Source organism: Hemitrygon akajei, chromosome 21, assembly GCF_048418815.1.
Source record: "Hemitrygon akajei chromosome 21, sHemAka1.3, whole genome shotgun sequence".
NCBI lineage: Eukaryota > Metazoa > Chordata > Chondrichthyes > Myliobatiformes > Dasyatidae > Hemitrygon > Hemitrygon akajei.
The window spans coordinates 22,863,108-23,151,465 of NC_133144.1; the positions used below are offsets into that span (position 1 = coordinate 22,863,108).

Here is a 288,358-nt window from a genome sequence, read left to right on the forward strand (position 1 = left end):
TAAATGCCTCTATTGCATTGGCCTTCAGTATATTCATAGCACCCAGCACATAATAAGAACTTGAGGGCAACCTTTTCACCCAGAGGTCGGTCCGCATGAGGAATAGGGAGGAAGTGATTGGCGTTCATTCGTTCATTATGTACCACGTCGTATAACGTTAGCAATCATGCTCTTGACCGTGATTGCTCTTGGCAAATATTTCTACCGAAGTGGCTTGCCATTGCCTTCTTCTGGTCAGTGTCTTACAAGGGGAGCCATTTTCAATGCTCTTCAGAGATTGTCTGTCTGGCATCAGTGGTGGCATAACCAGGGCTTGTGATATGCACCATCTGCTCGTATGCCCATCCACCACCTGCTCCCACGGCTTCACGTGATCCTGATCGGGGGGAGCTACACCTTGCTGAAGGGTGACCTGCTGGCTAGGGAAGGGAAGGAGCACCTTACACCTCCTTCGGTAGAGAAGTATTTCCACCCTACCACTCTACATTAAAATTGACGAGCAAATTTTCAAAGAATGGGGTATGGGCCAAATGCAGGTGAACAGGACTATTACGCAGCAAGGACAGTTGGGCCAGAGGGTTTGTTTCCATTCTGTCTAAGTTTCTGTGGCTCTATAGCTCTGTAACACTAGATTGGCCAAGTTGAGGCTTCAGGAGGATACCTGAAACCATTTCGTCCATAAAATCACTGGTGACCAAGAGCAGGAGTGTACCCCAGTGGCAAGCTGCCCCATGCTTGGAAAGGAATCTCGACATAATCCGGTGTCTTTAGCGAGGAAGAAAACCAAAAGAAGAGACAGAGCCCAGCAACAAAATATGTCACATGCTGCACATCAGCAAGTTTGCCGAATTTTTAAATAATTACAGCGCAGCACAATAGAAATAACAGACTACACCAAAGACAGTTAGTCAATTCAACCAAAGTCTCTGTTAGGGATCAGAAAGATCTAACAGAGCACATTTCAGCTGACAGGGAGAAGGATTATATTTATGGAGAAATCTTACGTGGAAATATGGAGCACTTGTAACTAATACAATGCTATCTAAGAAATGTTTCAGCTCTGTATAAACAGCAGCCTTTTATGGCAATCAGGCTACACGAAGTTCAAACAAATTTCAAGAGCCTTTACTCTGCAGTGAAACAAATGTCGTGGAGATAGACAGTGATAAATCTTCCAAGGATTTATTATGAACATGTTGCTTAGAAACCAGAGTCAAGAAAACCATGCCCCAAATAGGGCTGATAGACACTCGGTGGCCAGTTTATTAGGTACAGGAGTGTACCTAATAAAATGGCCACAGGGGTGGAGCCCAGAGTGATGTTCTGCTGTCCATTCTGCGCCCACAATCCACTTCAAGTGTCAGGACAGACGGAACATGTTGGACCATAAGAACAAAAGAAATAGGAGCAGAATTAGGCCATTTGGCCCATCAAGTCTGCTCCGCCATTCAATCATGGACTGATCCAATTCTTCCAGTCATCCCCACTCCCCCTTGAAATGCTGGTAGATTTCACCAGCGGCATTTCAGAGCCCATTGACCTAATCTAGGGGAACTATTGCACTGTGGAGGAGCAGAGAAATTTCTGAAAGTCCACAGCCTCTCATCAGCTGCTCGGTCAAGATGAGTCAAGCTGCATCCTCAGCTTTCGGCTAATGGTGTAATTGGAACTGGTTTAGTACTGGAATAAATTGTCGCATGTAGGAAGATACCGTGAAAAGCTTTTGTTTGTGAACCATACAGACTGGTCATTCCCTGGAATGTAAGAGGATGAGGGGGGACCTGCTGAGTTCCCCCACCATTTTGTGTGTGTTGCTCAAGATTTCCAGCTTCTGTAGTATCTCTTGTATCCCTGAAGTTGCCAAGTAAGACACGCTAATACCCTCAAACTCAAAGGCAAAAGTGACCATTGACACACAAACAGCTCTTTCCACCCCGACTCTATTTGCCCTGTGCAGGGCTCTGCTCAGTTACTGATCAAAAGTGGTGTTAAGCTGAACGTCTCCTTTTAGCAATGTCAAACTACCTAAATAAAGAGTTTCTACCACATGACCCTTTATTCTGCATCTTCTTATCCGTCAGATAAGACACTTATAGGATATTTAGAGTGCTTGCCTCGGTATCTCAGCCTGACAGTGTGGGTAGGTGCTGTATCATGGGCTACCCAGTGGAAACCAGTACTGATAATCCTCTCCCTCAACAGAAACGTTGCTTCCTGTTGGTTCCTGCTGAAAATAACATTTTCCTGTTGGTGGCTCAATGAGAACTTGACAATGCTTAAAGGGATTGACAGCAAATTTAGAGACCTAAGTGTCCATGTGTGTAGCACACAAGAGGCTTCATGTTTAGTTCTGGATCAATGTCTCTGTTCAATCCCATGCTTTTACCCATGATGGATGTCATCTGGCTTGCCCGTTCTAGTAAAAGAGGTTCTGGGAAACGTCTAATGTTTATATTTTCAATCGTTATCTGGCCTTATTTGGTGCCATGTTGGTTATGCAAGAAGAAAGGCTTAACCCCACCCCCTTCAATCAACAACCTAGAAATGTCTGACTTAAATGTGCCCAATAACCTGGCCTCAGCAGCCCTCTGTTCAGCAAATTCTACAGATCTACCACCCTCTGGCTGAAGAAATTCCTCCTCATCTCAGTTCTAAAGGGACGTCCCTTTATTCTGAAGTTGTGCCCTTGGACCCTGGATTCTCCTACCGATGGAAACATCCTCTCCACACCTACTCTATCCAAGCCTTCCAGAGGGGGAAGAAATAGTTTCTAATCCCAGTAAAGATGTCTTTTATTTCCAAAGTATAATTTTTGCTCATTTGCTAACACATACAGAATTAATTGGTGCTATGTCAGATGGAACACCATACTGTGTCACCAACTGAACATCCCTGTCACAGGCATTTGACCCAATCACAACCCCACCCCCACTTTCCTTTCTACACTCGCACGTCCCCAGAGTGACTAAGATCGAAGAGCTGTCAGGGCAAAGTGGTTACAGTCAAAGTATGAAGTTTAACAAAGTCAGCTGGGTTTATCGTTATACTGTATGCTTAAGCACATGAATACAAGAGTGCAGTGAAAGCCCTACTTGCAGAAGCACCAAATATAAATGTAGTCATTAATACAGTCAAGAACCAGTTTCAATGGACTATTTCTAAATGTAAAGTAGAGCAGCAAGCAGGGTCGGAATTGAAAGTAAACCGACAGTCCTGCCTACAGATCGCGAGCTTCTGGAACAGAGCAGGAGGACAAGAGGGCAGTGGTTTGTAAGCCAGCAGTCTGTCTATAGATCACAGACCCCTGGGACAGAGCAGGAGGACATGACTGACATGACATACAAGATACTGGAGGAACTCAGCATGTTAGTCGGCATCTATGGAGGGTCTCAGCCCAAAACGTTGACTGTTTATTTCCCTCCATAGATGTCGCCTGATTTGCTGAGTTCCTCCAGCATTTTGTGTGTGTTGCTCGAGATTTTGAGCATCTGCAGAATCTCTTGTGTCTATAACATGACCAATAGGTTAATTTTTCTTATATTAGACACTGTATCCCATACCATGATACATCTCATCACTTTGACAGATCTCCTGTCCGCAGCCTTCAGCCTGATAGTTCCCCAAAGCGCATACTACTTCTTTCTGTCTCCTATCCAGGACTCACAAACAAGATGGCCCATTGTTTTTGCCTGCTCTTGCCCCACTGAACTTATCTCCTCATACCTCAACCCATCTTGTCACCCACATCCATTCCTTTCTCACCTTCATCTAGGGCATCTTGCAAGCTTTTCAACATTTTAACAACTTTTAAATCCCTCTCTCCCCGTGTCTTATCTTCACAATGGATGTCCAGTATGTGAACATTTCCATCCCCCATCAGAAAGGCCTTAGAACTCCCTGTTTGTTTCTACAACATAGACTCAACCAAACCCCCCACCATAGGTGCTCTCCTCCGCCTGAGAGAACTTACCCCGAAAAACTTCCCTTTGGATTCTTTCCACTTTCTATAAATCAATAGTGTATCCATGGGCACTTTCAAGGGGCTCCAGTTAACACCTGCATTGCCAATGCATCCACGGAGTAGAGTTTGTTCCAAACTTTCCCCGACACTGCTCCCCAACTCTTTCTCTGCTACATTGATGACTGCTTTAATGCTGCCTCCCATACCCTTGTTGAGTTTGACAGTTTCAGTATCTACACTAACAACTTCACTTCGTCCTTCTCTGACACTCTCTCCCCTTGCTTAATCTCTCTGTTTCCATTTTGTGAGGCAAACTATCCGTTGGTATTTACTACAAGTGCACTAACTTCCAAAGCCACCTACACTGCACCCACTCTTCATCCTGTCACTTGGAAAGACCCCATACCTTCTTAGTTTTTTCCATCTCGGCCACATCTGTTCTCAAGATGAGGCCCTCCACTCCAGGACATCAGAGATGTTGTCCTTTTTTAGAAAGCAGTTGGGGAAAGAATAGTGAGGGCTAGTAACTAGTAAATAGGGATGTGGATTGTGTTAATGTGGTAACAGGGAACCACAGACAAAGCCGAGAAGCAGAGACATGGAATGCAGCAGTGATGATGCCCAAGGTGCAGGAGTTTCATTAATTATGCTATTATCTGCTTCCATTGTTGTAACAGAAAATTGGATTTACTATTGAACCTGTAGACAATCATTTTACTCAGTAATCAGGACCTAGTCTGTTACTTAATTAAGTCTTCCTGTCATGGCTATTCTGTTATCAAGATGTCGTTTTACTAGAAATCTCATCAACTGAGAATGTAAAAGTTGGACCAAATTTTTATGTTCAGCTGAATCAGCTTTGACTGGTCTGCTGGTGTGCACCAGTTTTTAATAAATTGCCCATTCTTTCAAACACCAACTCCATGTGATTTTTCAGTTTGCTCCTACTCAGGGCCCCCCCTACTCTGTCATTAATCAAGCCCCCACCCACATCTCTTCGATTGCCCATACTTCTGCTCACACCCCACATCCCCAAGATAGAACAGAGGTAAGAATTCCCCGGAGCACACCCCTCACTCCACCAGCCTACGCTGGTAGCAACACCTCATTCTTCAAGCATTTTCACCAGCTCAGATGGGACCCCACTGCCACCTGCACCTTCCCCTCCTCACTCCTTTCTGCTTTCCGCAGGGATCTCTCTCTCCGTGATGCACTGGTTTGTTCATCTCTCCTCACCCATCCCTCCTGGCACTTTCCCCTGTAACCACATGGTGTGCAACACCTGTCCCTACACCTCTACTCTTACCACCATCCAGGGCTCTAAACAGCTCTTCCAGATGAGCCAGATGTTCACACACATCTCCTCCAAGCTCGTCAGTAGCATTCTGAGCTTCTGATTTGACCTCCTTTACATCAGTGAGACCAGGAGCAAACAAGGTGAATGTTTGCATCCTGCCCACTGTGGCCTTATGGATCTCCCGCTTGTCAGCCATTTTAATTCCCCTCCATTTTCTCACACCAGCAAGCCTATCCTTGGCCTCCTCCACTGTCACTGTGAGGCTAAACGCAAACTAGAGGAACAGTACCTCAAGGTCTGTTCTCAAAGTCTACATTCTCAGCAAATTCTCCAGTTTTGGGTAACTCTTTCTGTCTTCTCCTGACCTACCCAGTTGCTCCCTTTAATCATCACCCATATACTGCTCCCAATGTGTCCCTAACCCATCGTTCCTATCTGCCCTCCCACCTCCCTCATTTGATCCCATGCTCCACCTTCCTCTCCAATTGGATTCCACCACGTGTGACACTTTTGTTGCCTCTACCTATCTCTTTCCCACCTCTGTCGCTATGTCCACTCTTCCCTCCTCCATCTATCACCTACCAGCTCTTGCAGGCTATCTGTACTCTGCCTTTCAGTCCAGTCGAAGGGACTCAAAACAAAATGTTGACCGTCCATTTCCCTCTACAGGTGCTGCCTGGCCCATTGAGTATCTCCAGCAGTTTGTGTTCTGTGCAAGAAAACGGGGCTATGTTAACTGGCCTCCAGCGAACCAGGCATCAGCTATGGTCCTCTGAAATATTTTGCACCATTCTCACAGAGAGCAACGAAGGTTCCTCACTGTTATCTATTGCCTATCATATTGGAACATCAATAACAAGTTGGATGTATTTGAGATTCTGAGATTCAGCCCTCAGAATAAGAATTCTGAGTGTCTGCAGTTCCTGTCCTCGGAAGCTTCCAGACAACTGTGCGAATAACGTTCACCCAATGCGGCATGACAGTGTAGTGGTTAGCATAAACCTTTATGACGCAAGCAATCCAGGTTCATTTCCCACCGCTACCTGTAAGGAATTCGTACATTCTCCCTTTGATGGTGTGACTTTCCTCTGGACAATCTGGTTTTCTCCCACATTTCAAAGACGTGTGGGTTAAGGTAGGGTTAGTAAGTTATGGGCATGCTATGTTGGTACCCAAAAAAATGACGACACTGACTGTGTCAGGGTTGTTGACACAAGTAACATATTTTACTGTACGTTTTGATGTTTTGGTGTACATGTGACAAATAACACTGATCTTTAACGTTGTTTGAATCAAATCCAGAATCAAAATCAGATTTATTATCTCAGGCATACTTTATGAATATGTTGTTTTTTGGCAGCTGTGTGTTGCAAGATGTAAAAAATGACTATAAGTTACAATAAAAATAAATAGTTGCGGAAGAGGAATAGGATTGCTCAGAAATCTGATGGCAGAAGGAAGAATAAACACAAGAAATCCTGCAGCTGCTGGAAATCCAAATCCGCACACACAGATTGCTGCAGGAACTCAGCAGGTCAGGCAGCACCTATGAAGAGGAATAGAGAGCTGATGCTTTGGGCCAAGACCCTTCGTCAGGGCTGGAAAGGAAAGAGGAAGCCAGAATGAGAAGGTGGGGGGAGGGAAAGGTGTACAAGCTGGAAGGTGATAGGTGAGGACAGGTGAGGGGGATGGTAGGAGGGTGGAGAGGGAGGGATGAAGTGAGAAGCTGTGAGTTGATAGGTGGAAAAGGGAAAGGGCTGATAAAGAAGGAATCTGATAGGTGAGAAGAGTGGACCATGGGAAAACAGGAAGGAGGAGGGGCATCAGAAGACGTCCTCCATGCATGAGCAGTCCCGGCACTAGGAGTAAAAATTGATGCAGTACCAGGACGTCTAAACCAAACAGCCTTTATCATCTCTCGCGCAGGAGTATTCTATGGTAATGGGCAACTGAGGAGAAGGGAAGTGGTAAGAGGGGAACTGGAATGGGGAACGGAAAAAAGGAAAGGGGATGGGATAGAAATGAACAGAAGTTGGAGAAATCAACACTCATGCCGTTAGGCTGGCAGAGGAGAGAAGCTGTTGTTAAAATGTTGAGTGTAAGTCTTCAGACTCCTGTACCAAATTTCTGATGGTAGATGTCTTGTCAATCCTGTTGTAAGTACGTAAATCAATTTGTCTGCACTCAAAATATCAAGGTAAACGATGCAACTGTAATTATTGAAGTTGCTATTCATCATCTTTTATCTTTGTTCCTATGAGTACAGAAGCTCAATGTATTCTGAGTTCAGAGAGAGTCTTCTGAGATTTTCCATGGAGAATCTTCCACAAGCTCCCTTCTTGAGTGTCTGCTTGTGCTGAATAAAAACTTTATAGATCCCAGCTCCAGTCCCTATGTGGATCTTTCGCAGTCACAATATTGTCTCCCACTTGCTTTTAAATTGCTTTTTTATGCAATAAAGATACCCCAAGCTAATTAGACCCAATTATATGTCTGTTGCAGTGTGGCCAATCCAGTAATGTGGGGTTGCAGTGCCCTACCCTTGCACAGCAAGATCCCACAATATGATAATGACCAGCGCAGACTCATTAGGCCATTTAAGGTTGGGGTATCTGGAAGAGAGCCCTAGGTTGGAGCTGGAGATGCCGCTCCACCTTTGCTTACAATGCAGGGCTGAGGTCTTCTGAGCCCTACTTCCGCATGAGGAACCTATGACATCAACAGACACGAGCAAGTGAAGGTAAGTTGCTGAAGTGGTTTCCAGCTGTACATTGTGCTCTCTTTGGCTCTCCTGATCAAATCTAGGCATCTCCTCGTGTTACCATCTCGGAGGTACAGAGAACTATGAGTCCCCCAAGCACTACTGCATAATCTCAAAACTTGCTCAAGATTCTTGTACGATAAGGTGGACTCTTGCCCTCACAATCTACATTGTTATGATCTTGTTTATCTGTACTGAACTTACTCTGTAGCTGTTATTCTTTATTCTGCATTGTTACTGTTTTACCTTGTGTAATGACCTGGTCTGAATGAAGAGTAGGGAAGACTAGCTTTTCATCTTAGTTATCTGACAATAATAATAAATCAACCAAAACTTTTGTAACATCAGACTGGAATAATATGTGCATATGGTTTACACACACATGCGCGCAGACTGACAACGTCAGACAAAACAACATGCATACATGTGCAGCCACATAGCAAGTCCAACACATGTTCAACACTGTGAAAAGTTCTTAGGCACATGTGTATATTTAGGGTGCCTAAGATTTTTGGACAGTGCCGTAATTTCAAGTATTGCACTGTACTTCCGCTGCAAAACAAAACAAATTTCATAAGATATGTGAGTGATTCTGATATAAGTCTCTACTGAGAACTGAAAGTTGAAAGGGCCAGGGAGAGGGAAATTATGGTTGGGAAAAGGGAAAGGGAGAGGGGAGGGAGCAGGAACCACCAGAGGACAATTCTGTAATTGTGATGTATGGATCTATGTCTTTTAGAGAAATTACCTCCCTGCGCCCCCCCAGAGCAATACATATTGACCTGCTGTCTGTGCGTCCGCTCTTGTCTACGCAGGCGCATTGTTCTCGTTCTCTGTCTTGCTGCAATGTGAATACACCAGTTAAAGCCATCTCCCGCTTTTTTTACTTATCCTTGTAAGCGGAACAAGTGCTACACCTGCCCTTACACTTCCTCCCTCACCACCATTCAGGGCCCCAGACAGTCCTTCCAGGTGAGGCAACACTTCACCTGTGAGTCGGCTGGTGTGGTATACTGCATCCAGTGCTCCCGGTGTGGCCTTTTATATATTGGTGAGACCCGACGCAGACTGGGAGACCGTTTCGCTGAACACCTACGCTCGGTCCGCCAGAAAAAGCAGGATCTCCCAGTGGCCACACATTTTAATTCCACGTCCCATTCCCATTCTGATATGTCTATCCATGGCCTCCTCTATTGTCAAAATGAATCCAAACTCAGGTTGGAGGAACAACACCTTATATACCGGCTGGGTAGCCTCCAACCTGATGGCATGAACATTGACTTCTCTAACTTCCGTTAATGCCCCTCCTCCCCTTCTTACCCCATCCCTGACATATTTAGTTGTTTGCCTGTTCTCCATCTCCCTCTGGTGCTTCCCCCCCTCCCCCTTTCTTTCTCCCGAGGCCTCCCGTCCCATGATCCTTTCCCTTCTCCAGCTCTGTATCACTTTTGCCAATCACCTTTCCAGCTCTTAGCTTCATCCTACCCCCTCCGGTCTTCTCCTTTCATTTCTCATTTCCCCCTCCCCCCTTTACTTTCAAATCTATTAGTATCTCTCCTTTCAGTTAGTCCTGACGAAGGGTCTCGGCCCGAAACGTCGACAGCGCTTCTCCCTATAGATGCTGCCTGGCCTGCTGTGTTCCACCAGCATTTTGTGTGTCCCGCTTTTTTTAAGTGGATATGTAGTTGTGCAGAGACACAACAAGTACAAACCTGAATATCAGACTATATCACAAACTGCACTGACAGTTACTGGACAAAACAATGAGAGTTAAACAACATGAGAAAAATGAAGGACCCGTGAGTAATAGTGAAAGATGTGTTGAATTTAAAGTGAAATGAACATGCAGTCAGGAAAGCTGATGAACTTGATAGTGCTCATGAAGGCTGGGAGTCATATATCTAGAGGGTTGATCTGTACTGTAACGCAAACAACGTGGAGGAGCAAAAGAAATCCCTCACATTTCTTAGCTTAGTAGGTGCAAAGATGTACAGTCTCTTACATAACTTAGTAATATCTGCAAAGCCTGCAAGCAAGATGTTTGATGAAATTCTTATAATTTTACAAAATCACTTGAGTCCTAAACTGCTGGCGATAGCTGAGAAATTTAGATTCTACAAAATGGACAAGTCAAAAGATGAAAGCATTTCTGAATACATTGCAGAAATGAGCAAACTTTCACAGCACTGTGACTTTAGAGATGGAATTTTTGATGTATTAAAGGACAGGCTTGCATGTGGCATGCATAGACAAAGCACTCAAAAGAGGTTATTATCCAAAAGAGACCTAACCTTAAAACGGGCATTGACCATTGCAGTATCATTAGAGACTGTCGCAGAATTTTAGAGAAAGAGGTCAGTGGAAAATGCACAAAATGTCCCTGAATGGTGCAGAAAGCCAAAGATGTTATCGATGTGGGAAATCCTCCCATGATGCAAATGACTGTTGGTTTAAGGAATGCCTATAGAAAATGTCACAGACAAGGTCACATAGAAGCAGACAAAAAGCACAACCGAGTGAAAAGTCTCAAACACAAAACTAAGCAAATGCATAAAGTTAAACAGAATCAGACAATGTAGAGTCTGACAAGGTGAACTGTCATGCTTAGAACTGCCATAGCATAACTGAGGCAGATCACAAAATCATCTGGATCACAATAGACGTATCCTGTGTAGAACTGAAGATGGAACTGGACACAGGGTCAGCTTTGTCTATAATTTGAGAGGCTGACTACAACAGGCTGTTTTTTTAAGATACCATTACCTCAGTGAAGACCTCAGTGATGCTAAAGACTGAGACCAGTGAAAGAGTATCTCCCAAAGGCAAACTGGATGTAAGTGTGATGTTTAGAGGCCAAACACAACAGTTAGAGCTTTACGTATTGAGAAGTGGAGGGCCAGCACTTTTCAGATGTCAATGGTTCAGAGAAATCCAACTAGACTCGCACTTAATCAAAGCTCTGTGTGATATCAACAGTCAATGGCAACCCAAATGGTAGCACCAACCAGCGACTGGCACAGCTGCTTAATGCTAATGTGAAGGGATGGGGATTGGTAAACTCAAAGGCATGAAGGATAGAATTGAACTGGATGAAGCAGCAACACCAAGATTCCATGAAGTATCTCCAGTTTCTTACCCAGCATGTCCTAAAGTGGATGCTGAACTGCAAAGCTTGGAGGCACTTAGAATTCTCTCCAAGGTAGAGTAGAGCAATTGGGCCATGTCCATTGTCCCAGTATCAAGAAAGGGAAGGCCGGAGCCGTTCGCATATGTGGGGATTTTCAAAGTGAGCATCAGCCCATTGCTGCGTACTGTGCCGTATCCCCTGCCACGGATAGAAGACATTTCTGTATCTTTGGCAGCCAGAGAGAGGTTTTCAAAGATTGACTTGTCACAAGGCTATCTGCAAATAGAGATTGAGGAGTCAAGCAGGAAGTTCCTCAGAACCAGCACTAACAAAAGACTGTTCCAGTATAATCATCTCATCCTTGCCAATGTATCCACTCCAGCAATGGACCAAGTGCTCCAAGATATCCCAGGACCATGTTGTGGACGTGTTATTGACAAGAATGGCTTACTTACGTCCTGAGAAGACTGAAGTAGTGCTACAGGCACTCAAACCAGAAAATGTGTCTCAAGTCAGGTCATACTTGGGCCTTGTAAACTGCTACAGCAGTTTCTCCCAAGCATTGCTACAGTGCTGCCCCCATTGAATGCAGAGTTACAGACAGGGGCAAAGTGAGAACGTGGCAATGGTAAGAAAGATGTGAACAAAGTCGTGTGATGTGTGTGAGAGTGGTATTTGATATGTGTGTCAGATATGTTTTGTGTTCATGTACTATGTTGTGTGCATTGTGTGTGTGTGTGTGTGTGTGTGTGCGTGCAAGAGAAAGAGTTTTACCTCGCCTTTACTCAGTTTCTGATTTTTATTTCTGATATCTAAAATGGAAGTATGGAAGCACGCCACTCCAAAATGCTACCTGCTTCCTCGACTGTGGAACAAAACAGAGAAGTTTTGTCATCTAGTCAGGCATCAGCTGGTAATGTTCATTGTCAGTGGGTTAACTTTCATTTCATTGACCTTACTACAGAGATGACAGTTCTGGGGATTTCTTGGGATTTGACACACATCTCCCAAGCACGCAACCCATCACCTTAAAGAACTCAGAAAGCAAGTGGATGGGAATGTAATCACCTCCAAACTGCTCACCAAGGTACAACCAGCTTAGTTATTACTGTATAGATAGTCACAGGGTGAAAATCTCAGGACAGCCTCCCCACTGGACAATGGTCTTTCCCAAGTATGATCTAAAACAAGACGTGGGCTGTGTGGTCACACGAGCTAAATCAAACCATGTTCTTCCCATAATGTTGTAACCTGGGTCAATCAATTGACAATGTCGTCACATTGTGCCCTTGAAAAAGTCCAATGGGGGCTCTCCTTGAAAGGACTACACCTTTTCTAAACCTTCAGCTCAATATTGTGGGCACCACTCTATTACAGGTCAGGCTGTCAGATTTCTGAGTTCAATCCTAGCGTCCTCTGTAAGGAGTTGGTATGTTCTCCTCATAGAATGCATGTGTTTCCTCCAATGTTCTGGTTTCCTCCGACAGTCCAAAGTTGCACTGGTTATAGTTTAATTGGTCATTGTAAGTTGTCTCATGTTTATGGTATGGGTAAACTGGGGATTGCTGGTGGTGTGACTCGAAGGACTGGGAGGGCCTATTCCATGCTGTATCTCTAAATAAGTAAATACGGTGTTGCTGCACCAAGAATAAAACAATTTCCAAACCATTGCTTGGAGAGATAACATTTTCTGGCCCATTTTCAACCTCTTAGCAAGGCTTTCTGTGACTGCTACAACTCTGGATGTCAGGCTCAAAGTTTTATCAAGATTATCATCACTTGCGTAGGCTCAGCTATTGTTTGGTATTTCAGAGATTAGAGTCTTTCAACTCTGAAACAAGGGAAGTGTTCTGTAATTAATTAAAATGCACCATTTGTAAAATAAAATTCTATATGTTCCCAACAGAGATACTCACACTCTGCAAAGAATGCACATAATTTCAAAGCTGATGCTGAGGGCAAATCCAGACTTCAGGCATGGTTTCAACAATAAATCCAATTATCATCCACCCTAATAATAGCTTCAAATAAGAAGTTGGGAGTGAACTTGACTTTGGCAATAGCCCAGGATAGGTGAGTGAACTGTCATCACTTTTCTACACCATCCACAACTAATTTTATCTCTCAGTGCACCCAGTAGTGGGAGAAGCACAACTCAGACCAGTTATAAATCAGGCGTAACTGCGTGTTGTTGGTCAGCCCAGTGGATAACCATGCATCCAAGGATTACTATCATGAATTGGATGCACAACGGGGTTGGCATATTCGGATACAGAGTAACAGAGTCATGCAGTATAGAAACAGGCCCTTCAGCCCAAGATACCTATGACAATCATCAAGAAAGTCTCAGTAACTCATTCACATGTCCACATGCTTCAGAATCAGAACCAGAATCGGGTTTATTATCACTGACATACTGTATGTGGCAAAACTTGACGTTTTGCGACATAAAAGAATTGCTATAACTTACAAAAAGAAATAAATAAATAAACAGCCCAAAGGAAGAATAGTAGGAGACTGTTCATGAACTGTGAGAATTCCTGCCTCCACCACCTTCTCGGGCACTGTGTTTGAGATTTTAACCAAGTTCTGGGTGAAAATATTTATCCTCTGATTCCCTAATCCGTTCATACTTCTGTTAAGTCTTCGGAGCAAATCCTTTCTTCCACTAATTTTCCCATAATCTATTTCCTCCAACATTCCCATCAATCCTAGCAACCACTGTCATATGGGATCAATTTACAGTGGCCAGTTAGCCAGCAACCCACATTCCCTGGCAGGTTGGAGGAAAGCAGAGCATCAGGGAAAGCCACGGAGGAAGGTGCAAATTCCACACAGGTAACATCAGACGTCAGGATCGAATCTGGGTCACTGCAGCTGGAAGCCATGGCTCTGACAATTATGCCGTCCTGAAGGATCGCCTTGGAGTTCACCGGAAGACCAGAACAGAGGAGGAAATAAAGCAAGGACAACTTCAGTTACTTAGCACTTCCACAAAGCCCAAAACTCTTTGGAGTTCAAAGTAAATTTATTATCAAAGTACGTATATGTCACCATATACTACCTTGAGATACATTTTCTTGCAGAAATTTACAGGGAGAAGAAGAAGCTCAATAGAATTTTGCGAAAAGCTATAAACAGACAAATACTGATAAACAATCAATGTGTAAAAGAAGACAATCTGTACAAATAAAAATAATAACGAGGCCATGAGTCCTTGAAAGTGAGTCTATCAGTCGTAGAATCAGTTTCAGGTAGTGGTGAATGAAGTTATAAATTCTGGTTTGGCAGCCTGATAGTTGAAGGCTAATAACTGTTCCTGAATCTACTGGTGTGAGACCTCCTGCATGATGGAGTGAGCATAGCCTGAATGGTAAGGGTCTTTGATGATAGACATTGCTTTCTTGGTGGAGCACTCCATTTAAATGTATTCAGTGGTGGTGGGGTGGGTTGTGCCTGAGGAGGGCTTTGCCTGTGATGGACTGGGCTATATCTACCACTTTCTTCACACTTCTTCATTTCTGGGCATTGGTGGTCCCATACCAGCACATGATACAGCTGGTTAGGATACTCTCCACCATGCTGAACAGTGTGACACAACACCCAAACTACATTCTGCAAGATCCCACAAATAGCAATGAGTAAAGCACCTCTTTTAGTGGTATTGACAGATCAATAAACATTGACCAAGGTGCTCCCCTCTTTGAAATAGTGGCAATGGGATCCACTTGAGGGAGCACCTGCATCTGTTGTTTAATGCCTTCTCTGGAGGATACCACCTTTAACTGTACAGCCCTCCCTTAGGACTGCATGGAAATGTCAACCAAAGCTATTCCTTCAGCCCTCTGAAGTTACAGGAATTAGAGTTTGATGAGTGAAATGGGACTCGCGTAAAACATATAAGACTGTGAGAGGACCTGGTAGGGTACGTGCAAAGGGAACGTTCCTACTTCATTTCATTTATTTACTTATTTTATTTAGAGATGGAGTATGGTAACCAGTTCCACTTACACCCATGTAACCAATTAACCAACTGTTGGTCTTTGGAAAGTAGGAGGAAATCATAATACCTGGAGTAAACCCATATGGTTATGGGGAGAATATACAAACTCCTTACAGGCAGTGACAGAATTGAACCCAAGTTGCTGGCACCATAAAAGCATTATGCTAACTGTCACTTCTTTGGTGGGACAATCTCGGGGTCATGGTTTATCTCACGGTTATAGGGAGATTACATGAACTTTTTTGAATGAACCATTAGAGCTTTTTGTCAAAGGTCAGTGGAAGCAAAGTCTTTGAATAGTTTTAAAACAGTGGGAGATAGGTTCTTGATTAGCAAGGAGTGAAAGATTACCAAGTATAGACAATAATGTAGAGTTAGGGCAGTTACAGAATGGAATGTGTATACGTATAAAGATAACTTATTTGGGCAAAGTCTGGAATTCTGATGTACTGAGTAAAATTAGCAATTTGGATCTGCCATTAAACTGACCTTTCATCTAATTAGCAATGCTCCATTGATTATTATAGCAAAAGGGCAATGTGCAGTCTACCTAAAATTGATTTAGACAATCTCACACTGCACAGACACACACACATTGATTTCCACTGGGTCCCCTCTTCCTGCACTGTTCCCATCTGACCTTCCACCTCCTACAATTGAGTCCATGCTCAACAGACCTTTCCTATCAGATTTCATCATCTTCAGCTCTTTGTCCACCTCCATCTATCAGCTCCCAGCCTCAACCACTACTTCTAAACTTCCTTCTTGCATCTACCTATTACCCCTCATCACCTGGATCCACCTACTATTCAGTCAGTTAAATGGTCTCAGCTTGAGGCTTGAAATTGTCTATTTTTCTCCATTGAAGCAAACTGACCCATTGAGTTCCTCCAGTATCTGGTTTGTTTCTCTGGATTCCAGTACCTGCAGTATCTCGTGTTTCTGGGTAGATTGAAGAATTTGCTTTGAGATCCTTTTCATTCTCAAGACATTGGTCACCACTGGCAAGTCTAACATGCAAAGCCCACCTTAAGTAATCTTTCAGAAAATGGTTAACAGCTGCCTCAACCCATCCCAGGCAAACTGGGGAAGATGCATTGTCTTCCAGGATGTTGATGGAGGAAAACCAATGAAGATGCGACTGAGAACTGATGAACTCCAATGGGTAGATAGTCATGGAGCCAGCCCAATGTAACATGGGCACTTTTCCAACCACCATCAAGAAGGCAACATCTATCATTAAAGGTCCACACCTTCGTGAGGCTATGATCAGGCGGGAGGTAAAGAAGCTTGAAGCCCATAGCAAACAAATTCAAGGGAAGATACTTTCCTTCAATCATTCAGTTCTTAAACCTTCGATATAACAACATTATGACTGCTTTGCAGTAAAATAGATATTCTTGTTCTGATTGTCTTCTTTCTTGTATAAATTGGGCGTAATTTATGTTCAATTCCTGTTTTACTTGTGAATGTTGTGTCTTTGATGCTGCTGCAAGTAAATTTTCATTGCACCTGTCTGCATGCACTTGTGCTTATGACACTAAACTTGGCTTTGACTTTGACCAAGAGAAGGGAACTCAGGGTGTGATGCTTCCCTGCTCCTCACAGGTCTGGGAGTTGATATCGAAAGAAGTCTTGTTGATTTGCTGCTGTGTAAGTGATGCCCAGGCACACTGTGACCACACTACCCCACTGATGGATGGAGCAAAGGTTTGCATTGGTAGGTGAAGCCACATATGAGTGGGGGGCTCATTTATTCTGGTTGGTCAAGAGGCAGAACCTTAACTAGGGAACACCAAAGCCCAATACTGCCCCCCCCCCCCACCCCTGGTGAAACTTTACCACTGGATAAAAAATATCTTCACCATCAAATAAAGACTTTATCGAGAGGAACAGAACCTCACACCCCATAAGCATAGAAATTCCACACTGGCACTGTGAAATAAATCCAATTTTTCTGCCTGCAGGTGCAGAGACCTCCCTGACATCCTGTGCCAGATATCGATATTGAAGTTTGCAACTCACACACTGTCACTAAACAGCTGGAAAAGTACAGACGCCTTATTTGTAGTCAGCAGAATGTTGCCAGATATGGGTCGAAACTAGTGCTAAGCTGCCCGAACGTAACATTTTGTGTGTGATAACAGTGATGGATATCAAAATATGATAACAAAGAAAGCAAACAAAATTTCCTCTTTGCTTTGCAAGACTCTTGGTATGACGCAGGCTTTCAACCCAAAACATCAACATTTTCTTCTCTCCACACTTACAGCTCAATCCACCGAGGTCCTGATTTTCTAAATTTCTCCTCTTTGCTTAGTGTGCACATGATTGTAATAACCTCCATATGGTGTTTTCTCTGGGCAAGGCTACATGATCACTTCTGGGAGAACAGAAGAGTACTCCTTCTCTTCCCCCTCACCACCACCTTCTTATTCCAGCTTCTGCCTCCTCGTTTTCCAGTTCAGATGAACATTCTTGGCCTGAAACATCAACTGTTTATTCCCCTTCATAGAGGCTGCCTGACTTGCTGAGTTCCTACAGTATTTTGTGTATGTGTTACTTGGGATTTCTAGCATCAGCAGATTATCTTGTGCTATTGTATGACTATGACCACTTTTTACACTAAAATTGATCTTTTTGGCCCAATTATGCTCTTCCTTGTAAAAATTGTTTTTAAGTTATTGTTAATTTATGTTTTCTTGTGAATGCTTCTCATTTGATGGTATGTATCTGTGTTGCCATTTCAAGTAAGTTTTACATTGCACCTGTGCGTACAGGTGTGCTGCATATGACAATAAACTCGACTTTGACTTTGGATTGCATGGTGGGAAGAACATTAGGGATTCACTGGGCTAAATAAGTGGATTTGCATAAATACAATGCACTGCTGTGCAACAATGATGGTTAATATCACGTTCACTGTTGCTAAATTAGATTCCTTAGAAACTGTACATAATGTACCCAATGAAATCAGGTTGAGTGAACTCGGCCTTTCATCCTTGGAGCGATGGAGGAATGGAGGTGACCTGATAGAGGTGTATAAGATGATAAGAGGCATTGATCGTGTGGATGGTCAGAGGCTTTTTCCCAGGGCTGAAATGGCCTCCACAAGAGGACACAGGTTTAAGATGCTTGGAAGTAGGTACAGAGAGATATCAGGGGTAAGTTTTGTACACAGAGAGTGGTGAGTGCGTGGAATGGGCTGCCGGCAACAGTGGTGGAGGAGGATATAATGGGGTCTTTTAAGAGATTTTTGGATAGGTACATGGAGCTTAGAAAAATAGAGAGCTATGGGTAACCCTAGTAATTTCTATGGTAGGGACATGTTCCACACAACTTTGTGGGCTGAAGGGTCTGTATTGTGCTGTAGGTTTTCTATGTTTCTATGTAAATCAGTGTGGAACAGTTCAATACCAAAAAGTGACTAAAGTGGATAGGAACAGTTTTTGAAAAGTCAGCTTACTAACAAATAGTGAGCTTCTGGTCATTCTTGGAATTACTTTAAATGTGTAGTGAAATCTGTTTATGGATTGGAATAATGTAACCAGCTGAGGTAGTTGTTAAATGTGGTTGGAAAGGACGAATGAAGAGTGAGTTCTCAGAGTGAGAAAGCACCAATGAAAGGTTTCCAACTACCTCTCCCAAAGTTATTCCACCTCCTACTTCCTCACGAGCAGAAGGGAACTTAATACTAATGAATAGTCTTTGCTGTTTTCTTCTTTACATATAGATTTAATCACCCAGGAATCACCCATACCTACTACCCTTCAAAATCCAATGTGGAGAGCTCCCCAGGTAGGCCCTGATCAGAATAAACTAAAGCAAGCAATTTTCACTCAGTCATTCTGCTGTTTGTCATCAGCAAAGTTTTGGGAAGTCTCATTATTAATGATGTTATGAGACTAACTTTAATTTTCTAATCTCAAATGCCTAGTTTGGCTTTTGCTAGGACTGCAGCTCTAGAAATCACCACAGCTTTGGTTCAAAAGTTGACCAGGGAGCTGAACCCCAGAGGTGAGTTGAGACTGACACTCCTTCACATCGAATCAGCATTTAATCCCCTCAATTAGAGAAAGAACAATATCTTCCTGCTGTTCCCCTCTCCACCTCCCTTCCTTTATTCCATTCTCCACCATCCTGTCTTACCAGATTCTCTCATCTTCAGTTCATTGTTGCCTCCACCATTCATCTCCCAACTTCTAACATCATTTCCTCTCTCCCTACTCTCTCATCTGTCAACTCCTCTCACCTGGATCCACCTGTCACCTGCCAGCTCTCACTCCACCGTTCCCTTCACCTTTTTAAACTACTGCACTTTTATCGCACAAGATGCTGAAGGAACTCAGCAGGTCAGGCAGCTTCAATGGAAATGAATGGATAGCCGACGTTTCAGACCGAGACCGTTCTTCAGGACTGGGAACTCTTTTTTTCATTCAATCCAGATGAAGGAGCTCAACCTGAAACATTGAGTCTATTTCCCTCCACAGGTTCTACCTGACCCACTGACCCAGTGTCAGGTTCTACCTGACAGCATTTTATGTGTTGCTCTGGATTCCAGCACCTAAAGTATTCTTTCACCATTGAGGGAGAATCACCATTTACTATTTGACAAAATGTGGAATCATGAGTCTCTATTAGAGCCTGAATTCAATGTTTTCCTATGTTGTACACATGTTAGAAGAGTTAGAGAACACTTTGGCACAGAAACAGTCTCTTCAGCCAACCTATCCATGCCAAACTATTAATCTGCCTATGCTACTCCCATCAACCTGCACCTGAACCATAGCTGTCCATACCCCTCCCATCCATGTACCAATCCAAATTTCTCTTAAATGTTGAAATCAAACCCAAATCCACCACTGGCAGCTCGTTCTACACTCCCACCAGCCTCTGGGTGAAGAAGTTCCCCTTCATGTTCCCCTTAAACATTTCACCCTTTACCTTTAACCCTTAATCTAGTCCCACCGAATCTCAAACCACAACCAATGCTGCCTGCGTAAAAGTGATGTCCTGGCTGTGGGGTAGTTGACCTCCAGCAACCACAATCCTCTTCCCTTAAGTGTCTCCAATCTTACAGTGCCTGGACCCTCTAGTGCGATCATAAAGTATTGGAGTCGATTTAGGCCATTCTGCCCATTGAGTCTGCTCTACCATTCAATCAGAGCTGATTTTTTTCTTACACCATTCTTCCACATTACTGTAGCCTTTAACCCACTTACCAATCCAAAACCCATCTATCTCTTCTTCAAATAAAGCCAATGACTTGGCCTCCACAGACATCTGTGGCAATGAATTCCACAGGTTCACCATCGTCTGGCTGAAGAAATTCCTCCTCATCTCCATTTTAAAAGAGTGTCCTTTTATTCGGAGGATGTGCTCTTGGATCTTAGACTCTCCTCCTAATGGAAACAATGAATATTCTCTCCACAACCACTCTAGCGAGGGCTTCCAGAATCAATGGGATTACCCCTCATATGTTAGGCCTTTCATTCTTGAAATTATTCTTGTGCAGCTCCCCTGGACCCTCTCCAGGGCCAGCACATCTTTCCTTAGATAAGTGGCCCAAAATAGCTCATAATATTCCAAATGTAGACTGACCAACAGTTTCCAAGCCCTAACAATACATCCTTGTTTTTATATTCTGGACATCATGAAAAGAATATTAACCTTACTCTCATTTTATCACCATTGTTTAAGAAAGGCTCTAAAAACAAGCCAGGAATTTATAGGTCGGTGAGCCTGACATCAGTAGTGGGTAACTTATTGGAAGGTATTCTAAGGGACCAGATATATAACTGTTTCGATAGGCAGGGGCTGATTAGGTATAGTCAACATGGCTTTGTGCATGGTAGATTTTGCCTAAAGAATTTTATAGAGTTTTTCAAAGAAATTACCAGGAAGGCTGATGAAGGCAAGGCAGTGGATGTTGTCTACATGGACTTTAGCAAGGCCTTTGACAAGGTCCCGCATGGGAGGTTGGTCAAGAAGGGTCAGTCGCTTGGCACTCAGATTGAAATAGTAAATTGGATTAGATATTGGCTTTGCGGGAGAACCCAGAGAGTGCTGGCAAGAGGTGTTCCATAGGGATTAGTGCTGGTTCAGCTGTCCTTTGTCATCTGTATCAATGATTTGGGATAGTAATGTAGTAAACTGGATCAGCAAATTCGTGGATGCCACCAAGATTGAGGGCATACTGGACAAGGATGACTATCAAAGCTTGCAGTGGAACCTAGACCAGCTGGAAAAATTGGCTGAAAGAAAAATGGTACATGGAAATTAATGCAGGCAACTGTGAAGTGTTACACCTGAGAGGGAAAACCAGGTTAGGACTTACACAGCGAACAGTCAGGCACCGAGGAGTGCGGAGTAACAGTGATCCAGGAATATTGACCTGTTATTCTTTGAAAGTGGCATCTCAGGTAGATAGACTCGTAAAGAGAGCTTTTGGTACCTTAGCCTTCATAAATCAAAGTATTGAGTACAGGAATTGGGACATTTTACTGAAGTTGTATAAGATATTGGTGAGGCCAAATATGGAGTAGTATGTGCAGTTCTGTTCACTGACGTTACAGGAAAGATATCAATAAGATTGAAAAGAGTGCAGAAAAAAAATTACAAGGATGTTGCTAGGGCCTGAGGACTTGAGTTATAAGGAAAGGTTAAATAGGTTAGGACTGTTTCCTAGCGTGTAAGAGAATGAGGGGAGATTTGAAGAGGTATGTAAAATTTTGAGGGGTATTGATGTGTGTGTCAAAATCTCTGAGGATCTAACCTGGTTCCAACATATTGATGCAGCTATAAAGAAGGCAAGACAGTGATTATACTTCATTAGAAGTTTGAAGGGATTTGGTATGTCAACAAAAACACTCAAAAACTTCTATAGATGTACTATGAAGGGCACTCTGACAGGATGCGTTATTATCTGGTACGGGGAGACTACTACACAGGACCGAAAAAAGCTACAGAGGGTTATAAATTTAGTCAGCTCTGTCCTGGGTACTAGCCTACAAAGCACTCAGGACAACTTCAAGGAATTGTGTCTCAGAAAGGCAGAGTCCATTATTAAGGACCCCCAGCACCCAAGGCATACCCTTTTCTCATTGTTACCATCAGATAGGAGGTACAGAAGCCTAAAGGCACACACTCAGTGATTCAGGAACAGCTCCTTTCCCTCAGCCATCCAATTTTAAATGGACATTGAACCCGTGAACTCTACCTCACTTTCTTAACGTATATTATTTCTGTTTTTGCATGATTTTTAATCTATTCAATATACAAATACTGTAATTGATTGATAGATTGATTTTCTTCTATATTATGTATTGCATTGAACTGCTGCTGCTAAGTTAATGCATATCATCATGCCGGTGATAATAAACCTGATTCTGATTCTGATATGGTAAATACTGATGCACCGTCAATAACTCTTGGAGACAGGAGGCGAACGATAGGCTTTTATTAGCTGCAAGAGACCATCACACAACATCCTGGAGACTGAGGGGGGAGCAGTGCCTCCAACCGCCTTTATACAGGGGTCTGTGGGAGGAGCCACAGGAGCAGTCAGCAGAGGGGCGTGTCCAGACAGGTATATGTAGTTCACCACAAATACAAGCAGCCTTTTCCACTGAGACGAGGGACTCTCCTGACAATTCTTCGTTTCTGACCAGTGCTTATAGTCATAGTAATCTAGATGAGCTTCTGGTCACTGTCAATTGACGGTAGAATATTCAGCAAGAGCAATGCCATTGAATGTAAGAATACAGTATGTGGTTACATTTTTAGGAGATCACAAATACTTCGCACTTTTGTAGTAGGTATATTACTTGACACTTTCCAGCCTGGGATCTTACCCCATGTAGGCATGGGCTGCTTCACTTGGTGAGATTTTGTGAATGGAATTAAACATTGTATGATCATCGGTGAACATCCTGATGTCTGAACTTATAGTGGAAAAAAAGCAGAGGAGGATGAATGGGCATAGGACACTGTGCTGAGGGATATGTGGAGCAATCTGTATTTTCGAGGAATCTTAGAGGCTCATAGTAACCTGTCCTCCTTTATTCTTCTGAGATCTGGAGTAACTGCAGCACCCATCTCAAACCACAATGAATGCTGCATCTAAAAATGTCTCCAAACCCTAAAACGGAGTAAGTGACTCAACATCCATGTCCTTTGCCAGGCCAATACCAGAGGCTGGTTACACTCCAAAAATTCCATTGAAGAGACCACATAATTTGCACACCATGAAACCAGACTCCCAAAACCAGGTGGTCAAATCCAAGACCAGAATCGGAGTTTGGCGTGCGCTATGGAATTTGTTGTTTTGTGGCAGCAGTACATTGCAAAGCATAATAATAGCAAATGGTAAATTACAGTAAGTATAAAACAAACAATTAAGTGAATAATGCAAAAAGAGAGGAAAACAAAGTGAGCTGCTGTTCATGGATTTGTTATCCATTCAGAAATCTAATGGTGGAGGTGAAGAAGTTGTTCTTGAAACATTGTGTGTGTCTGTTTGTGTGTTCTGCCTCTTGTACCTCCTTCTTAAGTGTAGCAATGAGAAGAAGGTGTGTCCTGGATGATGGGGGTCCTTAATGATGGATGCCACCTTTTTGAGGTATCACTTTTTGAAGGTATCATGGATGCTGGGGTTGCTATGGCCCATAATGGAGCTGGCTGAATTTATAACTTCCCACAGTTTTTTTATGATCCTGTGCAATAGCCCTTCCATGCCAGAGAGTGATGCATCCAGTTAGAATGCTCCCCACAGTACATCTGCAGAAATGTTTGTGTGTGATTGTATATTTTTCCTGAAATCATAACCATGTGTGCTGTTTGTGCTATGTGTTACGTGAAGTACTTTGTGTGCTGTTGATAATGCATTTTGCACCTTGGCCCCGTTGGAACACTGTTTCATTTGGCTATGTTCATGTATGCTTGATTAATAATTAAACTTAAACTTGAACTAATGGAATATAGCTGCTGTAGTGCCTTGTTTGTAATTGTTGTAATATGTTGGGCCCAGGATAGATCTTTAGAGATGCTGACACCCAGGAACCTAAAACTGCTCACCCTTTCCACTGATAATCCCTCAAAAAGGTCTGCTGTATGTTCCCTCAACTTAACCTTCCTAAAGTCCATAATAAATTCCTTGATCTTACTGAGGTTGAATGAAATGTTGCTACACCACCCAGCAGCTGATCTATCTCATTCCTTTATGCCTCTTTGTCACCATCTGGAACTCTGCTAGCATTGCTTGTGTCATTAGCAAATTTACCAATGGCATTTGAGCTGTGCCTAGCCACACAGTCGTGGGTGTAGAGAGTAGCACAGTGGCTAAGCATGTATTCTTGACGTGTGCCAGTGTTGATTGCCAGCGAGGAGGAGATGTTGTTTCTGATCCACACAGACTGAGGTTTCTTGGTGAGGAAGTCAAGGATCCAGTTACAGATAGAGGTACAGAGGCCCAGGTTTTGGAGCTTGTTGATTAGATCTGAGGATATGATTGTGTTGAACGCTGAGTTGAAATTGATAGCAGGAATTTGATTCTAACTATGAACAACTTCTCAATGCACTTCCTTACAGTGGATATGAGTACTACTGGGTAATACAAATACTTTATTGTCACCAAACAATTGATACTAGAGCGTACAATCATCACAGTGACCGGTAGGTTATGGTTGATGTGTGCCATAACCGATCGCTCGAAGCACTTCATAGCAATCGATGTTAGAGCCACAGGTCGGTAGTCATTCAGGCATGCCTAACTACAATAACCATGTAGTTATTCAGGGTAATAGTTGCTGAGCCAGCTCACCCTGCTTTTCTTGGACACTGGTATGATTGTCACCCTTTTAAAGCAGGTGGGAACCGACAACTTTGGCAGTGAGAGACTGAAGATATCCTTAAACACCCACCAGTTGGGTGGTACAGGTTTTCAGCGCCCTACCAGATACAGCATCAGGACCTGACATCTTACAAGGGTTCACCTACTTGAAACAAATTCTATCATGTGATCACAGGGTCACATGATGCTGCAGGGATTCCCACTGGTGTAGTTTTATGGTCCCTTTCAAGGTGTGCATAAAAGGTGTTGAGCTTATCTGGGAGTGAAGCTTCACAGCCATTCAGGATGTTACATTTTGCTTTGTTGGAAGTAATGGCCTGCAAACACTGCAAGAGAAGACGTGCATCCATTTCTGTCTCTAACCTCATTTGAAACAGTCTTTTCGCTCTTAAAATAGACTTCCGAAGGTCATACCTGGACTATTGTATAGTTCTGGATCATCAGTCTTAGATGTCACAGATCAAGGTCTCAGCAGACTACAGATCTCCTGGTTCATCCATGGCTTTTGTCTTGGGAGTGACTGGTATGTTCTCGAAGGAACATACTCATCCATACAGGTCTTGATGAAAACTGTGACGTATTCATTCAGATTCGAAGATGAATCCCTGAATATGGTTGTGTTCAGTGACTCAAAGCAGTCCTGTGAGCACTCCTCCTCTTCCCTTGATCATACCTTCTAGGTCTTCACCACTGGTTCTGCATCCTTTAGTGTCTGCCTATACGCCTGGAGTAGAAGCACAACCAGGTGATTGGACTTTGCAAAGTCTGGGTGTGGGACGGCGTGGTAAGCATTTTTGATGGTGGTATAACAGTGGTCAAATATATTGGCTGCTTTGATTCCATGGGTGATTTGTTGGTGGTGGTTGCTCAAAGACTTCTTCAAGCTTGCCTGATTGAAATACCCTGCAATGATACGGAAGACATCAGGTTGGGGTATTTCATGAATGCTGATCATGGAGCCTGTCTCCTCCAGTGCCTGCCTGATACTGGCCTGAGGTGGAATGTACACTTGCTAAGACTATGGTGTAAGACTTCCTTGGCAGATGAAAAGGACAACACTTGACTGCTAGATGTTTCAGGTTGGTTGAAGAGGATACAGAACTGCCACATCTGTGCTCCACAATGAGTTAATCATAAAGCAGATCCCAACTTCTCTGCCCTGAACAGACTGAGTTGCCTTGTCTTTGTGGAACATGATGAAGTCATCGAGCTACAGCGCTGCATTAAAAAAAAATGGAAGGGATAGCCATGTCTCCATGAGGCAAAGTACACAGCAAATCCTGATGTCCCTTTGGTACAGCTTTTCAGTTTTATTTTCCAGAGACTGTACATTCAGCAGCAGGATAGTTAGGAGTGAGGGTCTAAGGCCTCAGCATTTCAATTATACCTGTGGGCCGGTACATCATCCCTGCTTCCATTTTCTTAAAGCGAAACTGCATTCGCAAACTGAGTCTGCTGTTCAAGGTTTGTCCATTTTGAGTATTGATAGATTTTTTAAGTGTCTTAAAATGATGCTGCTTACTGAAGTACCCATGGCTGTGACTGTGGACTTCAGCTGCATGCAAAGGCCTCAAGCCACGGCCTAGCCTGTTTCAGCAGTCCATGAGATGAGACACCGGAGGTTAAGTTTCAGTTTAAAGATGAGCACATTTAAGACAGAGCTGGAATTTCTTAGAGAATCTTAACTGCTTGGAATTCTCCATCCCAGAGAACCATGGAGGTAGGGATATTGAAGGCAGAGATTGACAGATAGTCAAACTATAAGGGAGTCAAGGGGATGGGAAGAGGGAAGGAGAGTTTTTTTTGAAACCATGATGGATCAGTCATGATCTCATTGAATGGTGGAGAAGGCGCAAGAGTCGACTGACTTATTCTCCATGAATCTTGAATTTTGATTCTTACCTAGGTAATTTTAGTCTTCCAAATGCTTAAATCAGTCAGGGAAAACAAATTTCCACCTTTGCAGAACTGTGGATGGAGCCACAAGTGTGATCTTTATTGCCAGATGTAATGTGCCAGATGGCAGTCTTCTGCATTTCGTGTCAAGCAAGAGGAAGTCTAAAAAAACTGAAAGGAAAAGTACTCAGTTCAAAAAATTGATTGCCATCCTTTGACACATTCTGTAATTTTACAGGGATTTCCCCATTTAGCCCAGTGTCATGAAAAAGAGACCAATTTGGAAGTTAAAAGCAAATGCCATGTGGATTCTCCCTGGCAATCCAAAACTATCATAATATAAGGATTGCAGTTTCATGGTGACTAAATATATCAGGTTCTAATTACAGCCAGATGGATTTCTGGAATGCAATTCCCAAAATCCCAGGAAAATCCTCAGAAAGTCAGATAATAAGAAAAAAAGAGATTCTGGTTCATTCAGTAAATCTCGTGACCTGGGTCACAGATCATTCTCCAGCTGTAAAGCAGATACACTGAGGTTCATACTTTGAAACTGTCGCTCAGTTGGCTTTCTATAAGGAGTTCTGCATACAGACTGCCCCCAACTTATGAATATGGATACTCACACATACAAATAAGCTCCAAAATGTTATTACTTTTAAAAGTCTCCTATACCTAGTAAAGTGGCTACTGAGGTGTATGTTCGTGCTCTTCTGCTGTTGTAGCCTATCTACTTCAAGGTTCAACATACTGTGTGCTCAGAGATGCTGTTCTGCTCAGCAGTGTTACAACATATGGCCATTTCAGTTTATTGTCACCTTGAACCAGTATGGCCTTTCTCCTCTGACCTCTCTCATTAACAAGGCAACTTTCCCACAGAAATGCTGCTCACTGGATGTATTTTGTTTTCAACACCGTTCTCTATAAATGCTAGGCACTGCTGTGTGTGCAAATCCCAGAAGATCAGCAGTGTCTGAAATACTCAAACCACCCCATCTGGCACCAACAATCATTCTACTGTCAAAGACACTTAGATCACATTTCTTCCCCATTCTGATGTTTAGTCTGAACAACAGCTGAACATCTTGACCATGTCTGCAAAATCTTATTCATTGCATTGCTGCCATACGATTCACTCATTAGATATTTGTTTTAACGAGCAGGTATATGGGTGTAGCTAATAAAATGGCCACTGAGTGTATATGTATAAGATAATTCCTGCAAAAGGCAGAACTAGCTGTTTTTTTAATCTCTCTCCACTTTTACTAAATATTCTTACTTGGTAGTCGTAGGTGCTTTTAATGCCATTCATTGCAATAATGATGAGGTACAGTTACCAATAGAATATATTTAAAGCAGAGGTCAATAAGTTCTTGATTAGTAAGGGCATCAAAGGTACAATGGACATTCACAAAATGGAGAAGATAACAGCATCTGTTAATCATAAGTTGGAACAATTTGATTCATACTGGGAAAATGGTTTAACTACATAACACCTCATAGGCCTGATTTTATTCTCAGAAATCAATGAATATGTTGTAAAAAAAAATCCCTCCCTACTTGTACATAGTTCTTTCCTTTTGCTTGTTTTTTCTTTCCACTCTTTTCTATAAGTGTGTACCTCAGATAAATACTTTGTGGAGATTTGTGATATATATGATTATATGATATATATGTACAATGTCTGTAATACATCTTATGGAAATGTTTGTTTGATGAAGAACTTCAATAAAATAAAATAAATTACCAAAAAAAAGGTTATGGAGAGAAAGCGGGAGAATGTGGTTGAGAGGGATGTTAAGTCAGTCATGATGGAATGGCGGAGCCGACTCAATCGGCAAAATTGGTCTAATTCTGCGCTTGTGTGATATGGTCTATATTGATTACGTTTAGTGTTTTTTCTGACTTGTCGATGAAATTTCCTTACAATCATCTGTAAAAAAGGAAGCTGTTCTTTACCTGGGATTACCTGAATGGTGAAGTGTTGAGATCAGAGCATTTCAGACAGAGGTTCGGGTCCTGTGGTTGTTTACCGTGGTTTTGGATGCTGGCTCCCCATCCATGGCGGTGAGCTGTGTTTTTGAACCACTGCGGTATTTTTATTTACTTATTTTTGTTTGGAGATACACACGGTAACCGATCCTTCCGGCCCAATGAGTCCAGTTACACACGTGTGACTTATTAACCCTCTTACGTCTTTGGAAAGTGGGAGGAAACCAGAGGAAAGATACATCGTCACATGGAGAATGTACAGACAGCTGCAGATTTGAATCCCAGCCGCTGCCACTGTAATAGTGTCATGCTAACTGCAGTACTGAGTGACAGTACTCCCACAGTGCTATTGGTGAAAGAGGTGTGTAGTGTTTGTACTCACGTCGGGGAACAATGGAGAGAAATCTTGCAGGTTATGGTGCCGACACTGTCCGTCTTGGCAGCAAAGGCCAAGGCCAGAGTAGCCTGGTCAACTAACTGTAGTGTGGGTGGGCTCTCAGGTTCAAACGTGACTTGCATTCACTTCTGTTGGCTCTGAGTTAACTGATGAAGCAAATGTGGGAATTGCAGTCTAATTCACAGGTTGGGCTTGTTCGGTCTGAATGATAGGTGGGTGTGAAGTTGGTGAGGCGGTCTGCCTTTCCACCAATGTACACTGTTGCAATCACTTCCATCCATAATTCTGCATCTCCATTTTGACACATGCTGGAGCTTCAAGTTCAAGTGTAATTTGTCCATCAGTCATACATTGATACCCATGAATACAGCCAAACGAAATAGTGTTTCTCCGGGGCCAAAGTACAGTACCAACAGTCACACACATCACAAGGCACATAGAGCGCACATAAGATAGTAAGTAAACATACAGTCACAAAAATATATATATATATCCCAACTAACACACACAAAATGCTGATGGAACACAGCAGGCCAGACAGCATCTATAGGAAGAAGCACAGTTGACATTTCAGGCCGAGACCCTTTGTCAGGACTAACTGAAAGAAGAGATAGTAAGAGGTTTGAAAATGGGAAGGGGAGGGGGGAATCCAAAATGATAGGAGAAGACAGGAGGGGGAGGGATGAAGCTCAGAGCTGGAAAGGTGATTGGCAAAAGTGATACAGAGCTGGAGAAGGGAGAGGATCATGGGACAGGAGGCCTAGGGAGGAAGAAAGGGGGAGGGGAGCACCAGAGGGAGATGAAGAGCAGGCAAGGAGTGATTGTGAGAGGGGCAGAGAGAGAAAAAAGAGAGAGAAAAGAGAATAATCGGGGAAAATAATAAATAAATAGATAGATAAATAAGGGAAGGGATAAGAAGGGGAGGGGGCATTAACTCACCTACCACTCCACCAGCCTCCGGGTCCAACATATAATTCTCCGTAACTTCCGCCATCTCCAATGGGATCCCACCACCAAGCACATCTTTCCCTCCCTCCTACTTTCTGCTTTCTGCAGGGATCGCTCGCTACACGACTCCCTTGTCCATTCGTCCCACCCCATTCCTTCCCACCGATCTCCCTCCTGGCACTTATCCTTGTAAGCGGAACAAGTGCTACACCTGCCCTTACACTTCCTCCCTCACCACCATTCAGGGCCCCAGACAGTCCTTCCAGGTGAGGCGACACTTCACCTGTGAGTTGGCTGGTGTGGTATACTGCGTCCGGTGCTCCCGGTGTGGCCTTTTATATATTGGTGAGACCCGACACAGACTGGGAGACCGTTTCGCTGAACACCTATGCTCGGTCCGCCAGAGAAAGCAGGATCTCCCAGTGGCCACACATTTTAATTCCACGTCCCATTCCCATTCTGATACGTCTATCCATGGCCTTCTCTACTGTCAAAATGAATCCAAACTCAGGTTGGAGGAACAACACCTTATATTCTGTCTGGGTAGCCTCCAACCTGATGGCATGAACATTGATTTCTCTAACTTCCGTTAATGCCCCTCCTCCCCATCTTACCCTCCCCCCATTTATTTATTTTTTTCCCTTTTTTTCTCTTTTCTCTTGCTTTTTTCTCTCCCTGTCCCTCTCACAATCACTCTTTGCCTGCTCTCCATCTCCCTCGGGTGCTCCCCTCCCCCTTTCTTTCTCCCTAGGCCTCCTATCCCATGATCCTCTCCCTTCTCCAGCTGTGTATCCCTTTTGCCAATCACCTTTCCAGCTCTTAGCTTTATCCCTCCCCCTCCTGTCCTCTCCTATCATTTCAGATCTCCCCCTCCCCCTCCCACTTTCAAATCTCTTACTACCTCTTCTTTCAGTTAGTCCTGACGAAAGGTCTCGGCCCGAAACGTCGACTGTACTTCTTCCTATAGATGCTGCGTTCCACCAGCATTTTGTGTGTGTTGCTTGAATTTCCAGCATCTGCAGATTTCCTCATATATATCCCAAGTTCCTGAATGACATGTCCTATAAATTGATGGTGCATGGGTGTTATTGGCAAGAACATGTCATTCCCAGCTGTCCACAAATGAACGTATACAAGCATACACACACTCCAGCTTGACATTCAACTGATTGAATACTGGATTCTCTAAGAAATTCCATTTCTGTCTTAAATGTGCTTTTCTTTAAACCAAAACTTTACTTCCAGTGTTATTTGAGGAGAGGGTTTCAAACATTTGCAACACAAAGAGAAAGTCTTTCATACCATGTTGTTATAGAATTAAACAACCCTGAAAAGGCCTCATCATGTCTATACATTCATCAAGTACCTTTCTGTAATAATCTCATTTGCCAGCACTTGATGTGCCTTAATGGTTCACGTGCACGTCTAGAGCAGAAGCCTCCATCAACCACTCATACAGCTGGCTCCAGATTACAACCACCTCCAATTCCCCCCAATGTCTCCTATTCCTTAAATCTCTGGTCTATTTTTGATGCCTCTGATATGGGGAGTTAACGTTACTGATATATAGTGGATTCCGGTTAATTGGTGCATCCACTTATTTGGGGCAACTCTTAAAGAACAAAAGCTAATCGAGAACATTGCTGGGATTCCCTTTGTTTATTTGGGACTCTCTGCCACTTAATTGGGGCAGAATTCTGTTGCTAAAACTGCTCGCACTTGTGTGGTCATTAGGCATTACATCATGCTTAGAATGAGCAGTCTTTAAGCAACGTCAGTTGTGTATGTTTGTGTTCAAAAAGCAGCGACTTTTGTCACTGAAGGTTGGTGAGAAGTAAGGAAAAAATCATTCAAAGCTGTTTTTCTCATGCGGTTTCCAGCATTCAGACCTGAACATGCCAAAAATGGCTGGGAGTGAAAATGAAATTATTTCACTACTTTAACAAGTTAGGACCTATGAAGAATTAGAAAATCTTGAATGTTACAATACAAGTGAAGATTTGGAGGATGCAGTCATTGAAAGCATTGTGTTCATTATCTGCACTAGATGTCTGCACTGATTTTGTTCATTGTGTACACTGAATGAATTCCTCTGTCGATAACTATTAAGTAGCCGCTTAACCAGACCAAAATGTAATGGTCGCAATGTATCCTAATTAACCAGAATCCACTGTATTTATTATTCCTGCCCCTCATAATTTTGTACCCTATCTCTATCAGGTTCCCTTTCAATGTCCGCAAATGAAGGTAAACCCTGCCGATCCACAATTTCCTCATAACGGAGAAGTTCCATCTCAGGAAACATCCTTGCAAATCTCCTCTGCTCCCTCTCTAGTTCATCCACATCCTTCCTACGGTGTGGCAATCAGAACTGCACACCATGCTCCAGGCGTGGCCTAACGAATACTTCCTAATGTGAGCCCGTAATCCCTGCTCTTACATTCTGTGTCCCAGGTACCAAAGGCAAGAATCCCACATTCCGTCTTTGTCACCTTATCCATCTGTGCTGACATTTTCATGGATCCTTAGACTTGTATTCCCAATGGCCTATTGTGTTCATTTCAGTCTGACAGGACGAGCTCTGACACGGTGCTCACTTATTTTTAAAGCAGTGACATTCTATTTTAGGAGACATTTTTCCCATATCTGCTCTGTCAAGATACCCCTGGATCTTGTATTTTTCATTCGATGGAAGAAGGCAATATGGTGGGCTATGTTCCAGGTGCAGGTAGTCAGAAGACAGAGCTGGCATGGAATAGGTGGGGAGAAAAGTCTATTTCTGTTCTGTAGTGTTCCATGATTCTATGACTGTGATTTTAAACTCCAACAGTCATAAGCCCATCCTGTTCAATCATTCCTCATTAGGGAACCCACCCTTTCCTGGGATCAGCCCAATGAAGCTTCTCTGAATTGTTTCAATGTATTGACCTCCTTCCTGAAATATTGCAATGCAAAGTGATCAAAGAGGTCACAGTGTTGCTGTACTGAGGTAGTGGTTGTTGCTGTGCAGGTTGGTTCAAGAGCTGAACGGTTGAAGAGAAGTATCTGTTCCTGAACCAGGTGGTGTGGGACTCCGGGCTTCTAGACCTCCTGCCTAATGGAGATATAATGCATGGTCCAGATGTTTCAGATCTTTGATGATAGTGTTGCCTCCTGTAGCTGCTGCCAGTGGTGGGGAGGGATGTGCCAGTGATGGGCTGGGCTGAGTCCACTACTGTCTGCGACTTTTTACATTCTTGTGTATTCCAGACCATGATGCAACCAGTCGTGATACTTTCCTGACAGGAATCATTCAATTTGTCCATCCGCTAATCTCTCCCAATGAGAGACCATCAGCAGAGCTGACCAAGGGTCTCGGCCCGAAAGGTCGACTGCACTTCTCCCTATAGATGCTGCCTGGCCTGCTGCGTTCCACCAGCATTTTGAGTGTGTTACTTGAATTTCCAGCATCTGCAGATTTCCTTGTATCAGCAGAGCTATCAGTTTTGGAACTTTGGTGTCTGCAATGCAAATGACGTGGCCTGCTCAACATTGCTGGCTCTGTGTAATGACACGGGAAATGTCTTGCTTAGAACATTGCTTCAGTCAGCCTGCCAGTGAATTTGGAGGACTTTGTACTGACAATGTTTGCAATATTTTTCCAGTACTTTACCTTGCTCACTCAAGGTAGTCGAGTTTTCAGAAGTACATAGGGCAAGTCACATAGAGGACATGTGCACATGACAGTAAACTTGACTTACCAAGTGCCTGTATGCACAGGTGTGTAACGACTGGGAAATGTTTCACTGTTAATGCAATAGTTTCTCTGTAGCGCAGTGTTCGGGTTATGACGAGAGCTAACAGGGGCTTTGGAATGTGCACTGGCCAGTGAGGGCAGGAGTTTTTCTTTCTTGTGTGCCTGAGAGAAGGTTTCGCGGGCTTTTGTTCGGTGGAAGATGGAGAGAGAAAATGCCAGAGCAGGGAAGCCATAGACTGCAGGACGGAGTGGACTTGGAATGAGGTCAAGAGTGGATGTCACACGGGGGAAATCGATGGTGAACGAACAGACGGAAAACCGTGAGCTCCAACATTGCTCATTAGACTGTTCCATGAGAATGGGCCCTTTTTCTGTTTCTTTACTAACCCTATACTCAAATTAAGAATTATAAAGCTCAATCATTTAATTGCATATTGTGTACTGTTTGTAATTTCATGGTACTGATTTGTAACAGGGGAACACATCACGCAGCATTCACCCAGCCAAGATTTCTCAAGTTTGGCTGGGAATTTTGTGTGTGTTGCTTGAATTTCCAGCATCTGCAGATTTTCTCGTATCAGCGGAACTATCTGTTTTGGAACTTCGGTGTTTGCAATGCAAAAGACGTAACCTGCTCAACATTGATGGCTCTGTGTAATGACACAGGAGATATCTTGCTATCATTCCCTTATATTAAGCTGCTAGCCAAACCTGAGGGATACAATTGTGGGGGCTCGTTCGGGATTGATTTTTGTTGGATGCTGTGTGATTACCCTGAGCATTGAACTAGTGGGGTAGATATTTGTACTCCTGATGAATTGTTATTTTGCCAGTTAAGTACTGTTAAAGTTGCAATTGTGGGCGGAGGTTTGATAAAATGGCTGGCGCAGCTCTCGCTCTAATGCAGACCAGCGCTGATGGAGCGGTAGCTGGGGCGAAGATTCAAAGACGCAGTTCTCTCATTTCTGAGGAGTGAGGGGAAGGAGTTGTCGGATTTGGAATGTCTAATTAATCCCTGTCCCCCAGTGAAGAGTGAGGATTCTGAGTTTGTACCTGCTCTTACCTCTCTGGTGGATAAATGGGAAACTGCCCAGGTTCAAAGTCCCAGCTATGGTAGGCACAGCCTATTCCCTGGAATAACGCCCACCCCTAAAGGGGAAGAGGAGTATGAGACTTGGGCGGAGCAGACATCTCAGTTGCTGGATGAGTGACAGTGCTCTGATGACGAAAAGACAGAGATTGGTTGAGAGTTTGAGTAGGCGGGCTGCTGATGTTGTGAAAGCCGCCAGACTGCGGTATCCCCGAGCAACTATGAGCAATTACATGTGAGCACTGGAAAAAGCTTTTGGCCCGACAGGAATCCCAATGGAGCTCCTGGCGGGGTTTCAGAACATGTGTCAGGAGAAGGGGGAGAAGCTTTCTGCTTTTATTTTTCAGCTAGAGAGGCAGATAAATTGCTTGCAACACAGAGGAGTCATTCAGGTGGCTGAAATGGATCAGTCAAGAATGGACCAGATAGCCAGGGGCACCCAGTCCCAGGACCTGACTGCGTGGGGTCTCTGACAGTCTCATAAGACGCACCCCCCTCCACCTTTTGTTGAGCTGATCAGAGAGATATGGGCAGAGGAGAATGCCTCGGCAGCGTGCCAGGTCTCCATCAACAGGGTACATTCCTCGGTAGTGGTCCCCTATGTTGAAGTGATCACAGACAGCCTCCCCCGGGGAGCGGTAGAGGAGAATGTGGACGAGTTGAGAACTGAGATGTCTCAGCTGCAATCCCCCCCCCCCCCATATGATGAAGCTGACGGGAGTGAGGGCAGATCCCCTAAGGTAGCGGTCGCCAACCCATCTATTGCAATCGACTGGTCTATCTTTGAGATTTTCCCAGTAGATCCCAAAAAAAAAGAAAAATAAATACACAAATACTGTTGAGAGATTGTTTCTGGGTTGCGGGGTTTTAGTTCCGTTCTTTCTGCCCAGTGTGCATGCGTGTAGCTCCCCCGCCACACACTACACAGTGTACTTCAGTGGTCCCCAACCACCGGGCTGCGAGGAAACGATATGATTTGTTGATATGTGTCAGCTGCACCTCATTCCCTGTCACGCCCACTGTTGAACTTGAATACATGCAAAATCATCAGTCGCCTAAATGCAGTGACACCCCCGCGCCAGGGATCACTGGTTAGCCTCGGGTAACCGGCGAGAAGAGCCGTTGCTACTGGCCTGGAGTGCGGACAGATGGGCGCCGTCATTAAACCTGTTTACCACACCGAATGTTCATGGGGAAGTCGGTGCTAAAATATTCGCAGACAACCTAATTCGGGCTCAGGGTTTCATAAGTAGCAGAGCAGCTACCTCGCTGCGATCTACTGAAAGTCATCCCTCGAGCTAAACTTTTGTCAGCCGATAGATCCTACAAGGGGGGGGCGGGCATGCGTCCTGTCACACTCCTCGCTCGGTCGGTCGCTTTCTCCAGACTGCGACCGCCATGGACCCGGTACGCGGACCTCCGGCCCTTACCTCGACCTCTCACCCCACCCATGACCAGCCGCACCTGGCCAAGGCATCTGGCAGTGGGCGGGAGGCTGTCTAATGAGGCAATGAAGCCCTCAAAACTGCTTCAGCATCTGGAGTCCAAGCACCCTGCACTTAAAGACAAACCTGTTGAGTTTTTTCAGTGGAGCAAGTGGGACAGAAGCAAGTGCTGAAAGCCACATAAACTAAATTACTTCCAGTCTGTTCTGCCCGGTGCGCATGCGTGTGACGAACCAATTTAGTAGGTCGATCTTGCCTTTCACTAAGGCCGAGGTAGGGGATCTTGGGCTTAAAAAAGTTGGTGACCACTACCCTCAGGGGACGATGAACAAGGTGGAGGGCTGCTAGCAGCCACTGATACACAAGAAGAAGAATGTGGCCCCAGGTACCTAAGCAGAGAGAGTCATCGGGAAAACTTAGAGGAGACTCAGTGAGGGATCGGCCTGGTGTCTCTGGGGGAACACATTCCCAGCAATGTACCAAGGAACTCCTGAAAGCAAAAGACCCTATTCCTGAAGGTTTAGTGGGACCACGCTCCAGTGTGTTGTTACGGATAGAGGGTAATTATGCTAAAGCCATACTCGACACCGGGTCGCGGGTCACATTGTTGTACCACTCATTTCACAACCGGGATCAGAAGCATTTACCCTTGACACCATTCGGGGCACTGTAGCTCTGTTCAGTTCTGGCGGGGTCTAACACCCCTCTTGTGAGAACGCTCATGGGGACCTGCATGGAGAAGGCAGGCAGGAGCTTTCTGGGAACATCGTCCATGCACCTGGTGTTTCGAGCTGCTTTTCAGGAAGTGGCAGCTGCTCAGCGAGATGACCCCAGCATCAGTACCATTTGGTCAGCGGTCAAGAAGGAAGACAAGGCTCAGGTGGAGAAGACAAAGCACACCATAGTGCCCCATTACTGAGAGAATGGCCCAGTTGGAGTTGTGGAGCCAGATCGGGTCATGTCACCTCCGGAACGACCTCGGCATTCCCAGCTGGTTCTGCCAGAGAAGTATCGGAGGATGGTGTTGAAGTCACTTCATGTTGATTCTGGACATTTGAGGGCAGAGAAAACCTACGGATTGCTCAGAGACCGGTTTTACTGGCCTCGAATGAAGTTGGAGATTGAAAAGTACTGCAAGTTGTGCATTCGAAGCATATGGCGGAAGACTCTGCCTATGCGGGCAGCTCCTTTATCCCACTTGCAGAGTACAGGGCCCCTGGACCTGGTGTGTATGGATTTCCTGTCAATAGAACCCGATGCCAGCAACACAACGAATGTCTTAGTCATCACGGACCACCACACCAGATATGATCAGGCTTTTCCTACCGAAGACCAGAGGGCGTCCACTGTTGCCAAAGTGTTATGGGAGAAGTATTTTATTTATTATGGCCTTCCCAGGCAGATACACTGTGATCGGGGATGGGACTTCGAGAGCAGGCTCATCAGTGAGTTACTGGGCATGCTTGGAGTCGAGAAGTCGAGGACCATCCCCTATCACCAGCAGGGTGATCCCCAGCCAGAGAGGTTTGATCGGACATTGCTAGACATGCTCGGGACCCTGGAGAACAGCAAGAAGAGCAGGTGGAGTCAACATATTGGGTATCTGGTTCACTGTTAGAACTGTACACGAAATGAAGCTACTGGGTGCTCGTCATATTATCTGATGTCTGGCCATGAGGCAAGGTTGCCCATTGACCTTTGTTTTGGGACTGACGAGGGTGACTTACCACTGAAGACTTATCTGAAGTATGTGTCTGATATGAGAAGAGAGCTGAAAAGGGCTTATGAATTAGCAGGGGTTGCGGCCACCAAGCAGAATGGAGGAAATAAGAGGAGGTATGATCAGAAGGTGAGGTTCTCCCAACTCCTGCCAGGAGACCGAGTCCTCGTAAGGAATTTGGGCCTACCTGCGAGGCATAAGTTGGCTGACCGCTGGGTAGCTACGCCCTATGTGGTGGAGAGTCAGATGCCAAACCTACCAGTTTTCCGGGTGAAACCAGAGGAGGGGAACGGGCCTGTCAAGATTGTCCATTAGGACCACCTGCTGCCCCTGGACAAGAGGTGCAGGTAGACCCGGAGCCTGGCCTGCAGCCTAAACCTAGTAAGAGGACTCTGCGGAAATGCGGGGTGACTACAGGGCCCACAGCAGGAGAGGTTAAGCCAGCCCCCACCCCTGAGAGGGATACTGACTTGGAGGATGAGGATCTGGATGTGTGGTATATGCTGCCTTTTGCTAATGCCCCATTAATTGAAGAAGAGACTCCCAGCCCTTCTCCCACTGAGTCAGATAAAGTGGGGGCTATCTGTGCAGAGCCTGGGTTGCAGCGGGACCCTGCAAGGGATAAAGTCGGGCTTGGCCATGGGACAGAGGGGTCTGAGTTGCAGATGAACCTGAGTGAGGGCCAAGAGAGGCCTCGCACGGTCGACCCGAAGTATCCCCAGCAGTGTCGAAACATAAAGAGGTAGATGAGGGAGAACAGAGGTCTCACAGAATCAGGAACCACCGGAAAGGCTAGCCTATGTAGCACCAGGGGAACAGAGTGTGGCCCCTACCTTTTGGGGAGCTATGTCACTGCCTTTTACATCTGGGGTGGACTTTGTGTTTTGCAGGAAGGGTTGGCAAATGATCTCAAAGTCTTGAGGACATGGCTAAATTTGGTGGGTGGGGGGGAGAGTGTAACGTCCTGGGAAAGGTTTCACTGCTAATGTAATAATTTGGGTTATGATGAGAGATAACGGGCGCTTTGGATGTGTGCTGGCCAAGGATAGCAGGTGTTTTCTTTCTTGTGTGCCCGAGAGATGGTTTTGCGGGCTCTTGTTCGGCAGAAGATGGAGAGAGAAAATGCCGGAACGGGGCAGCCATAGACTGCAGGACAGAGTGGACTTGGAATGGGGTCAAGAGTTGCACAGGGAAATCGATGGAGAACGGACAGACGGGAAAACCGTGAGCTCCAACATTGCGCGTTAGACTGTTCCATGAGAATGGGCACGTCTTTTGTTTTCTTTACTAACCCTGTAGTCAAATTAAGAATTGTAAAGCTCAATCGTTTAATTGTATATTGTGTATTCTGCTTGTTCTTTTGTGGTGCTGATTTGTAACAGGGAAACACATCACGCAGCATCCACCCACACAAGATTTCTCAAATTTGGCCGGGCTGGAGGCTGTCTCCCCTTAGATTAAGCTGCGAGCCAAACCTCAGGGTTACAGGTGTAAGTACAGTCTTACTTGTAGCAGCATTACGTACTGCAGCATTAGAGGACAACATCCAGAAGAAATACATAAATTAAATATAAATAAAACAAAGTATACAAGACTTTTACAATAAAGAACATAATTAGAAAAAAGAATATATTTACTGTGGTGCAAAGTGGTCAGAATAGCCATGGTGATGCTATACTGAGGTAGAGGTTGGTTTGAGAACCAAATGGTTGAATGGAAACGGTTGTTCTTGAACCTGTTTGTGTGGGACTTTAGGCTCCTGTACCTCCTGCCCAATGGTAGCTGCAAGAATAAAGTGTGGCTTAGATAGTGAGGATCTTTGATGACACTGCAGCGTTTTTGAGACAGCATCATATGTAGATATGATGGTGGGGGTGGGGATCATAGTCTCGATCTTCAAATATCCTTCTCACTAATCAACCCAAAGGTTGTGCAGCTATCATCAAGGAACCACCACCCTCCCCCCACCATCTGGGACACGCTCTCCTCTTGCTTTGCCATCGGGAAAGAGGTACAGGAGTTTAAGGTCCCACACCAGCAGGTTCAGGAACAGTTATGACCCTTCAACACCTGGCACTTACCAGCCTTCTCCTTCCCACCCTCGCCCCACCTTCTTTATAGGGTCCCTGCCCCATCCCTCTTCAGTCCTGACGGAGGGTCTCGGCCCGAAACGTTGACTGCTCATTTCCAGGGATGCTGCCCGACCTGCTGAGTTCCTCCAGCGTGTTGTACGTGTTGCTTTGACCCCAGCATCTGCAGAGTGTTTTGTGTTTACCCTTCAACCATCAGGCTACCGAACCAGTGTGGATAACTGCACTCACCTCAGCACTGAACTGTTTCACAACCGGTGGACTCACTTTCAACGACTCTACAACTCATGTTCTTGGTTTGTTTATTTACTTATTTTTGCATTTGCACAGTTTGGCTCATTTTGCTTAATGGTTGTTAGTCAGACTTTTTGTGCAGTTTTCCATCGATTCTGCCGTATGTCTTTGTTCTACTACGGATGCTTGCAAGGAAATTAATTTCAAGGTAGTTTATGGTGAATATACAGTCTAGTGCTAAAATCTAAGACCTTTGCACAGTACAGTATTTGTCAATGTGAAGCAGAGAGCAAGTTTGTAAATCTGGCGGGCGCAAACGATGTTGGGAATGGCAAGGGTGAAGCGCTGTGGGAGGGGTGTGGGACAGGTGGCAGAAAAGGAATGCCGGGGGTGGGGGGGGGTGGCACAGGTGCAGATATGCCCACCCCTGAGACACCAGGCAAGGTCATTTGATTCCAAACAAATGATTTACTGATCATTACAGAATGTCTCTCTGGTGCTTCCTGCTCTGTCCCCTCTCTCTTCCCCTTTTCCCAGCCATGATTCCCCTCACCCTGTCCCCTTCCCCCTTTCAGTCCACAATAGAGACCCATATCAGGGTCAGGTTTATCATCACGCACATATATCATGAAGTTTGTTACTTTTTGTAGTAGCAGTACAGTGCAATACATAAAATTACTATGGTACTGTGCAAAATTCTTAGGCACACTAGCTAAATATATATATATATATAAAACTTTTACACAGTACTGTACATACTTTGATAATGAATTTACTTGAACTTTGAACTTTGAAGAGAGCTAAAATAAAAGGTGACAGTTATAAACGCCAGAGATTGCCAGTTAGAAAGCCTGTATATGAGACAGCAGCGCATTTTGTAAAGGTGACAGCCACACCTCTAAAGATGATTTTATATACAGCGTGTTCAAATTGTCTTTTACTATTGACTTGTAACTGCAGAAATGTTCCACTGACAGGAGGGTGAAAATTGGTGTGAAGTCAAGGCTGTCTCTTGTGGGAAGCTGTCATTTAACACTTCTTCCAGTTTGTTCAGACAATGGCGAATCTGCGGGCAGATTCAATAACCTTCAGAGCAAAGATAACCGACAGGTGACTAAACTTTGATAACAACCCTAAAACCGAACCCCTGTCCCAACTAGCTGCCTCACCATAGATTTAAAAGATCTTGCAAAATTTGTTCTCAGTGAAGGCACTCAGTTATGCTGCTGAATTGTAATGAACATCATTCATCCACCATTGTATCAAAATTACTGAGTGAACTGAGATTCTGTGTTGGCTTTCACATGTGGGCTAGCCCAGAGAGCTCTGTGGATATTTTACACAATGTTTGCAGGAGCCGCTACAAGTTATTGATTACCTTCATATGCCTCTCTCCTGCGACCTCCTGGGTACCTTGGAATGTTGGCTTTCTCAATGTTCAGTTATGTCCTTGACTTTTATCAGTGCAATGGAAGTGCCTCAAAGGGAACTATTTTCCCAGGATGAAGTTGACCGATTAATCGCCTGCCTCACGAGGCTCTGAGTAGCATAAATAAAATTTATATACAAGGAACAGTATAAAATTCTTCCCATTCCTCGTGGAAATTCCTACAAAAAGTAGTGGATATAGGGTAAGGCCATTCCCTCCATTGAGCCCATCAATACAGAACACTGGCACATCCATCATCAATATCCCCCACCATCCAGGCCATGCTCTCTTCTCGCTGCTGCCATCAAGAAGGTGGCGCAGGAGCCTTAGGACCCACACCACCAGGTTCAGGGACAGAACCATCAACAATCAGGCTCTTAAACCAAAGGGGATAACTTCACTTGCCCATCAGTGAACTGCTCCCACAACCTATGGATTTACTTTCAAGGACTCTTCATCTCACTTTCTCAATATTTATTGCTTATTTATTTGTTATTATTATTTTTCTCTCTTTTGTATTTGCGCAATTTGTTGTCTTTTGGGTGCGGTCTTTCATTGACTCTATTATGGTTCTTGGATTTACTGAGGATGCCCACAAGTGTTGTATATGGTGACGTTCAGTATATGTAGTCTGAAAAATAAATTTACTTAGAATTTGAGCTTTGAACATTCTTTGTGTCATTTGGCCGATGCATTCCGTAGTGTTTACACTTAGCTAACAGAGCGTGATTACTACTCACGCATTCCATCATCCCCATTCAATGTTTGCATTCAAAGAGAGTTGGACTTTGCACATCCATACTCACATCATTCGACAAATGCTCACCGAAGAGAGCCCTAACAAAGCCGCATTACTGCTTGGGACAGATACTGTACTGTGGACAGGAAACCTCTACAATGCATAGTCAAAACTTCCCAACATGTCACTGGCACCATCCTACCTGCTATCAAGAACATATATACAGAAAGGTACCTGAAGCAGGCCAGTAATATCGTAAAGCATCCTACACACCCTGTTCATGGACGGTTTGTCTCATTTTCATTTGGAAGGAGGCTACCTAGCATCCAGACTGGGACCACCAGACTGAAAACCAGTTATTTTCCCCAAGCAGTAAGGCTCATCAACACCTCCACCCACTAACTCCACAATTGCTTTATTATTTCCCGTCAGTCACCTTATGTACAGCCTGGTGTCACTATATAATCTGTGTGTATATATAGGCTATCATATATATTTATATTCATAGAGGTTTTTTTGGATTATAGTTCTTTATCTTTTTGGGTTTTTGTGCTGCATTGGAGCTGGAGTAACAATTATTTTGTTGAGTACAGGAAATTACATTAAACAATCTTGAATCTTGAAGGACTTCCCCACCCCACTCAGTCCTTTTAAGTGAAGGAGCTTGTGGTTCTTCCCCACAGAGCCTTTGTGTTGGCTGCGCCAAACTTTAGTGTGTACTCTCCCAGCCCGAACGTGCCAGCTGGCAGCACTCCCTGATGGATATCTCTCCGTGTGGGAAGCGTCCATAGAACAGTCAACATTTCAGGCCAAGACCTTCAAAGGAAAAGTCAACCATTTATTCCTCTCCATAGATGCTGCCCGACCTGCTGAGTTCCTCCAACATTTTGTGTCTGTTACTCTGGATTTCCAGCTCCTTGTGTTTCTGTTAAAAATCACACATTCCCTTCCCCCATAAAGGAACGTACTGTAAATCTTACGGGATTTTGTCAGATGATCTTGTTTGGTTGCAAGTTGAATAAGTCAAAGCTGGGTGCACATGGTGGTTGCTGTGGCAGTTCTAAGTGATGTTGCAAACTCCTATCAGTAGGATTCATAAGGAATTAGACAGGCTCAAGTTTAAAGGCAGGGGAGCAGAGTGATGGAAGCTCCCTCAATGGGGCATCACAACGCCTGGATTAAGAAGAGCAAAAAAATGAGATTTGAGACCAGAACTGCAGAAAGTACTTACAAAGATGTTGCCAGGGCTCAAGAGACTGAGATGCAGAGAGAGGTAAGACAGATTAGGACCTTTTTGTTTGGAATGCAGGAGAATGAGAGGTAGCCGGATAGAGGTGTATAAGTAATGAATGGTATAGATAGAGTGATTGTACATTCTCATTTCCACAGAGTTGATTTAAGGTGAGAGAGAAAAGGTTTAATTAAGACTTGAGGAGCATTTTCTTTAGAATCAAATTCAGAATCAGGTTTAATATCTGTGGCATATGCTGTGAAATTTGTTAACTTTTGACAAAAGTACAATGCAATACATGATAATAGAGAGAAAATGAAAACTGTAAATTACAATAAGTGTTTTATATATATATATATATATAATACTTAAATTAAATAAGTAGTGCAAAAAAGATGGGAATAAAAAAATAGCGAGGCACTGTTCATGAGTTCAATGTCCATTCAGAAACCAGATGGCAAAGGTGAAGAAGCTGTTCCTGAATCGCTGAGCGTGCGTCTTCAGGGCTCTGTATCCTTTTCCTAAATGTAGCAATGAGAAGAGGGTGGTGGAGGTCCTTGGTGATGGATGCCGCACTGAAAATGGTCAGTATATGGAACAAGCTGCCAGAGGAAGTGGCTGAGGGAGGTACAATAGCAACTTTTTGAAGGTGGTTGAACTGATATATGATGGGAAAGGCTTAAAGTGATATGGACCATATGTGGGCAAATGGGATTAGCTTGGGTGGGTATCTGGTTCAGCAGGGACCAGTTGGGCTGAAGGGACTGATTTTATGCTGTATGATCTATGACTTTGTCATAACTTAGGTTCAGTAATGTTATAAAGAAGGTATAACCTATGGGCACTTCAATTTGGAGCAGGAGTAGGCCACTCAGACATTTTTGATTGTCCCCCCATTTAAATAAGATCATGAGTGATATGATGGTCACCACATTCTCACACACCTATGGTAATCTGACATCCCCTTGTTAATTTTAATTTTTATTTAAGAGATAAAACATGGTAACAGGCTTGTCCACCCCAATCTGCCCAATCACACCTGGGTGACCAATTAGCCTACTAACCCATATGTCTTTGGACTATGGGAAGAAACTGGAGAAAACCCATGCAGTACAAACTCCTCACAGACAGTACTGAAAATTGAACCAGGTCACTTGTGGTGTAATAGCATTATACTAATCACTATGCTATTTATGCCAGAATAAAAACCTCATAACTCTCAGAGAGAGAGAGATAACAAAAAAACTCTCCTCATCTCCATCTTATAGGGGCAACCTATTTATAAGATATAATTTCTCCCCAGTTCAGGAGCAATTGGACCCAGGCAGTAGATGCTAGTGAACAGATGCAACAAGTTGCAACAAAAGTGTTGGATGTGGCGTTGACTACAACATTTAAGAGATAAATACAGTACCGTGTAAAGGTCTTGGCACATATATATAGCTAGGGAGCCTAAGATTTTTGCACAGTATTGTAGTAATTTTATGTATTTCATTGTACTGCTGCTGGAGAAACAACAAATTTCATGACTTATGTGAGTGATGATAAACTAGATTCTGATACAAGGATGAAGAATTGGAAGAGGGCAGGGAGAGGGGCAACATGGTTGAGTAAAGGGGATGGAGTGGAAAGCACCAGAGAGGCTCTCTGCAATGATCTATAAACCAATTGTTTGGAATCAAATGATCTTGCCTGGTGTCCCATGTCTGGGTGTGTCTACACCCGTGTCACCTGGCACTCCTTCTCTGCCACCTGTCCCACACCCCTCCTGCAGTGCTCCACCTTTGTTATTCCCAACATCCTTCGCTCCTGCCAGATTTACAAACTTGCTCTTTGCTCCACATTGACAAATACAGCACTGTGCAGAAGTCTTAGCTCTATATACATGTGGCTAAAACCTTTGCACAGTACTGTACATGGATGGGTGAAGCATGGAGGATCATGGTCCAGGGGCAGGTTGGTGGGACTAGGCAGAATAACAGTTCAGCATGGACTAGATGGGCCAAAGCGCCTGCTTCTATGCTGTAGTGCTCTATGACTATGAAAGAAAGTGCGTGACAGCTATTATTTTCACACAAGCAAATCGTCCTGCTACATAGCCACTAACAATGTCACGTGATTAAGACTGAGTTCAGCAGAAAGTCCGAACTGATCCAACATTTGGGGAGGGCTAATCATCTCCAGATGAATGTCAGGATTAGATTTCTGAAATGGAATGCTTTTTTTCTCGTGCTTGTCTTCACCGTCCACACTCCAAAAGCAACACCAAGAAAAATAACTTACATAATTATGACACAGAAGAAGGCATTCAGCTCATTAAGTCTTCAACAGGGCAATCTCATTGGCGTCATTCCTCTTCTCAGAACATCAGAGTGTAGCATAGGAATAGGTTCTCCCGTCCACCATCGCTGTCAAGCTCAATGCCACTGAGCTAAATCTATTCTGCCTGCATATTGACCCGTATCCCTCTACTTCCAGCATATTCATGGGCCTATCTAACAGCCTCTTTAATGCTGCATTTGCATCTGCATCCACCTCCACCCCCGATACGTTTTCCTAGCACTGACCGCTTGCTGCATAAAAAGCTTTCCACACACAGCTCGTTAAAAGCGTGAAAAAGGACTTTGGAATCCTCGTGCGGGATCCCTAAAGGTTAGCTTGCAGGTTAAATCTATGGCAAGGACGGTTAATGCAATGTTAGCATTCATTTCGACAGGACTACAATATTAAAGCAAGGATATAATTTTGAGGCTTTATGAGGCAATGGTCGAACTGCGCGTGGAGTATTCTGAGCAGCTTTGAGCTCCTTATCGAAGAAAAGCTGAACTGGCATTGGACAGAGTCCAGAGGAAGTTCAAAAGTATAATCCTGAGGATGAAAAGGTTAATGCATGAGGAGTGTTTGATGGCTCTGGGCCTGTACTCATCGGAGTGTGGAAGAATAAGGGACGATCTCACTGAAACATTGAATAGTGAAAGGATAGAGTGGATGTGGAGAGGATGTTTCCTATAGTTGGGGAGTCTGGGCCCAGAGGGCACAGCCTCAGGATAAGGGGATGTCTCTTTAGAACAGAGATAAGGAGGAATTTCTTTAGCCACAGCGCAATAAATCTGTGAAATTCATGGTTGTGGAGGCCAAGACATTGGGAATATTTAATGCAGAGGTTGATAGGTTCTGATAAGTCAGGGTGTCAAAGGTTAAGGGGAGAAAGCAGGAGAATGGGGTTGTGGGGGAAGTGATCAGCTATGATGGAATGGTGGAATAGACTTGATGGGGTGAACGGCCTGATTCTGTTCATAAGTCTTATGGTCTTAAACTTTCCCCTTTTACCTTAGATCTAGTTTTTAAAAATTTCTACCTTGAGAAAAAGATTATGACTGCCTATCTATACCTCTCGTAATCTCATAAATTTTTACCTACTAAATCTCCCCTCAGCCTTGAAAGCTCAAGAGAAAACAACCCACATCCGTGTACCCTCTCCTTACACCTCATCCCTTCCACTCCAGGCAGCATCCTAGCAAACCTGTTCTCTCCTTATTACTTGCTCCCAATTACACCACAAAATTCCTCTTGTCCCTTTGCCACATTGCAGTAACTGAGGGATGAGTTACAGCAGCCAACTAACCTACCAGCGCCCCCCGAAACGCAGGAAGAAAATGGAGCTCCTGGGAGAACGCAAAGTGGTCACGGGAAGAGCACAGACTCTCCCGGGCAGCACCCGTGTCTCTGGAGTGACAAGGCAGCAGCACCAACTGCTGAACTACTGAGTCAACCGGTTACCTTCATCTGAAATTATCTGATCCCACGGGTTAAAGTGAGCAATTTTCCACTCGGTGGTCACTATATTAGATACAGGGGTGTAACTAATAACATGACCACAGGAGTGGAGCATGCACATCTCTCTGGTTCCACATCTCCTTCCTTTTATTCCATGACCACTATTAGATTCCTTCTTCTTCAGCCCTTTGTCCTTTCCACCTATCTTCTTCCAGTTTCTTATATCATCCTCCCCACCATCCTCCTCTCTTGGTTTCACCTATCGCCTGCCATCTTGTATTTGTCCCCTTCCTCCCACCTTATTATTTCAGTTTCTGCCCCTTTCCTTTCCTTTCCTTTCCTTTCCAGTTCTGATGAAGGGTCTCAGGTAGAAACGTTGACTGTTTACTCCCCTTTAAGGAAGCTGCCTCACTTGCTGAGTTCCTCCAGCGTTTTGTGGCTGCATGCAACCGTTAGCTGCTGTGGACAGACATGCCGTTGAGATATTCCTGTGGAGGGAAGTGGACATCAAAGTTTTTGATTAAGGCATTTCATCTGTATTGAGTTCCTCCAACGTCTCGCTTTTGCTCCAGATTCCAACATCCACGGTTACTTGTGGCCCCTTCCTGTTTTAGATTCCAGTTAAAGTTGTTTTCTTGCCTGGGGGTGGAGAAGTCAAGCTCACCTCTAAACTGTCGATGAAACAGCTATCAGGCAGGTCCTGTTGCAAATGCTTCGCTCAACTTACTTCCACTCTCAAGCACCTACAGGACGTATTGAGTGAAGCGTGGCTGTAACATTGAGCCAAGAATCACAGTAATATCGAAAGGGTTTCCTCAGATCCAGTGAGCGAAGCAGCCTGAATGTCATTGTGACCACAGTACTGGTCAGCCAGACTTCACTTACAGATTGCATTGCTAGATTAAATAGGAGATGATATTTCTCAATTTCATCAACTTTCTTTCCACATCTTTAACCAGAATAAGAGCTCTCTGGACAACCAATACGATGACCTCAGTACATCACAGAATTGTGCAAAGTCTGCTAGACAAGGAGACTCAAACTGTTTATGAGAAGATTGAACAATAAAAGAGGCATATCTTTGTAAACACAATGGATTCCAGTTAATTGGGCCATCGGTTAATCAGTGCAGCCACTTATTTGGAACAACTCTTAAAGAACAAAAACTAAAGCAAGAAAATAGCGGGGGTTCCCTTCATTTATTTGGGACACTATGCCACTTAATCAGGACAGGAGACTGATCTAATCAGTTTCTAATTAGCATTAGTCACATGCACTTGTGTGGCCGTTAGACACTACACCGTGCTTAGAGTGAACAGTTTTTAAGTAGCGTCAGTTGTGTGTGTTTGTGTTCAAAAAGCAGTGATTTTTGTCATTGATGGTGAGAAATCAGCAGTAAGACAATTCAGAGTTGGTTTGCTGGCTGTGTGTTCAAGCATTCAACAAGTTAGGAGCTATTAAGGATTTGAATGGATCAGCAATTATCTTGAATATCACAATGAAATTGAAGATTTGAATGATACAATCATTGAAAGCCATTCCATTACCAGCACTATCTATTTGCACTGATTTTACTGTTAGTCAAAAGAACACAAGTGTACAGTAGATGAATTCCTCTGTCAATAACTATTAGGAACTAATATAGAATTTTATAGTACTGTAGTAGTATTGGCAGTGGTCTGTATTTTATTTAAATTCATAAATTGTTACTCAGTTAATATGGTAGTTTGTCCATTTTTTAATACCTTTTAACTATTTCCATGAAACTTGACTAATTGAGGCAGCCACTTAATTGGACCAAAAGGTAATAGTGCCATGTGTCCCAATTAACTGGGATCCACTGTATTTGCCTTTTAACATCTAGAGGTACAGTATTGTACAAAAGTCTTGGGCATATATATAGAGAGTTTATCATCACTCACAAACATCTTGAGATTTGTTTTTTTTTGTGGCAGTTGTACATAAAATTACTACAGCGCTGTGCAAAAGTCTTAGGCACCCTGACTGCCTATGACTTTTGCACAGAACTGTATATCTGTCTGCTGCATCCTATGTTGGAGGGACTGGTTGCAGGGTGTTTCTAGTGATTATGTGCAAATTATAGTAAGATTGTGAAGGAATAGAAAGCAAAAGCAGCAGTGACTATATTGACTTTCCTGGCTCTATTGGAAGGGTTATTGCAATATTTAATGCTAACATTTCACAACACCTGAAACTTAAGAACCAACCTGCATAATTATATGAAAATACATCTTTAAACTGATATGTCTGCCAAACTCTGAGAGTGGGCTAATACTTATCAATTCATTGTCTTGCTCCTAACTTATCTTTTGTCGTTATCCCTGTGTTAACTCAACAGTCACAACTAACGTCAGTGAGGCCCCATTGATAGCCACAAATATTCAGAAAGTCCTTTACATACAGCAATATAGGAAAATGATAAAGTAACACTATGCTAAAAGAAAGATTTAGTTTTATTGTTAATCCAAATGATAAAGTAACATTAAATTGATATGACAACATTCAACATAAAGCAACATTTAAGAATCACAGTGATGTTGAACACTTAATGGTTCATATGCACTGGCTTTGACCAATCTATAATAATTCCCTGTTGTCACCAATCTCTCATTGACCCGTGGAAATGATTCAAAACAATTCAATTTCATAGTCTGATGAATAACATCCATATTTACTCTCAGAATTATACATTATGCTTTAACCTGCAGCAGTGACATCACACTTGGAGCAATCTCACAAGTGTAACTTTAAGAAGCATCAAAGGTAATGGGGAGAAGGCTGGGGAGTGAGGCTGAGGAGGCTGAAAAAAAGGATCAGCCATGATTGAATAGCAGCACAGACTCAAAGGGCCAAATGGCCTAATTCTGCTCCGATGTCTTATGGACTAAGTGGTCCCAGTTTTTCTTGGTTGTGTGTAGTTAAATAGCAATAAGGAAAACCAAATACAGCTCCCAACTCCCAAAGCAACTCAAATACCAAGATTGCAAAATTGCTGAAGGTTCCCAGCTTTACTTTTTCTGAGAGAGAAAAGACATGAGTGTTTTGTGACTCTGGAGATTGTCTTAGTCATAGAAGGTAAATCTCTGCCAATCGTTAAACATAAACTTAACCAAAAGTATATTAATAACTCCCAACGGCATTCTTTGAATAGGAAGCATGGTGCTAGGTGGATGTACTCAAGGCAATGAATATAGCTAAAGTCAAGAATAATCGATGGATCCTGATACTTGTGAAGGAACCCATGAACCTCGGTAACACTGAGACAAGGATCTCAATAACATCGAGTGAGTGATACCAATAACATTAAACAAATGATTCTAATAACATTACAATGAGCCAAGGATCATAGTGACGTTGAGCCAAGGATCGCAGTGACGTCAAGCTGAGGATCACAGTGATGTTGCGTCAAGCATCACAGGAATGTCAAGCCGAGGATCACAGTGACGTTGCGTCAAGCATCGCAGGAATGTCAAGCTGAGGATCACAGTGACGTTGAGCCAAGGATCACAGGGATGTCAAGTTGAGGATCACAGTGACATTGAGCCAAGGATCACAGGGATGTCAAGTTGAGGATCACAGTGACATTGAGCCAAGGATCACAGTGACGTTGCGTCGAGCATCGCAGGAATGTCAAGTTGAGCAGCACAGCAACATTGAACCAAGGATAGCAGTGACGTTGAGCCAAGGGTTGCAGTAACATCGACTAAAGAATCGCAGTGATGTCAAGCAAAGGATTGCAAAAATATCAAGCCAATAACGTCAGCCAAGGTTCGTGGTGATTTTGAGCGAATAAGGGCAGTAATGGTGACCTGAGGATGGTAGAAACACTGAGTCAAGAAAGTTATTCCCACTGGTTCAAGAGACAGATGGTTGAGGGGTGGTAACTGTTTCTGAACCTCGTGGTGTGAGTCTTGAGGCTCCCATAGCTTCTTCCTGATGGCATCAGTGAGAAGAGAGCTTTGCCTCGGTGGTGGGGTCCCTGATGATGGATACTGCTTTCCTGCAACAACAAGAGCAAGTTACCTGAAATCGCAGAATGCCGCTTTCATGCTGTCAGGTTGTGGACGACCCTGGCACAGTCCCTCTCGTTTGCATTTGCCGTCACCTAGGCAGAGGAGGAGGCCGATGACAGACAGGCCAGTGAGGGAATGGGGAAGGAGAATTTGAAAGGCTAGCAACTGAGAGCAAAGGTGATTCTGCTGCCCTGTTCCACCCTATCCTACTTGTGTTGCCCGCACATTGGGAATGATTCTATCATCCAGCCAGCACTCATACTATAGTTGAATTCCCAATGGAAAACTGGTCAAGGTGCTGAATGCTCTCTGGCTCTTGAAGTTCTGAGTGATTGTACATTCTTATATTTAAATTGGTAATCTGGTTTATTATTGTATGCACTGAAGTACAGTGAAAAACTAGTCTTGCACATCAATTCCTTACAGAAGTGCATTGTGGTAGTACAAGGTAAAATCATAGCAGATTACAAAATAAAAAGTTACAGTTGCAGAGAAAGTGCACTGCAGGTAGACGATAAGTTGCAAGGCCATAACAAGGCAGATTGTGAAGTTAAGAGTCCATTTTATTGCACAGGGGATTGTTTTCAATAGCCTTATTACAGTGGGATAGAAGCTGTCCTTGAGCTTGGTGGTACAAACTACTGTATCAGGCTTTTGTATCTTCTGCCCGATGGGGGTGGAGAGAAGAAAGATTGTCTGGGGTGGGTGAGATCTTTGTTATGCCAAAGCAGCAAGAAGTGTAGGTGGAGTCTGTTGAGGGGTAGCTGGCTTTCATACTGAGCTGAGCTGCATCCACGACTCTCCACAGTCTCTTGCAGCAAAGGGCAAAGCAGAGGCCATACCAAGCCCAGATACATCCAGATAGGATGCTTTGTATAGTGCATCAATTAAAATGGGCGAGAGCCAATGGGGACATGCCAAACTTCTTTAGCTTCCTGAAGAAGTACGTAGAAGCATTGGTGAGCTTTCTTGGCCACAACGTCCACATGACTGGACCAGGACAGTCAGCTGGTGATGCTCAAACCGAGAAACCTGAAGCTCAGAACCCTCTCATGCTTTGCTGACATTGGGGAAAAAGTTGCTGTCAGGACGCCATGTCACCAAGCTCTCTACCTCCTTCCTGTACTTTGACTCATTATTCCTTGAGGTACCGCCCACTACAGTGGTATCAGCTTGTAGCTGGAGTCCAAGCAGAACCTTGCAATGCAGCCAGCCGTGAGTTTACTGGGAGTGAGATAGGGAGCTGAAGACACCGTCTTGCACTCTGTTGGTCAGGAAGTCAAGAATACAGCTGCAAAAGGAGGTGTTGAGTGCCACCCAGCCCTAGGAATTCAGAACAGAACAAACTGATGGTGAATCAAGAGCATTTACATGATGTAATCTAATACAAGCAAAATCTTAAAGAGGAGAAACAATTTAAAGGGGAATGTTACAAAATGTAACTTTGCAAGCAAATGCCACTTCCTGAAATGAGCATAATGTATCCACAAACAACAGAATGAAGAATGCCAGGATAGTTTGTGTTGCATAGAACATGGAACATTACAGCGCTGTGTTTAGAGCATGTTCTGGACTTAGGATGTATAACAAAACATTAACTTCAGCATCTAAATACAGCCACCAATATTCAGATCTGAATATGAACTGTACATTAAATTTAAAATGCAGCTCTAGACAATGGGTTCCTAAGAGCCGTGAATTGCAGTTAATTGGAAGACCAGACAATGCTGACTTAAAATTTATTTGAGTGTCTGTGGTCTGGTGTGGGTGCAAAGAAGGAAGTTTGAAGTTATATATAATTCAAAGGGAAGTATTGCAGATACATTGTAAATATAGAATTGGTCTTTAGCATATAAAATGTCATGCAAGGTTGGGTCGGGCAGGCCTCTTCTTCTGAAGAGGTCTCAATGTGATGCCTGTTGTGTCTTATTTTGTTGAATAAAAATATTCCTTCATATCTCTAAGCTACATGTCTCTGGTGACTTGGTTCTTGCCACAATACACAGTGCAGGCCCTTTGGCCCACAATGTTGTGCCAACCTTTTTTTCTGTTTTATGATCAGTTTAATCCCCCAGTTCTCCATCATCCATGTGAGTATCTAAATTCTTAAATGCCCCAAATGTATCTGACTCTACCACTACACGAGGCAAGGTGTTCCACGCACCTACCACACTCTGTGGTTAAAAAAAAACTACCTCTAACATCCCCCCACACATTCCTCTAATCATCTTAAAATTATGTCCCCTTGTATTATTTTCCACCCTGGGAAAAGGTCTCTCGCTATCCACTCTATGTATGCTTCTTATCATTTTATACACATCTATCAAGTCACCATTCATCCTTCTTCACTCCAAAGAGAAAAGTCATAGTTCCCTCAATCTATCCTCATAAGTCATGTCCTATAGTCCAGGCAGCATCATAGTGAATCTCCTTTGCACTCTCTCAAAAGGTTGCACATCCTTTCTGTAAGGAGACAACTGGACACAATATTCCAAGTCTGGTCCAGACAGGGTCTTATAGAGCTGCAACATCACCTCGTAGCTTTTGAACTCAGTCCTGACTAGTGAAGGCCAACACACCATACTCCTTCTTAAACACTCTATCAATATGCATGACAATTTTGAGGTATCTGTGAACAGTTATTTATTAGCATACCACACAGAAGTAGCCCCTCCAGCCCTTTGAGCCATGCTGCCAGCAACCCCCGAATTAACCCTAGCCTAATCATGGGACAATTAACAATGACCAATTAACCTGCCAACCAGTATGTCTTTGACTTGTGGGAGGAAACCTGAGCACCTGGAGGAAACCCACACAGTCCCGGGGAGAACATATAAACTCCTTACAGGCAGCTGTGGGAATTGAACCCAGGTCGATGGAACTGTAAACCATTGTGCTAACCATTGCACTACCTTGATTCCTCCACATTGCTCAGAACCCTATCAATAACCCTTTATTCTGCCTTCAAATTTGATCTTCCAAAATTAATCACTTCACACTTTTCCGCATTGAACTCCATCTGTCACTTCTCAGCCCAGCTCTGCATTCTGTCAATGTCCCATTGCAATCTACATCCCTCCCAATCTATCCACAACTCCACCAACCTTTGTGTCATCTGCAAATTTACTAATCCACCCTTCCACTTCCTCATCCAAGTCATTGTTCTGCTACTGAAAAATCTTCATGAGCTGCCAAGAGGAACAACCTGCTTAAGAAATGCAAGAGACATCCATGTAATTTTTTCACAGTATAGATGATATCTCAAGACAATGCTGCACTCCCTCAGTTCCACATTGTGGCAGCAGTCTGCAAGTCGCCAGGGTAGCTCTAGAGCCTATGACGTTCTAACTTGGAGGTTAGAATTCTGTTAAGTGAGCAGGTCTATAGATGTATAAGTTACCATTCCAAATGGTTTATGTCGATCACACACTTCTATTTCCAGCTCTTTGCACCTCTCCATCACACTTTCCAGGTGCTATAGTTTAATTACTATTAAAAACCAGATTGTACAGAAATGTTCCTTCAGAACAGAAAGTACTAAAGTTGGAATGTCTGCTGCTTTTTAATTGATTTCACCAGTTACTGACCCAACGTTCTGAGAATGCACAGTAAGAAACAAGCTGCTCATCCCAACTAGTCCGTGCGGTGTTCATGAACAACACCAATCCCCTTTCATTCCAGGATTCCACAATTTGTAAGTTACAGCAGACACGAGAGTGATGGTAATTACTGGAATCTGGAGCAACACATTGGGACCCTTCACCTGGATTTAAAGAAAGAGAGAATCAATATAAAAAGATGGAGACAAGGGATGGAGCAGGAGCTGGCAGGTGATAGGTGGATCCAAGTAAGGGCAATGATAGGCAGATGAGGTGGGTGGGAGGTTGGGGATGGTGAGAAGGATGTCAGAAGCCGGGAGGTATTAGACGGAAGTGATGAAAACTGATAAGAGAGGAAGGTGGGGTGTGGAATAAATGAAGGAAGGTGGGGAGGGCAGATGGGTACAGTGGGAGAGGGCAATCAGTGTGACTGATGAGCAGATGGAGAGGTGGGGAGGAGAAAGAGGTAGGGTGATGGAGACCAGCTGGATCATGAGGACAGAGAAAAGGGAAAAGGGTCAGACAGGAAGAACTTGCCTGAGGTTTAAGAGTTCTGCCATCAGGTTGGAGACTGCCCATGCAGAATATGAGGTGTTGTTCCTTTGTTGCCCTAACCTCCCAGCTTTTGTCGCAGCTCTTCCCTTCAGCTTTTTACACCCCTTTTTTATCCTTCAGTCTTGACACAAAACATTGATTATCCATTTCCCTCTGTAAATGCTGCCTGCCCTATTGATTTCCTCCAGCTCCTTGCGTGTTGCTGTAAGTTACTGAACTGGTCACCAGCGGATTGGTCTACCAATACACAAACAGGAATTCAACAAACATCTAGTGACAGTAATGTAGATCATGAAATCAGGGAGGGGTACCAGTCATCGTCACCCAACCTGGTCTATAGGAGACTCCAGACCTATCAGTGTGGTCGACTCATGACTGCCAGTGAAAATAGTTGGCAAATAAAAGCTGTTCTTGTCAATGACACCCACATCTTGTGAATTAAAAATGGAACAAGCTTAGATGGGCCTGTATCTGTGCTGTATGTCTCTATGACTCTGTCATAATTAGAAGAGGAAATATTCTGCATCAGTGTCTCCTTCGATTTACCATTCTCTCATTGAGATGCCTTTGAAAGCATTTACAGTTTCCCAAAACCACTTGCTTTGGTAGCAAGTTTTACTTGCTAACAGAGTTCTCTAAGGAAATCTTTCCTCTTCCATGTTAGATTTATCAATGGCTATCTACTATTCATGGCCCTCCCTTTCAGATTATCCCACAACTAGAATCATTTCCTCCAAATCGACCACATCCAATCCATTCTTAATGTTAAAGACCACTATTAAATCACTACTATTTTTCTCAAGTTTCCTGAATAGCAAGCAAGTTCTGATGGTCCACAGATCTGAGTGAGTGCAGATGGGAGTGGAATTTGTGGATGTTCTGCTGTTGTATCTCCTTCCCTAGTTATTACAACACAGAAGATGACCATTTAGCTTATCAGGTTCATGTTATCTCCTAGCAGAACAGTAATGCCATTCTCCCTCTCCTCATTACACTGTGGCTCTGTAATTACTGTCTCCCAAATGTTTATCAAACTCCCTTTTGATTCTTCTATCATGTATCTACATGACCATAGAATTTACAGCAATTACTTGAGGAAACAGGAACGCTTAGGGAAATCCCACATGGTCACAGGGAGTGGATCGTGAAGCAGCTGTAAGAAATGTAACGTTCCAGCATCTGACAATCCTGCTTTGAAAATTCCAGATTTAGTGAATTCACTGCAGATTCAGCATCAGCATTTAATTGTGGTTATTGGTGAAATGTGCATGGAGCAGAAGAACCAGGTGTATTGTGTATTAAATCGTCAACTAGAACAAGGAGAAAAATGGCTCAGCCTAAGCAGTTGAATTAAAATTAGCACGTATTTCTTACAAAAGCTAATCCTTCACATAAAGGAAATTAAAGCTAAAAGTGAACTTCTGGACAACTTTTCTGGGATCCTTCAGTAGCACAGTGGTTAGTGAAATGTTTAACAGTGCCAGCGACCTGGGTTCACTTCCACCACTGTCTGTAAGGAGTATGTCTGATTTCCCAGTGACCAAATGGGTTTCCTCCGGGTGCTCCTCCCACATCCCAGCAGCGTCCCTACTTTCTGCGAAGGCTGAGGAAAGTCTATCTCCCCCCCCCCCCCATCCTCATCACATTCTACAGGGGTTGTATTGAGAGCGTCCTGAGCAGCTGCATTACCGCCTAGTTCGGAAATTGCACCATCTCGGATCGCAAGACCCTGCAGCGGATAGTGAGGTCAGCTAAGAAGATCATCAGAGTCTTGCTTCCCGCCATTACGGACATTTACACTACACGCTGCATCCACAAAGCAAACAGCATTATGAAGGACCCCACGCACCCCTCATACAAACTCTTCTCCCTCCTGCCGTCTGGGAAAAGGCACCAAAGCATTTGGGCTCTCACGACCAGACTACGTAACAGTTTCTTCCCCCAAGCTATCAGACTCCTCAATACCCAGAGCCTGGACTGACACCTTAATGCCCTATTGTCCTATTTATTATTTATTGTAATGCCTGCACTGTTTTGTGCACTTTATGCAGTCCTGGGTAGGTCTGTAGTCTAGTGTGGTTTTTTTCTGTGTTGTTTTTTATGTTGTTCAGTCTAGTTTTTGTACTGTGTCATGTAACACCATGGTCCTGAAAAACCGTTGTCTCATCTTTACTGTGTACTGTACCAGCAGTTATGGTCGAAATGACAATAAAAGTGACTTGACTTGACTTGACTTGACTTGATTTGACAGAGAGATACAGGTTAGTAGGTTAATTAGTTACATGGATGTAACTGAGCAGTGTGGGTTCATTGGGCTGGAAAGGCCTGTTACTGTGCTGTTTCTCTAAATAAAATAAAAATTAAATTAATAAAATTAAATCTATAACCACTTTACATACAATTTTGTGTCTTTTCAAATTATGTTCTTTCTTGTATAAATTGTGCATAATGTATGTTCAACATCTGGTTTTCTTGTGAATTTTGTGTAACTGATGCTACGGTCTATCATGGTGCAGCAAGTAAGATTTTTATTGCACCTGTACATATAAAAAATTGTCATGTCAGCGAGTGGACAGAGGGTATCGGAGTTAGAGTTCCACGTGGGCAGGAAGAACAAGTTTCAATGACCCACTGGGATTGTGAATCAGTGAGCTTGTAGTTCAAGTCTTAGTGTTTGGTGATCAGCATGTCCAGGGATCGCTGCCAAGGGTTGAATCAGAAGTCCTGAAGTCGTGGCTCGTTAGCTGAAGCTGATCCTGCGAATCTCTGTAAGCCCACCGAGATGTCAATAGCCAATGTCTGCAGTCCTGGGTCTGAATCTGCTGGAGGCCTGCCCTGGAAGTGTACGTTCATGGGTTGGAGGGATGAATGGGATTGTTTTTGCTGCAGTTGTTTTGGTGCTTGTTGTGTTGTGTGTTGTTCTGCTGGGATTTATAGGCATGCTATGTTGGTGCTGAAATGTGGGGAGTGGGGGAGCCAATACTTGCAGGCTGCCTCCAGCATATGCTCAGGTTTGTTGTTTGTTAACGTAAATGGTACATTTCACTGTAAACATGGTAGACATGACAAATAGACTTGAGCCATGAATCTTGTGCATATGACAATAAACTTTACTTTAAAACATTTGCAAAGATTATAAACATTAAAAGTCTGTTGCCCTCTAGCACTGTGATACTGAATTAATCCAGATCTATGTTGTAACTTACACTGGCCACTATGCTGATGATCATGGCAACACACTGGCCGTTAATATCTGACCAGAAGCAGCCAGAGCAATGACATTGATTTGTTCCCACTACTTTCAAGAATCAATAGATTCTGGCATTGTACCAGATGACTGGAAAATTGCAAATGTTACTCTGCTATTTAAGATAGGTGGGAGGCAGCAGAAAGGAAATTATAGACCTGTTAGCCTGACCTCAGTGGCTGGGAAGTTGTTGGAATTGATTGTTGAGGATGAGATTGCAGAGTACCTGGAGGCACAGGACAAGATGGGCCAAAGCCAGCATGGTTTCCTGAAAGGAAAATCCTGCCTGACTAACCTACTGCAATTCTTTGAGGAAATTACGAGCAGGATAGACAAAGGAGATGCCGTAGACGTAGTGCACTTGGATTTTCTGAAGGCCTTTGACAAGGTACCAAAACATGAGGCTGCTTAGCAAGGTAAGAGCCCACGGAATTACAGGCAAGTTACCAGCATTGGTGGAGCATTGGCTGGCTTGCAGAAAACAGAGAGTGGGAATAAAGGGATCCTATTCTGGCTGGCTTCTGGTTACCAGGGGAGTTCCACAGGGGTTGGTGTTGGGACCGCTGCTTTTTACAATGTATGTCCCTGATTTGGACTGCAGTATTAATGGATTTGTGGCTAAATTTGATGATGATACAAAGATAGGTGGAGGAGTGTATAGTATTCAGGAAACAGAGAGCCTGCAGAGAGACTTAGATAGTTTAGGGCAGTGGTTCCCAACGTGGGGCATACGCCCCACAGGGGGGTAATTTGATTTTTAAGGGGGGCAATTCGAGAATGAGTTATTAACAGTGAATTTTTTCTAGTAAGTCTGTGTGAGTATGAGTGTGTATGCGAGTTAATACATATGTGTATATACAGTATGCATACATAAAAATACTTGTGTGTATGTACATGTGTAATTGCGTATGTACTGTATATATAGTGTATCACCATCGTTACAACCATCAAATGCCTTTCATAATTAAATTAATGAATTGACTGATGTAGGAAGGAACGAATGAACAAGTCCAAACGCGTATGAAACTCGTATGAGGTCGCGCCAATGCTGCGTTTTGCAGTACCTTTCGGTTCTTGGTGGTGTGAAGGTGTGTACATCGCGTCATTTCTTTTAAACGGTGTATCTGTCTTTGTATGCTGTAGAAACGAATCGGCATTGTTTTATTTATTTATTATTATTATTTTAATATCACTTATTGTTCTTTTTTTTTACAATTTCTTACTAATTTCTTCCTCAGAACTTTAACAGTCCTTTGGTTCTTTTATTTTTCTCTTTCATGAATGCCATGTTCTTTGGAAGCTTGTTTAAACCAAGTTAATGGTCTTTTAGGCTTCCTCCAGGTGAATAGGAGTTCACTTTTTGAATAATAAGAATTATATATCACCACAGGGGGCATCAGGATTTTAGAGGTGATTAGGTGGGGCATGGCCAAAAAAAGGTTGGGAACCACTGGTTTAGGGGAATGGGCAAAGAAGTGGCAAATGAAATACAATGTTGGAAAGTGTATGGTCCTGCACTTTAGTGGAAGAAATAAACAGGCAGACTATTATTTAGATGGGGAGAGAATTCAAAATGCAGAGATGCAAAGGAAATTGGGAGTCCTTGTGCAAGATACCCTAAAGGTTAACCTCCAGGTTGAGTTGGTTGTGAAGAAGATGAATGCAATGTTGGCATTCATTTCTAGAGGTATAGAATATAAGAGAAGGAATGTGATCCTGAGGCTCTATAAGACTTTCGTGAGACCACATGGAGTATTGTGTACAGTTTCAGGCTCCTTATTTTAGAAAGGATATACTGACATCGGAGAGGGTTCAGAGAAGATTCCAGGAATGAAAGGGTTACCATATGAGGAACATCTGGCAGCTCTTGGGCTGTATTCCCTGAAGTTCAGGAGAATGAGGGCAGATCTCATAGAAACATACCAAATGTTAAGAGGCCTGAACAGATTAGATATGGCAAAGTTATTTCCCATGGTAGGGGATTCTAGGACAAGAGGGCATGACTTCAGGATTGAAGGACATCCTTTTAGAACTGAGATGCGGAGAAATTACTTTAGTCAGAGGGTGGCAAATCTGTGGAATCTGTTGCCACGAGCATTGGGTGCATTTAAGGCAGCGATAGATAGGTTCTGATTAGCCAATGCATCAAAGGGTATGGAGAGAAGGCAGGGGAGTGGGGATGACTGGAAGAATTGGATCAGCCCATGATTGAAAGGTGGAGCAGACTCGATAGGCCGAATGGCCTACTTCTGCCCCTATATCTTATGGTCTTACTGACAAATAGGATGCCAATGTTTCAACTAATTCCTGGTGTTGACAGCTGGACACAATTCCTCTACCACGTCCCCATCACGGCTATTTAAAGTACCTACACATAACTGCAGGTTATATGCTGATTGATTTCTCTCATTGCTATGACCATCATTATGCAAGTGATTGGTATTTTACTGAGCAAGAAACAAGAAGCTGAAGAAACCCAATGTGTCAGGCAGCACCTATAGAGCGAAATGGACAGATAACATTTCAGGTCAAGACCCATTATCTGGACTGATAGAGGGAAGATAGCAAGCCTGAAGAAATGTGGGGAAGGGAGTGGAGGAAGTGCTGCCAGGTGATAGGGTGGTATAACTTACAAGGGGTGGGTGACAAGGGAAGGGCTTTCAACAAGAAGACATCTCCATCCAAGGTGTTTAGGAATAAGTTACCCTTCCTGAGTATTACCAAGGAGCAGTGCATAACTGTGCTTTAGTTATTGAAATATCGCACATTCTGCTCCTATAATCAGGGACAAATTGTCACCTAGCGGCATTCAGCATTATGTTCCTTACCTATGGAAGGAGGCCAGTGTGCTGGAAACAGTTCAGAGTTTACTAGACTGATACTAAAATGGGAGGGTTGGACAGCCTAGGTTTGCATTCACTGGAGTTCAGAAGACTGAGAGAGGACTTGACTGAAGAGTTTTGGCATAGTGAAATGAAAAGGATGTTTCTTCATGTGGTATAGTCTCGAACTAGAGAACCTCTGTTTAGATGATGCTTATTTAAAACAGAAATTAGATTTGATTTTTTTCTGTTGCAGGGAGAGAAGTAATTCTAAGGAAATATGATTCAGGCAGATTTAGAGAGATTATTGTTTAGTGAGGAGTGGACGGTTAATGGGGTTAGGTGGAAATGTGAAGCTTTGAGTTTACAATCAAATCATCCATGATCATATTGAATATGCAGGAGGCTTTAAGTGTCAAGTGGCCTACACGTGGCTCAAACAAAATGCAGAACGAACTCAGTAGACCAGGCAGCACCTATGGAAAAGCGTAAACAGTTGACATTTCGGGGTGAGACTCTGATGAAGGGTATTGACTGTTACTCTTTTCCATAGATGCTGTCTGATCTGCTGAGTTCCTCCAGCATTTTGCGTGTGTTACAAGTTTTGTGAAGTGTTTTCTCACTTGCGCATCACCAATGAGAGAATCTGCCATAAACCAGCATAATGGGGCAAATCCTGAAAGCAATAACTATTGCTTTATAAACACTTCTCAGTACTTATAAGAATGGTAACTTGGAGCAGTTTGATTAATGCAAATGGAAATTAACTTAACACAAAAAATATATAAATGTTAATGACCGTCATTAAAATCTTCAAGTATCCTGATTAAAAGTAATTGAAAACGGCCTTGAAAGATATACTTGTTCATTACGTTGCAGTTTTGCCAAATTCTTATAAAATTGAAGGAAATACCCAAGCAATGTCCTCACTAAAAATAATATCAAATGAAGGGTCATCAGTTTAAGTGTTAACTCCCAGCTCAGGCTGTTCAATCTGCTTTGTGCTTTCAGAATCTTCAGTTTCAGGTTTCCAGTATCTGCAGTATTTTGCATTTGGGAATTTCATTCAGGAGATAGTGAGATAGGAGCACAAGCTGGAGTTTCACTGGGCAGGGCCTGCTTCTAACTCGTTTTTGTTTTAACCGACTGTAGAGGCTTACGACCACAAAACTTGCACTTTAGAAACCTTGAAAAAACGGTATTTACCAAAGACTTTATGTTGTCTCACAATGAGTTATTGTGGTCTGAAATTCAGAGTATGAAAGTGCAATTCCAAAGCAATTTCTGAAAGCAATTATACACTTAAAAAGGAGTGTATTTTTAAGTGTTATGGGGAAAGGATTTGGAATAATGACAAGGGATATGAAAAGAACTTCCTTCCTTGTGCCATATTACCATTCTCTAACCACAGATATTTGGTACATTGCTCTTGCTGCAGAGTAACACACAAGATACTGGAGGAACTCAGCAGGTCAGGCAGCATCCATAAAGAGGAATAAACAGTTGACGTTTCAGGCTGAGACCCCTCATCAGGACTCACGGATCTCAAACCAAAATGACAACTGTTTATTCCTCTCCATACATGCTGCCAGACATGCGAGTTCGTCCAACGTTTTGTGTGTGTTATCCTGGATTTCCAGCATCTGCAGAATATCTTGTGTTTATGATCCTACTACAGAGTTCTTGATATTATCTCCTGACAGATAATCTGCTCTAGGGGCTGGTTGATGGAAATTTCAAAAGAAATTCCAGCAATAACTATGTCAATTGCAGGGTTTCTGTACAATCATTCCAAAATGTGTAGAGGGTCCAAATAATACTTTGGATGCAACTCGTTGGCTTCGAGAAATAAGATTGCACTATATCCAAACTTCAGCCATGGTAGGACAATGCCCTTAAGCTACATAGAAAATTAGTACATCTTTGATGAAAAATGATTGGAAATTATTCCAAGCAAGAACAAAACCATTTGACAGTCTTAGATCCACAAATATAAAAGTAATATAGCAAATTAATTGTGGTTTCAGACCTGAAACGTTTGTTGCTCCAAACACAAATACTGCAGTGTTTCTAACGTATTCAGTTTTTACTTCAGATTTCAGTCTCTGCATTATTTTATTTTATATTTTCATTCAAGGTTTTAGTGGATTTATTAAAACATGTTTTAAATTCAATGTAATATTCAGTCCTTTAATTATCTTCAATTCCATTGACTGAGTCTACACCAGCCCTCTGTAATCCATTTAATGCCATGCACCCACTTGTTATTTGTGGCCCAGTAAAGCACTGTCTAGCTAATTCTCTCGGAGAATTTCTCATTAACTATCCCATACCTTCTGATCATCCCCACTTGCTGCTTTTCCTCACATATCCCTTGCCCTTCATTTAAAGCCCATTCATTGAACCACAAATCCTGTAGGCTAATAGATGCAATTAAGAAGAAGGCATATCAGTGGCTATATTTCATTAGGAGTTTTGTGACATATGTCACCAAAGACTCTAGCAAATCTCTACAGGTGTACCGTGGAGAGAACACTAACTGGTTGCATCACCGCTTGCTATGGATGGACCACTGCATAGGATTGGAAAGAGGTGCAGAGGGTTGCAAACTCAGCCAGCTCCATCATGGGCACTAAACTCCTCAGCACAGAGAACATCTTCAAAAGGCAATGCCTTTACTACCTCCTCTTCTACCAAGATTTCAACAGCAATCTTTTCCTCAGCATTGAAAATTAAGACAATCAAGAGCAAACATCTGAATAAGGATAACTGTAACTGCAAAACACTATTGTATTCTCCATTCCACTAATTGAGCCAATGATTGCTTATGGTGATAATATGTCGGTTCAGTAGGAATGCAGTGGAAAGACTTGAGCCCACTACTCGAGAGAGAGAGAGTTACAATTGTCAGAATAAGCTGTTCAAATCAGAGGCAGGAGAGATCCCGTATGCGATGTGGAAGAAATGGCATTGGAGTCAAGTCTGCAAGATTGAAATTTTGGTGAGGGAATGGACATTTCTAGTGTCATTGATTGCAATAAGGTTCAAACTGATGAGTGTAAACCATTTGAACAATGACTATGTTTCATGGTGTCATCAGCGAAGCTCAACCAAATTCACATTTCTCTATTATCCTTGGTTCGTGCAATTACTCTGTAACTATTCATTCCATTTTTGGTGGGGGGAAAGAAAAATTTCCATGCACATACAAAGTAAGACTATAGACCACAATCATAGGAGTAGAAGTAGGCTATATGAAACATCACATCTGCTTCGTCATTCCATCACGGCTGACTTATTATCCCCCTCAACCACATTGTCTTGCCTTCTCCCCATAACCTCTGATACCCTTACTAATCAAGAACAGATCAACCTCTGCTTTAAATATACCCACTGACTTGGCCTCTGCAGCTGTCTGTGGCAATGAATTCCACAAATTCCTCCTCATCTCTGTTCTAAGGGACATCCCTCTATTTTGTGGTTATGCCCCTTGGTGTTGGACTTCCCTGCTTGGGATCATTCTCGTAAGAACTCCTCTGGATCTCCTCCAATGCTAGCACATCCCTTCTTAGGTAAGGGGCCCAAAGCTGCTCACCATATTCTAAGAGTGGTCTGACCAATGCCTTATGAAGCCTCAGCATTACATCCTTGCTTTTACAGTCTAGCTCTCTCAAAATTAATGATAACATTGCAATTGTCTTCCTTACTACTGACTCAACTTGCAAGTTAACCTTTAGGGAATCCTGCACTAGGGCTTGTAAATCCCTTTGCACCTTGAGTTTTTGAATTTTCTCCCCACTTGGAAAATTGTTTACACCTTTATTCACTTATTCCATACGCTTCTGCCAGTTCTTTGCCTATTCTTCTAACCTGCCCAAGTGCTTTTACATACTCCCTGCTTCCTCTGAACTATTTGCTCTTTGTATCATCCACAAACATGGCTGCAAAGCCATCAATTCCGTCATCCAGATCATTGACATATACTGTGAAAATAGGAGGTCTCAAAACCAGCCCCTGCAGAACACCACTCGTCATGGACAGCCAACCAGAAAAGACCCCTTTATTCACACTTTTTGTCGCCTGCCAGTCAGCCAATTTTCTATCTTGTTAGTACCTTTCATGCAATATCATGGGAGCTTATCTTATTTATCAGCCTCGTGTACGGCTCCTTGTCAAAGGCTTTCTGAAAATCCAAGTATACAATATCCACAGACTCTTTGTCTTTCATGTGCCTCCAAGTACCCTGAAACCAGATTCTTAATAATGGACAACAACCTCTTTTCAACTACTGAAGTCAAGCTAACTGGCCTATAATTTCCTGTCTTTTGCCTCCCTCCCTTCTTAAAGAGTGGAGTGATATTTGCAATTTTCCTGCCCTCTGCTACCAATCTAGTAACTCTTGAAAGATCATTACTAATGCCTCTACAATCTCTTCAGCTACCTCTTTCAAAATCATAGTGTGCGGTCCATCGGAGCCAGGTAACTTATCTACCTGCAGAACTTTCAGCCGCCCCTTATTAATAGTGACTACACTCAATTCTGCCCCCTGACAGATCCTGGTTTGATTAGGGAGCTTAAGTAAGGGAATCCATTCCAATTTCTGGTATTCTGTTAGTGTCTTCCACAGTGAAGAGTTATTGAGTTGGTCTGCCACCTCTTTCTCCCCCATTAGTACCATACGAACATCATTCTCCAGTAGTCCCATATCCACTCTTACCTCTCTTTCCCTTTGTACATATCTGAAAATCTTTTTGGTATCCTCTTTTATTTTATTACCTTGTTTGCCTTCATACTTAATTTTTGCTCTCCTTATGGATTTTTAGTTGCCTTGTTGGTTTTAAAAAACTTAATCCTTCAGCTTCCACTACTTTTTGCAATATTATATGCATTTTCTTTTGCTTTTATACGGTCTTTGACTCCCTTATCAGCTATAGTCCATTTACAAAGCTTTTCTTCCCTTTGAGATTAATCTATCCTGTGTCTTCCAAATAGCTCCCAGAAGCTCCAGCTATTGCTGTTTTGCCATTGTCCCTGCTAGTGTCTCCTTCCAGTCAATTTTGACCAGCTCCTATCTCATGTCTCTGTAATTGCCTTTACTCCACTGTAATACTGATACATCTGACTTTATCTTCTCCCTTTCAAACTGCAGGGTGAATTTGATCATATAATTTAGAAGGATGGGGGGGGGGGGGGGATCTCAGTGAAGCCTTTCAGATGTTGAAAGGCCTAGACAGAGTAGAGGTGGAAAAGTTAGGAGAGACTAGGACAAGAGGGCACAGCCTCAGGATAGAGGGGCATCCATTCAAAACAGATGTGGAGAAATTTCTTTAGCCAGAGGGTGGTGAACTTGTGGAATTTGTTGCCACATGCAGCTGTGGAGGCTAAGTCATTGGGTGCATTTAAGGCAGAGAGTGATAGGTTCTTGATTGGATATGATTGTCATACAGGGGGCATTGAGACTGGACCCAAATGCAGGACACAGACACTGAAGTACTAGGAACAGGACAGGACAAAGCTAAAGGACAAGACAGGTCGCAGACAGGGCTGGGGAAGCAGGACCGAGACGAGGGACTGGGAACAAGGAGCCTGGGGTGGACTCTGAGCTCGAGACTGGACATGGACCAAGAGCCTGGGTCTTGACTCAGGCTCAGAGTTCTTGGAGACTTGGGTAACTCAGAGACTTGGATTCCCAGAGGCTTGGAGCTCTTGGAGGAGCCTGGGGTGGACTCCGAGCTCGAGGCTGAACATGGACCCAGAGCCTGGGCCTTGACTCAGGCTCGGACCCCCAAACCAGGCAAAGACGTGACAAGGCCTGGGTTCTAGGAGTTGGAGGCTCAGAGTCCTGGGCAGGACATGGGACACAACCCAACAGAGGCAAGGGACAGGAAGGGACAGAACCAACCACAGGGTAACAGCAACCAGCCTGGCTTACCCAACAGAAGCGAGTGACAGGAAGGGAACTCGGTCTGGGGTGGCTCCAAGACTCAAGGCGGCCGGTAACCTCAGCAGGCTACAGAACGGCCAAATCCATAACTCACTGAATGTACTAGCCTTCCACCAGTGAGTTGCTCTAAGAGGAGATTGACAAGACAACCCCTCAACTACACTCAATCCCAGAGCCACTTATATTCCCAGCCAACAAGATGAGCATCAGGTGCAAATGCTTGAGACCAACCAAAACAAGGGACAGTCGGAAGACCCGGAGTCCGGAGACCAGAACGTGAACTGGAATGCGGACTTTGGACCGGACCATGACAATGATATCAAAGGTTACAGGGAGAAGGCTGGGAAATGTGGTTGAGGAGGATAAAAATAAAGGATCAGCCATAATTGAATGGTGGAGCAGACGCGATGTACTAAATGGCCTAATTTCTGCTCCTGTGTCTTATGGACGTATCACCGCCTCCTCAGGGTTCCCTTACTTAAGCTCCCTAATCAAACCCGGTTCATCACACAAAACCCAGTCCAGAATTGCCTTTTCCCTGGTGGGCTCATCCACAAGCTGCTCTAAAAAGGCATCTTGTAGGCATTCTACAAATTCCCTCTCTTAGGATTCAGCACCAACTTAATTTTCTCAATCTACCTGCATGTTGAAATTCTCCATGACCAATGTAACATTGCCTTTTCTACATGCTTTTTCTATCTCCCATTGCAATTTTTATTCCTACATCCTGACTACTGTTTGGAGGTCTGGATACAACTTCCATCAGGGTTTCTTTTTCCTTGCAGTTTCTTAGCACTTCCCACAAGGATTGCACATTTCCCAATCCTGTCCCTTCTCTCTAAGGATTTGATTTAACTTTTTACCAGCAGAGCCACCCTACCCCACCTCTCTGCCCACCTGCCTGTCCTTCCAATACAATGTGTATCCTTGGATGTTAAGCTCCCAACTGTGATCTTTTTTCAGCCACGACTCAGTGAAGTCCACAATATCATGCCTACCAATTTCTAACTGTGCTACAAGATCATCTATTTTATTCTGCATGTAAATATAACACTTCCAGTCCTGTATTCATCGTTTTTTAAAATCTTTCCCCCATGTTGCCAGATGTTAAATTCTTATCCTTTTCTAAACTTTATGTCTTTATTTTACTTTGGAGACTCTTGCAATTTCTCCTGTAATTCCCTCACTTTTCTCAACTGTTGAACCTACTCCCCTACTAATTAGTTTAAAGCCCTATTCACAGCCCTAGTTATGTGATTTGCCAGGTCCTTGGTCCCAGCATGATTCAGGTGGAACAGCTCCCACCTTCTCCAATGGTGCCAATGTCCAAATGAGTTCAAATCCACTTCTCCCACACCAATCTTTGAGTCATTCACTTAGCTCACTGTGCCTATTAACCCTTTGCAAATTTGCACATGAGAATATTACCTTTTTGGTTCTGCATTTTAATGCAGCATTAGTGGCTCAAATTCCTTCAGCAGCACCTCTTTACTTGTCCTTCCTACACTGTTGGTACCCAGCTGCTGTACAAGCTCAAGGGCCGAGGCTCCTCCAGCAGTACTGTGAGCTGCCCCTTGTTGCCCCTTTCACAGTCACACCCTGTTGTCTGAGGCCACAGACCGAATCTGAAGTGTTTAATCTAATGGGTCAAACACCTCCTGAAACACAGTAACAAGATACCTTTCCCCTTTCTGATGCACCGCATTGTTTAAAATATCATATTATTCCATGCAGTCCACACATTTCCTTCTAAATGCTATTTATCTGGTGCTATTTGTCCATGATGGTGCTGCAAGTAGACTTTTAGCTGCACCTGTGCATACACAAATTTGTGCAATAACAATTAACTCAGCGTTGACTTTTTGGCAAGATACAGCGTTCATTATACAACAAGATCACGGGATTAAGTATTTACAGTGAATAATCTCCTAGCCATGTGTCTGAGTGATCAGTAGAAGCAATGAAGTACATGTAATTCCTAATAATGCTCAACAAGAAATAACTTTTCCAGCTGCAACTCCCCTCTGCAGGGCTAATAAGTTCCTGTTTGTTTAGGCACACCCATCCAACAGAGTTACAGACCCAGTCACCAGGAAGCAGGGACTTGCTATACAATAACTACCTGCAAATATGCAACACCTCCCCAAGGGTGTTTTATAGGAATCTCACCAAACATGCCACGCTGTAAGATACTAGGGGAGGTAACCAAAAGGTTTCACAAAAAAAAAGGAGAGTTTCACAGAAAAGGAGTGTAGGGTGAAAAGATTTAAAAAGGGAATTCCAGAGGTCAGTCCATTGGAGGTTGAAGGTAAAACTGCCCATACTGGATTGATGAAAACATGGGAGATGTATACTCATGGCCACTTTATTCCAAACCTCCTTTAAAGTGAACACTGAGTGAATATCTGTGGTCTTCTGCAGCTGTGGCACATCCACTTAAACATTCAACATGTTGTGCATTCAGATATGCTCTTCTGTACGCTACTGCTGTAACTAATGTGAGGATATTTGAGTTACAGTCACCTTCCTGTCAGCTTGAACCAGTTTGGCCTTTCTTCTCTGACCGCTTTCATTTCAAGGTGTTTTTGCCCACAGAGCTGCCGCTCACTGGATATTTTTTTGCTTTTTGCACCATTCTCTGTAAACTATAGAGTCAGATGCACGGCAACTCCGGCAGGATCTGCAAGATATTACTTCCTACAAAGCAAAACCCAATAGTATGAGTTGTAGTGATGCTTCACTCCCAGACGAACTTGATGCCTTCTTTGAATGATCTGAAAGGGAGAACACAACTACAGCTGTAAATATTCCTGCTGCACCTACCTGATGACCCTGTGATCTCCGTCTCAGACACCGATGTTAGACTGTCTTTAAAGAGAGTGAACCCTCATAAGGCTGAAGGTTCTGGTGAAGTACCTGGTAAGGATCTGAAAACCTGTGCCAACCAACTAGCGGGAGTATTCAAGGACATTTTCAACCTCTCACTGCTATGGGCGTAAGTTCCCACTTGCTTCAAAAAGGCAACAATTATACCAGTGCCCAAGAAGAATAATGTGGGCTGCCTTAATGAGTATCGCTGGTAGTACTCACATCGACAGTGATGAAATGCTTTGAGAGGTTGGTTATGACTAGACTGAACTCCTGCCTCAGCAGGAACTGAACCCATTGCAAATAGGTCAATGGCAGATGCAATCTCATTGGCTCTCCACATGTCTTTAAACCACCTAGACAACACAAACACCTACATCAGGATGCTGTTCATCAACTATAGCTCAGCATTTAATACTATCATTTCCACAATCCTGATTGAGAAGTTGCAGAACCTGGGCCTCTGTACCTCCCTCTGCAATTGGATCCTTGACTTCCTAACCGGAAGACCACAGTCTGTGCGGATTGGTGATAACATATCCTCCTCGCTGTTGATCAACACCGGTGCACCTCAGGAATGTGTGCTTAGCCCACTGCTCTACTCTCTATATACACATGACCGTATGGCTAAGCATAGCTCAAATACCATCTATAAATTTGCTGACGATGCAACCATTGTTGGTAGAATCTCAGGTGGTGACGAGAGGGTGTACAGGAGTGAGATATGCCAACTAGTGGAGTGGTGCCGCAGCAACAACCTGGCATTCAACATCAGTAAGATGAAAGATCTGACTGTGGACTTCAGGAAGGGTAAGACAAAGGAGCACGTACCAATCCTCAGAGAGGGATCAGAAGTAGAAAGAGTGAGCAGCTTCAAGTTCTTCGGTGTCAAGATCTCTGAGGATCTAACCTGGTCCCAACATATTGATGTAGTTATAAAGAGGGCAAGACAGTGGCTATACTTCATTAGCAGTTTGAAGAGATTTGGCATGTCAACAAATACTCAAAAACTTCTATAGTTGTCCCATGGAGAGCATTCTAACAGGCTGCATTACTGTCTGGTATGGAAGGGCTACTGCACAGGACCGAAAGAAGCTGCAGAAGGTTGTAAATCTAGTCAACTCCATCTTGGCCACGAGCCTACAAAGTACCCAGGACTTCTTCAGGGAGTGGTGTTTCAGAAAGGCAGCGTCCATTATTAAGGACCTCTAGCACCCAGGGCATGCTCTTTTCTCACTGTTACCATCAGGTAGGAGGTACAGAAGCCTGAAGACACACACTCAGCGATTCAGGAACAGCTTCTTCCCCTCTGCCATCTGATTCCTGAACAGACGTTGAAGCTTTGGACACTACCTCACTTTTTTAAAAAATATACAGCATTCCTGTTTTTGCACATTTTTAAAGATCAATATTTGCAATTGATGTACTTGTTTATTTATTATTATGTTTTATTTTATTTATTATTATCTTTCTCTCTGCTAGATTATGTATTGCATTGAACTGTTGCTGCTAAGTTAACAAATTTCATAGCACATGCCGGTGATAATAAACCTGATTCTGATTCTGTTGTGTGTAAAAATCCCTGGAGATCAACAGTTTCTAAGGCACTGAAACCACCCCATCCGGAACCAACAACCTTTCCATAGTCAAAGTCACTTAGATCACATTTCTTCACCATTCTGATGTTTGTTCTGACCACTGAACCTTTTGTCCATGTCTACATGTTTTTATACATTGAATTGCTACCATTTGATTAACTGATTAGATATTTGCATTAACAAGCAAGTGTACAGGTATTCCTAATAAAGTGGCCACTGAGTGCAGTGACAAGTCAAAGTAAATTTATTATCAGACAATGTATATTTCACAATATACTACTTTGAAGTTCATTTTCTTGCGGGCATTTACAGCAAAATAAAGAAGTACAATAGAATTTTTTTTAAACTATACATAAACAATGACTAGCAAACAACCAATGAGCAAAATAAGAGAAAATGTGCAAATAAAAAGAATACTGAGAATATGAGTCCTAGAAAGTGAGTCGGGGGGTGGGGGAGTTGGAATCAGCTCTGAGTTGAGAAAGTAAAGTTATCCACGCTGGTTCAGGAATGTGTTGCTTGCAGGCTAATAACTGTTCCTGAACCTAGTAGTCTGCAATCCTGTACCTCCTGCTCAACGGCAGCAGTGAAAGAAAGCATGGCTTTGATGATGGGTGGAGTCCTCGATAATGGATTCTGCTTTCTTGTAAATGTGCTAAATGGTGAGAGGCTTTGCCTGTGATGGGCTATGTTGTATCCATCAGTTTCTGCAGCCTTTCCCCTTCCTAGGTATTGGTGTTTCCATACAAGGACACAGTAAGTAGTTAGGATATTCTCCGTTGTGTATCTGTAGAAGCTTGTCAGTTTCAGGTGACATGCTGAATCTATGCAAACTTCTTGGAAAGTAGAAATGCTGTCGTGCCTTCCTTATGATAGCATTCATGTGCTGGACCCAGGACAGAATCTCTGATACGATAACGCCAAGGAATTTAAAGTTACTGACCCTCTCCACCTCTGTTCCTCTAACGCAGACTGGCTCATGGACCACCAACTTCTTCCTCCTGTAGTCAATAATCAGCTCTTTGATTTTGCTGACGTTGAGTGAGAGAGGCTATTGTTATGGCACTGCTCCACCAGATACTCAATCTCCCTCCTATATGTCAACCCGTAACTGCAAACTGGTCTAGTTTCATTTCTCTTCTAAGACCCCTTTTGGATGTTAATGTTACATCAGCACTTGTGAAACACTGGTTTGTCGGAGGTGCGGAGCACAGGGACACACAGGAGGTTAAAATCCTGTCCTTTATGTGGGTAGGAATCTATGTGCGTTGTACTGGAGCAGCACAACTATCATGTGTTAAACTAACTGGTTATTTGCACTATCTGCTGACAATAAAAGTCCACGACAAGATCTTAGCATGAACCCACCTCTCAACGAAGGCAGATATCAGTGATAAAACACACAAGCACCTGGGGTGCATCGTTACAGTCTTTGGGGGAAAAAAGTCATGTTTTGGGATATCCTAGGATTTTAATATTCACCATATAAATGCCAGTCTAGAAACTTTATTGTTTAGCATAACATAAAGTATACTCAGTGACCACTTTATTAGGTAACTCTTGTACTTAAAAGCGGCCATTGAGTGTACGTTCAGATGTTGTGCCCATCCCCTTCAAGCTTCAACATGCTGTGCTTGCAGAGATATTTTTCAACACACCACTGCCTAGTTACCTGAGTTACTGTTGCCTTCCTGTCAGATTGAACCAGTCAACTCCTCCTCCTCTGACCTCCCTCATTAACAAGGTGCTTTCGCACACTGAACTGCCGCTCACTGAATGTCTTTTTTGTTTCTCGCACCATTCTCGGTAAACTTTGGAGACTGTTGTGCGTGGAAATAAATAAAGCCCAACACATCACCGGCACCAGCCCAGCCACCATCGAGGATATATGTGGAGAAAGGTGTTGGAGAAAGGCTAGCAATATCATGAAAAATTCCACTCACCCTCCTCATGGACTGTTTGTCCCACTCCCATCAGCAGAGGAGGCTACACAGCATCCATGCCAGGACTACCAGATTCAAAAACAATTGCTTCCTCCAAAATACCAGGCTGACTGTCACCTCTACCCAACCCTCATACTCTCCACCACCCCTACTTTATCATTTCCTGTCAGAGTCACCGTAGGTACAGATACTCCTGTACCTAGCATCACTTGATGTACAAACAATCAGTCTATGTATATAGGCTAATCTTAAGTACTTATACTTATTGTGTTTTTAATAGTGTCTCTATACTTTTTTAATGCTGTATCAGATCTGGAGTGATAATCATTTTGTTCTCCTTTATACTTGTGTACTGACAAATGACAACAATCAATTTTGAATTCACGCAGTTACATCGGTAGTCCAGAGATCCATATGAATTAGGATAGCAATAGATCAACAGATATTGAGGGAATTGAAGGATATGAGATTAGTGCAAAAATGGTGCTGTGGCAAAAATATCAGATGTGACCTTATTGAATGGCAGATCATGCACGGATAACCCTGTTTCTGTTTGTTATGCTTTTATACAAGTTGCGAATGTCCCGGTGGATGGTGGGGTGGAGATATGTCTCTACCAAAGGAGGTGTCAGGCGCTCCTTCCCTCCTCTGTCCTCCAGGTCACCCTTGGACAAGGTGTAGCACCTGCTTTGCCCCCCAGTCAAGGTCATGAGAAGCCATGGGAGCAGATGGTGGATGGTTGTATGAGCAGCTGGTACATATCACAAATCCTGGTTATGCAGCAACTGACACCAGGCAGACGATCTCTGAAGAGTATTGATAATGGCTGGGGTCACTCTTCTTGTAAAGACACTGCCCAGAAGAAGGCAATGGCAATTTTTTCTGTACAAGAATTTGCCAAGAACAATCATGGTCTTTGATAGAGAAAAGAACAAGAGCAACAGCGTAAAGGACATATTAAAGACAGATGGAAGACCATGATCACCCAGGTCACATGACACGGCACATAATAATGATGATGAATGTCCCAGTTTATGCTGTCCAAACCTGCTGGTATGGTTCACTACCGTTCATCCTGGTTTTGCAGAAAAAAAAGAATCAGCCTTTGCCTCCACTCCAGTGTGTCAGTTTGTTCGGATATGGCCCAAGCGTGATGAGAGAGAGAGAGAGATAGATGCTGAAGCAGGTCAATAGTTCACACACAAGTAGTATTTTAAGGGAAAAGCAAACAATCAACATTAGACCAAATAGGGTTGCTAACGAAAACTTTCAAATGGAAAAGTAGATGCTGACGCTGCAGCTGAAAGGAATATCCAAAAAGAAACGAATACTGCTAGTCCTCATTGACAGTCAACTTAACAGTCCACTATTCCCAGCTAAGGTCAAATGAAAGCAGGATGTGAAACGTTGCCGTGCTTTGCTCAAGTCTCAACTAGCGCTACAACAAAAAGAAGAGAGTTAAATACAGCCATAATGAAATAATAATTATCTGACTTGTGCATATTCATGAGCGCAATTGCTGAATCTGCTGTGTAGCTGAGTCCATGGTTGTGATATTGTGAATCCAAAGCCACAATCTATATCTCATAGAGTCATGAATTATATAGCTTGGAACATCTATACCAATGATACATCTCTAACCTCGTCCCATTTGCTGTATTGGTTCATAACACCCTAAACTTTTCCTATCCATGCACCTGTATAAATGTCTTTCAAACATTGCAATTGTACCCACATAAATCATTTCATTACACATTGCGGTTAGGTGGTACAGAATGCAGAATGCAGAAAAGGGTGCTACAAAAGGTGCAGTGCAGGAAGTGATATGGTATTAGGCCATAATGAGTTTGTTTTGGAGGTCAGTTGTCCATCTTATTGTATGAGAGGACCATTCAATAACCTTAAGTCCTACATGATCAACACTGCACCAGCAAATACACTTCAATGGAAGCACTTCATAGGCTCTGAAGCATCTTGGGACATTCTGAGCTCATGATGTAAATGCAAAGTTGAGATCAAAGGGGTCAATCCTGTCAGGACTCTAGAGAAAAGGAGAATGTTGTCCAGAAGCCCAGAAGTGAAAAAGGAGCCACAGCTGGGAGAGGACACAGAGTAAAAGCCTAGTTATCCTGAGTAGTGCTAGTGGAGCTTATGCAAGATTAAGGAAAAAAGACTGCAACCTTCAGGGCCAAACAAAACCTTTGGTCTATAGAGCGGTTACCCTTCCTATATTACTCTATGGAGCTGAATCATGGACTACCTTCAGTAGATACCTGAAAGCTCTGGAACAATATCACCAAAGATCCTTGCAAAAGATTTTGAGGATCAGCTGGAAGGGCTGATGCATTATCACAAGCATATTGGAGAAGACCAACATGAACAGCATCTCCACCAAAATAAAGCAATGCCAACTCCGATGGATAGGTCAGGTCATCCATATGCCAAACTCATTTGTCTCCCCAAACAGATCCTTTACTCCCAGTTGAAGGAAGGTCAGCGAGCCCCTGGTGGGCAAAGAAAATGCTTCAAAAATAACATCATAATCAGCCTGAAGATATTCAACATTACATCTAAAACCTGAGAAGACATTGCAGTCAATGGATATACCTGGAAGTGATCTGTTCAAGAGGGAAGAGACTGAACAAAAAGACCCAACCACTAACCACGCCCTCTACTTACTCTTACTCATACTGCACCGGAAATTGTGGATACCGGCCTTGGCCTTTACAGCCACCTGATGACCCACCAAACGACGAACCATTAGGAGAGCTTGGCTCAGGTGGTCGCACCACTCATTGTAGTACTACCCTGGGGGTTCTTCCTTTGTAATGTGACAATTCATCTAGCAACTAACACCAATGATGGGAAGTTAGCCCATACATCCACTCTGCCTTGTTGCACTTCCTCGAGTCACCACCTTGACCCCTCTGACAGTTTCAAGCCGCTCATTCGAATAAATGGAGAGGCAATGCTGGGATTAGGGTTCTGATTCAGGGTCTTGACCTGAAAAGCTGACCATCCTGTTTGCCCCTGCAGATGCTGCCTGACCCACTGAGTTCCTCCAGCATCGTGCCCTATTGCTCACTGGAGTAAATCACGGGTATCAGAATCAGATTTTTTATCACTGACATATATCATGAAAGTTATTGTTTGTGTGGCAGCAATACAGTGCCAGACATAAAAGATTGCTGAATATTTGATTAACTCAGAAATCACAAGAGCTTGCCGAGGAAGAGGTGGATAATTGGGCTAATGAGAAAAAGTGAAATGTCCAATCATTAAACAAGTTAATTTTTTTTTTTAATTAGTGAAGTGAAAGGAGCTGAAGGTTGAGCATTGCTGAGGGACACTGTATAGGGAGAGATAAAACTGAGTCACCTGTTGAAACCCACCAACCAGGACATGCTTCCTTCTCACTGCTACAATCATGTAGAAGGTGCAGGAGCCTCAGGACTCACACCACTAGGTTCAGTAATGGTTATTACCTGCAGCTATTAGGCTCCTGAACCAGAGGGGACAACTTCACTCAACTTCACTTGCCCCATTTCTGAACCGTTCCCACAACCTATGGACTCATTCTCAAGGACTCTTCATCTCAGGTTCTCAATATTTATTGCTTATTTAGCTTTCTCTTTTGTACTTGTTTCATTTGTCAGTTTGTTGTCTTTCTCTCTGCTCATAATGATCCATCTTACAATAATTATGTTCATTTTTATGTCTTGTTTGAGAAGTAACAAATAAATTTATTTGCTGAAAACATTTGTAAATATAATTGAAGAGGAGGCCTCCATTGGTTTACTCCCGAAGCCTTCCCCATGAGTGAGTCTTGTTTCAAGGCAGGGGAGGCGTGAGATCTGAGTTTTCCTTCTCCTAGATGAGCTGCCAACCATGGCTGAAGAGCCCCATCTGCCCCAATATAATTTTAAAATGTATATATTTAAAAAGTGTAACCCTAACACTACCATGTTAGGGTAACAGTTAACATACATACCTAGCAAGCTGAGTCTCAATGTGGACAAGACTAAAGAGGTGATTGTGGACTTTAGGAAGGTGCAGGTCGACCACTCTCCATTGCACATCAATGGCTCTGCTGTGGAGACAGTGAAGAGCACAAAGTTTCTTGGTGTGCATATAATGGATGATCTTACCTGGACCCAACACTACTTCACTAGTCAAGAAGGCACAGCAGCGTCTAAACTTTCTGACGAGATGGGGGCATGCAAGGCTCTCAGGCCCCACTCTAATAATTTTCTACAAGAACACCGCTGAGAGTGTCCTGTCTGGCTGCGTCATTGTGTGGCACAGAGGCCGCAAGGCATCAGACTGCTAGACCCTACAGAGGACAGTTAAAACTGCCAAGAGTATCATCAGGGTCTCCCTCCCCTCCTATCTGTGACATTTACCAGGAAGGTCCTAAAGCACTGTTGAGGTTCCCTACCACCCGTTCCACAATCGCTTTAACCCTCTATCATCAGGAAGGAGATACAGAAGCATCAGGACTAGGACTGCCAGACAGAGTAACAACTTCCTCCCTCAGGCTGTGAGACTAATAAATACCCTGCCACCACCGACGTCACATCACTATGACAGCGAGCTGTTTAATGCTCTGTACTGTTTACTCTTTACCTGTGTTGCATGCATTTCCAATCATATTTTATTAAATTACTTATGGTAATATTTTGCTGTTTGGCCTGTGTGTGATATATGTTTTGTGGGTGCACCGTGGTGCGGAGGAACCTTGTTTCATTTGATTGCATAAATGTACAGTCACAAGACAATAAACTTGAACTTGAACTGTGCATTCAAGCAAAATCAAAAATTGGTAAAATAATCAGTAGCTGCGGAGAGACAATGAGAGATATTATCATTTCACACCCATGACTTCTCAGTGGTTTTAGCAACAACTGAACATATGTTTCTGAGTGTTAGGAGAGAAATGATAGGTTAATGAAAAGAGTGTGGAAGCAAGGCATAAATGGATGATAAAAAAAAATAAGTTATGAGCCCAGGAAAGATGAAAATTGATCCTTAAAGAATCATCTTCCTAATATTGTTGATCCTAATGCTGAGGGTAAAAGTTTACCTTGTGATGTAATACTTATTTCAGACTGGAGATAGTGTCCTCAGCCCACATCAGAAATTTCTAGAATTAGTCAATTTCCTGGTGGTTTCATGAATGTGATGTTTGAAAATTTCCAGATTGTTATAACTCCTCAAAAAATTACACTGAGATATATAATCCACACTACTGCAATGAGAGAGCTGCTAATGTCTAGAGTGTTTTGATCATAGTCCAGGATTCATACTTCAAAGTGCTACAATACGTTACTATTACGACACAAGCTTTTGATTTTAGTTGCAATGTTAAACTGAAGCCTATTTAGCGAATAGCAGAGAATTTTCCAAAGTGACTTAGCCAATACTTATCCGCCAACCGACATCAAAAAGGTTTTCTTTTCTTTACATTTATTCACAATATGTGGGCGTCATTGGCAAGGACAGGAATCACAGCACATCCTTGTTTGAATGAAATGGCTTACTGGACCACTTCAGAGAGTAGTTGAGGTGTAACCACATTATTGTGGTTTTGGGTTATAGAGAAAGAAGAGTAGATTTCCTTTCCCAGGGGTCATTAGAATAGATGACAATCAAGTTAGGTCACCATTAACAGTAATAATATAAGTTTCTTTCCATTTTAGATTTGCTTAGTTATTTTTGCATTTCCATGGACTTCAACTTCAGATTATTAATTGAAGCCTGATCATAGCTTATTCAGTGATACAACACTTACTAGTATTAATGGAAACTGGCTATGTACAAGGGGCTGCAATAATAGAAGGTCAGGAAAGTCAAACTATGACTGTACAACGTTCCAGCAAGGTCACACCTGGAACACCAAGAACAGTCTGATCCCTAATTTGAGGAAAGGTGTGTTATCAGCGGCAGCAATTCAGAGAAGGATCACTAGAGACATTCACCATGGGGAACATCATGTCCACACTGACTGTGGGCACCTGACCATATTAATCCTATTTTCCAGTAGCTGCTCTTTAGTGTCCGATGCTTTGTCAGTTCAAGTACTCATCGGGCAATGTTGTGGCTCTGCTTCCACCACTCTGTCAGGCAGTGCATTCCACAGACTCCCCATCCTCCGGGTAATAGATCCTCTCTAAATCTCTTATGCCCTTACTCTAAATCTAAGTCCCCTTCTAGACTTCTCCTCCTCTGAATTGGGAAAATATGCCAGCAGTGAAACCTATCGGAACATCCAAGATGGCGGCATGTTCAGACGCAGCAACTGATTTGTCTCCAGGTGTAGTAGTATGTCCATGTCCTGCTTATCTTTGTTATGACTGGTAAACGCTGCTGTCTATTAAATACACTGAGCACAGCAATTCCACCTTGCTAGTCTTACTTTCATAAATTACCGTGTGTCATGCGTCCTACTGTGCTTTACACCCTGGTGCAGAGAAACGTTGTCTCGTCTCTATATACATTATATACATGTATATAGTGACATGACTATATCTCTCATTCTATATACCTCAATCATAGCCCTCTTCATCTCTTCTGCTTCAGACTCCCCAGTCTCTCCTCATAACTGAAATACAGAACCATACACCCTTCACAACATTCTGGTGAATCTTCTCTGCACCCTCCCCCAGTGCGATCACATCTTTCCTATACTGTGGTGACCAAAAATACAAGCAATACTCCAGCTAAGGTCCAAAAGTTTTTATTTATTTTTATTTAGAGAGCCAGCAAGGTAACAGGGCCTTCTGGCCCAACGAGCCTGCATTGCCTAATTACAGCCAACGGAGGAAACCGCAGCAACTGGAGAAAACCCATGTGGTCATGGGCTGAACATGCAAACTCCTTATAGACAGCAATGAAATTGAACCTGGATTGATGGTGCTGTAATAGCATTACAGTAATTGCTACACTACTGAGCCAGTCCCAAGTTTTAAGAAGTTGGGCCATAATCTCCCTGTTCTTCTACGTATTGCCATGATTTATGAATCATGGATTCAGATGATTTATCCCAGATGACTTTTTACCCATATTAGCTACCTGTCCTCCTACCTTCAAGGATACTTGGATTTGCAAAATGAGGTTCCTCTGTTCCTTGATACCTGCAAAGACCTTACCATTTATGATATATCTCCTATCCTCATTAGTTGTCATGTTCCTGACTGAGCAGCAACAAGCATCCATGTTTCGGCACTCCAATTCCCAAAAGTATCGTTAGCTGCCACTGTCCCTTTAAAGTTCAGGCTGCCTTTATTGCCTGCCACATTCCTTCATGGAAAGTCTGTTCTTAAAGTCCTCCTGCTGAGCATTCAGTGTTCAATTGTAAGGGTTCCTTTCTTAGTACTGCCATTTGTGATTTTGCCTTTAGCGTTCATTTGTGTGGTCTTGTTTATTTTGAGTCTGTTCTAGAACTTACTCTGCACTAGGACTCACGGCCATCCATAGTCCTCTTGTTACACTTAGTATTTTCAAAGTTCATTGCCTCACATTTATCTGTATTACTGCCAGTTCTTGATCCACTTCACTAATGTACCCATATCACCATGTAGCTTAATATTACCATCCCCACTTTCACCAACTCCACCAATGTCCTCAGACTATAATCCACACCAGAAGTACTCCACCAATCCTTGATTACCTTTTAGACTAACACCATCCCAGTTAAGATTCTGGACATTGATATCATCTAGGATGACTGTGGGCTTGGAGAGTTTGTAGAAAATCTGAATCCATTGAGCCTATACTCATTGAATAACCTATCTAACTGAAACATGTAAGATTCTTTGGGAATTTAACAGAATAAATACTAGGAGAATATTTCCTTTGGTGGGAGATTCTATGACTCAAGTTCATAATTTCAGAATAAGGGATCACTCACTTAAGACTGAGATGAGGAAGAGTTTCTTCAGTCAAAGAATTCAAACTTTTTCAGTACTTTGCCCAAGAATCTTGTGGAGGGCGATTCTTTGAATATAGTTAATTTTAAGGAAATGGAGTTGTTATGACCAAAATGCTTGAGGAAAATCTGATCAGCTGTGATCTTATTTAATAATAGCATAAGTTAGAGGGGCTGAATAGTCTACTTGTTTCTATTGATTGTGATCTTATCTGGTGAATGGCTGACCAATGGTATAATTTCAAATGTACTTCAGTGATTAACTTGCCTCATCATGTCATTATGTTGAATGGGTTTTACTGAAGTATAAGATTTTCCTTTCTGTAATAAAGTCTACCATTTATTCCTACATTTCCTAACTCGTTGCATGAAATTTAAGCTATTTGCATTTGGTTTCGATTATTGGTGGGAACTTTCGATTCCCACCAATATGCACCCAATGACTCTACAAGAATAAGATAATCAAAAGTTAAATTCAACAAAAAGGTAGAATCAGAATTGGGTTTATTATCACTGACATACTATATGTCATGTAATTTTTTGTTTTGCGGTAGTAGTACATTGCAATACATAAAAAGAATTACTATGTTCCGATAGGAAATAACTAAAAATAAATAAATAGTGAAAATAGAAAGCAAAAAAGTGAGGTAATGTTCATGAACAATTCTGAATTCTAATGGTGGAGGGGGAAAAGCTATTCCTAAAATGTTGATTGTGCACCCTCAGGCTCCTGTACATCCTTCCTGACTGTAGTATGATGTTAAAAGATACTTGGAAACACATGATAAAATGGGCCAAAGTCAGCATGATTGCTTTAAGGGGAGATGTTGTCAGACAAATCTGTTAGGATTCTTTGAGGAAGTAGCAGACAAGATGGACAAAGGGGAGTCAGTAGATGTTGATCACTTGGATTTTCAGAAGGCCTTTGACAAGGTGCCACACATGAAGCTGCAAAACAAGATTAGAGCCCATGGTATTACAGGAAAGACACTAGCATGAAGAGATTGGCTTACTAGCAGGAGGCAAAGTGTGGGAATAAAGCGGGTCTTTTCTGGTTGACTACAAGTAACTAGTGGTGTTCTGCAGGTGGCTTTACATAATAGATCAATGATTTGGATTACCTATCACTGACATACTATATATCAATATCTCAATTATTGGTGGCTTATTTGCCAAATTTACAAATGATACAAAGATAGGTAGAGGGACAGGTATTGTTGAGGAAGCAGGAAGTCGGCAGAGATTAGAAAAATGATCAAAGAAGTGGCAGATGGAATACCTTGTACAGAAATGTATGGTCATGCACTTTGGTACAATGAATAAAGGTGTAGGCTATTATCTGTATGGGGAGCAAATTCAGAGTTGCAAAGGGACTTGGAAGTCTTTGTGTAGGATTCCCTAAAAGTTAACTTGCAGGTCTGAGTCAACTGTAAACAGACAGACAGACAGACAGACATACTTTATTGATCCCGAGGGAAATATGTCTGTCTGTCTGTCTGTTTACAGTTGACTCAGACAAAGAAGGTAAAGGCAATGTTAGCATTCATTTCAAGAGGACTAGAAAATAAAAGCAAGGATGTAATGCTGAGGCTTTATAAGGCATTGCGTTTATGGTGAGCAGAGAGGATGTGCAGACATTGGAGAGGGTTCAAAGGAGGATAGTGAAAATGATTCTGGGATGGAAAGGCTTGTCATATGAGGACTGATTAATGGCTCTAGGCCTGTACTCACAGAAGAAAGAGGGTGACCTCATTGAAACCTATTGAATGTTGAAAGGCTTTGATAGACTGGATTTGGAGAGGATGTTTCCTACAGTGGGGAAGTGTAAGATCAGAGGACACTGCCTCAGAATAGAGGGCATCCTTTTCGAACAGAGATGAGGAGGCATTTCTTTAGCCAGAGAGTGGTGAATCTGTGGAATTCATTGTCACAGGCAGCTGTGGAGGCCAAGTCATTAGGCTATTTCTAAGGCAGAGGTTGATACATTCTTGATTAGTCAGGCATGGATGGATATAGAGAGAAGGCAGGAGATTGGGGCTGAGAGGGAAAATGGATCAGCCTGAATGAAATGGAGTAGTAGACTCAATGAGCCAAATGACCTAACTCTGCTCCTATATCTTATGGTCTTATAGTCTTCCTCAGGTTAGGAAACTGGGCAACAAGACAGACATGGTAAACTTTGACAGGGTGCTGAGATAACAAATATATTTTATTTGTTGCATATAATTATGGTGAGTGTGTTTCATGGAAAACAAATCTCTCATAGCACAAACTTGTTACACACCATGGGTCCATGCTACCTAACTTTATGACCCTTTCACTCTCAGAACCTCAGGGAAGTGGTCAGAGCAAGAAGGGTTTGGGAAGCCTTATCTAAGCAAGTGCATGTCTTGTTCATGGTGGCTAAGGGATCCATTAGAACCTGCAGATGGATAGATATCAAAGTTCAAGGTAAAGCTCAAAATAGATTTATTATCAAGATATGTAAACATCACCATATGCCCAGTTTGCATACCTAAGCAGGGATATATATCCTTGGTGCAACATTTCCACCCCCTCCTCCCCAATCAGGAGACATAACTGTCTGGAGACTGACCATCAGGACTGGGTGAATCTTCATTATTAGATTGGAAGTCATTCAATGCAAATTCATTCATAGCATAAGTGCACTGAGAGATTTAAATGATTTGAAAATCCAATTCTGATTTTGTAATTACACAACAGCTTAGTGCACACCATCCATTTTGAGAGGATCACAAGCAATGATCTCAAAGGGAAAGTATAAAAAAATTCTACCCAGGTTCAACCGAGATTCATTTCCTTGTGGGCATTCACAGTCGAACAAAGAAATATAATTGAATCAATGAAAAACTATACACAAAGACTGACAAATAACTAATGTGCAAACTTGTCAAACTGTGCAAATACAAAACTCACAAATAATAATAAATAGTAAATAAGTGATACTGAGAACATGTGTTGTAGAGTCCCTGAAAGTGAGTCCATAGGTTGTGTTTTCGATTCAGTGTTGATGTGAGTGAAGTTATCCATGCCGGTTCAGTAGCCTTACAGTTGAAGGGTAATAACCGTTCTTGAATCCAGCGGTGTTGGAGCTAAGGCTTCTGTACCTCCTTCCTGATGGCAGCCGGGAGAAGAGTGCATGGCCTGGATGGTGGATATCGTTGATGATGGATGCTGCTTTCGGGTGGCAGCACTCATTGCAAATGTGCCCAATGGTGGGAAGAACTTCTCTTGTGATGAACAGCTGTCAATCACAGGAATGGCTTCTACTCTTGAGATCATTTTCTGTGGAAGAACTGTGTTTACTTCAAGGCATAAATAATAGAAACTGGAAGCATTTGACTCCTTGCCAGTGCTTCTGCACTCAGTAAGCTCATGACTTCTCTTCCATCTCAGAGACATTACTCGCCCCATTTCCCTTAAGCATACCAGACTAGTTGAACACAAGAATCAACTTGAATGTAGGAAGCATTCAAGATCCACAATTGTTTAATGACATTTCCAGAACACAAGTGTGAAGGAGAACAAATTAATTGTTACTCCGGATCCGAAGCAGCACAAAAAGAAGCAAAATAATGATTTGAAAAAACACAATAAATATAAATGCATAAGATTGATTGGATGTCAATAAAGCAATGCTGGGCACAGGAGTGTCTGTACATAAGGCGGTTGATAGGTAAGGGTAAAGTAGGAGTGGGTTAGTGGCTGGAGGTGTTGATCAGTCTTACTGTCTGGGAAAAGTAACTGATTTTGAGTCTGGAGGTCCTAGTGTGGATGCTCTGTAGCCTCCTCCCTGACGGGAGTCGGACATCTTGAATGTAGTAATATCTCCCAAGTACCTTCATCACCTACAATCTGGACCAACCACATTGCAGATGTAAGACCAAGCAATCAATGTTGTTTTGAAAGTGTCGTGTATTGTAGTCATGGCGCACTGCAGAACAGAAAAAGGCCCTTCAGCCCAGCTAGTCTGTGCTGACCAGTTTAGAATTTAAAGAAACCTTGCTGGTGGGAAAAGAATGTGAAACTGACGCAGAGGTCAGAAATGAAAGAATTCAAAGCTTTAGGAATTTACAGATAAGGGTTCGGCAGTCGGAACTGCAGCTTGCAATCCTACTGTACCTCGCCCGTCCCCCATGCCTCTAATGAACGATATTTATCCCTTTTGCTTCTTATTTGGTTTCTGTCAGTGTGTTTGGAAGAACATAGTCGCTGGAGTTACAGTTTCCAGATTACAAATGGCAACAATAGAAGTCAATAGAAGTTCCTGCGCATGCGCTTCTCAGCGCAAACAGACCAAACAAAATAGATCAATAAAATTGAGATTTCTCTTCTCCGTCGGTCTAAGTGTCCTGGGCTATTTAGAGCCACCCTCTTATCTCAGAATGCAGTCGTTGTTCAATGAAAGGAAATAGTTTCGGTGACAAAATAATGGGACACGATGCAGGGCTTTTAACGAGGAGTTCATGTTCAGGATACCTCTAGGATTCGAGATAACGGGCGGGAGCGGGAGCGGGGGCGGGGGTCGGGGCGGTTGATGATCAGACAGACACCAACCAAACTGGCGGCTTAAGCTACGACAAGAAGAGAACCTTGACTCCATTCAACAGGACATTAGTGTTTAATAGATGAGAAATTCAGGTTGACTTCGGCGAAGTTAATTGAGTTTAGCCCCTCGGTAGTTAATACTTCCAGCGCTGTGATCACACAATTGTTGTCAATAAAATATTTTCCCCAGAAAGGAGGTACGGAGATGATAAAAGCCCTCCCCTCTTTGTCAATTAATTATTTATAGCTTCAAGCAGGATGGCAGTGGATTGTACCCTTGGAGAGAAAACCGGAATCATAATTCTTTGCCAACGCTATAATTGAATGATACTTTATTCGATAATTATTAAATATAACCAAAATTAATTTATTTCGTTCGGATGTTTTAGAAGTAAGATCGTAGGAGATATGTCTTTTTCCGATCTTTGACTCAATAGACCTTATTTATAATATTGGTTGCAATGTTAAATTTGGAATTTTGCTTTATTTATTTACGAGGAGTAAATGCAGGATATTCAGACATTTAAAAGTACAATGAAATGTAATTTAAAATTACTGGGAAGAAAATACTGAATTCCCTAGCTCCATTAACCTGAGTTATAAACGCACCTTACAGTTAACTCCCCGGTCTAGTGCCTCGATTCTTTTGACTTCGTTCAAGAGATGCGAAAAAAAACTCATCTATTGTCCCTCTACAAATGGTCTGAATCCCCACATTCTCATGGACTTGTTAGAATTAAGAAGCTATTTATAAAACGGCGTCACCACCCCCGCCTGAAACAAACTAAATGTAAACGTTACCATAGACGGCCGTGGAGGCCAGGTCATTGGGTATATTTAAAGGGGAGAGTGATAGGGTCTTGATTTGTCAGGGTGTCAAAAAATACGGAAGAAGGCAGAAGAATGGGTTTGAGACGGATAAGAATGCAGCCAGGATAGAATGGCGGAACCGACTCGATGGGCTGAATGGCCTAATTCTTCTCCTATGCCTTTTTGACCTTTTGGAAACAAAATTAAACCAGTGGAACAAAAAACACGTGTACAGTAATTAACAAGGGACAATGGTTATTGAGACTGCATTTATATATCTACGCATACATAAAATAAATCCTTTCATATCAAGTTACAATTTGCTGAGTATCCATCGTGTTTATTTTCCTATATCCTGATCTGTACTTTCATTAAATCTTCATCTCCCGTTTCGATCTTGGAATTCGCGGGGACATTTTTGTTCGGCCTTAAAGAACAACATTTTTAAAAATCATTTAAAGAGTCTGATTTCCGAATGGTTTGCAAAGGTGATTTAAATTTAATGCAAAACTCAAGAAGCTGTTGGGAATCAGCGGGTCAGGCAGCACTCTAGCAAGTTTCTACAGATGTACCTTGGAGAGCATTCGTAATGGCATCTCCGTCTGACACGAAGGGGCCACTGCACGGGATCGGGAGAACAAGATGCAGAACGTTGTCATCTCAGCAAGCTCCATCGTGGGCCCCAGCGTCCCCCAGCACCGGGGACATCTTCAAAAGGCAATGCCTCGCAACTCTTCACAGTACAGGCGAGCTGGGTTCAATTCCCGCGCTGCCCGCAAGGAATTTGTACTTTTTCCCTGTCACCGCCTGGGTTTCTTCCGGGTGCTCCGTTTGCTCCCACAGTCCAAAAACATGCCGGCTGGTAGGTTAATTGGTCATTGTAAATTGCCCAGTAATTATGCCAGGATTAAATCTGGGGGTTCTAGGGCGGTGAGGCCCGAAGGGCCTCTTCCACGTTGTATGCATGTAAATAAATAAATAAGGTGTATCCGTCATTTCGGACCCTCGCCTCGTCACCCAGGACATGCCCTCCTCTCGTCACTACCATCAAGGAGGAGGTACGGAAGCCTCAATACCTACATTTGAGGGTTTAGCAACAGTTTTTCTCCTTCCGCCATCAGATTTCTGAACTGACAATGAATCCATGACACTACCTCACTACTTTTGGGTCCCTTTTCGTTATACTTATTTTTTTTTGTATATATTAGTTATTGTAATTTATATTTTTTTATATATTGCTGCTACAATACAACAAAATTTCACGACACAAGCCAGTGACATTAAACCTGATTCTGAGTGGACTCTTCGAGTCGACATCATTCACCGGGACCGGAAAGAGAGGAGGTAGCCCCCCTCTCACCTGGATCCACCTATTATCTGCCAGCTCTTCTGCTCACCCTCCCCCCGCATGTTTTAAGACAAGCAGTCTTCCCCCTTTCTTTCCAGTCCAGAAGAAGGGCCTCGACCCGAAACGTCCAGTCTATTTCTCTCCATGGACGCTGCCTGACCTGTTGAGATCCTCCAGCACTTTTTTTTTGCATCACTCTAGATTTTCAGCGTCAGTAGCCTCGCCTGTGCCTTGAATTTAAAGGGCATGGGATAGCATCCCGAAGTTATCTAAAAATAGGTGACCCGGGAACCTTCCAGAATATTTTCCTTTTCAAGGCAAACTCCTAAGCAATTTAGGAGCGAATTCAACCTCCCATGCAAGCTAACATGTTTACCTTTGTGCATTTTACTTTTCGGTATAACTGATGTCACCACTGTTTACGCTACCTTGTATTTCATGTTCGTAAAAATATTTACCATTTTTTACCGGCTCTATCTTGCCCTCCCAAATTCCACACAAAAATGCCTAAATTTGTCTCGAGCCTCCATCTCCTGGGAGTAATCCAGGCAGGAAACAATGAGCTCTTGGAGTCGGAGGTTTAATTGCTCCTATATATGGAGTTCAAAACTGAATAAATGCTTAATCAATCACGCATTACTCCGCACACAGGCCTGAGAACCAAACTTTTTCAAAGCTTCTAATAATCCTCCTTCCGCGCACCCCCGCCAAGAAATGACACTCTAAAACAAAAATCTTAATATTTAACCGGCGGTTTTGACATTACGAAGTCTTTTCTTTCTAAAATATACAGAAATGTCTCTGAAGGTCAGAGAGTGGCTGTTCCTTTGCTCGGGGTGTCCACCAATCAATAACCATTACTTGGAAGGGCTTACCGTGCCTGTAAGTGACACTTTTTTTTGTCTTCAAATATACGGATCTCCACACAGCGACAATTTTTTTGCCCCTTGCCGGAATATTCCCGGTCCCGCACCCCATCCCTGCAGGACTCTTCATATGCGTGTTTCGGGGAAGATTTTTATTCGCTCTTAAGGTATATTTGTAGCTACAACACTGTTGTAAAGTTCCAATAATGTATAATAAACACACAATAGCACCAGAGGGAAGAGGCTCGCATTAACTTTGTAAAACTCTCCTGCCCAGGCGCGCGATTTTAAAAAAACCTTTTCAACCGCTCTGTGTTTATATATTTACGGTAAATGGGGATTACTTAAAACTCCCAGCATGATATCTGCACTCAACAATCTGGGGCAGTGTGGGATCCTTACAACACTTTAATGTGTCTCCAAATTCCCACTGTTGTTCTAGAGTGACATTACAGTGCTGTATTTCAAAATGAACACATCCCAAAACTACACATTCCAAACCCTTTTGGAAAATCCCCCTTTACAAATACGGATCAGTTCTGTGGGAATAATACTTGGTGAAGGCGAATCTCTGAGGTTCACTGCACAATGCGAAAGAAAACACCGGGTCTTTGCTTCACTATTACTTTCCCAGCGGGTATAACGTGCGAGAAGGAGGGATGTTTACAAGGTGCAGAGAGGAGCAATTCCCCTTGCCAGCAAACAACAAGTTAAACTCCACTCCGCCTGAAGTGATCACAATCGGTTTAATCGTTCCACCATTTAAACATCCCTCGCGCTCTTTAAACTTCCTCGCTCGATGTATATACAAGCGGCTCAATCACCAAACACATCAAAGTTAACTTTTAAAACAAGAGGGCCACGGCGCGGTCTGATTGGCGCCGGGTTTCCAATGGAGACCATGACGCAGGCGGGGTTGGATAGTCTCCCAGCTGAACTAGATTGTTACATTAAATTCCGGCCAGCTTCCTCGTTGATGATCAAATTGGAGAGGAGTTTCGCCGGGCTAGGAACTGACCGCCCGCCTGTCGTTTGACCAATTCTGCTCCTAATTGATAACAAGCACGTGAACAGCATTGATGGGAAGAAAGGGGTGGGATTAAAGGGACACTGTTTTACCTTATTCACCTTCACAGCGCACCTCCATGCACTTGGAACACCTTTAGGGTTTATTTTTTTGTAGTCTATTGTGGTGTATGGTTTATCTGTTTAACCAAGCATAATCCAACCATTCTCTCTCCTCACGGCTCGCCGCTCTGCTGTCTATTACTTTGAAACCAGATCTGACCTCGACCACCACAGACCCCAGTTGATATTCTTTGCTTTGGGGGAAATCATCGCTTATCGCTCCTGGAGACCACGACGGAGAACGGGCAACCTCCAGAGGAAAGTTTAAGTATGAGTACGAAAGGCGATGACCACAACAACAACAACAACAATAACGAGGAAGAGGTAAGGAGGGAGTGGGATGGGGAGAGGGGCGCGAACCCGTGTGTGTGTGTGCGCGCACTTTGACTGCATCTCTCCGCTTTCACCCCCGATCTTTTGAAGAGTTCACGCAGTTTCTTTTCGTCTCTCCAGTCTGCTGGAATTCGTAGTCGAGCTTGTAGGGGGAGGGGTTCTTACTTAAAACCAATGTAGTTGTAATGTACAAGTTTCGGTCTTGTAAATCCTGTGAAATATCCCTTACTCATGTTGAGTGAAGTAACGGGGAGCTGTCTCTCAATTCGCACACCCACACGAATTAAAATGTTGTAACATCGTTGTGTATGGGTGAGAGAAAGGCCCCTTAAGGGGGGGGGGGTAAAGTAGTTAGGCTGTATTAGAAACTAATTGATAATATGGTAAGGTGGTGCGATGCTGGTAACTCAGGGTACGTGGGCGATATTGTCTACACTTCCCGCGATCTAAAATGCTTCAAGCTAGCTAGTCCAGCAGGCAGACGAGTTGTTTGTCCAATATTGGCTACTTTTGTGTTTTTTTTTCATGAACGCCAACAGCTCGTTGGAAATGCGGCGGGAGCTAATCTCCCGACTTGCACTGAGAATGCCTGTTTACTTCTCCAGAGGTGACGGCAGTATGTTTTTTTTTAAAAAAGCAAAACACATTATACTGCCGTCCAGATGTGAGTGAGGCTGAGGTTTTGGTATCTCAGACACGCTATAGTTCGGGCTTGAGTCCTGTTTCTGCCGCCGTTTGGAGTCCCTCTCCTTGTATAGGAAGTGATGCGCAATTTGATCGGCAAACGTGCCAAGTTGCGTAACCTGGGCCACGGGGTCTCGTTCCCCTTTCAGCTGGGATTGAATTTATTACTTCAATTCTGCTGGTAGGCTGAGTGCATACGTAACTATTTTATCGCTAGTTAAAATGTATCTAAGCGCCAGGATCGCGCTTTCCCGTCTACAAGAACAACGAACGGGTATTTGTTATGTTCCGCCTTGTCTCCCAGATATGCGAGAACCGCTAATTCCCTTCCTTGTGTGCACGTGGGGAGGGTCAGTTCCAATTTCGCATCTTCTCTCCCCCCCCCCCCCAACTTTTGCATGAATCTTGTATCAATAGACCACTCGGCCCATAAGACTCATTCAATCACTGCTTGGTTTTACGTTGTTTTGCAGTTTAATTCAATTCTGCCCCCGGTTGTCCGCTTAAGCTGGTTAACTTGTGCAGTTTCTCGGAAGTAGAAATATTCCCTTTATTGACACCATATTACCGACATTGTTAATGCCGTCATACGGCAAGCCATTCCATTGGCGATGCTCGTCGTTTCCACTTGAAATTGATAAGACGGGGGTTGTATTTGGATTCGGGCCGCTCTGGGTGGATCGGGACATTGAAGAGAATGTTGGTAACGTTTTTACTTCGGCTGGTCATTTCCGTGGATGCTGCCCGAGCTGCTCAATTCCTCCAGCGTTTTGTGTGTGTGTAACTTTTTAATTGCTTTCGCTTCAATTCCGTGGGGGAGGGGTTGTAGGTTGACAGTGAATTGTCGTCCAGCCGGAGGATACCGTTTAATAGTAAAGGCGACAAGCAAATGCTCAAATCTAAACTCTTTTATTGCAAAATAAAATGCCGCTGTCGGACCCGGAGTCCCCATTCTCGAACATATTCCACCTGAAGGGAGTTAACTGACGCACTTCGCCGCCGAGTGCATTCTTTTTGTGTTCATGACACCCCCCCCCCCCCCCCGTAATGTTCCTGACCTTGCTTGCTGACTGAGTTAAATCGGGAGTTGCAGGTTTTGAGAGCAGCGGAATCCAGTGCAATTCATGAGAATACTCTACAATTGCTTGTAGACAAACGTGCCTGATTCCCAGGCAGGTAGTGAGGGCGAAAGCTGTTCGTTGTAACTTGTGCCTCTTAAAGATGTGATGTAAGCTCCTGCATCGAAACTGCAGCTGCGTTTAAGGCTAATGTTGGGGCCAGAATAAAATGCCGATGGAATTGCACTCGCAAACTTGCCAGACGAGTTAATTCCTCCGGGTGCCGCTTTCGATGACAGTCTTCGCAGATGGATCAAAACACGCACAGAAAATGTTTCCCGCCCTAACCTTTACTGTAAGTCTCAAAGTCGTGACACTACGATATCTCAGGAGCGTTACCCTTTTTGGCTCAAGTTATTCACCACCCACCCAAAACATCGTCTTATTGTGCCGACTTGTGTCCAGCCCTGGGTGGCTTAATTCTACGTGTCAAGAGACGGGGTCAGTCTGTGTTGGAGAGGAGATGGGATCCTGTTTCCCAACAACGCAGCGTCGCTCATTGGGTGGGATGTGCGCGCACTCGCGGAACATGTTTCAGCGTCGATGGGGAGCGCGCAGTTCGGATATTGTTGCTGGCCTGAGGAATTTCAGGAATCTGGTTACGTTTTTAGGGGCGCTGTAGGTCTCTGAATCCCGTTTGCCTTGAATACAGGAAACAATCACGTGTCTTTTACAACACGTGTAACTCTTTTAAGCTGCCAGTTACAAGGAGACCACCCTCTTTCTTGAAGGAAAGGTTCGAATTTCCAACAAGTGGTCTACGGGGTAGATTCTGCTTCATTAACCCAATCTCTTCTGCCCTTTTCGAAAGGGTGGTTTTTCCCTGGGAAATTCCAGCAGGAAATTTTGGGATTACATGAGTCATGTCTATCTGAACCAGTGGGTACAATTCCGTGTGTGTGGTAAAGGAGGCCTTTCAACCCATCGAGCTCTAAGCAATCCCATTCCCCACTTGCTGCCCTGCAGCCCAGAATCTCTCAGGCCACTCGCAGCTAGTTCTTCACTCTCCAATCTATCTACACCAGGAATTTACAGTAGCCAATTAACATAACATCTGTTGTGGGATGTGGGAAGAAACCAGATCTGGGGAACAAGCACATACTGTACAGGCAACACAATAGCTAAGGTTGTGATTGATGGGGGATATTGCAACTGAAGTGATAGTTTTGTACCATTATGCACCCAGAAATCACAGTACGGATTAGTGTGCAGGACCAAGAGCCAACTAGACTAAGTTGTGTGTCAATCCTGTCTCCTTCCTCCTGTTTCACTACCCATCATTGTACATGTTATAGTCAACCAGTGCAAACAGGCCCTTCAGCCCACTATATCTCTGCTAGTATTTGTACTTGTCTGGCAGAGCATGCACAAAATGCTGGAGGAACTCTGCAAGTCGGGCAGCATCTGTGGAGAGGAAAGGCGATGAGCCTTTTGTATTGCTCAAGACTTGCATGATCTGTTGTGATCACAAATTGTCCGAGCCACAAAGCTGAATTGGGTTCATGGGCTTCTCTGCTTTGGTTCATGTATTTCTCCAGATCCTCAAGTGAGTAGTGCATTCCAGATTCCAAGCACCCTTTAAGGTGGGAAAGATGTTCCTTGAGTTCCTCTGAAAAATTTTTTTTCCATAATGGAGAAAGATTTTTGCTGTCTGCCTCCTCTATCACTTAATTTTTATACCTCAGATCACTGCCCCCTCCTGCTCCAGGGAAAAGGCCCAGCCAGTCTCATATTTTCTTAGATCTGAATTACTGTTAATAGCTGGATATCTGCTGAGCCCTAGTAGGTAGGTATGTCGCATCCTGAATTATTTCCAGGTAGCGGACAATTTCCTTCCACGCCGCTCTGACGTATTGAGAAATCGCATACTAGGCAAGTTACAGCGGTGGTTTGCCATTGCCTTCTGCCGGGTGAGTTTTAAGAGATCACCAGCTGAGCCTAATGTGTAGTTAAACTTGTGCTGACTACTGCACTCGAATCCTAAGATCTGGAGACCCATAGAGCAGATGCAGGCATCTGCTGGTGGAACTTGGCTGGGTCCGACAGCAGCTGTGATGGTCAACATTTTCGGGTTGTGATGTCGGCTGTCCGTTTCCCACCATGGGTGTAGCTGGTCAAAGGAGAAAATCTGCAGGTGCTGAACTTCATAGCTACACACACAAAAAAAATGCTGGAAGAACTCGGAAGAATGCTGGAAGAACGTGCCAGGCAGCATGTATGGAAATGAGTAAAGAGTTGACGTTTCGGGCTTGACCCTGAGTTTGTCTGGCTGGATTTTTTTTTGGCTCCAATGCCAATATCCAGCTGAAGACTTGTGCAATACAACAAAATTATGCAACTCTAACTGTTGAAAAATGAATGAAAACTTTGACTTCTCAAAGCTCATTAAAGATTCCTGTAGGCTTAACCTTTCCAATGTTACTGGTCCCTTTGACAAGCACTACAAACACTACACGGGTGGTACAGTGTGAGCTTAAGTGTTCCACAAGGTTTCATTTGGTGCTCACTCAACCCTACCCCCCCCCCCCCCACTGTTCATATTGGATATCCCCTAAATTCTCACCCCAACACAACCCATTAATTCTATATTTAAAGCTCCCTAGTCACAGAAATGTAAAGTGCCAGTGGTCTGGATGCCAGTTCTCTTCCAGAAGTACAAACGTATCCATGTAATTTGTGGTGGTGGAAGTGTTGGCAGATGTGCAGCACGTGCATTTACACCCAGCCCGATTCTGGCCATTGTTGTAATTAAAAAATTTAAGCAGAGTTTGTAAATCCAGTTCTGGGTGCAATGTATTTATAGATGTTTCCATACAACAGCTTCCCCTGTGTGGAGTAGTGTACTATTTGTTAATTGAACTTAAAAGCCTGAGTATTTCTTTTCAAAGTACATATGTCATGTACTACATTGAGATTCATATTTTTGCTGGTGTTCACTGTAGAACAAAAACATAATGAAAACTACACAATAATCAATGTGCAAAAGAAGAAAAAACAGTGCAAATGCAAAATAATAAATACTGAGAACAAGTTGAAGTTCCTTGAAAATGAGTGCATAGATTGTGGAATCGGATCAGAATTGAGGTGTGAAGTTTACACCGGTTGAGGAGGCCGATGATTGCAGGTTAATAACCATTCCTGAACCTGGTGTGTGTCCTTAAGGCTCCTGTACCTTTCTGTTGGCAGCAGTGAGGAGAGACCATGGCCTGGATGGTAGAGGTCCTTGATGGACACTGCTTTCTTGTACCAGCACTCCTTGTGAATGTGCTGTATGGTGGTGAGGGCTTTGCCTGTGATGGACTGGGCTTACATACTCTAAAGAATTGAGTTGTCGCAAGAATTAGTGATGACCAAAGTCGACAATCTTAAGACCAGCAGTTGCACTAACTGGCAGATCATGCATTGAGCTTGGCACTGTTTTGCCAAAGTTTTGCGTGTGCTTTGAGGAATCTATACATGGAGTTTAGCTGTTGAGTAGGCACTGCTGGATTGCTGCATTTTCAAACGTGCTTGTGTATATCTACAGCATAATTGAGGTGATTTCAGTCACAACTAGACGAGTAAAACAGGATGGAAAAACCCTTTGCCTGTGTGATCCATGCTGATAAAGATCTCCATCTAAGCTGGTTCCATTTCACTCAACCTAGCCATGTATCCATCCAAGTACTCTTTTGAATGTTGTACCTGCCACAACCACTTCCCCCTAGGGGTTGTCCCACATGCACACCACCCTCTGAAGAAATTGCCTCTTGGGTCCCTTTCTCCTCTCTCTTTAAACATATCCCCTTTATTTTTGGTCTCCTTTCCCTGAAGGGGTTGGGGGTGAATGGGTGGAGAGGACAGTGAATGCACACAATCTAAGACCTTCATGACTTTATTCATCTTTCATGTCACATCCTCAGACTTTGCTCCAAGGAATAAATTCCTAGCTTGCCCAACCTCTCCCTTAACTCAAACCCTTGTTCTGGCAACATTCTTGTAAATCTTCACACACTTTCCAGCCTAATGATATCTTTCCTATAAACGTTAATCAAATCTGTGTGCAATACCACAAATGTGGCCTCACTAATATGTTGTACTCTCTGCAATATAAATGTCCTAGCTCAATACTGAATGCCCTGACAGAAGGCCAGTGTCCCTTCATCACTGTCTACTTGTGAGTGATAACCTGACAACACTGTCCAGTATAATTTTTTTTCTATTATTGGACATTCCAATTGTGGAATTGAGCAATGTTGGTTATGGCTATTATTTTGGCCAAGCCTTAATGTTTCACAATAATGCAACTGAGTTCAACTTGTTGCATAGTTTCAGGATAATCTTGTTTAAAACCTTGTTTAAATATGATCTGGTGCCTAATAAATATTGCAATATATCAATTAAAGGGGCAGTAACATTCTGAATTGAGTTAACAATAGAATCTTTAGGAAGGAAGCAGTATGGTGTATTTCACGTTGTATGAAACTATTGAGAAGTGTCAATGCACTTGGTACAAATGATCTGCTTGAAAGTGATTAGCAGGCTGATGGGGACCCCAAGTCAGTCCCTTGGTGCTTAAATCAGCAGCTAGGAGGATAGCTGGATGTAATGGATTTAAATCTGGTTTGTTTGCACAAAGGTTTAGTTTTAAGAAGGACCAATCCTGAGGGTTTTGCTCATGTGACAAGTCTGAAATTCTCTTTTCCTCTCTGATAGCTGCATTAATTTTGGATGCCAGCTGTTGTATTTAGGTGCCTATTGCACAAAATGATTTCCTTTGAAGTCTCAGTCTTTTAAAAACTATATCTGACAAGTTTTCTCCAAACGCTGTTTACTAAATGTTGACGCAGACCTCAGTGCCTTTTTAGAAGCATTCACTTGATATCCTTCATTTGAAGGATGCATGAAACTCCTAATATTGCATCTTCTGTTACACTTGAGCTCTACACGGTCCTAATTACTTGTTTATAATTGGGCAATGTGAACAAAGCCATCTTTTATTGCACTGAGAAAGTCGGTGATGAGCTGCAGCATGGGGAGGGGGCTGGAATTTGTCTTGGTGTCAATGATGAAATGGATATATTTCAAAATTTGATAGAGTAGGAGTTGGAGGACAGTAATAGTGATATTCTAAGTACCTGCTGTGCCAACTCAGTGTAGTGTACATACTACAACCCCTTGGGTGCAGGAAATCACTTTCAGGATGGATGGTGTCTAGCTTGAGGTATTGGAGCTGCCCTGCAGGCAAACAGCATTCTGTCTTCTGTAAGAAGTAAAAAGACTCTGGGGTGTTAAATGGTGAGGCTTCTGACTTGTACTCACAGATTGTGGCTGGTCCACTGATTCATGGAAGGTCATTGAATCAGATGAGGTTGGTTAGGCCTGTGTTTAGCAACTCCCCAAGAAATGACCAGCTCTAACCATCTTCCTCCGGGAGACACGAGTGAGTGTTCTTCTGAAGGAACTTGGCAGGTCAGTCAGCATCTGTGGAGTCACTATTTCAGGTCAAAACCCTTCATCTGGATGCCTATCAAAGTTCTACTAGTCTCTGTCATTCTCAGCCAAACACTGCTGTCATGCCAAAGGAAGTTCTCGAATTGAGCTATTTGGTCTGTTTTGACCAACCACCTAAGGGGGAAGCTGAGTAATCCTAGTGAAACCAAAGTGGCATTGGAGTTGGGTATTTAGTAACATGACAGCGCTGTCAGTGACTCCACTTAGCTGATTAGACTGTAGTAGTTGCTCAGTTTGGGATCTGTTCTGCATTTCTGAGTAAAACACAAAACTACAAGATCAGCTTGGCTAGAGATGTGGGTAGTTTTGAAAACGCAGGTCGTCAGCTATACCGTGAAGATCTTGAAAACAAGATTCTATCTAGATGTTGGAAGTCCTGAGCAATGTGCACAATGCTGGAGGAATTTGGCATGTCTGGCAACGTGTATGGAGAAGAATAAGCAGTTGACATTTTGGGCTGAGTCCAATGAAGATGTTGGTCACTTATATAGTCCTTGTTCCACCCTCTGCTTTTAGCCACTTTTTTAATGGAGGAAGACTAGCTTCTACGAGGTCATGTTGTGAAGCAGTTGAATTAGTTGACCTACTTGCTGCTTCTACCTGAAGATGGTTGCAAATGTTTTAGCCTGCACACTTATTAATATGGAGTCTCATTCCAATGTGAAGTTGTATTTACAGCATACCCGCTCCTGGTAAGCTCAAAGCCCTCCTGTCTTCCAAACTTTAAGGCTTCTTGCTGCCTTGAATTTTGCACAGCCTATGTCCTTGTCTGTTCAGCTCTGAGTTTTGGACTTCATCCTCCTGTTTTTTTTAAAGCCTAATTCATTCGTTTATCAATTGAGCTTTTGGTTGCTTGGCTGAGTGTATTCAGTGACTCAATCTGTTTTGGAAATAAATTATGCTACATGTAAACGTTCTTGTTTTAAATCTGAAGATGTTATAATTGTCTTGGAGAAAGTTCAAAGGAACCTTGGTCAATTTTCACCAGTATTCAATTGATGGTTTTGCTAGTTCTGCATAGAAGCTATTGGTTTCTGTTTTAATAGTTGCGCTTGGTCTTGTGCTCTTGCACAGTTGAAGGGAGCTGAGGGTTACATTGGAAAGATGAGTTGTTACTATAGAATAGATTTAATGCCAAACATGAGAAAATATACGGATGCTGGAGATCCACGCGACACAAAATGCTGGAGAAACTCCGCAGACCAGGTAACATCTATGGGAAAGAGTAAATAGTTGACAGTTCAGGCTGAGACCCTTCATCGGGACTGCTTTATATTGATGTGCTTTTCATCGGGCTGCTCTTTGCAGAGAATGATCTGTGCTTTTGCTGAATGCTGGAGTAGATAACTGATGTTGGGCATCTAGTAGCTGAGGGACAGAACAATGCAAAATGACGAATGGCCATACTGGTGTGGAATTGCTGGAATGTCAGTGTCCCTGCTCTAAAGGTTTTCGTTGCCCAGGTGCATTAGTCAAGACTAAATCATGTCTAGTGGAATGAAGCTTGCATTTTAGATCTAGAATTTAATGCCAGTACTACCAAAACTGGTAATGTTTTTGGATAGTTAAATCTTATCAAGCAAACCTCCTCTAATAAATGGCCTTGTATGGCTATATCCAGTGTGCATGCTCACTTGGCTATAATCAAGCTGCCCACTTACCAAGCAGGATAAGACTGCTACACATGATTCACAGGAGGTTTAAGCTAGGCTGCCAAACTGCTATTTTTGGATCAAAACTTCCATAAATTGACTTGCAAGTGTTAGCAGCTTTTTGAAATGCTGTGTCTGAGCCTTCCACACTTGTTTTTCCCCCACTGGAGATCTTTTTAGAGTTATTTAATGCTTTCACGAATGATGGAGTGGCTTGGTTTCTGTGTGGTGTTAAAATGAGAAACATTTTTGTTTAACTTTCCCTGAAGGAATGAGTGTTGACATCATTAGGATGTGAGAAAAGCTGCAACTAGCTTTAACCACAACAGGAGGTAGATTCTCCAGGGTTTGATCACTCTCGGTAATGGTGGCCACAGAACGAGGCACTGGCTACGTTTGGCATGGTGGAGCCCATGGAATCCCACCCTTCAGGAAAGGGATTTTGCCATGTGTAACTCCTGACCTAATGTGATTGCCTTGTATCACAGCCCTCTGGTTCTGCTGAGCTGTTACTGGGGCAACATCCTATTGCTGAAGGAAACCATGGTGTCCTGAGAACAGAAGTGACTTGATTTTAACATGACTTTCTGATATTTAGTATCTTTCTACGTTTCATATAAATTTGCATCCAATTACTCTTCTAACACTACATGTCTGTTTTGTCAAGTCAAGCTCAAGTTTGTCATTTCGGCCATAAACTGTTGGTACAGTACACAGTTAAAATGAAATGACCCTGGTGCTACATGAAACAACACAAAACTACACAAGACTGAGATGGCACAAGGCTACACTAGACTACATAAAACAACATAAAAACTGTACTAGATTACAGACCTGCACAGGACTACATAAAGTGCACTGAACTGTGCAGGCCAGTACAATAATTAATAAACAAGACAATAGGCACAGTAAAGGACAAATTACAATGTCAGTCTAGACTCTGATGGTTTGGGGGAAGAAGCTGTTGCATAGTCTGGTCATGAGAGCCCAAATGCTTCAGTACCTTTTGCCAGTACCTCTTGCGATCCGAGACCTGGTTTGCAATTTCCAAACCAGGCAGTGATGCAGCTGTTCAGGATGCTCTCAATACATCCTCTGTAGAATGTGGTTTGGGGGGGGGGGGCGGGGGGGGCGGGTGAGAGATGGACTTTTCTCAGCCTTTGCAGAAAGTAGAGATGCTGCTGGGCTTTCATTGCTATGGAGATGGTGTTGAGGGATCAGGTGAGATTCTCCACTAGGTGAACACCAAGAAATTTGGTGCTCTTGATGATCTCAGCAGAGAAGCCATCGATGTTCAGTGGAGATTGATCATTCCATGCCCTCCTGAAGTCAACAATCATCCCTTTTATTGTTCACATTCAGAGACAGGTTGTTGGCTCTGCACCAGTCTGTTAGCTGCTGCACCTCGTTGTTCTTGCTGATGAGATGCACCACGGTCGTGTCATCGGTGAACTTGATGTGATTTGAGCTGTGTGTTGCTGCACAGTCGTGGAACAGCAGTGGACTGAGCACACAGCCCTGGGGGGCCCCCCGTGCTCAGTGTGATGGTGTTGGAGATGCTGCTCCCGATCCGGACTGACTGAGGTCTCCCAGTCAGGAAGTCTAGGATCCAATTGCAGAGGGAGGTGTTCAGGCCCAGTAGGCTCAGCTTTCCAATCAGGTACTGAGAAATGATTGTGTTGAATGCTGAACTGAAGTCTATGCAGCATTTGAGCATGTGTCTTTGTCCAGGTGGACGGTGGTGGTGGTGGCGATGGCCTCGTCTGTTGAGTGGTTGGGGCGATACGCGAACTGCAGGGGGTTCAGTGAGGGGGGCAGCAGGGTCTTTATGTGCCTCATGACGAGCCTCTCGAAACACTTCATGATGATGGATGTGAGTGCAACACTTCATGATGATGGGTGGTAGTTGTTGAGGCAGGACACTGAAGACTTCAGCACGGGGACAATGGTGACAGCTTTGAAGCATGTTGGAACGAGAGTGCTGCTCGAAGATGGTGAATATGTCACTGTACAGAAATCTTCTGTTACAGTGGAAAAATCTTGTGTATCATTGATACAGATCAAATCATTACAGTGCACTGAGCTAGAATAAGGTAAAGCAATCAAGCTACCAAAAAATTAGTGCAGGTAAATGATAAAGTGCAGGATCATAAATGAGAATCCATCTTGTACGAGGTCCATTCAAGAGTGTTACCGGGGGATAGGAGCTGTCCTTGAACCTGATGGTATGTGATCCAATGGGAGAGGTGAGAAGAGGGGTCTGGGGTGGGTCGGATCTCTGATTATGCTTGCTTAACTGAGGCAGCCAAGTACAGGGGTAAAAGTCCATGGAGGGGAGGCTGGTTGCTGTGTGCTGAGCTGTGTCCACACTCTGCAGATGTGCAGAGCATTTGCCATACTAAAACAGTATGTGTCCAGTCAGAATGCTTTCTATGCTACATCAATTTTAAAAACCGGTAAATGTTGATGGGAGGCATGCTGCATTTCCATAGCCTTCTGAGGAAGAGGAGGGTTGTCTGTGACTTCAGTGTGGTTGGGCCTATTGAGGGCAAAGCCTGAGTGTTTCCAAAGGGCACATCTACCCAGATGCCAGTGTTGGTTGCAAGTGGGGGAAGCGGTCTTTTGTGGAATAAATTCCAAAGTGGGAAAAGTTTACGTTTGCTGATGTTTGTGTTTTTCCCCCCATCTTGACATCCGACTGGGATAAGAACCGTAACACAGGATAATATCTTTAAAATATCTTGCATTGTCTCAAAATGGGGCCCGCTGTCCCCTGCAATCGAGTGTTTGTTGGTATTCATGTGCCTGCATACTTCGCTCATGAGAGGCCATTTGGCCCTTTGAACCTATGATGATAGTTGGAATTTAAGTCCTTTTGTTTCTGTAAACCATTCTCATCAACTCCCCACCAATTCTCCTTCTAACTGCATGACTACTGTAAATTATCCCTAATTAGCAGCCGACCTTTGATATATGGGGAGACTGAACATGCTGGTGGAAGAGAATGTCTGTTCACAGAATGTGTTGTTACGTATCCTGTAACTGGATCACTTACCAGCAAAGATAGAGGTCCGCTGAAGTCTGATGGTACCATTTTTAAACGTTTTTATTTATAAAGGGGCACAAAAGTAAGGTTGATACAAACATTCAGATAATATACGTCGTCAATACTCAATCTAAAGCACGGGTATAGTAATAATCAACAATTCGAAGTAGCTCTATCGTTTGTCTAGGAGTAAAACGATTGTCCGATGGAAATATAAAAATTCTCACCAGTTCATGAAGGCTTTTAGCCGTTTGAGGGACCGCTGGGTGTTCATGGGTTGGAGAGAGAAAATAAATTTGCCAGCCTGTTGGACTCAAATCGTGTTCGAGAACGTGAGTTCCCCATTGTCAGTTCGGAATCCTTTTCGGGGTTATTAGCCACTCGATTCCCTAGCTAGGGGAACCAAATCACATGTGGCTCCCGAGCAGCTTCCCGTCCTCACGGGAGCGATGAGCGATGGTGTCTCCGTCTGGTGCGTCGCTGGAGTACCGCCTCCTGCAGTCCCCTTTTTATCGTGGCTGGCAGATTTGTAAATGTCAATCAAGGTAGGGTGATACAATCTCCACACCCCATTGCCCGAGGGGGTCCATGTCCCTGATAGCTGGCACGTACTATAGAGTTGCAATTCACACAGGTGCCTCTAAGAACAATGGTCAACTCCGTGGCATTGTGTCTCATTTCCTGGGTCCAAGACCTGAATTAATAGCGATCTTGCGATTCTCCGGAAGGAGGGGGCTGGTCCCGCACCCTTCGGCCCTTCAGAGCTGTGGTACATTCATAACAGTGTGAACTCCACTATGCCGCTTGGAGTTGTCAACTACGGAGCCATGCGCCCTGATTCGGAAAATGTGATTGTCATAAAACGCCCATTATCAGGGCAGACGTGATGTGCTGAATCACTTGTTTTTTTTATGATACGGCTCTCACCTCTGCAGTAAAATAGCTCTACTTGATCTGTAAAGAGGACCAGTTGTCACTTTCCTCTGCTCAGCTAAAATTTGAACACTGGGTACAGGAATCTCCTGTCTCAGTAGCACTCAGAACGTGATGCTTCTACCGAGGTGAGTCTTGTCAGGCAGTTTTCATGGCGTTACTTTGCTGAATGCCAGTCGTATTATATTATAGATTATTTGGCCCATTATCTTGATGTTTGAGATGAGAGGTTTATGATGGGGGGAGTTCCCAATCTTCATGCCATGGGCCAATACCATTAAGCAAGTGGGTCTGTGGACGCCAGTTTGGGGACCCCTTTAAGAAGATGTTGCCTATTGCCGCTGGCTCAAATCTCCAATGTACCGAAAGGTCATTCACTGAATAGCCTAATTCTGTTCCTGACACATGGTATTATCAGTAATTAAAGGGAGAAGGTAGGAGAATGGGGTTGGGGGGGGGGGGGAATAATAAATCAGCAGACTCAATGGGTCAAATGGCCTAATTCTGCTCCTTTGGCCTATTGAGTCAGCCCTGCTGTTTATCAACCTCCTCAATTCCATTCTCCTGGCTTTTCCCCGTAGCCTTTAACACCCTTACTAATAAGGACTTGGGAGTAGAATTGGACTGTCTTTGGGTCTTCCAGAGTCAAGTTCGTTGAGTTGATGTTCCTATACTGAAGGATGTCAGATGCTATCTTGGGATACAGGATGAATCCACTCGAGTCCTGTGGTGGCCCTCGAGGGAACTGGAGACAAATGGGGCAGGTGGTTTGAGGTGGTGCCTTCAATTCCAAGGACTTTATTTCAAGCAGTCACTGACCAGAGGTCCCTGGGATTGACTGGGATGTTGTATCCTTTAACGGAAACCATAAGCACACCCTTGAATCCTTGTCCAGCAACTCCCATGAAGCAGATCAGTAAACAGCCCAGTGGTTTTGTTACCTTTTTGAAATTGCTATACCTGCCATATTTTTAAACTCTTGAAGGTAATGGCCTCTGTTTTGCTGAGTTGCAATTGCACTTTTTTCTCGTACATACTGAACTGTTTAAGCTGGGTGCCTTCAAGTCACTGAAGCAAATAGCATTTGGCTGAATAAGAGTCGAGGCATGCTGATGGGTCCAATCATGAGAGAAATACCTGCCTTTGGAGCGAATAATCTTTCCATCCTAAATCTTGGATCTCCTAACAATTGATAAGATCATAACTTGTCACTATTGTGTATTATTTAACAAATTTTAAAGTTTGTTTCTTCCTAATTTGGATTCTGTGTATCCTGCTCTTGCTTAAATTCTGATGCCTTTTGATCCCGCAGAAATACTAGTTCCCGTCAGTGTAAAATGCTCATTCTACTTTGGATGAGGATGCAACTTTTCCTGAAAGATGTAATCATTTCCCCTCTTTGGTCATGTTTATCTCATTCCCTACAGCTTCAGTACTCTGCACATGTAAATTGTATAGATGACAAACACATTTTGTCTATTCTAGCATATTGTCCTGTTTTTAATTTGAGTAATCATGACTAATTTTCCTTGAATTTTAGTAAGGCAATTGCTCAATTTGTCAGCTGAAGTTTTTTGGTTCCTGCTGTAGTAGTTTATCTTGGCATACCGTTGGGATCAAAGCATATTGTCTTTATTCTGAGGCCTTCCATTATGGATAAGGAGCTATATCTCAAAGTGGAACTGACCAGATATGTACTTTAATCTAAATGCAGGTTTTTAAGATTGCACAGGAACTGTGGAATGTTCATTTGTAAAGATCCAGCAGCCTATTTGGAGAATCTCAAGTGTCAGTCCAGACTGGCGATGGGTTGTAATGCAATTCAATAGCAACTCCTGCCTTGCTGAGATCGTATCAAATTGCAAGCTTTGTGGAATTAACTGCTAATGATGATCATGCCTTTTGATCCTGTGGAAATACTAGTTTGCATCAATGTAAATGCTTCTGCTCTGGATGGGGATGCAACCCTCTGAAGTGTACTATATTTAAAAATGATGCATTGATTAATTGACCATGTGGGAATATCCTTCAAAGTACTATATCCAGCCAAGGTTTTCTACCACAATGAACTAGGTTTAAGAAAACCACTGCAGTTAACTTTTACAGAGGTGCTTGAGTTGATCACCTACAGAAAAGCTGCATTGATGTTCTGAAGGTAGATGTTTGAGATGATTAAACTCAGCTGATACAATTAGAATTAATTTACCAAGCAGTGATTTGGGCTTCCCGGTGATTAGGTAATTTACTCCAGCTCTGCTACGATTTACTAACATTTGAAGAACCAACCAATATAGTTTAGAATTTGAAAAGCCAGTTAGTCCAGATCTGTAGATGAAGCTTTTAAGAAGTAAAGTAAGTCATTAGATTGTGGAGAAAAATCCCTCCAGAAGTCAAATACATCAATTGATAGTGTCTAGATGGGGTGATAGTTTGGACCCTCAATACTAATGTTGGGAAGTAACAATCTTGAGTAGTAATCTACTCACTGCAGAGATTTAGATCTAAGAATCTGGGCTCATAGTTCAATCACTCAGTTAATCTAATTTGGAAAATCAATTGGTAGTGAATCGATGATTAGATCATTCAGCTAAAAGATTGGATTCCACAGAAATATTTGGTATATTAAGTTCAAACTAAAGAATTAATCAGTTCTATGCTGTGATTTTTTAAATAAATGGATCACCATTTTCCTCTCATTCTGTGGCCATCCTTTAGTCTGACCATGGAGGTAACTTCTAATCTAGATTGCTCTGAAGAAGGGTCTGATCATTTTCAGCATTTTCTGTTGTCTGTTTGCTAGAATCTGCATTTTTCCCCCCAGGTTTTCATCTACCAGACAAATCCCGTTTGTAGCTTTGACAATAAGCAAGTTAATCCCCAATTTATTTTCTAAGAGTATTAATATTCTCATTATGACCTTTACTGAAATTAGCACAAAATGGTCCTGAAGCCTCAACGCTACAGGTGCAGAAGCTGGTTGCTAGAGGAATGTACTAATTAATCATAACACTGGACTAGTAGGTGCATGGCTAATGCAAATTATTTTCAGACATTGCACTACAACAGTACAAGCATGAAATATCCACATGATATTTGATATGTACCGGTAGTTCTATAGTACAGATTGAAGTGTTTGTGTTGAGGATTAATTTGATCCTTCAGTGCTTTATTTGAATTACAGTTATAATGGAAGTTTTCTGCAGCAGAATGACAGGAAGTGGGTGGGCCTTAACCTCGGTTTGATTTTGTTGATGTGCTATAGTAAAATTGTATGGCATTGGAAATGTGTAGTCTGCGAACTACATTTACATTCCCCAACTCTAGTCTTGTGCATTCCATGAATGCCTTTCTAGGAAAAACGCCATTAAGTTTAAATATAACATCAGATGACTAAGTTAGTGACTGTAAGTTAGTGAGAAAGGATGCTTGTCAGATTAATGTGTTTTTGACAGATGCCTTAGTTTGGTCGTAAGGACAAAATGTAAAACCCGTAGCAAAGAGCTATGGATCACTAGATTGCAGGATGATTTCGTTGGCAGAGTAAGTTTTGATTGGTGGATTTTTTTTTAAATTATGTTTCGTGTTGGGCATTTCTACTGAGAAATAAGTGTACTAGAATTCGGGTTCATTTATTTAGAACATGTACTTTGAAACATGGTAGAGTGAAATCTGATGGCTGCAGAAACGGCCAGCACAACCTGCAAGTGTTGCTACACATTCTGGTGTCATCATGGCAATGTCTGGCAGCAGACAAGCCCCTTCCTTTTGCCCACCCACCTACCCGTTTATACACCATGAACTCCAACCCCAGATCAGGCCTCTAGGTCTGGATTTGCAAATAATGGGCTTCCCCAGTAGACTTGAGGCCCAGGGCTTCAGCCATTGGCAGACATCCCACCTCTCCCAGAAGTTCTGGGAGTCTCCCGCATATTGATAGTGGCTCCGTGATGCCCACAAATTATATACAATATCCTGGAAATTGATTTTTTTTTGAGAAGGAGAATCCTGATAGGTCCACTTTGCATGAAGAGACCAATCAGTTTTCTCTGTGGGCGGGCTTTACGGTTGACCTCAAAGATAATGACAGTGTCGCTCGCTGCGCTGTTTGAACAGTGACTTTTCTATTGCCCATGGTGGGTTAAAATATAAAAGACGTGTTGAGGTGAGTTTCAGAGGTGTTATTCGTTATTTAAACTAGCTGGCTAGCTGCTAAGGAGCTACTATATTGATGTCCTACATGATGAGGTTAAACTCACTGTAGACTTGCTTAAAGGTGTAATAGAATAAAAGAAACTACTCCATGATATAAGTACATATTAATGTCACATTTTCTGCATGTACACAACTTGGTTTACAGATTAGACAAAATCACTAAACAAAGTATTACATTCACCCTTGGAGGTTGACCAGGGGCAGGGGTGCTGCCTCCCTGAAATGAGTTTTTGCAGGGTGGGATGTCTGCTTTGGGCTTCAACATCTGGATTTCTGACTGGACTTCAATCTTCAGTATTGACCCCAGAGTTGATCCAATAATGGGACCCTGATCCCCCCCAGCCCTCAAACTCTAAACTTACCAAGTCGCCTGCTTAAAGAGTCACTGGCTCTTGTGCCCCCTGCTCACACAGGCATCTGATCCTGTGACCCACCAACCTGGGGGAGCTGACGGACCCGGAATCCATTGGTAGGCCTTGCAGTACAACTTTCAAGTATGAAATAGATGGCATGTTGACCTTGTAATAGCAGCATAATCTTGTGCTTGTTCAGAGGGTGGCATAGTGACTAGTGCAATGCTTTACCCTCGGGGTACGGGGTGGGGGAATCGATTGGCGTTCTATTCCTGCTACTGTCTTTTGAGAGTTGGTACGTTCTGTCTTTGACCGCATGGATTTCGAGGTGCTCTGATTCCCTCCCACATTCCAAAGATGTACGAGTCAGGAGGAGTAAGCTTGTGGGCACGGACATGTTACGTTTGTGCCAGAAACGTGGTGACACTTGAGGGCTCCCCCACCCGCAACACATCCTCAGATGTGTCAGCTGTTGATACAAAATGATGCATTTAAGTTTCGCTGTACTTCTGACAAAGCAATCTCTTACGGCTCTGTGGTAGTTGTGATTAGAGGCTCAAGTTGCAGAGATGGGTTTGAATTGCCTCTCTATCACTGGACTGGTGTGAATGTAGTTTAATGAGACGAACATACTTGCCTGATAGCTTGATGTTGAGCGTTTCTGATTAGAGCCAGCCTTCGGCCTCCTGAGCTCCTGAGCATAAATTCCTAGTTCAATAGGAGTTGTTTGTCTTTGTTCTGGGAAACACAGTTGCTACCTCTCTGTTATGACCATTGTACTGCTTGCCTTGCTCCCACCCTGAGGTAGAAGTGTTGGTGCTTTTGTATCAGCTGACAGGATGTCACAAGTTTTTCCTGTTGGTTCATACTGGCTCTTGGGGAAGCAGTACCATTTCCCCTCTTCAATGCCCATGAATACTCATTTGATTTTGAATTGTAAAATAATAGAATCATACAGTGTAGAAACCGGCCTTTTGGCCCACCTCATCCATGCTGCCCATTTCTCAGTTAATATCACTTGCTAACATTGAGAAGGTTGTGGGAAATAGCCTCCAATCGAAGTACTTGTCCACATGCCTTTAAACATCAATGGTATCTGCCTCCCACTTCCTTTGCTAGCTCATTCCAGATGGCCACCACTCAAGATTGCCTCTGATCTCCTTTAAATTTCTCACCTAGCCTTAAACATGTGCACTCCAGTTCTGAGGTTCTACATTTCCCTGGCCAGGGAGAGAAAAGGCTCTTGGCCCTTAATTTTTAAAAACCTCTAAGGCAAATCCTCTGCTTCCAGTGAAAATCGATCTGGCCCATCCATTCTCCCTGGACCTACAGTCTTCCAGGTAACATGGGTGAATCTCTTGCTCCTTTTTGCAGTTTGGCAAGCAGATCTGTACCCAGTAGTCAAAGTGTGGTCTGACCAATGCTTTGTACAACAGTGACCTGATGTCCCAATTGTTTCATCCTATAAATGTAAGCATATCAAATGTCATTTCTGCTCTTTCCACCTGTAGCTACTATTGGGAGCCATTGATCATGTTCTAAAATCTCTAAAATATAATTTCAAAAGTCCCTGAAAATATAATTTCAGAAGTCCTACCAAAGCATGATGTCACAATGTGCTTTAACTTGTCTGAATTCCATCTGCCACCACTCAAGCTTTCCAACTGCTCTAGTTGATCTCCACGGTCTGTGGCTCTGATGTTTGTCATTAATCTGAGGGAGTAATTTGTAGCTGCCAGTACACCCTCTGGGGAAACGAGTGTACCTTGGAAGAATGGCATCTCATGGCAAGAACATGCAAGACTGTGTACTGATGGCAGGAATGGACTGAGCTGAGATCTCTGAAATTGAGATACCTGTTCATGGTGCTCTGTCTTTTCAATGGAATGGCCCTATACTGAAGTGTAACAAGATGCTGAACAGACTCCCCAAGAGGGATGCAAAAGTCATTCATAACTTAGTTGTAAACGCTAACCATACCTTGAGCTACATTGGATAAATGAGTGCAAAGTTTAAGCAGAGCAAATAGCATAATACTTTAATTGAACAGGCCTCATGGTTTAAATTTGCCTTTGATTAAATCTTAGACCTATCCTTAATCCAGCTTTTCTCTGAAGCAGAATTCCTCCAATACAAATACTCGGTGCTATGGCAAAGTTGCATAAACAACATTGAAGCCAGTATTGTCTAACTAGGCACAACTATGTCAGCATCTTTTTCTTGCAGGCTGAGCTCTTTCTGCTTTTATTTTTGGTGGTTAATTGCTTGGGTAACTTTGTGTATTCAAGAGATTCTAGTTGCCTTTGATAAATAGTCTCAGTGCATTAAAACTGTTCCAGCTTCTTCCCCCTTCCTTTCCAGTCCTAATGGAGGGACTTAACCTGAAATGTCTCCATAGATGCTGCACGACCTGCTGAATTTCTCTGGGGGGGGGGGGGGGGGTGTGCCTTGTAGGTCAAATGTTGCCTGTTAAACTAAGCTGGTCAGTCACCCAGCACCCTAAACAAATATTCCTGCCTGCCACATTCCAGGTTGCACGAGTCAATGCTGAGAGATGCATCAAAGCTCAGTGCAACCAATGCAAGTGTTTCAGATCTTGCAGTCACTGAAGGAGGTACAGAAGCCTTTGGTCATGTACCAGCCGGTTCAGGAGCAAACAAGTTCTTGAACTGACATGGATAACCACTGCTCTGAACTGGGTCTACACACTCACTCTCGAGGACTCTACAGCTTGTGTTTTATTTGATGACAAGACTTGGGTGCAGAATTAGGCCATTCAGCCCACTGGGGTTCTCGTGTATTATCTCTACTGCTTTCTCCCTGTAACTCTTGATCCCCTGACTATACCCAATGACTTGCTCTCCACAGCTGTCTGTGGCAATGAATTCCAGAGATTCACTATCCTCTGGCTAAGGAAATTCCTCCTCATCTGTTCTAAATGGTTATCCCTCGCACAGTTTGACTTTTGCACACAATTTGTTAGACTTTGTATGGCTTTATCATAAACTCTATTTTTCTGTAAATGACTAAGAAAATGAAGTTACATATTTACTTTGATAATTTAGTTTGAACTTTGAGCACGAAGCATCCCAAGCGCAATATTCTGAACAGTACCTGTGATCATAGAGTAACGTGGGATTCTAAAAACAGTATTGCTTCCTCTTTAGTCATCCTTAGGCTTTTCCTTATTCTGGGATGACTGTAATAGGTCAGATTTCATGAAGGATGAAATGTGGTATGGAGAGGGTCAGTTTTAATGTAGTTCAACGGCAGACTTCTGTAGAGTAAATGTATTGTTCCTGGCGAATGCTCCCTCTCTGCCGACAAGCTTGTTTCAACTGTGGGGGATTCCTCCTCTTGCCTATGTACCTATCCCCCACCATAACATAGTTTGCAGGTCCTTTCATTACTTGTGCAAACATTTCTCCATTTCACCAAGTATACTTAGTTCCTTGTCTCTAGTATTCTCTTGGCAATAATACCAGTCATCTGATAATGCACACGCCATTCTCCGCACACAGTGTAACCAGCTGCTTTTGTTTGTGGGAGCATAGCCTCTGAAAGAAAAATGACCCTGGTTTTACCTGTGCCAGAGGCTGTTTGGTTTTCAAATAACAGTAATCTTTCAGTTTGGACTCGTGGGGGTGGGGTAGAAAGAGCAAAGTCGAACTGAAACAAGGCTGGACAGGAGATTGCAGCAATAGGCAGAATACTGGCGAAGCATGAATCTGTGGAGAGAAAGAATGCCGTCAGAGGTCCACAGTATAATGAGCATAGATCGAATGGATAGCCAGAGACTTTCTCTCTTTACCCCCAACTCCCCCTGGACAGGAATAACTGATATGGTGGGGCCTGATTTTAAGGTTGTGGGAGGTAATGTCAGAGGCTGGTTCTTTACACAGTGGCTGCATGGAATGCAGTAGAGCAGGTACATGAGGGGAATTAAGAGACTCAAGTAGGCACATGGGTGATAGAAAAGTAAAAGGCAATGCAGGAGGGGAAGGATTAGATTGATCTTGGGGCACTTTAAAAAGGTGGCACAACGTCATGGGCTGAAAGGCCTGTAGTGTCATCTTCTAAACGGACAGTCAGAACTGTGGTTCATAACCTATGCAGAGTTTCAACACCATAATCCAACAGCTCCTTTCTCTTCCAACCCCCCCCCAAGACACTTTAATCTGAGTTCCACTAGCTGATTGTTTGTTCTGAGGTGAGGTTGCCTGTTTCTAAGGTGGAGCAGTCAATGTAGCACAAAGGTATTTCAGAAATGTGCTTTAATTAAAAAGGATTGCTGTGACTTCTGATTTGATTTAAAGTTTTTACTGGAGCATGTTAACAGGATAGATTCTGAGGGAAGTTTGGATGCCAAGAAGAATTGAATTTGAGGGCATGTGGTGGGAGTGTTATCTGGAATGTAAAAGTTCAACCTGCAGTTTCAGGGAAGAGGAATTAAAAGTTCAAATAAATTTGTTATCAAAATATATAGATATTGCCATGTGCAGCTGTGAGATTCAATTCATTTTCTTGTGGGCAACACAGTAAACCCAAACAATGGAATCAATGAAAGACCATACCTAACAGGGCGGACGAAAACAGTAATGAAAAATCAAACCTTAAGATAGTCCTTCAAAGTGAGTCTGTAGGTTGTAGAAACAACTCGGTGAATAAAATTAACCCCCGGTTGAAGAGGCTACTGATTGAGAAGGTAATAACAGTTCTTGAACATGGAGTTGTTGGTCCTGAAGTTCTTGTACAACCTTCCTGATGGCAGCAGCAAGAAGAGGGCATGGTCTGTATCCTTAGTGATGGCTGCTGCTTTCCTGAAACAATGCTGTGTAAATGTGCTCAATGATGGGGAAGGTTTTGCTCATGATGGACTGGTCTGTAGCCACTACTTTTTGGAGGCATTTCTGATCGAGGGCATTGGTGTTTCTATACCAGGCCATGATGCAAACAGTCAGTATACTCCACCATACATCTACAAAAGTTTCTCAAAGCTTGCACCTTTGGGAACTTAGAGGTGCTGCTATGCTTTCTTAATTGAACTTGCATGCTGGACCCAGGACAGATCCTCTGAAATGAATAACTGAGGCATTTAATGTTACTGACCCTCTCCATGTCTGATTTCCCCCAATAAGGACTGGCTTATGGACTTAGTTTTTTTTCCTCCTGATGACCATAATCAGCTCCTTGGTCTTGCTGCCATTGAACGAGAGGTGTTGTTGCTCAGCAAGATTTTCAAGCTCCCTCCTGTATGTTTGACTCTGTTAACAACCGTGGTGTCATCAGCAAACTTAAATCTGGCATTGTAGCTGTTCTTGGTCATAAGTGTAAAGCAAGTTAGAGCAGGGAGATGAACACACAGCCTTGTGGTGCACCTGTGCTGATGGAGATTGTGGAGGAGATGTTGCCAGTCTGAACTGACTTGTGTCTGCAAATAAGAAAATAAGGTACAGGTGTCCCTCGCTTTCCAAACATTCGCTTTACGACACTTCGCTTTTACAAAAGACCAACATTAGTACCTGTTTTTGCTAACCGAAAGAGGATTTTCGCTCTTACAAAAAAAGACGCCTGCTTTAAACTTGTGTTTGCCTCAAGACTACCATGACCATGAAGCCTTGCACGCGGGCAGTTGTGTGTGCATGCACGTACATGCCAATTTTCTTTTCTCTCTACAAATCAGTTTTGGCTCAATCTTCCTGATTCTGGTAAGTGAAACTACACTGTACATTATTTCTACTTTATATAGGCTGTGTATTTATCATGTTCCTACTTTTACTATGTTAGATCTTATGTGCTATTTGGTAGGTTTTTTTGGGGTCTGGGAAGGCTTTTTAAAAAAAACAAATAAATAAATAAAAAAAATAATAATAATAATTAAATAAAATAAAAAAATTTCCCATATAAATTAATGGTGATTGCTTCTTTGCTTTACACCATTTCGGCTTCCAAACAGCTACATAGGAACACTTTACCTTCAGATAGCAGGGGAAACCTGTATCGAATTGCACACAATGTATTGAGGCTAGGGCTTGAAGCTTATTGGTCAGTTTTGTTGTGAGGATGATGTTGAATTCTGAGCTGTAGTCGGAGTGTCCTGATCAATGCTCTACAGTTGTCCCAGAGCCAATGAAATGCTACCTGCTATTGACCTGTCGATGGCCAAGTTGGAGTGAATCCAAGTCGCTTCTTAGCTGGGAGTTGTGTCTCATCACTAACCTCTCAAAAGCGCTCCATGGTGGATACAAGTTGGGTGTTTGTACTCTGGGTTCCGTGGACCCCTTGGTTAATGATAAGGGTTGCGAGCCCCTACATGTGCTACTGGATGATGGTAATTGAGCCAGGATACCACACTCTTGTCGGCACCAGTATAGTTAAAGCTGCTTGAAGCAGGTGGGTATCAGACTGCTGAAGCATGAGGTTAAATATATCGGTGAACACTCCAACCAGTTGATCGGTGTAGGTCTTTAGTACTTGGTCAGATACCCCGTCTGGCCTGGACGCTTTGTGTGTTCACCGTCCTGAAGGATGCTCTCGTGTCGGCCTCAGAGGCTGAAATCGCAGGGTCATTGGAGCTGTGGAAGTTTGTGAAGGTTCCTCTGTTTTGATGGTCAGAGTGAGCATTGAGCTTGTTCTGGAAGTAAATCCTTGTCACTCGTGTTGCTTGGTTTTGCTTAGGAGGGGGTGATGGCATTCAAGCCTTGCACAGTTGTTGAGCGTCCTTCAGAAATTGCCACTTCAGATGTGAGATGGCTTTTGGAGAGATCGTACCTGGACCTCTTGTATTCAACGTGGTCGCCAGACCTGAATGCAGCTGATCTGGCCCTCAGCAAATTGCAGTTCACCCAGGGCTTCTGATGAGGGAAGGCTCTGAATAATTGTGGCAACATACTCGTTTACAGGTGTTTTCATAAAGTCTGACAACCACAGTATTCTTTCAGATCCACTGACTCTTTGAATGTGGTCCAGTCCACCAACTCAAAGCAATCCCATAGTAAATACTCTGCCTCTTGTGATGACCTCTGTTGCTCTGGCCTCTAGAGCTTTGCTCTTTAGACTCCACCTGTGTGCAGGTGGGAGGACGACAGCCAAGTGATCCGATTTCCTGACCTAGGCATGGAATGGTAGGCATTTCCAATTGCAGTGGTTGAGCGATTTAGGACCCTTGATAATTGGGCAGATATCTCTTCAAGTGAGCCTGAGTGAGGTCCCTAATGATTTGAAAGTCATTGGGGTAGGTTATTTGCTGATGGTGGCACTCAATGCTGTGAGTAACTGCTTAACATGGTGTACCGGTTCAGGGGATATCTAAATGTCACACCCTCAGACCGCTGGAAGAAAGAAATGTTGGTGTGTAGCCAGGTACAACAATGTGCTCAACAGTAAAATTGTTACTTCTGAGTTTATTCATGAAGGAGACCGGTACACTGACTGGGATGATGTAACTTTGCACCTAACTCCTGTGGGTAAATTGAAAGAAATTCAATGGGTCAGGCACCATTTGTGGAGGGAAAAGGACAGTTGTTATTTCTGGACCTTTCATCTCAGCCCAGAACATTGACTGACTGGCTGCCCATTTACTTCTGTAGATATTGCTGAACCCAGAGTTCCTTCAGGTTTTTGGTTCCAGAATCCAGCACCTCGTCTCTTGTCTCCTTGGGTTGATGGCTGGAATGCAAGTCTCTGGAAGCAGACTGCCCCATCTTGTTTCTGCTTGAAATCCTTTACCCAGATACAAACTTGAATTGGTTATACCCTCGTTCTGTGAGGGGCAGGAAAACCCTTCGCAAGGCTACAGTTAAAACCAAACTCTATACTTCTACCTTGAGTGGATGCCAGCAACATGCCATTTTCCCCCTCTGATGCTCCAGTGAGGTGAACTGTCATGTGGAAGGATGGATCTTGAAGTGTGAATTATGATGGATGTCCATCTTGATGTTGAGAATGTTGATGTAAACCAGCTGCTGAAATGATTTGCAAAGTGGATTGGTTACAGTTTGGGTCACTGCTTGGGGGCAAAGTAACCAGTTGTAATGGAGAGGAAATGCAATCTACTGCACACTGGTATCTAGCTGGAGCTGCAATCCCATGAATTAGTGTGTTGGTAAATTGGCACCGAAAGCAGTCATTCTAATGTTACTCTGCTCTTTAGCCCATTTTAATCAACATCAACTATCAAATACCCATTTTCACTAATCCCATTTTATTCCTGCCCATAATTCCAACACTCAGATTCTTCCATTCACCTATATAATAGAACAGGACTGCACTGGCAGGCCATTTAGACCAGGATGTCTCTGTCTTGGTGCCAATTTATATTAATTGCTGTCATCCTCCTGTGTATCATCCATAATCCTTTCAGTCTATCCAAAAGTCTCCAGCTCCACCAAACTGTCTGCTTCCACTGCAATTCCAGTAACCAAACCCCCCCCCCCCCCCCCACCAAACCGGCCTGCTTCCACTGCTACCCACTAACCTTTTCCAGGCACCTAATACTCTGTGCGCTTATTTTTATTTAAAAATGTCCCTTGCCTGCAGATGCCTTCTCACAACCATTCAAGATTGTTCAATGTCATTTCCTGTGTGCAAGTGTAGGGAGAACTTGTTACCCTGGATCTGATGCAGCACAAAACAAATTTGAAAAGATGATGCAATAATGGAAAAACATGTACTTATATGTGGCCTATATACATTGATTTTTATGTCCATAAAGTGGCACTAGGCTGTAAGGTGACTAATGGGAAATATAAAGTAGTGGTGGAGTTGGTGTGTGGAGGTGTTGATCAGCCTTGCTGCTTGGGGAGAGTAATGGAGTTTGGTCCTGATGTGAATGCTGTGTGGGACCCATAATATTACCAGCCCTTTCCTGTCACCTTTCTGTGTACGTGGCGTTGATGGCAGGGAAGCTGGTGGCAGTGTCGGGCAGTTTCTACTACCTGTTGTGGAGCCTTCCTATCTGCCGCATTGCAGTTTCTGTACGCAGCAGCAATGCTGCTTGTCGGGCTATTCTCTAATGCGTATCTGTACTGAAGAATGATGTGAGTATGGATGTGCAAAGTCCAGTGCTCTCCAGCCCCCTCAAAGAAGAGGCAAAAGTGAAGCAGGCCATCTAGTATTTGGCATTCTAGCCTGGGGAAGAGATGAGGTTGACGGTCAACTGTGTCTCGTAATTTAAAAACTCTCTAGAGCCAATTAACCTATAATTAGTGCATCATTAGTCTGTGAGGAAACCTACAGTCATGGGTTGAATGTCCAAACTCTACTTGGCACCAGAGATGAAAAATGAACCTGGGTCACTGCAGAGGAGAAACTGGCTCTCGTTGCCTGCACAGCTAATTGGATTCTGCTATGAAGCTCTGCCCTTGCTGTTGTGCTGAGTCTGGCCGAGGACTCTGCCCTTGATGGTTACGGTGGTCACAGCGTGATGGTGCGCTAAGGAGCTGTGTGCAGAGCCCACCTGTGTGTGGCCAGTCAACAGAGGCGGGTAGGAGCAAACTCCATCCTTATCGGAGTGCTGGAATCTGGCAGAACTTGCACTGTGCCAACTGACATCCCGGATCCATCTGTCTTTCCTACTTCACTACACAGGCTTTCCCCTTGACGCCAGCTCACTTCCCCCCTGCTGCCTACCTGTAGGTGACTACTGACCGAAGCCTCTGCGTTGAGAAGAGCTGTGCCACTTGCCATAGCCATGACAGAAGTTTTACCCAGGTTCACAGCTTCACAAAAATGGGCACCACACTCTCTCGCACTATCTTCAACTTTATTTCCCAATTCTTTATCTTCATGATTTAGCAGCTTGAAAGCCTGAATATCCAAATTTTTAAAGAACCGCTTCACCAGCGCTATGAGACCTGAGCCAATCACTACTTTTATATCCCCTCCCCAGTGGTGCTGCCACATTCTTGGACTCTTAATTCTACACTTCTCAGTTATTGTACTATAGATTACACTACTGTCTTTGCATGCATTTGCACTTATTGCTGTGTTTATTGGCTTATTCACATTATTCAGCTTCATAAATCAGAGTATTGAGTACAGGAGCTGGGATGTTATATGGCAATTGTTTAAGATGCTAGTGAGGCCAAATTTGGAGTATTGTTGGTCATCTACCTACAGGAAAGATGTCAATAAGATTTAGTACAGAGAATATTGATGATAATGTTGGGTCTTGAGGAGCTGAGTTATAAGGAATGATTTGAATAGTTCAGGACCTATTCCCTAGAAGTATGATGGAGGCCTAAATTGAGGGGTATAGATTAAATGTAAGCAGGCTTTTTCCACTGAGGTTGGCTGAGATGAGATCTAGAGGTCATGGGTGAAGGGTGAAAGACAAAATTTAAAGGAACATGAGGGAAATTTCCCTCAGGTGGTGAGAGTGGAACAAGTTGCAAGTGTAAGTGGTGGATTTGGGGTCATTTTCAAAATTTAAGAGATATTTGGATAGATAAGAGAGTATGGAAGGCTATGATTGGGGATGTGGAAGATTCTGTCTACTCTGGGGTTGGGGGGGGGTGGGGGGAAGAGATTGATCATCGAGCCAGAGCTCTGCAACACAAAAACAGAACCTCGAGTCCATCTAGTTCGAGCCAATCTGCTATTCTGACCTGCACCTGGATCATAACCCTCTACCACTTCCAGCGATGTATTTCTCCAAACTTTTAAAAATATTGCTGCTTCTGCTACAGTGCGTTTTACACTCACACCACCTGAGTGGAAAAAGTTTCCCTCGGGTTCCCCTTAAATATTTCACCTTTCACACTTAGCCCTTGAACTCTAGTTGTAGACTCGCCTAACCTCAGTTAAAGTTTGCTTGCATTAACCCCATCTGTGCTCATGATTTTGTATACCTCTTTAAAATCCCCCCCCCCCCCCCGCCCTTACAAAGAATGAAGTCCTAACTTGTTCAGCCATTCCTTAAATTCGGATCAAGTCCCAGTAATATCTTTGTAAAGCAACACACAAAATGCTGGAGGAACTACACAGGCTAGGCAGCGTCTATCACATTCTGATGAAGGGCCTCGCAATGAAACATTGACTGCTGATTCTTTTGTATAGCTGCTGCATGGCTGACTGAGTTGGTCCAGCATTTTGTGTGTTGCTTTTGATTTCCAGCATCTACAGATTTTCCTGTTTTTGGTCACCTATGGAAAGATATGGAGAGGTTTGAAACAGTACAAAAATTTGAGGATGTTAAGAGTAATTTAAAAGGACAGTGCAACATTGTGGGCCAAAGCTTGCCCTGTACTGTGCTCTATGTTGTAGAGGGGAGGCTTGGGATTCTACAGTCAAGAGTATTACTCCAGGAAGGTGCTAAGCAAAGTGCCAGTGTATAAACGACATTATTTGAAGTCAGCTAATGAATAATAAAATGATGCTTTGTAGACGATGAATACCACAACTTGAAGACTGGTGGCATAGTATGTCATCTAGTCTCTTTACATTTGAACAGATGGAAAGACAATTGATCCCAATTCTAGGACACTGCATGAGTGCTGCTTTTCATACAGAGGAGATTCCAGCTCAGTAATAGATGTCCAGTTGAAATAAGTTCATAATATATATTTTAAAAAAGTGCTTCAAGGACTACACTTGATATACAAGAGCAGTGTACGTGAAACTTAATCAAAATACTGTTGTATCACAGTAAGCAAGCACTAGGTAGGATCCCTATAGCTCCTGGGTTAAAAGCAATGAGTATTTTTTCAGCCCCTAGCATTAAGTGAATGCTGCCTGGCCTGTAACTGTACAACTGCAGGCACTCGTATCTGCTGTGAACTGCATTCACTGTGATGGTCTTAGTTTTTGCCTCTTTGTTCTAAAGATTATAGATCTGGTATTGTAGCCTTAATGGAGCCCTGGGTGTTCCAGATGAATTCAAAGTTGAACAAGAGGAAATGTTTTTCAATATTTTGTCTATAGTTGGGATGAATTTGTCCTTGAGCGAGCGGCTTCTCACTGTGCGGAGATTGTCTGGTCTGGTCTGAGCTATTATAGCACCGTGAAAAATAACAACTTGAACAGGGAACACTCCTCTAGGGAAATCCTCTGGTCCCTAAAGACTCTCGGTAAATGTGTTCAAGCTCTCAGTTACTCTCAATAAGTGTCGGGAGTCTGAACTGCTGAGTTCCACGGGGTTGGTCAGGAGTTGTGATGTCAAGTTGCATTTCTAAGACTTGTCAGAAACACTAAAGTTTTGACAGTTTGCAAGAGCTTTTTGAGCTGTCAAAGGCATCCTGATGGGTCTCACTGCTTTACCATTGTCATCTTTGACCCCACTATGAGGCCACCATGATTTTGGTGATTCACACTCCTGATCAAGTTTCAGAAGTGTATACTGTTCCCCACATGGCGTATCTAAGAGCTTCTTGCAGTTTTTAAAAACTAAGGGGAGGGGTAGTTGTTAACACCACACTATGCCCTGGGTAGGCTTGTCAAATTTTTTGCAAACTGTGTTTGTATGCTGGCAGAAGAGGAGCTTGCCCCACCATGTTTAACATTGTCAGCTAATGCATTGAGACCATGGTCTACCCAACAGCTTCAGAATTTCCCCTGCATCTGGTCCAGCTTTGTGATTAATATGCAAATGCACAGATCATAAGGCCTTCAATGAAGAAGAGACTTTCAGTGAAAGTCTTGGTCACATGTCCCAGGATCCAGTGAAAATCTTGTTTTGCACATTGTCCACACAGGTCCAAATTATTACACGGTACATTGTTGCCTTGCCTTCTACAGCAATGCAGAATAAAGTGCTAAAGTTAGAGGTAGTGCAGATAAACAATGTCCCTTTAGAATATAGATGAGTAATTTATTTCATCAGAGGGTGGTGAAACTGGAATTCAGATGGCTGAGACCAATTCATTGGGTATATTTAATGCAGAAGTTGGTAGGTTCTTAAGGACATGGGATGAGGGCAGGAGAATGGGTTGGGAGGGTTGATGAGTGTAATCCTGTGAATAGGCTAGAGTTAGATCGGTGGGTTTCTGGGTGGTGCCGTTCAGTAGGCCTGTTCTGTGCTGCATCTCTAAATTTAAAATGTATCAACCATGTTAGGTTGGCAGAGCAGACAAAGGGCCTAATTCTGCTGCTATGCCTTGTGGTCTAAAGTGCAAGATTGTGATCTGACTCCATTCAAGAGTCTGATAACCGGGTAGAAACTGTCCTTGAACCTGGTGGTACATGCTTTCAGGCATGTGTATCTGTCTGATGGGAAAGTATCGAAGAGGAAAATATTGAGGGTGTGTGAGGTCTTTGATTATATTGACTGCTTTACTGGGGGCAGCAAGAAGCCTCTCCTGATGCAATATTTGCATATTGCAAATCCTAAAACTTCTAGTTGGAGGACCATTGAATCACGAACAAACCTTAAAGATGGGTAGTATTTTGTGAACTATTGATACTGCAATATGACTTCTGGTGTGAAAATCATTCTGTGAAAAATAAATCACTTTCTCTGTTGTGAACCTTGGTGTTCGTTGCCTTTTTTTGGACAATGGGCTCTATCTTTCTACATTTACAGTTGAACAGTTGCCCATCTCTGCTCCCTGTTTTTTTTATTCCCCTCTGCCATTTATTTGCTTCTAGTATCACTGGCTGCAAAGAGTGGAAACATTTATTCTTCAGTTTGGTGTCTTGCCTCTTCCCAAGGAAAATACACTATTGCTGAATTGGCAGTCTTGCACTTTGGTGCTGTTTCAGACAGGATCATCTGCCTGATGAGATTCCCTGGAAAAATTACAATTGTTTGGCCTCCAGCACTCTGGTTGTCTTTACAATTCAATCAATGATTCCACATACTTTGAGTGAACTAGTGGTCACCAACCTGTCGATTGCGATCAACTGGTCGATCTTTGAGACTTTCCCCAGTAGATACCCGGCGGGGTGGGGGGGGGGGAGAAAATAAATACACAAATACTGTTGAGAGATTGGGTTGCAGGGTTTTCGTTCCATTCTTTCTGCCCAGTGTGCATGTGTGTACCTTCCCCGCACTACACAGTGTAATTCAGTGGTCCGATGTGAGTCAGCTGCACCTTTCCTCATTCCTGTCATGCCCACTGTTGAACTTGAACATACGCGAGATCATCAGTCATCTAAACGCAGTGATACCTTCATGCCAGGGATCACTGGTTGGCCTCGTGTGGCTGGCGGGAAGTGCCGTTGCTACCGGCCTGGAGCGCAGACAGATGGGCGCCGCCTCTAAACCTGTTTAGCACACCGAATGTTCATGGGGAACCCGGTGCTAAGATATTCGCAGACCTCATTCGGACTCAGGGTTTCGTAATTAGAGCAGCTACCTCACTGCAATCTACTGAAAGTCGTCCCTTGAGCTAAACTTTTGTTGGTGGATAGATCCTACAAGGGGGGTGGGTGCGCGCCCTGTCGCACTCCTGCTTGCTCTCGCCGGACTGCGACTGCTGCGGCCCTGGCACGGGGACCTCCGGCCCGGACCTTGTCCTCTCACCCCATCCACGACCAGCTGCACCTGGCCAAGGCATCTGGCGGTGGGCGGGAGGCTGTCTAATGAGGCAGTAAAGCCCTCAAAACTGCTTCGGTACCTTGAGTCCAAGCATCCCATGCTTAAAGACAAACCCGCTGAGTTTTGTGAGCAAGCAGGACAGAAGCTAAGTGTTGAGAGCCACGAAAACTAAATTGTGGAATAGACTGGACATAAGGAACCTGCTTCGAGTGTTGCTGTATTCCAGTCGTGATTAACAACCCTCCCTGTCGGCTGGTCCGCAAGAATATTGTCAATATTAAATCGGCCCGCGGTGCAAAAAAGGGTGGGTACCCATGGTGTTTATACATTATTTCTTCCGGGTTATAGGGTTTTACTTCTGGTCTTTTCTGCCCCAGTGTGCATGTGTATAACTAATCAATCTGGGGTCGATCTTGCCTTTCACTAAGGCCGAGGTAGGGGATCTTGGGCTTAAAAAGGTTGGTGACCACTAGAATAAACAATAAAATGTTAAAGGACATGTGGTGTTGTCTGTTAAATCCACTCCATTGCTTTTTCAGAGTTGGGCATTGAGTTGGTCATGACTGAATTGCAAATGATGCTTGGGAATTTGAGTGGGATTTACTAAGTTCAAGTCTATTGAATTCTTGTACTACCAGGTTTGATGCCCCCTCCAAATTCTATTTCCTAATAAGGCTGCCTCGTTCATACTGCCCTCTGCAAATGAGTGTTTACCCAATTCCCTTTGCTCAACTAAAATGCAAAATGCTAGTAGTACTTAACAGGTAGGATTTTAAAATTGCAGCATCTGTAGTTTGATTCGTTATTTTTTAACCCCCAACCGATCCTGCTCAACACTGCCTTGGTCCAAATGCTAACTATCTTTTAACATAGAAAACCAACAGCACAATGCAGGCCCTTTGGTCCACAAAGCTGTGCCGAACATGTCCTTACCTTAGAACTACCTAGGGTTACCCATAGCCCTCTCTTTTTCTATGCTCCATGTACCTATCTAGGAATCTCTATCATATCCGCCTCCACCACCGTCACCGGCAGCCCATTCCATGCACTCACCACTTTTTTTAAAAAAAATCTTGCCTCTGATATCTCCTGTACCTACTTCCAAGCAGCTTAAAACTGTGCCGCCTGTGCTAGCCATTTCAGCCCTGGGAAGGAAACCTCTATCCACACACTCAACGCCTCTCATCATCTTGTACACCTCTATCGGGTCACCTCTCGTCCTCCGTCGCTCCAAGGGAAAAAGGCTGAGTACACTCTACCTACTCTCATAAGACATGCTCCCCAATCCAGGCAACATCCTTGTAGACACAAGGAAATCTGCAGATGCTGGAAATTCAAGCAACACACACAAAATGCTGGTGGAACACAGCAGGCCAGGCAGCATCTATGGGAAGAGGTTCTAGTCTTGACGAAGGGTCTCGGTCTGAAACGTCGACTGTACTTCCCATAGTTGCTGCCTGGCCTGCTGCGTTCCACCAGCATTTTGTGTGTTGCTTGAACATGCTTAAATCTCCTCTGCACCCTTTCTGTGGTTTCCACATGCTTCCTGTAGTGAGGCGACCAGAATTGAGCACAGTACTCCAAGTGGGGTCTGACCAGGGTCCTGTATAGCTGAAACATAACCTCTCGGCTCCTAAACTCAATCCCACGATTGATGAAGGCCAATGCACCATACGCAGCCCTAACCACGGTGGGTTTTTTGGGTGTCTTGTACTAATTTTTTTCTACCTTGTTGCCTGTTTAACTAACGTTACATATTAGCACCGTGTGTGAATTGTATAGCACCTAATGGGTATTGCGAAAAGTTTCCATGTACCATTTGATATTACTCCAGAAGGGCCGTAACAGTTTGAGCCTGGGCTCCAACAGCAACTGTTCTCAATATGAGCTGCATCCTTGAGGAATGTTGACTGGATCTGTTAGGTCAGGCAGTATCTGTTGAGGGAAGTGGGCCAGTCTGGACACAGAATGTGAATGGTCCACTTCTCTGGGCCCTGCTGCCTCAGCAGGTTTTGTTTTAAGCCTAGATTCAGTATCTGCAGTTGTCCCCAGCTGTGGCAATGGAAGATCAGAACCAGGCCAGGTGTATTATCACTGCCGTGAGTCGTGGAATTTGTTCTATGGCAGCAGTACAGTGCAAGACATGAAATGTACTATAAATAAAATTAAATAGTGCAAAAATAGTACTGTAGTGTTTATGGGTTCATTGTCCATTCAGAGAATTGATCGTTTTGACTGCTGGTACGTTTGCTTCTCTAGTGGCGTCATAACCCTGCCGTGACCTGGCCTTCCGTCCCATTGCCCAATCTGAATCAGATTTGTGTAACTGATTCGTAACCTTCCTCCTTCGCTATCAGTCTCACTGTCCCATGTAAGAGTGGTAGAGTCCATTAGTTTTGTTCTGTCATTGTCTGAACTGTCAAACATTAATTGGCTGGCTGCAGAAGCAGGCTTTCACGGCATCTAAGGTAAATTGGCAGCCAGCTGACTAGATCCAAATCATTTGCTCTTGTAACTTCTGATGGAAGTCCTAGGCATGAACAAGTGACTAATTAATTTGGTGGAATCCTTGTACTTTTGAATCCTTGGCTGTTTTTAATGTGTTTTCAAACATGCATCAAGCTGCTTTGGTATTTTGATGTCTGCTGGCAGATTGTACTGTTTCAGCATTGAAGTTGAAACCTCAATTACTTGTGTATTCATCCTTTGCCTGTATTTAAATGTAGTTGGATGGGAAAAGCTGCTCAGATACGACCGAGCTGTCAAAACAGTCTCAACGCCACTTCTGATTCTTTTTCTTATTCCAGTGACAGATGGGCAAGCAACTTGGAGTGCTTTGCAATGTGCACACTTCCAATGTGCATCAATAAGCCTTTTCATTTGGATTGGACTGTTTAGTTATGACTGCCTTGTGTTGGTTCTTTTTTTCCCATTTGGGGGTGAAATAGTTATTGTGTAGAAACAAGTTTACTTATGTGCACTCTGGAAATGACTTTTTTTAAGCTTAGAAACCAGACTGTGCAGATGCTGGAAATCCACAGCAACACAAAATGCTGGAGGAACTTAGCAGGTCAGGCAGCATCTATCGAGAGCTACAAAGCGTCGATGTTTCATGCCAAGACCCTTCCTCAGATCTGAGAAGGAATGGGGGCAGGGAAGGAGCACAAGCTGGATGGGTAAAGCCTTGTGATGGGTGGCGGGGCGGGGGGGGGGGGTGAGTTGAAGCTGGGAGGTGATGGTGGAAAAGGTAAAGGACCAAAAGAAGAGTGTGGACCATGGGAGAAAAGGAATGAGGAAGGGCACCAGAGGGAGATAAGGGAAAAGGGGTAAGAGGGGAACAAGAATGGAAAGAGATAGAAGGGGGAGAAATTATAAGAAGTTTGATAAATTGATGTTCATACTGTTGGGTTGGAGGCTAACCAGACGGAATGAGGTGTTTAAGAATAGTTATTTAGGTATTTAAGAATATCTAGGGTAGTAATCCCTTGGAGATGGTATAAACGTGCTGGTGAAATTCCTCCTCAGTTTGCCTGAGGTGTGGATGGCTGAGATACCACCCAACACTACACTGCTTTTAAAGCTACCTGCCATTCTGTAACTGCACGAGCCATGTATTATTGTTTGTCTTTTGTGTCAATGACAGCAGCACATTTTTTGGTAAATGCCTCTGTAATTTAGGTTCTCGGTATTTGCGTTACTGTTTCCTGCGTTTTGCCTTTTGCGCATTGATTGTCAGTCTTTGCAGTTTTCCATCAATACTATTGTATTTCCATTCTGGGAATGCCTGCAAGAAAATGAATCTCAGGGTGGTATATAGTGACAGGTATGTACTTTGAAATGCTAAGAAGGTAATACTTTTTAACTGACCGGATCACTGGGCTTGGCTGGTTTTTGGGGAATTTTCGTAATGGCATTTCCGTCAGAGCAACCTGTCAGATGTGTGGTTACAGCTCAGGGATTTAAATCTGCAGTCGCAGAAGTAGTCGTTGCTGTTCACTGTTTAGACATTTTTATTGTGAACCTTTAAATCTCCCACTTTCCATAAATTTCATGTTACCAGTACGCTTCAGTGTATCCAAGCTGTTGCCTGTTCTAGCACAAACACCTCCTGCAATAACTGTTTTGGTTCCTCAGTCTATGCTTCCCGACTGGAGGGATCTGTGCACCTGCACTTAAAATTCCTCTGCTCATAACCTGTTGTCATGTATTCTCTTGTTTATCCTCCTGCATTGCAACTTGAGCATGTTCAATCTGATAACTGTCAGCAGCATAAACACACCTTCTGTCTACCCAGACCCAGACTTGCTTTGATCTACAATATTATTCCAGTATTCTACTGAGACTCAGTATAATTGTATTTTGTAATCCTTTTTAAAATTGGAACTGTGATGCTAAAAGCATAGCTATAAAGCCAACGCGCACCCAAAGCTGGTGGAACCCGGTATGTCTGATAGCATCTACAGAAAAGAGTAAGCAATGGACATTTCGGACTGAGTCCCTTCATCAGGACTTGGGGGAGTGAGAGGAGGGGGGGAAGAAAATGGGCATCTTCTCTCCCCCACCCCCCCCCCACACTCCCTTCCCTCTCAGTCCTGATGAAATCTTTCTGCCTGAAAGATCAACTGTTTACTCTTTTTCTGTAGATGCTTCCTGACTGAGTTCTTCCAGCATTTGTGTGTGTGTGTTGCTTTGGATTTTCAGCATCTGCAGATTTTCTCAAGCTTGCTCTAAAGGCCAACATTTTGACGATTTGTTCTTTCTTTGTTAGGTCCGCACACTTTTTGTCAGTGGTCTTCCCATGGATATTAAACCACGAGAGCTATACCTACTGTTTCGGCCTTTCAAGGTAAGTTGGAAGTGTAGATTTATGTATCTGTGCTGGTTCCTAGCCTGGGTTATCAGGATGTCCTCCCTTCCAAGGTCATTTAACCAAAGCAATCATTTAGCTCCTGTAGTTTATAAATATCAAACTAACAACACCTGACAGTTATGCAATTTGATAAATATTTTTAGTATTCCAAAACTTGATGTTCCAACTGCTTCACTGAATTTATTCAAAGGTTGGTGTTGAAGAGCTTGCAATATTGTGCTGCACTGACTTTTACTTGGAAGCAAATTCTCAGCTCTCCAAAGAGCTGTGAATCCATTCCTTGAGCCCTGGTCAAAAGTCCTTGCAACCTTCCAGGGCCACACTGCCAATCTAACAACTACTGATCACCTTTTTATTCTTTCTCCACTCCCACCCCTCTTTCCTACTGCATGCTTGCACACTAGAGAATCTTAAAATGGTCAATAACCCTGCAGCATCTGTGTGCTTGGGATGCAGAAGCAAACCAGGAGACCCAGTGGAAGCCCACACAATCACAGGGAGCACTGCCATAACGCTAGCAACCCAGGTCCAACTGTAGCGTCTAGAGTTGAGCAGGGAGTTTCCTCTAACCAAACGTCCTGTCTTTTATTCTATGGGTAATGCATAGTGATTGTATGTACTTTGAACTTTCAGTAAGGTTCCCACTAAAGGTTCTACTTCCGTGGTCCCTTGGTTCCATTTAATATCAGAATGTATGCAGTATACAATCTGAAATTCCTACTATTTGCCGACATCCACAAAACAGAAGAACCCCTAAAATAAATCTAAAATATTAGAACCCCAAAGCTCCCTCCCACTTGTTCCAGCAGAAATCATTAGCCCCTGTACCACAGACCATGCAAGCGATATGTAGATACAGGAGCTTGAAGTTAGTTTCTTCCCTTCTGTCATCAGTCCATGAACATTACCTCACTATTTTGCTCTTTGCACTAATTTTTATATTGTAATGCATAGTAATTTTAAAGTTTTATTTGTCATGTGTACACTGAAGTGTCTTTGCATCATATCAGCAAGGATTGTGCTGGGAACTGCTACAAAACAAATTTCATGACATGTCGGTGATGATAAAACTGATTCTGATCTTTGCTGAATGACATAGCTGGTCTGTCATTAGTGGTGTAACTGCAATTGGTGCATAGTACCAAAGTCAAGGTGCAAATTACTGTGTAGCTGGCACTACTGTAGAATATTTTTCTTTCAGGACAATTTAATGAGGGAATGAGTTTCTTCACTAGCAAAATTAGAACAGCCTGTATAAACATGTTTGGCTTTAGTTACAAGTGGAACAGAGGTGGTCTCCCTCACTACTTGTTTCTCCTTCCTCCATGGGGATGCTTGTCTTCTGAAGACTGTTAGTTTGCATGAAGAGGCCTTTGTACAAAGCTTGTCATTCCCTGGCTAATGTCTTGGACTTCATCATTTGGCAGACTGGTATGCGAGTGTGTTTAATAAACTGAAAATTTAATTGGTAGATTAATCCAGCAGTGCTGACTGAGTCCTTCTGGTAGTCATAACAACAGCTGTCAATCTTGCCACAGCCTTTTGGCTTGCTTTAGACCATTTTAATTGTGCAATGGAATAAACTTTAAGACTTAGCCTCGCAGAGTAGCTTTTAAATCCTGTTCCTTCCAATGCAAGGATTTAAGTTGTTTTAAAAATTGGTCATTATTGCAGCGATCAGTGCAAGCCCAGATGTGCTGAGTGGTGAGGAAGATTTTGCCAGTGAGCTGCATTGTCTGCCGCATTTCATTGGGGTGTGTATTGTAATGGGTCATTCTTGGGTTAACACGCTGCTATCTTGAGGCTTGCACTTGAGTCAGTGACTTGTTTTAACCCTGAGCTTTGCTTTGATCGAGAGCCGAAATTGTGCTTTCAATGTAAACCCAACCTACAGAGCAAGAGGAAGCAATTTTCAATAGCTTTTCAAACAAGTCTTTAATCCAAATAGTGAAACCAGTCATTTCAAAAGTTGCCTTGGAAATTCTGCCAAGTTCCAAATTTGAAAGTAAGCTTATTATCAAAGTATGTATATGTCACCAGATGCTACCTTGATTCATTTTCTTGCAGGCATTCCTGACAGAACAAAGAAATACAATATAATTAAGCTCTACATGTGCAAAGACTGACAAACTAATGTGCACATACTAAAAATAATAAATATTGAGAACATGTGTTGTAGAGTTGATAGAGTCCATAGATAGTGGAATCAGTTCAGAGTTGAGGTGAGTGAAGTTATCCATGCTGGTTCAGGAGCTTGATGGTCGATGGGTAATAACTTACTGCCACGTATACCTCCTTGCCTAATGTTAGAAGTGAGAAGAGAACTTGTGAATGTTGCTTTATTGCAACAGTACTCTAATAGATGTGCTCAGTGGTGAGGAAGATTTTGCCAGTGAGCTGCACTGTGTCTACCACGTTTTGTTGGGGTGTGGATGTGTATTGTAATGTGAACGATGTGGAGGAGCAAAAGGAAGCCCCTGCAGTTCTTGGCTTAATGAGCCCAAGAATGTACAGGCTCTTATGCAATTTAGTTCCCCCTGCAAAGCCAGCAAGTAAGATGTTTAAAATTGTTACAATTTCTCAAAAATCATTTGAGCCCTAAACTGGCAATAGCTGAGAGATTCAGATTTTACAAAAGGAACCAGTCAAAAGATGAAAGCATTTCTGAATACATAACAGAGCTGTGCAAACATCCCCAGTACTGTGACTTTAGAGATGGACTTTTGGTTGCATTATGGGATAGGCCTGTATGTGGCATGCATTGTCAAAGCACTCAAAAGAGGCTACTGTCTGAATGAGACCTAACCTTAGAACAGGCATTGACCATTGCAATATTGTTAGAGCCTGCAGCAAAGGATGCAGCAGAACTACAGAAAAGGTGGACAGAATGTGAAATGCACAAAGTGTCCCTGAATGGTGCAAATGCCAAAGATGTTATTGATGTGGCCAATCCTCCCATGATGCAAATGACTGGTTCAAGGAACAAGTTTGCAGAGAGTGTCACAGACAAGGTCACAGTGTGCAGTCAAACAAAAAGCACAACCAAGGAGAAAAAGCGGCCAGTGAAAAGTTTCTCTCTCAGAACTAAGGAAATGCATATATAGAGTGACCGAATGTGAAACGGACAACAGTCTGAAGGTGAGCTGTCGTGCTAGAATTGCGTAGTATTACTGAAGCAGATCACAAAATCATGCGGATCACCACGGATGTCTGGTGTAGAACTGGATACAGGGTCAGCTTTGTCCGTAAATCCAGAGGCTGACTAGAACAGACTGTTTTCTAAGATGCCATTAGAGAAGACCTCAGTGATGCTGAAGACTTGGAGGTGCAAGTGTCTCCCAAAGGCCAACTGAAAGTAAATGTGACGTGTGGAGGGCCAGCACTGAACGGTTGTGAAAAATCCAGCTAGACGGGCACTCAGGAAAGCTGTGTGTGACATCAATGGGTAATGGCAGCCCAAATGTAGCACTGACCAGACACTGACACAGCTGCTTAATGCTAATTAGAAGGTGTTTGAGGAGAATTAGTAAAATTCAAAGACTTATGAATCCCAGAATTGAATGGGATAAAAAAGCAACACCAAGATTCCATAAAGCGTGTCCAGTGTCTTGTGTGCTGTGTCTTAAAATGGATGCGGAACTGCAGAGATCTTCTCTCCAAGGTCGAGTGGAGTGATTGAGCCACATCCGTTGTCCAGTGATCAAGAATGGACGATCTGGAGCTATTTGCATATGTGAGGATTTCAAGGTGAGCATTATCCCAGTGCTACGTACCGTGCAGTATTCCCTGCCGTGGATAGAAGATATTTTTGTTTTGCATCTTTGGCAGGCAGGGAGAGGTTTTCAAAGATTGACTTGTCACAAGCCTATTTGCAAATGGAGATTGAGGAGTCGAGCAGGAAGTTCCTCACAATCAACACTCACAAGGGACTGTTCCAGTATAATTGTCTCGTTTGGCGTCACATCAGCACCAGCAATTTGGCAAAGAGCAATGGGCCGAGTTCGCCAAGATAGCCCAGGAGCACAATGTTACCTTGATTATATCATGACTGTCAAAAATGAAGGGCTCCTCCAGATCATGGTAAAGTGCTTACCAGGCTGAATGTGTATGGTCTGTGCACAGAGATGAATGAAATCTCACTGTGGACATGTCATTGACAAGCACGGCTTACACAAGTCACCAAGATTGAAGCAGTGCTACAAGCACTCAAACTGGAAGATGTGTCACAACTTGGGCCTTGTAAACTACTGCCACCAGTTTCTCCCTAACGTTGCCCCAGAACTGCATGCATTAAATGCACTGTTACAGACAGGAGCAAAGTGGGGAATGGTCAGAAAGATGTGAAAAAGCATTCGAGGGAGCCAAGTAACATTAGATGAACTGTTCACCCATTGTGACCCATCCCTGCACATCAGACTGGTGTGCGATGCGTCCCCTTATGCCATTGGAGGGTTTTATCAATTATGAAAGATTGACTTGAGCACCCAATTATGTTTGCTTCAAGATTGGTGATGAGTGTAGAACGCAACTGCGCACAGATCATACAAGGAGTTCTTGGTCTAGTGTGCGGAATAAAGAAGTTCCACCACTACCTCTACAAACGAATGTTTACACTAGTGACAGATCTCCAGCACCTAGTGTCCGTTTTCAATCCCTGGAAGGAAATTCCAGGGATGACTGCTACCCGGTTAGAACACTGGGCACTGTTCTTTGGAGCCCACTCTTATGACATAGAGTTCAAGGGTACCAAATAACACAGCAACACTGATGGCTTGTTGCCTCTTCCACTATTGGCAACTGAAGAAGTGTTTCTTCATACTATGACCCAGCAGAAGTGTTCCACACCATATTGGTGGACCAGTTGCCGGTAACAAATTCCAAAATACAAAGGGGAGCAAGGAGTGGGCTGACATTGTCAAAAGGCTGTGACATCACCATGCAAGGATATCCAGCTCATGGTAACCTTGTTTCCAGAGTTCTTGGTGAGATGAGACCAAATGTCGGTGTGTGCCAAGTCTGTGTGGATCCCGTTGTGGTTTCCTCTAAACTCCTGCACCAGTGTGTTAGAAAATCTGCATGAAGGATGTAGTCAAAATGAAGTTTAACCTGGGAATAAATAAACTGGTTGAAAACTTGGCAAAATCTGTTCAAAATGCAACCCCCACAGGCACTGTGGTCCATTTGTGGACTCCCTATTGCTGTGCATGCTCATTTAGAGTGGCCAGAGGTTATACTGGTGAAGATGACCACCTCGGCAAAGTCAATCTGCACTCTGAGAATGATCTTCACTAGAGATGGGCTTGCCAGAATAAATTGAGTAACAACAGACTCCGTACACATCAGAAGAATTCTGACTGTTCATGAAGAAAAGTGACGGCAGACATTTCTGGTCGGCTCCTCACAACCCGGCAACGAATGGGTTAGCTGAAAGGTTTATCAAGACCTTCAAGTAGTCCACTAAACTGATGGACGAGGAGGACAATCCTCTGCAGCACAAGGTGGACATCCATTTTGTGTATCGGAACTCTGTTATCAGACCAAAATGTCAACTGTTCATTCCTCTCCATAACTGATGATCAGCAGAGTGAATTTACAGCATGTGAAAAATCTCTTGTATCTGGGAGAGTGGTGCAAGGTTTTCAGTGGGAGAGAAGGTATTGTGTAGGGATATTAATGTTAGTCCCACCATTAACTAGTCATTAGTCAGGCGAAGTAGCTTAACATCCAATAATTGGCTTTATAAAAAAGTCACCTGGGCTAATTTCAATCATGGACATTGTCCTGTGTTTCTCCCACTTGCATCTCAATCAGAATCATGTTTATTATCACTGACATGTCATGATTCTGCAGCTGCTGTACAGTGTTAGACATGGTGTAAATTGCAGTAAGAAATGTACAGTGGCTTTTGGTTAATCTGGCAAGCTGCTATTTTGGTACAACTCGAGAAGTGCAAACACTAATTCAGAAAACAGCCGGGATTCCCTTTTTTTCTGATACCATGCCACTTCATTGAGACAGCAGGCTGTTGCTGAGGTTTCAGTCACATGCACTTGTGTGGATGTGAGACACTACACTGTGCTTGGAGTGTAAAGTTTTTAAATAGTGTCAGGTGTGTGTGTTCAAAAGGCAGTAATTTTTGTCACTGATAATTGGCGAGAAATGAGCAGTAAGATATTTCAGAACTGTTTTGCTCACTGAGATTTCAAGCATTCAGGCTTGAAGATGCCAGAAAGGGCCTGGAGCGAAAATGAAAATTTCACTAATTCAGCATGTTTGGAATTACAAAGAATTTAAGGGTATCGCCTATAATCTTTAATCTTACAATAAAAATAACGATTTGGACAATGCAATTGTTCAAAGAATTGTATGAAGGCAGTTCATTATCTGTCTGTTCTGATTTTGTTCATTTGTAGCCAGTCCAAAAAAACATGGCAGTATACACTGGATGAATTCCACCATCAGAATCTGTTTAATCTTACAGCATATCATGAAATTTGTTTTTGTGGCACTGGTACAATGTAATACATAACTGAATTACAGTAAGTGTGTATATATAATTGCAAAAAAAGTGAGGTAGTGTTATGGGGTCAATGTCCAATCATTAAACTGCTGGCAGAGGGAATAAAGCTATTCCTGAATCATTGTGTGTGCCTTCAGGCTCCTGTACCTCATCCCTGATGGGAGCAATGAGAACAAGGCTTGTCCTGGGTGATGGGGGTCCTTAGTGATGGATGCTGCCTTCTTGAGGCATTGCCCCTTGATGTCCTGGATGCTATGAAGGCTCATGCTTATGCTGAAGCAGACGGAGTACATAACTTCAATCCTGTGTAGTTAACCCTCTCCTCTTCTTTTCCCACCCCACCCCCCGCTGTACCGGATAAAGCCTTTCTCCATGGTCCATCTGTCTTTGACTTTCCAAATCTCCTCAAACACCTAATGAAATGTAGCTGCTGTTGTCTTGGTAATTGCATTGTTTTGTTGTCGCCAAGATAGCTCCTTAGATGTTGACACCCAGGAACTTGAAATTGCTCACTCTTTCCACTTTTAACAACTGTTAGAAACTAATCCAGTTTTACAGCTACTAGTATTGGTAGTGTTCTAATTTGTTCTGTAATTTATTTAAATACATAATTTGTTATTCAGCTAAACTTTTTATACATTAACTATTTCCGTGAAACTTCAGCTGAGTTAGCTGCTTAATTAGGCCAAAATGTGCATGTCCTGATATACCCCAATTGACTGAAATCCACTATTTTAAAATCTATAGTGCAAAAAATAGTAGGTAATGATGGGAGAAGGGAAGAAACTGTTAATAAAACATTGAGTCTTTAAGCTCCTGTACTATTTCCCGGCAATAATGAGTGTCCTAGGCAGTGGGGATTATTAATGGACACCAACTTTTTGAAGTATTGCCTTTTGAAGATGTCCTTTAGTCACAAACCTGCACATGGAGAGCCTGGAGGAAAAAAAAAATCTGTTGGAGGAATTGGGCAGGTCAAACCAGCATCTGTGTGTGACAAAGCAATCCTGATGATGGATCTCCGCCTGAAAACATCAACAGCTTGTTCTCCATAGATGCTGCCTGACTTGCTAAATTCCTCTAGCGTGTTGTCAAAGGGGGAAAAAATATTTTTCCTCAGGTGCTGTCTGCTGCTGAGTTTTTTAGCATTCTGTTGAATTTCCAGCATTTTCTTTTTCCCCACCAGGCTTTTAACTCTGCTATGGGACTTGTGAGCACAACTTGATTGGTACCCCTTCCACAAGCATCCAATCCCTCCATTGAACAGTTGCAGCAGTGTGTACTGTCTACAAGATGCACTGCAACAACACACCAAAGTCCTAAGGCAGCACCTTCCAGACCCATGACCATTACCATCTAGAAGCACGAGAACAGCAGAAACTTGGGAACACCACCACTTGGAAATCCCCCTTCAAGTCACTCACCACCTTGACTTAGAAACGTATTGCTGTTCCTTCATTGTCGCTGGGTCAAAATCATGGAATTCCCTCCCTAACAGCACTGTAGGTGTACCTACACCCCAGGGAGTACAGCAATTCAAGAAGGCAGCTCATCATCACCTTCTCCAAGGCAGCTGGATGGGCAATAAATGCTGGCTTAGCTGGTGACACCCACATCCCAAAAATGAATTTAAAAAAAAAACATTCTGCTAGTCTCTCAGAATGGTTTGTTGTCTCTCCAAAGCCCCTTTGCCCCACAACCCTTTAAGAATGTAGATTGGCCAGTTATAAAAGCTGACTACAATGCTGCCTTTAGATTGTGGTGTTGAGATGTGAAACTTAATCCCACTAAGCTTTTGCAATCAGACTGCTCTGAACAGCCCCACAGATTTTTAAGGAGGCCTTGGCATTAGATGTTCTGATTCTTTGATGCACTACTTAGTGCCCAAGTAGTTGACGTCAAGAATCCAAATAAACCGGTTGAGTAATTTGGCTGGACAATGTATATCTGTGTTATTTAAATTCAAAATATTAATTTAGATTGGAGGGTAGTTTAATTGCAGTCACCTTGACCTGAGTGTTTCTCTGTCAAGTCACAAGTTTTGAAGTTCATTTCTAATCTTCACTATGTACTTTAAGCAGTAAGTTGTATTTTACTCCATATAATTATTTTTCCATCAGGGGTATGAAGGGTCACTGATCAAACTCACTTCAAAACAGGTAAGCATTTTTCTTTATAACGATATTCAATATTTTTCAATATTCTGAAAATGAGAATTTTCTGTGTTTTTATTTTTTTTTAATCCTGATCTGTTGGTGTCTAATCCTAGCTGCACCTAAGCATTGGAATTTATAGGGCTGATTTATTGTCATCTACATAATAAGTCTATTGTTTTTTTTTTTGGTTTGGGCCAATGTTTTTCAGAATGTTTTTAGTTCTCTTCTCTTCCTCCTCCCCCCCCCCCCCCACAGAGACAGCGAAGGAAGAGAGTTGACTCTTAAACTAATATTTTGAAGTATTGTTCACGTGTAGGTTTTTGAAATGAACTGTTCCTTATCTGGTTTTAAATCCCCAAACTGAATGGGGATAATATCCAATATTGCATCCCTGTGCGGTAAAATTTAAGTTGAGAAATTATTTCTACAACTGGACACGATGTGTTAACCCAAGTATAATAATTTGTACTTCAGTAAGCTTTAACATTTTAGGGGTTTGAGTTTCAACAATTTTTCAGAATAATATTCCCAAATCATGTCTGTGTGTAGTTTGTGTTGAGGTTTTCTCCCTTCAATCTGAAAACTGGCGCTGGATGAAACCCCTTGAACAATTCAGTAGTCCCATCCTTTATATACCATGATAATTTACAGCCCAATACTTTAACTGCATTCTTTGACCACCAGTTTGTAATGTAACTTTTATTTTGGCTGCTTGGTTTGTGGATTTCGGGGTTTGGACAGGGGCCTGTAATGTTGTCCATGCGGTTACTGATTTTATCATGCATTTTCTCACTGTTACATTGTGAGGTCTCTTCAACACTGCTTGGAGGCTTCAGGACAAAAGTTTTATGTGCACAACCTCTGCCTCACTGCTCATACCCCCAACACCCCCCCCCCCCAAGGCATTCCCAGCCCACATGCATCCTTGAACAATTCTGGCAACATCACCTGAGTGCATGCCATCCGCAAAGAATTTGCCTTCCTTCCTTCAGCATTATTGTTCACTATTCAGTCCAGCTTCTGCTGATCTTTGGGGCAGGTTGTCATCCTCCCTTGTTATCTGGTAGTTAAGACAAAACTGGTTGTAAAGATTGCATCTATGATGCATGCAAAGTCTAGCACCACATTTGGAACACAGGAACAGGACCTTTGGCCCACAATATTATGCCGAACTAATTAAATGTCAACTAAACTTAATTGTGTGGATAGCCAGAGTTGTTTCCCCAGGGCTGAAATGGCTAACATGAAGGGGCACAGTTTTAAGGTGCTTGGAAGTAAGTACAAGGGTGATGTCAGGGGTAAGTTTTTCTTTCCACACAATGGTGGGTGCGTGGAATACGTTACTGGCGACGGTGGTGGAGGTGGATACTATAGGGTCTTTAAGAGACTCTTGTACATGGAGCTTAGAAAAATAGAAAATGCAGTAGGGAAATTCTACGTTGCTTCTAGTGTAGCTTACATGGTCGGCACAACATAGTGGGCTGAAGGGCCTGTCATGTGCTGTAGATTTCAATGTGAACGAATCCCTTCTGCCTACACAATGCCCCTACCTTTCCATTTCCCTCACGTTCATGTGCCTATCTTCAAGTCCTAATGTACCTGACTGTCACCACCCCAAGGAGCACATTCCAGGCACCCAGCACTCTGGGGGGGTGGGGGGGGGGTGGTAATCTTGCCTCTGGCAACCCCTTTTGAACTTGCTTCCTCGCTTTAAATGTATGCCCTCTAGTATTAGACATCTGGGAAATGCTGAGCTGATTCTGAAACCTTCCAGTGAAAGATGTTGCCATAGGTAGCTTTCACAACTAGAGTTAGGATGACTTGCAATGCTTTCTTAATGCCATAGGTTAGAGCAACATCTAAGCCTTAATGTCAACAGAAAATGGTGTTCCTGTTACAGGTGAGCTTTTAAAGGTCAGTTCCAAAGGCTAGCGGTGAATTTAGGAGTCAAGTTTGAATCTGTATTAGGCAGAGCAATATTGGACTAGTTGTGGGAGATGGCTGCAGGTTCACAATTTGTGATTGTGGACAAGTACATGTAAAGCTGGAAAGGAGACACTGTAAAGCCCCATGAGACTCGTAGGAGATGAGCAGCATTCCCAAGAAAAACATTAGTGTTTTTATGAGAACACAATAGAACAAAGTCCATTGTAATACATAGTGGTCATACTATTGCTACACTGATTTAGTAATTAGGACTGTGCAGGTTGGATGAAGGGAAGTAGCTGTTCTTGAACATGGTGTGGGACTTTCAGATTGTGTACCTCCCTGCCCAATGTCACTTTCAAAGCTGGACGCTGGCCAAATTTTTTTTTAAAAAAAACTACTTCCACGTGAATATTTTGCCGTATCTAGCAAAGCTTTTTTGATTTTGTCTTGGAGTTTCAAAATGACTAGGGTTTTTATTGCTTACTGTAGATAAGGATAGTAAATCAGCTTCAAGTTAAGTTGCACATTCCCTGGAGTCAAATCTAATTTGTTCCAAACAATGAACAGTAGGTGCCTAGAAATTCTTTTGGTGCTGATTCTCTCTGTACTACCAGGCAACATGCATGTGTTACTATATACTGTAGCCTGTGGTGCTCTGAAATTGATTTTGATTGAATGAATCTTTCCAGTCACAATACATACTGACACCTGTGTAACACATCTAGTGTATTGTCTGGGATTCATTTTCAGACAAATGTGTCTGCTATTTTAATAGAATATTTTTGATCTCCATTTAAAGGTTATCAGAAGTTCATGTACCATTTTGCAAAATGTTACATGCAGCTTTAAATGGAGAAGATCTAATTCTTGATAAATGCAGTAAATATTTCACTTGCACATATATTCTTGCATTTAACTTGGCTGACACCTGCGTAAATACCAGCTAATGAACTGTAACCTTCAGGATTCTGCCATTCATTTACAGCCCTGGCAAATGTACACCCATCTGGTTATTTAATTCTAAATCTGGAAATGATTTTTCAGGGGTTTATATTCTTTAAGTTGATCATGTGTCATTTGGTGCAGCAGTACTTGCTGAGCAAATCACTGGAAATTGGGCCCATGTGTTAATGTACACTGACTTTATTGCTTTGCTACCAACTAAACCGGTAAAATGGTACATCTTGGGTATCAATCCAGTGTAGTTACTGAATTAAACATCCAACAACTTTCACCATCCCAACAGCTGTACCCTCCTAAATTTGCTGGTATTCAAATTTTTGAGAAGGCTCATAATTTGGCCGGACTCTACAGTTCTAGAGATTTACAGCACAAACAGACCCTTGGGTTACCTAGTCCATGCTGGACTATAGCCACCCTTGATCTCTTAACCCCGCTAAGCCTAAAGAAATTCCTGCACTCTGTTCTAAAGGGACATCTTCAAATCTGAGGCTTTGCCCTTTGGTCCGAGACACCCCCACAATTGGAAACATCTCCATATTCACTTTGAGACCTTTTGAGTCCCATTTTAATCCAATGTAGTCTTTTATCTTTCAAATACTTTGTCTCCAACATAAATATTTAATGATCTGGCCTCATCCATTCTTGAGATAGCAAATTCCAGAGATTTCACCATCCCCTGAGTGAATTTTGAGACCTTAAAATGGCTGTCATAGTTTTTCTTTCCATATTCCCTCATTCATCATTCTCCACCTATGGAAATATCTCGACATCCATCTTGCGGTTGTCTTGGGTTCTTGTGTTTGAATAAGGTTCCTCTGCTTCACCCACTGTTCTTCAAATCCATGATATTGGGCCATAGTTTTCCATTTTGTTGGAAGAACTGTTTAAATAGCTTTTGAAGTGTTGTCAACAATTAATAAGGGTCCATGGCATTAAAAACAGTTGGGAACCCCTGGCATTCTTGCATGGTGGAAGCACAAACTGCAGTCAGCTAAACCTGCCTCACTGTACCCTGCTTTCAGACTTCCCAAGCACTTGACATCTAGCTTTAGGCCAAGGGTTCCCAACCTGGGGTATGCGGACCCCTTGGTTAATGGCAGGGGTCCATGGTATAAAAAGGGCTGGAAATCTCTGTTTAAGGCAGAACAAGATTGGATTATTCATTCCATTCGATCAGTGGACTGGACTAACACTTTACCACAAACACAATACTGAAGGAACTTGGTGGGTCCCGCAGCCTCTGTAGAGGGGAATAAGCAGTCCATTTTCTGTCAGACCATTTATTATGTTGGATTGAGTGATATTGCGATCCAGAGTTTTAGTAGTCAAGAATGAGGCTTAAAACTTGGTTATGGCTATTTATTAGGTGTTAGAATTTTAAACTCTAATCCAGACTACTTCAGGTGCTGATGGAGAGTTTTAGTCTGAAACACCAACTGTTTATTTCCTTTCACAGTTGCTGCCTGTCCCACTGAATTCCTCTAGCATTTTATGTTTTAAGATTTCCAGCATCTGCAGAATCTCTTGTCACTTGTGCAATACATAAAATGCTGGACTTTTTAAAATCTGGATGCCAAGTTTAAAAAAATATATATATATAATTGGCATATCCTATTAAGGCACTGGGTGAAACTTTGCTCATATCTCCAATCTGCTATCCATCCAGTGATATTTGAAGTGGGTTGCATAGAGCTCTTTCCAATAATCTAAGTAAAGTAACAACTTTATCAAGAGCACATGCCAAGTTTAGAACAAAGCACTTTATCCCTGCAATTGGAACTTGGTCCAGAGCTTGCTAATAATCCTGCCAGAGTTAGCAACACTTTGTATTTGATCAAGACTGGGGCATTCTCTCTAATGTGTATGCTTAATGCTCAGGGTTGTGAACCCCTGCCTCTCCATTGCTGTGGCACATGAGGCCCTCCTGCCCTACTAGTGCCTGCAACAATAACTCAGTGTGGAGAGCCCACCTCAGAATGGATAGGCTTTGGAGGGGAGGGGTGCGGAGGTGTGGCTGCTCAGTTCTGAGATATGGAACTCGAGCGGGTGCGGGGTAATGACTGGGACTGCCAGTGGCTGCTCTATGATGTACTCCCTGAATACTATAGTGTCTCTCCAGCTCCTGATGGAAGTAGCTGTCTCCTCTGTCTCTCTCTCCCCAGGACATGGATTTCTGTGGTAACACACTCAATGTGTGTGTCTAAGGAAGCAGTCATAGAACAGTGGCTGAGGCATATTAGAGAATGATGCTTGGTAAGCAGAGCCTTGCATTTAGGGTGCAGATATGAAACACGGTAACTTTCCAGTCTATTGTAAAGAAAAAAAAAAGGGGAACTTACTCACAAACGAAACATGGGCTAGATCTAAGTAGAAGCGACTTTTCCAAAAATTTCATGGAACTGGGGTTTGAGACCAGCTTAATTTTGCAAAGGTGGACAGAGAAAAAGGGGGGAAATGCACAAAAGTAATGTTGAATGAACAAAGTGATCAGTAAAAGCATCCTGCAGATCTGTATGGAGAATGTTGATCAATTACAGTCAGAAATGGGAGTGGTGCACAGAAATGAGATCATTTGATTACATTGGGGAGTTTCTTCAAGGAAGGATCCAATATAGAGGAGACTCAGTGCAATTGGTGTTAATACTTTTCTGGGGTAAGAAACTGACTAGATTTAATCCTAAAAAGCTGCATTGTTCCCAGAAACTGGGACATTGGTTATTTTTGAAAGTTCCGGGATTATGGGCAGTCTCTCTTTTGATCAGTCCACTCCACTGGAAATAAGATATAGACCAGTTGACCTATGAGTGATGGGGAAAATGCTAATATTGATTGCCAACTTGAGCAATCAAATGCTAAAGATATAATCTTGGATAAAGTCGTATAATTAAGTTATAGTTGGTTATTAGATGTAATGTAGTATTCTATTAACTGTAATAGAGCTGATATTGAATCAACTCTATTAAAGTTCATTTAATAGAGCACTTAAGACTGATTTCAACAGCTCTATTTCCTCTGGTAGAGTATTTCAGTGTTGACTCTGTCTGATCCTGTTACCATGTATTTTGTGGCAAATCCTGCTGGACTGTTGCACTGGAAGCTTAAAGAACTGAGCCTGGGAGCACCAAAGTGTGTGAAATGAAGTGCATGGGATTGGGGCTAAGTAACCAACATGGAGAACGGATCAAAAGGAAAGGCAGTAAGAATAGTTAAAGTGGCAGGCAATGACTAGTGGGGTATTTGTAGAGCAGTGTTAGGGCTTAACTGATCAATGTATTGATGTTGCTTAAGTGAGGGGATTAAATGTAATCTATCCGTGGTTGTAAGTAACACAAAGCTTGGTGAGAGTGAGAATGCAGAAAAGCTCTGGTGTAAAGCAGACGGTTAGGGAAGTGAGCAAGTATGTGGCAAGTGTAGTTATAGAATGGATAAATGTGAGACTGTACACTGGCTGCTGTACATGTGTGCATAGCTACAAGACCTTTTCTGTCTATTCCTTTTCCATTGGGGCCTGGGTGTCCTTGTATACCAGTCAAAGTAGGGCTGGAGATGTACCAGGTGGATGAGGATAGATGGCCTGGGAACCTTGGAGATCTCAGTTATTAAGGCTAGAGATGTCTACTGGTGAAATCGTGTCTCACATTGTGCCAGTTTTGTCTCATTTATGAGGAGCAATGTTCTTTCTATGAAGGGAATGCAGAAAATGCTCATCAAAATTGGTTTGTTTTTTGGAATGGTAGGACTGAAGCTGGGCTGGCTTTGTATTTGAGAGTTGTGGAGAATTGGGGGGAATTTCAAACCTACACCTCAAGTCTGGACAGGGTAGATGCGATAAGGATGTTCCTGATATCTTGGGAATCCGGTGGTTCAGTCCTACATGGTTTATCCGTCATTCTTAGTAAGACATGTAGAGCAGACATTATATCTGGTGTTGACCTATGGAATTGCTTGCTACTTAAAGCAGTTGAAACAATCATTAAGCAGAATTCAAGTATATTTAAAGAAATTGAGGAGTATTAGAAGAAAGTGGGTACTGAATTTGGATGATTAGCTGTGATACTGGTAGGATGGGCTTGTCTACTTGAATGTTGAGTCAGAGGGGCATGTGCATGTGGGAATATGGACGGGAGAAATGAGGCCTCCAGTTATATTCTGGGGCTAGTGCTAAGTAATGTGCCAGTGTAATACAATTCATGTGCTTTGAAAAATCAAGAATGCTATTTTACAATACTGGCATGAAAACAATTTGGGACTCCTGTAAAGTTCTTTTGTCATATCCCCTGTAAATTCATTGCACTTGCCCCAAAGCTATACTCTCTAGATTTGGACACCCATCTATGGGGGAAGGTTCCCTAATATCTTACTTATCCACGATCTGTCCTGCTCCAGGAAATAACAAAACCCAGCCACTGGGTACATTTCCTCTGCAACTTCATGTCCTTCCTATAATGTGACTCAAATTGTTCAGTCATCTTGCTATGGCCTGACCAATGTTTAAAAATTTGTACCATAACCTTGCTCTCATTACCACATCCTAGCTAATGAAGAAAGGTATCCATATGCCTTCATCGTATTTGGCTTGCTCCAACTTCCCGTATCCTTGGCCTTGTGCACCAGGATCCTCGCTTGTACTTCCTCAGGCCCGACAGTTCATTGTGTACATCGCATCACTGCACTTAACACTGTTAAATTCCTAATGTAATTACTGTGCCTATTTTTCTGATCAATTCTGACCATCTTCCTCGCTGTCAACACCAATTTTGGTATCCTCTGTGAACCTACAATTTTCATTTCGTATCAATCAGTCTGCTTCCTATTCCCAAGCCAACTTTGGATCCAACTTGCCTTGTATCTTAGGGAGACTAACCTTCTGGAGCTGATTTCTTGTAGAACCTTGTCAAAAACAAACTCTTGCCATGTTCAAAGTTTGCCTCCTTCAGTATATGCATTAAATTTAAATTCTCCAAAATGTGTGGATAACACAAGAACCATTGTTATCATACTCAATCTATCAGAAAATTATGCATACAGTACACCCCTTCTGGTATTGCATGCATTCATCTTCCTGCTGAATCCACTGTTCTCTTTGGGTTCTCTGCAGAAGAAAGCTTGTTCACAGCTTTGATTTACTCAGTGCTTTTAGCTTGAAAGTTACCTTAAATTGTTCATCTGGTGAAGATCAAATCACTTGCTTTGATCAATACCTAATCGTTGTACACCAGAGCATTGCATGCCACTTTTTTTTGATGGACAAACTATCAGATGGTTTAACACTCTTTCTGATTTCATCAAAGCTTCAGCATGGACCTTCCTAATGGACATCACCCATGGTCACCAACAGGGTAAATGTGCAAGAGGAGAAACTGTTTATTTCAATGATGTTTTGGTCAGCTTTGCCTAATCGTATAGACATATATATTCAACATTTTAAACAATTAACTAAATTTGATATGGGTGGGGCTGATCAAACTTCATTGTTCTCATTAATGAATACAAGCAGTTCAGATATACTTTTGACAAATCCCAACAGTGAAAAATTGTACTATGGGTGGAATTGCCATTTGATTTGGAGTTTTGCTAAAGGCCACTGATGTTTTCAATCTCTTGTCTTCCACTGAATTGGTCAAAAAGGCCATCTAGGCTAATACATGACAGGTGCAAAAACCAAACTTTCTATAACCTTGGGGGTTTGTGAACCTAAATGATAGTGCTGGTTAATTTTTCTTTGATCTGATTGTAGTTCCAGCACCATTGTTTAATGGCTTCCAATGGGATCTAAAATTGGACTAAATGTAACCTTTCAGCTTGTAAGCTACCCCCATCCTTGTCTCAGTTGCACAGACCTCCACTCCAATGATAAATTGTTGGACTGCAGTAATCTTTCTAGTAGAAGCCAATCTTGGTTTCAAACACAAGCAAGCTTCACCTAAGCCCATATGATGTACTGCAAGTGGTGCTGGTCCGGGAGATCTTGAGTATATTCATTCACTGTGAACTGCTAAAAGCCAACATCACATGAAATGGCAAACAAGGAAATTAAATGAGCAACCATTAACATCTTTAAAATTCGAGTTCTATCTGGGGTGGGATCCCTATTTGAGCAATTTGAATGCTAATTGTCACTCCATTGTGCTGTGAGATGCGATTTCTGTGATGCAGCAAATTCAAGTTGGTTTCGGCCAAATGGACAAATTCAATGCAGACTTGAGTCACATCTCTGTCCCTCCACAAGCCTTTGTAGGAGCTTTTGTTTCTACTTGGCATGAAAAGCAGAGCAGTGAAACCTAAGTCTGTCTTGGTATGTGATATGGTTTCCTTCAGATTTAAAACAACTGAGTTGGTGGAGAATTTCCATCTCAGTCATTCATTGTGACCTGATGCTGGAAGTACAGTGACTTCAGTTTACCAGAACATGGTTTGAATTGTGCTTTTATTCTCAATTACTTGCCCTTTAGCTACATTGACAGCCACTTAGTATGGGAATTCTCATTTGGTGGGCGTGTGTAGGGGAGTAGTGTTGCAATGGATGATCCATTTCTCTCATACCATAGCAATTAGATTTTCAGAAATAACCATGAAATTTGATGAGTTTATTAGCCTTTATACTAGGCTGCAATGGAATTTCTTCCTCATGAAACTAATTTCAACCCGTTGATTTGACTGGCAGTCATCAGTGTCGGGCATCCCCTAGCCATCTTATCCTTGTGTCATTCTGGTTGGTTTGGATAGTAAGTACCCCTCTGGATCAGAGTTGAGAAGATGGTGCTTTTGTGAATGTGAACAATAACTAACAAACTTAGTGTGTTAAAGTCCAAATATTAAATCATCCAAGAGCATACATTTTGAGGAATGCTATTTCTGGTGTAAAATTTTCAAGAAAAACTAATTGTACTTGGCCATCAGATTCCTACAGTTTTGTGGCAGTCCAAGTTTCCATATTTAAACTACAGAAGAGGCCAAATGGGCCATTCAGTCTATGCCAACTGTATGATTCAGTTTGACCCACGGCCTGAACTTGCTGTAATTTTCTCTATCAACTTGGCTACTGTTGAATGTCTATCCAACGCTTTTAGTGCATGAAGTCCCAACTAGCAGAGATCATGGTGTGGCACTGGCAGTTTTACCATCAGGGAAACTAATTCCAAGCTGATAAAATTTGGTTCTGATGCATTCAGCTGCATCAGTCTGACAAGTCACAATTACTTCCCTGGGGAGGTGTAGCCATCCAGAAATCCACAGCTATTGTGGTAGGTGACCAACAGGGTGAGATTTGCTTCTGTTAGCTAGATGTGAATCTAGGGTGGCATATCACTGGTTGCCAGGATTGGGAATAGTTGTGGGTATTTGGAAGTGGAGGGGCAAACAGCCAAAGGTTGCTCATGGTGCTATTACAAGGAATTGCTTCCTTTAACATGTATGTGAATAACCAGGTTATAGGTTAAAGATGGATTACTCAGGTGGTAATCTCTGATCTACTAGTGCTGGTGAGTATAGGAGGATAGGTCAGATGAATGGTGGCTAAGGGGATAGTGAGGAGGGAAGGCTTTAAGCTTTCTAGGTTGTGTGACTTCTGCAGGAAGGTATTTGCAACCTGATCTATATGTCTAGTATTTTTGCAGGGAAGCTGGGCGGTACTGTTGGGAGAATTTAGAAAATATTGGCAGGGAAATGGAATATGGATTTCCTTACCTGTAACATCTTCCCAGTTGGACATCAAGTCTGTACAATTAGTGCCAGACTTGTGCATGCTTGCTCAGATCAAAGAGATTAGAGGTTAACTGCAAACTACAAGGGACATAATCAACAAATGTGCATGTGATACTGCTAGAGACAGTCGGAAGAAAAGCAAGACTTGCAGGCACATTTCTGCTTGGAGTCTTCGGGTGTGGTTTTTTTTTGGGGGGGGGGGGGGTTGAATTTGCAGTTAGATGTCCATGCCTGAGGGAGGATGTCAGCTTCAGATGAAGCCATGTGGGTAGAGATTGGAGACAATGTGATCACTTTGAGAGGATGTTCATACCACCATCAGGAAGTAAAAGCAGAAGGGCATTTGGTAGGCTGGGGATTTCAACTTGATGGTAATTTGGATTGCTTTAGTGTGAAAGGCTTGGTGTGCAATTGTTGATGTGAATGCAGGAAGACTTTTCTTGAGGCAATGCATTGATCTTGCTAAAGGAGGCAGTTCTGAATCTGTGGTGAATGTGGCTGCAGTAGATAAGTGGTTTAACTGTCAAAGTATTATGATGTTTACCATACGCTAAGCTTCAAGGTGTTTTCTTGAAGGCTTAAAGGTGGTCTGAAAATGAAGAAACTGAATATGCTGGAGGTGGGGGGGAGAAGAGAGAGGGGAGGAGTGGAGTGGCAGAAGTAAGACTGGAACAAGTGGGCTGGTTCAGTATTGTAAGACAGTCGAAGTAGACTGCATCAGCCACTTCCAGGCATGCCTACACCATGGTGGGCAAATTGAAAAGGAAGATCTTTGCAAAAGGGAAATGTTTTGGAAGGTGGAGGGACCATGAATTATCTCCTGGCAGACAAGACTGAGGAAGATACAAAATCATTTTAAATGGTAAGAGGATAACTAGAGATGGGTGGTCTTAATACTACCTTTTTGTGAATACAGACGGGAGTATTGTACTTGAAGTTTTGTAAAGGGTTGGGGGCGGAGTGAAATTTTACTGCATTTTGTCATTTCAAAAGGTTGTTGGCTTGGTGAGAATGCATTCCAAACTGCTGGGGCCCTGCCAGAGTCTTACAAACTTTATAGGTAAGATGCCAGAAGATGGGTAGCCTTGTTCAAGAGCAGCAGCAAAGATGCAACAGATTAAATCACAGACCTGAGTGTCTGTATTGTCAGTGGTAGGCAAACTGTTGTATTGTGATCAATCTGCATTTGGAAAAGCAGCAATTAATCAGATGGTCAGCAAAGCTTTAGGAGATCCTGTATGACCAAGTTGATATTTTGGAAGAGTTAACATTTGAGGAAAATGCAGATGATGTAGTATGCATAAATTCAATAAGGCCTTGTTCCCACTTGGAACAGTTTAAAGGATCAAAGCCTGCATGTCCAGAAACATCTAGTAAATTGGATCCAAAATTAATTTGTGGTATGAGTGCAGCATTGTTCTGTAGTTGGGGATCCTCTGGCTCTGTACTAGAATCTTTGCTGTTAAGTAAACTAGCCAAGTGAATATATACTGAGAGTTCGTAGATATGAACTGGTGGTGCTGCTGATTGAGGCTGTTAGGGTGCAAACACGAGGAAATCTGCAGATGCTGGAAATTCAAACAACTGTTAGGGTGATGAGTTGGTATGATGGGCAGATTAATGAATTTAATCCTAATATGGCAGCATGGTAGTGTAGTGTTTAGCACAGTGCTTTACAGTACCAGTGACCTGCGTTCAATTCCCGTTGCTGCTTGTAAGGAATCTGTACATCCTCCCCGTGACAGTGTGTGTTTCCTCTGGGTGCTCCGGTTTCCTATCACAGCCCAAAATTGTAGGTTAATTGGTCATTGTAAATTGTCTCATGATTAGGCTAGAGTTGAACTTGGAGTGCTGGGTGGCACAGCTCAAAGGGTTGGAAGGGTCTGTTCCACACTGCAGGTCAGTAAATGTACAAGTGATCAACTTCGGGCAAGGGGCGGTGGGGGTGGTCTAGGTGTTGAAAGTCAATGGTGTGTCCCTAGGGAGTATGGAGTAATATATTAGTATATAACTTTGTACACGTGGCACAGTAGCATAGTGGTTAGCATAACTACTACAGTGCAGGCAGCCGGGGGCTCAAATCTGCCACTGTCTGTAAGGAACTCATTCTCCCTGTGACTGCATTGGATCCTTCAAGTGTTCTGCTTTTCTCCACATTCTGAAGCTTTAAGGTTAGTAGGATAATTGGTCGAGTGGATGGAATTGAGTGGTACAGACTTGTTGAGCTGGAAGAAACTATTACAGTGTTTTTTTAAAAAAAAAAAAACACCACCAAGTCAAAAGTGCTTAAAGACATGGGGTACTTGCATAAATATAAAGGTAGAGGTATTGTACTTGAAGTCACAGCTGGAGTACTTTGCACAGTTCTGGTAGCTGCACTATAGTTGTAAATTGTGTATGGCGAATGCTGCTTCTGCCATGCCTATGACCAGCTCGGCTTTGATTTTGACTTTATGATCGTACTGGGGAGGGTGAAGAGAAGTTGCCTTGAAGTGGAGCACTTCAGTTATGGCAGGCAACTAGATGGGCTGGACTTGTTCTCCAGCAGTTTAGTAGTCGGGGAAGAGAACAGAACCTGAATGGTATACAAGATTAGGAGGCATGGAGTAAACGGCAGGGAAACTTCCCCATGGCAGAACTGCTTAACGTTAAAAGGTTGGTCTTCATGAGAGCAAGTGGTCCATTCAGCCCACCTAGTCTGCTCTGCCATTTGATCCTGGTTGATTTTATTACCCCCTCAAACCCCTTCTCTTGCCTTCTCCCTGTAACCTTTTGATAACCTCTGCTTTAATTATACTCAATGACTTGGCTTCTGCAGCTGTTAGTGGTAATGAATTTCAGATTCCCCACCCGCTGCCTAAGGGCATTTCTCCTAATCTGTTCTCAAGGGACGTCCTTGCATTGAAGTTGTGCCCTCTGTTCCCAGACTCTCCCGCTGTCGGAAATGTCCTCTGCACACCCTTTCAATATTTGACAGGTTTCATTGAGGCCTTCAAAGGGGCTTCAGTAGGTTCAGGTTAGAGCAGATCAGAGTAATAACTTGTGGCTTGAATCTGGAGTAGGCTGCCCAATAAATAGAAGCAGGTACTCTACTGGGACTGGAAGATGTAGAAAGACACTTGCCAGTTACCACCACCTGGCCCAAGGCTGCCCATGCCTTGGTGATTTGGAGAGGTAGTTGATCAGAATGGACGTGGCTGGTTTCCGTGCTGTGACTTCATGTAGTGCTTTATCTCTCAAGTGCTGTCAGGCGGCTCTCCAGTATTTTGTATATGCTGCAGCTCATTAAAACATTCTTTGGATTCCAAATCTCTCCAAGCTAGTTTCCTGTGGAAGATAACAAATGCTTCTCTTCAAATGTTTTGCTTTCTGTGCCCATGTTTAGTATGGACTGTCATTTTAATTGAAGCTTAATACCCCAGTTTCCAAACATGAGTGATAAATAACCTCATTTTAACTTGTGTATAATTGCTTTCATACTATGGCAAAATTAAGAACACAAAAAACAACTACAGCACTGTACAAACCCTTGGCCTACATTGTTGTGTTTACCCTTCAACATTATATTAAGATATTAATTCACTTAACAGCAAATTGGTTGCATTCCTAACTCAGTACTGAGCAAATGGGATATGAACTGCGTAGAGAAACTAAAATTGGGGAATAGGTTACTAAAACATAGAATATTACAGCACACTACCAGCCCTTTGGCCTACTATGTTGTGTCAATCTTTCAACCCAGTAGATTAATCTAACCCTCCTCCTCCCCCCCCCCCCCCCCCCCAAAACATAGGGAGTCCATTTTTCTACCATCCATGTGCCTAAGTTTAAGTGGCAGGATATTCCTCGCACAAACTTTTTTTTTAGGAAAACTCGTTTCTGACCACCCCCCCCCCCCCCCCCCCCCATGTTTTCTCTAATCACCTTCAAATTATACCCCCTGGATTAGCCATTTCCTCCCTGGAGGGTTGGTTTGTGTACGGCTGGAAAGGGGGTAAAATCTTGGTACTAACTGTAAAATTGGAAATAGTGTACGACATTCCCAACAGGCAATTGACTTCTCATCTGGGAGGTTGCAAGTTTTGCCTTTCAGTGGTGGGCGTGGGACAACTGCATGAAATCTCCAGAAACTAATTCTAATTAAACCTGTCAACTCTGCTGGCAAGAGCTGTAGGAGACCTTCAGCTCCGATGCAAGGTGGGGGGGGGGGGGGGGAGAGGAAGAAAGCATTAATGAAACTGGAATGCTCTAAGGCTACTTGTGGCAACTACATTAGTGAAAACACCACAGTCAAAACTTAAAAGGTATCCCTTAATAAAGAAATCCACACTGCCCAGATCAAATAGGCTACACTATAATCCTTGATTCTGAATGGAAGTCGGTTTGTGACTTTTGAAACTGAGTGTCAGAAACTTGTCCCTAATTCGGTACTTGTGCTGACCTTGGCCATTTAAACCCACCATATGGGGGAAGGTGGGGATCTTCAGATTTATTATCAAAGTACATGTGTCATCATTTACAACCCTGAAACGTTTTCTTGTGGAGATGCACAGTTGATTCAAGAGACCGGTGGAATCGGTGAAAGACCAGCACCCAACAGGACGGATAAACGTCTGATGTGCAAGAGGCACTAAACTGTGCAAATACAAAAGAAAAATATAATAAATATTTAAGCAAAAAATATCAAACATGAGAAGTCCTTGAAAGTGAACCCATAGGTTGTGGGCACAGTTCAGTAATGGGGCAGGTGAAGATATACCCCCCAGTTCGAGAGATAGTAACTGCTCCTGAACTAGCTGGTGTGGGTCCAGAAGCTGCTGTCCCTTCCAGCAGCAATGGCCAGGGTACTGGGGTCCTTGATAATGGATCAAGGACCACCAGCCTACCAATTCCTGTGGCTATCTTGACTATACCTCTTCCCACCCTGTCTCCTGCAAAAGCTGTTTTTTCCTCTCTGCTCCTTGGTCACTGCCGCATTTGTTTCCAAAATGAAGTTTTCTTTTCCAGGATATCAAAGCTGTCATCCTTCACAGGATGGGGTTTCTGCTGCCATTTCCCAGAAACCAGTGCTCACCCCATCCTTCTCTTGCCTTAACTGCGACATGTCCTTGCCTAACATCCCATGAACCTCTGCATCCAACACGTCAAACCACCAACCCCATCTTTTACCTCCTCCACACCCTCCCTCCCCAACTACCTGCTTTCCACAAGGATCACTCCCTCTGATTTCCCTGTCCATTCATTCTTTGCGCTAACCTCCCTGCAAGTGGCCAAGTGCTACACCTGCCCATTCACCTGCTCCCTCACCTCCACTCAGAGCCCCAAACAATCCTTCCAGGTGAGGCAACACTTCAACTGCAAATATGCTGGGGTTGCCTGGTGCTCCTGATGCAACCTCCTCCACATTGGTAAGACCCATTGTAAATTAGGGGACTTTATTTATTTTTTTTTAAAGCACCTCCACTCTATCTGCCTAAAGTGGAACTTCCCTCTGACCTCTTGCTACTCCTCAAATCCCTATCACCTCTCCTTGGTGCCCCTCTTTCCTTTCTCCTATGGTCCTCTTTTCTCTCCTATTAGTGATTCCTTCCTTTCCAGCCCTTTACCTTTCTTGCCCACCTGGCTTCACCCATCACCTAGCTATCCTCCTTCTGCTCCACCCTACCTTTCTATTCTGGCGTCTTCCCTGTTCTCGGTGTCTCAGTCCAAAACATTGACTGTTTGTTCATTTCCCATAGATGCTGCCTAACCTGAGAACGTCCAGCAATTTGTGAGTTTTGAATTGAATTGACTTTATTTCTTACACGCTTCACGTGCATGAGGAGTAAAAATCTTTACGTTATGTCTCCATCTAAATCTGCAATCATAGTAATTTATAATAAATGGAACAGTCGATGTAATATAGTATACACTCAAGATCAGCATGAATTAAGCAGGCTGATGGCCTGGTAGAAGAAGCTGTCCCGGAGATGGGTCCTGGCGGTACCATTTTCCAGATGGTAGCAGCCAGAATAGATGATCCTATGGGTCCTTTTTACACATCCATCCTTGTAAGTGTCCTGAACCATGGGAAGTTCACAACCGCAGATGTGCTGGGCTGTCTGCACCACTCTGCGGAGTCCTGTGATTAGGGAGGTACGGTGCCCATATCAGGCAGTGATGCAGCCAGTCAGGATGCTCTCAATTGTGCCCCTGTAGGATCTGAGGGTCCATACCAAACTTCCCCAACTGCCTGAGGTGAAAGAGGCACTGTAGCTTGTGTGTACATGCGATGGATGATGCTATCTTGAGAACACTTTGTGCAGACGTGCTCGGTGGGGGGGGGGGGGGGGGAGGACTTTATCAGTGATGGACTGGGATGTATCCACTACTTTATGTAGGATTTCCACACAAGGGCACTGGCATTTCAAAACCAGTTGGTAGACTCTTCTGCACACCTATGAAAGTTTGTTTCTAGTTTCTAATTTTTTGTGAATTGCCCTCCTTTTGGCGTGTCATTACACAAAAGCATCTACTGAAGTATCTGCACTTCTGGTTTGAAACCAATTTTTTTGAATCCTAGCTTGTAAGTCATCTCGCTGAATTGCTTCCGTTGGATTCTATAAAAACAAATACTTGCACTAGCGTCAAGATGGCTCCAGTCATTTTGTGAGTTATTAAAGTGCGTGTTTAATTGATCAGTATCCAAGTGGACTGCAGAACATTCTCAGTTTCTCTAGGGGAGTGGTATTGTGGCTTTGATTCTCAGCAGAGTATAAAAGTCTGGCCAAGGAGTAATATGCAGGAGTATTCTAGCAAATGTAGGCAGTGAGTCTTATGGGGATGATTTGAATTTCACTTTGAATAATTGGTATGGGAGCATTGCAAACTACAGGGAATTATTCTGTAGTAAATGTTTCAAATTGCTCATTCTTGGAACCAAGCTGGTTAGATTTTTGGTTGCCAGCAAGATAGATGACGGTTTTGCTTCATAGGATTATGCAGGGGCAATGAGGTGACATTTGTGGTACTTTGGGTGGGGGATATCAATTGGGTGCCATTGACCAGCTGTTGAGGCACAGTGTGGCTTGTGATAAGATGTTATCCAAGCATTCTTCTGGAGAAGGTTCTTGCTGGAATTTTTATTGTGCATCAGAAGATACTTTAATGACCTTAGCACTGAAATGGCTTGGGTGGAGGAGTTTGGATAGAGACCAGTGAGTCTTTTGCATAGGCTCCCAACCTTTTTTTGATGCCATGGACCAATGCCATTAAGCAAGAGGTCTGTGGACCCCAGGTTGAGAGCCCCTGCTCTGGTCAGAGATCCTCAGCTTCATCTATAGCTTTCAGATTCGGAGTGATTCTGCAGTGATGTTTCTGCAAGCTGAAGGGTCATAGTGATCAATAATTCCACATGTTGAGTCACTAAGTTGGCAAATAGCAACGCTTGGCCTTGTCTAGTTCGCAATGCCAGATCAAGGGTGTCTACTGCTGTTTCTTTGACCTGGCAATTCCTTGCCTGTTATGTGCATCTGGGTGGTAAAGTCAGCTCCGAACGATGGCAGAATGCTATTCAGATCTGGGGTTGTTCAGGAGGCTCCTAGCATATCATATATGGAGTAGACATTACAGGTACCTGTTTTCTTGCAATTTGGCTGTGAGTGGGTAGCCATTGCCCACAAGCTATCAGGCTTGACAGTGAGGTCTTGATCCAGTGACAAGTGTGATCAATAGCAGAGAGAAGGCTACATGGGAGATGGTGTCCATTGGCTTGCTTGTGGCTGTAATCCCAATTCCAATACCACGCCTGCCCCCAACTGAAGCCATTCATATCAGAGGTGCAGAAGATGGAAGCCAGTGATCTCCAGTGCTGGTTACTTGAAGTAAATGACTGTGCTGGCTCAGAACTAATTGGACAAGAGCTCAAGAGCTATGAGGTAATATTGTATCTGCTAAAACCCTGGTGAGACCATACTTGTAATATTGTGAGTTCTGTTTGCCACACAAAGGAATATGGAAGCTTTAGGGAGGGTCAAGAGGTGGTTTGCCAAGATGCTGCCTGGATTGGAGAGCTAGAGGAAAATGTGGAGCGAAGGAAAATGGTAGAGGTGTATAGATGAGGGGCAGAGATCCTTTCCTTCCCCCACCCCCAGTGGAAATGGCTAACATGAGGGAGGTGTGATTTTAAGGTGATTGGAGGAAGGTATAGGGAGGATGCATAAGTAGGCCTTTTACAGAATGGTGGGGTGTGTGCTTTGTTCTGCCAGGGGTGATTGTAGAAGCAGATTAGGGGGATTTAAGAAACTCTTAAGCTCGTGATGATTAAGAAATGGAAGGCTTTGTAGGCAGGAAGGTTAGATTTCTCCTAGAGGTTAAAAGGCCAGCACAACATTGTGGTTCTAACTTTGGGTAAGGGGGCAATTACCCAACATCTGAAATGGGCTCTTGCTCCACATCTGTGGATGTTTTGGGGTACTGGACCTCAATGTCCCATGCTTCAAATGGAGTGAGGCTGCTGGTATTCCTCTTTGGGATACTATAGAGAAAAAGTCAAAAACCACAGATATCTAAGTTCTAAGACCTGTGGAAGTTCTCCCTTGAAGGAAACCTCCAAACCGTTGGGTCCAGGTTTTAATGGATATTAAAACAAATGGTTTATGTAGGATTAGTGTAAACAGGTAAAGCTTTATTTGTCGCGTGTGTCAAAATGTGATGCAGTGTGAGGTTTAAAAAGGTTCGGTGCTTTACGGCTCTTTTGGCGGGCTGCAATCAGCATAGCCGATAAAAGGGTGTAAGTGGAGTGACCGTTGTTAGAGCAGGGTGTTATTGCAGTGGTCTGGCTTTGGCAAGAGCAGGCAGAGGTTCTAAGTAGGTTTCTAGCAAGTTTCTTTTTGTTGGTACTTAGCTAGTGTACTGAGAATGGGTCTGGAGGTAGTGGTATGTTCCTTGTGGGATGTGGGAGCTCTGGGAGACCTCCAGTCTCCCTGATAACTACATCTGTACAAACTGCATCAAGCTGCAGCTCCTCGGAGACGGTTGTCCAAGGAACTGGAGCTGCACCTCAATGTCCTTCGGTTCGTGGAAAAAGAGATGATAGATGGGAGCTACAGAGAGGTCCGTCACCTCTATTGTAGGAGGCAGGTACCTGGGTGACTGTCAGGAGAGGAGAAGGGAATGGACAGCTAGAGGCAGAGTTGCCCCCTCTGGCTGTTCCCCTCAATATGGATACTATTGTGGGGTGGGGGGGGGGGGGGGGGAAACCAGGTCTCTGGCACTGAGTCTGGCTCTGTAACTCAGAAGGAATTGGGGGGTAGTGGAGGAGTGCAGTAGTGATGGGGAATTCCATAACTAGAGGAGCAGATAAGGGCTTCTGTGGATGTGGAAGAGACATCCGGATCGTATGTTGCCTCCCAGATGTCAGTGTTGGGGATATCTCAGGTAGATCCACAGCTTTTTTTAGATGGGGACGGTGAACCAACAACATAGGAAGGGAAAAGGAGAGATCTTGAAGAGGGGATATAGGGAGTTAGGCAGAAAGTTGAAAAGCAGGACCTCCAGGGTAGCAATCTCAGGATCGCTGCCTGTGACACATGCCAGTGAAGATGAGAATAGGATGATTTGGCATGATAGCGCAGGTGTGCTGAAGAACGGGGGCAGAGTTTCAGGTGTCTGGATCATTGGACTCTCTTCTGGGGAAGGTAGGATCTGTACAGCTGATCCCAAGGGGACACCCATATCCAGGATGTACCCTCTGGGGAGGGTTTAAACTAATTTGACAGGGGTATGAGAACCAGAGTGATAAGACTGAGGATTGGGCAGCTGGTATAAAACTAGATGCAATGTATAGTGAAACTGAGGAAGGACAGACAGATGATAGGACAAAATTGCAGTCAGGGAAATGATTTGAAATATAATGGCCAAAATCAAAGGATGGTAAATACAGGACTGAAGGTGTTGGATTTGAATGTATGCATTACATGGAATAAGGCAGATCTTGTAGCGCAGTTGGAGATTGGCAGGTGTAGCGTTGTGGGCTCTGAGTCATGGCTGAAAGAAGATCATAGTTGGGAGCTTAATATCCAAGGATGCACAGTATATCAAAATGACAAGCAGGTAGGCAGAGGGAGTAGAGTGCTTGTATAGGTTTTTTTAAAAAGTGTCTGTATATCCTGAGAAAGTGGGGACAAAAGAATGGAAAATGTAGAATCCTTGTGGGTAGTTAAGAAACTGCAAGGGTGGAAAAGACCCTAATAGGAGTTGTATACAGGCCTGTAAACAGTAGCTAGGATGAGAGCTACAAATTTCAGCAAGATATAGAAAAGGCATGTGTTTTTTAAAAGTGTTTTGATAATTATGGAGGATTTCAACATGTAGGTAGATTAGGTAAAATGAGGTTGGAGCTGGATCCCAAGAGGGAATTTATAGAAGCCCACAAGATAGCTGCTTAGGGCAGCTTGTGGTTGAGCCTACAAGGGGAATGGCAGTTTGGGATTGGGTATTATATAATGGCCAAGATTTGATTAGGAAGCTCAAGGTAAAGAAACCTTTCAGGAAGCAGTGTTCATAATATGATAGAATTCGCCCTTCTGTTTAAGAAACTAAAATGTGATTTCTCAGTTTTACAGTGGAGTAAAGGGAATTAGAGGCATGAGAGGTGCTGGCCAAAGTTGATTTCGAAGGGGATGCTAGCAGGGATTATGGCAGAACAGCAACGACTGGTGTTTCTGGGGGAAATCTGGAAGATGCAAGAACGATGTGTCTCTCAGATGAAGTATTCTAAAGGAGGATGAGACAACTGTGGCTAATAATTGCAGTCAAAGGCAGCATAAAAGCTGTAATGTGAGGGCATGTAATGTAGGAAAAATTAGTGGGAAGGTAGAGGATTGGGAAGCTTTTTTAAAATTAACAGAAGGAGACTAAAGCCATAGAGAAGATGAAATAGGAAAACAAAAGTGTTTTAGTCTTCATCGTAGAAGAGACTAGCAGAAGTGAATGTCATTGCTATTACTAATGAGTTGCTTGGTAAGGTGAGAAGGCTGAAGGTAGATAAGCCAATTGTACAAGGGTTCTGAAAGAGGTAGCTGAAGGTTTTGGTAATGATCTTACTGGAATCACTGGATTCTGGAATGGCTCTGGACGACTGGAAATTGTAAATGTCACTAAAAAGGGAGGGTGGCAAAAGAAAGATAATTGTAGGCTAATTGGCCCGACTTCAGTGGTTGGGATGATGTTGGGATCCCATTAAGGATAAGGGATCGGGGTACTAGGAGACCCATTTTTAAAAAAAAAAAAATAAAAAATTGTCCAAAGTCAGCATGGTTTAAGGCAGGGGTGGCCAACCTTTAATGTTCCATGCATCAATTTTTTTTTTCACGCTCGAGTTCCGTTGCACCATACAACTCTTGTACCCCCACAATTCTTGTAAAAAAAAAAAAAAAATGTTAATATAGAACTCGTGTGTGGAAAAAATAGCATCTGAACTCGTGCATAGAAAAAATTGATGTGTAGAATGTAAAAGATTGGCCACCCCTGGTTTAAGGGATAAACTTGCCTGACAAATCTGTTGGAATTCTTTGAGGCAGGATAGACGAAGGAGAATCATTGGATGTTTACTTCAATTTTCTGAAGCTCTTTGACAAGATTTGCATATGAGGCTGCTTAACAAGCTAAGTGCCCAAGGTACTAGTAAGGATAGAAGATTAACTGACAGGAGGCAAAGCGTGGGAATAAGGGGCCTTTCTGGTTGGCTGCCAGTGACAGGCTGCAGGGGATCTGAATTGGGACCATTTTTCATAATATATGAACAACTTGAATGCCAGGTCGTCACTACCTCCTCCCATAGATGCTGTCTGGCCTGCTGAGTTCTGCCAGCATTTTGTGTTTTTATTTATTTCTGGCATCTGCAGATTCACTTGTGTTGCCTTTGAATGCCAGAATTGATGACTTTGTGGCCAAGTTTGCAAATGATACAAAGATGGGTGGGAGGAGTAGGTAGTGTTGAGGAAGCAGGGAGTCTGCGGAAGAACTTGGGCAGATTAGGAGAATGTGGAAAGAAGTGGCAGATGGAATATAGTGGCATTTGTATGGTCATGCACTTTGGCAGAAGGAATAAAGGTGTTTGACTGTTTTGAAAATTCAAAACTGAGGTCCAAAGACTTGGGAGTCCTTGTGCAGGTTTCACTAAAAGTTGAATCAGTGAGGAAGGCAAATGAAATGTTAATATTAATTTTGAGGAGACTAGAATAGAAAAGCAAAGATGTAATGCTGAGGCTTCAAGTCATTGGTTAGAGTATTGAGTAGTTTTGGACCATTTATCTAAGAGATGTGCTGCCATTGGAGAGGGTCCAGAGGAGGTTCATGAGAATGATCCCAGGAATGAAAGTGTTGACACGTAAGGAGTATTGGATGGCTCTGGCCCTGTATTCCCTGGTGTTTAGAAGAATCGGGTGGGGGGGAGGAATCCCATTGAAACCTTTCAAATATTGAAAGCCTAGATAGAATGGTTGTGGAGAGGATGTTTCTTCTACTGAGAGACTATAGGGCCAGATGGCACAGCATCAGAATTGAGGGATGTCAATTTAGAACAGATAACTTTCTTTAGCCAGGGGTTGGTGATTCTGTGGAATTTATTACCACAGATGGGTCTGCAGGCCAAGTCTTTGTGCATATTTATGGTAGAGGTTGATGTTTAATCAGGGTGTCAAAGGTTATGGGGCAAAGGCGGGGCAAAGGCAGGGCAATGAGATTGAGAGGGATAACGTGCCACAGTAACGTAGTGGTTAGTGCATTACTATTGCAGCCCAGGGCATCGGAGTTCGATCCTGGTGTCCTTTGTAAGGAACAGCACACACAAAGTGCTGGTGGAACACAGCAGGCCAGGCAGCATCTATAGGGAGAAACGCTGTCGACGAAGGGTCTCGGCCTGAAACGTCGACAGCGCTTCTCCCTATAGATGCTGCCTGGCCTGCTGTGTTCCACCAGCATTTTGTGTGTTATTGTTTGAATTTCCAGCATCTGCAGATTTCCTCGTGTTTGTCCTTTGTAAGGAGATTGTTTATTCTCTCTGTGGAATGCCTGGGTTATCTCTGTGTGCTCCAGTTTCCTCCCACAGTCCAAAGACCTACTGGTTAACAGGTTATTTGGTCATTGTAAATTGCCCCATGATTAGGTTAAGGTTAAAATGGGGGTTGCTGGGCAGCACGGTTCAAAGGGCACTATCTCTAAATGAAGAAATCAGGCATGATGGAATGGTGGAGTATACTCTGGCTGACTGGCCTAATTCTGCTCCTATGTCTTGTGGTCATAAAACAATACATTACACTGTTTTTCAGGTTGATGTGCCTGTGACAGAGCTCTGCATTGATTCAGTGGACCAGTGTCTGTTTCTGTGCTGTATCATCCAAATTTGTTGAGAAAGCAGTGCTATTCTTTATAAACCAATACTTGTCAGCTTGATTTGGGTGTAGGCTGTGTTGTCATTCTGTGAACCATACATAAGGAAAGTGGTCTAGGAAGTCCAAATGAACAGGAGATGTCAGGCAAAGAAGCTTTTTGTCTGGACTAAAGGATTGGCTTTGAGGGTGCTTTTGTGACTGGCTCTTTTGTGGCAGCTGAAACAACTGTTTTAAGTTTCCATGTGATCTGCTTGGGTGGTTTTGCCTTTGACAGAAAAGGAAGTATTGCATTGGAAACTAATGATGCTCGGGGATGAACTTGAGGAATTGTCGGCAATCTAGCTGAACGTGAGTAGGAAGATTCGTTTGACGGGAATTCGAAGGAGGATGAGGACCCAGAGCACCAATTACTGGAAATTAGAATCTGTTATGTGATAACATCACTTTGCAAAGAAGTCACTGTTTATGAAGGGGAAGCATTTAGCAAAATTAGAGGATGTAATTAGTAGGGTAGATGAAAGCAAGCCAGTGAATGTAGTGTGTCTGGATTTTCAAAAGGCATTTAGTTAAGGTACTAAAAGTTGTAGAACAAGATGCAGGTCAGAGGGTCAATGGACGAGCAAGGATCTATAAAGTTAGCAAGGGGTTGTTGGGGATTAATGCAGTGTGTTTGACTAGTTACGATATCCTTAAAGCAGCAGATTTTGCTGATTTTTCTCCTCCCCCTCTCCCCCCCCCCCCCCCCCCCCCCACAACCAAGGCGAGGGCATGTTTCGGCCTGAAGCATCCAGCAATTCCTTTCCAGCCATCCCCACAGATGCTGCTTGGTGTGCTGAATCCCTCTAACAGATTGCTTGGCATATGGGAAGGTCAAAATGCAGCAGGTTGGGCAGTATCGGTGGAGGGGAATAAGCAGTCGACGTTTCATCATTGCTCAAAAGGTCTCGGCCTGAAACGTTGACTGCTTATTTCCCTCCATGGATGATGCTGATCTGCTGTTTCTCCAGCATTTTGTGCTACACAAGATTTCCATCATTTTTGGAATCTCGTGGCCTGATATGTAAAGCAGAGTGAATTGGAATGGCAAAAAGATGCTGGGTGAAAGAGTTACTTGGGCCACCCAGATAGGAATGGTGTTTAAAGATTGTGATGTTAGTACTTCAAGTTCTTGTCCTTGTCACATGGTGACAGCAGGGCTAGACCATTCAGCCCCTCATCAGCCATACAGCATGAAAGCAAGCCCTTCAGACCAATTGTCCCATGCTGAATCGTGAATCCTATCATTGCACAAACTCTCCACTTGAACGTGGGATCAATCCAGGCTGCCAAGAAATCTTATTAACCAAATAAGTGTGGTGCTTATTCTGTCAGTTTTTTTTTGTAGCCTCACGTCTTGTTTTGCTAGGTTGTAGTTTTCTTAATAATATCACCAGCCTACATGACCTGGGTGCTCATCGTGTTAAATGAAATCAGCAGAGGGCTGATATTGCCATTTATGTCACTGTCAAATGGAATCATCAGCCTCTTTATATTAATGAACAGGATCTTGAAATTCAGTTTCTTTTTGCTCCTGTGTTCTTTCTTTCACTTTATTAAGGCTTAAATCCATCCAAGTTAATTCTATGATCATTTAAGGTTTAAGGTTCACATGTAATCTAGTCCCATTTGTCCCATGCCCCACTAAACCTTTCTTAGCCATGTACTTGTCAAAGTACCTTTTTAAATATTCCTGCCTCAATCACTCCTGGAAGAAGTTGCCCCTCAGGTTTCTATTAAAACTCTTTCTCTCCCTCTCTTCCCCCCCCCCCCCAAAAAAAAACCTATGCCCTCTAGTTTTTAATTCTACTCTATAAACTAACATTGTAACTTTCTTGCCTCTGCCCCCTAACCAACTTCATGCCTCTTGATTCCCTTAAATCCTTTGCCCTGAATATGCTCAGCAACTGAGCCTCCACAGCTCTTGGTCTCTAATTGCAGAAATTGAGCCTCAAATTCAGAAACCGACTTTTATTTTAAGCTCAAGAATCTGACTGTGAAGTAGTTGAAACAGATCTTTAATAAGCATGGTTCAAAGTACGTCTTAAAGTATGTATACCTTCTATAAACTTGATGTGTCTCCTTGCAGGCAGCTACAAAGGAACCCATTTCAAAAAAAACTCATACCCCCAATCTGCAGAAAGAAAAACAAACAAATCATGCAAACAATAAAAGTAAGCAAATAGCATTCGGAACAAAGTGAGTCCTCAGGCCCGAAGCCGGGTGCAGGCCTCGGCCTCAGTTCAGCGCAGAGCTGAGTAAGTGTCGCAGAGCAGAACCGGCCCGACCCTCGCCTCTTGTCCGGGCACCCTGCCCTCTCAACCCATCTGGCCTGGTGTTTAAATTGTTCAAACATCTGATTGTTCCTCACAAGAGGACTAGGATGATTGTGTGAAGCATAAACATCGTGGATGGCTGGTCTGTTGTGCTCAGGATGCTAAAATGCAAGTCACTGAAAAATTTCCAAGCACTAGCAGGAGGCAGGGAAGGGGCTGACAGGCTCGTAGCAGTTCTTGGTTCTAAAAGTGGCATCTCAAACAATGCAGACTTCCAAAATTGGGCAACATTCAGTATTTAATCAACTTCTGAACAGTTGTAAGGTTTTATTTTTACCCATTTAAACACTTGGCCAGGATGGGTAAAATTGCCAAGTAGGCAACAGAGCTTGGTTTTGACAAGGACTTCAGTTTGTGGACTCCTACCACTTTGTGACATTGCTGCTTGACATCTGCCAGGAACTTCCCCAGGGTCTTGTTTAATAATTTCTCAAGACACCAGGATGTAGCATTTCAGCCCAATGAAATGCCACTCGCCATCTGATGTCTGCTTACTGAGTAATGCAAGTCCCTCCCGCAACTCCTTCAGATATTCTGGATCCTTGACCTTTGTCATTAGGTATATGAAAATATCTTATTTAACAATACATCTTGGAAACAAGTCTTTCTGATTTAAAGAGCTCATGTTGCCCAATTGCATCCATGCAACCCATTAACCTACAAATCTGTACGTCTTTGCAATGTGGGAGAGAATTGGAGCATCTTGCTGAGATGGAGAAAACATCCAAACTCCTTACAGTAGTTGAATTGAACCCGGGTCACTGTCACTGGAGCTGACTGCTATGCATGTGTGCAGCCCTGATTAGTGATGATATTAAGTGATCTTGTAACCAAAGAATAAGGAAGGATCACTAACTCGGAACACTGAGTCATGGACTCTTGCCTGTCCAGAGTGTTTCCAGACTTGCTTTCATTCAACCCCCATGGCTCTCTCCTAGATGGGGGGTTGGGGGGGGGAGGTGTTGGAAACTCCCTGGAAAGGAATGGAAGTCCGATATCCTAACAGGAGCCTATTCACATGCACTTTAGAGTAATTATGTGGATGGACCTAACCTTCAATAGGAGCTCTATATTTTCAGTCTTTCACAAGAAGCTGTTCCAGATGCTTAATCCTAAAGCATTCCATTTATCAAATGTTCTTCCTGTCCAGCTGTCAACTGTAAGCACTTTGTCCTAAGGTTAACCTAATGTATATTCCTTCCATATGTATCTCCTCATTTGCTATCTTGTATTTCAGCACCTCGCAATATGAAAATGGAACTTGTACATTTTAGTCATAACAAGTGATGGTTTACCAGAACTTTTCAATGAAAGTGGATATCACCAGAGGATTCCAGTGAGGTGGTTTCGCACCATGTGATGTCGATTTAAATTAATTGACTATTTCCAGCTTCTTAGCAGCTGACAAGTGATATTTTGCCTTAATATGGGGGTATTTGATTAAATAATTTAATGCCACATATTTAAATTCTAATCGCTTCCCTATTTCTTTTCTAGCCAGTTGGTTTTGTAACATTTGACAGCCGATCTGGAGCTGAAGCAGCAAAGAATGCATTAAATGTAAGTAACAGTCTGTTTGATGTATCCTGGGCCATTTGAATAATAAAAAAAAAGGGCTTTTCATATTATATTAAATTCCTATTGTGTTCTTGTTGTGAAGGTGACCACAATTAGACATGTCCCATCACTGGATTGTGTGAACTTTCTTCAACCACTTTCAATTACTGTATACACCAACCCAGTGTCCACACAGACTTTTTTTTTTAGTGAAAATGAGACCATGTGCGTTGCCAGTCTTGCAGAATGCTTTTTGCACATTGAACTTGCCAAATCTACTGTCCAGGTTGGAGGCGATGAATACTTTAATCCTATTGGGTTAGGACAAAGTTGGATCATGTCTTCATGTCTTGGAATATCAGATGTGCTGGTAAAGTCTTGAGCTGATGTGGAAATATTCTGGATGGGCTCCATGATATAAAATCATCATTGGGCAATTATTTTGGTACTAGGTCTACTGGCCCAAAGTTGGAATAATCCTAATCTTGGCCTGTACACCGTGGAATTCAAAGCTGAAATGTGGTACTAATGAAGATAATGGTGGCCATGAAACAGATGGTTAGTGAAATAGACGAATCCTGAAGATCATTTGGACTAATTTCTTTTAGGTGGCCATACTTTTGTATTATTTCCTTAAACACTTGACGTTGTAGGTTCGATAGCTGAGAAACCAAACCAATCCGTCCACTGCTACTTTCAGTGTAAGGTGTGATTTAATGCCCCACATTTTCCTGCAGCCCATCTGCGCTGGGGTGGTTTCCAGTAAGCCAGTTCCTTGGGATGTGGGAGGAATTTGGAGCCTCCAGATAAAACAGACAGGAGATCAGGATCAATCCCATGTCTGTGGAACTGAGGAGGCAGCTGTGCCACTCATCCCATCCTTTTGAATTTTGGAGATGGAACTGTTATTGCCAATCGGTGTTCCAGAATTCTGACTGCTATAAACTCGGTCACAAATAATGATTAATCCTTGAAAGGATCCTGTGGTCCAGCAAACCATTTGGTACAAGGGTAATGAGGGAGGAGTATTAAATGTACTGACATTGGAGAAGGTTCAAAGGTGGTTTACAAAAATGTTTCTGGGATTGAAAGGCTTTTATAAGCAGTATTTGATGGTGCTGGCCTGTACTCACTAGAATTTAGAAGAGTGGGGGGGGGGGGGCAGCGGCGTGAGATCTCATTGAATCCTATTAAATGTTGAAAACCCTTCATTGGAAACATCCTCTCTATTGTGGGGAAATCTTAGGACTAGAGGGCACAACATCAGAACAGACAGATCTCCATTTAGAATAGAGATGAGGAATTTCTTTGGCCAGAAGGTGGTGGAATTTGACACAGGTGGCTGTGGAGGCCAGGTCATTGGGTATACTTGAGGTGGAGATTGATAGGTTCTTGATTGGTTGGTGTGTGAAAGGTTACAGGGAGAAGGCAGGGGAATGGGGTTGAGAGGGAAATGGATCAGCCATGATCAAATGGCGGAGCAGACTCAAGCCAAGTATCCTGATTCTGCTCCCGTGTCTGGTTTGGTGAAAGTCTAGTTGACTTCTTCATCCTTTCCCTCTGATTTAATTAACCAAGCATCTAAATGGATGGCAGAGGCAAAACAGGATATGTCAGATGTTCAATCCTGTAGCATAGATCATAGACAGACCTACATTATTGATCCCGAGGGAAATTGGGTTAATAGGAATATAATAAGAATAGGTTAATAGGAATTGAGAGAATAGGAAGCACACAGATGAAATTGATAGAAATTGGTAAATTGAAAAGGTATGAGAAAATACTGGTACAAAGCGTTAAGAGTGGGGCACATTGGAAACTGAGTATTGGTAGGGTCAAGAGGAATTTGCAGCTGTCTTCATGGGGGCAATGCTGCACTGTACTGACATTGGGAAGGTGAACTACTATATGAATCACTGTTTGGCACAACACTAGAGGAAATGAAGTGGATTAGTACCTTTTTGAAAGTAGATGATTTACCTTCATCTGGTGTTATAACAGGCTACTAAAATGAAAACTCGGTGGTAGACCATTTAGAAATGATTCATGATACAGACGGACATACTTTATTGATCCCGAGGGAAATTGGGTTTTGTTACAGTCGCACCAACCAGGAATAGTGCAGAAATATAGCAATATAAAAACCATAAATAATAAATAATGCCAAGTGGGAATTAGTCCAGGACCAGCCTATTGGCTCAGGGTGTCTGACACTCCGAGGGAGGAGTTGTAAAGTTTGATGGCCACAGACAGGAATGACTTCCTGTGACACTGTTGCACAAGAGCAGTATCAAAAGTTTGGCTAACATTGTTATAACGTGAAACTAATGGCAGGCCAGTAACTTTAGTGGTGGGCAAATTATTAATAGTACTGTGAAAATTAGATATTGGTTTGTCGAGAGTAATTGTCATGGTTTAAAACTAGTAATTATTTTTTTTAAGATTTTGAAATAGTTTAGATTGTTAGCAGATTTTCACAATGTCCTGTTTAAGTGGGACAGTTATTTTATTTTTATATATATATTTTTAAAAACACTGGATTTCAATAGTAGGAATGCAAGGATAATTGTTGGATGATTTTGCAGCAAGTTTTCCAGTGCAGTTTCATGGGTAGCATAGCTGGTGCCTGGCTGTTTCTACTATTTAAAATTTTGTCTGCTGACATTTCCCAGGACAAAAGCTGACAGTGATTGACATTTGACTGCAGGAAATGCATGGACTAGTCGGTGACTAGAGAAAAGGACAATGGAAGTAATGAATTTTGGATGTGCAAAAAATGGAAGGGAGTACAAGATGGGAGATAAGGGAGAAATGTGAGATGCAAACAAAGTATGTGTAGGCCACTTGAAGTTTTGATCCTACTTTGCAGTTCAAAAAGATCATTGCAGATCAACCTTTCAGAGTTCCTGCCTGAACTTGGAAAAACTTTAAAGACTTGGGGAGGGGGGGCCCCCATTTTTTTCTTCTGTCTTAAATAACGTTTTTTGAATCAAATCTCCTGCCACACTTCTAAACTCCAACAGCTACAAGCCTAGCTTGTCCAACTGGGTAAAGAATTCATCCATTCCAACTGTTCAACCACTTTAAAGATTCCTTGCAGTATTTAGTACTAAGATATTAGATTGCCAGTGCTTTATATAATTGAAGCATAACCTCCTTTGTATACATTCCATGGTAATAAAAACTAATGCTTTTAATTGTTTGCATATGATACTGCTGGGCACCAAAGTAGTGTAGCAGTTAGTGCAACACTATTACAGCTCAGGGTGTTTTGGAGTTCAGTTCCGTCGCCATTTGTAAGGAGTTTCTATGAATCCTCCCTGTAGAATGCATGATTTTTTTCCCCAGGTCCTTTGTTTTTCTCCCACAGTCCAAAGCCATACTGGGAAGGTTAACTGGTCATTGCAAATTGGCCTGTGATTAGGTTTGGGTTGATTGGGTTTGTCAGGAGGTGCTGGGGTAGTGTCTACTCCTCACTGTTCCAATCACTCAATCTTTATCACTTTGTAGCCTGTATTCTCTTTACAGTTTTCCTAACTTGTCATCAGAAATATTAGCAGCAATGCATCGTGCTTTGCAAATCATTATTTGTATATAAATTAAGATTAGAGCCTGCCCCACCAATCCTTGGGTTATACTCCCTTTCATCTTGATAACAAAGGGTCACTTGTCTAATCATCAATGTTGTATTCCCAATCCTCTGTGCATGGTACTATATTGCCTCCATATTCGGTTGTTATTGTTTGCAATCTTTTGTGGCACCTTGAATCCCTTCTGGAAATGCAAGTATACTGCATCCACTGGTTGCTTTAATCCACAACATGTTACTATCTAAACTCCAACAGGATGTTTTTCTGGCTCTTAAAGATGAACACTAGCATTATTTGTCACACACATTGAAAAATACAGTGAAATGCAGCATTTATGTCAATTTGGTGAGGATTGTGCTAGAGGCAGTCTGCAAGAGTCTTGGCTATTCTGGTGCTAGCATAACATACGGCCAATGAACACTAACTGTGCATCTTTGGAATGTGGGAGGAAACACACATGAGTATGAGGAGATGTACAAATTCCTTACAAACAGCAGGACTCGAACCCCAATCAGTGGTAATGGTGCTGTAAAGTGAGTGCACAAATTGCCGTGCTACCACGCCACCCAATTCAGCAAACAATTAAACTCCGAAAGAACTTTCCTAAGGTACAAAAGTCAGTATTAAAGGACTTGCATTGAAGGTGAAGGGTGGGAGGTTGAGGTTTTTCTTGCATGGAGGTTGATAGGTGGCTGGAATGGATTTCCTGGGGGAATACTGGAAACAGATACAACAGTGACCTTTTGGAGGATGCGAGGTAGACCCATGAAAATTCAGGGATGGTAGACCATGGATCATGTAAATTCAGAAGAGCATTGGTTTAATGCAACATCGTGGTTAGCATAGACATTGTGGGCTGATTGACCTGTTGCTGTTTTGTAGTATTCTAATAAATTGACTGACATATCACTTCAAAGACAATGTTGATGCTGCCAGACTATCTTATTATAGCTTCTGATATTGAGTTTTGTTTCATTTTTTTTGAATGAAAGAATTACATTTGCACTTTTGTAATCAAATTTCATAAGTTCAGGACAATTTGAACCTAATTCATCAGCTATCTCTGTTGCAGCCACTTTTAAGAAGTCCATCAGGATTTGGAGGCTTGTCAGCCCACATCTCCAAGCTGTTCAGTACCACATGTTAATGAATTCATTTTCCTTCCAATTCCTGATTAATTAGTTCTGAGATGTTAGTTGTATTCTCTAGTGAAGACTAATGCAAAATATTTGTTTAATGCATCTGGTGTTTCATTTTTCATTAACTCCCCAGGTTTACTTTCTATAAGACACATGCTTATTTAACTGTGAACATAATCTTTCTGTATTTCTTCTACCTAGCTTTGTCTTCTGCATTCTTAGTAAGCTTTTTCTGTGGATAATTGTGCAAAGGCAGGTGATATTGGAAAACTGTACAGTCTCTTAATTTGATGCAATTGTTAATTTTTGATTCAACAATTAATGTTGAGTTATCCACTTGAATTTTTCTTGGAATGTTTCCATTCCACCCAATCTCATTGACTGGTCAGGATGAGTCCAGGTGATTATAAGGTTTGTTAGATGTTTTTTTAGGTGGGATACAGAATAGTAAGAGTGACATCTGTGCTAGAACTGTATACAACACTTGCTTGGCCATGACTTCAGGAATGAGAAGTAATGAGAACTTGAGGAATCTCTGGGAAAAGCAGTTCATCCTCTTCTGTCCTGAATCTATTTTTCCCAAATTAGAGGCTTTGTCCCCTAATTCTAGTCTCACTTACAGTGGAGACGACTTGCATGCCTTTTATCTAATCCTTTCATGTGTTTCTATAAAATCTACTAGAAGACTGTTTCTATCCTGCTGTTACCAGACTCTTTAATAGACCTTTTTAGGTTTAAAAAAAAAGAACTCTTGTTCTCCCGATATAACTTGCACCTTATTTATTTATCTTAACTATACTACTATTCTGCATTGTTTTCCTGTTGACTACCTTAATGCTTCCATATGGAATGGTCTATTAGATAGATTCAATCTGGATTGCATGTAAACAAAGGTTTTCACTATCTTGGTACATGTAACAATAATATTCCGGTTTCAAGATGTAATTACATTAGAAATCTCCTGGGGGATGCTTCAATGTTGCCAGGAATGGATACTTGAGCTAAGGGAAAATTGGATGGCTCTTCAGAACGGTAGGCTAATTTTTGCTGTATAAAATTAAGGCACCTATATCACCAAAGGCTTTTTGCCCTGTTATGAAAGTACCACAGCTCTGAGGGGCCAAAGGGTGCGGGACCAGCCCCCTCCTTTAAGAGAATCGCAAGATCGCTATTAATTCAGGTCTTGGACCCAGGAAATGAGAGACAATGCCACGGAGTTGACCATTGTTCTTAGAGGCACCTGTGTGAATTGCAACTCTATAGTACGTGCCAGCTATCAGGGACATGGACACCCTCGGGCAATGTGGTGTGGGGATGACCTCACCCTACCTTGATTGACGTTTACAAATCTGCCAGCCATGATAAAAAGGAGACTGCTGGAGGCGGTACTCCAGCGACGCACCAGACGGAGACCATCGCTCATTCCTCTCGTAATAACGGGAAGCTGCTCGGAAGCCACGTGTGATTTGCATCCCCTAGCTAGGGAATCGAGTGGCTAATAACCCCGAAAAGGATTTCGGACTGACAACGAGGAACTCCCGTTCTCGATCTCACGCTTTGAGTCCAGAAGGCTGGCAAGTTTATTTTCTCTCTCCAACCCATGAACACCCAGCGGTCCCTCAAGCGGCAAAAAGCCCCCATGAACTGGCGAGACTTTTATATTTCAATTGGACAAATCGTTTAACCCCTAGACAACGATAGAGCTTAGTTCTTATTGAGTAGTACTACCCCTGCGCTTTAGATTGAGTATTGACGACGTATGTTATCTGAATGTTTGTATTAACCTTATGTTTGTGCCCCTTTATAAATAAAAACGTTTGAAAATGGTACCATCAGACTTCAGCGGACCTCTCTATCTTTGCTGGTAAGTGATCCAGTTACGGGATACGTAACAGCCCCATTCTTTAATGCAACTATGGGAAATTAATTTTAAGTAATAGGATTAGAAGAAACTTTCTTTAACCCACCCAAAGGTTGGTGGTGGCAAAAACATTCAACAAATCTTAAATACTTAGTACTGGACGTTACATGCAGGGGTGTAGATCCGATGCAGAAAGATGGGATTAGGCTGAGTAGTTTAACTAGCATAACTATGGTGTAAGACCATTCAGCTTCATCAGTTCCTCCATCTTTGACCATCTTCAAAGACTTTCACGTTGTGCTTGGAATTAAGTACAATCCCAAGAAATCCCAAGTTTTAAGATTTGGTATATGAGCCATAGAAATTTCCCTATTGGTTTCTGGTTGCCTCATTGCAGATGTTGCTTTTGACATGTGGCCTGTTCTACACTCGTTATCTATTCTTACATCAATTCTTGGATGGGCCCATTAATGGGTCAGTTGACTTCCACCTAAAAGGGAAACTTCCAATCCACTGCAGAGACATATTAGTTTGATAAAACCTCCAATGAAATGCCTTTTCTTTTATCTTTAATGCAGTTAGCTGCATGCATGAAAAATTTGGCTCATTGCTACCAGGGATGCTTAACTTGTGACTTCTAGCTTAGATCAAATAAAATAAGGCAAAAAGTTGTGAATTGTGTACATTCTGGAGAATTGAACTTAAAGTTTTCTAGGTTTTGGATCTTGGTAAATTTGCTAATGCCAGACATGAACACTAATTTCTGTCAGTCACTTTAAATTGTTGGTACTGGGGTATTCCTGGCATGGTGCTCATGATTGATCTTTGACTTATAAGACCTTGATGTGACATAATTAAACTCGCTCTGAGAAGTCTGTCCTTTGATTGTTCTCTAATTAGCATAAAGTATCTCATTTAGCCTTTCTCTTATGACTGCCACTTCTCCATTGAAGGGTTTCGTGTGTACATGAACCCAATGGAAAGCTTTTTACTGGGATTGATCTTTGCATGATTGAAATACTAGTTTAAAATGCCCACATCTTGATAGCAAACATGAAGTGATTTATTGTTCTGTAATGGTTATGAGGGGTTTAACAAGCAAGTGGATATAATGAATGAACACAGGTGAATTGTTGGCACTGTTGTGGCTTATGATACAGTGATGTTTTGGATTGTTTTGGGTGCTTTCCCAACCCTAAATGCATTTGGGTTACGATTTGGATGACAATGCCTTGTAGGGGATAAACAAGCTTCCAACAACTTCACCCCTACTGTTTAAAATTCCTCCAATGTGATCTGCAGACAAAAAAATTGGTTATGATGTTAATATTCTTGAAAAGTTTTTTTGCTGATGTTTGTCCAATATTGTCCCATCTAGATTTGGGGATCCTTGACTGAATGGAAGTTGAGTTTTGTAGTGACAGTACTCATTTGAGTGAGTGGGCTTAAAAAATCCAAACCTGCCCATAGTGAAAACTGAAGGCAAGTACCCAGGTATTCATAGGAGAAATATTCCTGCCTGGGCTGACTGGTGTATCTTAATATTGTCAAATCTACGCCTTTTCTAATACCTACAGCTCCAAAAATATATCTCCCAAAATCTCTTGGATCTTACTGCCTTTTGGTATCTCGTATTAAACCAGCTTTTATGTGAAATGCCTGAAGATAGCTTCCAAAGTGCTTTAATGGACCCCCTAACACGCTGTTCTGAAGCTTGTCTGCCACTTCACCTGTACTTCCCTGCTTCTATAATGTGGCTTTGGATCTCAGCGAGGAAGTACAAAAGTGGAAATTCATCTGATGCAACACTGACATTGAAATATTTTGTTAGGTTCAATTTTCAATGTTTTTTGCATCTGGTTTCACTAGAGGTTGCATCAAAAACTTGGAACTTGGTTTGGGAGTTTTCATTCGATGTTACTTGGCTTCATAACTGGTGCTTCCAAATTTGTATCTTAACTGAGCTTTATAGGAGTATCTATATCTTTTTCTCTATGGAATTGGTAATATTTTATTGTGACACTACAGAGTGAAAGATTTGCTTATTGAGTCACAGCATGGAACTGTCCCTTCCAGCCAGGCTGTCCAGCAGCCAACCTGTTTAACCCGAGCCTAATCGGCGGACAATTTACAATGACCAATTAATCTACCAACCAGTATGTCTTTGGACTGTGAGGAAACGCACGTGATCACAGGGAGAATGTAGAAGCTCCTTGCAGACAGCGGCAGGAGTTGAACCTGGGTCACTGGTACTGTAAAGCATTGTGCTGACTGCTACACTGCTGGGCCAGCCCATATTCATTGAATTGCATCAAAGCTTCTAAACACAGTGAAGTACGTCATTTGTGTCGATTCAAATCGGAGCAGCCTGCAAGTGTTGGCACTATTCTGGTGGCAACATAGCATGCCCACAGCTCACTAACACTAACAGCAAGTCTTTGGAACATGGAAGAAAATCAGAGCAGCTGAGAGCTTGTAGTCAAGGGGAGAATATGCACCTTCTTGCAGACAATGGCAGGTATTGATCACGGGGTCCTGCAAAGCATTTGCAGTCACCGCTACACTTACAGTAGGTTGTCAGCCCAAATGCAACTAAATATAATCCGGCCGCAATTGATCTTGGCCTGAAAACATCTGTTGAACATTGTTGGTCTTCATACTGTCATGCCATAATAGCCTCCAAGCACAGACAAACTGTTTTATCTATTGTTCCTTTCGTTGTGCCATAGCCCCATCCATCTGTCGGCAAGAGCCGAGATCCAAGAAGGTGTTTCCACCCAACTTGCTCTTCCACTCCCTTTCAACTTGAACTTGGCAGCTAAATACCCTGAACTTGGTTATCCCATCCATGCCCTGCTAGTGTCTACCAGCATCACTGATGTAATGCAAACTCCTACAGTCCAAAACCCCTCTATCCCATCTGTAAATTCCTTGAGCTCGTAATGCAGAACTGGATCACTTCTGAAGTATTGAACAATGTTGGTGTGTCCTTAATCTTTGGGTTGGTGGATTCAGTCTAATCCTGCAATATGATTAGGTCCTGTAAGGGTAACCAGACTGGCTTATTTACCAAACCATCTCTACAGCAGGGTATGAGGATTGTTGCTTATAAACATTGGTTCCTGGGGTCAGATTCAATGCAAATAATACCATCCTAGTGTGTATAAAATAGCTGTGCATTCAGCAGAACTGCCCCTTCTACTAAACATCTGTCCAATGTTTCTTGTGTGGAGAGTATACAAGTAATCCACTGTTGCTGGGGATTGACTGTGATTTCAAACCTTTTCCCAAGCCTGTCCATCCTGCAGACTTTACTAAGCACCTTCTGTCCTTGTGTGCGGATTGAATTACTGTAGTTGTTGGACAGTTCCCAAGTGTGTACGTCTCTATAATATAAACAAATTGGTTTATTGATGCGTGTGCTGAGGTACAGTTAAACTCTTCGCATGCCATCCGGACAGACCATCTCATCACACTGCACTGAGGTAGTACATCGGAGTGAACAACAACAGCACATACAAAAGTTTCAGAGAAAGTTCAGGTAGATAATGATGTAGATTGAGGTCAAAAACATTTTACCGCACTCGGACTGTTCAATAGTCTTTTAACAGTGAGATGCAAACTATTATTGAGCTAAGGGGTATGTGTTTTCAGGCTTTTGTATCGTCCCCTCAATGGGAGTGTGTCGTCTGGGGTCTTTAGTGTACTTTAGAGACGATATACAAAAAGTCTACAGCAGGGCTGCTGGTTTCTGTCGTGTGCTGAGCTGTGTCCACAATTCTGCTTCTTTGTCAATCGACTATCCCAAGCACACTCCAAATAGAGGGCCAATTGATCAAAATACAAGGCATTATAAGGAAATGGAGTACATCTTCCTGTGTGTATGTAAGGGAGGGGAACATTCCAAGACAAGACTGTTCATGCGCCCATTGGGGCGATGGTTGCTTGGCTGAATGCCAGTAGTCATTTGCCAAGAACCCAGATACAAACAAAATCTCCAGTTGTAGTGTGAAGTGGGATGATGTATTGTGGGGAAAAATCTATTGGAATCCTTGACTGTAATGAATGAGGAATAAGAGACAAAAGAAACTGCTCGATTCCTGGGCTACGTACAATATCTCTAACATAATGGATTGTATCCTCAAAAGTGCAAATAACCCCTTGATCAGGCAATGGGGTATCTCTAACTCAAAACTTCATTTTTTAATCAACTTTTAATTTTTTTGCTTGTATTACTCCAGTTGATTTTTGTGAATGTTCCATAATAAGGCTATATGGTGAGCCTTTGTCTCCAATAGGCATGTGTCTAATGAAACCTGAGTGGTCCTGAGTTGAATCTAGCATGTATCTCAATGTCTTTGAAATTGTTCTTTTGGACTTGTTGGTTGAAATTTACTTCTTTTAAAAAATAGGGTATTCGATTTGATCCTGAAAATCCTCAAACTCTCAGGTTGGAATTTGCGAAGGCAAACACGAAGATGGCCAAAAGCAAGCTAATGGCTACACCCAATCCCACAAACATGCACCCTGCCTTGGGAGCACACTTCATTGCACGGGACCCCTGTAAGTTACTTGAGTTTAACCTTCTGCAATTACGATATTCTTTTAATGTGTGTCTAGCGTTCCAATATAGGCCATGCGTCATGACAACAGCCTTGCCAATTCCAGTTAAGGAGATGGAGTACCATGTGCATGACATTGGCTGAATAATGAATTTTGTTATTGGGTGGCATGGTAGACTAGTGGTTAGCACAACGCTTTGCAGTACAGAAGACCTGAGTTTAATTCCCGTGCTGCCTGTAAAGAACTTGTCCATTCTCCCTGTCACCATGTGGGTTTCCTCCGGGTGCTCTGGTTTCCTCCCACAGTCAGACTGTCTGTAGGTTGAGCAATTTGCTGTACAAACAGCTAGCAGTTGGTAGGTTAATTGGTCATTATAAATTGTCTTGTGATTAGGCTAAGATTACATTGGGGGGATTGCTGGGCAGCGCGACTCAAAAGTCCAGAAGGACTTCTAATGTGCTGTACCTCAAATGAACAAATCAATGGGAAAAGTATGAAATTAAGGAAGAGCCTTTTTTTTTCTAGCTATAGCTCCCCACTACTTTCTCCAGCGTGTTGAGTTGGGATGCTGATTACAGATTACTTATGTCAAGATGAGGCACAGTAACAGGCCCTTTGGCCCAACACGCCCACACTGCCTCATTACACCCATGTGACACTGATCTGTGCATCTTTTAAATGTGGGAGGAAACTGCAGCAACTGGGGGAACCCGCATCGTCACAGGGAGAACCTACAACCTCCTTACTGACACCAGCAGAATTGCGTGTGGGTTGCTGGCGCCGTAAGTGTTATTGCCAGCTGCTACACTACTGCTCTAGCTTATTTCTCCAGGGTTAGTCAGCTGCACCCTACACATGGCTGAAAGGTGCACTTCAGTTGTGGTGGACTGATGGTCTGTCTTGAGGTAGTCTCATAGCACACACCTGTCCCAAGATGTACCACTTAACACAACCAGACTGCTATCTGGCAGATGGTGTGCATGCGGGACTCCTTGCTTTTTGCGAGCACGGTCTCCAACATTCACTCGTTGAAGTGATTTCAGGCTAAAAGCAGCAAACTCAGGTTTCAAGATCTAAGACATCATCACTTCCAAAGCTACATACAGCGTTTAGAACTCATTTCACTTTGTCCATCATCTCATGAAGCACCGATCTTGCTGAATGGACTTTGGCTGTCAAGTTTCCTTTTGACCAAGAGACCACTTTACCTAAATATTGGAAACAACGATGGGCCAGTTTTTTTTTCCATTACCCGTGTTAGTGCCAGTAATTCTGCAGAGTAATCAGGATGTGTTTATCACCCTTCCACCCCACCCCTTTTCCTAGCCTCCTAGAATAAGAATGGAAGCTAGGAGCAGATTAGGTTATTATTAACTTGGAATTGTCTTGAATATTATTGGAATAGAGCACCTGGTTTGACTAAGTTGATAATTATTGTGTTGAATACAGAATTCACTGCACCTTAATTAGTATGAAGGAGGACAGTGCAATTGTAGGCAGCTTCAAGGTTCATGGATAATTAAGGAAATCTACAAACCGAAGTTTCCAGTTGTAATTATCTTCAATTGAGCAATTTTCAATGATTGCATGTTATTTCCTTCAGTGAATGTTATCACAATTGAGCTGATTATGGTCTGTAGGTTTAGTCTCCAGTTGCAACAAAGAATTTTCCCTGCCCATCACCCCTTTCAACCAATCCTGCGGAATATTGGATCCCAGTCAAAATAAGCCTGGCTAATATCTTTGCAGTTGCTGATAGTATTTTGCTCAGAATAGCCAAGGGTTGGTTCTGGTTAGAATGGAATGGGGGGAGGGGTGGTATCTTCAACCTTTACATTTAGATTGTGTGTAATCAATGTCTATTTCATCCTATTGATGAAACTGTTTAGGATCGAGTGATGTGATCTATAGTGAGCACTTGTCAATTACCAATTGCTATGTGACGCTCAAATTGTCATGTTTAAATCTTCAGACACTTATTATAACTTGAATAGAGATGTTTAAAGAAATAATTTCAGAATGGAAGCAATCGGGTGAAGGTGCAAAGATAGATTTTGACTCTGTGCTTGCAACTGTGTGAGCTCCAGGAGTAATCTCATTCCACCTTGTGCTCATCAGTTTTCCTGATTCTCCTACCAGCCACATGAGTTAATTTGTGGGAGTGGGATAACCTAGCACATTGTGGGAGGAAACTGGAGCACTTGGAGAAACCCTACAGGCTATAGGGAATATCTGAAGCATGTAAAATGCCAGGAGTAGGAATTGAACCTGGTTGGAGTTATGCCTCTTTAAGCTTGACTGTCAAGAGAACTTACTATCCCTTAGCCAATTTCTTGGCTTAAAATATCTCCAAGTTGCATGTTGTAAAAAGAGAACTGTTTTCTACTTCCCAAAGGAAGATCCATTGAGCTGATCATTTAAACCCTTTCAATTAATTGACAAGATTAAGCCTCTTAACTGAGGGTGTGATATTCCTTTCATTTGAAAATTGTGATTGAGGAAACCAGTGGAAAGATTGGTCAGGCCCTGTAAGATACTACATTTATCATTTCTTTCAAAAGCAAAGGAATGTTTCTGATCAGAGCTAAATGATCTACATTTATTAGTTGGAGCCCAATCTTGATGAAGGATTTTGATTTTTAAGGAACACTTGGTTAATGCAACTAGATCTTAATTGGTCTACATAATAAAGTTTGATTTGGATCATAAATCTGCAGGTCGAGTTGAAAGCATAGGCGGACTGCAATTAAATTGAACAGTTTTATATTTAAAACTGGAACTTGCACTCTTAAAATGAGTGATTGGTCTAAAGCTGAGGCTTTAAATCGTTGGTCAGGCTGCACTTAGAGCACTATAGGCAGTTTTGGGTCAAAGGATGTGCTGGTATTGGAGAGTCCAGAGGAGGGTCACATGAATGAATGGGTTAATATGAGGAGCATTTGATGACTCTGGGCCTGTACTTGCTGTAGTTTAGAAGAATGAGGGCTCGGGTTCTCATTGAAACCTATAAAATAAAGTGGATGTGTTGAGGATATTTCCTATAGTGGAGGAGTCTAGGGCCAGAAGGTGGTGAATCTGTGGAATTAGTTACCACAGATGACTGGAAGCAGGGTCATTGGTATATTTGAAGCAGAGGTTGGCAGGTTCTTGATTAGTAAGGGTGTCAAATGTAATAGGAGGAAGGCAGGAGAATGGGCTTGAAATGGAATGGCAGAGCAGACTTTGGGCCAACTGGCCTGATTCTGTCCTATGTTTTATGGACGTGCTCTTGTGATGCTTTTATTAGATTGCCCTGAGTTCTGCAGGCAGATTTGCATATGCTAGTTTTTTTTTTAAAGTGCTAACTTTTTTAAATAATAAACTGCATTCTTTGGCATGTAGGTCCTGAGATCAAATTATTAGGATACAAGGTGTACATTTAGTACTAGGTTAGCATTAACATCAGTAGAATGATTCTTGGATCAAACATATTCATGAATGGGTGTAAGTTTCACTTTTGATATTCACAATATTCTGGAGGATTCTTTTGTTTCTGAAGCTCCAAGTTTCATGTTAGTAGAATTAGGTGGAAATTTATCCAAAGAACAATGTATTGCATTTTGCTGCAAGTTTTGGGAACCATTTTAGCAGGGAACTGGCAACCAAAAGAATTAAAAAGCTACATAACAGTGAGCTGATTCATTCTTGGCATAGAGTCAAGAACTTGAAACCTAATCTTGCTTTTCTCTGTACCTGCTCTGGTACTGAAAGCAACAGATAAAGAGCAACTTTTGTATAACTTTTTGAATTGGGCTTAATTAGCCAGTAAGCTAAACATTTCTTGACATCTGAAACCCTGCAAAATGTTTGCCATTTCCTTCAGGCAGTTCTGTCAGCAATGATTTTATACCAATGAGCTGCTGTGAGAATGTTTCAGGTCAAGGTATGGATATATTTTATTGCTTGACACACAGCAGCGGGTCACAATTTACTACACAAGAAATAGTGAGGTTAGGGCAGGTGCTTAATGTTCAATATCTAGTTTTGGAATTGGCCTTTACTTCAGTGAAAGATTCCATAAAATTCCTTTAAACAAGATTTATTCTGAATTGTAATACTTTGGCTAACAAACAAGGGCTTAAATTTGGCTGTTTAATTGTGTGCAGTTTTGCTCAGCTGACAAATTCTAAAACTCCGTGCTGGGTGCCAACTTGGCTTAAGCCTGAAGGCTTCGGTCTCAGTGCAAGCCATGGTCATGTCAGAAAGCACATTCCCAGAAACCAAGTCAATTCTTTTATGAAGGAGTGGCTTCTAAATGAGTCAACAGTGCATTCTGGTATGTGATTTAAACCATTCTGGGGGCAGCACTGAGATGCATCATTGCTGTGGTGACTCAGGCATTAACACACATCCAGAACTGCTGCTTCATTGCTCCAGTTCAATCCCAATCTCTCGTGCTGCCTGTGTGAATCCCTGTGACAGTGCAGCTCCCCCCCCACCAACACACAACTAAAAAGTTAGTAAATCGCAAACAAGAGGAAAATCTGCAGATGCTGGAAGTCCAAGTAATACTTTTCCAGCATCTGCAGATTTTCTTTTTTCCATAGATGCTGCCTGACCTGCTGTGTTCCTCCAACACTTTATGTGTGTAAGTTAGTAACTTGTCCCAGTTGTGTAGGTGAGCTCCAGAATCTGGTTGAGGGGAGGAAGATGTGGCCAGAATATGCTGTACATTTTGTTTTAATAATGTTTGAGTAATCTTGTATATATTTGATTAAGTACTGTTTAAATAATTATGGGTTGATTGCACTTGTTACGCTACCATGTGACACGCATGTCTCGCTTAAAATTAAACTTGAAGTTAAGCCTGTCTTCCCAGATTCTGTCTTTGAATTAGTTTAACAACAGAATGGGATAGAATTATTGAAAATGGCTTGGTGGTTGGCGTGCACTTGACCTGTTTGGACATTGACTTAAAACATTGGCCCATCTTCCTTCAATGAAGCTGCCTAACACTTCTACGTTTTGTTTATTGCTCTGACTTCTAATTGTCCAGAGTCGGGGGCGGGGGTGGGCGTCGGTGTTAGTTGCGGTGTAAATCTTGCATTGATTTTTTGACGTGACTAAAAATCTCTTCTTTTTTTCAAAAAATGTGTTCCATGTTTCAGATGACCTTGCAGGAACAGCACTCATCCCTGCATCTCCAGAGGCCTGGGCTCCCTATCCACTGTACACAACAGAACTGACCCCTGCCATCCCACATGCTGCGTTCACCTACCCTGCTGCTGCTGCTGCAGCTGCTGCACTTCACGCTCAGGTAACTAATGGTAGCTGTGTCAGCAACCCAGCACCTCCAACACCACTCTGCACAGGTCCTGGTTTATTCCTTTTAGTCTGATCACTGTGCAACTTTAAAAAAAAATTTTTTTTTGTACCTAATCGATCACAGTTTTCTTACTAATACACAAAGGCCCAGTCCAATCGACTGCATCAATGCCAACCCCCTACTGCATTGTCAGATTTGCATGGATCACCTTTACTTTGATCTAGCGGTGGGGTGGGACATGAAAGGTGCTGTCACTGGTCTAGAATGAGCTAGACACGCCTTATTTTCAGGGGTCAGAGGCTTGTGGTTGTGCAGGATAAACTTCAAGCAAGAATGGATTATTAAAAGAAATCAGTAAGTAAATCCAGATTTTTATAAAATTTCAAACTGTATTTTTTTTGCGTTTTGCTCATAGGGAGTTCCTTGCAGGCGAATTTCTTAAACTCTCAGTTAATGATTTGGGGGGGCAAAAAGACATTAGTAAGCTTGCAAAGTGTTTAAGGTCTCTATGGGAGCTGGTTGCCAAGGTTCTCGATCACAAACCAAATGTGAAAAGGTGCACATTGTACTCCCTGGTTCTTGGACTGGGAATGGATAGTATTGCTGGGATACATAGCAACCAAGGTAGGTGTTTCCTCCTGTGGTGACTTGGATTGTGCTTGTATGCTTCAAACAAATATATCCTGTATTATAGTATATGAACATATTTCCCTCAGTTGTGTTCCACTGAAGCCAGTGATTTGCATTTACTGTATAATTATAATAAATTTCCACCTAATTGAAAGTGTAGGCCTTGAAGCATATTCTGACAACCCTCGCAGTGTGATTTGGCCTCCGTAAGGAAGAAAGGTGTGGAGGCTGTGCTCAGGAGAATGTCCAACCTGAAATTTGTACCAGTAAATACAGAAATGCTCAGAAAGGAACTTCCTTTCTCAGGGGGTCCAAGACAGATTTGGAGAGCAGTCATTTAAAATTTTGCATAGGAGTTAACTGCAAGGAAACTGCCACTAATTTGCCAATGGAAACTTTGGGGGAATTTCAATACCAGTCAGGTTATCAATGTTTTCAGTTGGATGGTATCTCCAGGCACACAAATTGCTGCGTAGAGGGTGGGGGTGTACTACGAGATATGGGCAAATGTTTTTGGGTCTCTTCATCTGGGATGATTTAGTCATTTTTTAAAATTATTGGACCCCAGTGGAATGGAGAAGCTCTGGAAATCCACCTTGGAGATGTGTTGAAAAGCATGTGTACTGCTGAGCATTTTTGACCAGCCGTTTCTCCTTGAGCATTCGATTGTTCAGATAACATCATTCTTAGGATATTGCTGTGCAAAATATTTTTCCATGTGTGATAGTATTCCATTGGCTGAAAGTACTGCCCTGAGTCAACCTTTGAGGGATAGATTGTTGTTGAGACACCAGTTGGTTGTGTGAATTTTCATTGGTTAAAGTGATCTCCACATCTGAAGTATCACCTGTAGACCAGATATCCAGAGATTTGGCTAATTATTCTGAACACTAGAGTGTTTCAGGTTTTAACTTGGTATCTGGACTTATTTTGGGCGAATTCTTGGATAGACCCCAAATGCATCTTCTCATACAACCTATCACTACTTGCTGGCCTAATCCCATCATTGGAGCATGTTTGCTCTCCAACTTTACCCAGGATTAGTGACATTTTTAAACATTTGACTACAAATTCTTGGAGAAAGAGTGGTAGCAGGCCCTTTTGGCCAAATAAGCTTGTGCTGCCCAATTACATCCATGTGACCTACCAACCCAGAATCTTTGGAATATTGGAGGAAATGTATAAACTCCTTACAGGCTGTGTCAGGAAATGAACCTGGGTCACTGATACTGTAACAAAAGCTGAATGTCTCTGAGCACACGTCTCCCATGGTCCTTCATAGCACTCACACTCAATGTAAGTTTATTGTCAGTATGTGTATGTTGCCATATCGTACTTTGAGGTTCATTTTCTTGCAGGCATTGAAAGGAAATTTAGAAAAACTATGGAGTTTATGAAATCTATACACAAGATTTCCTTGGAGGGTGGAGTTCTTCACTTCAAAGTTCAAACTAAACTTGTTTTCAAAGTATATGTATGTCACCATATACCCTGAGATTCATTTTCATGTGGGCATTCACAGTAAATGCAAAGACACAACAGAATCTATGAATCTATGAAAAAGTGCACAACAAACAACCAGTGTGCAAATGATCTTCAAATACATAGATTAAATAATAATAAGCAAAAGATATTGGGAGAGTGTGTGTGCGTGTGCACTCCTGTTCTATCTCTCATGGCGGCAGTGACGAGAGCATGGCCTGGATGCTGGGGTTCTTGAATACTGCGTTCCACCGCCCCCAAGACCATGCTCCTTGTAGATGTGCTCAGCGGTGGGGAGGGCTTTACCCATGGGCTGCATCCACTACTTCCAGTAGGATTTTCTGTTCTTGGGCATTGCTCTTTCCATGCCAGGCCATAATTTATTTATTGTGTTACAGCACGGAATAGGCCTCCGGCCCTTTGCACTCCTCCACCTAGACATTTTACAATGATCAATCAACCTACCTACCGGTACACCTTTGGATTGTTGCGGGGGGTGGGGGGGGAATGGAACCATATCACCCGGAGGAAACGCACACAGTCATGGGGCGAATGTACATCTCCTTGTGGTGGTGGGAATTGAACCTAGGTCACCTGTACTGTAAAGCGTTGTACTAATCACTACGCTATGTAACCAGTCAGAATACTCTCCTCTGCATATCTATAGAAGTTTTGTGTTTCTAGTTCCTAATTTTTGTGAATTGCCTTCCTTTGGCACGAAAGCATCCATTGAAGTTTCTGCATCTCTGGTGTGAATTATTTTTTTTTAAATTGAGGGCTCAAAAGAAAATTTTTTTAAAGCAATTTATTCCTGGCCAGACTTTGTGCCCCCTGCTAGCCGGAGGCACTGATTTGTAAGAAGGAACTGAAATTCTTGAAGTAGTTTTCTTGTGATAAAAGATTAATGAGATCTCTTAGTGAAATAAAAGATGCAAAGTAGGAGGCTTGATGGACTGTTTGAGAATGACTTCCCTTAGTGGGAGTCGTGGCTGGACTGGAACTAAGTGATGATGAGTATTCCTTCAACCCAACATTAAAGATTGAGGAATTCAGAAGGTTATGAATCTTGTTTATTTCATCTATGGATGTAGAAGTGTTCGTTTGAAGCTGTGATCTGTCTTGTTTGGAGGTAATGGGTAGAAAATCTATTTCAGACTAACATTTGGGTAAGTTATCAAATGAATTGGAATGTCTGAGTATTTTTGTCCTTGTTCACTGAACTTCACTAAACTACACTGAGTTATAACTTGGCGTGCTCCACCCAAAATCTGCATTGAGAGTTGCCCTCATTTCAAGTTAGTGTGGATGGCATTTTTGCAATGAAATTCTAAATGGCTTTATCCCAAATGCTGATAAATAGGGAAGTTATTTTGGAATGGGAATGGTCTGTTTGCTACTTCATGTGTACTGAGGATTTCAACTTTGTCTAGAAATAGATAAATAACTTATTCAATTTAGAAGTTGCCCAAATCCCTGTGCATGTGGAAATTATTTTCACTTGATCTGCAGTGACATTGACCAAGCTGGAAGGGGAAATACCAAAGACAACTTTGTCTTCCTTAACACGATGCTGGAGGAACAGTGTGTCAGGCTGCATCTATGGAAAGGACTAGAGTTGACATTTTGGGCTAAGACCCTTATCAGGACTGAAGGATCCTTAAGTTATTGGATCTTGTATAGGAAGGTGGGCCCAGCTGGTGAACCATTTCTGATGCAATCAGTCTTCATAAAGCTCATCGGCAGTGCCATTTTGTTACTTTCCCGAGACTTGGCTATTTAGGCAATTGTAATGACCAACTTTAACACTCCAGTAATTGTTTGCACTACTTGTCTCATTCAGCTTAAAATAACTTTTCAAGTCTAAAGAATAGACATGGAGTTTCCTGATAAGGGCCTGGATTCCTTCTACAGATATTGCATATAAACTGCTCTGTAAAGGAGGATTAGCATATGTTCTGCAAGATTGGGGTGGTACTGTTCAGAAGGAAATGAGCTCATTCCTGTTTTTATCATTAATTAATAGATTAATGAGGCCAATTAGTCACTGGCCACTTCCTTTTGCAGCTTATTCCATCTAACTGGTGAAGTGTTTCCCCATGTGTTCCTATTAAATTTCCCCTAACCCTAAACTTGCACATTTAGTTCTTGATTTTTTTTTCCTTGCCCCAAGACTCTTAAATTTTTTTTACCTTTTTATAAGATCATCCTTCATTCTCCTGTGTTCAGGAATAAAGTCCCAACCTGCTCTTCTCTCCATAACTCAGTGCCTCAAGTCCCAACAACACCCTGTAAAACTCCTCTGCACTCGTTCCAGCTTTGAATAGCTCCCACAGATTGGAAACTAGCAATTTTAGCCATGAATAAGAGGAGAATTAGAATTAACCATTGTAATATGCAAAATGCTATAATCTGTTCGGTGGTAACAGTTCATTAAAATAGAATTGGCTAGAGTTAACAATGGTCAAATGGCCTCCTGAGCCAAAGTCAAAATTGACTTCCAACAGAACAATCCTATCCTATTACCCTGTAACCCCTCTCCACACTGTGATACATCTGCTCTTTAATGCAATTATCTAATCAGCTAATGGTGTGGCAGCAACTCAATGCATAAAAGCATGGTCGAGGTTCTGAGCAAACAGAATGGGGAAGAAATGTGATCAAAGTGAATGACATGGTATGATTGGTGCCAGATGTGGAGGTTTATCTCAAACTGCTGATCTCTTGAGATCTTAAACGCACAAGTTTACAAAGAACTGTGGTGGGGGGTGGGGGGGGCGGGGGAGAACAAAACACAAATCCATTTAGCAGCTGCTCTGTGGGCAAAAATGCCTTGTAAATGAGAGAGGGTCAGAGGAGAATGACCGGACTGATTCAAGCTGACAGGAAGGCGGCAGTAACAGAACTAGCCATGAGTTGCAGTAGTGGTGTGCAGAAGAGCATCTCTGAAAACACAACACAATGATCCTTGAAGTGGATGGGCTACAGCATCAGCAGACGGCAAACATGCACCTAGTGGCCATTTTATTTTGTAGGAAGTACCTAATAAGTTGCCATTTGAGTGTATGTTCCCTCTTGCTGACTAACCATTTTAGTTTCTGCCACTTGGACTAAACTTGTGACCAAAGGGTAATTTGCAGCAGCCGATGAACCTATGAACATGTATTTGGGTTATGGGAGGAAACCAGAGTATCTGAATAATGCCTTTATTTGTCAGGAGAACATTCAGCATCTGAGACTATGGTTGAACCTGCCTCTCTAGAGCCGAGGTATGGTACTAACTATCCTCCTCCTTCCACTATGAAACTAGCTGAGCTCATTAGTGGTGGACTTGGGTTTCCAGGAGGTCCTAAAGGATCCACACACGAGCCAATTAAATGACTGGATTAGGACAAGCAGGCAAATGGGATTTGAAAATCAACTGCAAACTGAAGATGCAGCAAGAAATGGTGTTGGGTCCAGTCTACACCAATCATTTGAGTGACAGTATAAATCGTAATATTCAGGTTTGCTAATATAAATTTAGGTGGCAATGTGGACTGAGTGGTTTGCAGGGCAAATTTAAAGGTCTAGATAGGGTAGATAGATGGGCAAGGAGATGTGGTTGAAAAAATTATTTCAAATAGTGAGGGATGAAATTTGAGGTCCTTGTCCACCAATCTGATTATACCAGCACAAGGAGTAAAATTTATTTTATTGAGACACAGCATGGAATGGGCCCTTCAAGCCATGCCACCCAGCAATCCCCCATTAAATCCTAGCCTAATCAAGGGACAATTTACATTGATTTACCTACCAGCTGGTACGTCTTTAGATGGTGGGAGGAAAGAGGAGCCCTCGGTGGAAACCCATGTGGTCAAGTCACGGAGAATGTACAAACTCCTTACAGGCAGCAGTAGGAATTTGAACCTGGGATGTCTGCACTGTAAAGCCAGTGATGCTGTGTGGTGTTTTTGGGTTTGAGTGCAGAGAATGAGATTGCTTTATCCAGTTACATGCAGCCTGGGTGAGACTTCAGATTGGGTGTTGTGTACAGAATCTGGCCTCCTAACCTTGATCAATAACTTGTTTGTAACGGAAAAGCGATGAAGTTTCAAGATTGACTCCTGGGTGGTGAGTTTGCGTGAGGTTTAGCAGAACAAGTCCATGTACCCAAGCTTAGAAAAATGAAGGAAGATCTCAGAAATATCAAGCCCTACAAGAATTTTGCACAGGGAAAATGTGGACTGCTTTGTCTGGCTGAATGAACCGGGGATTCTAGTTCCAGTCATTCAATGCTGAGACAAAGAAACTTTGGAGGGTGGGTGTATTTTTAATTCTCTAGCCAAAAGACTTTGATTTTTTTTTAAACGAATGGGAAATGGGATTATAGGTTAGTGCAAGAAAAACAAAAGTGTGCTACCCACCATGAATGGTAGAACAGGCATGAGGGGCTATGTGGTCAGTTAGTAAACTAATTTTGCATGCAGTGCTAATCCGCTTTAATGGAGCCATGTCCTTCTGTTTCATTTAAGTCATAATCTTAAATTGTTGGAGCTTCTTAAATACCTTTTGCCTTTTTCATTAAATACCTCTCAAGTGTGGAAATGCTCTCAAATGTCCTGGATATCAATCCTGGTATTGATTAGTTGCTGTTTTTTCTAACTTGCTGTGCTAATTTTGTTTGTGTTTACTTCAGAGCAATCTGTCTGATGCTGTTAGGAATTAAAAGTAGGGATCTTTGCAGGGTATGTCAAGGTTCATGAGATGGAGTGAAATTCCAGGTAATCTATGATGTAATATACCTATTTGTTAAATTTAGTGTCTAGTAGTGAACATCACACACACTCCTGGATGTTAAATATGCCAGAGTAGTGGTGCCATTTCTTACCAATATCAAGTTCCAAACTTGCCATGGAGAGGTTGGAAAGGCAGAATGAAGAAATAGTTATTGGAGACAAGGCAGATACTAGAAATCTTGCAATACAATGCTGGAAGAACTCAGCAGGTCAGGCTATGGAGGGGAAATAGACAGTCAACGTTTTGGGCTGATGCCCTTCATCAGGACTCATTGAATTATTGGAAAATGGACAATGGAATGTTTGCTTTTAAAAGCAAAGTGTAATCACTGCCTGATGAATTGAATCTGGGATCTGCTTCAGCACAGTTACTTTTGCCAGGGTTCCCTTGGTCCTAATGCAACAGCATGTCCATGCACAGAACTTTGTACATGGGAATGAGTTTTATTCCGTTTAAACTAAAAACAAAACACACAATGCTGGAGGAACTCAGTTCAGGCAGCATCTATAGAGAGGAGTAAACAGTTAATGTTTTGGGCAGAGACACTCCCATAAGGAGTTTAACGAAATGGACAGAAGGCAATGAGTTGTGGGGAGGGGTTCCTTTTCACTCCTAATGAAGGGTCTTGGCACAAAACCAACTATATAGATGCTGCTTGACCTGCTGAATTCCTCCAGAACTCCAGTATCTGCAGAATCTCATGTTTAAATGAAAAATTAAATGCTTTTCATTCAGGCAGTGGCTGTGGAGTTCATTAACCTAACGCATCAACTGCTCCTCTACCACAGACACTACCTTCTGAGGAACTTGGGCATCTTTTGCTATTTCAGATTCTCAGCTTCTACAGGACCACTGGAACTTGTCTGTTTTGCTTAAACCAACTTCAGAAATCTTGTTGAATGCATAACTGGAATTGAATCAACAGGAATCGGAGGGGCTCTCCACTTGATGTGGTGGGTTTGGTATATTCTGAAGTTTAAGAAAAAAGATTGTGCTGATAACTCTTGAGTCTGAGCTGGGGAAAGCTGTCCTGTTTTGTGTCACACGTGGTGCAGGGCTCAGAAGTGAGGCAAAGGAACATGGAATTAAGTTTAAATTTTCTTAGGGTGGAGATGGAATTGCTTTAAATGCCTGAGAGATGTGAACAAACTCTGAATGGCACTGACTACCTGTAAAGGAAGGGATACCTTGGAGATGTTGTTTGGGCTAGTGAAGTGAGCCCTCTGTATCTCGGCAAGGGGCAAGTGACCACAAGGAGAGGGAATGTTGGGGTGGGTGGGAATGGGGAGAACCATGTTCCCCATCTTGAAGCATGGGAAGGAGATTGAAGAAACGCTGGCTCTGCGATGTACACAAAACCAGGGAGCAAAATAAAAACCTGGAGCAACACAGTGGGTCAAGCAGCCTCTGTGGAGGGAAATAGACAGTCGACGTTTCATCTGGAATGGATCTCTACCTGAAAAGTTGACCATTTCCCTCCACAGGTGCTGCTTGCCTGGCTGAGTTCCTCCAACATCTTGATTCTTTTCAGACATCAGAAATGACAGATGCTGGAATTTGGATCGTGACTTGCTTCAGCAGTAGAACTTCTGCAGGACACGTTTCACTACTTTTGCGTGCAGACACTTAGGTGAACCTACCTACTCAGAACCCTGGGGTCGTGAAGCAAATTGCATTCTTGAATCTTAAACTAAACACATTCTTAGTTATCCAAGTTTCATTGAAGCCTCAGTGAGGTTTAGTTGAATAATAGTGAACATAGAACTTTCTGCTTCAATCAGTTCAAATTGTTCTGATATCCTGAGATTTTTGATAGGTCTTGGCTTTCCTGTTTTATTATGAGCTCTACACTTTGAACTGGGAGTGCATTGATTTTCTGGAAAACTTCAGACAGGAGCCTCAGTCATCTTGGCATTGGAGACCATTAAAAGGACTTCCTGAATTGGTTCCAAATCAGCTGGTTTTGATTTGAAGAAGTTCACCTGATCTACTGGCAGTGATTAGTTCCCTTGAGCTTTGGATTTGATGTAGGTTTTATTTGGGGGGTGGTGGGGGGTAGAGATGGGAATGTGGTGGGGATCCCAAAGTTTGGTCTCTTTGTTTCATGTCATCAGGAATGTATTTGCCATGATTTGTGTAAATAAGATTCAACAAATACTTTCATACTATCTTCCCCCCCCCCCCCCCCACAGTAGTTAATGCTCCTAAAAATTGGTAAATTCTGTTCTGATGAGAAATTGATCAGGACACCTGCCTTCTAACCCTTTTTATGGGTCTCCTAAAACTCCTTCCAGGAAACTGGCATCTTCTCACCTGATGCAATTGTTTGTCAACTACTAAGGTGATAACAAACGTGGACTAACACTAATGTTGGTTAGTGAGCAAGAGCCTGTTTGAGATGCCAAAGTGTTGGGATGGACAGTACTCTTTGGGCCCTAGGTCATGGTCTCTTGGGGTTTTGCTATTGCTTGTGTGGTGGGGGTTGATGGTTTTGCTGCTGCTTGTGGGTGTAAGGGAGGTTTCGGGGTTCTAATGTCATTCTTTGTGCTTTTACTATTTCATGAATGTCTGTGAAGAGTAACGATTTCAGGTTGCAGACGAAATACATCTCTGATATTAAACTGAACCATTGAAATGTTGTCCTTTTAAGGACTGTGACAAGGTGCTGGTTAGAATGGCCTTCTGAATATGCTTGAGGTAGCAAGGATAATTTAATAACCTTGAGCTTTGTCACTTGCTCCCTTTTGCTCTTTGGGCCTTGCTAATTGGTTTGTGACAATGAAGTTCATGTTGAACCATTGTTAATGTCCATCCCTCTTGCTGTCTCTCTTCCACTGTTGGATGTACCATTCATATTTACTCTTGCAGTTCTGCACAACTGCTCGTAAGCACTAATTATTTAACTACACGTGCTAAAATGGGTCATTCCTACCATCTTGAACTGCACGGTTACTTGTAATTAAAATGTATGAACTAAATTAGATTATGCTCAGTTTTAATTCCAACTGAAATTATTTCTCATACACTGTTGCTATGCTTAATTATGTTCTTGCATACTCATGGTTGGCTGGCTTCAAAAGTAAATCCTAAATGAGCCTTTTTAGAATTTTGAACATCTTTGCCAAGTTTTATCACTTTAAATGCAGTCTGTCACATGCATTTTTCTTTAATCACGGCTGTAAGGTTTGCTTGTATTTTTAGGAAGCTTCCCCGCTCTTGGGTCCCATCTCCTGCTTGCTTTGTGCTGCGTTTATATTTTAAAAATTAGAAAATGGGGAATGTTTCCTTTCTTGATATTTCATTTTGGAGATCAGCAAAGCAGAAAAAGACACACTGTGCAGTGCCAGAAGTTGTACCAGGACATGGTCATGTCCAATTCTCTCTTCAGCTGAAGGCCCGCCTAATACTTGTGCTTCACAACTGCTTTGAAATTTCACCGTGACTGCTGGATGCTCGCTTTTCTTTATCTTTAAATTGCTGTGCTGTTTTACAATGTGCTTTTAAGCATGCAGGGTGTGAGTCATTCCCAACACATCTGCAGGGAGAATACCAATGAGTCTTTATCATTCACTGGTGACTTGCAACCCAGCTCTGTATTTCTGAGATTTAGATGGTCAGTCAAACTGAATTGACCTAGAATTGGAGCCCATCACTCTTGATGCAAGTGCTTCAAACAACTTTGCCTGAAAAGCCTTTACTTTTTTTAAAAAGCCTGAATTTTGCATTTGGGTTTGTTCCACTGACTTTTTCGCCACTGTCCTGATGGATCTCTGCCTGAAACAGTGACTGTTCACTCCCTCCATTTGCCTGACCTGATTTCCTCCAGCATTTTGTGTTGCTGAAGATTTCCAGCATCTGCGGTATCTTTTGTGTCTGGTCTCAGAAATGGGTCCTTTTTCCCTCATGCTGACTTCTCCCCATCTACACCTATCAGATTTTGTCCATATTAGATCTGTGTCCTTTAAGTGCCTCTTGGACAGAATATTTGTATGCGATTTCCTCCACCCCTGACAGTGTATTCTAGATGTCACCTATTGTATGTATATCTTGCTCTTCACCTTTAGAACTCATTCCCCTCCTTTCTGACAAAACTCAAATTTTTGTGGAAAAAAAATTATTTCCCCATCTGTGCCTCTTATCTGTATTGACATCAGGTCAAAGGTTTTGTATCCATCCTCAATTCCATTTGAGTGCTGCCTTTAGCTCTCAGTTCGTTCCTACGATTGAGAGCTTGTCAACTGTGCCAAAATGATTCATTGCAACGTGGGGATCTATTACTGATAGAACCCCTTTGCCAGAAATCTAGTGTAAATTCTTGCCATCTGGTATTTGCCTGCAGCTGAGAGGCTAGCTGAGAATTGAGCTAATCAGTGCTGAAAGCTGCATCCTGATTGGCTTGATGAGTGTGGACCTTTACATAGAGACTGGCATTGCCGCTCCACATGTTGGCAGCCTACCTGGATCCTGTGGTCTCCTTCATCACCCCATGATGAGAGTGATGAAAGCTGCTATCTTCCCCTCTGCGCAGTGTTCTAGGCATCCCTACGGTTATTCCCTCAACAGCTATCAGTCTCTGATTTGCGGGAAGATGGCGGTTCAAAACGCATCCACCAGAATCTGCTAAGGGAGACATCTGGTGGCCTGTCTATCTGTGGAATTGATCCAGTCCCGGGCAATAGCCTGCAAGAGGTGCAAACCCTAGCCCCATAATCTCAGTGCTAATTGATTAAACTGGCCCTTGTAGATCACAATAAGCTATTTGCAATTTTTTTTTGCTTTGAGATGTTCTTGCCTGGTTCCTGACACAATAGTGAACAGCTCCAGCAAGTATCTTAACTACGGAGGCACCTGCTTGTCACTGTTAGGAGTCCTGGACCAAGCACACAGCAACAGATTGGTACTTGGGAATAAGTTGGGTACTGGGCTATGATCAATCTTCTCCCCCTACACCCTGTGAATTCTAGGGAATTAAATTGTGTTATCACTCGCTGCAACTGGTCTTTGAAACGTCAAGAGATTACAAGATGGATATGTAGACCTCGGAGCCCAATACCGCAGGTGTGACCTAATCATAGTATTCACTCCATGATCAGCATTCCATTAACCTTGCATTTATATGTATCGTTTCATATTTAATGAGGCTATTTTGCTGCTTGGAATCTATAATGGTTGCTTGGAGTAAATCCATTTCCCTTCATGTATTCCAGTGATAGTTCTTTCACATGCTCATCAACTTCCTTATTTTGCCACTAACCTGTACTTAAAGATAATTTACCGTAGCTAATCCACATCTCTGGAACGTGGGAGGAAATCCGTCTTGTAGAGACTATACTATCCATACAGAACTGCAGAGGCAAGGATTGAACCTGCAAATGAGGCAAGTGCACTAACTGCTGCACCATCGTCACCCAACTGTGCCACATCTTGGTCTGACTTTTAACAATCATTGATATTTATTGGAATTATTAGCGCTTGCTATGTCACAGACTTTGGCTTGCCAATGAACAGAACTCAGAGCCAAACATACATTGTGGGTATGATGTAAGGGTATATCTTGAGGAGCAAATCATGATGGCCCCCTCCCATTCCATCCTTCCCCTTCCCCCTCTTCCCACACCCCGACACATTTCACACAGTGGCATAGCAAGTAAAGCTCCAGAGGTCTCTGCTCAAACCTCACCTCAAATGCTGTCTCTAGAATTTGCCTGTTCCTCCCTGTGGGGTTTCCCGAGCTGCTCCGATTTCCTCCTGCATTCTGAAGGCTTGCTGATACACACTCATGAGACAGGTTGGCTTATTGGTGATCATGGCTCAACTGGGGTGCTACGTACCTGCTGAAAGCTGCACCTACTTTGGCAAGCGCCTCCTGAAGCAGTGGCTCTGTGCCCCCCTCTGCCACCCCCCGGCCATTGATGACCGCCTGAACGCCATCGAGGACCTGAGGGCAGTGCCAGACAAGGTGACTGAGGTGCTGGAGCTGCTGAGAAAGGTGCCCGACCTGGAACGGCTCCTGAGCCGGATTCACAGCATCGGCTCGCCTCTGAAGAGCAAGGACCATCCCGACAGTGGGCGGTGTTGTATGAGGAGACTACGTACAGCAAGAAGAAGATTACTGACTTCCTCTCTGCCTTGGAGGGTTTCAAAATCTTCCAGGAGGTGCTGCAGGTCATGGAATCGTCCGTGGACGGCTTCAAATCCAAGCTATTGAGGCAGGTGCTGAGCCTGAAGGGTAGTGGCTCCGAAGGCCTCTTCCCGGACTTGTCGGCTGAGCTGAAGAGGTGGGACACGGCCTTTGATCACCAGAAGGCGAAAAACACTGGAGTGATTATGCCCAAGTCTGGCTTTGATCCGGACTACGATCAGGCACTGGCTGATATCAAGGAGACTGACGCTAGCCTCCGGGAGTACCTGGAAAAGCAGCGCAAGAGGCTGGGGTGCCGCGCCGTGGTGTACTGGGGCACGGGCAGGAACCGCTACCAGCTGGAGGTTCCAGAAGCCGTGGCCGACCGCCACGTGCCCGAGGAGTACGAGCTGAAATCCACCAAGAAGGGCTTCAAGCGTTACTGGACCAAAGCCATCGAGGATAGCAGGTTAATCTCCTTGGTGTATGGCCGAGTGGTGGAATCAAGGGGTCAATAAAACGAGATTAATGTAAGTGGGTGCGGTGCTTAAGATGGCCTGATTGTACTGAGAGCCTTTTTCTCTGTGCTGTCAGACCTCTCTCTACGCCATTTGGAGGTCAAAATGTGAAGCGATGCTAAAATACCTCCCAAGTGCTCGGAAGCTTGATCAGAATTATCACTCTTCAGTCTGGATATTCCTTCATCTGTTGTATTGGCGTGTCATCTACAAATATTCTCCTGCAGCACCTCCCAATCCTACAACCTCTGCCACCAAGCAGGGTGAGGGAGTTTGTGTACAGGGACATCACCTGCACAGTCCCTTGTAGGATGCAGGAGGAAACTGTAGCTTCTGTGGAAACACCATCCTGAGGCAGTCATCACTATTCCTACACCAGACCCACGTCCTAGAATTTTTAAAGTAATATCAGGAAGGGAATGTGTGGGCTAAGGCAGCAGCTGATAATACTTGCTTAAACCATTTGTGTATGAGTGGTAAACCCGGGCCTTTAACCACAATTTATGCAGATTTTTTTGGGGGGAGTTGGTTTGGATAAACTGGTTCAAAGATTTTGGCATACCATGTCTACTGACTCATTTTTACATTGGCTAATATTGTAATGTTCTCATGAAGTTTTGTCTAACCATCTGTCATTGTGTGGAGTAATTAACCAAGGAGTAACTTTCCTGACTGGTCTCTGAACCTCATGCTCCCTCTATGCAGTGTCTTGTGTACCTTCTGTAAACTCATTTGACCCATTCACTCGCATTTTATTGCCCAGGATGTGTTGGCCTTTGGAATGCTTGCAATGTGGAGATTGCATTGGTCTTTACTAAAGACACAATGTGAGAACTTTGTTTATAAAGGCTTATGGGCCAGATTTGATTATGAAGTTTGCACTGAAGCCTCTGCTGTGAATCCTTTCACATCAGTCTAGCCAGGTCCAGTCTTGCTTGAACTCAAACTGACTCATACTTTTGAAATCAAAAGTGAGACTTTTCGTCTCCCCTTTGTGGATCAGCACTTCATTTGCCAGCTACAAGTGTGAAACAAGACTTGTGAAATGTTCATTTTTTTAATAAAATCGGTTTTGGCTGTTCAGTGGTTTGGATTTGGAATTGTAGTCACAGAAAGTAGATTAGTCTGAATATGTTGACTTCCTTTCCCACAACCTTCAGGGCTCTTGTGCTTGGAATTTGATCATTTGCACCTGACCTCCATTAATGGTGATTGAAAGCAAGATTAGAGTCTCACTTGCCCAGCTGTTAATTTCAATCCAAAACAGAAATGAAAGAATTTTCCCTCCTTTAATAAACTAGTTTCCTGCTGGTTTGGGGGCAGGATTGGGGGAAGGTTTTACTATTTCATATCTGGTCATATCACATTGAGAAAATAAGCTTTTCCTACCTTTGAACTCTACAAATCCATGCAGTTACCCATATTTTTAAAAAGTTGACTAAATGTGGATTTGAGATTGGTGGTGACATGTTGCAGAGGCAGGCATTCCTAGAGAATACACATCTCAAAGTGGAATTTTGTAACCTTGTTACTGATGCTTATACTCCCAATGCCATTTTTCCCTGAGGTATTTGGATAACTGACTGACTACATCCTCATCCAGAACATGATACTCAACCCGCTTTTATAGGTTTTCTTCACTTCAAGAGAAGCATCTTTGACAAAGCCTTCACATTTGAACCTTTAATTTAATTTACAAGTGCAATTCCAATATGAAAGTTTTATTTTTCAAACTTTAGAAATTTGACTGTGTACCTTGTATTTGGCTTTCATGTTTTAGTTTTCAAACATAAATTTGTTTTGGAGATTAAACAATAAAATGTAACACTTAGATGGACAATTTAAATTTGGAATGCCACAACCTTTTGAGCTTCTATTCATTCATGAGATGTGGATGCAACTCGCAATGTCAGTTTACCCCTGAACTGAGGCAGCTGAGGGTCAACATTGGATCTGATGGTCACACAAGCCAGGCTGCAGGACTACAAACTTGTTTTCACTTTAAAATCCACAGTGGGAATGGTGACAAAACAGGCAATAAATATGATTTGTTGCAATTACTCATTAGCAGATTAGTTTTAGCTGCTGTTCTCCAAACCAGTTTATCCTTTCAATGACAAACAAGAGAAAATCTGCAGATGCTGGAATCCAAGCAATACACACAAAATGCTGGAGGAACTCAGCAGGCCAGGCAGCATCTATGGAAAATAATAAACAGTCGATGTTTCGGGCCAAGCCCCTTCACTGGTCCTAATGAAATATTGGCCAGAAACGTTGACTATACATTCCATAGGATGCTGCCTGGCCTGATGAGTTTCTCCAGCATTTTGTGTGTGTCCTTTCAATGAGGTTTGATTGTTTTTAAACCTGGATACGATGACCATAGCAGATCAGGGCTGCTCTGTTCTAAGTACCTCACTAGTTCAGGCAGCATCAGAGAGACAATCTTGTGCATCCGGGGCACTCCCTCATAATGGAGGGAAGGTTTTGGGAGCAGAGGATTTATTCAGTGAGGGTGGAGTGCAAGACCAGGTGAGTAAATGTACATTTATGGAGCAGTGTGATTGACTAAAGCTGAGCCACATGGAAGCTGTAACTGGGAAATATAACTCGGGCTACACCGGATAAATCTGTAACCAAACCTTTTTCTCTTTGTTTTTACCCTCTGTCCACACTAAAACGGCGTTTTTGTTCCCCGAGACCGGAGATTTTCAGAAATGCTCTCCAGAGTGTGATTTTGAAAACGCAGCTTGGCCAGAGCAGTGTGGACGGGGTAACCGGAGAGTTCTGGAAACGCTGTCATGACGTGCTGAAACAGAAGCTGACGGCAGTGCGCCACTTCATTGTTATCTTGAACGCACCCTAACAATTTCAGAACAGAAGGCAACTAGACTGAAGCCAGAAGAGTTAGAAATGTACTCACCAAATACTTTGACCCATAACTTACTGAATAAATAAGTATACTCACTTTGCCCTGTTTTCTGTCCTCGTATGAAGGTGGTTTACCTATTTATGCAAGTACTTCTCTGACAATAGATGTGTAACAGCCTAATGTAACATTGTATGGAAATACAAGGTAATACTGATGCAGACATGTTTTACACATTCAATAAGGGTCTTTATTAATGCAACAGAGCTAGTCAGTTTTTCAATGTTCGTCATCAGCCAGGTCATCCTGTACGTGAACTCCCTGTCGGTTTGTCTCCATACGCTCCAGTATGTTTTTGTTTAGTTTTAAGTCCTCCTGCGTGGGAGCCAACAGCTGCCCGTCATTTTAAGTTTTTCTAGTCTGTAACTGAACAAATGCGCACCATCTTTCACAGCGAGATTCGACACCAAACATGTCGCTTGTTTTCGGTAGATGTGTCCTGCGCATGTGCAGTAGGAGGAGATTCACCGAAATCTCCATTTCATTGTGGACAGAGATATTTTTTTAAAACACATAGTGTGGACGCCTATCGTTTTTACGCGAAACCGGTATTTACAAGATTATCCAGTCCAGTGTGGATGTAGCCTCGGTAAACCCCCAGGAGCATCTAAGAAAATCTCAAACTTCTGAACTGTGTTCAATACTACTTCAACATGGAGAAATCATTATCTGCAGTTCATTTGCTGTAATTGTACTTTTTGAATGTTGTCATGTAAATTTAGAATTGCATGTTTACAATGGTAGCACACACCAGCTAGCAGAACCACTTTGAATATTCAATGCTGGTGTCTGTTCCAAAAGCCTTGGCATACAAGTGCCAGACACCCAAAATAGATCCCTTTTGTTACAATGTTGAAGGATGGCTCCATAAATATAGAACTAACAAAGATTAAGTGACACAGCAGATCTGTCCTGAACTGGGCCTTAAGTTGCAGGGATACTTTTAACAATGTGCTAATAGGAGCAGTTATCCATTGTCTTCCCTGTGCATTTTCAGTGGGACCGAATCAGAATGTGGTAACACTAGTCCTGATGTCTTGATGAAGGGTCTCTGCCTGAAACATCAACTGTTCACTCTTTTCCATAGATGCTGCCTGGCCTGCTGAATTCCTCCAGCATTTTGTGTGTTGCTTGGATTCCAGTATCTGCAGATTTTTTTCCCTTGTTTGTACCGGTGGAAGTTAAATTGTGTACAAGTTTAATTGCCTGAAGACTGGGTTCTCATTTCAGTTAATCCATAATTACTATTTATAAATGTCGTAATCAAAGAATGATTCCTAACAACCAGATAATTTGGTATAATATGATGCTAATGGTAAGAATATGGGACATGCCCAACACATGAGAAAATACAAGTAAAGAACAATGATAGATAGATACTTTATTCATCCCCATGGGGAAATTCAACTTTTTTTCCAATGTCCCATACACTTGTTGTAGCAAAACTAATTACATACAATACTTAGTAAAAAAATATGATATGCATCTAAATCACTATCTCAAAAAGCATTAATAATAGCTTTTAAAAAGTTCTTAAGTCCTGGCGGTTGAATTGTACAGCCTAATGGCATTGGGGAGTATTGACCTCTTCATCCTGTCTGAGGAGCATTGCATCGATAGTAACCTGTCGCTGAAACTGCTTCTCTGTCTCTGGATGGTGCTATGTAGAGGATGTTCAGAGTTTTCCATAATTGACCGTAGCCTACTCAGCGCCCTTCGCTCAGCTACCGATGTTAAACTCTCCAGTACTTTGCCCACGACAGAGCCCGCCTTCCTTACCAGCTTATTAAGACGTGAGGCGTCCCTCTTCTTAATGCTTCCTCCCCAACACGCCACCACAAAGAAGAGGGCGCTCTCCACAACTGACCTATAGAACATCTTCAGCATCTGACTACAGACATTGAATGACGCCAACCTTCTAAGGAAGTACAGTCGACTCTGTGCCTTCCTGCACAAGGCATCTGTGTTGGCAGTCCAGTCTAGCTTCTCGTCTAACTGTACTCCCAGATACTTGTAGGTCTTAACCTGCTCCACACATTCTCCATTAATGATCACTGGCTCCATATGAGGCCTAGATCTCCTAAAGTCCACCACCATCTCCTTGGTCTTGGTGAATACTTGGTGAAATCTAGACTGAATACTAGGGAGAAAAGTCAGTTCTGATACCTGCAAAAAGAGCCATCTAACTGAAGCTGGAGATGCAGTATCAAGTCAGGAAGGTGATGGTGTGGCCAGATGGAAGATATGATTGATGTCTGCATTGGGCCTTTAACAGTACGTGAGGGCAGTCATGAAGGATCTCTGAATTAGTAGCAGGCAACTGGAAGTTTGGTCACTCCTGAAGGCAAAATGTAGGCACTCTGTAATCACCCGGTTTGCATTTGGTGGAGGGAACACAGTGCAATACAGAAAATTGGGGAAAATGTGCGAGGGAATCGATGCTTCACTCAAAGCAATGTTTGAGCCCTGTGGGTAGGAAGAGAAGAGGCGAAATGACTAAGTTTATGTTTCGCTGAGTTGCATGGAGAAAGTGACATAAATGGAGAGTGGTTTATGGGGACAGGAGTTGTCAAAGGAGCAAGCCTTTATGATGGGGAGGAGGCATGCCTAGTGGTGGAAATTGTGAGCGGAGATCTGCTAAATGAAGAGGCTAGTTGGTGGCATTTGAAGTGACGGGAATTTCTTTTTGCCTTCTCCAGAAAATTACCTGCAGTGCAGTCATGGGCCTTTTAAAGAATACTACTGTTGTCTCGACTGTTTTGGAAACCCCATTTCATTCTTAAATTCTATTCAAAATCATTTTTTATCCATGAGTAACATTTCAGTCCCAGTTATGGTTTGGACCACTTCTCAAATCTAGGGTAATTTCAGTTTGCCCAGGATACTTTTGAGTTGATATACAGTAGTAAATTCACTAGCCAATGGAAAGGGTATGGTTTTCTGGTGGCTGACAGTTTTGGCTGCTGTAATTAAAACATTAAATACATTTCCTTGTCAGTTCAGTGGAGTTCTAGATTAGTGCCATAAGCAGCCCATAATGCCCAGGATGCAAGTCTGCAAACAAAGTCAAACCTTGTTGTTCTGTGCAGATGTCCCAGAGTTGGTGGTTTTGAAAGTATAATGAAGTGATTTATTTGTTTCAGATGCGCTGGTATCCTCCGTCTGAAGCTTCTCCGCAAGGATGGAAGTCCCGTCAGTTTTGCTAAGTATTTAGTAAGTATCCTGATAGTATTTATCATAAATGCTTGTGCTGTTCACTTTCACCTCCCTCAGCCTTTTCCCTCTTCCTTTTCCTCTCTGCACCCCCCCGCAACCTGCCAGTGTGTTCCACTTTTACTCCAACCTCTAACAGTCAAGGAAGTAAACACAAGGTTCTAGACACTGGAAATCCAGAGTAACGCACAAAAAATTGCTGGAGAATCTTGGGTCAGGCAGCATCTATGGAAAGGAATAGATGTTTTAGACTGAGATCCTTCCACTTGGCCAAAAATACTCATTCCTTATTCCTCTCCAGAGCTACTGCTTTACCTGCTGAGTTCCTTTGGTACCTTGTGTTAGTTTAGTTTAAGCCTATATTCTTGATCTACAATGGGCTGAAATTAATCAAGATTAGACGGTGCTAATTTTGCTTTAACAGCCCTAGGAAGTCCCTCTAATGAAGAGCTTTCTCTGTGTTAAATCTGCTCAAAATTACTTGTCCTGAGTAATCGTTTGCTTCCAATTTGTGGGTTGTAGCATTTTTTTCTAACGTGTGATTTGCTGCGCTAAGCAATCCTGTGACCATACAATGGTTTTGTCTCATAAACACCTTTACCCAAAATTCTTGGTTCATTCAGAGTTAGTGAATCTGCTTTCTGTAATCGTATCGCTTCTGGTTCTCTCCCGGATTCCAGTTGCCCTTCAGCTCGTGGGAAAAAACCTTCAGAGCCCTAAATGTTCCCTCTCGACAAAAGTTGTTTAGAAATACAGCAGGCCCTTCTGGGCCAGTGAGCCCACACTTCCCTGTTACACCCATGTGACCAACTAAAACCTACTAATCCATACTCTCTGGAATGTGGGAGAAAACCGATGTACCTGGAGGAAATCCATGTCACGGGGAGCATAAACTCCTTGTGGACAGTGGCAGAACTGAACCCGGGTCTCTGCTATCCCAAAACTTAAGAATTTTGTACCAATTTCTCCATTTAGTTGCATTTCATAAATCTGTGGCTCTGTTGCTACATCTCTTGTATTTTCTTAGACCTTGTATCCTTAGAATGTGAGAACAGGAAATGGAGATGTACTGTGCTTAATACTCTACCAATGATCCATTAAGTTTCTTCCTTGTAACTTGCTGTATCTTGTGTTACAGGCCTGCTCTCTTGGCCTTTCCCTTATTGCGTGGGCGAACACTGAAAATGGATACTAAGCTATCAAAAACAAATACTACTTTATAAGATTTGGAAGGGTGTTAGAGATCAATTGTTTCCTGGAAGTTTCTTGGGACCCTGTTGCAATATTAATCAGCAACTGGTCCTAAATGCCCTTGTTGTCGAGAGACTAATATTACATTATATTAATGGGTTAAGTTTCCTTGAATGAAAATTCAATTGCCACCCATGTGTTTTGCCATGCAAGCTGGTATAAATGGATGGTAGTACACACCGTGGATCTGCCTTGTGCCCAAGGTCTAGTTGGCATGATGTGAGCAAAGTTTGAGAGTTGTACAGAAAATAAACTACTTTTCGGCCCAATGAGTCCATGTCCACACTTTCTAGAGGTCTGTGGTCTTGCCTTTCCACACATGATGGCCAGAAAATAATCTATATAAGTACCTCTTCACTTTTGTACACAAAAGTGTCCTTTTGTAGCTTAGAAGTAATCATCACTCAGTTTATCTCCCTTGAAGAATGTTTTGAGAACTAGTCCAATGTTACAGTTCCAGTCACTACATGGTTTCAGTACTGGCTGGAAAAACTAGAAATGTGTCCTTGATGGGTTCGGCTCAGCAGATTGACCTCATGCAAGCCTTTTTCCTGAATTACAAGAAATCCTTTAACCCAATAACTTTCAGATCTCAAAAGCAATGATCTGTGGTAGTGACGGTGAATCTTTCAGAGCGTGTGCCCAAGTTAGTGATAATCTAAAACAAATCTCTCTCATGCCATGGTAATTTAGAGTAGATTTTTCATTGCTAAATGAATTAGTAACAATAATTCTGGACTGTTACAGAGAAAGGGTGAGTCCTGCTTGTGTATTATTATTTCAATGAATTATTATGTATAATAATCTTAATTCTGGCAGGATTTGAAGAATCAAGGGGTTGATACTGCATGCCACATGCCAACAATTTTTTTTTACATCTGGTATCTTGGGCATGCATGCCGTAGGCTTGTTACTGGTGATTATGGCTTTGAATTTACAAATACACATTAGGCTAATTGGCCTGCTCTGCTATTTAATAAGTTTAACTGATCTGATTGCATGCCTTCTTACCCATAGTGACCTTCCTATCCTACCCCTTTTCTTATAAATATTTGTTTATCTTTATCCAAAGGCCCTATCTTTCTTCATGACAAAAACTTGTAATCTTTGCTGGATTTTGCATTCCTCTTAGCAAGGTGACCGCATGTTTTAAAACAGTGAACCACCCCCACCCACTTTTTTTAGATCCTAGTACAAGAGGAAATATCCCCTCTGCATGTAATAAAGCTCCCTTGCTTTTTGAAACTCCAGATACAGGCCTGCCTGTCCATCCTTGCCTTACTGCGCATTTCAGTAAAGATCCCCTGAATTGCTTTCAGTGCATTTCCATCTTAAACTGGACTCTGACACCATAAGACCATAAAATACAGGAGCGGAATTGGGCTATTTGGCTCAAGTCTCTGCCATTTCATCATGGCTGATCCAATTTTCCCCTTTGCCCCATTCTCCTGCCATTTAATTCCCCTCTCCCCCAGTATCCCTTCATGTCCTGACCAATCAAGAATCTATCAACCTCTGCCTTAAATATACATAAAGGCATGGCCCCCACAGCTGCCTGTGGCAATGAAATCCACAGATTCAGTGCTCTGGGTAAAGAAATTCCTCTTCATCTCTGTTCCAAAGGACACCCCTCTAAGACCAGAGGATACAGCCTCAGAATAGACTCTCCCACCACAGGAAGCATCCTCTCCCTATCCATTCTATCAAGGCTTTTCGCCATTCGATAGATTTCAGTTAGGTAATTCTTCTGAATTCCAGTGAATAGAGGCCAAAAGCCATCAAAAGCTCTTGTGTCAAGCCATTCAACCCTGAGATCAATTTTCATTCATCTTCTTTGAACCCCCTCTAGTTTCAGCACATCCTTTCTAAAATGAGGGGCCCAAAACTGCTCAAAATACTCCAAATTGGGCCTGGCCAGTGCTTTATAAAATCTCAGCATTACATCCTTACTTTTATATTCTTGTCTTGAAATGAATGCTAAAATTACATTTGCCTTCCTCGCCACAGACTCATCTGCAAATTAACTTTGAGGAAATCCTGCACAAGGTCTCCCTAATCTCCTTCCACCTCAGTTTTTTTTGTATTTTCTCTCAATTTAGGAAATAGTCAACCCTTTTGCCAAAATACATGCCAACGCTGTTTCATCTGCTGCTGCTTTGTCCCATTCTCCTAATCCAAGTCCTCCTGTAGCCTCTCTACTTCCTCAAACTACCTGCTCCTCCACCTATCTTTGTATCATCTGCAAACTTTGCAACAAAGTTTCCAATTCCATCATCCATCCAAATTGTTGACATAGAATGTAAAGGGAATCGGTCTCGGAGACCTCTGAAACACCACTAGTCACCAGCAGCCAACCAGAAAAGGGTACCTGTATTCCCATTCTTTGCCTCCTGACAATCAGCCATTGCTTTATCTATGCCAGAATCTTTCCTATAATACCATGGGCTTGTAGCTTGTTATGCAACCTCGTGTGGCACCTTGGCAAAGGTCTTATGAAAATCCAAGTATTTATCAACTGATTCTCCTTTGTCTATCCTGCTGGTTTTATTTCTTCAAAGAATTCCAACATATTTCTCAAGCAAGATTTTCCCTTGAAATCTTACTGACCATGGCCTATTTTATCATGTGCCTCAAAGTTTCACAAAGCCACATCCTTAACAATCAACTCCAACATCTTCCCAACCACTAAGGTCAGACTAACAGGCCTATAATTTCCTTTCTTCTGTCTGTCTGTCTGTCTGTCACTCTCTCTCTTGAAGGGTGGAGTAACATCTGCAGTTTTCCAGTATTCCAGAACCATACCAGAAACTAGTAATTCTTGAGGTCATTACTAATGCCTCCGCAATCTCTTCAGCCACCTCTTTTAGAACCCTGGGGTGTACACCATCTGGTCCTAGTGAGTTATTGACCTTCAGACTTCAGTTTCCCAAGAATCTTCTCTCTAGCTATGATAACTTCTCACTTAATGACCCTTGACGCCCTGTATATGTATACTGCTAGTGTCTTCCACGGTGAAGACCGATGCAAATACATCAGTTCATCCACCATTTTGTTGTCCCCCATTACTACCTCCAGAATTTTTTCCAGTGGTCCAATATCCACTCTCTCCTCTTTTACACTTTTGGATCTGAAGAAACTTTTGGTATCGTCTTTAATATTATTGGCTACTCTATATTTGTGTTCCATCTTTAACTTAATGACAGTATTTAGTTTCCTTCTGTTGGTATTTAAAAGCTTCCTAATTCTCTATCTTCCCACTAAATTTTGCTCTGTGGCCAAGTGGATATGGTGTCGGTCTAGTGATTTGAAGGTTGCTAGTTTGAGCCTTAGCTGAGGCAGTGTGTTGTCCTTGAGCAAGGCACTTAACCGCACATTGCTCTGCAACGACACCAGTGTATGACACAACGACACAAGTTGTATGGGTCCTAATACCCTTCCCTTGGACAACTTCAGTGGTGTGGAAAGGGGAGACTTGCAGCATGGGTCTTCCATACAACTGACTGAGGCCCAGGCCTCAGTCATCATCGAAAATCGATGGACAGGCGAAGAGAAATTTTGCTCTATATGCCCCCTCTTTGGCTTTTATATTGGCTGTAACTTCTCTTGTTAACCACAGTTGTGTCATCTTCAATGTTTTTTTTCTCTTTGGGATACATATATCCTGTGCCTTCCAAATTGCTTCCAGAAATTCCAACCATTGCTCCTCTGCCATCATCCCTGCCAGTGTTCTTTTCCCATCAATTCTGGCCAACTCATCTCTACCTCCTGTAACTCCCTTTACTCCACTAATACTAATAGAACACAAAATGTTGGAGGAATTCAACAGCTCCTCCAGCATTTTGTGTTCAGATTTCCAGCATCTGCAGATTTTTTTTCTTGTTTGTAATATGATACATCTGACTTTAGCTTCACTTTCTCAAATTTCAGAGTGAATTTGATCATATTGTGATCACTTCCTCCAATGGTTCTTTCACCTTACACTCTCCAATCAATTCTGGCTCATTGCACAACAACCAATCCAGAATAGCTGATCCCCTAGTGGGTTTAACCATGAGCTGCTCTTAAAAAGCCTGCTTGTAGGCATTCTGGAAACTCCCCCTCTTAAAATCCAGCACCAACCTGATTTCCCCCCCCCCCCCCCCCAAATCTACCTGCGTATTGAAATCCCCCACGACTATTGTAACATTGCCCTTTTAGCATGCATTTTCTATCTCCCATTGTAATTTGTAGACCACATCCTTATTACTGTTTGGGGGTCTGTATATAACTCCCATCAAGGTCTGTTTACCCTTGCAGTTCCTTAACTCTCTCCATAATGATTCAACACCTTCTGACCCTATGCCACCTCTTACTATTGATTTCATTTCATTTTTCTTTTACCAACAGAGCAATACCACCCCCTCTTCAATACAATGTGTGTCCTTGGTCATTGGGGTCCCAGTTATAATCTTTTAGCCATGATTTGCCTACAGCAGCATACATGCTAACCTGTAACTGTGCTGACACATTCCACATTCACATTTTTTGAACAGGAGAATTTTCAGTGACAAGCTCTTGGCTGTGAATGGAACATTTCCATATCTACTAGAGCCAAGCACATCCCATCAGATGACCCTCCTGCAACACCAGTTTCAAGGCCCTTGTAGTCTATCTGCAGTGTTGTCCTGAGAGTTCAGTGTAAATTTATCAAAGTACCCATGTCACCATTTGCAACCTGAGATTCGTTTTCTTGTGGGCAATCACAATAAATACAAGAAACAATAGTCAATAAAAGGCTGCAGGAATATTGCAGCCTTGTATACTACATTTATTAGCCACTGTTGGGTATAGGAATGGAAACAGTGTGGTCTTCTGCTGCTGTAGCCCATCCATTTCAAGGTTTGATGTGTTGTGTGTTCAGAGATGCTCTTCACTGTTGTAATGCATGATTATTTGAGTTACTGTTGCCACATTCCTGTCAGCTTGAACCAGTCTGGTCATTTTCCTCTGACCCCTCCAATTTAAAAAGGCATTTTCTCCCACAGAATGGCTGCTCACTGGGTTTTTATTTGTGTTTTGGTGGTTTGTGTGTGTGTTTTTTTTTTGCACCATTTCTATTTAAACTCTAGAGACGCCTGCTCATGAAAATCCATGAAATCAGCTGTTTGAGATGCTCAAACCACCCAGTCTGGCACCTACAGTCAAAGTCACTTATTCAAATTTCTTGCAACACACAAAATGCTGGTGGAACACAGCAGGCCAGGCAGCATCTATAGGGAGAAGCGCTGTCGACGTTTCGGGCCGAGACCCTTCGTTGCGTCCTGACGAAGGGTCTCGGCCCGAAACGTCGACAGCGCTTCTCCCTATAGATGCTGCCTGGCCTGCTGTGTTCCACCAGCATTTTGTGTGTGTTGTTTGAATTTCCAGCATCTGCAGATTTCCTCGTGTTTTGCCTATTCAAATTTCTTCCCCATTCTGATTGCTCTGAACAGAACCTCTGCATGCTTTTGTGCATTGAGTTGCTGCCACATGATTGGCTGAGATATTTACATTAATGACCAAATGTAACTTATGGTGGCTACTGAGTGTAGTTCCTGCTAATATCAATTATTGTCAGACATTGCCCATCCCTACCTTCGGGCTCGGTCTCTGGATTGCTCATCAGTTTTGAAGGAGTTGCTCATCAAACATTTCAGTTTTTGATATTTATAGCCTTTTCAAAAGATTTGCCTTTATGGTTATACCATTCCAGTAATGGTCAACTGTTGTCTTTCTGGGTGGGGTGAAATCTGCTTGAATTACATCAGTATATTCTCCAAGGATTTTGAAGGTTGTCTGATCTAATTCTTTCCTCTTATAACTGATCAAATACAATTTTCTTGTCTGTTTTATTTTCATGTAGCTGACTCAACGAACTTGTCCTTTTCATTCTCTTTTGACAATTACTCACTCAGGAATCCAATGGTATGGCAGCTGTTCTATCAATGCTCCCTTCGTGGAACTGCACAGCTCTCTGCCCCTTATCAGTGGCCCAAGTGCTGTTGCAGATGGGAGGGGTCAAGTCCAACTTCTATGACTTGAATTTAGACATTTCCACCAACTGGTGCTTCTTCTGTACCTTGGGGGATTGAGACCCTGACACTGGAAATGGTCAGTAAGTTGAACTGTTAGCTAGAATACACGAAATAGTGTGGAGCCAGCTGGCATTTTTTTTTAACTCTCTTTCCAACAGCCTCCTAGAACTTGCAGGCACCCCTCCCTGTTTTGACTTTTTATTGAAACATTCCTTAGGGGTGATACAATTTAAAGGAAGAGTTATTATCCCCAGACTAATAGCACATGATGCTGGTTACAATTCCTGAACCTTCACATCTTGTTGTTTAATCTCTTGAAGACCTCCACATCCATTCTAATGTGACTTTCAGAAATGGACACAGTATTCCACTTTAGTTCAACTGACTTGTATGTACAGTCAGCCTTCCTTATCCGCAGGGGATTGGTTCCAGGACCCCCCACGGATACCAAAATTCGCGGATGCTCAAGTCCCTTATTTAATATGTATCAGTGCGGTGGTCTTTAGGACCCACCGGAACCCCGGACTTTGTTTAACCTGTCTCCGTGCAGCGGACGTTAGGATCTGGCAACGCAGCTCTGAATCTGCAGTGTTTCTGTTCATGAAAATAATCACAATCGCGATTGAAAATAAGGTGGAAGTAATAAAGCGATCGGAAAGAGGTGAAACGCCACTGGAAAAGCGTAAGGCTACAGTCAGTCAATGATTGGAACAATTTTAATGGAGAATGTGAAAGGCCCTGCCCCGATGAAAGCTACAATTATTACTAAACAATGCAGTGGTTAAATTATTGAAATACATATGTTTCTTAAGTGTTTTATATGCATAGAAAGGTAAAATATTTACTATATACTAAGCAAAATGTTTGACTAACTGATGCTAAATAATACCGGATGTACCAGTTCTGACTTAAAGACGGACTAAGGAACGGAACTCATTTATAACCCGGGGACTGCCTGTACTTTTAAGTCATATCTAGATTACTTATAATACCTAATACAATGTAAATGCTATGTAAATAGTTGTTGCACTGTTTAGGGAATAATGATGAGAAAAAATGGTCTGTACATGCTCAAGCAATGAGTGCTGGAGAGAACTTCCGGGTTTTCCCGATCCGCAGTTGGTTGAATCCGTGGATAAGGAGGGCCGACTATTTGATATTTGATCACTGACTTTAGACTTTTGCAAGATGCAACTGTGTCAAATTGTTTGATAGTTTAGTATGCTTTATTGCTCTGTCACCATATACTGCTCACAAGAAAATGAATCTCAGGGTAGTCTATGGTGACTTAGACGTTCGTTGATAATAAATTTATTTTAAACTTGTTCCACAGACTACTCCAATTCAACGATTAGCATTTCTCCGTGGAGCAATAGTCAAGGACAGACTGGATTTTGTTTTGAGGGTCATTGGTTGAAGGAGATGTTGAACAACTGCTTCATTTTCCTCTGCACTGGAGCAGTCGCTGGCCTGTGGATTAAAGAACTTTTGGTGAACTTTCAGGTGGGAGAACCTGTAAGCTGTCAGTCTGATCAATCCATCTGGTGCAAGGACCAACTACAAAATGGCACCACTGCTGTGAAACTTCAGAATTTAAGGTTGACATTGATGGAACTGAATTACAAAAGACCAATGTGGAATGCTGGTGGTCGTCTTGTAAAATTTTCGTTTTGTAAATGTCTCCATCTAGTTTCACCCACATCCCCATTCTTGTCCTTTCTCCCCCACCTGTCCACATTCCTATTGATCATGTGTATCCAACGTGTGAAGATGGTTCTGCAAAGCGCAATTACTCTCCCAATTTGTAACATTCTTCAGTGAAGGAGCCTCCTCGACACTGCTGTTGGAAGGCTTGGTTTATTTTTAGGATGTCCACCTGTATATTGAAGTTCTCGCAGCCTCTGTTCCATTGCCCTGGCTAGTTACTGTGCCTCCTGGAGAACCAATCTTGCCAAATATCAGCTGTTCCTGTTAAAAGTATTTTGAACAATATTGAGTACAAGTATTTTTGTACTGGTGTAATGAAGAATATTTATGCATCAAGGATTTTTTGTGCAATTAAAATTGTAATCTGTATTATAACTTAATGTTAGTTCAGTTGAGTTTGGAAATGCTGAATATAGCTCAATGGTAGTTTAAAAGTGCAATTGTATTGTGTTTTTTGCTTACTTTTGCTGTTAAGTACTTAAAGTATTAGAAGTGTGATTGCAAAGCTTGTACAAGGACTGCAAGATTTTGAGATGCAATTTGCTGATCCTTCTAGAATGTGAAACTCGATTATAAAAGATGATGATAAAAAGCTTCCGGTGTAGTGTATGATTCTAAGCTGTTCTCAAAGTGCAGATCAAATACGGCACATACAAACTACTGAAATAAGGAAGTTAACTAGCTATGCTGTTACTATCTTTCCTTTCGGTTAGTCCTGACGAAGGGTCTCGGCCGGAAACGTCGACAGCGCTTCTCCCTATAGATGCTGCCTGGCCTGCTGTGTTCCACCAGCATTTTGTGTGTGTTGTAGCTATGCTGTTGTAAGTTTTTGTATGGGAGAAATGACCATGTCATTCACTCGTGTCTTCACTAAGTGTGAGTAGGTTTTTGGGTTTTTAAAAGATTCTGGCTAATCTTCCACCTATACTGCAAGAACAGCACTGTAATGCCTTGATTTTTAAAGTATCCATAAGTCTTTGCCCGGGATGTATTTATCTGGAGGTCCCTCACTTCCTGGGAATTTGGATGGTTGGTCTGAAAATGGCCAACAATTTAAACTTGGCAGTTTTTATCCCATCTTGAATTAATGTATTAAATCCCTTGGTGTTAATTTGGTCACAGTACCCTCAAGGAATTTGCATAATGTACCAGCTCCTAACTGAGCCCTGCCATCTCCTTATACTGCCTCCTGAATTGTTGTGGGTTCCCCTCCCCAATCTTTTACTGTGTAATGGCCTTTGCTTTAAAAAAAAAGCGCTATTTTTAGTTCAGGTTTTATCAAACACTATCTTGTCTATTCCAGCATAATCTCCTGATCTGATTTGATTGTCATTCACCAACAATAATACCCAAACTATATAATGCTTTTGAAGCTGGTTGCTGAACTGTTGCAGTTCTGGTGATGGTGGGGAGGGGATGTAAGAATCTGGATAAATTCCTTGATCATCAGCATTGGATCGATTTCCAGGTCAGAATACTGAGACACCAAAGATTATGGTGACATTCTGATGTTTTCGTTGCCCTGGACTGTCCAAATCCTTCCTAACGATGAACAATTTTTCTCTTTAATGTGGAAATTTGCTCTTATTCTCCTATGTTTTTGTACGTTGTTGCCCATATCTTTGCTTTGATTTCTTTGCACAGTTTTGTAGATTTGCAGATTTTGCATTGGTATGTAGTAATGCAACCTCTTGTCAAGAACATTCTCTTAAAGGATTGTCTGTTAGTGGGTCCTCGGATAGCTGTAGGGATCAGTCCAGCAGGTTGATGGATTCACTTAAGGGAAATCTTCAGTCATTTCCTATACCCAGTCTTCTCCAAGGGTGACGATCCTTGGAAAGGATTAGTATAGGAAATGGCTGAAGATTTGTTTCTTCGCATGGAACAGGCCCCTCGGCTCAGACCCCTGCTGCCCAGCACTCCACCAGTTTAGCACTGGCCTAATCACAAAACAATTTACAATGATCAAGTAACCTACTAACTTCAGACCGTAAGAGGAAACGAGAGCATCTGGAGGAAACCTACACACTCGCATCCTAACTCCTTACAAACAGTGCTAAATTTAATTCTCAACTCCTGAATGCCCCACACTGTAATGGCATCACGGTAACTGCTAAACTAGTGGTATCCCAACAGTTGGGTATTGTTTCCCATGCGAGAAGAAGCAGGAGTTGACTATTCAGCTGCTTCATTGACAGTCATTACTAGTAACCTTTTTCCTCAATCACTTTCCAGTATGAACCTTTGATTGCCAGAATTTGTAGATCTGTCTTGGAACTACAAGGAGACTTCCAATTGATCACATGGGTACACAGTGTACTGTCTGGCTGGCAAGAGATGATAGGAAGGAAATGCTAATCGTTGACCACTTCAATCCACATTAATAAACTACTCCATTCTCGTGAATACAACCTTCAGAGTGATGATTATCTTGGAAGCCTACATTTTGGTTTATCTTGCTCTGTCCTCCTGCTGGCTCTCAAAATTGGATCCAATGGGGGAATTTCCAAGTGGCTTTAGACAAAATATCAGAATGTGGAGCATGTCTCCACAGGAGTGGCTGAGATGAAAAACACATTCAAATGAGGGCTAGGCAAGCATACAAAGAAGTTTGTACTGATAGATGAGGAAAGTTGTGTAAACTCCGAACTGGATAACCTGTCCCATAATCCTATGAATGGTAATTTTTCTGCATGTGTATACTTAGATTCTCACAAGTTCCACACTTGTATCATTTTGCCTAATTTAAAGCTAGCACTGTGATATTTTTTCCCTTCATCACAGTGGAGAATGCCTAAATGTAGCAAATATTATCCAACTCTAGTATTCCAGGAGGTTAAAGCCAAAGCTTTCATCACCCTTCACTTAATTTCCCAACTCACATTACATTTGCACTGATTTTATATTCTATGGAAGCATAAAATGAAGGTATGCAAAGTGATTTACCTTTTTCTCCTAATCTAAACTTTTTACCTGTTAAGGATCTTTTACTCTCCAAGCTTTTATATTCTAGTTCTCTCTAGCTGATTTGGTCTATCAATATGAGTATCACAAATTTCTTAATCTAATGTTAACTTCAGACTCTGCTACTTTGTTCGGTCTTTATTCCTATGACGTGTGCTTTCTGTGTTTGCCATCCTTGCCTTTTTTGGATTTCCTCCCCCCAAAATCCTATTTTGGTCAGATCTTCTCCCAATCAGTTTGTAAGTTGCTTTGCTCAAGGTGATACGGTGGAACCAGGCTTTCTCCAACATCACCTTACAATGTTCCTCAGAATAATACAACTTTTGCAAAACTTCAAAAGTTTATTTATACTAACATACACAACATCAAGAATTTACAAGATTATGAACAAATTCATATTAAGATATTACTGTTTATAAGTCAATTCTTTGGGGTGGGCACCATTCCTAGAAATCCCTCACTATATCCAAATTATTTAATTTCCTTAATGCTCAAGTAGCATTTGAGCTCTTGTTTCTACCCTATTTGTCCATGCTGACCAAGGTGCCTGACTAAGCTTATCCCATATCCCGTTTAAACTCCTGTCCATGTCATTATTGTACTTCCCCCTGCCAGCTCATTCCATTTACGCACCACCTTCTGCGTGAAGAACTTGCTCCTTGATCCTTCGCTGTAGAAAATATTAATAACTTTGTCCTGCCTGCATTGCATGGATAAACATTTGAATAAACTGGCATAATTTATAGTTATTGTATAGAACCAAAGCTTTGCAGTTTTGGTTCATGCTAACCAAATGCCTATTTACACCAGTCCCAATTTATATACATGTTTCATGCACACTAATTTTTTAAAAATGAAACGTGATTGTCCTGATGACTATCTCTAATTAGTTCTGTAGTTTTCTGTACTCAATTACATGTAGTATTCACTGTTAAAAGCAGGAATTAGCACAACTACCGTAGATTTCGCACTACAGAGCGCACCTGATTAAAAGCCGCTGGCTCTAATTTTAGAAAGAAAATCAATTTTGTACTTGTACAAGCCGCACTGGATTTTAGGCCGCACCGGATTTTCGGCCGCAGGTGTCCCACGTTGTAATATGAGATATTTACACAGAAAGATATTACACGTGAGGATTTTTTAACTTTTAATTAAATCCATATGGTAACATAAACAAATACATATTGCAAATGCTTTTTTTCGAACCGTGCCTGTAACGCGGCTACTTTTAAATATACGTTGCGTATACTTTTTTACTGAACAACATTCCAATATCTCCTAACGACTGGTAAAAAATATATATACTGCAGCCTACCAGGAAAAGTTATTGATCGCCTTTAACTTAAAAGCAGCGTTCGCTCAGATCTAATGCCGCTCGTGTAATGCGCTCGCCCCCCTCCTTCCCGTTTATCGCAAACCGGTATTTTTCCCACAAGACGCGGCGAAACCGGGTGTGACGTCATAGCATCCCGCGATGTAGTACAGAAAACAAATATAGTTAAAACACTTCTAACTTTAACTAGAAAATGAATTACTAAGCGAAAATATTATAAACTAAATAACTGCCATAAAGGCAGCACAATGCTTTTCTTCGAGTGTTTTCCATGTTGATGAGGGTGAGTACAAATGACTGATTTACAATAATTTAATTGTGAAAGTGCGCTTGATTTATCGTACAATTTCATTGGACCTCTGTGAACTACTCATCAATTTTATTGGTCTACTGTTACGAGGCAAAATGTTTTTGGCGGCATGAAAAAAAATCATGCATTAGCCGCACCGTAGTAAAGGCCGCAGTGTTCAAAGCTGTTCAAAATGTGGGAAAAAAGTAGCAGCTTATAATCCGACATCTACGGTACATTTAATCTTGCATTTTTCCTGTTACCTGCTTTCAGCCTCCAGAGTCCTTAGCATTTGCCATTCTGTGGTGCCCCACCTCATGCTCCTGTTCAATTATAAGCTTACCAGAAGGTTTTAAATACATTCTGAAAGATGTGTATCTAACTGTTTCCAACAAGGGGCTTTTATTTCTTAAAAGATTTTAAAACGTTTCACTTCAGTCAGTGTTTCTAATTTAAAACTTCTTAAATGGGCTGCAATTTGAAACCGCCTCCAAACCTATCATGAAAGTTGACTCCTCTGATGAAATATTTAATACATCTGGATGTTTTTGAAAGTCGATATCAAGCGGTTATTTGTTTAAATTTGCCTGCATGGTTTAATTTCCTGGTCAAGGCAATGACAAAATATCGCAAGTTGCTGATTGCACCTACTGGGAATTTGGGTTTTTAAACGGCATGTCATGTTGCCAGATGAGTAATAAATGCCAGTACAATGACAATCTGACATTGGGACAAATGATTAGACATAAAAATAGCCATGTATTTCAATTTTGCATTGCAATTTTTCAAAGACAGAACTTGTAGAAGTACTTAGTTGGCTATTAATCTCTCCCAGTCCCTCACTTTTTCTTTAAGCCACATATCTGACCAGAATGAAGGATAAAGGACTAACTGCAAAGCTTTGGTTCTATACAATGACTACACAGCCATATTCTGAATTGAGATTACTGTAGATCCGAATGTAGTTCATTCTTACTGCAACCTATTGTAGCCTCTTATTTAATGCTCAGTCTTGTGAGACTAGACTATTTTGTGTTGCGTATTAGTCTTTCCTAATTACCTTGAATGTAATGTAAGGGTTTCGGTTTGGGTGTAGTTAGTGGTCCTGGCCAATAATGCTCAATCAAATCTGTTGGTTTCTGGCACTTTCTCAATATATTTGAGAGCTCTGAAACATCCTGAGTATGATGCAGATTATTGTTTGAATACCAATGATAAATTAATTTGTTATTGCCACATTACTTGGGTACAGTGCAAAACTGTTTTGTATGCCATCCATTCAGATCATCTCATTACGTCTGTGTATTAAGGTATTACGGGGAAAGCTAAACTACAGAGTACAGTTAGAGGAGTTTAAAGGAAACTTTATCAAGATGTGTGTGTGTGTATGTGTATATATAATATATATATCATCCTGTATTTGAGATTCATTCTCTTGCAGGCATTCACAGTGGAACACAATTACAATATAATCATTGAAAAACTACACATAAAGGCTGACACACAACCAATGTCCAAAAGACAAACTGCAAATGCAAAAATAATATTTAAGTACTACAGAGAACATGAATTGTAGATTCCTTCAAAACTCATCTGTAGGTTTGTGGAATCAGTTCCAAGTTGTGGCTGTTCTTTCTGGTTAAGAAAGTGGATGCATACAGTAAAATGCAAGAACACGCCAAGGTAGATTGAGGTCAAGTGACCGACATGGGAGAGATTCAATAATCTTGCAACAGCAGGGTAGAAATTCCTCGAAACTGATATGCGCTTTCAGGCTTTGTGTATCCTCTGCCTCGGGGGAGGGGTGTAGAGAGAATGACTGGGGTGGGTGGAATCTGATTGTGTTGGCTGCTTTCCTGAGACGGTCTGCGGAGGGGAAGGCTGGTTTCTATGATGAGCTGAGCTCATGAACTGACCACAAGAATCAGCAAAGAATTCATTACCTCAGTTCTAGTAATTACAGCAGAATTCATTAACTCTGTTCTAGAAATGTACATTAATTATGTGGAGTCTGTTCTGTAGCACTGAAATGGGCTTTTTGTCTCTCCAATCCACAGTAATGTTCACATTTAGTCCTATTCTGTCCTTCACATCTTCCTACCAGATCACCCCAGATTCTTCATTCACCTACTAATTTACAATTGCCACTTAACCTACTAACCAGCATGTCCTTGAGATGTAGGTGACTGAAGTATCCTGAGGAGACCCATGTGGTCACAAGATCCATACTTCACATAGATCCCATTTCTGTCCTTACACCAGCTGTCATTTAGTAGCTCTACCGGCTACGTCCCCCAACACTATTCTAGTTTGATGCATATAGGAGTTCCCAAGCAATCAAATACACCCATTATTTTATTGGACTAAATCCTGTACTTCAAAGTACATGTAGGTCACCATTTACAACCCTAAGATTCATTTTCTTGTGGGTATACTCAATAAATCCGTAGAATAATGCCCATAACAGAATTAATGAAAGACAGAGCCAACTTCTTTATAGAATGGAAAGTGAAATAAAATTGTGCATTTCTTCTTTGATCAGGAGCTTAAATTGCACTAACTTTGCACTTTTAGCTACACTTTCCTCCTCTGGAAACTTGGTTGGTGTGGGGGGGGGGGGGGAGGGCTGGTGTTGTAACAAGGGAAGTTATCTAGAGGTGATCTTTCCAGAGCCTCTGATTCCATGCCCATTACTGTAATGGGTGTGCTTTCAGATGATCATTTACAGCTGATATCTTTCTGAAGTAGCTAAATAATTGTAAATCTTTTGCCGCTGTGTATGTGTTATATTGGACGGTGGTGTGTTGAATTATTACAATGCTACTTAATTAGTTTCTGTAGCTTTTCCTCAATTTTCAGTTGCCTTCCACTGTTGTGGGGTAAATGGCAGAGGGCTACTCTCAAGAACAGATCATACTTCTAATATATCTCCTGAGAAATATGATCCCATTATAAACCTTGCAAAAAAAAATTGAGATTCTGAGGCTGTCCAAAATGTTCGACTGTCCATTTTGCACTGCAGATGATAGACAATGAGCAATTTGCCTCAGCATGTTTTCCATCAGGAGCTCAATGGGTCTCAGATTAGTCTTCCCAGCCTGTTTTATCCTATGGATCCCTATCATTAACTGAGGGGGGGGGGGGGGGGGAGGTCTGTGGTCCACAGGTTGGGAACCCCTGGAGTAGGACCAAGTTATTCCACATACTGTGCCCTCTCTAAGTTGGTAACAGAAGCTATAACCAGCCCACGGTGGTTCTTAGGAGGTGATGCTTAATTAGCAAATCAAACATTCCTGAAAGACCGATTGCCTGTTATTGAAGGTGTCTGGTGCATTGTAATGGCTTGTTGATGCTCTGCAATGGATAACTCTCAGTGGAGATGTCCTAGGTATCCTTGATTGTTCAAGCTGTACCTAACCTTGATTGGGTGTGTGTGGAAAGGGGTGAGTCCTGCAAATAAAATGTTGGATTTCAGACTTTCAGCCAACTAATCCCACTGTATACAATGGTGTAAAAGAACTGAGAGATGTTATTCAGATATGAGAATGAGAGGGAAGAGGTTTTATAGAATCTGAGGGGCCACTTTTTTCTGCTCAGAAGGTGGTCGGTATGTGGCAGGAGTAGCAAAACAAGTGGTCAAAGTGGGTACATTAATGGCATTTAGGCAGATACGTGTTTAGGAAAGTAGTGTTCCACTGACCAATACTATTAAGCAAGGGGTCTGTGGACCCCAGGTTGGGAATTCCTGGTTTAGAGGGATGTGAGTCAAATGAGACCAGCTTGGATGGGAATCTTGGCCAGCATGGAACAATTGGGTTAAAAGACTTGTTTCAGTGCACTTCACCTCATTGACTCTGCAATTAGGAGTATATTTTGATGACCCATGTAACACTCAATAAACCTCTCTTGGGTAATTTGCTTCTCCTATTTGGGTAATGATGATGCTGCAATCTAACGTGCTAATGGAGCCTTTTACAACACGAGAGATTCACTGCAGTCCATCTTCATCCTCCTTTGGATATAAGCACAGCAATGAGTGCACACAACTATACATGACAATAACAATATCCAGCAAAGAAGATCAATCTATTTTGGATAGTTTCCAATTCTCTTTCAGGTCCTCTGAAAGCTGTTTCTTACTATGTACATCAAAGGTATGTGTCAAGTTGGGATTCAGGATGCCTGTTCCCAAATCCCTTTGAACACTGCATTTACATAAACTGATGTATTTATTTACTTCAAAGATGCTCTGCTGGTTAAATCTTCCTGGTTAAACTATTCTCATTCATTTGAAGCAGATACTGTAACTGGTAATTCACTGTGCTATGCAAGAAAGCAGTGTCACAGGTGAATAAAATCATGAGGGTCATCGCTTGTGTGCTTTCACTCTGTCTTCCCCACATCCCTAGGGAGAGGGAACCAAAACTAGAGGGCAGAGGTTTTAAGATAAAGGGGAAAGATTTAAGAGCAACCCAACAGCAAATTTCTTCACAAAGATGGTGGTGTGCATGTGGAACAATTGCCCGAGGAAGTGGTTGAGGCGGGTACAACATTTAAAAGGCTACTTGCATAAGAAAGGTTTAGAATGAGATGGAACCAAATTGAGATACAGGGCCTGTTTCTGTCCTGCTTTACTCCACGTGTCTAGTTGTGACTGGCATCACCTTAATTATGCTGCAGGTGTACACAATCAGGACAACCCTCGTGGAGGCCCCGTATGCCACCTAGGCACTAAGAGTTCAGACGACGACAATATACACAATCACAAGTTTGAAAAGGCAGCAATCCATCAACTCCAGCCCCACAGCCAAACTCCACATCTAGATTCCTCAAAGCGCACGCAAAACACAGTGCCAGGCATGGTCTGTTGGTCAGTGCATATGGTGGTCTAAGATTAGAGTCAGCTTCGGTCATCAGTAATTCTAGAATAAAAGCAATTCTTTAGATTATGCAGGCCCAGCCCATCACTGGCAATGCTACCATTGAGCACATTCTCAAGGAGCGCTGCTACAAGAAACCAGCATCTATCATAAGACCATAAGATATAGGAGCAGAAGTCGGCCATTCAATCATGGGTTGATCCAATTCTTCCACTCCCCAGCCTTCTCCCCATACCCTTTGATGCCCTGGCTAATCAAGAACCTATCTATCACTGCCTTAAGTAAGCCCCACCATCTAGGTCATGCTCTCTTCTCACTGCTGCTGCCTAGATGGAAATAAAAGAGCTTTAGCTCCCACACCACCAGATTCAGGACAATTATTACCCTTCAACCATCAGGCTCCTGAACCAGTGTGGATAACTTCACTCACCTCAACACTGAACTGATTCCACAACCTTTAGACTTGTTTTCAAGGACTCTACAATTCTTGTTATCAAATTTAATTATTTATTATTATGTTTTTGTATTTGCAGTTTGTCTTTTGCACATTGGCCTATCTTTTGTGTGTAGTTTTTCATTGATTCTTTTGTGTTTCCTTGTATCTACTGTGAATTGCATGCAAGAAAATTAATCTTGGTAGGACATGGTGACATATGCACAGTTTGAAAGAGACTGAAGGTCATAGTAGTTCAGACTAGTAGTAACTGAAGTTATCCATGCCAGTTCAGGTGACTGATGATTTTATAGTAATAACTATTCTTGAACCTGGTGGTATGGACCTAAGACTTCCGTAACTCCTTTCTAGGGGTGGTAGTGAGAAGATGACATAGCCTGGATGGTGGGAGTCTTTCATGGATTTTGTTTTCTTGTGACAGTGCTCCTTGGAAACGTGCTCAGTGGTGGAGAGGATTTGCCAGTGATGCACTATGTGGTATCCATCAGTTTCTATAGCCGTTTCCATTCCTGGGGATTGGTGTTTCTATACTAGGCTGTGCTGCAACCAGTTAAGAATACTCCTCACTGTGCGCCTATAGAAGTTTGTCAAAGTTTTAGTGACATAACTTTGAGCCCAGTCCTTGCATTCCCTTTCATTCACCAGGGTCTGTCTCCCTACTCTCTCTGGGCCTTGGGTTCCTGAACTTGATTTCCAGTCGTCAGAGCCCCGGCTCCCACATTCCATTGTCGTATTTACAAGTACACTCTGGGGCCACTTTCAGGTAAACCTATGCACCTGCTCAGTAATGCCAATGATGTGGCAGAAACTCAGTGCATAAAAACATACAGAGATGATCAAGAGGTTCAACTGTTGTTTACGCCAGACATCAGATTAGGGAAGAAATGTGATCTAACTGACTTTTGATTGTTGGTGCCAGATGGAGTGGTTTGAGTATCTCAGAAACTGCTGACTTGGCATTTTCACGCACAATGGTCTTACGGGGAATGGTGTGGAAAGTGAAAGACTGAGTTCAGGAGCCTGGGGCCTAGCGAGTGGCTGGAGAGCAGCTATAAAGGGACTCTGGTGAGAGAAAGGGGAATGCAAGGACCGGGCGCAAAGTTGATGTCATCGTGCGAGCAGCAGTTCTGTGGGTAAAAACACCTTCTTAATGAGACAGGTCAGATGAGAATGGCCAGACTGGTTCAAGCAGGTGGTAACTCAAATCATCACGCATTTCAACATTGATGTGCAGAAGAGGATCTCAGAATGTACAACACATCAAACCTTGAAGTGGACAGGCTACAGAATCAGAATTGAGTTTAATATCACTAGCATATGTCCTGAAATTTGTTAACATAGCAACAGCAGTACAACGTCACACATAATAATAGAGGGGAAAAAAACAAATTACAGTTAAATAAGCAGTGCTAAAATAGAAATTAAAAAGTAGTGAGGTATTGTTCATGGGTTGATGTCTATTCAGAAATTGGATGGCGGAGGGGACGAAGTTGTTCCTGAACTTTTGAGTGTCTGCCTTTAGGCTTCTGTACCTTCTTCCTGATGGCAGCAATGAGGACAACCACACTCGATTCCACACCTGTAATGAATAAAGTGACTGCTGAGTATACATGCATGTGTAGTGCTATGGAAAACCTACTCGCAGCAGCAACACTACAGAAACAGCAACGTGTTCATGGGAGAAACAAAATGATACAAAATTAAAGCAAAATAAAGGCATTGTTATGTGTTGTGGTCACACTGTTGCTGTACTGAGGGTAGAGATTAGTGTGTGCCAGCGTGGTTCAAGATCTGAATGGCTGAAGGGAAGCAGCTGTTTCTGACCTGGGACCTCACCTGGTTCAGTTGGTTATCCTCCCTCAGTTTATCGTGCTTCCCCTCTCTGATGCACTGGAATGTTAGAGTGGCATCTTTTACCACGGTGGATAAAAAGTGTCTTGGAGTATTCGTTATATAATGAATGATTGACTGAAAAATCTGCTGGTTTGGTGCCACCAAATTCTTAAGGCTTCAGATTAACAGAGCTTCAATATTAAGCTCATCTCAAGCAATGACAGTTTTACTCTATACAGAAAAGTCTATTAACTACAGCACAGCAAGTTAATAATTAACCAGGTGTCTGCTTCAGAGGAATTTGAGATAAATGTGCAGTGGTGCATATTGGGAAGTCAAACCAGGATTGGTTGCTGCTCAAAGGATTTTTGACTTGTGGTTCATAACCCTCCAATATGTCCAACATCATTACATTCCACCGCTGAGTAAACACAGTGAGCATTCAGAGCTAGGGTTAGTGAGAACAGGAGTTCAAATTAATGGGCAACCTCTGTGGTGCAGCAAGTAGGATGGTTGTCTCTCAGAACCAGTCAATCAGGTTCAATCCTGACTTCCAGTGTGTCTTTGGAGTCCATGTGCTCTTGGCTGACAAGGGAAGTCAAAGTCAGCATAAAAGCAAAGGAGAGGGCATATAATATAGCAAAGATTAGTAGGAAGTTAGGGGTCTGGGAAGTTTTAAAAAATGACCAGAAGGGAACTAAAAAGGCATAAGGAGAGAAAAAATGAAATACGAAGGTAAGCTAGCCAATAATATAAAAGAGGATACCAATTTTTTTTTCAGATATATAGGGTAAAAGAGAGGCAGAAGTGGATGTTGGACCGCTGGAAAATGACCCTGGAGAGGTATTAATGGAGGGGTTGGGGAAGAAATAGCAGGTGAACTGAATACATATTTTGCATCAATCTTTACTGTGAAAGACGCTAACAGTATGCCAGAAATGCAAGTGTCAGGGGGCAGAAGTGAGTGTAGTTGCTATTGCTAAGGAGAAGGTGCAGGGGAAGTTGAAAGAAAGGTCTGCAGACAGCTAAGTCACCTGGATCTGATGGACTACACCCCAGGGTCCTGAAACAGAGAGCTGAGGAGGCTGGAAGAATTAGAACCACAGAACATTACAGCACAGAAACTGGCCTTTTGGCCCTTCTTGGCTGTGCCGAACCATTTTTCTGCCTAGTCCCACTGACCTGCACCTGGGCCATATCCCTCCAAACCCCTCTAAACCCCTCTCATCCACATACCTGTCCAAGTTTTCCTTAAATGTTAAAAGTGAGCCCACGTTCACCACTTCATCTGGCAGCTCATTCCACACTCCCACCACTCTCTGTGTGAAGAAGCCCCCCCCCCTAATGTTCCCTTTAAACTTCTCCCCCTTCACCCTTAACCCAAGACCTCTGGTTTTTTTTCTCCCCTAGCCTCAGTGGAAAAAGCCTGCTTGCATTCACTCTATCTATACCCATCATAATTTTATATACCTCTATCAAATTCTCCCTCATTCTCCTATGCTCCAGGGAATAAAGTCCTAACCTATTCAACCTTTCTCTGTAACTCAGTTTTTCAAGTCCCAGCAACATCCTTGTAAACCTTCTCTGCACTCTTTCAACCTTATTAATATCCTTCCTGTAATTAGGTGACCAAAACTGCACACAATACTCCAAATTTGGTCTCACCAATGTCTCATACAACCTCACCATTACATTCCAACTCTTATACTCAATACTTTGATTTATAAAGGCCTTTACTTTGATTTTATAAATTAGTAGTGATCTTTCAAGAATCACTAGACTCCGGAATGGTTCTGGAGCACTGGAAAATTGCAAATGTTGCTCCAACCTTTAGGAAATGAGACGGGCAAAAGAATGGAAAGTTCGGCCAGTTAGCCTGACTTCAGTGGTTGGGAAGATGTTGAAGTCCATTATTAAGCATGAGGTTTCAGGGTATTTGGAGGCACATGATAAAATTGGTCAAAGTCAGCATGAATATGAAATATTGAAAGGCCTAGATGGAGTGGATGTGGAGAAGATGTTTCCTATAGTGGAGGAGCCTCAAAATAGAAAAAATACCCCTTTAGAACACAGATGAGGGGAACTTTTAGCCAGAGGATGACGAAGCTGAGGAATTCATTGCTACAGACTGCTGTGGAGCCAAGTCGTTGAGTATACTTAAAGCAGAGATTGACAGGTTATTGATTAGCCAGGTTCGCAAAGGTTATGGGGAGAAATCAGGAGAATGGAGTTGAGAGGGTTAATAAATTAGCCATGATGGAATGGCGGAGAGGACTCGATGTGCCAAATAGCACAATTCTGCTATGATGTCTTACGGTCTTCTCCTTGTGACAACGGGTGTTTCCCCGCGTCCCCAGGAGAGCTGTGTGGTAAGTTAATCAATCACTGTGAAAGGCCATCTGCACACAGGCGACTGGTAGAATCTGGGGAGAATAGAAGAGAATGAAAGCAAGGGATAGTGATGAAAGACATTCTGCAAATGCTGGAAATCTTGAACAAATCACACAAAATGCTGGAGGAACTCAACAAGTTAGGCACATCTATGGAAGGGAATAAGCTCATTATTTAGACTGAAACCCTTCATTAGGACAGAGGAAGAAGGGGGGGGGGGCAAGAAGCCAGAATAAGATGGTGGAGGGCGAGGAAGGGGGTTGGTGAGTCCAGGTGAGGGGGATGTTGTGAGAAACTGGGAGGGGACAGGTGGAATAGGAAAAATGCTGAAGAAGGAAGCAGATAGGAGAGATCAGTGGGCCATGGAGTAAACAAGCATGACAAGATCAGCAGCTTCCTCTGGTTCTCCAGCTCCCCTTTATTCCATAGTTCACTGTCCTCTATCATTGCTTCAGCCTTTTACCTCTTCCACTGATCACATACCAGCTTCACACATCAACCCCACTCCACACCCACCTTCTCCCTCACCTATCACCTGCCAGGCTGTGCACCTCCCCTGCTCCCCTAATTTATATGGCTTTTTCCCTCTCCCTTTCTGGCCCTGATGCGAGGTCTCAGCCTGAAACATCTCAGTCTCAGTCATCTCCACAGGAGGGATTGGTGTGGGGTTAGCAGAGAAGGATGGTTGATGGCAAGTACTCAATAGGCCAAAGGTCAGTTTTCCACGCTGTATCCATAACTCTCAATGATCATCAGTCAAGCACAGGTGTGATGGGCCAAATGGCCACCCGTTGTGCTCTAATTCAGAGGGACGATCTCCTTCTGTTAAAGAAGCTCCTCCAGCTGCCTCTTTAATGCTTCTGTGGGTTGTTGTAACTTGCAGAATGTTGGCAAGGGTCCCATATGATTGCACGCTGTTCTCACATGCAAGAGTTCATGCTGAAAGTGGACAGTGGACGGAGTAAGTTGGGGAGATCATGGTAAATGGGTCATCAAGAATGATGTAACACCCCAACTTTACACTACTCCAGTTGTTTAACCACCAATAAAAACGTCTTTAAATTGCCAATATTGAAAGCAAAGAATTGTCTACTAATTTTGCATATTTTTGTTTGTGTTTCACTTTAATTTACAACCCTTCCTTAAATGCATATTTTTATTGTTGATTTTTGGATAGTGTGTCATGAGCCATTCTGAATTTATTGCTTCTGTCCTCAGATAATCTATTGAAGTTCAGCTGTAATTCTTTTGCTGTATTTGGTTTTCAATTGCTCTTTCCTTAACATATTTATGATCAAAATCCATGCCATAATTATGCACCAGGAACAAAATGTTTTGAGAACTAACCTCTCTGGGAACTCACTCCTACGTCCCAAAAATACGCGTTGTGCCCCATAACTTTTCCCTTTATCTGATTCAGTCCTGTGTTCTATGCTAGAGTGCTGCCACATTTGATTTACTTGGACTTAATAAATACGAAGCTGTCTTGAATCTCAAAGAAATTAGAGGGAATGTGGGATTTTGTCCAAAAGCGACATGAATTTTATTAAGTCAGTCCTTTTAAGTATGCGCAAAGGATTCTGAAGGTGGCTCCCACCACCTGAATGTGAGTTTATGTGAAATATTAAATACATGAAATGTCACCATACGAGCTTAATGAAAAGTGGATGGTAAGGGTGTTCAAAAGGTTATAGAATAAATTTGATCAAAGAGGTTGCATCTTTGCATGGGTCAGAGAAAGTTGGGAAGGTTCTGGGACTTGGAGCCTTGACATCTCTTTGTGCTGCAGCTACTGGGTGGAACGATGATACTGGAAAGTCACGTTCACATTCACAAGAGAGGCTGGAAATCTTGAGTGACACATACAACATTCTGGAGGGGCTCTGCAGCTCAGGCAGCATCTATGCTGGGAAGTAAACAACTCGATGATGTGTCTTGGCCCGAAATGTTGACTGTTTGCACCCTCCATAGACGTTATCTCCTCCGAGAGGTCTACAATCTTGTTGTGGTTTGGAGACTTGCGTGCCTCAATGACCCGGAGAGCTACGCTGGCTGGAGTCAGGGCTTTATGCTTTGGCTCTTGGTAGGGTCACTCATGCCAAATAGGTCAAAGGGTAGGGACCAGACTAAGAGTTGTCCACCAGTCCTCCAACTTTGGGTGTTCAGATCAGGGAGAAAACAACCCTGACTGGCAAAATAAAATTATTATGGAAACAGTATGTAGAATCCTTCTATATGTGAATGCAACAGTATTCCTGTGTCTCCACCCGGGTTTTGCATGACCGACAGTAGTGAAAACAGAGAGGAAGCTACTGCCACGATGAAGGAAGCCCTGAACAGCGCAGGAAATGGAAGACCTTCATTGCTGCCCTAAGTGGCAGTGGCATAACGGATAGTAAATAAATAGATGTTATCTGCCTTGCTGAAGTTAACTTTATCATTGTCATAGGCATACATACAGGGTAGAAATGCCATGAAAATTAATTTTGTGCTGTAGCAGCATAGTACAAAACAAATTTATAAATTTATACAAATTTGCAATCTGTGGCTCAAGTTGTAGGCAGAGAGGATTAGAAAGTCACACAAGATTATAAGTAGAGAGAGCAATGCTGGGCTGGTGGAGAGCCATTGTGTATGGGGCTCATCATCAGTGGCCAAAGAGCTCAACGTGCAGAAGTCTGGCCTCAAGCTGAATGAACAAACCAAATACTGTACATCAAGGCATCATCAGTGCGGTGAAATGCACATTCCCCCTTTCAAGTGAAGACCTTTGCTCATTCCAAATGCCATCTCCTCGCTTGCCAACTTGTGCAGCTGGTGTTTGAATGTCCTTTGTGCTGCGCCCTACACCTCACTACCACAATGCTGCTGGACCCTTCCACTGTCACAAAGCGACGACAGGGTGGCAAACACTCCATCATAGAACCCAGCCCAGAATCTGCCTCTGCCTGAAACTCCAACAGCCCATTTCCCTGTAGGGATGCCACCTCATCTGCTGACTTCCTCCAGCGTTTCATTTGTCGCTCCTGAGCTAGATGAATTTTCAAAAGATCTTTCATGGCAGTCAAAGTCAGTGAAGAGAGAAGAGCTGTATTCTGTGGCTCCTCTACACATTGAGACTGTCTCTCTCTCTCCCTCTCTCCCCCTCTCCTTCTCTCTCTCTCTCTCTCTCTCTCATTTTTCACTCCCGCAATTTCCGGACAATTTGCTTATCAATCATGGTTTGTATTTGTCAGTCATGGGTTGACAAAACCCTTGCACATGGTTGTTACAAGCCATATAGAATCACAGACAGAAACAAGCCCTTCTGCCCACAGAATCTGTACTAACCATTAACTGTCCATTTACACTCATTTTACATTAATCCCAGTTGTTTTATTTAATTTTGAGATACACCATAGTAACAGGTCCTTCCGTTCCAGTGAGCCCACAGTGATTGAAAAGGCCAATCTGTGATCCACAGTGTTGGCAGGTGTTACCACCAAGCCTCAGGCTGCTGGAGGAGCTGAAACCATTAAGGGTGATGGTGGTCTCATTTCTAACTGCTCCTTCCCAATTTCCACCTCTCCTCTTCCCAAAGCATGCAAGTGATGTTAGAGTGCCCCTCTTATTTTACCCCACACCTTCTCCCACCACCACCGTGCCTTTGAGTCTTTCAGAAAGAAAATACCACAGTAAATGCCAGAAATCTTGAGCAGCACACACAAAATGCTGACGGAACTCAGAAGGTCAGGCAGCATCTATGGAGGGAAATAAAACACATAGACATTTTGACATCACGACATTCTCTGCGACTTCTGCATCTCCACTGAGGTTGCACCACCAGACACATCTTCCCACCTCCCTCAAATCCCCAGGGGTCACTCTCTCTGTGACACCCTTGCCCTCTCACCCCACCCCACCAATCTCCCTTCCAGCACTTATCCTTGCAACTGTGATAAGTGTTAGACATTGCCCTACACCTCCTCCCTCACTACCATTCAGGGCTCCAAACAATCCTTCCAGGTGAGGCTGTGAGTCTCTCGGGGTCATCTACAGTATCCAGTGCTCCTCGTGTGGCCTCTTCTACATCGACGAGACCTGATGGATGTAGATTGGATGACCACTTCATCAGGTATCTTCTCCTCTGTCCACCTCAAAAGCCAAAGTTTCCTGGTGGCCACCCATTTCAACTTCACTTCCCATTCTCACATGTCTGTCCATGGCCTCCAGAAAGCCTCAATGAGGCCAAATGCAGGTTGGAGGAGCAGGACTTGATATTCTATCTGGTTGGTGTTCAAACTGATAGCATGAACATTGATTTCTCTAACCTTGAGTAACCACTCCCCTCTGTTTTCCTCCCCCCTCTCTTTGTTTCCATTCATTCTGGGGAACTCACACTCCTCCTCCCTGAAGACCTGCCCATCACCTCCGTCTAGTTCCTCATCTCCTTCTTTCCATTTCATTGTCTACAGTCCTCTCCTATCAGATTCCTTCTTCTTCAAACCTTTCCCTCTTCCACCTATCACCTCCCGGCTTCACACATCTCCCCTTCCCCATCCACCCAACTCCCCCTCACCTGATCTCACCTATCACCTGTCAACTTGTAGTCCTCCACCTTTCCCACCTGCTTATACTGGCTTCTCCAGTCTATGGTTAGGCCACACTTAGACCCCTCCAGTTCACCTATCAGCCCCGACTAGGAGTTGAGGATGCCATCGTCTACCTGTCTACGCCCACCTGGACAAGCCAGTAAGCACTGTGAAGGTCATGTTTTTTTACTTCTCCAGTGCGTTCAACACCATCCGCCCTGCTCTGCTGGGTGAGAAGCTGACAGTGATGCAGGTGGATGCTTCCCTGGAGTCATGGATTATTGATTACCTGACTGGCAGACCACAGTACGTGCGCTTGCAACACTGTGTGTCAGACAGAGTGGTCAGCAGCACTGGGGCTCCACAGGGGACTGTCCTGTCTCCCTTTCTCTTCACCATCTACACCTCGGACTTCAACTACTGCACAGAGTCTTGCCATCTTCAGAAGTTTTCTGATGACTCTGCCATAGTTGGATGAATCAGCAAGGGAGATGAGGCTGAGTACAGGGCTACGGTGGGAAACTTTGTCACATGGTGCAAGCAGAATCATCTGCAGCTTAATGTGAAAAAGACTAAGGAGCTGGTGGTGGACCTGAGGAGGGCTAAGGCACCGGTGACCCCTGTTTCCATCCAAGGGCTCAGAGTGGACATGGTGGAGGATTACAAATACCTGGGGATACGAATTGTCAATAAACTGGACTGGTCAAAGAACACTGAGGCTGTCTACAAGAAGGGTCAGAGCCATCTCTATTTCCTCAGGAGACTGAGGTCCTTTAACATCTGACGGACGATGCTGAGGATGTTCTACGGGTCTGTAGTGGCCAGTGCTATCATGTTTGCTGTTGTGTGCTGGGGCAGCAGGCTGAGGGTAACAGACACCAACAGAATCAACAAACTCATTCGTAAGGCCAGTGATGTTGTGGGGGCGGAACTGGATTCTCTGACGGTAGAGTCTGAAAAGAGGATGCTGTCCAAGTTGCATGCCATCTTGGACAATGTCTCCCACTCCATAATGTACTGGTTAGGCGCAGGAGTACATTCAGCCAGAGATTCATTCCACCGAGATGTAACACTGAGCGTCATAGGAAGTCATTCCTACCTGTGGCCATCAAACTTTACAACTCCTCCCTCGGAGTGTCAGACACCCTGAGCCAATAGGCTGGTCCTGGACTTATTTCCACTTGGCATGATTAACTTGTTATTATTTAATTATTTATGGTTTTATATTGCTATATTTCTACACTATTCTTGGTTGGTGCGGCTGTAACGAAACCCGATTTCCCTCAGGATCAATAAAGTATGTCTGTCTGTCTGTCTGTCTATCTGTTCTGCCCCTTTCCCTTCTAGTCCTGATGAAGGGTCTTGGCCTGAAACACCAAATATTTATTCCCCTCCATAGATGCTGTCTGAGATCCTCCAGTATTTTATATGTGTTGCTCTTTCAGAAAACCAAGGAGGAGTTGGGGTGCAGGAATCAGTGAAGATGGGGTTACATCATAGAACTCAGCTCAAAATCTCTCTCTGCATAACTTGGATCCTTTGGTTTATTATTGTCACGTGAACCAAGATACAGTGAAAAGCTTTTGTTTCTGTGCCATCTAGACAGATCATACCACACACATGTAGATGAAGGAAGTACTAAAAAAAACAGAATGCAGAATATGGTGTCACATTTACAGAGAAGGTGCAATGCTGGCAGACAAGAAGGTGCAGGGTCATGATGAGGTCATCTGAGAGGTCAAAGGCTCATTCTCATCATATATGAATCATGTAGTCATACGGCATGGAAACAGGCCCTTTAACCCAACTAAGCCATGCCAGCCAAGATTCTCATCTCAGCTAGTTTCTTTTTCCTGAATTTGACCCATACCTCTCTGAACTAGCCTTTCTCAACCTTTTTGCCCTGGGGGAACCCTAGAAATAGTTTTGAGGTCTCAAGGAACCCCTGCATAAAAATTATTATATCTACAGCTCATGGTACGTTAGCATGATCAACGAATGGTAGATATAATAATCCAAAAATAACTTTAATACTCTTTTGAGTAGAGAATGAATTTTTAGCGAACCTTTCTTGAAAACAAAATAGATAGTTAAGCTTTCTTGAATTTACTCTTTCTTTCTCTTTCATTAATTTTAAAAACTCATAAGGCAAACGTAATACATTTCTCAATTCTGAGTCAATCTTGAGATAAGCACACCCGGATTTCACCTTCAACTGAAATAAGACGATTTCTGCCCTTGCTCTCGATGCTTGTTGAACAGAAAAGCTTGCTCACACATGTAAGAAGTTGAAAACTGCAGCAAAATGTTCAGTGCTTTCCTATGAATGGCAGGATGCTCTTCAGTCACAGAAATCCAGACCTTGTCCAGGGGTAGGTCAGTAAATCTCATCCTGAGTGCAGCTCACAAAGTTCTCCCTCTTCTCTCAAAGTCAAGTTCTCAGACTGAGCAGAAGATTCAGAGAAAGGGTCCCTCACCTAGTCATACGCATGTGTTGAAAGGAAGGTAAAATACTGTTCAATTTTGTTCTGTAGTTCTTCCAGGGGTTCTTAATAAGACTCCAGACTTTTTGATATCCTTCCTCACTCTCAAGCGCAAGCAGTGGAAACATTTCAAGATTTCCTTTTGTAAAATGATATTTCCAAAGATTCAGCTTCCTTTTAAATCCAAGAATTTTGTCACTTGAAGTCAAAACATTTTCTCCAGGGGCTTGCAGAGACTTGTTCAACTGGTTCATATGATGAACAATGTCTACTAAGAAGGCTAGTTTCTGCAACCATTCTTCATCTTCAAAGAACTCACCAAAATCTGGCCTACTATTTTCTTGAAAGTACTCTTGCAATTCACCTTTCAGCTCAAACACCCTGTTGAGAATTTTTCCTCTGCTAAGCCTCCAGATTTCTGTCTATAGCAGGAGATTAATGTGCTCTTTGTCCAGATTTTCATACAGTGTTTTAAACATTCTCAAGTAAACTGGTCTTAAAGCTACTAAATAAATTTCTTCCTGAGTCTTTTTACTGACTGTGACTTTAATTTCAAAAGCTTGAATCTGTTTGTTTTGACGTTGCAATAGTCATTTAAAATAATCATTTTTACGTGTCATATGGGTGTGATTTGTAGTTAAGTGTCTCTTTAATTTTTCTAGAGCCATTGCCACATTTGTAAGTTATCAGCCTACCGCCCTACCTCTGTGCAATATACAGTGCTCTCCAGTTATCAATGGCCCTATCTTGCATCAAAAACTGAGAATGGACTCAACCAAATAAACACGGTGCACCGCCATACTGGGCTGAAAGACCTCTAACAGGGTTACTTGTTCATTGCGCACCACTGTGACCACAAAGTTTGAAAAACCATGTTTATTTTTTTCCAATCACAATCTTTCATGGAACCCCAGTTGAGAAATCCTGCTCTAAAGCTTCCTTATCCATGATCCGGTGTAGGTTCTTTGTAAATGTTTTTAATGAGAGATCTGTTGAAGTGCATTATAGCCAAGATTGGGTGTAAATAACGCTGCCTGCCATAAAATGGCTGAACTTGGAAGCAAATCATCTAACACGGTCCACAGAAACTTGGCTCCATGGGTAGTACTAGTCAAACCTCATGGTGTACTCAATGGTACTGAACACAAGACTGTGATTTGTGTTGAAACTGGCACATGGATTGTCGGAAACACCATTAATCCTCTTGAATCTGCAAGTTTGCTTTAGACTACTTCTCTTCAATAGGAAAGGAAGTAGACATCTGCCTTTCTGAAAGCGGCCCAGCGCAGAACTGCAGTGACTAGGTAGGTACTGATGTTGCAACACTTGTCCTGCTCCAAGCCTGGGTGATGGAGTGGGTGGCAGATTTCCTACACTGGCACAAAAGGTTCTGCAGATGATGGAAATCCAGAGCAATGCACATAATGCTGGAGGAACTGAGCAGTTTGGGCACCAATAGTTCATGTTTTGAGCTGAAACTCTTCTTCAGAACTGAAAAGAAAGGGGAAAGAAACCAGAATAAGAAGGTGGGGGAAGATGAGGAGAAGGAATAGGTACCATCTTGCACTCCTTCTCCAAGGAGAAAAGGCCAGGTTTACGCAACCTATTCTCATAAGACATGCTCCCCAATCCAGGCAATATCCTTGTAAACCTCCTCTGCACCCTTTCTATAGTTTCCACATCCTTCTTGTAGTGAGGTGACCAGAACTGAGCACAGTACTCTAAGTGAGGTCTGACCAGGGTCCGATACAGCTGTAACATTGCACCTCGGCTCTTAAACTCAGTCCCATACTTAATGAAGGCCAATACACCGTATGCCTTCTTAACCACACAGTCAACCTGTGCAACAGCTTTGAGTGTCCTCGAACTCCAAGGTCCCTCTGATCCTTCACAATGCCAAGAGTCTTATCATTAATACTATATTCTGCCATCATATTTGACCTACCAAAATGAACCACCTCACACTTATTTGGGTTGAACTCCATCTGCCACTTCTCAGCCCAGTTTTGCTTCCTATCAAAGTCCTGCTGTAACCTCTGACAGCCCTCCACACTATCCACAACACTCCCATAGTAACATTCATCATCAAAGACCCCCACCATTCAAGACATGCTCCCTTCTCACTGCTGCAATCAGGAAGGAGGTAAGGAGACTTAGATACCACCACATTCATGGACAGTTATTACCCTTCATCTATCAGGTTCTTAAACCAGTGCGGATAACTTCATTTACTTCAAATCTGAACTGATTCCATGACCTATGTATTCATTCACTATGCAACTTATGTTGTTTACTATTGATCTATTATCATTATTATTATTATTATTATTATTTGTTATTTGTACAGAAGACACCTGATAAAGAAGCCATTCAGTGTATTTCTGTATGTTCATGATCTTCTGCTTCTGTAGTCCATCAACTTCAAGGTTCAACATGTTGCATGTTCAGAGACGTTCTTCTGCATACTACTGTTGTAATGTATGGTTATTTGAGTTACTATTGCCTTGTTGTCAGCTTGAGTCCGTCTGGCCGTTCTACTCTGACCTCTCTCATGGTGTTCTCACCCGTAGAACTGCTGATCACTGGAAGTTTTTTGTTTCTTGCACCATTCTCTATAAACTCTCGTGATCGTTGTGTGTGAAAATCCCAGGAGATCAGCAATTCCTGAGATAATCAGGCCAGCCCGTCTGACACCAACAATCGCTCCACGGTCTAAGTCACTTAGAACACATTTCTTCCCCATTCTGATGTTTAGGCTGAACAACAGCAGAACCTCTTGACCAGCAATGAGTTGCTTCCACATGATAGGCTGAATAGATAAAAAAATTTACGAGCACCTATACAGACGTACCTAATAAAGTGGTCACTGAGTGTACTTTCTTATTGATTATTATTATCCTGATTATTATCTGTATTTGCACAGAGTCTTCTGCACATTGTTTCTTGTCAGTCTTTATATGTAGTTGTTCACTTATTCTATTGGATTTCTTTGCTTTATTGTGAATGCCTGCAAGAAAATGAATATCGGGGTTGTATCTGGTGGCATATACATAGATTGACAATAAATTTAGCTTGAACTTCTGAAAGTTGAAATGCTGTAGTATCATTGTAGGCTCCAGTCGAAAGCTGGTGGGCTGAAGAACCTGTCTCCCTGATCTGAGACTGTAAATCAAAGACTGTTCTGTAAACAGCAAGTGATCCCTTTACACGGTGTGGGTAGGCAATGCTAGAATGTTGAACTTCATAAATCAGACTGTTGCATTGTAATAGACATTGCAATGGAATGGCATTTTCCTCCGTCATGGTTCCAGGGATTTGAGGTTGATCCCAGCTTTGAGCCCTGTCAGTTTGGAACTTGCGTGTTCCCTGTGTATGTTTCTAGTAGCTGCTTCAGTGCCCTTCCACAGCCTAAAGATGTGCTGCCCGGTTAATGGCTACAGTAAGCTTCCCCAAATGTGGGTAAATTGCAAAAGTATCAGTCCTTTTGGCAAAGGGTTGACCTTATAAAGATTTATACAATTATGAGGGGCACAGATATGGTGATTGGTCACAGTCTTTTTCCATGGTAGGAGAGTCTAAATCTAGAAGGAATATGGTTAAGGTGCGAGGAGAAAGATTTGAAGGGGATCTGATGGGCAACTTTTTCATAAAAAGCATGGTAGATATGAAGGAGCTGTGGAAGTGGTAGAGATGGATTTAGTGTTGATGTTTCTAAGACATTTAGATGTGACGAGGAGGTGTACAGGAGAGAGATAGATCAGAGTTGTGTCGCAACAACAACCTCACATTCAATGTGGGCATGATGAAGAAACTGATTGTGGGCTTCAGGAAGGGGAAATCGGGAGAACACACGAATAGTCCTCATTGAACGTTCAGCAGCTTCAAGTTCGTCGGTGTCAATATTTCAGAGGATCTATCTTGGGACCTTGACATTGATACAATCACAAAGAGGATACAGTGGTATCTTAACCTCATTTGAAGTTTGAGGAGATTTGGTATACCAACAAAGACATCAAATGTCTACAGATGTACGGCAGAAAGAATTCTGACTGGTTACATTACCACTTGGTGTGAAGGCTCCAATGTTCAGGATCACAAGAGGCTGCAGAGGGTGGAGACTCAGCAAGTTCTATCATGGACCCTACCCTTCCCACCATGGAGGACATCTTCAAGAGAAGGTGCATCACGATGGTGGCATCAATAGCTGGGACTCCCTCATCTCACTACTATCTTCGGGGAGGAGGTACAGGAGCACTAGGATCCGCATTCAATGTTTTAGAAGCAGCTTCTTCCCGTCTGCCTTCAGTTTTCTGAATTGTCCATGAAACCCCCCCACCCCACCCCTGAACACTACTACCTCAAGATTCCTCTTCTGCATTCTTCAGTTTTTGTAACTTACAGTAATATTTTATGTCGTTTACTTTATTGCTGCCACAAAACAACAAATTTCACAATGTGCAGTATGTCAGTGATATAAACCTAATCCAGATTCTGATTTTGGCATCTTAGAACCAACATGCCAACTATGTTTCCCAACAAGTCTTGCAATGGAAGTGCATTTTAAATCTTCTTGTTTTCTCTAAGAAGTTACTCTTTAGAGCAGTGTTTGTAATTGTTTATGGTGGACTATATTTCAGCATCCGGCAGGATTTGAATCATGGATCATGATATGTGATGTAATTGTTGGCTTAGTCTGTCCTGCAGGAATGTGACACTCACAACTATACCACTGGCAGTGTCCACATACCGAACAGAGTACTTCTGCTGTAATATAGAGTCTTCCAAAATCTCCAGACATCCCCAACTGCATAACAGCCAAAGAAATATTTCTAGCACTATCTAATCACTGTTGTATTGCAGAAACATTTATTTCCTGTCCTGGGTAACCTGGCACAAATTAAACTTTAGTTTATTAAATTTTTGGGACTGTGCTTTGCTGACAAAGCCAAAGTATGTTCATGAACCCAGTTCTCATCCGAGGACCAGAGATGGAGAGGCTTAGCAACTTTAAATTCCTCCGTGTTGTCATTTTGAAGTGTTACAGTTAGTTAACTTCAAAACAGTAAACTACTATAATTCAAAGGAAGACATGGGGGTCCAAAATGTGAATTTAACTTTGTTCTTTATTTTAAGCGAGGTGCATACTTATCACATATGATGACATTTATCTTTACATATAACCTTTAATGAATTATTCAAATAAATAATAATACTTAATCAAATAATATACTCTATATACAGGGTGACTCAAAAACTATTGAAATATTAAATACACAACTCTCTTGCCTGCTTAGCTATAGACTCCAACTCAATAGAGAACGCATTTCAACTATATAATGCAACTATTACACAGATATCCACAGCATAATAGATTTCAAATTGGCCCATTCAGGCCTAAGGATTTAATTGGTGTGAAGGATTTCTTACTCTTGTGGGATAATGTCTTTCCTGACAAGGGGGATCACTCTGCTTGGCAGGTGGGACTCGTGGCTCTATGGCCTTCCCCGTGGTGGTTGTAGGAGTTGACTCTGAGACTGCAGGAATTGGCTCTGACATTGGTAGCCACCTTTCTTCTTCTTCCTTTTTCTCTTCTAGTTTGTGCTTTGTGATTTTGGGAAGGAGCATTTAGATCACTGGAGTATTCGCTAATTAATTATTCTACTGCTCCCTTTACCATCTGATCTCTGCTCTTGGTTTCCTCATCCACGACATCAAATGATTTTCCTGATGAAGGGTCTCGGCCCAAAACGTCGACAGCGCTTCTTCCTATAGATGCTGCCTGACCTGCTGTGTTCCACCAGCATTCTGTGTGTGTTGCTTGAATTTCCAGCATCTGCAGATTTCCTCGTGTTTGTCTTTTAAACTGATTTTTCTTCTGTTTTTATATCTCCACTGACGCCTTTCTTTTTGGCCTTCCATTCTCCCATCTGGGCTTTAGTCTTTGTATCTACTTTTACAAGCTGCTTTTTTCTCTCTTACTTGAAGTTCATGCAATAACCTTAAAGCACGTGGAGTAGAATATGGTTCTTTATACTCACAAAAGCCGAATAATTGCAACTTTCTCCTTGAACTCTCTTCCAGCTTAAAGCCAAGCCACATTTCACAAGTGACAGCCTGATTAACATATCAGAAGCTTCCTCAGATATATTGTCTACAAAAACTGTTGCAGTCGAACAACTGCTTTTTCACTGAGCAGCATGGTCCTTCCTTGGTCCAATACGCTTTCCAACAAGAGGCACAGAGGTTGTCACCAGTACCTGTTAGCCCTCTGTTGGGCCACAGTTCATGGTGTACAGCATGGTTATGGTTTTGGCATCATCCAGTACCTTTCTTAATTCACTTTCAGTTCACTCTATCGAGGGATGTGGCATGCAAATGGTGGATAAATCTCCAATCAAGTTGTTATTGTCTCAGCCAATCACACTCCCATAATTCTGGTCCTCCTGTTCTTACCACATACAAGCTTAATGTGGCTTATTGGTTGTTGTATTTCATTCTTACGGATGTCATTCCCACAGGCATTATCTTTTCTCCAGGATAAGTTCTTAGCTGGATATCTACAGGCTTCAGTTTAGTATATTTGAAATGCCATTAAAACTCATTTTGTAGAATGACTGAATCAGTTGAACCAGTGACCAATTCCATTTTAATTCATTTGCTATTCACTTCTGGTGTAAGTCATGTTGGTTTTCTCTTATTAGTTTTCAAAATGTAAATCTCAAGGCTCGCCAGTCCTGTGTCACTACCAATATTATCAGATTTTTCAATAACAACATGCAAATTAGTGCCCTTTTTGAATCTGAAACTTGACTCTTTAGCTTTTGCTCTTCTCTGGTGCATTCCATGTATTTTTGTCTGCTCAAAATGCTCCTTGTATGTGTCATATTTTGTTGCATTTTCTGCATATTTTTCTATTAAATCTGCATTGATCTGGTTATTTGAATCCCTGCCATGACAGTAACACAATTTGTTCAGTCAGGCTAGTTTAGACAACTGTTCAGACATTGTAATTTTTTTCACGCTCACTGACTGCAGCTCAAATTCATTTCTGTCTGCTGTTTCTATGCATACAGTTATTTCAACTGTTCTTTTAAATGTCAGCTGTGCTTCAGCTAGAGTATTTTTTAAATGCTTTCTTGTAAGACTCCTCAAACTAAATAATCTCTCAGTGTATCATTAAGCTTATCATTGAGTTGCCAATGCTCAGACAATCTCTTCTGTTCAGCCACTTACGCTGAAATGGACTCCATTTCTGTTTGATCCTACTTATGAAAACAAAACTTTTCTGCAGTCAGCAATGGCTTCAGTTCTAGATGTTCCTGCATCACTTTCACAATATGATCAAAGCTTATTTCTGCTGCTTTGGTTGGAGCAGTCAACATTTGAAGCAAACTGTATCTGTATGCCTTTAAACCCAATGCACTGAGCAAAATTGGTACTCATTTCTCATTAGCTATTTCAGTTGCTTCAAAATACTGTTCAATTTGCTCAGCATACATGTGTCAGTTATTTCTTGTGGAATCAAACATGCCAATATTTCTGATGTAGCCAGCCATTTCTGCTCTTTTTTATGATTATTATCACCCTGTACTCATTCTTTATGAACCATTTTTTCATTTTCATATTTTCATTCTTCCATTTTCGGACTTCATTTTTAACACAAGATCATGCCTTCCCTTCCAAAGAAACTCGACTGTCTCTGCACCTGCTGGTCTGCGTTTTTTTTAGTTCTAACATCGTGCTGCACATCAACAAGTCGATAGCTATCTCAGGTTCATTTTAAAAACATCTTGTTGTCATTGTTATGTTTCATAACTTTAAAACATTAAACTGATTCAAAGGAAGACACAAGAGTCAAACTGTGAGTTTAACTTCTTTCTTTACTTTAAGCAAGGTACGAATTTATCAAGGGTTAGCATGATGACATATGTAATTCACATGACTATACATATAACCCATAACGAATTATTCAAACAAACAAGAATGTTTAATCAAAAAATATATATACGTTAGTTAAATACTACTGAAATATTAAATACAAAATACAAAGGACCTATCCTAGGCCCAGCTCATAACTGCAATTATGAAGAAAGCACAGCAGTGCCTCTACTTCCTTAGAAGTTTGCAAAGAATTGGCATGACATCAAAAACTTCAACAAACTTCTATGGATGTGTGCTGAAGAGTATATTGACTGGCTGCATCACAGCCTGGTATGGAAACATCAATGCCCTTAAATGGAAAATACAGCAAAAAGTAATGGAAATGTTCCAGTCCATCGCGGGTAAAGCCCTCCTCACCATTGAGCCTATCTACATGAAATGTTGTCACAGTAAAGCAGCATCCATCATCAGGGATCCTCATCCACCAGGCCATGCCCCCTTCTTGCTGCTGCCATCAGAGGATGGTACAGGAGCCTCAGGACTCACACCACCAGGTTCAGGAACAATGATCAGGCTCTTGAACCAAAGGGGATAACTTCACTCAACTTCACTTGCCCCATCATTGAAATGTTCTCACAACCTATGGACTCACTTTCAAGGACTCTTCATCTCATGTTCTTGATGTTTATTGCTTATTTATTATTATTATTATTATTATTATTATTTCTTTCTTTTTGTATATGTGCAGTTTGTTGTCTTTTGCATACTGGTTGAATGCCCAAGTTGATGTGATCTTTCATTGATTCTATTATGGTTATTATTCTATTATGGATTTATTGAATATGCATATATACGGTGACATATATGTACTTTGATAATAGATTTACTTTGAACTTTGAACTTTTGAACTACGTTGATCACCCCTGTGTGCTCTTCAGAAAACACTAGTTAGCTCTAGTCTTTAACCACTGTTGAATTACTCCCACTGTACTGTTGGAAAGAGAGTTCCAAGATTAAGATCTGGCAGCATGGGTGATGTAGCAGTTAGCATAATGCTTTTCAGTGCCAGTAACTGGGGTTCAATTCTCGCTGTCTATAAGGAGTTTGTATACTCTCCCCATGACTGCGTGAGTTTCCTGCCGATACTCCAGTCTCCTCCCACGTTCCAAAGGTGTACAGGTCAGGGTTAGCAAGTTTTGGGCATGTTATGTTGGTGCTGCCACTTGCGGAATGCCCACAGAACATCCTCAGCCTGTGTTGGTCATTGACGTATCTCACTGTGTGTTTGATGTACATGTGACAAATGAAGCCAATGTTTGAAAAAGGATCAGCAACATACTTCCAAATGAAAATGGTGTGCAACGTGGAGAGGAATCTGAAGGTGATTCATTGCTCCTGCGGTCAGTATGCGAGGCTCATCATTAAATACCTTTACACTGAACAGGGCATTTCACTCGGTAACGAAAAGTCAGCCTCAATACTCAGTAAATCAGGATTCACAAGCAGACCACATGATGACAGCACATTTTCTTCTCAAAATGATGTTATAGAGTCATAGATTAATACAGCATAGAAACAGGCCCTTCAGTACAACTTGTCCATATGGCTTCCCAACCCTTTTTTATGTCAAGGAGCATTACCGTTAACTGAGGGGTCCGTGGATCTTAGGCTGGGAACATTTAAACCCTCTTATATATGTACTTCTCCAAGTATTAGTGAACCAATTGTTTTTTTTATGTAGGGTTCTCTGTAATATTAACTGTAATGTTAACTGTTAACTGCTAATAATAAAATGGCTTATTTGAAGTGTTATAATGAAATGGCTTCTCTGTGATGTTAACTATGAGGTAATGTTCTCTGTAGCTGAAATGTTTGAGTTATAACTACTGGTAACAGGGGGACTAACCAATGGAAGTCTTGTTATTCTATCTGTATGTGTGGGAACCGGGGTTGGTGTGCGGGAAGTTCAACAAGGAGAAGTGAAGAGGGAGGACGTGCAGGAAGTGCTCTGGTAGACCACTGTGATTGGTCCCAGTCCAAGGGTCATGGAGTTCGGAGGAAATTGAATGGTGGACCGAGGATATTGTTTGAGCTCCAATGTGTGCACGAACTGTATAATCTATATTCTTGGCAGCTTTTTATTTTATATTTTTGTTTCTCTACTAACCCCAAAGTCACAGTAAAATTTATAGTGTAATTGTTTAAATGTACATTGTGTACTGACTGATATTTTACGTTGTGGGTTTGTGCCAAGGTGCATACACAGCATCTACACAAACGTGAGACACAGTTTGGCGGGCAGATGGTGGGTTCCCCTAAACGAGCGTGGGTTGATAGAGCTAAGTATTACATTTACAAAAGTTTGGTTGCTTGATAGTCAACATCATCAACATTAACTTTATAATTCCAGACTTTATTTAACTATCTGTAATTAAATTTCCCAGCAGCAGTAATGGGATTTGAACTCAAGTTTCTCAATAGTCCAGCCCTTTGATTGCTAACCCAATCACTTATCATCTGTCATTGAGTCATACAGTTATACAATGCAGAAACAAGCCCATCAGCCCAGTATTTCATTGCTGACTATCAAGTACCTTTCAATTATGATCCCATTTACCAGCAGCCATCACCCACCAGATTTTGCCCCACTCTTTCCCCCACCTTTTTATACTGGCTATCTCCCCTCTTTCTTTCCCATCCTGATGAAGGGTCTTGGATGAAATATCGACTGTCCTTTTCCCTCCGTAGATGCTTCCTGACCTCCAGCATTTTGTGTGTTGCCCCATTTACCAGCACTTGTTCTGTACCCTTCCATGCCATGGGCAATTAAGTATTCATCTGGATACTCCTTTAGAGTACCTGCCTCTCAACCACAAACCACAGCCACCGCTCTTGCCGACACTGCACCAGGATATATGGATCCCAGGTCAGTCTCCACAGCCACCTGAGGACCTACCAATCAACTACCCCTCAGGAAATCAGCATACTCAACTCGAGTGATAGTACTGCTACTCGACAGCACATTCCAGATTCTAGCGATGCTCTTGGTGGAAAAAGTTCCTAGGATTCTTACTTATCCGTTATCCTAAATTTAACCCCTTTAATTTCAGATAAATCTGTCTTGGGGGAAAATATCTTGCTATTTACCCTAACTATGCCCGTCATCACTTTGTATAATTCTATCAGACCTCCCTTCAACCTGTCCCGTCCAAAACAAAACAAACCTAACCTCTCAGGTCTTCACTAATAACAGAAACACTGCACCCCAGGCAGTACCGTGGTGAATATTCTCTGTACCCTTACATGTCCTCACATAACATCCTTACATGTCTGGTTGGCAGATGTCGAAGACTGTGGCTAACGTCAGTTATATGTTTCCCATCTGCAAATCATCTGGGAAAGTAGAATTGTAGAATTATGTTTATTTTAGGGAAAGAAGGGCATGTTTGTGGTTAGTTGGCTGTTCAAAAACAATGTCAAATGGTTGGAAATGTTATCAATCTTACTGAGTAAACTTCTATATAGTTATTTCACCCATCTATTATTTGATGATATTTACCATTGACAAACAGTTGTCTGGGCCAGATTTTATTTGTGTATTCCAGAGACCCCATTGAACAGCAAGAGGAGATGGAAGATGTAGAGTGGATTCCCAGTCCAAGCTTGGAAACAACTCAATGTACAAAAGCCTTTTCCCAGGATGCAGCTCTCCATGATGTCCTCCTCCTTTAAAGAATGAGAATTTCCTCCTTCTACTATGATGCTGCCCTCACCCACATCTCCCCCATTTCCTGTACATCTGTGCTCAACTCATCTTCCCGCCGCCATAATAGTGATGGAGTCCCTCTTGTCCTTACCTACCACACCATCAGCCTCCACATCCAACTCGTTATCCTCTGCAACGTCCAACACCTCCAAAGGGATCCTACCACTAAACATATCTTTACCTTCCCCCCCTCACCCTCTGCTTTCTGCTGGGATCATTCCGTTCGCGATTCCCTTGTCCATTTGTCCCTCCCCGCTAATCTCCATCGCGGCACTTATCCCTGCAACCTGCCCATACACCTCCCCCCTCTCCTCCATTCAGGGCCCCAAACAGTCATTCTAGGTGAGGCAATAATTCACCTGCAAACTGGTTAGGGTCGTCTGTTGTATCTGGTGCTCAATGCGGTCTACAATGGTGAGGCCAATCATAAATTGGGGGACCGCTTCATCGAGCACCTCCACAACACCTGCCACAAGCAGGACTTCCCAATGGACAAACATTTTAGTCCCAATTCCCATTCCCATTCTGACATATCGATCTATGATCTCCTCTTGTGCCAAGTTGAGGAGCAACACCTTATATTCCGCCCGTGTACCCTGCAAACCGACGGCATGAATATCGATTTCTCCTTCTGGTAACAAACTTGCCTACACCATTCCCCAGTCTGACCATTCACTTCTTCTCAACCGCCTTTTACTTCCTCCTGGGTTCATTCCTCCTTTTTTTTCCTCCTATTGTCTACTCTCCTCTCCTATCAGATTCTTTCTTCTTCAGCCTTTGACCTTTTCCACTTAGCTAGCTTTACCTATTGCCTTCCAGGAAGCCTCTTTTCTCTCCCCGCACCTTTTTATTCTGGGATCTTCCCCCTTCCTTAACAGTCCTGTAGAGGGTCTCAGCCCAAAACATCAACTGTTTAATCTTTTCCATAGATGCTGCCCGACCTGCTAAGCTCTTCCAGCATTCTGTGTGTGTTGCTTTGAATTTCCAGCATACACAGACTTGCTTGTGTTTGAAAGTTTAAAAGTTTTATAAAAGTTATACGATAGTAATTATAACAGGCACTGATGATGCTGTCCTTACCTTGCTCTATGGCTGCAATTGTGGCTAAGTTTCAGAGAGGAAATCTCACCTACTCTGCTTTGTACCATTTTCTGTTGATGTTTGGTGAGGCTAGAACTAGAGATCATAAGTTAAGGGTGAAAGGTGAAATGTTTAAGGGGAATCTGAGGGGGAGCTTTTCCACTCGGAAGGTGGTAAGAATGTGGAACCAGCTGCCAGCTGAACGGGTAGATGCACGTATGATTATAACATTTAAGAGAAGGTTGATTGAGTACATTAATGGGAGGGGTATGGAGGTCTATGGCCCAGATGTAGGTCAATAAGACTAGGCACAACAGTTCAGCAAAGTATAGATGGGCTGAAAGGCCTGTTCTGTGCTATAGTGCATCTTGTTGAAAACCCATCTCCCCCCCCCCCCCCCACACCCCACACATCTTCTTTTCTTCTATCTTCCCACTTTGGCTCTGAGTCCCCTCTGCTGATTGTTCCAGTCACTCTGCAATCCATACGGAAGATCTGTGCCTCCAAGGAACGGATGGTTAATCAATTTAACCTTACACATCTCGGTCTTCTTTACATCACAGCTATTATATGTTGTGTGCAATGCAAATCTTAACAATTTTTCTTCCGCACTACTCCACAAAGAGATGTTTAAAATCACTAAAAATCTTTCACATCCAAATATTGGATGTTTTCTTCTGGGGACAAGAGTCTTTCAATTCCTAACTAGTCCAAATGATCAACTCTAAGACTGGTGTTTTACTATATCTAAGACAAAATAACCAAACATTTAGAAAAGTGATGATGAATTTCTTTAGCCAGAGGGTAGTGAATTGGTGGAATTCATTACCACAGCCAAGCCATTGGGTATATATAAAGCAAAGGTTGACAGGCTCTTGATTAGTATGGGTGTTAAAGGTTACAGGGAGAAGGCAGGAGAATGGGGTTGAGAGGAATAATAAACCAGCCATGATGGAATGATGGAGCAGACTCGATGGGCCATCTAGACTAGTTCTCCTCTTAAGTAGAATGGTATTATGGTTTTCTGCACACATTGCAATGAAATCCCGCTGAATTTAAAATATGCTTGGGTATGTGCCTGAAGAATCGTGGCCTGCAGGTCTACAGAGCCATTGCTGGGAAGATGGGATTAAATTGAGGAGAAGTTCTAGAAAACTTCTAGTTTTTCAACTTGAACAGGGCCCGTTTAATGGCCTTTATCCATTTTTTATGATGCAACCGTTTTCTGGAATCGGTGAATCCAGATTCTTGCAGGGGCATTTCAAATGTGAGACCTGAAACAACTCCCTTGATTCTTCAGCCAGACTTTGAGATCAACATGAACTAATTCAGGAAGCACTCCAGATAATGCAAAGATTAAAATAAAGTTCTACAACACATTGCAGTTGTTCCAGTTAGAAGATGGTGGACGATAATTGTAGCAACAAGATACTGTTGATAACATGAGAATGATTTTAACCTGCAATGAAATACAACTACACTGTAGTGCCAGACAGTGGGAAACTGCAAGTGATAAGCCCTCTAACTGTAGTACAGGGCTCATTAATTCCAAAGTGCAGTCAGTAAATATTAATTCCCTTACCTGTCACTGTCAATTGTTGAAACAAGTCTTGACTGGACTGTTTGTTCCCTGATAAATGATTGCATACTTCCTTCATTCACACATTTGATTGGGGAAGAATTTAAAAAAGTTGGAAACATCTGTTTACTGGAATGGGAATATTTAATTTGGGTGCTTGCGTTGGGGGGTGTAGCAGACTGAATCAGAAGAACCAAAATCTGGAAATTATGAGCTAATTAATTTGTATTTTGTTGTCAACTGTACATAGTTGAACAATCAGGAATTGGCAGCAATGATAGGGATCACTGATTAGCTGTTGTGGGAATAGCAAAAGCCGATCCCAGGGGCAACTGGATCAGAGCCAGTTGGGAAGGGGAAGTTGGTTCAACAGCAGTATGGAAGGATGGAATTAATTTAAAGGCAGAAGGGGTGATGGACCTTGAAGGAATGTGATAGCCAGAACCTCACAGGAACCACAGAATACAAGAGGGTCCACTCTTTAGTGACAATTGTTCCAGAATTTATGGAGGAACAGATTAGGAAATCAGGGAAGTTATTTTAAACGATTAACGACACGTTGATTCAGATTCGGATTTATTTACAGCATAATATACAGTGAGTTGTGTCGTTTATGTTTACAGCCAACACATCTCAGGATGTGCTGGGGGCAGTCCACCAGTGTCTCCACACATTTCAGCACCAACACAGCATGCCCACAATGCATGGCAGAGCAAGATGGCATCCAACAGAACATCACAGAACAACGACAGCAAAGCAAGCCCCTTTCTTCTCTTCCCTACCTCCCCAACAACCTACACATGTGGACAGTCTTCTAACTCCAGGACAAGTCTCCAGGCTTCCAGTCTGCCGTCCCCTGACGTCTGGCCGTCCAATTGATCTTTGAACTTCAAACTTTGGCATTGATCCCTGGACTAGTCAATGGTGGGACCCCATGCTCAAGGCTCGAACTCGAGGTGCACAGATTCTCTGCCTGGCTCCCGTGCCTTCTCTTGCCTCCTGCTCACAGGAGACACCAACCCAGTGGTACTGTAGCATCAATGGGTTTCTGCCATGTTGGCACTTGGAACTAGAAGTCATACAAGACAAAGCTACCAGATATTTTGAAGGCACAAAATACATAGGAGCTGGAATCAGCAGTGAGAAGCAAGCTGCTCGATGAACTCAGTGGGTCATGCAGTAGATGTGGAGGCAGAGGGATGGTCAGCACTTCAGGTCTAGACACCGCTTTAAAAGTGAATGTAGGTGAGAGATGGCCAGTGCAAAGAGGCGAGAGGGAGGGGTGAGGCTGAGCTGCCAGGTGATAGGTGGATCTGAGTGACGAGGGGAATGATGATGAGCTCTTGGGGCAAGGTAGATGGGACGGGAAGGTGGAGGTAGCTACACAGTCAGGAAGGTGACAAGTGGGCACACAAGAGGCTGCAGATGCTAGAGTTTGATAAGTGCACAGGTGTTAAGTGGAATTAGATAACACAAGGTAAGAAGAAATGAGATGAACTAAAATAAAGTAAGAAATAAGATAGGAGGGTTATGGAGGGCTATGGTCCAGATGGAGGTCGATGGTTTGGCATAGATTAGATGGGCCGAAGGGCCTGTTTTTGTGCTGTAGTGTTCTTTGCCTCTATAAGATTAGACTAAATTAGCATTGTCTGTCACATGTACGTGGAAGCATACAGTGAAATGTATCACTTGCATCAAATGAAATCAGCAGGCATTGTGTTGGACAGCCATGCTTCTGGCGCCAACCTAGCATGCCCACAACTCACAAACCCTAACCTGTACGTCGTTGGACTGTGGGAGGAAACCGGAGCACCCGGAGGAAACACACACGGTCACGGAGAGAACGTACAAGCTCCTTACAGGCAGCAGTGGGAATTGAGCTGTGACCACTGATCGCTGTAAAGCGATGCGCCAACTTCTACCCAGGGAGTGGTGGTGGGTAGATGTGCCAATGAGGGGAAGAGATCGGAGACCCAGTAGGTCAACAGTAGCCATTCTCACACTAAACAGCAATGTCTTGTGCAATAGTATATCACATTCATACAACATGTTACAACTTCTTCTTTCAGGTGCTGCCATACTTAGGTATTTTACTCATACGAGTACTACATACACATAGGCAATGAGTCAGAATCAGCTTTATTATCAATGACAAATCTCCTGAAATTTGTTGCTTTGCAGCAGCAGTACAGTACAATACGTAAACTATACTATCAATTACAATGAAAAATGTGTTTATTATAAAATCAAATTTTACAGATAATGCAAAAAGAGAGCAAAAAGAATGAGTTAATAATCGTGGCTAGGTTCATTGTCAGTTCAGACCTCTGATAGCACAGCGGAAGAAATTGTTCTTAAAGCACTGAGCAGCTGTTTTCAGTCTCCGGGACCTCCTCCCTGATGGAAGTAACACGAAGAGAGCACATCCTGGGCGACGGGATCCTTAATGACGGACGCCACCTTTATGAGGCATCGGTTTTGAAGGTGACCTCGATGGTGGGGAGCCGAGTGTGCTCACGCTCGATCCTGGCTGAGTTTTCAACTCTCTGCAGCTTTTTCCGATCCTGTGCAGTGGCCCCTCCATACCAGACAGTGATGCAACCAGTTAGAACGCTCTCCTAAATACGCAGCAGGAATTTTCTAGAATTGTCTATGTGTATTAATGATACCATTATGTAATTATTTGCTGCTATGAAAAGCTTACTTAACAGATCAAATTGAATCAGTCTTGTTCTCCAAATAAAATAAATTCCTTCACTATAAGCTGTACTTAACATCTCTGAATTGTCTATTTCAGGCACGAGTGATTCCAGTCTTTTGTTTAGGTCTTATAAGTACAAGTCCTGGCATTCTTCTCTATAATTGTCTCATTAATGTAGTTATATCCATAACTTTAAGCACAATGTATGCAGAAACACTTTTTACATAAACCTTCCAGTAACTCTGACAACCACTGCAAACACATTTCTATATATAATAAACTCAGCATCTGGCCCATCAAACTGCCCTGCCATTTAATATAGGCACCTGTGCTCAGTCGGCAGGAGTGATCCTGAGTTTTCAAATTCAAATTCAGAATTCAAAGTACATTTATTATCAAAGTATGTAAACACCCCAGAGATCCGTCTCCCCGCGGACAGGCACAAAATGAAGAAAAACCACGGAACTCAATCAAAGACCTGGTAAGATGGCAGTGTGTGTAGGTGTAGTGGCCTCCCAGGGGCCATTTTATCGTAAGGCTACACAGGGTTCCAATAACTACAAGTACAGCTGCTCGTTGGACAGAGTAGGCGGCCGGAGTGTCGTAGGAACTGGCTGGTCATTGGGAGAGTCAGGCCACCAGGCTGTGGGAGGGGCTGGACTGGGTTTGGAGGAGCTGACCTGGGTGCAGGCCGTGCATCTACTGGCTACTCAAAGGCACCGGAATTGGTGTGCGAAGGCAGCATGCAGAGAAGCCAAGAGTGACTGTCTTGGATGTTTCTCATTGATTGCCACAGGTCTGTTTCCCTTGTTTGGTGGAGAGACAGGAAGTGAGGCAGCAGTATCACCTCTATTGTAGTGAGGTCTAGGCCTCAGATTGTGGTCCAGGTGAGGAGGAGATGCTGGAGGCAGTGTAGTGTGGCATCTGTGTTCAGTTGGTGGGGTGGGGGGTGGGGGGGTAGCCTCTCCTGTCAGTGCTGCCTTCCAGTGTTGGATCAGTGGAATTACAGGCTGGACTGCCGTGAGCCGTCAATTTGCTGGACTTGTCGCTCAGGGTCTTGGACTGAAAATGTGTTTTCTTCAGTGACTATGTTCTTCTTTGTCTCTTTCTCTCTCACTATTTTTGAATGTGCATGTATGTTTTTGCACCTTGGCCCCACAGCAATGCTGTCTCATTCGGCTGTATCTATGTATGGTTTGAATGACAATTAAACCTGGTTTGATTTTATTTTTGAACATCAAACCCCCAAAGCGCGACAAAAAGGAACAAATTGTGCAAACAGCAAAAATTGAGAGAAACATCAAACCACAAAGTCATCGAGCAGTCCAGGAACGTTCAGTTTAGTTCGGTACAGTTCAATTCGGTGTTGTGTTGCTCATTTACTGAAGGCCGCAGAGCCAGTTCGCCCTGATCAAAGTCACACAAAACAGCAACAATGAAAGAGCAACCAGAAAGCAGAAACACATCACAACATGAACTCTAGAGTCTAATCTACAACCTGGTTACCTGCCACATTAATTCAACATCCCTCTCCCATTCTGACCGCTCTGTCTGTACCCTCCGGCACGGTTACAGTGAAGCCCAATGCAGTCTTGCTGAACAGTCTGCTCATCTTTCATCTGGGCAGACAGCAGCCTCAACGTTGAATTCTCCAGCTCTAGTCACCCTTTCCTCCTGCTTGAGTGCAGTTCTTGTCAGCCCAGTACAGGGGGGCCAGGGAGGCTTTGGAAAGGGGGCAGGAAATGTTCACAGCGATACTGCCTGAAATAGAGAACATGAGCTATACTCTTCTGAACTCTTCCAGCTCTTCTGAATTACGGGAACCCCTGAAGAATGGGAAAATGAGACCCATCATTTTTGGGAAACAGGTCAGTAAGACTCACATTACAAGGAGACAAGGAATGTGTTCACTCAACATTCCACTGCCAGAAAGTTTAGTGGAGGCATTAACCTGTTTATAACGAGTGGGGTGGCAGCTTCATTAAAAGGCAGAGTGAGGAATATGGTATGGAGGCGTTACCTGCTATTATAATATGAAGGAATTTCCAGTCAGTGGTGAATGCCAGGTGCCTGGAGTGTTGTCAACAGGTGATTGATATGACCTTATAATGAAATGTTTCGGGAACTCTGGGCCTTTACAGTAACATACATAAGAAGTGATTTATAAGTGATATCCTAGCATTGGTTACAAACTGGCTGTGATTCCCTCACCCTGTCAGTTCATTCACATGGGTCCTTTTAATGAAGATATTGGCCTTTTTGGATAGATCTAAAATATCCTTCAGCCCTAACTTTAAAGAAGTATGGAACAACTAACCCTCGAGTGCAGGCCAATATCCAGATCCTTTATCAACTTCACAACGCCGCTTATCTGCTTATCATGACATATTGTTCACAGGATCTTGCTGTGTGCAAATTACCTACCACATTTCCTTAACACGTATTTGACTACACTTACAAAGGTCTTAATCAGCTGCAATTAACTGATATAAAATGCTGGAGATATTCCACAGGCCAGGCAGCAACTGCCGTGAAACAGTTGATGCTTCAAGTTCTGAAACATTAGGGTACTGCTTTATCGCAATCCTGCAAAAGGCAGGACCTGCCAGTGGCTCCACATATCACTTCGACTTCCCATTCCCATTCTGACATGTCTGTCCATGGCCTCCTCTACTGCCTTGATGAGACCACGTTCAGGTAGGAGGAGCAACACCTCATATTCTGTCCAAGTAGCCTTCAACCTGATGGCATGAACATCGATTTCTCTAATTTCTGTTCATGTTTGTCCCCTCCCTCCTCTTTTTGTCATTTCCCATTCTGGTTATCCTCTCACCCCTTCTCTTCTCTTCAGATGTTCATCACCTCTCTTTGGTTCCCCTTTTCTCCTTCCCTTTCGTCCATGGTCCAATCCTAATAGATTCCTTCTTCTTAAGCTTTTTACTTCTTCCACCTATCACCTCCCAGCTTCTTACTTCACCATCCTCCCGACTCACCCACCTGCTCTCACCTATTAACTGCATCATGTACTCCTCTCTCTCCCCTGCCTCACCCTCCAAAATTCTTACTCTGGCTCCTGCACCTTCATCTCTAGACCCGATGAAGGGTCTCGGCCTGAAATATTGACTGCTTCCTCCCTGCAGCCTGACTTGCCGAGATCCCCCAGCATTTCGTGTGTGTGATGTCACTCAAGGTTTCCAACACCTGCAGAAAATCTTCTGTTTACCTCAACGATCAACTTAGGATAGTGTCCAACTTGGAGGGGAATCGCTAGGCAGTGGTAGCCCCATGTAATGGCTGCCCTTGTCCTTACTGGTAGAGGTCATGGATTGGGAAACTGTTGGCAAAGCAGCGCAGATACTTTGGGAATGGTACACACTGTAGCCACTGCAGTGTCTCACTGTAACTATTATGGTGAGTTGGCATGGTAACGTAGCAGTTAGAACAACATTTTATGGCGTCAGCGATCAGGATTGAATTCCCACTGTTATCTTCTGCCCCTGTGACTGTGTGTGTTTCCTCCAGGTGCACAGGTTTCCTCCCATAATCCAAACATGTGTGGGTCAGTAAGTTGCGGACACGCTATGCTGCCGCTGTAACCATAGTGACACTTAGGTGCACATCCTCGGACTGTGTTGGTCATTGATGCAAACGATGCATTTCACTGCATGTTTCGATGCTTCCATGTACGTGTGACAAATGAAGCTAATCTTTAAACTTTTAATCTCTATTGATCTGTTCCATATCGAAAAGGATGTCGATTACCCAAGGTGGAAGGAAATGCCACATTTCTAGTCTTCTGCTGGGTCCTCGGCTCTACTGTTCCCATGCAGGCTCGCGTATGTAATTTACACTTCACCAACTCAATCCATCACCCATTAGTACTTTAAATTCACCGGTGAAACAGCTACATCTCTGATTTAAAAGTATATGAGAAATTGAGTAATTGTCACAATTGCCCAAAGGGAAACAAGCTTCATTTCCTACTTAACCTTTACTCTGTCAGCTGACTGAAAATTAGTGCTCGGGCATCTGTTTAAGGAACTATTGACGTACAGAATGGCTTGGTAACGTGTGTCGCAGGTATTAATCACTTTACAGCAAATAGGTTGCATTCCCAACTCAGTGCTGAGAAAAAGGGAAAGGAACTGTGTAGGAGAAACTAAAACTGGGTTACATAGAACACAGAATGTTACCGCACAGAACAGGCCCTTCAGCCCACAATATTGTCCTGACCTTTCAACCTACTCTAACATTAATCTAACCTGTCTCTCCTACATAGTCCTTCATTTTTCTATCATCCATGTGCCTATCTGAGAGCTTCTGAAATGGCCCTAATGTATCTGACTCTACCACCAACCTTGGTAGTCCATTCCATGTACCCACTACTCTCTGTGTACAAAACATAACTTTGACATTTCCCCCACCCTATACTTTCCTCCAGGCAACAGCCTGGTAAATCACCTCTGCACCCTCTCCATAGCTTCCACATCCTTCCCATAATGCGGTGACCAGAACTGAACACAATTCTCTAAGTGCCGTCTCACCAGAGATTTGTAGAGTTGCAACATGGACTCTCTACTCTTGAACTCAATCCCCCTATTAACGAAGCCTAGCATCCCATAGGCCTTCTTAACTACCCTATCAACCTGTGCAGTGACCTTGAGGGATATATGGATTTGAACCCCAAGGTCCCTCTGTTCATCCACACTCTTAAGTAAACGACCATTAACCCTGTACTCAGCCTTCTGGTTTGTCCTTCAAAAATGCATCACCTCACACTTATCCGGATTGAACTCCATCTGCCACTTTTCTGCCCAACTCTGCATCCTGTCTATATCCTCTTGTACCTTCGACAACCTACAGCTCCATCCACAACTCCTCCAATCTTCGTGTCATCCACAAACTTACTCACCCATCCTTCCGCCTCTTCATCCAGGTCATTTATAAAAATCACACAGAGCAGGAGTCCCAGGACAGATCCTTGCGGCACTCCACTAGTCCACCGACCTCCAGGCAGAATACTTTCCTTCTACTACTACCCTCTGCTTTCTTCCTGTAAGCCAATTTTTTACCCAAACAGCCAAGGTTCCACTGATCCCATGCCTCATGACTTTCTGGAAGAGTATCTTGTGGGGAACCTTGTCAAGTGCTTTGCTAAAATCCATGTAGACCACATCTACTGCCCTACCCTCATCAATTTCTTTTGTTGCCTCTTTAAAAAGCCCAATTATGCTCGTGAGGCATGACCTTCCCTTCACAAAGCCACATTGACTATCCTTGAGTAGACTGTACTTCTCCAAATGCTTGCAGATCCTATCCTTAAGAATCCTTTCCGGTAAGATGGCGACTGTTTAGCTGCTCCGAACTTTTGCTCCGTCATTCTCCTTATCTTTGCACTATATGTCTCCACTCTTAAATCTTAGTTAGGTATTTTACTAGGTTTCTTTTACTTGCCTGCGAACACATCTATCTTATAATGTCTAACAAAAGTACTAAAACCGTGAAAAAGGAAACTTCTACGGCTTTGCCGGCTGACATTCTCGCTGCTTTGGAAACAGCATCGACAAGATATTTTAGAGGAATTTAGAACTTCTTTCAACCGGCTGGATGTCAAATTGGATCGGATCAACGCTAGAGTGGACGAACATGCTGAACATTTATCTCGCATCGACTCAACTTCTGAAGATTTAAAACGCCGTGTCCAATATCTGGAAACCCTCTGCTCCAGCCTACAGGAGCAGAATTGTAAACTTTTTTCCAAAATGGTGGATCTTGAAAACCGGAGCGGACGTTGCAATCTACGAATTCTTGGTTTGCCAGAGGCCACCGAACAGGGCTCTCCCGTGAATTTTTTTTTCGATTTTCTCTGTGAGAATTTTGGGAAAGAACTTCTTCCGACTCCACCTGAGCTTGAAAGGGCACACAGGATCTATGTTCCCCGTGCAACTCTGGGTTCCCACCCACGGCTGGTAATTTTGTGCTTTCATCAATACCAGGTGAAAAACCATTTGATTATGGAGGAATGCCGCAGAGGTACTTTTGCTTTTCAAAATACAGTCATTCGTTTTGTGGAGGATTTTGCCCCCCAGGCTCTGAAGATGCGTGCTGAGTTTAAAGGTGTAATGAAAGTGCTTTTTGATCGTGGACTTAGACCCTCCCTTCGAAACCCAGCCGACCTTCAAATTACGCTTGCTACTGGAGAATTTAAGTGGTTTAAATCAGTGAAGGAGGCTGAGGCATTTGTTGGAAGTCTTCCGGCCATTCCATCTCCTTCAGAACCCGGTCTGAACCTCTAAAATGGTGGATAAGTACCTCTCGTAGTAAAGCTATTTTTTCCGGACTCAGACTTTACTTGAACAATTCACTCATTATCTATCGAAACTCTAAGGGCTGTAGACAATCTCTCCCTGGACTTGGTGCATTTTTTCTAAATAGATAATCCGAGTTCGGACGTTTAGACTGTACGTGTGTAATCTATTTTATTCTTGTATAACTTTATTTATAGAGATCTACAATTGACTCTAACTTGTTTTGGAGGTTTGGAGTTTTTATTGAAGGCCTCCCTGTTGGTTGATTCATGGTTTAAGTTTTGCCTTTTTTTTTCTGGAAACGGTTGATAAGAACTCTCTACAAATCTATAATTTCCCCCTTTTCTCCCTCCCCTTTTTTTTCTCTTTTAATCTTCTATAATCTTTCGTGGGTAGGTTAGTTTTGGTTTTCTTCTGATTTTCTTTGTATTAAGTTTTATACTTCTGTTGAAGTTGTTCCTATTTGTAATTATGTTTTCTAGTGCATAAACTAGTTACCATTTGCTATACTATTTATACGGAGCTGTTGTTAATGACACAGAACTGGAAGTCATACTTGGGTTAATTTTTTTGGTAGAGCTAGCTGCTCTTTTTGGTAGCCGTCTAGTTTTGGGTTGCGAGGATGTGGGTTCTCCAGTTCCAACACTACTCACTGTTTCTTTTGCTTTCCTTTGTTACTCAGGACATGTTTCTGTTTTGATTCTACAAATCTATGTTTACATTTTTGCTCCCAGACTGTTATTGTACTGCTTGACTTTTTATATGCCTGCTGCCTTCTATGCACTAACAATTGATAATGGTTAATACACTTAAATTTGTGAGCTGGAATGTAAAGGGATTGAATCACCCTGTTAAAAGAAGGAAGGTCTTCTCACATATTAAACAACTCAAAGCGGACATTGCCTTCCTTCAAGAAACTCATATTCGTTGTTTTGATAACTCCCGGCTTTTGTCAAAGTGGGCGGGTCAGCATTTTCATTCATCCTTTGCCGCTCAAGCTAGGGGGGTCTCCATCCTTATTAACTCAAATATTCCTTTTGAACTCCATAATAAGATATCTGATACAAATGGCCATTTTATTATTGTTTCTGGTAAACTATATAATACTAAAGTTGTACTAGCAAACCTGTATGCCCCCAATTTTGATGATGTTAATTTTTTTGAACGTTTTTTCTCCTCACTACCAGACTTAAACTCATACTCTCTTATACTGGGTGGTGATTTCAATTGTTGGTTAGATCCTAGTTTGGATCGATCATCCTCTGTTACTAGACCACCTACTAAATCTGCCTTAGCTATTCAATCGTTTCTCTCTAATTATGGTATCTCTGATATATGGCGTTTCCTTCATCCTACTGAGAGAGATTATTCTTTTTTTTCACATGTTCACCATACCTTTACTAGAATTGACTACCGTAGATGTCGGATTATAAGCCGCTACTTTTTTCCCACATTTTGAACAGCTTTGAACACTGCGGCCTTTAATACGGTACGGCTAATACATGATTTTTTTCATGCCGCCAAAAACATTTTGCCTCGTAACAGTAGACCAATAAAATTGATGAGTAGTTCACAGAGGTCCAATGAAATTGTACGATAAATCAAGCGCACTTTCACAATTAAATTATTGTAAATCAGTCATTTGTACTCACCCTCATCAACATGGAAAACACTCGAAGAAAAGCATTGTGCTGCCTTTATGGCAGTTATTTAGTTTATAATATTTTCGCTTAGTAATTCATTTGTTAGTATTTTCTAGTTAAAGTTAGAAGTGTTTTAACTATATTTGTTTTCTGTACTACATCGCGGGATGCTATGACGTCACACCCGGTTTCGCCGCGTCTTGTGGGAAAAATGCTGTTTGCGATAAACGGGACGGTGGGGGGCGAGCGGCGGAGCGGCGGAGCCAAAACGCTGCTTTTAAGTTAAAGGCGATCAATAACTTTTCCTGGTAGGCTGCAGTATATATATTTTTTACCAGTCGTTAGGAGATATTGGAATGTTGTTCAGTAAAAAAGTATACGCAACGTATATTTAAAAGTAGCCGCGTTACAGGCACGGTTCGAAAAAAAGCATTTGCAATATGTATTTGTTTATGTTACCATATGGATTTAATTAAAAGTTAAAAAATCCTCACGTGTAATATCTTTCTGTGTAAATATCTCATATTACAACGTGGGACACCTGCGGCCGAAAATCCGGTGCAGCTGAAAATCCGGTGCGGCCTAAAATCCGATGCGGCCTAAAATCCGGTGCGGCCTGTACAAGTAAAAAATTGATTTTCTTTCTAAAATTAGAGCCAGCGGCTTTTAATCAGGTGCGCTCTGTAGTCCGGAATCTACGGTACTTCTTACTCGATAATCAGCTCATTCCATTTGTCTATTCTTGTGATTATCAGAGTATACTGATTTTTGACCATGCCCCAATTACTCTGTCTTTAAAGTTTCCTGGCCTCCCTCAGAGGAATAAACACTGACAGTTTGATTCGACTTTATTATCGGATGATGATTTTCTAAAATTTATCAAGGATCAGATAACCTTTTATTTTAACACCAATACATCACCTGAAGTGTCATCCCAGATTGTCTGGGATGCCATGAAAGCATATTTGAGGGGTCAAATAATCTCCTATACAGCAAATCTTAATAGAAAGTCCTGTGCAGATTGATTAGACCTCATTAATCAGATTAAAGAATTGGATCAACTGTATGCTCAAACTAAGAATCCTGAACTATACAAGAAATGTGTAGAACTTCAAACTAAATTTAATCTTCTGTCTACTCAACCTGTCGAACGCCAACTTCTTGAAAGTAAGAGTCGCTTTTACATTCATGGTGACAAATCTGATAAATTTCTAGCCAATCAGCTGAGGCATTCCAAAGCCAAACAACATATTACAAAGATCCGGAAGGAGAATGGAGGCTTTACATCGGATCACTTAGAAATCAATGACGCATTTAAAAATTTCTATTCTCGACTTTATTCCTCTGAATCTTTGAATGACAATATCTCTATCGATCATTTTTTAAATAATCTGAATATTCCTTCGCTTTCATCTGATTTTAAAGCCAAACTTAATGCGCCTATATCATCAGAAGAAATATCTCTTGCAATTTCTGCACTGTCCTCAGGGAAATCTCCTGGACCTGATGGGTTCCCCGTAGAATTTTATAAATCATTCTCTTCACTTCTTTCTCCTCAGTTACTCTCAGTATTATCTGACTCGTTTAACTACGGCAAATTGCCACCCTCTTTTAATGAGGCATCTATTATTCTTTTGTTAAAAAAGGGTAAAGACCCAACAGAGTGTTCCTCATATAGGCCGATTTCTTTGCTTAATGTTGATGTTAAAATCTTGGCCAAAGTTTTGGCTTATAGATTAGAAACTGTTATTCCCTCTATTATTTCTGATGATCAAACTGGTTTTATTAAAAACCGTCTTCCTTTTTTTAACATTCGGCGTTTATTTAACATTTTATATTCATCTCCAGCTGAGATTCCTGAATGTGTTATTTCCCTCGATGCGGAGAAAGCATTTGATCGTATAGAGTGGAACTACCTTTTTGCAGTTTTAGAAAAATTTGACTTCGGTCAAAGTTTTATCTCTTGGATCAAGTTGCTGTATTTGTGTCCTACTGCCTCTGTTTTAACTAATTTTCAGAAATCCCAGTTATTTAACCTCAAACGTGGCACCCGTCAGGGATGCCCTTTAAGTCCCTTTCTCTTTGATTTGGCTATAGAACCTTTGGCGATAGCTTTTCAAAATTGTCCTGAACTGACCGGGATTTGGAGAGGGGGTGTTGAGCATAAAGTTTCTCTTTATGCTGATGACTTATTACTTTTTCTTTCAAATCCGTCTACATCCTTACCTCCAATGTTTTCACTTCTTGACCAGTTTAGCCAGTTCTCTGGATATAAACTTAATTTACATAAGAGCGAACTTTTCCCAATTAATAAAGAAGCACAAGAATTAACATTTCGTGATCTCCCTTTTAAAGTAATCCACAATCAATTTACTTATCTTGGGATTACAGTCACAAGGAAGTTTAAAGATCTCTTTTGTGAAAATTTTGCCAATCTTTCATATACTATTAAACAGAGTCTGTTACAATGGTCACCTTTATCTATGTCTTTGGTAGGTCGTATTAATGTTGTTAAAATGTATGTTCTCCCTAAACTTTTATATTTATTTCAATCAATCCCAATTTTTATTCCTAAATCTTTTTTTGATTCCTTAGACTCTATTATTTTGTCATATCTGTGGAAGAATAAGCGCTCTAGAATTAATAAAGTTTATCTCCAAAAATCTAAAAAAGAGGGTGGCATGGCTTTACCTAACTTCCGTTTATATTATTGGGCAGCCAATATACGTTGTGCTACCTTTTGGTCTTTTTTCCATGGCCAACCCGAGTGCCCTAATTGGGTGGCAATGGAGTTGAGCTCCACTAAAGAATTATCTATCTCTGCACTTCTCGGCTCTGTACTCCCTAGTAGTTTGTCCAGATTAATAGTTAATCCTCTTGTTAAACACACTTTGCGTATATGGGCTCAGTTTAGGAAGTTTTATGGTTTCCATGGTTTCTCCTTTTCTAGCCCTATCTTACATAACCACCTTTTTTTACCTACTACGTATGACTCAGCATTCCATGATTGGTATAGGAAGGGCATTAGACATTTTGAAGATCTTTTTATTGATAATCGCTTCACTTCTTTTCAACAGCTCTCTGCTAAGTTCAATCTGCCCAATGCTCATTTTTTTTAGATATCTCCAAATTAGACACTTCCTTAGAAGGTTGGCGTCATTCAATGTCTGTAGTGAGATACTGAAGATGTTCTATAGGTCAGTTGTGGAGAGCGCCCTCTTCTTTGTGGTGGCGTGTTGGGGAGGAAGCATTAAGAAGAGGGACGCCTCACGTCTTAATAAGCTGGTAAGGAAGGCGGGCTCTGTCGTGGGCAAAGTACTGGAGAGTTTAACATCGGTAGCTGAGCGAAGGGCGCTGAGTAGGCTACGGTCAATTATGGAAAACTCTGAACATCCTCTACATAGCACCATCCAGAGACAGAGAAGCAGTTTCAGCGACAGGTTACTATCGATGCAATGCTCCTCAGACAGGATGAAGAGGTCAATACTCCCCAATGCCATTAGGCTTTACAATTCAACCGCCAGGACTTAAGAACTTTTTAAAAGCTATTATTAATGCTTTTTGAGATAGTGATTTAGATGCATATCATATTTTTTACTGAGTTAAGTATTGTATGTAATTAGTTTTGCTACAACAAGTGTATGGGACAATTGGAAAAAAAGTTGAATTTCCCCATGGGGATGAATAAAGTATCTATCTATCTATCTATCTATCTATCTATCTATCTATCTATCTATCTATCTATTACTCCTTTAATCCCTAACTTCCCTGAAATGCCTGAAAAAAATGTTATGGACTTATTTCTTTCTATTAATCCACTGGGTAAAGGTTTAATATCATTTATTCGTGATAAATTAGCAGCCTTACGACGTGCCCCTGTGGATAAAGTTAAAATGGCATGGGAGCATGATTTAAATACCTCCTTATCTGATGAGACTTGGCACTCGATTCTCAAATCGGTTAATTCAACCTCTCTTTGTGCTCGCCATTGCCTTTTACAGTTTAAGATTGTTCATAGAGCCCATATGTCTAAATCTAAATTATCTCGATTTTACCCTAACATCAGTCCGCTTTGTGATAAATGCAAAAGGGGCGAGGCCTCTCTCATTCATATGGTTTTGTCCTAGCTTGGAGAAATTTTGGAAAGATGTCTTCATAACGTTATCGTATATTCTGAATCACCACCTAGAACCTAACCCTTTAATTGCTTTGTTCAGTTTCTGGGGTGAGACAGATTTACGTCTGAGTTCGACTAAGTGTCGAATATTATCTTTTGCCTCTCTCCTGGCTAGACGTTTAATCCTCCTTAGATGGAGAGATGTTGCCCCGCCCACACATGCTCAATGGCTTAACGATATTATGGCCTGCTTAGACCTTGAAAAAATTCATTATTCAGTTCTTAATTCGGACTTAAAGTTCCACAAGGTCTGGGGACCTTTTATTGAGTACTTTCATAACCTTCCTCTTGACTAGGGTTTTTTTTCGGTCCCTTGCTTTCAGCTCCTTTTTCTTTTTTGTGGTAGTGTTACGTATCCCGTAACTGGATCACTTACCAGCAAAGATAGAGAGGTCCACTGAAGTCTGATGGTACCATTTTTAAACGTTTTTATTTATAAAGGGGCACAAAAGGAAGGTTATTACAAACATTCAGATACCATAAGTCGTCAATACTCAATCTAAAGCGCAGGTATAGTAATGATCAATCAGAAATAAGCTCTATCGTTGTCTAGGGGATAATATCTTGTCCATTTGGAAAAATATAACAGTCATTCAAAAGTCGGCGGGCTTCAGCATTTTGGGAACCGCTGAGTTTCCCGTGTTGGAGAGAGAGAGAGAGATTGGTGAGAAAAGGAACACTTGCCCAGGTCCTTACGAAGCAAAGCCGTGGAATCAGGAGAGCAGGCTTTCCTGTTGTTAGTTAAAAGCGATTGTCCGTGATTCCAGCCACAGACTCCCGATTCGGAATCTAATGCACGTGGCTTCCTTCAAAATGGCTTCCCGCTACGACGGAATCGCTATTAACCATATAACATATAACCATATAACAATCACAGCACGGAAACAGGCCATTCCGGCCCTCCTAGTCCGTGCCGAACTCTTAATCTCACCTAGTCCCACCTACCCGCACTCAGCCCATAACCCTCCACTCCTTTCCTGTCCATATACCTATCCAATTTTACCTTAAATGACTCAACTGAACTGGCCTCTACTACTTCTACAGGAAGCTCATTCCACACAGCTATCACTCTCTGAGTAAAAAAATACCCCCTCGTGTTTCCCTTAAACTTTTGCCCCCTAACTCTCAAATCATGTCCTCTCGTTTGAATCTCCCCTACTCTCAATGGAAACAGCCTATTCACGTCAACTCTATCTATCCCTCTCAACATTTTAAATACCTCGATCAAATCCCCCCTCAACCTTCTACGCTCCAATGAATAGAGACCTAACTTGTTCAACCTCTCTCTGTAACTTAAGTGCTGAAACCCAGGTAACATCCTAGTAAATCGTCTCTGCACTCTCTCTAATTTATTGATATCTTTCCTATAATTCGGTGACCAGAACTGTACACAATATTCCAAATTTGGCCTTACCAATGCCTTGTACAATTTTAACATTACATCCCAACTTCTGTACTCAATGCTCTGATTTATAAAGGCCAGCATTCCAAAAGCCTTCTTCACCACCCTATCTACATGAGACTCCACCTTCAGGGAACTATGCACTGTTATTCCTAGATCTCTCTGTTCCACTGCATTCCTCAATGCCCTACCATTTACCCTGTATGTTCTATTTGGATTATTCCTGCCAAAATGTAGAACCTCACACTTCTCAGCATTAAACTCCATCTGCCAACGTTCAGCCCATTTTTCTAACCGGCATAAATCTCCCTGCAAGCTTTGAAAACCCACCTCATTATCCACAACACCTCCTACCTTAGTATCATCAGCATACTTACTAATCCAATTTACCACCCCATCATCCAGATCATTTATGTATATTACAAACAACATTGGGCCCAAAACAGATCCCTGAGGCACCCCGTTAGTCACCGGCCTCCATCCCGATAAACAATTATCCACCACTACTCTCTGGCATCTCCCATCTAGCCACTGTTGAATCCATTTTATTACTCCAGCATTAATACCTAACGACTGAACCTTCTTAACTAACCTTCCATGTGGAACTTTGTCAAAGGCCTTGCTGAAGTCCATATAGACTACATCCACTGCCTTACCCTCGTCAACATTCCTCGTAACTACTTCAAAAAATTCAATAAGGTTTGTCAAACATGACCTTCCACGCACAAATCCATGCTGGCTACTCCTAATCAGATCCTGTCTATCCAGATAATTATAAATACTATCTCTAAGAATACTTTCCATTAATTTACCCACCACTGATGTCAAACTGACAGGTCTATAATTGCCAGGCTTACTTCTAGAACCCTTTTTAAACAATGGAACCACATGAGCAATACGCCAATCCTCCGGCACAATCCCCGTTTCTAATGTCATCTGAAAGATCTCCGTCAGAGCTCCTGCTATCTCTACACAAACTTCCCTCAAGGTCCTGGGGAATATCCGGTCAGGACCCGGAGATTTATCCACTTTTAAATTTCTTAAAAGCGCCAGTACTTCCACCTCTTTAATTGTCATAGGTTCCATAACTTCCTTACTTGTTTCCCACACCTTACACCATTCAATATCCTTCTCCTTAGTGAATACCGAAGAGAAGAAATCGTTCAAAATCTCTCCCATCTCCCTCGGCTCCACACATAGCTGACCACCCTGATTCTCTAAGGGACCAATTTTATCCCTCACTATCCTCTTGCTTTTAATATAACTGTAGAAGCCTTTCGGATTTACTTCCACCTTATTTGCCAAACCAAACTCGTAACTTCTTTTAGCTTTTCTAATCTCTTTCTTAAGTTTCCTTTTACATTCTTTATATTCCTCAAGCAATTCCTTTACTCCATGCTGCCTATATCTATTGTTGACATCCCTCTTTTTTTGAACCAAGTTTCTAATATCCCTTGAAAACCATGGCGTTTTCAAACCTTTAACCTTTCCTTTCAACCGAACAGGAACATAAAGATTCTGTACCCTCATAATTTCACCCTTAAATGACCTCCATTTCTCTATTACATCCTTCCCATAAAACAACTTGACCCAATCCACTCTCTCTAAATCCCTGCGCATCTCCTCAAAGTTAGCCTTTCTCCAATCAAAAATCTCAACTCTAGGTCCAGTCCTGTCCTTCCCCATAATTATATTGAAGCTAATGCTATTGTGATCACTGGACCCGAAGTGCTCCCCAACACATACATCTGTCAGCTGACCTATCGCATTCCCTAACAGGAGATCCAACACTGCCCCATCTCTAGTCGGTACTTCTATGTATTGTTGCAAAAAACTATCCTGCACACATTTCACAAACTCTAAACCATCCAGCCCTTTTACAGAATGAGCTTCCCAATCTATGTGTGGAAAATTAAAATCTCCCACAATCACCACCTTGTGTTTACTACAAATATCTGCTATCTCCTTACACATTTGCTCTTCCAACTCATGCTCCCCATTAGGTGGCCTATAATACACTCCTATCAGTGTTACTACACCTTTCCCATTCCTCAATTCCACCCAAATAGCCTCCCTAGAGGAGCTCTGTAATCTATCCTTCCAAAGCACCGCCATAAGATTTTCTCGGACAAGCAATGCAACACCTCCTCCTCTGGCCCCTCCTACTCTATCACACCTGAAGCAACTAAATCCAGGAATATTTAGTTGCCAATCACACCCTTCCTGCAACCATGTTTCACTAATAGCTACAACATCATAATTCCAGGTATCAATCCACACTTTAAGCTCATCCACCTTTCTTACAATGCTCCTAGCATTAAAATAGATACATTTAAGATACTCTCCACCTCCTCCTCTCTTTTCATCCCTAGCAATGCATTCAAATTTATTATCCTTTTCTTTCTTCTCCCCTACAACTTCGGGCTGAGCGCATCCCTTCTCCATCACCTGCCTTTCCTCCCTCACACACTGTCTACTTACTTGCTCTACTGGTGAACTAACCTCCTCTCTCATAGTTTCCTCAAATTGATTTCCGCCCCCCCCCCCCATCTTGCTATTGTGTCTCCTTGGTGCGTCTGGAGGGGTCGTTGACCCCCCCCCCCTTCACTAGGGCTCTTGCGATTCTCGCAAAGGAGGGGGCTGGTATCATAACACCTCCCCTCTTAAACGTTTTTTACCAGCGGTTAAAAACAGTGGTATAGAGTCTTACAGGATTTTTGAACCTACCACAATACACAAGCTTTTCTTTTCACAGAGTACTACTGTTATACATTCAAGTCAGTATCTAAACAGTTAACGATTACAGTGTCCCTTTCTTTAATATCTTAACATCGCGTACCATACTGAAAATCTGGTAGCATCAGACTTCAATTAACCGTCGCCTCTTTTTCGGGGAGTCCCCCCGTGGGGAACTTGAGTAATTTGGCGTGGTGAACTCCCGCCCGTCTCGTTCATCGGGGTCATCTTATCAACACCACTTAGACCATTTCCACCCAATTCTGTAATTTTACCCAGGCGGCTAGCCCTTTTGTCAGGACCATGCAGGCTGATGGGTTTCAGTTCGAACCTTTCCCTCAGGCCGCATTTAAATTTCGGCTTTTTCACAGCGCTCTCTTGAATAACAATAGCGTGTGGGGCACCTTTACATTCCAAATCAACCTGTAATCGATGCGCAGGCACTGCGTTCCCAAGCCCTCGTTTCTGTAGCTTGGTTGCTTCTTCTGACACCAATCTAAACTTTAAATTTTCTTCATTCGATTTGGGAACTACAAACTTCCCATTCCCTTCAATAATGATGTTTATTCCCCCATGGTCGAGTTCCACTTTAAGGTTCACCACCCCTTCGTGTACCAACACCTGGGAACCCTCCCTTCCCCCAATTACCAGGGTTAACCCTGTCTTCACTAAACCCAGTCCATCTGACCCACAGGGACTGCATTCCTTTTCAACTGAATCAAATACCTCAGACTTGTTCTGAGCTCCATTACTAGGTTCAATACCACGTGCATCCACATCTTGGACACACTCAAACGGGACATCTGCCTCTCCCAGGCTTTCAATACCCGTACCCTTTTCAGATTCTAAATTCCCCTGATCCTCCCAGTTCCTCTCTGGGCAACTCCCTTCCGGAGTAAACTCAACCCCGTGGGCTGAAACAACCTCGTCTGCCAACCCAGCGGACCTCTCCAAGGTAATGGCATCCTTTTCATCTAGGACTGCCTTCATCTCATTATCGGGAACACCTTGATAACTCTCAACTTCTTCAAACAGGGCTGCCACCCCCGACAGATCATCCATGTCCAACTCTGGACCTTTTAACAGCTTTTCCCGTCTCTCATCTTTATTTCCTACCTCTAGGACCTTTCTCTTCGCTAAGGGCAGATCTCGCTCCTCTCCCTTAACCCCTTTCACTTTACTACTCTTCGGTTTACCACCCTCAGAACCCCCGTGGTACAGGGTCGGTAGGACCGTCTCGGCCAAATCAATACTGGCCAGATTTAAACTGCTCGCTTTCTCAGCTGCCTTTCTCGACAGGCTGCGAATGCTCGCGCCTGTGGTACAGACTGGAGATGCGAGGGGCGGGGCTGCAATCCTCACAGGCGGTTTGAGCCGTGTCACCCTTGTCCAAACCTGCCCCCCGGCTAAATAATTTCCGAGGAGGATGTCCGTGTCAGTTCTCGGGAATTCTTCTGGCACCCCTATTTCGACTGGTCCAGATACCAGCTCACAATCCATAATTACCTGATGTAGGGGCACCATTTCTATTCTTGTACCTATCCCCTTCACGGCGACCATTCCCCTTCTCCGACCGAAATCTAGTATCTCACGGCGGATCAACGACAGCTCCGCCCCGGTGTCTCGCCAGATTCGGACGGGAATGGGTGGGTCTCCCCCCTTCACGGACACGGTTCCGGGTGACAGCCAGGTCTCTGACCCTTCTCGTACTCTGTCTACCCGGGGCTCTCTCGTCAATTTACTGATTACCACGGCACACCCGATAGGGACCGCTGCTCTCCCTGTTTCTGGCTCCTTTCTCGGAGCAAAGCACCTAGAGGCAATATGTCCTCCCTTCCCACAATTAAAACAGGTCAAGCCCGGAAATCTCGGGCCGCCTGGCCTTTCCCCCTCAACCTTACCACTAGCTCCCGGCGGGACCTCTGCCTCAGCTGGCGGACTTTCCCTACCGTTTCGACGGTCTCTCGGGTAACCTTTTGGCGAGGAAATCTTTAGCCTGTGGGTTAGGGCATATTCATCTGCGAACCTAGCAATTTCTGAGATGGACTTATTCGCCTTCTCATTCAAATACATCCGGATCTCCTCCGGAACACACCCTTTTAATTCCTCAATCAGAAATAACTCCCTGATACGCCCATAATCCCCGTCCACCTGTTCTGTGGTGCACCAACGGTCCAAGAGCACACCCTTTTCGTAGGCTAGCTCGGTATACGTTTGATTCCACCCTTTCCGTAAATTTCTGAACCTTTGTCTATACGCTTCAGGTACTAGCTCATAACTCCGGAGAATGGCCTCTTTTACTTTGGCATAATTTTCCGCTTCCCCTTCCTCGACGGCCAAGGCTGCATATGCTTGTTGTGCCTTCCCTTTTAACACACTTTGTAACAACGCCACCCACTGCTCTTTGGGCCACTTTTGATTTACTGCCACCTTTTCAAAAAGCAAGAAATAACTATTAACATCCGACTCTTCGAATGGAGGTACTACCCTCAACTCCCAACTAACATTAAACCTCTCCTCTCGATCTAACCCTAGATCTCTTCGCTCTTTCTTTAACTTCTCCATCTCCAAGTCATGTTCCCTCTGTTCTCGTCTGTCCTCATACTCTCTTTGCTTTTCGGCTTGTTCTCTCTCTTTTAGCTGAATTTCATGCTGTCTTTGCTTTTCAGCTTGGTCCTGCTCTTTTCCCACCTCTAACGCCTTTAGTTGGAGCTCCTGGTCCCGTTTCACCTCTAACTCCTTTATGTGGAACGCCTGCTCCCTTTCTTTCTCAGCCCTTTCTATCTCTCTCTCAGCCGCTTCCAGCTGCTTCATTTTAAATTCATGTTCCAACCTTAATTTCTCCAACTCTAGCTGATCCATTCCACTCGCTGGTACTTTTTCGGGGATATTTTCCAAGACCCCAGCTTCGAACACTTTCTTCCCAATGTTATACCAAGTTATGACCCCTCGTACCTCCCGCTTTTTCATGGACGACCTCACTTCTGCGAGGTCCAATCCCTTCGCCAAATTTAACAAGTCTGATTTGGTGGCCGCCTCTAGCGCCTCCACAGTCGGGTTTTTCATAAATTCATCCACGTCCATCTTTGATGGTTTCCCGTCTGGCTACCCGCGTACCAGATCCAATTTATTTTATTTTTTTTTTTGACTTACAAACCCGATTCACTGCCCTCCCAATTAGGTTTCAAATCTTGAGACAAGGCACCCACGTTGTTACGTATCCCGTAACTGGATCACTTACCAGCAAAGATAGAGAGGTCCACTGAAGTCTGATGGTACCATTTTTAAACGTTTTTATTTATAAAGGGGCACAAAAGGAAGGTTAATACAAACATTCAGATACCATAAGTCATCAATACTCAATCTAAAGCGCAGGTATAGTAATGATCAATCAGAAATAAGCTCTATCGTTGTCTAGGGGATAATATCTTGTCCATTTGGAAAAATATAAAAGTCATTCAAAAGTCGGCGGGCTTCAGCCTTTTGGGAACCGCTGAGTTTCCCGTGTTGGAGAGAGAGAGAGAGAGATTGGTGAGAAAAGGAACACTTGCCCAGGTCCTTATGAAGCAAAGCCGTGGAATCAGGAGAGCAGGCTTTCCTGTTGTTAGTTAAAAGCGATTGTCCGTGATTCCAGCCACAGACTCCCGATTCGGAATCTAACGCACGTGGCTTCCTTCAAAATGGCTTCCCGCTACGACGGGATTGCTATCGTGTCTCCTTGGTGCGTCTGGAGGGGTCGTTGACCCCCCCCCCCTTCACTAGGGCTCTTGCGATTCTCGCAAAGGAGGGGGCTGGTATCATAACAGTAGTAGGCATTAATATCTTCTGTTGCTAAGTGTATTTACAGTTTTGGGGGTTTGATTGTCCTGATTTATATTCTCTATATTGTGTTGTGGTTGGTCTGGAGTTTTTTTTTGTTGCGGTGCTTGGGGAGGATATTAACTTTACATGTCTTCAATTTGGGTGCTTTCTCAATTATCTTTCTTTGTATCATATTATTATTGTATGTTTATTTTTGCACTGTATCAAGGTTCTTCATTTTGATCTGGGTTTTTTTTATCTGTAGTTATGTAGAAAATGTATTAAAAAAACTAATAAATAAATAAATAAATAAATAAATAAATAAATAAATAAATAAAATTAAGTTTCCATTTTAAAAAAAAATCCTTTCCAATAGTTTGCAGACCACCAATGTAAGACTCACCAGTCTATAGTTTCTAGGATTCTCCCTATTACCTTTTTTAAACAAGGGAACTACATTTTCTATTCTCCAATCCTCTGGCACCTCCCCTGCAGCCAAAGGGGATTCAAAGATCATAGCTACTGCTTCAGCGATCTCTTCTCTCACTTCCCACAGCAACCTGGGGTATATCACGTCCAGCCATGGGGACTTATCAATCTTGATGTTTTTAAGAAGATCCAACACTTCTTCCTTAATCTCCACATTGTCCAGCACACAGGCCTGTTCTATTTCGACCTCACCCTGATCAAGGTCCTTTTCACTTGTGAATACTGAAGCAAAGTATCCATTTAGGACCTCCCCAACCTCCTCCGCCTCCAGGCACATGTTGCCTTCTTTATCCTTTAGTGGCCCCAGCTTCATTCTTATCATACTTCTGTTCTTCACATACGCATAGAATACCTTGGGGTTCTCCTTAATCCTACATGTCAGGGCCTTCTCAAGCCCCCTTCAGGCTCTCCTAAATCCTTTCTTAAGCTCTTTCCTGGCTACCCTATATTTCTCATGAGCCCCTTCTGCTTTCTGCTTCTTATATCTAACATATGCTTTCTTCTTCCTCTTGACGAGTTGCCTCACATGATTTGTCATCCATGGTTCCCTTTTCCTACCATTTTTTCTTGTCTCAGTGGGACAAACTTATCCTGAACCCAGCACAAGTGGTCTCTAAACTTCCTCCACATTACTTCTGTGCTTTAGCCTTGAACATCTGTTTCCAATTTACTCTTGCTAGTTCCTGCCTCATCCCTTCATAGTTAGCCCTTCCCCAGTTAAGCACTTTCCCATTTTGTCTATTTTTTATCCTTTTCCATAGCTATGTTGAAGCTAAGGGAGTTGTGGTCACTTTCACCAAAGTGCTCCCCCACCAAGAGGTCTGTCACCTGATCAGGTTCATTACCCAGAACTAGATCCAGTATGGACTCTCCTCTTGTTGGCCGGTCCACGTACTGTGTCAGGAATCCTTCTTGAACAGACCTGACAGATCATGGAAAAGACGTTGATGGCTACATCATATGACACAGCACGTGATGAATGAGTGAATTAAAGGTGGGACAGAGGCAGAGAGAGCAAGAAATTCAGGAAGGTAATTTGATCACTAATTCTTTATCTTAGATGGATCCAAATTCTAGACCTCCACTGGCCTCTACTGTAGAGCATTTACATCTTGAACCACCAACAGGAGTATGGGTTCAAGACAACAGCTCAATGCCACATTTTTAGGAGTATTGGGATAGGCAATAAATGCTGGTCAAAGTCAAAGTGGAGGCTGAGTTGAGATTGTCATCTGTATAAGTACATACTGTATGAACACAGGTGCAATGAAAAATCTACTTGCAGTAGCGTATAACAGATACATAGCAACAAATGGGCAGTACTCACAAGAAAACATGAATTATATAGAAAGAACAGATTCAGAACAAAAAACATGAAGTATATTTTAGTATAAAGTCATCAAAAGTGGTCATGTGTTGCTATGCTGAGGTAGCAATTAAAGGTTGTGCAGGTTGGTTCAAGAACTGAATGGTTGAAGGGAAGCAGAGATTCTTGAAGGTAGTGGTGTGGGACCTCAGGCTTCTATGCTACCTGGCCTGACAGCATATTCCAGGTACCTACCACTCTTTGTGTAAAAACGTGCCTTGCAAATTTCCCTTAAACTTCTCCCTTCTCACCGTACAATCTATGTCCTCCAGTATATGAAATCTTCACTTGGGGGCAAAGGACTCTGACCATCTATGTCTCTGATAGTTTTATTAACTTCTATCAGGGTGCTACCCCCTCAGCATCTGATGCTTCAGGGAAAACAATCCGAGTCTGTGCAACCCCCACTGATATCTAATTCCCTCTAATCCAAGCCTCTTCTGAACTTTCTCCAAAGTTCCTTACTGTAATGCGGCAACCAGAACTGCACACAACCTAACAGAAGTACAGCACAGTTTCATAGAGGTATATAGTATGGAAAAAGACCATTCAACCCAACTCATTCCTGCCAACCCAGTTGTCTACCTGAGCAAGTCCCAATTGCCTGCACTTAGTTCGTATGTTTCTCAAAATTTCCTATCCATGTACCTGCATAAATGTCCCTTAAATGTTGTAATGTATCTCCCTCTATCACTTCCTCAGGTAACTCATTTCATATGCCCAGCACTGTCTGTGTGGAGAAGATCCCTCTCAGGTTCTCTTTAAATTGCCCTCTTCTCATCTGAAACCTATGCACTCTAGTTTTTGTTTCTCTTTCTTTGGTAAAAAAAAAAGATTGGATGTACCCTGTCTATGCCTTTCATTTTTCATAGGTCAGAGAGAAGAGAAATCTCTTAGAGAAGAAAAGGTTATTGAATAACTTAATTACTGCAAAATGGGGGGGGGGGGGGGGAGAGATGCCTATCAGCCTATCCAGTCCATGCCAAGCAAACCCATCAGTCCCATTTCCCTCCCTCCTTATTACCCTGTAAACTTGCTAATTATTCTCTCCTCGTATTCTTCACACATGCCCGTCTATTCCCCTTTCCATTCTTTTTGTTGGTATGTGTGGAGCGAGACTACAACAGAGCAATAGGATTAAATGTTTTTACTGAGTCATCTTAGCTACTGTACATGCTGGGCAATTTGCAGAGTGAGAGCTATGAACCAGGCCCACCGAGACGAAAATGTTGTAGTGTGGGCAATGTCACTGGAGACACACTGAAGATGGTGGATATAGAAGGCTTTATTCTAGCAAAACGAGTATACAGACATCATTTTCTGGTTCATTTGGGAAAAAGGCCATACCCAACCCCATATTACCTGACATTTTCATATGCTAAACATCAAAGGTAACAGCAGGACAATTCAATAGTCATAATATATCTACAATGCTTCCTTTGAATTACATATAGTTTACAAACACCCCCTTCTTCACTCCCACAGTCTAGACATCCACAATGAATGTTACTCCCCACTCACTCTAGACACCCAAAATGAATGTTACTCCCCACTGATTCTAAGCTGTATTCATGCATATGCAGGGACCTGAGATGTAACTGGAGTATTTCTTTGTTTGTGATTGATTCCGACCTGTTGCTTCCAAAAAGCCTATTGTTCTGAGCTGCGTTTTAAATTCTCTCTGCCATACGCATTCTATCCTGAAGACTGGCTATCCTAATGGGGTGGGGGTAGGGAGTGACTTATTCAGTTTGTCAAAAGTCACTTCCATCATGATTGGTTAGTTTAGAAACTGCAGTTCCTTTTTCCATTGGTGAGCTGCCGGGTGTATAGTTTCAAAAATCCTGGGTATGTAGAGAGCATGTGTGGGAGGTTCTTTCTCAGTTCTTTTGTTTAAGGCAAACGGTGCACATAGCCATCGGGAAGGTATGCTCTGCGTATGCTTTTAACTAAGTATGTTTATTTAATATTCATCTTTGTAGTTCCTGTAACTTGGGGAACATGAATGTCTGGCCAAACTTTTAGCGTTTGTAAATAAATGATTAATATACTTATTCACAGTCAGTGTTCTCCGTCTTGATTGCCAGACCCACAAACCTGATTCAACATTACACTTTGGCGCTGCAAGCACAATATGGCTTTTTGACCAGAAATGCGTTTCTTTAAAAGGTTATTTAAAAGCGTGGACCCCCCTGTATGAGAGATGCAGAGACCTAGGTTGGAGAGATAGGAGTGCAGACGCTGCAAGTCTCATGAACCTACTGGTGGGTTATGGAATACCAGTAGATTGGTCAGACCAGATGTCACTAAAGTTGAAATGGGACATCACATTGTTCCCAAATTTAAATTTCTGGGTTTGCCCAGGAGGAAAGATAGCCGAGAGGATACTGTCTGGCTGTTCACAGTGATTTGAAAGAGATCAGAATAAAATGATAGCAAGAGTTAAGAATGAATTGCTAAATCTGTCAGCGCTGTATTACTTGAGAGAATCATGGCTGCAAAGTCGGAGGGTAAGAATATAGAGATAGCTTGTCAGTTAATGAAGCTACAGCACTTAGATGCTGAGCTGGTTGGCAGCCCAACCCTGTTAAAGTTCGAGCCATGAGGTGGCAGAGGGATAATCCTACGATGGGCCTGGGGGCTGGGGATGACTGGCTGGATGATGAAAATGAGGAAAATGAGGAAGAGAGCTGGGCCCCTTCGGTTTAATCTTCAAAATGATCGCCCTCTCCCTTGCGTATCCGAAATCGTACAGGCCAGGCTAGTGATCACACATTCCCATACCCGCTGTGGGGGCTTCCTCCTCTCAGGAGGAGGACGCTCAGGAATGTGTGGGAGATGGTGTAATGGGCCTCCTTGAGACAACAGAGATCACAACATTCTCCACTAAGGAATGAACAAGTTTACGGGATAGGAGTCTTTGGCTGTGTGGTTATTGAGGATATGGGATTCAGGGGGGAGGATACTGGATTGATCATATCTAGCAGAAAGATGGGTGCTTCAGCAAGCCTATCAACCCAACACACAATCAGTAATGCCCTGAGAATGCTGCTTGCTTCTCCAGAGCATAATGCATCACCATGCAGCAGCAGTTAAACTTAAGTATCATACTTTTACTGAATGGAATTTAAAACCCAAAGCGGAATGGAGCACAGTATAAGAGGGTGCTAAAGTTCCAGGCCAGAATTATACCATGATAGTGCTATCCAGCCAAAGGATATTGAATTAACTTCTGGAATGATAGGACATATAGTTATGGCAGTGGCTTTTCCACTAAAACGGATAGTGTTGTCTTTAACAGCAATAGTTGTTGGTCATCCTATTAAGACAGCAATTAGATTATTACAGGGTTTAGAGTATGTAGAAGAGGGTGTGTGTTGCCAGGTATGGAAGTTAGATAAGCAGATGGAGAGTGGGGGATCTTGTGTGTCCCGTAAAGACTTGTTCAAAGATGGAGTCCCAGAGAAGCAGGTAAATAGGGTTCCTTTCCCCACCCTCAGAGCAATGTGGAGGAAGTACTGTCTGGGGAAGCAAGAGAGGGAGATTGTTGAGGGGAAAGGTTCATTCTTCAAGCTCTCTGCTGATAGAAGTTCCTTTTGTCCTTACCAGACTCCTCGCATTCCATTCACAATTCCCTAGTGGCATTACAAATGGCTGCGCCTGACCTTCACCAGTGGTGGGAATTGGAGGGGGGAAGGTGATTAGCACATTCGTGGCTCATTGTTGTAGGGAGGAGGTCATTTGACTTCAAGTCAAGTCAAGTCAACTTTTATTGTCATTTCGACCAATACTGCTGGTACAGTGAAATGACGTTTTTCAGGACCGTGGTGTTACATGACACAGTACAAAAAACTAGACTGAACTACGTAATAAAAAAAAACACAGAGAAAGCTGCACTAGACTACAGACCTACACTGGACTGCATAAAGTGCACAAAACAGTGCAGGCATTACAATAAATAATAAACAGGACAGTAGGGCAAGGTGTCAGTCCAGGCTAGTACCACTCTTCTCCATTAATACAGTGTGAATGATTTGAATACGGAGAAATATGTGAGATGTGACCATATGCATCAGTTTCTTTGTGTGTTTGGACTTTGCCTTTAAAAGAGTGAATGTTTTGGGCCCTGCCCAGCTGATTTTCCTTCTTACTTGTTCTCTAGTAAGTGTGCTATTTCTCTGTGAGAAATTAACTTAAAAGAGGAGTACAGCCTTTTGTGTTTTCTGTTCTAATCTGTTACTTTGTCTCTTGTGTTTTTTAAGACAGTTAATTTGTTTTTTTAAAAATCTGTTACGTGTTTCTGTTACTTTGTTACTTGTTTCCCCATGCAATTGGTTTTGGGGATATCTCATTTTATACTGGCCATATGAATGTTAAGTTGACACGGTAGAAATTTGGGCAACTTTATTCCAGATATGAGATGACCACATTTCAGAGGGATATAAGCATTCGAGGTGCAATTCCAATAGGATGGTTGTTATGTGTTTTCTAAATACCCAGTGACTAATCTGGAGCAAGTGCATTTACATCTCCCGGCATTGCAGAATGGCAAAGTGGTGGATGCTGATTTGTGGTGGGAGATCCCGTGATACATTCCTGGGGATGGCATTTGAACTTGCACTCCAGGCCAACGGGTCAGATTACTGAATTTGTATGAGAACCCCTTAACACATCGTGGAAGGGATGCCACTGATATTGATTCCTTTGACATGGAAAAGACTTTGGGGGGAAATTACTTGACTTCTTGGGTTTTAGCATTCGGTTGTGGGGTAGCTAGAAGGTGCTAGTCTATTCCACCCAAACTCAACCCAGAGTAGGGTAGCAACCTTAAGGGACTTGAGCCTTAATAGTCCTGGTGGAGTATGTACTTAAGGGCTGGTATTTCCCTGCAGTACGCACAATTTGTACAATTGTAAAGTTTTGACTCTTAAAGTAATTTCTTCACCCGACAGGGTGTTGGTGTGGGTGGTATGCTGAGTACAAGTTGCAAGGGGGATGGCAAATGTGGGCAGGAACAGTATCCTGGGACAGATGTGTCTGTGCCAAATGGTGTTGTGCCCAATTTGTTGGATACTTACTGGATATGCAGTTCCTAGGCCTACCTGTGGTTCCCATAGGGTGCTGCAGTTGATGTTTGGTGCTGTATGCATGCCACCCCGATGCCCTGACTGATCACCTTGCCCATGCTGGTTGGTAAGAGTGTTATTACAAAGGAAGGAAAATTTTGAATGATAGACTTTCTCAGTACGGTACAGCCATAGTGTCCTGGAAACTGATTTTGATGGCCTTTAGATTACTGCCGACGAAGAAAGTTGGCTCTTGTACTGTCATTGGTCAAGAATGCTGCACCTACGTTCCTGACAGGTTAGGTAACATCACTCACCTGGTCAATCGAATCTGAGAGTCAGTGTATAGGATTAAGTGGGGATCAGCTCATCACCTAGGGGCAGAGCTGGTGGCCTTTTAGGGCACAGGGAGGCTGGTGGACTGCTGTAGTATACTGGGAGGTGACTATTACGTTTTCGGTACTGGGTACTGTACTCTTCTGTCTTATATGTAACTGAGGGAGTTTGTGAGAGTCAAACTAGTCTGAGGGTTGGATCATCACGTTCACAGCTTTCGAGGGGTGAAGTGTCCTGTGGGGGCTGTGGCTTATTCTGTCTGTTGAAAGTCACTTCCATTGTGATTGGTTAATTTAGCAACTGCAGCTGCTTTTCCCATTGGTTAGCTGCCTGGTGTGCTCTTTCAAATATCCTGGGTATGTAGAGAGCATGTGTGGGAGGTTCTTTCTCAGTTCCTTTGTTTAAGGCAAGTGGTGCACATAGCCATCGGGAAGGAATGCTCTGCGTATGGTTTTAACCAAGTATGTTTGTTGAATATTCAACTTTGTAGTTCCTGTAACTTGGGGAATATGAAAGTCTGGTTGAATTTTTGCTGTTTGTAAATCAATAATTAATATTCTTAGTCACAGTCAGTGGTTTCTACCTCACTTACCAGATCCACTAACCCGATGCAACATTACACAGGTGAAATTAATATTTGCTATACTGTGTACCCTAACTTCAGAATATGCTCTACCAGAAAGCATGAACCTGTGAAAGCCCATGCTCAAAGGAGAGTGCCTGCCACACTTTGGAGGCCCAATCGATTCTCCGCGCAACTGACCGGCTTCTTTATAGTCATCAGAGTCATCATGGTCACCTCTTTTACAGATATGAGGTTCACAAGCATGATTCCAGAAATGAAAGGGTTATCATACGAGGAACGTTTGATGGTTCTGGGTCTGTACTCGCTGGAATTCAGAAGGATGAAGGGGATCTCACAGAAACCTTTCGAATGTTGGAAGGCCTAGACAGAGAAGACCTGGAAAGGATGTTTCCCATGGTGGGGGAGTCTAGGACAAGAAGGCACAGCCTCAGGACAGAGGGGCACCCTTTCAAAACAAAGATGCGGAGAATTTTTCATTAGCCAAAGGGTGGTGAATTTGTGGAATTTGTTGCCACATGCAGCTGTGGAGGCCAGGTCGTTGGGTGTATTTAAGGCAGAGATTAATAGGTTCTTGATTGGACATGGTATCAAAGGTTACAGAGAGAAGGCCAGGAACTGGGGTTGAGGAGGAGAAAAATAAGGATCAGCCATGATTGAATGGTGGAGCAGACTCGATGGGCCAGATGGCCTAATTCTGCTCGTATGTCTTATGGTCTTATGTGGAACTGAACTTAGACTATCTTAAAGAACCTTGGGATGTGTTTCTATGTAATAATGTGGATGGCATTAGTGATCAAGAATATCAGTGTAAAAGGTCTTCATTCAGCTCAAGTAAACCCACTGGGGGGATCTCATGGTAGAATATCCCCAAATTCAAAATATGTCAAGAATTTACATCTTTCAGATAAATAAGTAAATTAAATTGGTAGATTTTTTTTATCGTCACATGTACCGAGGTACAGTGAAAAGCTTTTGCATGCCGTACGTACAGATGATTTCATTAAAACGTTGCGTTGGTATAGTAGAAGGGAAAACAGGGTAGTTACAGCTACAGGCTGACAATAAGGTGTAAGGTTATAATGAGGAAGACTGTGAGGTCAAGGATTCTTGGGAACCTTTTAATAGTCTTGCAACAATGGGATAGAAGCTGTCCTTGAGCATGGTAGTATGTCTTTGAGGCTTTTGCATCTTCTGCTTGATGTGAGGAGGTAGAAGAGAGAATGTTAAGGAAAAAAGGTAGCAACAGGTGATTGAAACTAATTTCAACAGTTGCTGTGTGTTTCCCTCAATATTTTGGGCATGGTGAAATGCTTCCATAGAATTGTACAATTACAGTTGGTAGCACATATTAAATGACAAGACCAACTCTCAGTAGTTAAACATCTTTCTTGAAACAAAGTAGGTCCCCAATTCAAATATATTCTAAAAGTATCTGGGAAACAGTCCTGACTCCAAAAACATCCTTTGTATCCTATGTGTTATGAAGGCTGGAGATCCTACTACCCCAGGTATTTCTTTACAGAACGTACGACTATGACCATGTTTGAAATGTCCCTCAATATTTTATATGTTTCTATAGTGTAACCCCTCAGTTTCCCACACTCCAAGGAATACAGACAGACAGACAGACATACTTTATTGATCCTGAGGGAAATTGGGTTTCATTACAGTTGCACCAACCAAGAATAGTGTAGAAACATAGCAATATAAAACCATAAGTAATTAAATAATAATAAGTAAATAATGCCAAGTGGAAATTAGTCCAGGACCAGCCTATTGGCTGAGGGCGTCTGACACTCCGAGGAGTCCTAGCTCGCTCGACCTCTCCCTATAATTCAGGCCCTCAAGGCCTAGTAACATTCTTGCAAATCTTCTTTGCACTCTTTCCAGCTTAGTGATGTCTCTTTTTTATAATAGCGTGCCAAAACCGTACACTACAGTAAAACGCCTGATACAGCTCTTGTCTGTTTCTCGTTAATGGTTCCCTCTGTGTCTATTCACATTTGATTCTTTGCACAGACGTCTTTGTAGTTTCAAGACCGAGTGTTAACTTGGAAGTAGTTTGATTCTTACTTACATTAATGGTTATTATTCTTTTATACAGTCTCTCTGTGGCTCACTATTACCAAAGCCATTACCCTCAAGAGCAAAGAAACAAAGAAATGGCAGGCAGTAAAAAGCAGTGTGTTATTTCCTAGGCTGATTTAGAACATGATTTTATGAATCCCTTTACATGGGAAATGCATTATCAGATCATATTGTGTGAAATATAATTCAGCAAACCATTTCTTATTAATGAAATAATTTTTCACTTCAAAGTTCATCAAATCATTATTATGAGCATTTTGATTAATTTAATATCTCAGAGTTCCCTTTATTTAAAATGTAGCGATACTGAATCTATTATGCAAGACTGTTTATTTAAATATTTATTAATTTCAGGCTTACGGCCATTACAGAATGCGAAAAATCTTGGACATTTTTCTCATTTAATATTGCTGGAACTTTAAAGTTCTGCTTGTAATCCTAAACTTTGATGTTGAGATTTCCTGTGATCCGGCTGATTTAAATTCTCTCACAAGATCGTGGGATTTTGGAATTTTATTCCACAAAGTGCTCTTCCACGAATGATTAAGGCAGAGTTAAATACATTCTTGAGAAACAGTGGAAGTCTGAGAGTTGAGGCTACAATCAGATTAACTGTGATGGTGGTCTGAACAGGGAACAGGAAGTGGTTGTGGCACAGCACAATACTGGCATTGGTTTATATTGGTATTGGCTTTTCCCAGAGAGTAGTGAATCTGTGGACACAAGGGATTCTCCAAATGCTGCAAATCCAGAGAGAAACACACACAAAATGCTGGAGGAACTCAGCAGGTCAGCCAGCATCTACGGAATAGAACAAAAAGTGTCGACACTTTGGGCCAAGAACTTTCATTAGCACCATTCATCAGGTCAAATACGTTGACCATTTATTCCTTTTCATAGATGTTTCCTGACTTGTTGATTTCCTCCAGCGTTTTGTGAGTGAATCTGTAGAGTTCTTTGCCCAGGGAAGAAATCCAAGCTCCTTCATTAAATATATTTGAAACACAGTTAGATAGATTTTTGTATAGTAGGGTAATTAAGGGTTAAGGTGAAAGGGCAGGTAAGTGGGAAGAGTTCATGGCCTAAATAGCCATGATCTAATTGAATAGAAGGGCAGACTCAACAGGCCACATGGCCCAATCCTGCTCCAGTTTATTACTATTGTCACTTATGTTAAGATACAGTGAAAAACATGTAATGCATCCTGTTCATACAGATCAGATCATTACACAGTACATTGCGGTAGTAAAGAATATGTGTAAAAGCTACAGAGCAGGCGAACAAAGCACAAAATAATAACGAGGTAGATTGTGAGGTGTGGAGATTCTTAGGCACATATACAATGCCTATAAAAGGTATTCACCCACCTTGGAAGCTTTCATGCTTTATTGTTTTACAACATCTAATCTCAGTGGGTTTAATTTGGCTTTTTTGACTCCGATCAACAGAAAATACTCTATCGTGTCAAAGTGAAAACAAATCTCTACAAAGTGATCTAACTAAATGAGTTACAAATATAAAATGCAAAATAAGTGTTCACCTCCTTCAAACAGTATTTAGTAGATGCACCTTTGGAAGCAATTACAGCCTTGGATCTGTTTGGATAGGTCTCCATCAGCTTTGCACATCTGGACACTGCAATTTTTCCCCAGTCTTCTTTACAAAATTGCTCAGGCTCTGTCAGATTGCATGGGGATCATGAGTGAACAGCCCTTTTCAAGTCCAGCCACAAATTCTCAATTAGATTGAGGTCTGGGCTCTGACTTGGCCACGCCAGGACATGAACTTTGTTGTTCTTAAGCCATTCCTGTGTAGCTTTGGCTTTGTGCTCAGGGTCATTGTCTTGCTCAAGTCACAGTTGTTACGTACCCCGTAACTGGGTCACTTACCAGCAAAGATAGAGAGGTCCGTTGAAGTCTGATGGTACTATTTTTTAAAGTATTTATTGATAAAGGGGCACAAAAATAAGATTAATGCAAACATACAGATAATATATGTCGTCAATACTAAATCTAAAAGCGTGGGTATAATAATAATCAATGAGAAATAGCTCTATCGTTGTCTAGGGGATAATGTATTGTCCGATGGAAATATAACAGTCACTGTTAGTTCATTCAAGCTGCAGCGTTTTGGGTTTAAGAGAGAGATGGTTTAAACTTGCCCAGGTCTTTTATGATGCCAGTCCTTTTGAGTCGGGGGAGTTGGTTTCCCTGTTGCTAGCTAAAAGCCGTTTTCCGTGGTACCAGCCACCAGTCCCAGGCAACGGAACTGAACGCACGTGGCCTCCTTCAAATGGCTTCCTGCTATTACGGGATCGCTAGCGTTTCTTCTGGTGCATCTGAGGGGCTGTTCCTACAGACCCTCTTTTATCCTGACTCGCAGGGTCGTAGATGTCAATCAGGTTGGGGTGAGGCAATCTCTCCCTCAACCAGCCCACTTTGCCTGAGGGCGTTCACGTAGCATAGTATCTCAATCCACAAATTTGTCTCCAAGAGACAATGGCCATGTCCCGTAGCTTTACATCGCCGGGGAACGAGACATTCCGCACATCTCTCTCTCACTTCCTGGGTCCCCTGACCCAACCCAATAGTGATCTTGCGATTCTCACAAAGGAGGGGGCTGCAGGCATAACACAGTCCTCTTGCAGACTGCATCATGTTTTCCTCCAGGATTCCCCTGTATTTTGCTGCATTCATTTAACCCTCTACCTTCACAAGCCTTCCAGGGCCTGCTGCAGTGAAGCATCCCCACAGCGTGATGCAGCCACCACCATGCGTCATGGTAGTGATGGTGTGTTTTTGATGATGTGTGGTGTTTGGTTTACGCTCAACATAGTGTTTAGTCTGATAGCCAAAAAGTTCAATTTTAGTTTCATCAGACCATAAAAGCTTCTTCCAGCTGACTTCAGAGTCTCCCACATGCCTTCTGGGAAACACTAGCTGAGATTTCATGTGGGTTTTTTTCAACAGTGGCTTTCTCTTTGCCACTCTCCCATAAAGCTGTGGCTGGTAAAGCACCCGGGCAACAGTTGTGGTATGCACAGTCTCTCCCATCTCAGCCCCTGAAGCTTGTAACTCCTCCAGAGTTGTCATAGTGGCCTCCCTCACTAGTCCCCTTATTGCACGGTCACTCAGTTTTTGAGGACGGCCTGGTCTAGGCAGCTGTACAGCTGTGCCATATTCTTTTCATTTCTTGATGATTGACTTAACTGTACTCTAAGGGATATTTAGTGACTTGGAAATTTTCTTGTATTCATCTCCTGACTTTTACTTTTCAATAACCTTTTTTGTATAGTTGCTTGGAGTGTTCTTTTGTCTTTATGGTGTAGTTTATGCCAGGATACTGACTCACAGGCAGTTGGACTTTACAGATACAAATGTATTTTTTCTACAATCAATTGAAACACCTTGAATGTACACAGGTCTTCAAAAACAGATCTCCATTTAGCTAATTATGTGACTTCTAAAACCAATTGGCTGCACCATGATTTATGTGTGCTTTATTAAAGCGGCGGTGAACACTCATGCAATAGATTATTTTGTGTTTGCTATTTGTAATTAATTTAGATCACTTTGTAGGCGTCTGTTTTCACCTTGACACAAAAGAATCTTTATTCTGTAGATCAATGTCAAAAAAGCCAAATTAAATTCACTGTGATTCAATGTTGTAAAACAATAAACCATGAAAACTTCCAGGATGGATGTATATATTTTTATAGGCACTGTATATAGCTAGGGTGCCCAAGACTTCTGCACAGTACTGTATTTGTCAACGTGAAGCAGTGAGTGAGTTTGTAAGCCTGGAGAGAGCAAAGGATCACCATTGGAAATGGTGAGAGTGAAGCGCCGCGGGAGGGGTGTGAGGCGACTGGCAGAGAACAAGTGCCGGGACAAGGGGTGACACGGGTGTAGATGCACCCAGCCCCGGGACACCGAGCAAGGTCCTTTGATTCCAAACAACTGGTTTATTAATCATCACAGAATGTCTCTCTGGAGCTTCCTACTTCCTGTCCTTTCCCTTCCCCTTTTCCCAAGCATGATTCCCCTCTCCCTGCCCCCTTTCCACTCTCAGTCCACAATAGAGAGAATATTAGAATTAGAATTATCATCACTCACATGTGTCTTGAAGCTTGTTCTTTTTTTTGTGGCAGCAGTTACAGTGTGATGCGTAAAATATATATATGCCAAAGACTTATACACAGTAATATAAGTCTGATAATAGTGAGATAGATAGAAGCTGTCCTTGAGCCTGGTGATAAGTTCTTTCAGGCATTTGTGTCTTCTAGTTGATGGCAGATAGGAGAAGAGAAATCATTCAGACCATAAGATAGAGGAGCAGAATTAGCCATTTGGCCCATTGAGTCTGCTCCGCCTTTTCACTATGGCTGATATATTTAAGACAAGGTTGGATAGAATTTTGCTTAGTAAGGGAATTAAGGGTTATGGGCAAAAGGCAGGTGGGTGGAGATGAGCCCATGGTCAGGTCAGCCATGATCTTACTAATTGGTGGAGCTGGCTGGATGACCAGTTGGTCTACTCCTGCTCCTATTTCTTATGTTCTTATGATCCAATTTTCCTCAGCCCCAATCTCCTGCCTTCTCCCCATGTCCATTCATGCCCTGACCAATCAAGAATATATCAACATCTGCCTTAAATATGCATAAAAACTTGGCCTTCACGGCTGCCTGTGGCAAAGAATTCCACAGATTCACCGCTCTCTGGCTAAAGGAGTTCCTCCTCGGATCCATTCAAAAAGGACACCCCTCTATTCTGAGGCTGTGTCCTCTGGTCTTAGACTCTCCCACCATGGGAAACATCCTCTCCACATCCATTCTACCAAGGCCTTTGCTCTCCACTTAGAAAACAGTCAATCCTTTCATTTCTACAAAAGTGCAAAACCATACACTTCCCGACACTGTATTCCATCTGCCAATGCTTTGCCCGTTGTCCTTAATCTGTCTGTGTCTTTCTGTAGTCTCTCTACTCCCTCAAAACTGCCTGCCCCTCCACCTGTCTTCATACCGTCTGGAAACATCGCAACAGAACCATCAATTCCATTATCCAAATAATAACTTCTAATTAAAGGAAAATTGAATGATGAAAAATTGAATGGGTGAATAGAGTGGAAAGATTTAGAGGGATATAGGTCAAACGCTGACAAATGAGATTAGCTAAATGGTCTCTTGGTCAACATGGATGAGTGGACCTGTTTTTGTGCGGGAAAGCTATCACTCAATGATCATCTTAAATAACAGGACAGGTCGAGGAACTGAGTGGCTACTCCTGCTCCTAATTCATATTGTCACTAGGTACAGATCTTTCATGTGTACATATATTCCCATCAATGTGTGATGGGGAAATATAGTGAAGAAGGAAAATTAGACTTGAATTTCTACAACACTTTTCTCATCCCCTTCAGCAACTCTGCAAATATTTTACGACAATTAAGTAACTTAGGCACTTAATCATGAATAGAAAATGACAAGAGAGGTTGCTTAAATGATGTTGAAATAATAAGGATTCTCCTTTTAATAGTAGAGAGAAATAATATTTAGTATAACCAGGGAAATAATGAATATAGGGATCTGGCACAGAAGAAACACAGACCTGTGGTTGATCAGTTATGATTAGATTGACTAGCAGAGTGGTCTTGAGGTTTCAAGAGACCTACTCTTGCTATTTTCATGCTTTTACATGCTTTTCTTTGAGATAATACTGTGTCAATCTGCAAGAGAGCACTAACTGTGGAACTACCGGGACACCATTTTTGTTCCAAGGTGGACTCAGTATAGAAACAAGTGTTATGATGCTTCTATTCGTGCACAAGATTCAAAAATTCATTGCCTATCCTAAATAGACCCTAACACCAACAGATTTCCTTCCCTAATGAATGAATCACATTTTTTTTTGTACCTAAAGTCAAAGTCAAGTTTTTTGTCATGTGCATCAGTCCACGTATGCACAGGATCAATTAAAAACTTCTAGTAGACTCACAGGTACGTAGCAACGTATAAGGAATTTCCACAAGGAAAAATGAATTAAGCATAAATTAAGAATAAGTGTTAAAAGAAAGAATAAAGTCAGAACTATGCCACCACCTAGCTTATTAATGTAGACGCTCAACCAGATTATTGTTAATGCATTCATGTGTAATTACTGTAGGGCAAAGAGCAAAGAAACTCTAATGATAAAAAATAGAATATGTACTTTGATAATAAAAAATACTATAACCCTCTATTTTTCTAAGCTCCAGGTACCTATCCAGGAGTCTCTTAAAAGATCCTATCGTTTTCTCCTCCACCACCATCACCGGCAGCCCACTCCATACACTCACCACTCTCTGTGTAAAATACTTACTCCTGACATCATCTCTGTACCTACTTCCAAGCACCTTAAAACTGTGCACATTCATGTTATTCTCTCACGTCTTAACCTCTTGTTCTTCACATACTTGTAGAATGCTTTGGGGTTTTCCTTAATTCTGCTCACCAAGGCCTTCTCATGGCCCGTTCTGGTTCTCCTAATTTCATTCTTAAGCTCCTTCCGGCTAGCCTTATAATCTTTAGATCTCTATCATCACTTTGTTATAAATCTTTCATAAGCTTTTCTTTTCTTCTTGACTAGATTTTCAACAGCCTTTGTACACCATGGTTCCTGTACCCTACAATCCTTTCCTTGTCTCATTGGAACGTACCTATGCAGAACACCATGCAATTACTCCCTGAACATTTGCCGCATTTCTGCCATACATTTCCCTGAGAACATCTCTTCCCAATTTACGCTTCCAAGTTCCTGCTTGATAGCTTCATATTTCCCCTACTCCAATTAAATGCTTTCCTAACTGGTCTGTTCCTATCTCTCTCCAATGCTATGGTAAAGGATATAGAATTGTGATCACTATCTCCAAAATGCTCTTCCACTGAGAGACCTGACACCTGACCAGGTTCATTTCCCAATACCAGATCAAGTACAGCCTCTCCTCTTGTAGGCTTATCTACATATTGTGTCAGGAAACCTTCCTGAACACACCTAACAAACTCCACCCCATTTGAACCCCTTGCTCTGGGGAGATGCCAATCAATATTTGGGAAATTAAAATCTCCCACCACAACAACCCTGTTATTATTACACCTTTCCAGGATCTGTCTCCTTATCTGCTCCTCGATGTCCCTGTTACTATTGGGTAGCCTATAAAAGTCACCCAGTAGAGTTATTGACCCCTTCCTGTTTCTAACTTCCACCCACAGAGACTTAGTAGACAATTCCTCCATGACTTCCTCTTCTTCTGCAGCCGTGTCACTATCTCTCATCAGCAGTGCCACACCCCCACCTCTTTTGCCTCCCTCCCTGTCCTTTCTGAAACATCTACTGCCTGGCACTTTAAGTAACTATTCCTGCCCCTGAGCCATCCAAGCCTCTGTAATGTCCTGTAAAGAACTTTTTAGGACATTTCTTCAGTGCTAGTTACTTAATTGTAGTTTTTGAATGGTAGTTATTTTGCTTTATATGGGGAATATGGATGTCAAATTTTATGAGGAGTGACGTACTGTACCTGCTAATAAAATTGTGGAAGAAACCAGTGGGTCAGGCAGTGTCTATGGAAGGAAAAGGACAGTATGGATAGTTGACTTTTTGGGTTGGGACCCTTCATCTGGACTCTCTAGATGATGGGTCTAAACCCCAAATTTTTTTTAGTATTTAAAAGTATAACGCAGGAACAGGCCCTTCTGGCCCAGCGAGCCTGTGTCACACATTGACACCCATGTGTCCAATTAATCTACTAACCCATACACCTTTGGAGTGTGGAGGAAACTGGAGCACATGGAGGAAGCACACGTGATTCATGAGGAGAAAGTACCAACTCCTTACAGATAGTGGTGGGATTTGAACCCAGGTCTCTGGTGCTGTAATAGTATTACAGTACTAACTGCTACAGTACCATGCCACTCCCAAGATATTGCCTGTCCATTTTCCTCCACAGATACTGCCTGACCTGTGGAGATTCTGTAGCATTTTGTTGCTCCAGATTGTAGCGTCTGTAGCCTCTCATGCCTCCAAAGTGCCACACCTGCTGAAAAACTGAATTAAAAACCAAAGAATGCTAGAAATATTCAGCAGGTCAAGCAACTTTTGGGGCAAGAAGGAAAGAATTAACGTTTCAGGATGGTGATTCTGATCAGAACTGGGAAATTAGAAATGAAAAGCTTTACATGGAGGGAGGGATGTAGAGGGTGAAACTGGAGGTATGAATTAGGGTTGAGGCAGGAAGACATGGAGAGGTGCATATGCTGGAGAGTGATAAAGATGTGTCAGGCAGAGGCATGAGAAGGAGAAGACGATTGAAATCAGAAATTTCAGAAGACGAAAGAAACATAGAAACATGGAAAATCTACAGATCAGTACAGGCCCTTTGGCCCACAAAGCTGTGCCGAACATGTACTTACTTTAGAAATTACCTACAGTTACCCATAGCCCTCTATTTTTCTAAGCTCCATGTACCTATCAAGGAGTCTCTTAAAAGATCCTATCAGATCTGCCTCCACCCCCGTCACTGGCAGCCTATTCCATGCACTCACCACTCTCTGCATAAAATAACTTACCCCTGACATCTCCTCTGTACCTATTTCCAAGCACCTTAAAACTGTGCCCTCTCGTGCTAGCCATTTCAACCCTGGGAAGGAGATCTGAATGCACGATATATGAGAAACAAAACTAGAATGGCTAACTATCTGACACTGCTTTGTAGTGTTGAGTCCAGAAGTAGCAACGGGCCAAGTTAGAAGTTGATGTGTTGTTCCTTATGTCGAGCTTCAATAGAACTATATTAGAGGCCAAAAACAGTCAGGCTGGAAGTGCAATGGTGAATTAATGTGAAAATCAAATGGAATATTGTCCGTCCTGTGGGTTGAGGGATACATGTTGGCCAGAATGATTTTCCTTCAAATTATGTTTACTGTTGATCTGTAAAAATAGACAGGGTACAACCATAATATTTCCCCTAATAATTCAACCTCTGACAGTCATCCCCTTGCTACGCTTCATTGAAATACACAAGCAGATGACTGTCAGAGGTTGGAGCAAGGATTAACCCAAAGTACAATAGATAAATTATCTGGAGATCTGGGAAAGAACACATAATAATAATAATTATAGGAAGCAAACTGCAAAAAAGAACAAGATTGCAGTTCGATGTATGATGAAATGGATGATGAATAGCAGCGGGAACCAAAGATGAGTTGAGTTTCCAAATATTTATTCTGTATTGTTTAAGCAGTTAATGAATAATAGAATGATAGAACAATATTATTAGATTCCCATGATGCAAAGCTTTGTGGTCAGGTATCTAGAGAAACTTGGACACAATAAATAGATGAGTAAAGAATTGTGCAATAAACTTACTGTTGGAAGCCATGCATTAAACAGTAGTGACAGTAACAGCTCTGATTATGGGCAGAGAACAATGGGTATATTTAAAGTAATGCTCTGGTAACCTGGCATGCTCAGGGTTTTGGAGGTTAATTTTCAGGACTATTGGATGTTATTCCTAATAATACCTCCAACATAGTTGTAATTAATTATTTTTACAATCTTATACAGATTTATAATAAATTTCCTGTGAATTAGATAGGTTTAAAGAGAATGTAGAAACAGGGGTCCTGATGAGTGGGAAGGTAATGCGGCAAACATCACCTGGTGAACCAGATGCTGAACCCTCAGAATTTCTGAATAAATTAGTAAATTAATTTCTTATTGTCATGCACTGAGGTAGAGTGAAAAATGTTGTTTTGCGTGCTATCTGTACAGATAACCTCATTACATCAGTGCGCTGGGTAGTACAAGGGAAAAGCAATAACTGAATGCTCAATAACGTGTATTTAAAAGAGTACAATGATAAGAATTAGGTTTATTATCACTGCTATCAGGATGAAGATACAGGAGCCTCAGGACTCACACCACCAGGTTCAGGAAATTCCTAAGAGTTTGCAAGCATTCAGCATGACATCTAAAACTTTAACAAACTCAAAGCAACACACCTTTTGGCAAACTTCTATAGATGATTGTTGGAGTGTTTTTGGCTGGCTTCATTGCAGCCTGGTGTGGAAACACCAGTGCTCTTGAATGGAAAAATCCTACAAAAAGTAATGGGTACAGCCCAGTCCATCACGAATAAAGCCCAATTGAGCATATCTACACGGTGTTGCTGCAGGAAAGTGGCACCCATCACCAGGGGCCACCACCACCCAGGCCTCTGTTTCCACTGCTGCCATCAGGAAGAAGGTATAAGTGCCTCAG

General features: G+C 42.6%; 1 protein-coding gene across 2 annotated transcripts; it reads left to right on the forward strand.

Moving 5' to 3' along the window:
- The first annotated feature begins 89,751 nt into the window (after positions 1 to 89,751).
- Positions 89,752 to 210,455, forward strand: rbpms2a (RNA binding protein, mRNA processing factor 2a). Of its 2 annotated transcripts, XM_073025005.1 has the most exons (9): positions 89,752 to 89,869; positions 91,135 to 91,305; positions 128,050 to 128,127; positions 136,792 to 136,830; positions 164,666 to 164,728; positions 175,728 to 175,878; positions 181,026 to 181,174; positions 200,783 to 200,852; positions 209,490 to 210,455. In XM_073025005.1, exons 2-8 carry the CDS (start codon positions 91,252 to 91,254, stop codon positions 200,843 to 200,845), a joined length of 597 nt encoding a protein of 198 aa, XP_072881106.1. In that variant the 5' UTR covers positions 89,752 to 89,869; positions 91,135 to 91,251; the 3' UTR covers positions 200,846 to 200,852; positions 209,490 to 210,455. The 2 variants fall into 2 exon arrangements, with proteins under 2 accessions (XP_072881106.1, XP_072881105.1); XM_073025004.1 differs by lacking the exons at positions 89,752 to 89,869; positions 91,135 to 91,305 and adding an exon at positions 93,334 to 93,411.
- Positions 210,456 to 288,358: the final 77,903 nt, after the last annotated feature.

Excerpts from the sequence above, each read along its gene's own strand:
- rbpms2a (XM_073025004.1), top strand. The coding sequence starts at position 93,349 with ATGACAGTCTTCGCAGATGGATCAAAACACGCACAGAAAATGTTTCCC. Across the intron at positions 136,831-164,665 it reads TCAAACTCACTTCAAAACAG|CCAGTTGGTTTTGTAACATT; the intron begins GTAAGCATTTTT and ends TTTCTTTTCTAG. Across the intron at positions 181,175-200,782 it reads CTGCTGCACTTCACGCTCAG|ATGCGCTGGTATCCTCCGTC; the intron begins GTAACTAATGGT and ends TATTTGTTTCAG.